The sequence below is a fragment of the Schistocerca americana genome, chromosome 2 (assembly GCF_021461395.2).
Source record: "Schistocerca americana isolate TAMUIC-IGC-003095 chromosome 2, iqSchAmer2.1, whole genome shotgun sequence".
Taxonomy (NCBI): domain Eukaryota; kingdom Metazoa; phylum Arthropoda; class Insecta; order Orthoptera; family Acrididae; genus Schistocerca; species Schistocerca americana.
The window spans coordinates 520,155,351-520,443,708 of record NC_060120.1 but is presented as its reverse complement, the minus strand read 5'-3'; the positions used below and the strand labels follow the sequence as shown (position 1 = coordinate 520,443,708).

The following is a 288,358-nucleotide window of genomic DNA, read 5'->3' as shown; positions in this document are numbered from 1 at the left end:
CACAGAGACAAAGTTTTATACGCCACCTAGAACGACCACAACTGTCTGACAAACAGACATCATGTCGCCTCTGCAGAACCGTATTGGACTATCGATGGTCGACTGCAGGGGCAGCCAAAAATGCGCCACGCGAATAGAGCTCTCACACGCATCCGTAACTCTTGTCACCTGGCTGCACACTTCCCCCACTGCCATGCCACACTCTTTGAGCGAGAGGAGGGGGAAGAGGGGGAAACTGTGAACGCGCCACATTTGGGTGGCAATTCAGTCACATTGCATACGACTTCGCTTCGTATTTCATACCGTATTTCGCAACAACATAGATCATAAATAAAAAAACACAGATGACAAACAATAATTTTCAGTATTATTTGTTTTTCGCCCGCTGAAGCTGTAATATAATTTTTATCTTATACGAACTGTCGGCATAGGAAAGGACGCAGACAGTTTCAAAGATTTTCACGCTCAGGTTCCGATGCAATCATGACTTAGTTTCGTAACTGAAAAAACCTTTCATACACCACATGCCTATCGAAATATTTTATCACGTTTGCAATTTCATTGTGGAAACATGGAAGACTATGAGGAAAAGGAATTCAAACCTCTTGGACAGTTCTAGGATAAAAGAGTTTGTCTTCTAAATGGGAGTCACATTACAGAACAATCAATTCCGTCTGCACATCCTCAGGGGCACTTTCAACTGAAATGACTTACAGTCTCGAAAGATTGTCAGTGTTTAGAAAACTACCCTTGTAATTCTTTCAAGGACAGAATGAACTCTTCAGAACGCGCATTTTCATTAATGTCAATGACCTTAGGGCAATGAACGGTGTTCTTTTCAGAATTTGTCCGTTCTACAAAGCGATTTTCTTTTTAAATGTACGCCCTGTTAAGTCAGAAGGAAGTTGTTTCTCACCTTGCAGTGTTTTACTATGGACAGCGGGCGGTCGAATCCACATAAGATGCGAGGTCTACAATCCATATTGGATGTTCTAATTTCCGTTATTGCATTCCTTTTTCCTTCATAAATTCTGCAATAGCTGGTTTTGAATCGAAAAATGGTTCCACGCCTGCCCCTTGACTAAACCAACGTACTTTTTAGCAATGTATCGAGTCTCTTTGTTCTTCGTTCAGTTCCACTGAAGACAGTTGCAGCTGACAGGATAGTAATGCATGTGGCTTCAAGAAACTTGCTATTCGTACCACCAATTTCGTCACGTGTTCCATGCCTCAAAATGTAGCGAAGTGCTTTTTTGATGTACAAAACATATAAATTTTTTCTGCATAAAAAAATAAAAAAACATTACGCTACTGGATAACAGATACTGAGAAATCTCATCCTTCTCTTCTGTCACTTCCACTCATTTTTAATTGCTTGTGACGATAGATCACTAGACTGCCTCTTGTTTTGTACAAATGCCTAGAGTAGGTGAAAATGGTCCCAGAAAAAGAGTTTACAAATATAATATTATTTTAAAGTACTGATGGCACTTTCTGAATTAAAAGCTAAATCACCTGGAATACTAATACCCTGCATTTTTCAATCGCACAGGTGACGATAACCACAACTCTACCAAAATTTGATGTTAGGGTCGTAATGGCAGTTCCAGAGCATCCTCGTACCGTGTTCAACACCCACTGTCCAAGATCCGCGTTGATATCTCTGTCCCTGTTGACACTCGGCCACTGATTTTGTGCGCGGGTCCGAGCCATTACCTGCGGGCGAACAGTGGACAGGCGCTGCCCCTCCGGGCATTGTCGGAAGCCAGGTGGCAGCTTCACGGCGCGCCGCGCCACGCTGGACAATGTCTTTATTAGGATGCCCCTCGGCGGACCGCTTGCCTTTGTCCCCGCGGAGGAAGCCATTGGCGAGTCCCACAGCCGCAGCCTGTGAGCTGCGCGCAGTTTCACTTTAAAGCGTCGATACATCGTCGCTCGAGAGCCGCCTGCCACCCTCGCCAGGGCTAGCGCAACAGATGTTCTTGTGAGGGTCAGGTGGACGGCGCTGGCACGAGCACTTCCACTCCACCTCAAGTGACCGTAACACGCACATACGAACTACACCGAAACGTACTTTATCCTTGTAAATAATAGATTTCAGCTATCAGTCGCCCTTTTTAAATTTAATTGGCAGATCTAGATTTTAGCTAGAAACTAGCCATTCTCAATGCACTATCATTTTTGATAAATTGCATGTAATGCCTGTTGGTCGGGCTTCATCCATAGTTCACTGAATTCAATGAACTGTGAATGAAGCCCGACCAACAGGCATTACAAGCATTGATCAAAAATGATAGTGCATTGAGAATGGCTAGTTTCTAGCTGAAAACTAGATCTGCCAATAAAATTTAAGAAGGACGACTAATAGCTGAAATCTATTGTTTACAAGTCAATATAACAGTCACTACGTGCAACAGCCTTCTGAATGGAAGGTAACCTGATGTACTTTATCCTGTTGTATTGGAATTTCTAGTTTATTATTATATTTTGTGTGCATCCGCATGTGATGTCATTTTAGATTGGAAAGAAATGAAGAAGAGATCAAAACTTAAGTACAGTAACGCATATAAGCTGTAGTTTTAGTTGTTGTGAAGAGATGAAGAGGATTGCACGTGGTAGAGTCTCATGGAGAAAAAAAAAAAGAACGAAGGTTAGGTTTTAAAAAAATGGTTCAAATGGCTCTGAGCACTATGGGACTTAACTGCTGAGGCCATCAGTCCCCTAGAACTTAGAACTACTTAGACCTAACTAACCTAAGGACATCACACACATCCATGCCCGAGGTAGGATTCGAACCTGCGACCGTAGCAGTCGCACGGTTCCGGACTGCGCGCCTAGAACCGCGAGACCACCGCGGCCGGCTTAGGTTTTAACGTCGCCTCGATATCGACGTCCTTAGAGATAGAACGCATGCCTTTCAAATGAACCACCCCAGCGTTTGTCTGAAGCGATTAAGAGAAATCACAGAGACCGGAATCTGTATGCTCAGTTCAACCGTCTCCTCGTGAGTGCGAGTCCAGTGTGCTAACCACTCTGTCACCTCGCTCAGTTAGCATGGATAGCTGCATCAAACACGTTCTGAATACAACTACAAAGCAAAACATTATAATTTTTACAATTATTGAAGTAACTGAAATTATTATTGCAGTAGGCACAATGTAATACCACATTTAAAAAGAATTATCGCTGCAGAAAGACATGCGGTATTAGAGCAGGTGCTGGTAGCTGACTCTACATGTAAGTACATGTAAAGCACTGTGCATAAAAAGACGAAGAAATCCGTTACTGTTCTGTGAGTCACATATATCTCGCGTAATGATCACGACTAGATAATCAGACACATTAGAGTGCATACGGCGGTTTTATCGACAGGCGTTCTTACCGACAACCATTTGACAACTATTTTCGAAAGGAACAGAGAAGATGAAAAATATAGTGGTACCAGTAGTACCTTCGGCCACACACAGTCAGTTGGCTTACAGATTTTTAGAAATATATGTACATGTAGACACTCACGCTCGAAGTTGTTACTGGTAGTCAAATAAAAACAAGATAGATTTTTTTAAAAAATATGTAAGCTGTTCATTATTTCAAAAGTAATCGCCATAACTGTTAATACATTTATTATTCAAAAAATGGTTCAAATGGCTCCGAGCGCTATGGGACTTAACATCTGAGGTCATTAGTCCCCTAGAACTTAGAACGACTTGAACCTAAATAACCTAAGGACATCACACACATCCATGCCCGAGGCAGGATTCGAACCTGCGACCGTAGCAGTCACGCGGTTCCGGACTGAAGCGCCTAGAACCGTTCGGCCATCGCGGCCAGCATTTATTATTCCACTGCGGCACATGACGGTCCGTGCCCTAAACGGGAAAATAACTATTGTTGCCCATAGAACATATTTGTACCCAAGCGTGCACTTCTTCGTCCGGTGCTAACCGACGACCACGACTCACTTTCTTCAGGGATCCAAAATTATGGAAATCGTAAGGGGAGGGATTCAGACTGTGTGGAGGATGTGTTAGGGTCCCCCAGTGAAACTTCTGCAGCATAGTCCAAATGGCATCATCCTGCTGCAGGTTATTGCCCGCTGACATGCTGCCAAGGTTGTTTCCATTGCGCCGCAGAAGTTTCCCCAGGAAGTCTTCACAAATCGTTCAGAGTCCCGATCTCTCCTCATGAGATTTCCATATCTTAAGAGCCCTGACTAAAAATATTTGTGGTCGTTGATTTGATTCGGAGGAATAAGAGAAGTGATCGCCTGGATACAATCATGGTTCCATATGCAGCCGCAAACATTTTTTCATGAAGACGTTGACCGCCTTGATTCACAGTGAGATAAATGTATTAACAGTTATGTCGATTATTTTTGAAATAATGAACTGTTTACTTTCTTTCTTCCAGTTGTCTCGTTCTCATTTGACTGCCACTTTCAGATTCGGGCCAGGGACCTCCTCTTAACGTGGCAGTAAATCTATCCCCAGATCACAGAAAACTCGTCGAAACACGGATCTAATGAATTTTTTCACATCTCCCTCGCCATTTCTGCTTCTAATTCGCATAAATGTAGTAGAATACTATTATCAGCTGCAAAAAAAGGCACTCGTTGATGGTAAGATATCAGTAACTAAGACTACTTTTCAATGTATTTTGTCACTTTATAATTCCCAACTAAGTTTTTAATTCCCAGGGTTAATATTTACATTCCCCTTTTCTTTTGACCGAGCAAGATGAGACACTGCTTATCACTTCCGTTCTCGGAGAACTCTCTTTCAATCGCCATCAAGCCGTTCTCATTTACGGTTTCCACTTTCCCCTCTATCACTGCAGGTGAAACACGGACTGTGCGTTATACAAACCACTGCCGAGTTCCTATGCACATCTTTATCCAGTTTCAGCCGTAATGACAGGACATCAAATATTAACCGTCTAGCCTTTTTTGTCACATAGTTCCCAAGTGACAGCAAGAAAAAATGTTATGCAGTATTACATCTGAATCATCTTCCGTGAATACACTTTGAAATCACATCTCCTGATACAATTCTTCAATTCCTCTATAGCACTGTCGCTGTTAATAACAGCCAGAGCTGCTAGAAGCTCAGTGTAGGCTTTCATACTGGTTCAGATATTAGCTTCATTTTTTAGTCGGCAGCGAAGTGTAACTGTAACATTGCTTTGCCCACGCAATACTTCTCCCATCTGAGCCGTCCAGTCATCCTTTTGAGAGCAACACGGAGCTTACATCTGTCATTACCTGTCTCGGATTTTCCAAATCCGAAAGAAGCCATGTGGCACGTCTTTAATGACTTCATAGTTTGTTGCCAATTGTTTGTGGTAATAAACTGTATTGAGGGGGCTAGGACGTCAAACGGGCCGACTTGGAGCAGAAAGGTACCACAGGACATTTTAATTTCCATTGTCTATACTTTTACAAATAAAATCGTAAAACGTTGTTAGCTTGACCAGGAAGGATTCAGGATTCACCCTCGTAGCGGTGGATGATCCAAAACATAACAAAATAAATTTTTTTACATGTGAAATTTCATCATTTTTTTTACTTACTATTGGCTGCATTTGTTGCTATAGATACACTTTTCTTCATAAGTAAGAGGGATTCTTCGATAAATTTTGCACAGCATACAAACCATGTTTACAGGTGTATGAAACTCTAGAATTTTCCGAATCAATTACAAACTGTGGTAAAAAATTGAGATAATTAACTATAAAATTTGAGTTTTATTTTCTAAACATGAAGTTTAAAATATAACAGATCATTTATTTTTTCAAAAATTAAATAAATTCTAGAGTTTCGTAGACCTGTAAGTATGGTTTGTGCGTTGTGCAATATTCATCGAAGCATCTCTCTTACTTATGAAGAAAAGTGTACCTATAGCAACAAATGCAGCCAATCGTAAGTGAAAAAATTTCACTTGTAAAAAAAATTATATTGTTATGTTTTTGAACTTCCGCTTCTATGAGTGCGAATCCTGAATCCTTCCTGGTCATGCTGACAAAGTTTTATGAATTTATTTGTAAAAGTATAAACAATGGAAATTAAAATGTCCTGTGGTGCCTCTCCCGTTCCAACTCGGCCCGTTTGATATCCTAGCCCTTCCCCCCCCCCCCCCTTCCCTAAAAAAATGAAGGAATAGAGCTGTGACGTTTGCAGACAACACTCTAAACACAACACATATGCCATAGCTAAGCAGTTCTCCGCTACTACTCTTTCTCTCCAGGATTCTAATAAATTCAGATGTTCAGTAGAGAGTGGAAATGTGAAAAGTTGCTGAAAATCAAGAATGGACGCTGTCACATAATTTTAAGGTGGCGACAACGGGATTAACGACAGGAAGGTGTGATCTCTGTCGGCAAGTTGTGTAATAGTTCAGCAGCATCTTGTATTTTCATTTCCTCGTCCTATAAGTGGTCCCGCTTCCCAACCGGCTCCGATTTTCGGCTAGTTTGCATAACACCTAGTTTGGATTGTATGGGATAGACTGGCCAAATACCTAGACACCCCTTCTTATGCTTCTCAGCACCGAATAGGCTAGTGGCGGCTGGCAGGGTTCGCTCCATAAAAACGTGTGAGCAACTGTGCAAGGCACGTGGAAGAAGCATAGTCGTCGGCAACGCCTTCCGCTGTGACTTCTGTGAACAATTAAGCGCGGAAGCTGGGGAACAGGGGTACTTACTGGGCGCTACTTCCGCTGCCTGTGGCCAGATAACAGCAGGGAGGGGGCAGGGGTGCGGAAGCTAAGTTGGCCCCGCCCTTCGAGCCCAGAGGGATCGTCGCGTGGCAGCTAGACCTCAGTGGTCGCCGCGCGGCTGGACAAGAGATGGGCGTCACGGCGCTTCTGTGGCCCCCCAAGAAGCGCGCCCGCGTCAACGGCTTCTGTGGTGAGTCTCTGCGTACGCACCACCAGCTGTTATTCACAGTATCCGTAACACTGTATCCTTCTGGGGCTACTGCCTCTCTAAACGAAATCTTCTGAATGGTGTGCGACTGTGTGATGTTGTTTCTCCAACATGTAACGCGTGATGGAGGCTTTACATTTGAGGTGCCTGGTTATGAAAATACAAAGTTTCAGTTCATGCCTGCTGTATGATTAATCAGTATTCTACAACATGTTTGAGATTTGATGCTTCGTTTTCAAGTGTATGTCGGCTACAAGATCTGAGACGGTGTTCGTCTGTGCAATTTTGGTGTGGAGTTTTGTCAGTATCCACTGCCAAAGGACCATATTTCTAATCGGAATGTACCTAAAAAGATTTACTCTACTAGCCACCTCACGACGTATGACCTAAGGCAAATTGTGTACCACTAACGTATTGATCTGCGAATTGTATCGTGTAAGAACAATAGTTCAAATGGCTCTGAGCACTATGGGACTTAACATCAGACACATCCATGCCCGAGGCAGGATTCGAACCTGCGATCGTAGGGGGCGCGCGGTTCCGGAATGAAGCACCTAGAACCTCTTGGCCACAGCGGCAGGCCAACAATAGTTCCCAAAGACTTGCATGACCGTCCTGTTCAAAGGAGATACGGTAATTAGGCTTGAAAGAACAGTAGTTTCTAATGACATGCTTAAGCTCCAGTTTCTTTGATTCTCCTGTTCCAAAGGAGGTAAGATGTTCACTCTTGAAACATGAGATAAAATATTGATAAATCAAATTGTGTCTGCGGTAATTGTTATCTTTATTGTATTGTCGTTCTGGTGTAATTTATTGCCTATACGTCATACGCGAATGCCGAACAAGGTGTAGCAGTTTTAATACCCTGTACTCGTATTCGGGAGGACAATGTTCCAAATTCCCTTCCGGCCATCCAGCTTCAGATTTTTCATGGTTTCCCTAACTCGATTTAGGCATATAAGGGGATGATTCCTGTCAAAAGAACACTGCCGATTTTCTAATCCATCATTCCCCAGTCCGATCTGAGTTGCGTCACTAGTTACGTCGTCGTTGTGGGACGTTCAGCACTAATATTCATAAATCTTCACAAAAATGACCTATTGGCAGCTTCAAGTATTAGGCATCCCCAGTTTTTCTTCATCGAAATTGTTATTGACATTCGTTTACAATTTATAAATAAAACTTTTTTTTAACTCGTTCGTCAGGTTTGGTTTGAGCTGTGTGTAGCTTTCTCACAGAGTGCAGGTGGTGTCGTCCTTATATCGTTGCCATGGAACAGACCTCGTCGCAGATAGCCGTGAGCGATATCATGTCAAATAAGCGTGCAGGTGTTTGCAGGACAGAGTTGGCAAAAAATTCCTCCCTCTTTGTTATTGCCTGTTGCCTACCAGTGTTTTTTGTCAGTTGGTGGCTGATGTGCAGTCGTGACATTCGCCAGTTCCTTGGTTTTCATTAGAAGGTTATTGACTCTTGTCATACTGGGGTTACGTGTAATCGGCTTGACAACTACGAAAACGACATCGAAGCAATAGTACGCTACAGTACTACAGACTGATAGAGCCTAGCTCGTCTCCTACTCGTAGTCGTGGCATTTTCTGGAGACTCTGCTGTGTGCTCTGTGACTAACAAAACTCGTGTTTCACCAGCTATTCGTCGCTCAGCACGATGGACACACCCCATGATTATTGTCTTAAGGTGTGAAGAATACTTGTTGATACCCTCAGAATGGTGAGTCGTAAACAGTGCACTAATATTTTCTTTTCTTTTCGATAGATGCAAAAGGAAATGTGACCGTGATTTAAGTTACGTTGTTCCTTTCATATCATCGGAAGACATCCCACCACTTGTTTCTGACAGGTCTAGTGCAATATTAGAATAACATTAGTCAATAATAAGCTAATATAAAGGACAATTTTTAGGTGCACATCTTGATATTTCTGCGACAACTCATATCTACAATAGATGATACTAGGTGCGTATATGCATAGATTTCAAAGAGTGCTAAGTAACTTCCAATTACAAGCAAGATTGAGAGCCCATGTCAACAAGATAAGCCAGCCTTGACTGATGTGGGGATTAAGGTGTACAAGATGAGGCTGGCTGCTTAAATTCTTTTCTTTTTTTGTCAAAAAGTAGCTGATGTGCTTTAAGACCGTTTCCCACACACATCTAAGCAAATAGCGATGAAAATCCCATCCTTACATGAAATACAAATAGATACAACGCGTCAACATACGGAACAAATTTTCATGATTCGCAGAAACTTGCATGGATGACTCACTCATCTTCTACATCTATACTTGATGAATTAACATAGCTTGGACGAAAAAGAGTGAGTTCTATTTGCAACACGTGTGTGATTACGGTCATTCCTTTTGTACGTCGTACTTGAACATGCTGAAATTTTATATCGCGAGCTGTTATTATTTTCATATATTTGTTTATTTTTATTTTTGAGTGATGTGCAAATGGCCGTAGAACATTTATAAACACCACTGAGTATTGTTTGTTTTTATCGAATAACATTTCCTCATACAAAAGGAAGTGATCAGTGAGAAAATTTATACCGGAAGCCTAAAATATAACGGCCGTTGATTACAAAATTAGTGAGATGATATTCGAGTCAGTCATGTCATACAGATTCCTTCGGAAATAACTTATGTGGATTTAATGTGTGTAATAAACCTGAGCTCTTACTGCGTTGCTTCTTATTAACCAATCTGAAAGAGATTGAACTTATTAATTAGGATGACAAATTTACTTATAATTATTCAGTTATATGAAATTCATCATTGTCATCGTTACTAGTCACGTGACATCTTCGCTTTAGCCATTTGTTACCATCTTCTGGTATGTGTATTCATGTGGCTCCTGTACGTTTCCTGGCGTCGTCTGTTCGTCTTCAGTTATACCTTCCATTTCCAGGTAAGAGCTTCTTTGTTAATCTGCTAACCGTTCGACTGGATATATGTCTCTGCTACAACCACCTTATTTTCACAACCCTCATGATTAAGTCTTATAATCCAATGCGTTCCCTGCTCAACTTGTTTGTTCTGCTTTCTCTCCTACCAAGTCACGAACTGTGAATCTCCATTGCTCACTGAGAAACTATATACATTTCTGAATGGTTTGCTCTTTAATATGCCATGGCACACTGATAAAAGTCTTCAACTGCCGTAAGTTCAGAACCTCAACAACTTATCATGCTCGTATGCTACAAATGTAAACGTGGTCTGCTGTTTATTTGTGCGTTCAGCTAATTTCGACTCTGCGTCATTTACAATCAGCTTAATTACGTCACATTTTTCATTGTGTTTACATTTGTAAAATATTTAGAGGATGTGTACCCACACAGAAACAAAATTTTAACTCCTTGTATGACATCAGTGTTAGTTTCTACCGTTTTCTTAAACTCTGTTGCTTCTTCAGTACATTTTTACAAGCGTTTTTGCTTACGGAAGCAAAAGGCCGATACTCCACATTGTGAAAAATATAGAATAACAATTAATAAAGAAAATCAAAAAGATATTACAAAATTAAAAAAATGGTACAGTGTGGCTGAGAAAAGTTGTGACGGATTAGGGTCAATTAGCAGACGAGGATTTATTTTAAGTTTGCAGTGAAGAAAGAGGTTTCAGTTCACTGCACTTAAGCGCATTAACTTATTCTTAAGACAAGGCTTAGTACGTGCAGTTCACGGTTTCTCATAGAACCCAACAACCTTTGCAAACAGTCTGTTGAAACCGTTAAACACAGGAAGTAGACAATATTCAGTTTTAAGTACTTGAACTGAAAATCCCTCCATGGAATTAAACAATTGCTTCAATACAGCTATATTTACAGTACACATGGTTAGGCTACAGGTGATTCTAAAACAAAAAAAAGAGTTTCTTCAAATGGCTCTAAGCACTATGGGACTTAACACTTGAGGTCATCAGTCCCCTAGAACTTAAAACTACTCAAACCTAACTAACCTAAGGACATCACTCACATCCATGCCCGAGGCAGGATTCGAACCTGTGACCGTAGCGGTCGCGCAGTTCCAGACTGTAGCGAGTGGAACCGCTCGGCCACAACAGCCGGCAAGAGTTTATTCTACGTATTTCTATTCAGTTATATGATACAGAATCGATCCATGACAAAACTCACTTTAAAAATAATTTTTCAGGATACAGAAGCGTAGTATGGGGTTTATAGATCTAGAACGTTTTACAGGGTATCTTCAAACAAATTGTTTAGCTAGTGGCTTCTCAGCACAGTTATTCATTAATGCATGTTTTCTTTAAAAAATTTGTGCATTCTAGGAAGATAATACTGGCAAAAGACGGTCTCTAAAAATACATCAAGGATTATGCGTTAGTGTAGAGAAGAGTAAGAAACGCGAGTACAAATGAATTCAACAACCTACCAGTAAATATTAAATATCTTCTGATTGATTTCGTGGAATTTGAAGCGAAACTAGATAAAGAAGTGTCAGCTGAGCAACTCCTCTCAGTCCAATAATATCAGCGCTGTAATACAAGAATATTTCACAAAGTTGAGGCATTAAATACACTCCTGGAAATTGAAATAAGAACGCTGTGAATTCATTGTCCCAGGAAGGGGAAACTTTATTGACACATTCCTGGGGTCAGATACATCACATGATCACACTGACAGAACCACAGGCACATAGACACAGGCAACAGAGCATGCACAATGTCGGCACTAGTACAGTGTATATCCACCTTTCGCAGCAATGCAGGCTGCTATTCTCCCATGGAGACGATCGTAGAGATGCTGGATGTAGTCCTGTGGAACGGCTTGCCATGCCATTTCCACCTGGCGCCTCAGTTGGACCAGCGTTCGTGCTGGACGTGCAGACCGCGTGAGACGACGCTTTATCCAGTCCCAAACATGCTCAATGGGGGACAGATCCGGAGATCTTGCTGGCCAGGGTAGTTGACTGACACCTTCTAGAGCACGTTGGGTGGCACGGGATACATGCGGACGTGCATTGTCCTGTTGGAACAGCAAGTTCCCTTGCCGGTCTAGGAATGGTAGAACGATGGGTTCGATGACGGTTTGGATGTACCGTGCACTATTCAGTGTCCCCTCGACGATCACCAGTGGTGTACGGCCAGTGTAGGAGATCGCTCCCCACACCATGATGCCGGGTGTTGGCCCTGTGTGCCTCGGTCGTATGCAGTCCTGATTGTGGCGCTCACCTGCACGGCGCCAAACACGCATACGACCATCATTGGCACCAAGGCAGAAGCGACTCTCATCGCTGAAGACGACACGTCTCCATTCGTCCCTCCATTCACGCCTGTCGCAACACCACTGGAGGCGGGCTGCACGATGTTGGGGCGTGAGCGGAAGACGGCCTAACGGTGTGCGGGACCGTAGCCCAGCTTCATGGAGACGGTTGCGAATGGTCCTCGCCGATACCCCAGGAGCAACAGTGTCCCTAATTTGCTGGGAAGTGGCGGTGCGGTCCCCTACGGCACTGCGTAGGATCCTACGGTCTTGGCGTGCATCCGTGCGTCGCTGCGGTCCGGTCCCAGGTCGACGGGCACGTGCACCTTCCGCCGACCACTGGCGACAACATCGATGTACTGTGGAGACCTCACGCCCCACGTGTTGAGCAATTCGCCGGTACGTCCACCCGGCCTCCCGCATGCCCACTATACGCCCTCGCTCAAAGTCCGTCAACTGCACATACGGTTCAAGTCCACGCTGTCGCGGCATGCTACCAGTGTTAAAGACTGCGATGGAGCTCCGTATGCCACGGCAAACTGGCTGACACTGACGGCGGCGGTGCACAAATGCTGCGCAGCTAGCGCCATTCGACGGCCAACACCGCAGTTCCTGGAGTGTCCGCTGTGCCGTGCGTATGATCATTGCTTGTACAGCCCTCTCGCAGTGTCCGGAGCAAGTATGGTGGGTCTGACACACCGGTGTCAATGTGTTCTTTTTTCCATTTCCAGGAGTGTATTATTCCTGTATAACAGTATGAAGATCGTTCACTTCTCTCGGCATCACTGCCTCCTCTCCACGAGATCTATAGAATATTAGACATGTAATGTAATATGTGTTGGCTCATGATTCAAACACCCTCTACTTCACTGGAAATCTATTCACCAATTATCCATAGTGGTAGGCAGTGCAAGTGCTTACTGCACTGGGAGCACTACGTCCCAGCTTCACGGTGGATGTGGGAAAGTAACTAAGCTGCGTTGCTGTTCATCCACAGCGTCCGTTAAGCATATATGAAATTGCTATTTCAAAACAAAGTTTTGTAAGTTATGTCATTTGTGCAGACTATATTCTGTCATCGTTTATTGAGTGTGTTGCCTCACGTCTAAATAAGTTCTACTGCTGTAAGTAGATCATGTATGATCTTGAAGTAAATGATTTGGGCTACTGAGCGAAGTGAAACACGTAGAGTTAACGCACTAGACTCGTATTCAGGAGGACAACGATTCAAATTACCTTCTGATCCCCCAGAAGTAGACCTTTTAAGTGATTTCCCTAAAACGCCAACGCCGCGGTGGCTCCTTTGAAGAGGCATGTCCGAATTTCTTTCTTATCCTTCTCCAGTCTACACCTCCATCTACACTTACATGCATATTCCGGAAGCCACCTTAGGGTGTATGGCGGAGGATATCCTGTAACGCTACTACTATTCTTTCGTGTTCTACTCGCAGACAGAACGAAGGAAAAAACGACTACCCATATTCCTCCGTATAAGCCCTGATTTCTCGTATCTTATCTTCGTGTTCCTTACACGGAGTGTATGTTGGCAACAATAGGATCGTTCTGTAGTCACCTTTAAATGCCGGTTTTATAAATTTTCTCAGTAGTGTTCCTCGAAAAGAAAGTCGCCTTCTCTGCAGGGATTCCCCATTCGAGTTCCCGAATCGTCTCCGTAACACTTGCGTGTTGTTCGAACCTAACGGTAACAAATGTAGCAGTCCGGCTCTGAATTGTGTCGATGTCTTCCTTTAATTCGACCTGGTAAGGATTCCATACACTGAAGCAGTATTCAAGAATAGGTCGCAGGACGTTCTATATGCGGTCTTCTTTACAGTTGAACCAAACTTTCCTGAAGTTCTCCCAATAAACCGAAGTCGACCATTCGCCTTCTTATCACAATCCCGAGTATGCTCGTTCCTTTTCATATCGCATATCAACTCTATGCCCAAATATTTAAACGACATGACTGTGCAAAGCGCTACACTACTAAGGCTGTATCCGAACATGAGTCGTGCTTGGGTAGCTCTGATAATAGAGCACTTGCTGGCGAAAGGCCAAAGTTCCGAGTTCGAGTCTCGGTCCGGCACACAGTTTTAATCTGCCAGGAAGTTTTATTAAGGGTTTATTTTTCCTCGTTTTTCTCCGTCTGTTAATGACCTCGTCGTCGACGGCGCCTTAAACCCTAATCTTCCTTATAATTTTTGTGACAAAGAGAGAGATCGACGGGTAAAAAGTGTTTGGTTGGCAGTCAACGCGAGATCAAGAAACAGGAAGGAATTTTAGTGCTAAGTCCGCTGACCTAGAGCACGGTTTGAGTTGTAGCCAGTGCACGTTATACAAAACTGATGATATCTCAAACATAGTACCCAGAAAGAAATAGGGTATACTGGCTGGATGAGGCGTGGGGAGCGAGTGTGAAACGATATAACAGATGGATTGGCTGGAAGGCGTCCCAGACTAGGGCCGTCCGCGGCCACTTCCCGCTGTCTTTGTCGTCGTTCCCTCCAGCGATGTGGTGTGCTGGTAATCAGAGCACAAAAGGACGAGCCGCTCATCCCTTTAGCAGCCTTTGAGCTGCCGCCACCGCGCGGTAGTGGCTTACAAAGCCAGGTGTGTCGCACGTATTGTGCGCCCGCTGTTTTCCCTGCCTTCTCGATGCACTGGCTCAAGGTCCCCAGTGAAAGTCCTCGCGTTGCCAGTGGAGCGTTTATTTGCCCCTCGATTTTTGGCTCTACAGCGAAATGAAGACCAGAGAATGGGATGTGGGACTATGATCGGAGGCACACGGGATTAGCCGAGCGGTCTCAGACGCTGCAGTCATGGACTGTGCGGCTGGTCGCGGCGGAGGTTCGATTCCTCCCTCAGGCATGTGTGTGTGTGTGTTTCTCTTTATGATAAAATTTGGTTAAGTAGTGTGTAATCTTAGGGACTGATGACCCTAGCAGTTAAGTCCCATAAGATTTCACACACATTTGAACATTTTTTGACTATTGTCGGAAGAGCACAAGTGCTTATTTATCCGCGGTGTCCCTGATACACCGTTATCGTAAGGTCGTTGTGCCACTCAGTTAAAGATTACTTAATATCTGAACCGATGCAATGACGACGGAATTCATCATCACTGGCGAGAAAGGAAAAACCTCAGAATTTTATCTTTACTCGCATCCTGTAAGGCGTAGGGAAATCCAACGCCGTTTAAATATTTTTGACTTGAGAAAACTGAGATAATACTGACTTAAGTACTTCAGAAGCCACCTTAAACTTTTAATCAGCATCTGTTCCATCTTCTCACGACTTACGAGCGCCTAAGCTGTGATGGGCTGTTGTCATATGTTAATACTTTGCATCATGTATAAACCAGTGAAATCCTCTAACCACAATTTTGCGATTAAAACTGCAGCCGAGATATCTATTTGCTTTCAGCTATATTCTCGAATATTCCTTGAATTAATATTATCTGATGCAGGGGACTCGAGGCCCGAAAGTAACTGTAACCATTAATCCACTAAATGAATTGAAATGTTTCCCAGGGAATTCCAGTGGTTATATGACGAACGAACATTATGTTCTCAGTGTTGATTGAACGGCCTATCACTTGAAGAAGACCTGTATTTCTTTCTTATATACGAGGGCTATTAGGAAAGTAACATCCGATAGGTGAAAATCCGATGAAGTTTTGCGCAGATGTGTTGGGTGGTGTCTATAGTATGCCTGTCGATCGCGTTACGTCGCTCTTTTCAGTTCTGAGCACACAGTGAGCACGTAAAGATGCTAGAACAGTAGTGTCTCCCGCCAAGTACGGGTGCCCACTGCTAGGTTTCCCCCGATTTCATGCATCTGCACATAACGTACCTGTCATACATTTCCTTCTTCATGACAATTCTCGTGTAGCAAACAGTTGCAAATAAAACATTTTTGATTTTCACTGTTGCTTTCATTTCGTGACCGATCTGATATTACTTTCGGAATATCCCTCGTATTCGATTATGCCCAGTTAATGTGTTCAGTTGTCGTTAATAGAATATGACATAGTTTTGTTTTATTGCCGTCTTTATCTCCACATAGTTAAAACTCTCTTTCTATGTTGCACGATGCACTGTACAGCTCTTGTTATTCCCTTGTATAAGTGAAACTGGTCATTTGTAAGTTCTCAGTTAATTAGGAAATCACGAACACTTGAACGACGTAACTTGAGACAAATAGGCCGGCCGAAGTGGCCGAGTGGTTCTAGGCGCTACAGTCTGGAACAGCACGACCGGTACGGTCGCAGGTTCGAATCCTGCCTCTGGCATGGATGTGTGTGATGTTCTTAGGTTAGTTAGGTTTAAGTAGTTCTAAGTTCTAGGGGACTGATGACCTCAGCTGGTAAGTCCCATAGTGCTCAGAGCCATTTGAACCATTTGATACAAATAGAAATAAAAATAATAACTAAAAAAAACTTGATGTGTTTCACTTAACACAGTTAGTCAAGTAATAGAATAAATCAGATTTTCACGTTACTTATGAATTACTGGCATATTTGTATAGCTGAACGTTCACTGTGTTGGAGTCCGACGTGTAGAACCTAGGATTCATAAAATGGTTCAAATGCCTCTGAGCACTATGGGACTTAAAATCTGAGGTCATCAGTCCCCTAGAACTTAGAACTACGTAAACCTAACTAACCTAAGGACATCACACACATCCATGCCCGAGGCAGGATTCGAACCTGCGACCGTAGCGGTCGCGCGGTTCCAGACTGTAGCGCCTAGAACCGCTCGGTCACTCCGGCCGGCTAGGATTCATACTTGGCACTGAATACTTGTCGGGAAGAATGAAGTGGGATTCAGTCCATCTGGCGAGTATAAATGAGGGACGACATGGGTATATGAAGGCAACATATATAAAAAACGAAGTGCAATGAGATTAAAACTGTGATTATTTCAGGTTACAGCGTATTATTGAGGAACTATGCGAAGAGAAGTAAGTGTTTCGATTTCGAAAGCCAGCACCACTGGCCGAGAGACAGAAAGCTTCGCATTGACCTTTTCCCGCTTCAGACCTGTACTCCAAGGGCTAGGATGAAGCACTGATCGCTCTACAGGCTAACTTCCCAGAGGGACCACAGTGTAGATGACCTTAGTATTTATTTGCTTTGACACTTATGATATGACTGGTAGCTCTGTAATTACGGTGTGTGGTGCATTGCAGTCCGAAAATTTTCTATGTCGCTAATATATCTTTCTCCATTGGCAGTGTTTTACGAATGGAAAATTTCCAAGTTGCTTCATGGTTTGAGTTTCTTGCCAAACTGTAGGAGCGCATGGATGCCCTTGGTCATAAGTTGAAAAAAAGGCAGCGTTGCAACATTTCCATTATCATCATAGACGAACAATAATTTCTATGACAAAGAAGAAGAATCACACAATAATTGGTTACGAGGTCAGCGGTTAACATCTTGATTACACAAAACCTTATAATTATTTAAGGACAGTATTAAGAAACAGCATAAAAGGACATCATTTTAATACTGTCACTTTAAAATCGTTATTTCTGAGGAAACTATGATGTAAAAAAGGTACTGCATATGTGAAACACTGGTCCGATGTAAGAGATGGGCTGATGGCCTTAATCAGATCAGGTGAAATAGATAAATAAACAAAATAAGAAATTAATCAGTATTAACTAAGGCTAATGGAAGATTTACATTTATTTGGAGGCTTCTGGGAGTGCAGCATTTTCGTAAAGGAAATTTTAGACTATTACTTGAGCGTTTGAAGTCTTTGTAAAGTATACATGGCAACAGACTTCGAACAAATTTAGAGACGTACTGCTGGCATCCGGCTGGTTAATGCATTCCATAGGAAAATTTAACAGAGGTGCTCAGGGTACTTAAATGGGAATGTCTACAAGAAAGATGGCTTAATTCATACGGAAATCTAGTGAGCAAATTTAGACAAGCTGTCGTCGAAGAAGAGTGCCCGACAATTCTGCTGTCAGCCTCGTACGTCTTATGTAGGGGTCACAAAATAAGAGAGAGCAGAGCGTGAAGAAAATCCTGTGGTCGGTCTCTTTTCACTCGCTTAACATGAAAACCGAATAGGACAGAATGTCGGTAATATTTATATAAAGTACAGCTTGTGTATGGATTCACTGAAAGCGACGAAAGAGCAGTACAAGACGCTATGTTGAACTGTTCCCGATAATCACATTTCACAATACTTTCGCATCTGTACATATGCGTCCACGGAAAATCGGACATTTCCGCATTTGAATGATTGCATTTTACAGACTTTTTCATTCTTGCCATGGTATTTTCACATAAACCAAGACAGTTTGGGATATCAAACGGAATAAACTATGATTACATCATTACGATCCAATGGAGACCATAGTTCCCTTTCACCAGAATACCTAGAAATATACCTGGACTATCTCCGAAGTTTTGTTGTTGCAGTGCAGTATACGTTATTTGTTCAGCAAACGTTCTTTGCACTTCAGAAGAAAAGTAAGGAACTGGTCGTTACGTCGCTTCCAAACATATGACTTGCCTGATTTCCCGCGAAGAGGTCCTCAGCTCACTTCAGCGAGAAAGTCCGTTATCAGACTTATAAGGGGTAGTCAGATGAAAACGAGAAAGATGACAGATGGAAAAGGGGTAATAATACTGTTGATGGAAAAGAGGTAAGTACACTATTTATTATTTGGAAAGTGATCACCATACCTTTTAACATGTAACCCATTGTGAGACAGGACGGTCAATGCTTTCATGGAAAGATGTTTGAGGTTACCTACGGAACCATGATTGAACCTAGGCGTGCATCTCTTCGTCCGAAGCAAATCGACGGCCACGAATATCTTTCTTCATGCCTCCAAAAATATGGAAATTGCACGGGGAGAGATACGGACTGTTTGGAGGATGAGTAAGGGCTTCCCACCGAATTTTTTGCACCTTGTTTGAAAGAACCTTGCAACACGTGGGCGGGCATTATCCTGCAACAGAATGATGCCATCCATCAACATTCTAGGGCGTTTGGACTTGACGGCGCATTTCGCTTTTTACAGGGTGCCCACGTACCGCTCTGGGTTAATTGTAGCGCCGAGTTCCATAAAGTCAATGAGTAGCGGGCCCTTGTAGTGAAAGATAACGTCATCATGACTTTCCCGTATCTGGCCTGTATATTGTTTCGACTGCGCTGGAGAAGCTTCGCCCTTCCTCCATACACTCCCGATCTCTCCCCATGCGAATTCGATACTTTTGGAGCCCTGAAGAAAGACAACTGTCGATTTGCTTTGGACGATGAGATGCGTGTCTGGGTACAATCATGGTTGAGTAGGTAGCCGCAGATATTTTTCTATGAAGGAACTGACCCGCCTATCCCAAGGTGCGATAGATGTATTAAAAGTTATGGTGATTCCTTTTCAAACAGTGAAGAGTTGTAAAACATTCTCGGTATTCTTGCCGCGTCAGTTCTGGATAAAATCTCGAGCTTTCGACGATTACCTCCAACGTCATCGTCAGGAGCAACTGACTGTCTTCACTGCTGCTGTGGTAGCCTTTTTTAAAGCCCGTGGACGGCTTCTGATTGGTCGGCTTCTGATTGGTCGGCGATTACGTACTGCTGTCGCAGACGGCGTCACTGTGTGCGCCGGTGGCGCCACCGCTTCCGTTGGAACGTAAACCTTGGAAGGAACGTCTCTGATGCTTCTCTGCATCAAGCTCTCGTTTCCATGCACAGCTCAGATGGTATCCGCTATCGCGGTTAAGGTTCTTTTGGCTCGTTCTTATTACAACAGCCTCCTTAATAACAGAATCCCAGTACGTGGATGGATGGGACAGAATTTTTGTTTCATCGAACAATATTTTATGCTTGTTCGTGAAGCTGTGCTCCGCAATTGCCGATTTCACCAGTTCTCCTTTTTTAATATGACATTGGTGTTCTGCACAGCGGTCGGAAACGGTACGAATCGACTGACCTGTATAATTGCTTCGACACTCACAGGGGATATTATAAACTCCAGGGACCCTGAGGCCGAGATTTTCCCTAACAGGGCGCATCATCTCCTTAATTTTCTCAGGAGGACGAAAAATCTACCACAGCAGCAGTGAAGACAGTCAGTTGCTCCTGACGATGGCGATGGAGGTAATCGTCAAAAGCTCTAGATTTTATCCACAACTGACGTGGCAAGAATATCGAGAATGTTTTACATATAAGTGCCGTCGCGAAAAACTTCGTTCCCAATGAGGAGTTTACTTGCTGTCTTCCATCTGTATCTTTATATTCGTAAACGTAGATGTTTTATAAATCACCGTGTTGTGCAAACCAAGTTAAGTTTTACGTCACTGCCTTCATTTGTAGTGTCGTTCACAGCGGTTGCAAGCCGCTCGAGGGGTAGCAGAGACGCGTAGAGACGTACTGATAGCTCGACAAGATCGCTACCGGTACTGCTTGGCGTGTCACGCAATTAAGACTTTTAATTGCTTCTCCAAACGCCCCGCTTTACGATCGTATTTGAACGCGGCGCACACGTGCGAAGCGCGGCGGGCCTCGCCTCCATTAAGGGGCCTTAACAGCCCACTCGCTTCCCCCGCCGCTCTGGGTGGCGCTGGCTAAATGAATAAACATCTCTCGCGGCTCTGCAGATAAGCGTGAAGTATGCGTCCGGGGGCGCACGGCCACGGGGCCGAGCTGCTGTCTGACGGGAACAATTAGTCGGCCAGACACGAGCGAGGCCGTCGGAGAGTTCCTGGAGCGCTGCTTGTCCTCGCTGTCTCTCTACACAGGATGAGCGCGCAGCCCCCCGTTTCGCGGTGTGTTTAGGTGGCCGGTCGGCCGCGGCGAGTTTAAAATGTGCTCCCTCCCTGGCCGGCCCCGCTGACGGCGCCCTCGGCACAATGGGAAGTCAATCCGCAATTCTTTATCCCAATGTCCGTCCCTATTTCATCCAATCTCCTTTTATTTTCCTCTGGAAGCCGGGGGCATTCAGCGCGCCGCCCTCTTCCGCCACCGGCCAGCCCCGTTCCAGATGCGCCGCTACTCTTCGTGGGCCTCGGCTCGCCTCGCCTCACCTCTCCTCCGCAACTCCCCCGAGTCGTTGCTCTTAACGCCGCCGCCCCCGCAGTGCGCCTGGCCGAGGCTATCAGCCGGCTTCGGGCCTCCACTCGTGTGTCTCCCTTTTTTAAACTCGGCCGGCTATCTGTGCCGGCCATTGTGCGCGGCGCGCCGGCGACAATAGCCCTCGCCGGGGCCGCCGGGGGGGTGGAGGTTCCCTCTGGGGACTCCACTTCCCAGAGGCACTGCAAGCCGTCGGGATTCCCTGCAGGTAGCGGCAGCAGCACTACTTGTTTCGAAGTGCCGCCGCTCCCATTACACTTTAATGGTACAGTCTGCCTCCATGAGTCCCTTGACATGAAACAGGAACATTTACTCGTAGGAAATACTAAACGGTGTGAGCATTACGCAGCGAAGTCTCAACCAGAATCCCTGGTGATTTTTTTCCGTCCTGCCTCTACTCTTCCCCATTGTATTCTCTTATTATTAAAAATTTTTCCATTAGTCTTCCAGTTTTAAATTTCTCTCGATCATTGCTGTTCATCAGTATTCCGAATCAGTGTCTGCCTGCTCCGGTTTACTTCATTACTTGAACTCTTCTTAACTTCTTGAGCCATCTACTTTCTTTGAAACATTCCCTCGTTTCCTACTCGGAGCCTTTCACTCGCAGCCCTGGCCAGAATCCCAGTGCTCTCGACACTCCACAAAAATTACGCAACGTACTGCTTCGAATATTAATTCGGAAGCGTCTTTCAGTAGACATGGATTATTTCTAAACACTGATATACTTCCGAAAATCGCCTTGAACAGCGGCGTCAACTTCGCTTTGATACACAAATCACGGTTCAGCTTCCTACTATTATCTCCCTTACGGACATTTGTATGCAGAAGCGGAACAGAGAATCAAGTGCTGCCCTTTTTAAATTAAACCTTGGACTTCATTTCCGAATATTTTTATTTTGTTTTTATGTTATGACTGTTACGCACTTTTTAAATGCGTGTGTATGAATCACACCACAACTGGGTGGTCAGCGTGCCGGCCCCCGGTAGCTGAGTGGTCAGCGTGAAAGAATGTCAATCTTAAGGGCCCGGGTTCGATTCCCGGCTGGGTCGGAGATTTTCTGCGCTCAGGGACTGGGTGTTGTGTTGTCATAATCATCATCATTTCATCTCCATCGACGCACAAGTCGCCGAAGTGGCGTCAAATAGAAAGGCTTGCACCCGGTAAACGGTCTACCCGACGGGAGACCCTAGTCACACGACATGTATTTGTTTAGTGGTCAGCGTGGCTGACTGGTATGTGGTGGAGTGGGCTTTCATTGCCGACACTGCCAGGGCTTTTCTCTGGTGGAAGGACTGAAACGGGGAGCATTCAGCCTCGTGTTGCCAACCGAGGAGCTACTTGACTGAGTGGCTGGGTCCAGGTCACGAAAACTGACAACGGCCGGGGAAGCAGCGAGCTGACCCGACGGCCCTCCGTACCGCACCCAGTGACGCCTTTGGCAGAGGATAACAAGGTGGTCGGTCGGTACTAACGGTTCCCTAGGGCCTGTGGACAGTGTTTACGCTTACGCATGTAAAGGGTTGAACGTCGATAGCCAGATGAGGAGAACTTGATACCCGAAACGCGTTCTCTGGGCTGTTCTCCATACATTTGCGTGTTGTACGCTAAATAACGATGCTGATATCACTAACTTGCTTGAAAATTCGTACCAAGACGAGGATTCGAACACAGGTTTCCAGCTCACTAAGAAGATGCGCTAAACAGTACGCCGCACTGTCACAGTCGCTCTGCACAACTGCATGGACTACCCTAGCATACGTCGTAGATGGTCGAGGCTTGAAAAGGTCTCTGGAACAGTACCGTTTTATTTGATTAAAGCATTTAGAAAGATTCCGAAATGCGACCACTGGATTGGGAAACTCACTCTACGAACACTAAGCTGACTGCTCCAACTGTTACCTAGCAAATTTGTTTTTATTTGCCTATGAATAGAACCTTGTACATTACCCGTAAAGCTGACTGGAAGAACTGCTGTTCCCTTTTATCCCCACGGCACTTCTGCCATTGAAGCAGTAACACAATTTTCTCGCGTTAATAGACTGCAAGCCAAAACTATTTATTTCGATGGAATTGATTTTTGCTTGGAACGTGTGTGCCGATGATTACAGACATTCGGTCAGAATAGTTTGTTATCTTGGAGAGTTATTTCATCACTACTTTTGTATAACAGTAGGGTTTCACTTAAATTAAATACTGAGATATATTTTTACCGTAGTTCCATGGTAAAATATTATTTTTTGCCTCAACACCCAAATTTTTCCTTCTCTAGACTCTGACAATTGTTGACGCAAGTATAGTGCGATTTTCGGGATGCACTGCATCACGTCGACAGATGTCTTCGGCATTCCTGTGGTCACCAGTAGGAAATGATCGGTGTGGTGACATTCACTCTGGATAACTTAATTAGAACATTTCTCTATGTGGAACATCCATTTTAGCAAGAAATTTGGTAAGCGATAGTGGTGACACAACATACACACTAGCACACTAAAGCGAGTTTACAGTAACTTATGGAGGCTTTTTGATCCAGCTGTTTTCCAAGATGTGTTCCGTTTGCAGGTCCTCTCTATTCGTTTCTTTTGCTTGCGTCGAATTCGTGTACCGAGAACTGGTACAACAGAGCCGCCACCATCGCTCTCCATTATTGAATGCTGGCTGAGATTTTGAGACAACCTGAGAGTCAGTGTCATGGAAGAATGTTCAGGATCCTTCTGACTCAATGCAATCCGAGGTAGAGACACTAACTGTCGGATGCAGGCTTTATCCAAGCTTAACATTCGGGAGTAACTCTTGTGTGATCGTTCCTGTTTCTGATAACTCAGATTGCTGCAGTTTTCTTGTAGACCATTGTTTTTATTGCACTGTTTCGACACATAACGATCATTCCATCTCATTGTAAGTTTATCACGTCATGCACAGAGAGCAAGATTTTGCAGCCGTCAGAACACTTCACGAATGTTGCATACCAGCAGCCTTCTAAACTCTTTCCGGACCGTTCGGTTTAGATTTACCACGATTCCCTTAAACAGATTTACACAGTTGTCAGGATGGCTGCCTCGAAAGTGTTATGACCTATTTTCATTTATTTCAGCAAAAATACTTGTACTCCGCGTCTAACGACTTCGACGTCGACAGGACGTTAATAATAGAGCAGAGAGACTTACTTCTGAAACGACGTTTCGGAGGAATTTTGTACAAAAGCCGTCGTTCTTCCAACAGTGGAAAACCGAGTAAATGTAACATCTCTGTGATCATAAAGCTTGGAACTCAAAACTGTTTTGTTATACATACGCTTTTATCTGTAAGGTAGAAGACCTAGCTGCGATGAGGTCACTCGAAGTCCTACTAGCGACGTATATCCCGCATGACAAATTACGCCGCCTATTACCCCGCAGCTTTATGTGGAAACATTTATGGATGGACTCGCATTAATTTTCTACATTGTAACACTACAGAAGTAAAGATTGTCTCGCTTTGACCCGCGGAAAAAGGTGAAAGTTTTCGCATCTAGCTTTTTAACTCCGCTTCATATCTAGCTTTTTAACATTGTTGAGGAAGTTACCGAGACGCGACCACAGGGATGGTAAACGTACAGCACTAATAGTTCACCCACAGCTTCCAGCTGTATCCTTGCAACTTCACCGAAAATATCCACAGAGATAAAAGAAAAGCATAACAATCAAAGAAAGGGGTGGGGGGGGGGGGGTATACACAAAAACAAGACATCCACATTTCCAAGAAGGGCACTTCCAAATTTTGATCTTCTGTTAAACCACGCGAAGTGCACATCGTAAGCTGAACACCATTTGGCTCTTTGACTAGGTATACGAGTAAGGCCACTGCCTAACTATCTCGTGTGCTCTCACGTGTAGAAGTCGAAAATGACTCAGTCTAATCCAAAAATAGCTTGGTTGATCGCCAACTCCCGACTTCCGGAAGACAACCAACTAACCCGCTGTCTTACAGGGAGTACTACTTGCCTCTTAACCTGACGAGGGCTACCATCCCACTCCTAGATTCCGCCCTTTCAGCCAGTCGGCCTCAGGAACAGAACTGAAGCATTACCAACTGACCATTTCCTGTTCCCGCAAAGAGCGGCCTTCCGCAAAACGTTGTTTCCTGCCAGGAATTTCAAAAAAATATTTCCGGCCGGTACTTGAAGACATCAGCCATCCTGGGAAAATAACTAGCCCTTTAGCCAACATAATAGGTCTAGACCACAACCCGTTTAGGAGGACTGTTGAAAAGCATCTCATCATCTCCTGACTGGACAAAATCCCCCGTGCCCCTGATACCGTAAACCTGCCCTGTTGATTACAATAGTGAACAGGACGCGCACAGAGTTGCGGCCGGAAAATATACAATACAATGCGAATATAGTAGCGTATAGCTGTTGCTGTACTTACTGGGTTTTGTAGGATTCTCTGCGAACATTTCGTAGGCCAGTCGACTTCCAGGAACGGCACATTTCCTCTTGCAGCTGACGGCTTGACATGTGTAGCGTACGCGGCGACAGCAGCAGAACTTGGGTTTCCTCTGGTCTCCGGCCCGACTGCAGCACACGACACTTGTCAGCAGCGCAGGTATCGAGCGCGTCGCGTCACGGGCACCTGATGCCTGTCGCCGCCGCCTGCCGCGGGGGTTCCCCTGCAGAGGCGCCGCCGGCTGACTTTTATCGCGGCATCGCTGGAGGGTCGTACCTTATCCTCGCACCCACATACTGCTGTCCACATCCTGCCATCCGGTAGTCAGGTGTCAGCACAGAACTGTGTACATTGTGACGATATTCCTGTGTTCTCTGCAACAGTCAGTTAATGCACGGTTACGTTCTAATCTGTTTGTGACATCAAAAGACGTTGTCTTCGGCGCCAGTATAGCTTGATCACCAACAGCCTTGCCTTGTTGAATACACCGGTTCTCGTTAGATCACCGACTACAAGCAACGTCGGGCGTGATCAGTACTTGGATGGGTAACTGCCAGTATGCTGTTGGCCACATACTGCTGGCTATGCTGTTGGCCACATGCTGCTGGCTGCTCTCTTTGCCTTTCCGGCAAATGTAAGGATGGGTGGTGACCCAAAGTTCCTGATCAACTCTCCACAGTGTCTCATGAAGTGAGGGTATGTGGAACTATAGATGGTGATTCCTTCGTCAGATTGGAAAGGCAATCTCGGCGGCCCTCTTGGTGCTATTCGAAAAACGTAGCCTATGTACCGACACCTGGTTTCACTCTCTCCCTTCTCTCATAACCATCATAATCATCCAACACAAATAAGTCACCACACTATATACATACCAATTATGGCCACTTACTCTTATCAGTGTAATTAAACTCCCACATCTCACCCATTGTAAGCGAAAAATTCGGCGGATAAACCTACCCAGTAGTTATCATAATGTTGCCCTCACTAACTGCGTGGGAAAGACCTTTGAGCGAATAATCAACCGCCACCTTGTCTGGATTTTGGAATCCAGGCAACTCCTTAGTCGCTTTCAGTGTGGGTTCAGAAGACATCGCTCCACCTTTGATAGTCTGGCCCTACTGGAGGAGGCTGAACAGCAGGCTTTTATGCGCCGGCATCACCTTCTAAGTATATTTTTTGACATCGAGGCATCTTATCTTCGAGCAGCTTCATGAATGGGGTTTTCGTGGATGCTTTCCCATTTTTATTCGGTCCTCTCTCTCGCCACGGTATTTTCGTTACCGAGTCGGCGACATCCTGTCTGATCGCTTTGAGCAGGAGAACGGTGTCCCTCAAGCTGGTGTTTTAAGTGTGATTGTTTTTGCCATAACTATTAATAGAATTGCGACAGTAGTGAAAAGTTCTGTCCAATGTTCTTTGTTCGTGGATGACTTCTCTGTGTTCTACTCTCCGCTGCTAACATTTGCAGCTACACACGGTGTCCCACCTAAATCCCACCGAAACGAAATTAACTGTGCCGCACGGGATTAGCCGAGCGGTGTAAGGCGCTGCTGTCATGGACTGTGCGGCTGATCCCGGCGGAGGTTCGAGTCCTCCCTCGGGCATGGGTGTGCGTGTTTGTCCTTAGGATAATTTAGGTTAAGTAGTGTGTAAGCTTAGGGACTGATCACCTTAGCAGTTAAGTCCCGTAAGATTTCACACACATTTGAACATTTTTTTTTGTTCTACTCTCCTTCAAGTCTTGCAACGACAACACGTCAGTTGCATCTAACTCTTCGACATTTTGAATGAATGGACGCAGAAGAATGGTTTTAAGTTTTCAGCTGAGCAGTCTGAGTTCTTCTTAACCGTGTAACTAACCACGTTACTACGGGTTATTCCTTATTATTGGGAATGGAAATACTTATTGCTTATGAAATCAACGTGAGAAGAATAGGGTCGCCACCGACTCAAACCATACAACTAATCAAAGATTTGGTCGAGTCGGAAAATAAATTAATTTGATCACAGACCAAAAACTCACAAAAATGCATACGTTGTGAGGTCGCTCACAGCGGATACGATGTAATTAATAGTATTGCCCGTGCGCTGTTCACGACAATCAAACATTTAAAATAAAATAGAAAATGCTTGAACACTGCATAAGATCAGCTCCCAGCAACACACCTGAAAATATGACTTAATCTAAAGCATTTGTTATAAAATACAAGAGGAGACTAATCACTGGACATGTGCATAAGGAAACGCATTGGATGTGCTAATGGGAAAGGTACGAGGTGAGTGGCTTAGGCGCAAAAACGTAATCTCGGAACACAAGAGAAAATTGTAGATAAAATCATTTATTCCTAAACTAAGGATGTGAGGCATGTACACGATTCCTGATAACACGTGGTTTGTGGAGGCACAATTTCTAGGTATAGTGCCAAATTCCAACAATATCACATCATACAATCATGTTAACATTTTCTAAAACAAACATGCGATCGGACAGTTAGTGATGCCGGTAGCCCAACAACTATAATGTTCTACCACGTGGTTGGCTCCCCACGGACGAAAGACACGGAAAGTAAGGAAAATTTACGAGAAGGCAAAGCTCTAAATATTTAGAAAGGTGAAAGCTTATACAGGCACAGCTGAAGGCAAACAGACATTCATACAGAAGCGAGTGCTCACTTCTTATCGACACCTTTGTGTGGCGCTCTTCCGGCGGATCCAATTCTGCTACAGAAATTTGCTAAAAGAAAAATCTGCCAAAGTTTTGCATTCCTTGCTGCGACAAGGCAAAGCAATCTTCCAGATTTGAAAAGCGAGACCAAAGGCTAACAGCTCTCCCCTCGCCAAGTAACAACGCGCCACGCGGTCAGTCTAACTCACCCTTCTTCGACTGGAGCACAGCTGTGGACGCTTCCCGTACCGGCGGCAGACTGCCTCCCGCTTCTCCAGCCTCTTCCACGCTCTGCGTGGACCGGAAAACCCCAAGATGCCATTTCCGCCACCAACCTAACGCAGGTGGATTTCTCACAAGTAGCGGAAACCTCTTTGCCGAATTGACCACTACGAGAGTTGGCTATTCTGTGCAACTGCTGCTGAATCTGTACGACTATCGCAGACTTTCTGCAGCAGACTATGCCACCGTCTAGCAACGTGATACACAACCACATTCATTCAATCACACTACTATGAGAGTAAAGAGAATAGAGAAACAAGGAAAAGAAAGAGAAATGGTAATGAAAATGGGCTACCGGACTAATGAAAGGTGGCTACAGGATCCTTTCAACCGTTGTCGTTTTAAATTTTCAACCGATAAGTTTGTGTTCTCTTTAGTCGTTCTCATTCCACGTTAAACTTTCCTGAGTTGAGGATGAAGGATACTGTTCTTAATTTTAAAGACACGGTGAAGTTTCTGGGCCTCGTATTTGACTGTAATCTCACATGGTTGCCACATATTAAGGAACTGAAATAACGGCCCCTTGAGGCTCTTAATTAAAATGTCTTAGCCACAGTCCAGGGGAGCAGACAGGACTTTTGTGCTCCAGTTTTACAGAGCCCTTCTGCGTTCTCGGCTAGATTATGGATGCACGATGTATGGATCTGCGAGACCTTATTTAAAGATGTTGGACGTGGTGCACCATGAAGAATTCGGCTGGCCACTGGGACGTTCGGAATAAGTACCGTACCAAGCCTCTGTGCAGAGGCTGGTGAACCGCCACTTACATCAAGCGACGGCTACTGACGGTGCGCCAGGCATATAAAACACTGTCCACACCATACACACCTACATACCATGCCATTGCTCGGCCTCCAATGGAAAGGGTTTTTCATAACCGGTAACGAGCAATGAAGCCTAACTGGATTCGCGCTAAGGAATGCCTTTTATTGTTAGATGTGGGCGGTCTTAATGTTTTACATAGTGGGTGGAGCAGATTTCCACGTTGGCCCTTACTTATTTTAGACTTGATCAATTTCGAGAGTGATAGAACACCAGATTTTAATTTTCAATCTCTGTTTTTTAACATTTTACATATGGGTCACAGTTTCACGGTAGTGTACACTGATGGCTCCAAACAAGGGAACTGCCTTGGCTGCTCTGTAGTCTTCCCCGACCATGTCACCAGGAATCACCTACTTGATGAGTATATCGTTTTCTCAGCGGAGCTCCACTTGATCCTGAAGGCACTGGAGCTCATGGTGCGTATTCAGGGTAAACGGTTTCTCGTTTGCTCTGATTCCCTTAGTGCCTTACAATCGTTACAGAATTTGTAGCCAGCTGAGAAGTGGCCCAGCTGATATATGACCAACTATACTTGCTCCAACGGCAGGGGAAGCAGGTGTCATTCTGCTGAGTGTCAGGATATGTAGGGGTATGGGGAAATGAACGGACCGATCGGACTGCCAAGATGGCCGACAGAGAACAGAATGTGGCACGGTGTCCTATCCCCCTGCCGGCTGTCGTTTCTGCGCTCCATAGAAAGTCCACGCAGTTGTGGGCTGAGGAGTGACTTTACAGTAACGGACAATAAGCTACGGTTGGTGAAGTCAACTATCCGACCGTGATGTTCCTCCTGCCAGTTGTCCACATCAGTGACCCTCACATACCTTCAATTTGGGCACTGCCCTCTAACACATAGCTTTTTACTACGGCGAGAGGATCCCCATTTTCTGATTCTTCCGGCGTGCAAATCTCTTTCCGTCATATTTAACAGAGTGCTTTTTATACCGTGATGCAAGAGCAGAGGCAAATATAGGTGGGTATCCGCTCTCTGTTTTAGCTGATGATGAGACGAGTGTGACTGAAGTTTTAAAGTTTTGTGATTTCTCTGGACTCTGGCCTAAGCTTTTAGGCTGGAGGTTTCAATGTGCTACGTAGAAGGTGGCTTGACGTCAGTCAGTCACGTCCATCTGCTATACTGTTTTAACTCCTTATACCACTTTCTTCCCGGTGAGTAAATGTTTTAATATTGGCACGATACTTCGTTCCTTGCTTCCGTGTGGGTACACGCACAGTTTTCTACAATTTGTTACTTTTATTTTCCGTGCTGTTTTATACTCCTGTTTAGTGTACTTTAGCGAAACTCGTCTCAAACTGTTTTCGCGCGGGCGCTGGAGATCTTGGTTCAAATGGCTCTGAGCACTATGGGACTTAACATCTGAGGTCATCAGTCCCCTAGAACTTAGAACTACTTAAACCTAACTAACCTAAGGACATCACACACATCCATGCCCGAGGCAGGATTCGAACCTGCGACCGTAGCAGTCGCGCGGTTCCGGACTGAGCGCCTACAACCGCACGGCCACCACGGCCGGCGCTGGAGATCTTGCTGTCGTACGCGCATACCAGCATATCCACCATCAACATCCTCCTTAGTCTCAACCACTGCTCCTACTAGATTCCAGTTGGTGGACAGGAGCGCAACACGTTTTCTCAAGTCATGTCCTATTTGTCAAGAGATGGGTCTATTACCTGTTCGACGTCTTTATGCCTCATAAAATGTTTAAGCTTGAATTCGGGAGAGTCAAGCCAGCTAGCAACCGAGCTCTTTCAACAAGTTAAATATATGTATTAGACGGAGCTTCTAACAAGAGTCCCTAACATTTGAGAGAAGACAGAGATACATTTCGGATTCCAATACAGTTTTCGTATTTAGCTTGTCACCATCACGCATCGTGGCGTATACGACGCTACGGAGTAGAAACTTGTCATTTACTCAGTTAGCGTTATTGCTAGAGATACAATCGGATTGCTCTGGTAAGTTGCATTATTTGAATTAAAGAATCTCCCACTGTCAAAGACACTGATTATTTTCTTTCTTACATCAAGTGTGTCAACGAGCCGGCCGTGGTGGCCGAGCGGTTCTAGGCGCTTCAGTCTGGAACCGCGCGACCGCTACGGTCGCACGTTAGAATCCTGCCTTGGGCATGGATGTGTGTGATGTCCTTAGGTTAGTTAGGTTTAAGTAGTTCTAAGTTCTAGGGGACTGATGACCTCAGATGTTAAGTCCCATGGTGCTCAGAGCCATTTGAACCATTTTGTGTCAGCGACATTCCAGCAACGTAATGCATTGGCACATATTAGCCGAAAGATTGACCTGGTAGATAACGGTTACAAACTCCAGTAACTAAATGTTGAATGATACAATAGATCTAGTGTCTTTTGCATTTATTGCCATTAGAGTTCGCTCTATAGGTAATGTCATTTTGTTTTCGTCCAAAAATTCTTAATGTATCGGCCAATACTGTGTGTAAGTATTTATTGTGTGTGTATTCACCTGCTTGTGTACAGCATTTGTAATGCGGGGCGACGAATCTGCACGACATTTACCTACAAAAATGTGAAAAACAGCATAAAAACAACATTGAGGCTGACCAGTGGATGAGACCACCAATCATCCAAACCATGCTCGTATTTGAATTAGATTTAACAGTCCAGCAACACAGCGCGATCAACTCTACGGGCAGAAAGAGCATATGTACTCACGAAACGGAGGAAAAGTCGGTTGGACGGGAGGTCTGCAGATCACGAACAAGTGGCACCACTTGCTAGAAACGACTGTGCAAAAGCGTTTCTTCAAACGTCAGATTTCGAACCACTATCTTTCGGATCATCAGAGTGACTTGGACGCGTCAGGAATGTAGGATTACGAGGAGGGGACAAAAGGTGAGCCGGTCCGTGACCAGTTGTCAAATATCTCGGGCCGCCATATACAGTGAGCAGATCTAGTCGTATTACTGGATCACAAAGTTAAGCACGCTCAATTTTGTCTCGGAAGGACCGTGAACACAAACCCAGAGAAAGACACATAATTGTATACATTTTTTTCAACAATAAATTACTAACAACAGTCTGAATAGTTTACAAAGTTTTCAAATGACAGTCCGGAACCGCGTGACTGCTACGGTCGCAGGTTCGAATCCTGCCTCGGGCATGGATGTGTGTGATGTCCTTAGGATAGTTAGGTTTAAGTAGTTCTAAGTTCTAGGGGACTGATGACCACAGATGTTAAGTCCCATAGTGCTCAGAGCCATTTGAACCATTTTTTTCAAATGACAGTGACATTGGCACGTTACGAACGGCATAATCTCAAAATAAACAGTCCATTCGGCCTTCAAAGAATTCATTAACACACGGTGAGTACAGGCAAAATCTGAAACACACGTGCATTTAAAACATTACAAAACGTACACTGGCAAATAACCATTAAAAAGAAACTTACTTGGAACATACGTAGCCGATCCTAGGGTGAAAATAAAATTAAGTTAGGTGAGTTTAAGGACCAGTAATAAAATTTAATATCCACTGAAAATGTTATGCCCAGGAGTACCAAGCAAAAATCTTTACAGAAAACGCTTGCAAGTTATGTACAATCAATTTCGGCTCTGCACAGTCAGCTGACAGAGAGGCATTACAAGCGATCCGTAACCCTTCGTTACTTGCTTAAAACATTATAACCATTTAAATTCAAAATGAATTACAGAAAGTTTAACGGCGCTGAAATAAGTGGGCCAACGCAATAAGAACGTTTAAAACGTATTGTCGCAACGAACACTTAATGGATTTTAAACAATTTACCTCTGTTATGAAAACAACGAAATCTCAAATCAACAAAAGCCATAGGGCCAGCCATAATCAGGAACTTCAAGACCCACACACACACACCCGAACGTCCAGAGCAGAAATGAGCGTCTTGTCCTAATGCCAGCGAAAAACTGTTTACAAGCAAACGCGACGTTCATCACACACTGAACTGCTGCTTTGGTCTCCCTCAGCAAACATATCTCGGGAAGCAGCATCAGGAGGTGACAAATATGGGGAGTGTTTGGCTTACAAATCCGTCTGGTGTTTCTAATTGCCGATATGCAGCTATTAGCTAGTCTTATCTGGCAACCATGCACTATGTCTTCCACGGTTATTCCACTGTAAGGTGCACCATATCGGCCAAGGAACGACACCACACATCCAACTGCCAAGGCGCCACCTAACAGCTCCGGCAGGATCTTCCCTCAACTCACAACAACAGACTAGGCGGTGCAGACAGTACTCAATCGTCACATGCCGGCCGAAGTGGCCGAGCGGTTCTAGGCGCTTCAGTCTGGAACCGCGAAACCGCTACGGACGCAGGTTCGAATCCTGCCTCGGGCATGGATGTGTGTGATGTCCTTAGGTTAGTTAGGTTTAGTTAGTTCTAAGTTATAAGGGAGTGATGACCTCAGAAGTTACGTCCCATAGTGCTCAGAGCCATTTGAACCATTTAAAGTGAAACTGATGGTCACCTAAAATATCCTCAGTTCTTTTATCCCTCTTCTTTTTATTAGATTTGTCAGCAGCTTGGGCCCATTACCTCTTAAACTCACTGTGCGATTATGCGATTATTATCACATAATTGCCAGTAAAACTGAAAACCCTATAAGAGTTAGCAGTCAAATAAAGAAATCTTGTGTTAACGATGAGAGTCGAAGGTTAGTTAGGTTTAAGTAGTTCTCAGTTCTAGGGAACTGGTGACTTCAGTCGCTAAGTGAACGAAAATGTGTACAATCTTACAGGACTTAACTGCTGAGGTCATCAGTCCCTAAGCTTACACACTACTTAACCTAAATTATCCTAAGGACAAACACACACACCCATGCCCGAGGGAGAACTTGAACCTCCGCCGGGACCAGCCGCACAGTCCATGACTGCAGCGCCTTAAACCGCTCGGGTAATCCCGCGCGGCACACGTTAAGTCCCATAGTGCTCAGAGCCATCGCCACATAGAGCAGTGCTGGCAGACGGAACCCAGAGACACTTAGCCGGGCCGTATGTGCTCCCGTATTTCGCAGAGTCGCGACTCCATTGTGTCCTACCGAGGCGCCTGAGACCTTTGACAATCGATCACGGACCGGCTCAAAAGTAATACCGGAATTTATAGAGAAACCAGATCGCCGAAAACTCATTTTCTACTCGACTTCTGCTGCAGTGTGATGACGGTTCCTGACTCGAAAGGGAGAAAGTATTCGGAAGTGTAGAGGAGGAAATTCTGTTTGGTCAGAAAGTGTAATGATTTCTCGGCGAAAGAATGGCGCGGTTGGGGACGCACAGTGAAACAGCCAGCACTCGTTGATTCTGACGTTTCACTTTGCGTCTGACTCCTCTCGCGGAATAACAATGTGGCCGCAACCCCCAAAGAGGCTTTATAGCGGCGCGCGGCGGCCGCTGACGCGTGTGAGATGGGGTGAAGCGGGCTGCAGCGCAGCGACGGGGAGGGGGTGATTGCGGAGGGGAAGGATCCCATTTCCTCGGCGCCGCGGGGAGGAGAACCGGAGGCGCCGGTCGGAGGCGTCGCAGGCGCCCACGACGCCGCAGCCGCCGCCACTGTAAACTGGTGGGCGCGGTGGCGCAGCCGTCAAGCGCAGACCGCGCCACCGGCCAATGGCGCAGCCACCGCCGCCGGACATGAAAGAGCGCCCGGTCCCTCCTTGGCCATTGTAGCGGCTTTCCAATTACCGTCATGCATGCTGGCCGCGCCGCGACTGGCGCCGACGGCAATCTTCGGCACAAAAACCGCATTGAAATCACCCTAAATAATCTGCCTGGCCGGTTGGTGCGTTCCTGCAAAGTGGCTTCGGCCGCGGACGAACTTGACCGCTGCGACCCGCTGCTGCGTCGCTGGTCTACGATCGACTTCGGGAGTCCCTCATGCAGCGGTGCCCTTCCCCGTGGCCGTCTTACGCACCGACAGCATTATGGCTAGAGATGATTATAGACTTTAAACTGGTTGGCGTCTGTCATTTAAGCTCCAAAGTTGTGACGGCGTCTCGACAAGAACTGTCTGCAGACAGCCGCCACAGCAGTCAACTCTAGACGGTGATACACACCGCTTTGATCTGTTAGTCTTCTAAAAATATCACATAAGAAGTGTGACGTTCGTGAAGGTTATACAGGGTGTTACAAAAAGGTACGGCCGAACTTTCAGGAAACATTCCTCACACACAAAGAAAGAAAATATGTTATGTGGACATGTGTCCGGAAACGCTTACTTCCCATGTTAAAGCTTATTTTATTACTTCTATTCAAATCGCATTAATTATGGAATGAAACACACAGCAACAGAACGTACCAGCGTGACTTCAAGCACTTTGTTACAAAAAAATGGTTCAAATGGCTCTGAGCACTATGGGACTCAACTGCTGAGGTCATTAGTCCCCTAGAACTTAGAACTAGTTAAACCTAACTAACCTAAGGACATCACAAACATCCATGCCCGAGGCAGGATTCGAACCTGCGACCGTAGCGGTCTTGCGGTTCCAGACTGCAGCGCCTTTAACCGCACGACCACTTCGGCCGGCCACTTTGTTACAGGATATGTTCAAAATGCCCTCCGTTAGCGAGGATACATGCATCCACCCTCTGTCGCATGGAATCCCTGATGCGCTGATGCAGCCCTGGAGAATGGCGTATTGTATCACAGCCGTCCACAATACGAGCACGAAGAGTCTCTACATTTGGTACCAGGGGTTGCGTAAACAAGAGCTATCAAATGCCCCCATAAATGAAAGTCAATAGGGTTGAGGTCAGGAGAGCGTGGAGGCCATGGAATTGGTCCGCCTCTACCAATCCATCGGTCACCGAATCTGTTGTTGAGAAGCGTACAAACACTTCGACTGAAATGTGCAGGAGCTCCATCGCGCATAAATCACATGTTGTGCCGTACTTGTAAAGGTACATGTTCTAGCAGCACAGGTAGAGTATCCCGTATGAAATCGTGATAACGTGCTCCATTGAGCGTAGGTGGACGAAACTAAAATGAGCTCTAAGATGGAAATTAAGCGTTTCCGGACACATGTCCACATAACATCTTTTCTTTATTTGTGTGTGAGGAATGTTTCCTGGAAGTTTGGCCGTACCTTTTTGTAACACCCTGTAGATCTTTATGTCTCTTTGGATGTGCAAAATTTGCTCTTAATTTTAATTAAGGTTCAAAAATGGCTCTGGGCACTATGGGACTTAACTTCTGAGGTCATCAGTCCCCTATAACTCAGAACTACTTAAACCTAACTAACGTAAGGACATCACACACATCCATGCCCGAGGCAGGATTCGAACCTGCGACCGTAGCGGTCGCGCGGTTCCAGACTGTAGCGCCTAGAACCGCTCGGCCACCCTGGCCGGCTGCTCGCTATCAAATGTGCACTACTTTAAATCGGTCTACAGGCCAGCCTCACAATTAACACATTCATAGCCTGCCGTTGTGGCCGAGCGGTTCTAGGTGCTTCAGGTTGCAGGGTCGAATCCTGCCTCGGACATGGATGTGTGTGATGTCCTTACGCCAGTTAGGTTTAAGTAGTTCTAAGTTATAGGGGACTGATGACCACAGCAGTTGAGTCCTATAGTGCTCAGAGCCATTTGAACCATTTGAACACTTTCAGATACTGTGTTGCCGCTGCGTTCACAGTTTGTCTGACGTATGGCTGGTAACGATCCTGAAATACTGTAGTTAATAACACATCGTGCTTTCCTTTACATTACATTGGCTATAATCACATCATCGCTGCTGAGGCGATAAACCCTGATGTCCTTCCCTTCTTAGCACGGTGCACAGGCGAGTGGTTCACCATTCTCTGCTTCTGACACAGCAAAGTACCAACGCCACGTTACCGTTCGACTAGCGTTCACATAGATTTAATGACCACTAGCGGAATAAATTGTCATCATCCCATGACAGTGGAAGTAGATTTTATACATCAAATACATTGACAGTACCTGTGACTATACAGACGTTTCTCTAACTCCCCAATTCATCTATGCGTCTCTAAAAGAAATTGCCCAATAATGTACTTACTCTGTCTTTCTTTCTGTCTATCACAACATCAGGAGATATTTTTGATTCAGTTTTAATTTTTCTACTAGACATGACAGGGTTTTAATTTGAAATTTGATTTCATTCGTCGGGCTCGACGGAACCATGTGAACGAAAGTTATTTGGTCACGGAACGAATCAGTAGATAATTCACAGGAAGCTGATAAGAACACTTAAAAACAAAAGAAGACAATAAAAATTAATAAAAAGGCACAGGAAGGCCTACAATAGTAAATATAGTAAGTAGCACGTTACAGTACAAGTTTCTAATCTGCTGTAAGGAACCCATGTAATGAATGAAAAAAGTGTGTCACAGGGAAGTCTTAGATCTGAAAATCTGAGGTTCAACAATTGTAGGCTTCAGTTCTGCTGAAAATGAAATATACATAATGCAGATGCAGTTAGCTTATGTAAATGCTGTTCCATGAAATACAAAATTTTGACCGTATTAATAAATTTGCTTTACTCTCGATTTTGATCATATAATTACTAGACAAAAAGCAGTCATTATTCCGTTCACTGGTTGAACACTTCAGTCTTTGTCTTGGCAAGGTCATATTGAAAGCGGTTTGTCATTTACATGCAGATCTACAAAGTGGGGTGAAATACAGTTCTTTGTGGTAAGTTGTCTTTTTTTTATACATACGAGGAGTTTTAATGCGATCAACAAGAAAAGTCAACCTAGTTATGCTGAAGCGGGTCGTTGCTAATTTGGGCGTCTTTTTAATAGTCTTTGTCTTTCATAATGATGCAACCTAAAGATTCAGATTCTGTGATCTGCGGTCTCCATTGTTTTATCGCTGGCATTATAAGTAACTTAATAATGATGCATTCCTACTTAGTTTTTCAGCCTCCTAGCATTACCGTTATGTGTCCCGTAGAAAGCGAGATTGTTACAGTGCTTGTCCCATCTGAGGTGTTCGAAGACGGAAGATGAAGCGGACCGTGGTGGCCGAGCGGTTCTAGGCGCTTCAGTCCGGAACTGCACGACTGCTACGATCGCAGGTTCGAATCCTGCCTCGGGCATTGATGTGTGTGATGTCCTTAGGTTAGTTAGGTTTAAGTAGTTCTACGTTCTAAGCGACTGATGACCTCAGATGTTAAGTTCCATAATGCTCAGAGCCATTTGAATCATTTTTGAACGGAAGATGAACTGTTGAAGATTTCTTACTCCGGGAGTCGCCTACAATGATTCTTGCGAAGCACGTAGAACTTTAATAATGATTAACAAACTAGTATTAGAACCCGTCTTCTACAGTATAGCAGTCGTCCGGAGTACCTTAGCGTTAGCTTTGTTGAGCCTCGCAGTTTAATTTTTTCCGTTACCCACAATATCCAATTTATGTTAACTACTTTTATGGACGACCCTGAAGGCTTCTGCAGAGAAAACGAACACAAAAATATTGCAACTATGCATCGGGTCACAATCTCAGTGACTGATTTAGGAAATGTTACAGGCAAGTAATGAGGATACTGTCTACCTAACATATTCAAAATATTATAATTGCAAAAAACGAAGTAATTAGTTAAGTTCACTCTGTAATTTAAAGGACAATTGTTCCATTTCCTTTAAAAATACAGTTTTGGATCGAGGGAAGTATTTTCGTTTAGAGCTGCATCTGAGTGGTAAAATACACTCAAATGGTCCGGCTTTCACTTCCTGCCAATTCGACTGTTTTCTATAAACGCATGTATCGGAAATTCGAACAATATGTATAACAAACTTACACGTTTAAATGATAGTTCTTGTGAGCAATACTGCTGAAGTAGGAAACCACGTTAATCGATACAACCAGGGGCATTAGACTGATTGATTATATGGCTTAAGGCTTCACGAGTGTGAATTGACGAAGGGAAGGAAGGTTAGAGTTTAAAGTCCCGTCGGCGACGAGCCGTTAGAAATGGAGCACAAGCTCGGATTGAGAAAGAATGGGGAAAGAAGTCCTTTTCGAAGGTACTATCCCGTCATTTGCCTTAAGTGATACAGGGAAACCACCGAAAACCCTATGTTGCTGGCCAGACGGTGATATGAACTACCATTCTCCCGAACAGGAGTTGAGTATGTAATTACTGGGCGTCTTCGTTGGTTGACGAGATGATTTTTATTTGTACGTATTTGAAACAAGGCATTGCTTTGCTATTGCTGAGAAGTAGTTTGTTCTGCTGTAAAATGAACTGTGAAATAGTGAAAAACAAATGAGAAATGGTACTGTGTAGTTAGTTACAGCTGAATGTAATCAATTCACATAACACGTTCTGAGGTCAACATCTTATCACATATGTATGCCTTTTACACGGCCTGTTCAAATGTTTCTCTGAGCGATGTTAATGTTGCTTAGTAAGAAGAAGCACTTGAATTAACAAACTGGGGTAGGCAGGATATGTTGGTGCTCAGAAGACATTTCACTCGGAATGTATTAAACATTTTTAAGTGTGCATAGACTGACAGTCAGTAACACAACTGTCGACTTAATTCCAGGGACACACCCGACAAAGATCACACTTTCATGGAGCTATATTTGCCTATGCACAGAGAGTAGTATAAAAAACAAATGATAACAATGCTATTTATATCGAATTTCGTTTTATGGTTACTTGATTTCGACACAAAGCCCACAACACAAATCAGTGGAATCACGGAAGTGAGAAAGGACACAACAGAAATCAACTTTGCGAAAGCAGAAATTCTAGACAGGCCAATGTTTCGAAATTAGATTAGAAAGTTCGCGAGTTTTCAGGAAAACGTCAGAAAGCGCCTCACTGTATGCACAGATTAAAATAACACAGCCAAAGCAGGAAGAAATATTGGAAAGTCCAAAAACCAGAAAGAATATATGATGAGGTAGTTACATCACGTGGTCCATGAAAAATTCATGTTGACAATTATTACAGTAAAGTAAGAATTTAGAGGCACGGTGACACGTAATTACATGTAAAACTAAAAGTTCGCACAGATAGAAGATATACAGCAACAGACACTCACTAATGCGAACCATTTTCGCTGTTAAACTATCCGTAACGTAAGCCTTTACACTGAAATATCACCTCATATGTCTTGTTGAAAACAATCATCTTTCTGTTTTCTGGCTTCATCACGTGTGTTCACTGGGTCGGTATGTTACTCTGCATTTCGCAGTGTTAATGAGAGGATATGGCCGGATGCCGCTCCTGTCGCGTGCCAACGGGTGCGTCTATGCGGGCGGCTCTTGTAAACAATAACCACGTTGTCAGTTAACAACGATCTGTAACGGAATAACCTGCCTTTTTGTTTTCAAGTTTCGTTATGCTATTTAGAACCGGGATAGAGAATAACATTTTAATTTACCGTCAAATTCGATACTATTTGGGACAGTGGTTGACACCACTGTGGTGTTACGGCATGTTATCTTTCAGTGTGAAGCAACAACGAACTTCTCGGTTACAGCTGTACTCACAGCATATGCGGATTCCCAACCTATAAAGAAGCTCTGTCGACAGGAAGCATTCGCCTCTTCGGGCGAGACCCTTTCAACCCTTTCAACGCTACAGCAATTCTAAACTAACTAACGTGAAAATATAACATCACGATTTGTGTACCTGGAGACCCAATTATGCAAAAACTATCAATTAAGACCGTGTGTGACTTATGGCATGACAGAATAAAAGGATTTTATCTCCATGTATCGAATTACACGCACTTTATTGCGTCACCGCTGCTTCTCGAATGCCGGCATAAAAGAGTCCGTGTCACTTAACTTTTAAACGTTTAACTTTATGGCTGAGGAATGCTAATGAAGACGCCTCCCAAGGGTAGCGAGGCATAAGGTTGGTCTCTTCTTCAGCGAGAGCGAGCCGCGGGCATGAAAGGGCGTCGCTGGGTCCGATGAGGTGGCAAACGTATTGGTGCTCCCTGCGTATTCAAGCCGCCCTTTAACATACCGCGGTGGAGACCCTTCCGTAGCAGTGCCGGGGATAGCAGCACTGGGACGCGTTTGCCAGGCGAGGACCTTGGGCGCAAGCACTGTCATCTTTTCTTTTTTTGCTACATAAAGCCCCAGTGCGCCGTGATTTAATTTTGTGATGTGTGGCCGTAAAGGGAACTGCAAATCTTCGTTATGCGGGGCGGCGCGGCACGGAATACGTGAACCACTTCGTCGACCGGCACGCCACTGCATGGCGCCGTCTACCTCGACCAAGAAACGTGTCGCAGCAGTCTAATTCCGGGCATCTTTCCATTCTGCCTAATAACAGATGCACCTGGTTTCACATTGAGCGCTGTACTGTAATTTTTCTGTTTCCTAGAGAAGGGAACAACACGGAAGCGAATAATAACTTCGTGGGAAAGAATTCGATGTTATCACAGACTAAGCGTGCTCGTCAAGAAACGTCGACTACGTAGCGAAAACCGGTACTCGTCTGTGCTTATTTGTAGCAAGGAAAGATTGCTTCTCCGAACCGTTGATTTTCTTGCTTGCGGATCGTTTTACGACTTTCGTCATTTAGGAAATGCTGCGCAAAACCATAGGTTTATACGCTGCGCTCAGATGACTGTTTAATTCCATTGGAAGCGTACTGCAGACATGAAGGTTTCCTTACCTCTTTCTTTTTCCGCGAAAGAACAGTATGTGTGCTGACCTCTTGGGTCAAAACACTACAGCTTATCTTTCCAGTACACACAACATAGATACAAAAATTTTTTCATGTTTTACCATGATCTTAGTTTTTAAGGAACTAGTTTCGCGGGACCTACCAAACAAGCATACTGTTCTTTTTCGACACTATTTATTAGTGACTGTAAAAGGGAAGGAGGGAAATCGGGAGCAACAATTGTTTAGCAATACGGTAGTTTTGCTGATATTCCGTTGGTGCTGTCATTACCAGGGCAGCTAGCAGCCCTTTGTAAATGGTCCACTCACAATAATGTTACCAACGCGTATTTTCGACGTCAACGCGCAATAACCACTCACAGACTGCAGGTGGCAGCACTAGCGGTGGAGGGTATACAAAGCGTGGCCAGGGAGGGTTGTCGCGAAAAACACTGCAGTCGTTGTCATAATACGGAAACGGAGCGATTTATCTGAATTGCAAAGGCCGGCCGGGGTGGCCGAGCGGTTCTAGGCGCTACAGTCTGGAACTGCGCGACCGCTACGGTCGCAGGTTTGAATCCTGCTTCGGGCATGGATGTATGTGATATCTTTAGGTTAGATAAGTTTAAGTAGTTCTAAGTTCTAGGGGACTGATGACCTCAGAAGTTAAGTCCCATAGTGCTCAGAGCCATTTGAACCATTTGAATTGCAAAGGGGCATGATCATTGGCTGTCGCACTATGGACGGAAGCATTTGCGAAACGGCTAAGTCAGTAAGCTGCTCACGCAGTGATTAAAGTATACGCTGTATGGAAAAATTCTGGGTGCACTCAGCTTCGTGATGCCAATTGAGGAGCTACTCGACCGAGTAGTAGCGGCTCCGGTTAAAGAAAACCATCATAACGACCGGGAGAGCGGCGTGCTGACCACACGCCCCTCCTATCCGCATCCTCAGCTGAGAGTGACACGACGGTCGGATGGTCCCGATGGGCCACTTGTGGCATGATGACGGAGTGGTTGTATGGAAAAATGGCAAGTTTGCGAAAAGGGCGCCGAGGCAACAGTGGTGCACCACGGGCTACAGATAACAGGGATGAACGACGGCTGCCTAGACGTGTACAGCCAAATAGATATGCGCCTGTTGAGCAACCGACCTCCCAGATGAACCATGGGGCTACCAGCAGTGTCTCCTCAACGACCGTTCAACGAACGTTGCTGCATGTGGGTCTCTGTAGGAGGCGCTTGCTGACTGCAGTTCATCGACGACGAAGGCTGGAAATTACACTCAAACACAGCAACTGGACCTCCACTGAGTGACAACTTGTTGCCTTTTCAGGAGGCGAAGCACGTTTTATGCTCCGAAACGCCTGAAAGGAAACACCCTGCAACAATCATCGAAAGGTTGCTGGCTGGAGGAGGGATCGTTATGGTCTGGGGAATGTTTTCGCGATATTCGGTGGATGATCTCTTCATTCTGGTAGGCACAGTGGATCGGTACAAGTAAGTATCTATCTTTGGGGACCCTGTCCACCCCTACATGCCAGCACAACAATGCAACGTGACACAAAGCTCGCACTGTAAGTGCGTGATTCATAGGTCACAGGGATGAGATGGCAACAAAACTCCCCGGATTTAAACGCAATCGAAATCCTGTGGGGCCACCTCGAGCAGACTGTTGGTGCCATGGATCCTCAGCCGAGAAACGTAGCGCAGCTGGCCACTCCACTTGAGTGCTCAGGGCTCCACATCCGTGTCAGTGCCTTCCAGAACCTCACTGACTCTCTTCGTGCACGTTTCGCAGCGGTTCGCGCTGGTCCCATCGGGTGTTCCATGGCTGCAAGTAATGAATGACTGGCATCGATCCGAGCTTCATCTAGCTGCACCGTAGTTTCGAATTTCGCACTCACGATTCTGCGCAGATATCTACACCGTCATGCACAACACCTCTCTTTCCCATTAATTATTTTGCCTTCGTTAAACACTGAATAGTTGAAGCCTTTATCTTTGAGCATCGTAAGCAATATACATTTGGTTCCTTTAAAAAGATGGTCTTTCTAAAGCGACATGAGTAATTTGGATAGCGTGGGGTGTGTTCTGCTCATATATATATATATATATATATATATATATATATATAACAACGAATAGCGTTTTTGTCGATATGTCATTGCTTCTTTCTAGGCAGCTTCTTTCCTGGATAGTTCAGCCTTGTGCCAGTCTTGGCGCAATCTATAGCTACTTTACTGTTCTTTCCCTATATTTACAACAGTGTTCTTGTTAACTTTCAGTTTTTTTACAGCCCTTTCAACAACATGAGTACCGGGAAATAAGGGCTCATCTTTTTCCTTTTTTTCCTCACTGTAGTCATTCACTGAATACACGAATTCGCGGGTCTGGCATGCAACACACTTTTATTCATCCGTTTCACTTCACGTTCTGGGCTGGCATAGGTCGTCGAACTGGACATTGTTTGAAATTAAACAGAAACAAATAAACTATAGAAACAACAAAAGCCAAATAGGTAATAAATTTATCTTCTCTTAAGACAAACGACAAAACAACAGCATCGGTTGCACATGAGACAATCATTGGTACGTTTCAGACACGCGCGCGTCCTGTTTATTTAGAGCGGCAACGTGGTTCGTGATATCTGTTGAAGTACAGTCCCTCGTTTGCTGGTTAACTGCAGTCGCTAAGCATCGGAACGACACTACTGAGCTGTCAGCTGTCTCGTCTCCAGCACACTGTGAAGTATCTTATGGTAGATATTTATCTTTGTGCCACATGTAAGGGTGTTTTTCTGTTCTAAACACATATGGAACGCGGGAAGAGTAACTGCTTAAATGACTCCGTGCGTGCCGTAGTTAGGCTAATTTCGTTTTCACGAACGCTGGAGGAGAGATACATTGGGCCGGCCGGGGTGGCCGAGCGGTTCTAGACGCTCCAGTCTGGAACCGCGCAATCGCTACGGTCGCAGGTTCGAATCCTGCCTCGGGCATGGGTGTGAGTGATGTCCTTAGTTTAGTTAGGTTTAAGTAGTTCTAAGTTCTAGGGGACTGATAACCTCAGCAGTTATGTCCCATAGTGCTCAGAGCCATTTGAGCCAGATACGTTGGGTGAGGGGGTCTGAAGAATATATTAGATTATACAGTTAATACTAACCCTGAAATTTTGTAAGTAGTTTTTTGCAGAGTAATTTGCGTTTATATTCAGAAGACTGCCACTTTAGATTTTTTGACATTTACGCACGGTGTTCTGTCAGTCAGATAAAGCGGTCATCATTCGTGCTGTCCTCCTTTGAATACTTTCTGTATTCTCTGTTCATCGTACTTGTTATATATAGGTCGCACACTTGAGCAGTGTCCGAAAATAAGGCACACAATTTCTCTCTCTCTCTCTCTCTCTCTCTCTCTCTCTCTCTCTCTATATATATATATATATATATATATATATATATATATATATATATATATATATATGAGACTCAAAAGTATAGTGTGGCTAGATGAAACTCGGATCAGTGCCACCATTCATTACGTATGGAATGATGGAACGCCCGAGGGGACCATGGCAGTGGAAAAGGAAGCACTGTTCAGTCACAAGAATATGACCACCTGTCAAAAGCGTGAATAGCCACCGTTTTCAGCGCGGACCGTGCACGAAGGGAGTGAGATGTTCTGGAAGATACCGGCAGGGTACACAAACTCCATCCCGGCAGGGAAAGGATAGGGCAGAAAGTGCATGCAGTCTGCCACTGACATTGCCAAATGCAATATTTAACATGCCGATCCCGCGAAGCCAGGGGATAGAAGCTAGGAAAAAGAAGGAGATTTAAAGATAGCTGCTAATTTTTGTATCGCTTTCAAATTTTATCATGATCCGACAGTGTTTGTGCAGCCTTTCTTTTCAGACAGTACCTCACTATAGACAACTGCATCTTTTGCGAAAAGTAGTCGTAATAAACATGAACACCAAGGGTCCAAGTACGCTGTACGATATATCTCATATGGTCCTTTCCTGGTCGGAATATCACGAAATCTTCACGATGCGTGACTTTTAAGTATTGAATCGGGGACAGAGGGGACAGGCAGGCGCTATCCTGCGGTGGTAATGGGCCGTGCCGCGCGGTCGCAGCTGCGCACCTGAGAGCCGCCAGCCGGAGCGGAGCCGGAAGCTGAGCCGCTGGACCGCGACGGGGAGCGCGTGTCCCCCTCCCCTAGCGCCCGCGCAACCCCCTCCCGCGACCGGCCGGGCACCTTGGAGGGGAGAGACCACGCCCCGCGCAGCTTCCCCCGCCGCCAGAGCGTCTCGCGCCCGGACCGCCGCCAGTGACCGCCCAGCGCCGCGGCGCTGCTCGCAGGACCCCGTGTCGCCACGCCGCGTCTGCACTGTGCGCCTACGCAGACCGTCTGCTGTCACCGTCGCCCCTTCTGCCGGCTGGCCGCTTCCGCCGCCCACCGACTGCTTTCCGAGTGACCACTACCGGTGTCATGGCAGGTAAAGGAAGCCTGCCCGCCCGCTTCTACCGCATCCCACGTGCCGGCCCGCCAGCTGCATTGGCGCCGACTCCTTCGGGGTGTTTTCGTTTGCCGATGTCGAAATACGGCGTGCAGACGATGGTCTGACTGCAGAGCTGATTCGAACGGGGAAAGAGCATCATTTGCGAAGTCCTCTCGTCTCCGCGACCAGAATGATTAACACACCCAGGATTCTTTACTGAACCATTTCTTCGGTATACTACGCTCATAGTGGAAGCGCCAGTGAAGTCATGCAGTGCAGTGATGTCAGTGTTTGAACTAAACCGGATAATACATCAAAACACTCACCTCAAGTGTGCATTACTCGCTGCTAACTTTTACAATAAAATATGAACGAAGGGTGCATCTAGTGTTTGGTCGGCGAGAATGCAAAAGAAGGTGAAGCAATCGGAAAAGACCACATCTTCTAACTATCGTTCGAATACTCCTCACGTCATAAAAATAGTGTGTATCCCACGTTATGGACGTTTCACGCAAATTCAGTTCCTTTTTGTACGTCAGATATCCACACAATTATCAACGTAGGAAGTGTCTCAGGTTTTCGTTAACATCCTTACGGTTACATGAACAAGTGTCTGACTCTCTATGCATATAGTTCTTTACGCAGAAATATTCTGTATTCGCTGCTTCCACGTTATTCGCCTCGCACAAGCGTCACAACTTTTGCTACTGCTTGAATACAAATACGAAGCAGAGACGCAATGGTGGATGTACAGTGCGCAGACTAAACAAGTGACCTTAGTAAAACACCGGACATCTGTCAGTGCCCGAAGTACCGTAATTGCTCCACAGAATGTGAAATGTCCATTTAATATAAGAAATCAGCGGTCCCCAAGTAAGTTTACAATACCCTTCCGAATTAAGTTTCGCTCTTTTTGGTGCTTTGCTCCTTGTCAGGAGACAGAAAATCACATAGTACTATTGGTCAGATTTAAAACTGAGTGATTCTAAAGCGAGGAAAACTACCCTTACCTTCCTTACCGAGTCAGATATCCACGAGCGCCTCATATTTTCTCTTTGCTCGTACCCTCTTACAGTCGGAAAGAATCACACTCAAAAAGTGAAGTGTTCGGGATATGGCGCAGTATCTTTTCCATTTTATAAACAATCAGGTCTTCTACACGACAGAAAATAAACACATTGCCTTCCACAAAATATGAAAATTGTCCCGTAAATCACAAACAGAACCTGGCACACAATCAAAGTAAAGCAGTTCTTTCGACGCTTTGCGTGACTCTCGAAACGGTAACTGCCTTTTACATCTGCAAGTCATTTATCTGCAGGGGGATACGTTTCTTAACAATACAATTAGTACTTCCGGTACGTCTGAACTATTGTTCAGTTACATCGCAGTACTTTCATTTTCGAAAGTGCAATGAACCTGATCTGTTTCACGAAAAGTGTGCCAGACTTTTGTGTAAGGGAAGTCTGTAGACTTATCCCTGAGAACGGTGATCGAAAAGTTACCGAATGTCTCTCGCAGAGTTAAATAAGTATATTGTATCATTAGGTATTTGCAATGCGCGTAATGTACTCATCTCGCAAATGGTTGCTGCTAATTGCATGCCTAGTCGGTCTCTTGCGTTACGTAGGTTTGTTTACACACTTCACCGTCATCCTGTAGTGCTAATTGAGCTGTGAATAGACACTTGCGATAAAATCAGAGGATTTCGCAGCATTATAACTACACCAATTTTACCCTTATTTGTTAGCTTGAATTAGAGTTATCCTCTCAACACCATTTTTTTTATTTTTTTATTTTTATTTTTTTTTTTTTTTTTTTTTTTTTACAAAAACGTTTTGCTGATGTTTTGGAGTGTATAACTGTCATGTCCACTAAATATTTGCTAGAGTGTACATTCTGCTAGAGGTTGAACAAAGAAAGCAAATGTTAAAGCTTGTAATTCTTCTCCGTAAAATATCGGAAAGTTGCATTATAGCAGGCAGACTAGATCGCGTCTGGCCGTAGTACATCACGGAGCGCAGCGATAACGACATAATTGTAAACGGACGAAATAAACGTGAATTGTGCTGTCACAGCGGAAGGTCATAGAAGGTACAAAAAATTAAAAGTATATTACGAAGTGGTATAAAACATTCAGCAACCACATAAAACATGGATAGTCTTTTCCAATATCATTTTCACAGTCGGGCGGCGTTATATCTAAAGTATAAATTCGGTACTTTGCTAATTTCCCATATCTTTTTGTACAGGTGGTGGACGAATAACTGGCAAATGAGATTACGAAACAAATTTTGAGAGAGTTTAGATAGTCAAACTTGTCTCACCTTCTTACTTGAAAACACAAAATGCTTAATATTCAAAATTTTTTACAACTTTTGAATCTTTTGACACAACCTATTATGTAGGTAAGTGAGCGCCGTGTGTTACCAGATATGCTTACAGTGATATCAGGAAATGAAAACCTGCCAGTTGTATGCATACGCTGGTGGCTGTGCGAATGCGTTATACGTTTACCATTGCCCTTGATAATTCATCGCAGGTTCCAGATAACTGTTGTCCGCAGCATATAGCTGTCGTCTCCGCAGGATCTCTTTGTGGTAACTACAGTACGTATTGATATCTACAAGGAGGGGACATCATTATTTGAAGATCTACATTCGTTTCTTCCGTTAGGACGATCCATTAGATACCGACAACAAATGATAATAACGAAGGAAACTGAACTCAGAGTAGCCTGAGTGTCGGCGAATAGACTACACTCAGTTTTGAGCGCTACGTATCGCACCGAAGTAATCGTCAGCAGACACGCTGTCTGTGGTGGCCACACACCGTTCTGCTCTCAGAAGGGCGCTTCCTCTCAGTGCCCCAGTACAGAAACTGGGCAGCCGCGGCGCACTGGAACTCCGTCGCCACGACCAATTCCTTCCTCAATTCTTTTCGGACTTAGAGCTTCCTAGCAAAGCATGACCGGCAAAGCATCAAAGATTAACAGAAGTTTAGTATTTAAATTAGCCGTGACAGGCTAAAAGGAAAATTAAAGTTGACGTCTCGACGAGGTCATCAGGGACGAATCAGAGCCTCTTTGGACAAGGAGAAAAAAAGAGTCAAGAAAATTACGCGAAACTTAAAACGCGCGAGCCTGATGGGTAAAAGATGTAACATCTGTGCGTCTACATGGCGCATGCGCCAGGTTTTTAAAAATCTGATAGTGCCGTAATCTGACAGAGAATCCTGTTTCACCGTCATAAATTCCACAGTCTTGATCGTTACAAATAGTTACTGCAATACGAGAAGGTCAAATGCTGATAATTAGTTTACAACGTGGAGAAATAATGACAGAAGTCCTAAATAGGTCTGAAACTTGCACAGCTTAACGGTGCCCAGACGAGGAAGTGATGATGACTGACTCTTTCTCAAGAAAAAAGGTCCATATTTCATCATAATAAATATATTGTCTAATTTCCAAATTTCCCTAGCTTTTATTCCATCAGAACAACAGAAAAGATCTGTCAGCTTCAATATTTCATATTTAAATTCGCCTTCAGACATACAAAGAACATGTTTAATTTTGTTATCAGGCGGACATCTTGACCATCCTCGTGACAAAAAGGGCGCAGCCATTCTCTTGATTACGAAAAATATTGGAACTCTTATAAGTACATTCGTTTCCTTGCCTCGAAACAGGGAAGAATTTAATCCAATGGGCAGACACTTCGATATTCACTTGCTGGTTTAGTTGTGACAGTAAGTGTAGTTATTTCGTGAAATCTTTCCTACAGTAACTATTGGGTACTTTCTGACATCTACTGTCACGGCGACAGAATCCTCTCCGTGACTTACTTCCGACACAGTGACAGATTATAAGACATGTAACTGACATGCAATCACTGCCGCTGGGGTGAGAGACCGTGACGTTACCTGCAACAACTCTCCTGTTTTACTTGGCTGGCTTATGGTGCAGGACCAGTCTTGACTATGAACCGACTGCTTACTGTGACTCGGTGTTTCACTGTGTCAGGCATGACCTGTTGATTTAGATGCTACGGAGTGCTGTGCAAGTACTTCCTATTAGATGATTTCCTCTATATGCTATTTGTACACATAAAAAGTTTTTCCTTCTACAAATTCATTACTAAATCACCGAAAGAAACAAGAGTAAACTGTTATGTTAGTGATGTTAATTCTAGAATTACAGCGACAGAATATCAGGTCTATTGAAAACATACCGTATCCTTTTACGTACATAAATGTCATAGTACCTCAAATGTGCTCAGTAGCAGTCCTGAAAGCAATTAATGTTGTGCATTTCCAACCAATCATCTTGGAACTATTAAACTTCTCATGTTAATTCTTCAAAAGAACCATGGCTAATGTAATAGAGAAAATCACAGTGAATTTCTTGCCTACAGATAACATAAGCGATTAAAAAGTTCTCAGTAGTGTAGGTTTACTTACAACTATTTATAAAAGTAACACAGTTGACCATTACAATATTATTTTCTTCCAATTACAAATAAGTACAACACCACTATTCTGTGAAACGCTCCACTGTAAGTGGTCGTATTTATAACTGTATAAAGAACAACGGCCTCGAAATACGTGAATTAATCCTGTACCCTCCTTTGATATTTCCTTATACTTTTGCTCGCCTGGTACAGAAATAAATGGTAACTTTTCAATACTAGCGGTAGTAGATAGCATATCCTCGCTTTCCCCTGTCACCCACGCTGCCTGTGAAGCTTAAGTAACAGAGAGTCTCTTATTAAGTACTTGTTAAGATGCATTCCTTTGTAGCTACAGATTTTTCAGTTGCAATAGCTGCATGAAAAAAGTAGGTAGCTGTTTCGTGAGACAGTAATTGCTTCAAGAAGTTTAGACTGTTTTAGCTAATTACTGCTTTTATTAATTTTAATTTTCGCCCACCACAAAGTATTTGGCGCGATATAAATAAAATAATTTTAGTAAAATTAAGTATGAGTCTAATATATTTCGCTGTATTTTACGACGAAGTTTGTTTAGGATAATTATCTCGTACTACTCGTCAAATCAGTAGCATCCGATTGGCACGTGTTATATAACATCCCTATGTAATAAACTGCGTCTCCCTTCATGACTTACGTTTCTGGATGCTTTAGTATAAAAATGCGTACATATCATGATGGGGAAGTTTAACTACGTGTTAGCGTTACCTGCTGTGTAATTACGGTAGCAAAAAGGATGATACGGAATACAAAATAGAACATTTGAATGAACATGACTGTGGTGAAAAGAAGTAGGATGTAGGACTCCAGATGCATAAACTGCATTCTATGTGATCTAGTGAGCATCGTAACTGTCAGTTTCCTTTCAACAAGAAGTACCCATTTTTACGAAAATGTTAAATGGCAAATGTACCTTACGGAAGAAAACAACGTGCATTTGAGATTCGGTAGATTTATGTCTGTCTTTTGCACCATTTTGAATGTAGTTTCTTCTTACCGGTAACAGATGTTCGGTACATGTTACAGAATGGAACATAACACTGCAACATGTTTGTAACTGTGAATGTGCCGTTAACTCGTCCGGCAGTATTATGCGACTTTATCTTCTTCTTGCTTTTTACATTTTCTTGGCTCTTGCGGGAAAACACAGATGACTGCTCACTCTGGGAAGTACGTAACTGTTGATAATTACCTAATATTCGACGCGTTAATTTTATATATGATCAAGGAAGCCGTTCATAAGGCGCCTCAAACAATTTGCCGTGAAACATCTGTCTCACACCGTCTCTAATGAGTTAGTTGTCGACGGGATGTTAAACACTAATGCCCTCCTCCTCTTTCTCCATCCGTCTCACAGGCAGAAATCGGTTTTGAAACGGGTGTAATAAAACCGAAAATAAAGATTGCTATCGTAATGGACTTATATTTATATTTAGAATGTGATTTTCTCTACTGTTGTAGAATTCAAAATGACTATTGAAAGATTGGCAAGAGACATTGTTTCCACCTACTGTAGCATCGAACATTAGCTTCAACATGAGCAGTTGCATTGATACAGAAAGGAACATCTCTTCACTGCTTTCATCCCGATTTTACCACTTTCACCGATCCGTATCTCATGATCCGGTCTATAATGTGTCAAATATTTTGATGATTAATTTTCTGAAAATGATACTAACGTCTCTGTCACTAGTAAATACCAAAGCTACGTTGTTCTGTTTCTAAATTTTCTAATGACTTCGTGGAAGACCTTAGTTGGTAATTATATCGAAAATTTCCCTGACGTGAATACAGCATATTGGATTAATAAGCGCTGTGGACAGTCGACACACTTTGATGCGGTTGTGTTATGTTTTTCGTTGCGTAACGTTGCATTTATCGGCAGCTTGTGAAAGCATATTAGCTATGACAGCTATGGTCAAGATATTTAACAGCAGATTTGTTCTGTGGAATATGTGCACCAAGGGCAAATAGAGGCTTCTCGGCCTGATGAGCTTTGATAAGACGATAATGAAGTTATTAGACGAAATAAAACTCTGCAGATTCGTTTGGGATATTAGTTACTTGTTTTCCTTTACTGTTTACAATTCCGAGAAATGATTCCAAAGAAACTAAATTTATAATCTCTTTTAGTCTACATTCTTATTTTTGTAAGAAATGTAGTTGATGTGTTTTTAAAAATGTAATTTAAATTACATTGTTAGTGGTTATATGATTCCATTGTGCAAGACCTGTATTTATGCTCGGTGTGCGCTATCGAATTCTGTTAACTTTCCTCACAGCACACAACGAAATACCATCTTTTATTGACTGGAACACAGTGAAACTGAAAGTCATGGTATGAGGGCTATTCAGAAACTAATGTCCGATAGATCGCGAAACGGAAGCGACAGTGAAAATCCGATGAAGCTTTGCACAGGTGTGTTGGGGAGTGTCTTTAATATCGCGGCACGTCACTTTTTGCCGTTCTGAGCACACAGTGAGCATGTAGAGAGCCTAGAACAATAATGTCTCCTGCCAAGCATGGGTGCCCCTTCAGATGTTTCGCCTGATTTCATGCAACCCCATACAAAGTATACATTCCCTTCCTTATGACAATTTCTCGAATGCATACTGTAGGGGAAATGAGAAAGTGTGTGATCACTCACCAGAAAGCCCGGACTTGGCTCCCTCTAAATCAAATGGCTCTAAGCTCTATGGGACTTAACACCTAAGGTCATCAGTCCCCTAGACTTAGAACCACTTATACTTAACTAGCCTAAGGACATCACACACACACCATGCCCGAGACCGTGGGAGCAGCGTGGTTCCGGACTGAAGCGCCTAGAACCGCACGGTCACATCGGCCGGCTGGCGCCCTCTGATGTTCATCTCTGCTCATAAACCGCGGGCTATGAAGGCAACATTTTGCACAAATAAAGAACTGCAGACCAGCGTAGAGAAGTGGCGGAAAGCACAGGCGGCTGACCTCTATGACGAGGGTATTGGAAAGATGACATAACGCTACGAGAAATGTCTAAGTCGGAGCGGCGACTATGCAGAGAAGTATCTGGAAGGTGCAAAAACTGTTACAAATAAAACATTTTGGATATTCACTGTTCTTTCCATTCCCGACCGATCGGACCTTATTTTTCGAAAAGCCCCCGTATGGTACTGTGTGAAACGTTGAAGTACCTTAATTCGTACATTTATTCAATTAGTAAGTCCGAAATAGTGGCCTGTGTCAGGCGTTACGGTAAAGTTAATTTGGAGCTCAAAATGTTTAGGTTTCATATCAGCTGCCACGGTATCCCAAGTTCGGAGCGCATTAGAGTCACAGTTGGTTTCAGTTCAGGGAACGGAAAGAATAGCGAGATAGAAACATTCCTGTCATGCCGTCTGCCATTGAAATAAAGCACTTAATTTGCTGAAATTGCAGAAATTTGCTGAAATTAAGCAAAAATTGGAAATTTGTGGTAAGGTCTTATGGGATCAAACTGCTGAGGTAATCGGTCCCTAAGCTTACGCACTACTTAATCTAACTTAAACTAACACACATCCATGCCCGAGAGAGGACTGGGGAGCCGTTAGGACCGTAACAAGGCGCCTCAGATCGCACGGCTGAAGTTAAGCCCTACGTTGTGTGCCAATACTGTGGTTATGTTAATTGTTGGCCAGGGTTGTAGTTATCAATTAAGCTGTGATTAACGAATTAATTTACAGCGTAAAAGTTTGACTGTGGAGTGAAAGGTGTTACGGAACTGTAGGAAATACATCTCATTGCGAGCTGAGATGGAGCGGTGTGATTTAAGCACGTGGCTGGGACGACGGGCAGCGGGCGTTAATGTTTATCGGGAGCGTCGATGGGTGGGTCATGCTGGCGGCGGAGGGCGGCGGATCAGCGCGGCCGGAGCACGCCGCTATCTGCCGGACACATCCCCCGGCGGGCGCATAACTCGGGATTACAGGCGCGCCGCCTTCCTAAGCCCTCGGGCAGAGGCAGGCAAAGGGCAGCCCCTGCTGCAGATAGTCGAGCCTGGCGATGAAAACTATCGAATCTCCCTTGCCCTGAGATACAAGCGCTGACGGCAAGTGGCCTCTGTCGCAAAAGCTTGGAAATCGACAGGGACCATTACTCAGTTTGAAAAAAATTACCTGACCCACTGGAAATAGATCTACTAGTCGCTGTGAACCACGAGCACTCCACACATTCAGTTTTCAAAAAGTGTTTCGGATCAAGCGATTTCGTATGGCGTATTAGACTACTTTTTGTACATGTCGCCGTGCGAAATCCTAGCGTATTGAAATATGGACATCAGATAGGGATTTCGAACAGCTTCTGCTAATTAACAGTCTACTGTGGCACTTCTAAGACCATGCTACGTAAACCACCATTAAATGAATCGCAGAAAGTACTTCCTACTGTAGCATTTTCGTCCCCTTCCATTCGTGTATGGAGAACGAAAAGCATGTCTGTTAAGATGTTTCTGTGCGCGCTGTAATTATTCAGACTTTCGTGTTCGCAACAGAATCTGTACACGGGAAAGGCAGATGAAATAACATTTCTAGATTATTCTCTCAATAGTGGTTCTGAAACATTATAAATAGGCTTCCGAGCGATGTTTGACTTCTTTGTTGAAGACAGATAACGTTTTTCAGCATTTCCATAACACGCTACCGTAGGCGAAACAGACAGGCTGTTTATGATTAAACTTTCACTACTTGAGGGGGTCTCCAAAAACAATGAGTGACCGTAGGACAGTGAAACTTTATGGAAAGATTTGTAAGGACTTGCGGAAGAGAAGTAATGAATACCATTGAAAGACACGCATGTTAATTTCCACGCGAGGGGTAACATTTGTTAATTGCGTACCATGTTTACGTTCCAGGTTACAAACGTTGCTCTGTGTGACAACAATCTGCGTCCACTACAGCCGGGAATCTCACTGGAGATACAATTTCACTATTCTGCATTTTTAGAACGGTGGACCACGAAATGTTCAATTGTCGGGATACAGCTCGTGCATTGCTTGAAAGTCGCACATTGCGTCAAACATTCTCAGCCACGACAGCAGTAACTTCTTCAGCGATTTGTGGACGTCGCCTTCTTCCGGGAAAAATTTTGAAATCCTCAGGTAATTCGAACTTCCGGTGCGGAACGACGACCTCTCCTTATTCCTCTAAAGCGTCGATAATCGCGAAGAGCGGTAGCGCCTGTTGCCGTTGTTTTAATACAACTAGTGCCGACACATAACGGAAATCATGGCACTCACATTACTAAAAACGAAAATCCTGCAGCGCACATTCCGAACATCATTCTTCTGAAGTTGCATACCCATACGGTAAATAGTTTTCCTTCTTTACTGGCTCAAGTAGCGAACGTTATGTTATTATAGCTACCCTGTATATGTAACCATTAATTCTGCCCTTCTTTATATAATTTCTATATCGCTTGTTAGGCCTGTTGATATGGGTCCAACAAACTTGAGCAATATTGTAGGATGGGACTCACAAGCGTAGCGAGGCAATATCCTTTGCTGAGTCAGTGCTTTTTCCCGGTATTCCACAATTGAACCGAAGTGTATCAACTACTTTATCTACGATTACGCTTTGTGATCACTACATTTCATATCCATAGAAAATTGTTGCACCTTGGTTCTTTCTATCCACGATTACGGCCTATGTGATCACTCCATTTCATATATGTAGAAAATTGTTACAGCTATGTTTTTGTATAAGATACCTCCGCGTCAATCTAGCCGGTGCAAGCCACTGCATCTCTGCATGTCTACTGCGGCCCACATCCACATGAATCTGCGTACTAAAATCAAGGCTTGATCTTCCTCTACAGTTCCGCCCCCCCCCCCCCCTCCCTCCGTCACAAACACTTTCCTCCATTACCACACAGACATTTCATGCTTCAGAGTTTATGCTGCAAACGATTCTTCTTTCAGTCAAATTTTGCCACACATTTCTTTTTTCCCCAATTCGGTTCAGTAACTCGTCATTATTTATTGGATCTACTCACCTAATCTTCAGCATTCTCTTGTAGCAGCTTATTTCATAAGTTTCTGTTTTCTTCTTCTGTCAACTGTTCACGTTTCACTTCCGTACATGGCTACACAGCAAATACAGCGACTGGACAAAAATTTGAAAACACCAAGTCAAATGCATGCTTAAACATAAATACAGTTTCAGTCCTAACCGGCAGCTGGCGCTGTTCTCAGTTGTGGCGAGGACAGTGTTATCTGTAGTTGTGAATGCATTACATCAGTGGTAACTGAACTGGAAGGTGGGCAAATTGTTGGTGCTCGTATGATGGGTACTTCCGTAACCAAGGAACCCAAAGTGTTTGGTAGAGGTACCGAATCCAAGATTTATACGTAACATCCTCTGGTAAGTCACTCCGTGAGCGAAAGTGTGTGTTGAGTGATTGTAAAAGACGGACATTGAAGAGGATTGTGACAAAAAGTAAGAGAATGGCAACTGTAAAAGTCAGTGCAGAACTGTTCCTCGCACTTACGAACCTGTAAACACCAAAACGATAGGAAGGATTATGTGAGAATTGCACGGTGACCTGGAACTGCAAAACGTTATTCATGCAAAAATTACGTAATAAGAAAATGTGGTGCCGAAGGCATAAATCATGGACTGCGGAACAACGAAAGAAAGTTATTTGGTGCGATGAGCCTTGTTTCACACTGTTTCCAGTTTCTGGCGTAATTAACGTCTGGCGTAACGCCGTCATAAGCTTACAATGCAGGCTGCTTGATGCCAAGAGCCAGAGTTTCCACTGGTTCGGTGATGGTTTGGGCAGGTACACCGTGGTATTCTATGGGACGTTTTATTACTCAATCAGGTACTGCCAGTGATTGTGCGAGCATTTTGGTGGATACAGTTCATCCTATTGTACGATATTTATTTCCAAATAGTGATACTGTGTTCCTAGACGACCGGACTTCTGGTCACAAAGCTCACATCTTCCAGGATTGTTTTTGGAGCAGGCAAATTAATTGTCGCCTCTTCCCTGGCCATATTCCATATTTTTCTTCGCCCCCTGTACACGCCTTCAAAAAATCTTCCTATATTTGGTGCTAAAAACTTTCACTCTTTCAGAATCCCTTTTCTTGCTGTGTCCTGTCTGTGTTTCATTCCGTTCTCCTGCTGCCGTTGTCACGTATGTTGCTGTCGAAATAATAAAGCTCTAATGAATTTAAAAAAGTGCATTATGTAATACGCAGCAGTAACGGTATATTTTATTAGAGACGATCGGTTTCACTCTAGGATCAGACCGTCATCGGGTCCAAAACTGTCTAAGCTACTCATTTGCGTTGTTGGAATAACAGTTATCAGATGTACATTGTTCCATCATTGATGTTGCCTGTAAATACGTAACATTATTTCCATTTCACGTCATAGACATTTCTTGGAAACTGTTTTTGGATCCGATGATCGTCTGATCCTAGACCGAAGTCGATCGTTTCTAATAAAATATGCCATTACATCTGTGTATTGGATAATGTAGTTCTTAACATATCGACGACTCACATCTTTCCGTGGTATGTTCATGGACAATAAACAAAACTGTGAGTCGTTAATATCACTAACTAAAACTGTCTCGTTGTGAAACAGCTCGTCATTTCCTCTTCCGAATAACTACCCGGTGATACGACTTTCTCAGGAAGCCAAAATACACTTCCTAGTCCCCCAGTTATCTCGCTTGACGGAGATAGACGAAAGGACGCGTTACCGGCGCGAAATGTGCGGCCAACGCTCGTGTGATTGCGGCGTCGCGGCGGTCGGGCGCGACCGCACGCTTCCGCGGCCAAGTTCTGCACGTGGCCGCCAGAGGCGCGGCTGTCACGCGTTCATTATACCATTCCGGGAGAGAGATTTAGGAAGCCTTTGGCTTTATATGAGTTATTTCGAGATAAAACAAATACCACGTACTTCCACAATAATTTATTTCCATCGTGTATTTCTGAGACAACTAGGTTTTATATTAAACAGGATTAAACACAACATTTCACTGTTCGAACATCTTAATGTAATGAAATGCAGATATAAATGTGTGTGTGTTCTTTCGGATGTATCCGAAACATCAGACTCCATTTTCATACTGCAACGACTATGAATGAAGTCATAAAAGAATCAAAGACATTAGCTGCAGTGGGCACTGATTGTGTCTTTGATTCATAGCGGCTGCATGATCAGAATGGTGTCTGTTCTTTAAAAATTTTCGAAAAACAGACACTACATATATAATTACGGCCATGACGACCAATGACCCCTTCTGTGCAGATGCATACCGAGGTTGAACTCTTACGGGAATCGGCGGGTTGCCGCGTGTAATAAGGCTAAAGACCAGGGTCACTGCATCAGTAGCGTGTGATATACGTTGAGAATTTGGGTCTGACGGGAGGCGCGCTGGGGTAGTCCGTGCTGTTGTGGTGACAATAGTGTCTGGGTGGCGTAGTTGTCAGCGCTTCTGCCTAATAAGCAGAAGACCCGGGTTCGAACCCCCATCGATATAAATCAATGCCCACAAGCAGCTAATGTCTTTAGTCCCTTTGTGTCTTGAAATGGAAATAGTTGCCCACGAATACTGTGTCGAAATAATGTTGTCGCACTCATAGCCTCAGGTTACGATATTCCATTGATGTGTCGTGTGTGCTACTTGTTTTTTTTTTTCTCAACTTAGATGACAGTTGCGACACTTTTGAAAGAAATTGCTGTAATATTGAGTTTCGGGAGCGATTACCAGTATTAGCTCCCTTTATTTGGAATAGAAATGTAATGTTTTAACTGTTCTAATGTCCGCCCCCGGTAGCTGAGTGGTCAGCGCGATAGAATGTCAATCCTGAGGGCCCGGGTTCGATTCCCGGTTGGGTAGGAGATATTCTTCGCTCATGGACTGGGTGTTGTGTTGTCCTGATCATCACGATTTCATCCCCATCGACGCGCAAGTCGCCGAAGTGGCGTCAAATCGAAAGACTTGCACCCGGCGAACGGTCTACCCGACGGCAGGCCCTACTCACACGACATTCTCATTTACTGTTCTAATACTACACATAATCTACGCCGAAGATGAGTATCAAAGTCTTCAAAGCGCGTGAAGGACTAAAGTAAGCAGAAAATTGACGAATTGTTTGTTGTGAAATAGCGTGCAACGCCTCTCCCAGTTGCGAGGGCACGTGCTTCCTGTGGAAGATTATGCAACTTGAACTGATCTACTAGTGATGTGAATAATATGAGAAAACCTGACCCTCGTTCGCCGGGCTTTGCACGTCACTGAATAAAAATCAGAGACGGAATATTAACGCAAGCATCTAACTCGTTCCTCTTCATCAGTTTTTGCCCCTCTGTGGAAAGCTCTGGTCGTGTGTTTCATTTCTGAGCAGAAGATTCGTAACTAGTCCAACAACTGCGTCTAAAACCAGTGTACCAGAGGTGAGGTTGTTCACCGGGCGCACGGATTCGAATCGGGCGCACTCACCTGCTTATTTGGAACTAGAACGTCGCGCGTTATGCTGTTCAGCAGGATGGCGTAATTCTTTTAACACCGAGTAAAATTTACGCAAGTATCTTGAACCAGTAAGGCATCCGCGGAAGGACAATCAAACAGAACACAAATGAGGTTAGGGTAATTAAAATTCGAATACCAGTTCGGCAACGGAATGATGTTGTGGAGACCACGCGCACCACACCGTCAGTAGTACTTGGGAAAAGAACATGACGTGTTTGTTAACGAGGTATCTCAGTTTTGTTAGGTTCAGTTTCACCACAGACAAAAGGAGAACATCCATTTTTTAGGAAAAGTGACGATTGTCGCCAAATTCTACAGAAGAGTTGGATTTGGTGGCTTTAATATAGCTTTCGATTGATGAGAGGTTATCGAGAACAACTTGGCTGCGCTTGGACACGAGATAAACTGAAAGTAACTGGAGGAAGAAACGCTACTGAATGTGGTTTCTTAACCGAAAGGGCGGCAGTCACAGGTGTTTCTTTTAACGAGGACAACGTTTTCTCAAGCGCTGGTACGTACATCGTCTCTAGATCTGCTTGCTTTTTTGTGTCTGTTTCCATTGTCTTTGTTTCTGTGGTAAATATTATTAACGTATTAAGAGTCCAGTATTATATTCCGTTGTTGTTGTTGTTTTTGTTGTTGCTGCACTCTTCAGTTCAACCACTATCCGATGCAGGTCTCCGCACTAGTCTAGCGTGTGCAGAACTCTTCATCTTTCCGTGGGTACTACAACTTCATTTGAACCTTCTTACTGCACTCAACCCTTGGTCTCTCACTAAAATTTTTATCTTCCACACTTTCTTTGATTACTGCAATGACTGCACCTTAACCCCTCAGAAAATGTCCTGTCAAACAAACCCAGTCTGTTAGTCAAACTATCACATAAATATTTCTTTCCCAAGTCGATTCTGTAGCACAGCAATATATCATATTTTCAGAATTTCTTGAGGAGATGGCTGAATAGAGCCCACTTACCGTTGTGCATACAATTAAAAACCCAAGTAATGACATCGTAAGACGATAACAAAGACCAAAACCACTCTCTTCTCCAATGTGTCCTCATTCTAAATTGCCTTGAGTGAAGAACACAGAACGAGTGAACGATCGTCTCGGCCACAACACCGAGCGCAGTGGTTAGCACACTACACTCGCATTCGGGAGAACCACGGTGCAAACCCGCGTCCGGTCATCCTGATTTAGATTTTCCGTGATTTTCCTAAGTCGCTTCAGGCGAATGCTGGGATGGTTCCTTTGAAAGTGCACGGCCGACGTCCTTCCCCATCCCTCCCTATTCCGATGGGACCGATGACCTAGCTGTTTGGTCTCTTTCCCCAGATCAACCAACCATCGGCCACAACCACAAACTACCTGGTCTGTGTGAAATGATCAGTAGGCGAACTGTCATAAATGGTCTGAGTGCCTACAGGCCAAACGCCATATTGTAATGTGTTTAGCCGACCACTCGTTCTATCGTCGTGTAACGCGGGCTTTTGTTTGGTGGTGAAATAGAAGCCCATTGGCGGTCTAATGTCTTTACAACACCAAGGCACCACGGAGTTCAGATGTAGTTTTACGGCCGCAATGAAGGAAGCTGTCCGTACCGCGTTTCCTGGTAAATCTCGGCGGAGTGCTGGCGAAGCGGCCCGGTGTGACAACCTGCCGAGCTTCCACGCGGCCGGCCCCTGTTTCAGTTGTGATAAGCGGCGACCGGCGGAACAACACGACACCGGCTTTTATTTCTGCCGTTTGCATGTTTGCCAGCCGTACGTGCGAACAATCAGTGCTAACGAGATAGCGCGGCGGGCGGAGAGGGCCCCGAGCAAACGCGGCCTGACGGATGGAGATTTATGGCGCGGCGGCGCAGGTGAGCGCCTGAGCGGCTGACGCGCACGTGCGTGTTTGCCGGCGCCCTCGGCCCTCAGCCCTCGCCACCACTATCGCCGTCAGGTGCTGCGGAGCTGCCCGATAACCAGGCCGGACCGCTCTCCAGACCAGCTTATCTGAGGGTAGTCTCGGGCCGCTCTAACACACGGGATGCAAATTCGTTCTGCTACCCGAGACACTTATTCCGATTTGATAGGCGAGGGTAATGCCGGAAAAAATAACACACTGTTTCGTACTTAACACACAATAATTCCACAGTGAATGGCTCTAAGCACTATGGGACTTAACATCTGAGGTCATCAGTCCCCTAGTTTCATATCAGCGCACACTCCGCTGCAGAGTGAAAATCTCATTCTGGAAAATTATATAACCTTGTACGCCACATTGTTCAGGATCGATGACGTCGTAGAGCTGAAGCTGTGTGAAAACGAAGCTTCAGGAAGAAATGCGCTAGAGGTACAGGGAAGGTACATGTTACAGATATGCGTGAAATATGTTAAATATATGCGAAATACGTGTATACTCTGGGAAAGCCATGGGTAAAGAGCTCCTTCTAAACCCCCGGATCGTTTTTAAACAAACGTGTATCTGGAAAGAAATAGTGTGGGATAAGAACCTGCAGCCACCCATTGGGCTGGGAAGTACAGAGCGGCGTCGGTTGATCCAGAACATTCTCGGCTACGATCTGCCAGCGTGAAAAATGCGTCTAATCAGTTGTGTTCGGCGGCTGCTCTCACCAGGCTTGGAATGCTGCGTCCCAGCACTAGCGCGCGAGAAGCGGCCCGCCGGCGCGCCGCCACCGCCACGTGCTGGCGCGTCGCGTATCGACGTGCCGCTCCCGGGCAGCCGATTCCGTCGCTGTCAATCCGCCCGAAGCGCAGGTCGCCACCTGCCGCCGCTGAAGCCTCCCCTCCCTGCTGGGGTGCCTCGCCTTGTCAGCAACTTAGCCGCCTTCCAAAGAAGGCGCACTGTCAGTGAATCGCTGTTTCTTTGGCGCCGTGCCGTGCCGATAAACGAAGATCTGGATTCGTAGATCTGCCTGTCCGTTATTCTTGGAGCAACATTTTCGACACAACAAACAAATATTTCGCAATGGTATTACTGTGTTCGTTCACTTGCAGCGTTAATTCTCGATGAAAATCAGAAATTTCGATTATACCTACCTACAACAGACACCGACAGGGAAGCAAGTGACGCTCGCAGTAATAATGGACTTACATAATTGTTACTGATGTGGTACTGCTCCCAGCCGCCGGATATTACTTTGGTGCCAATGACGAAATGCGACTTGTAGCGTCTTGGAGCGCTGCAGAGTGTATAATGCGGGACGTACAAATGTGCGGTCCCTCTTTCATTGACCCCAAAACGACCAAGGATTCCGAGAGGTTTCACTTAGTCATGAGACGAATGCTGCAACTAGGGCAGATTAAATAAGAAGCGATGAGTTTACAGTGTAACAGGGGTACTGATTCCGTGTTGGACAGAAGGGAACGAGCTGGAACATACCGAGACGAGAGCCACGCGTATGGTAACAGATAAAAGCTCAATCTTCTTTTGAACCTAGAAAAGTTAGGATAATCAGAGGGCATAGTTTTGTTTCTGTAAAATGCGTTAACTAAAAAGCTACAGGAAGTTTCATTGGTACTCCGAGTACAAGATACTTCCAGTACGAATCTAACCTCCATATTCAGTTCGCTCCAGGAAGCGAAAGAGACAACATTGGCGCCCTACGTGTAGACACTTCCTACTCGGCTAGTGGTCGTGCAATCTTTTGCTTCGCTGCGGTCACCATCATGGACGATGGCGATTCCAGCTCCCTGCCTAAGAAACTTTGTAAAAGCAGGCGCAAGGTGTTTCAGTGGACGTTGATACACTTTATGCACCCATCAGTGAACTCATTACGCGACGCAATAATTGCGTCCCATAACGCAGACTCCACCAGTGGGTACAACTACAGCATATTCTGATTCTTCTGTTCACATAACAAAGTCTCTCAAAATTACATTACACCGGTGAATATAGAACATAATAGTATCAGTCGAATATTATATGTTGCAAATTGTCAGACGTCTTTTAGTCGTTTGATCAGATTACATTTCTTGTGCTTAAGTGGGATGTGCATGAAATTCAAACGGTTCAAATGACTACTATGAGTACTATGGGACTTAACATCTGAGGTCATCAGTCCCTTAGACTTAGAACTACTTAACCCTAACTAACCTATGGACATCACACACATCCATTCCCGAGGCAGGATTCGAACCTGCGACCGTAGTGGTTTCGCGGTTCTAGACTGAAGTGCCTAGAGGCGCTCGGCCACTCCGGCCGGCTCCAGGAAATTACAATTACTCATAGTCATAGATAGAATATTAATAGAATAATATTTCTACATTAATATGTGTTAAATGTCATCGTGTGATGTTCGCAGTCAACTTTCGTTTTAGTTTAGACCCATTTTGAGTCGAAGTGTGTATATTCAGTCTCTACAAACATCAACCACTTCCTGACGGTACAAATAAACGTCGATGGTAAAACGAGTGGACCTTAATCTACAAGGGCACCGAGATGTAATAAAATACTGTTCTTTGCTCCACGGGCTGCGTAGAAGCTAATTTATTTACAACTGCAAATGACCACACAGCCTTGTGCCCACCATTCCCTACAGTGAAATGTCAAAATAAATTTACCTTTTCTCCCTTCCACCTCACCTATTAATCTCATCCTATTACTTTACTCTCTTTCTTTGACCAGTCAAATTCTTGCCCCACTTTGATTCCTTCTGTAGTGTTGTCCCACGTTTCTGTTAGATGTCACTATTCTCATTCGTCACCAACGTGGCACGAAATTCTTTGTAATCATTGGTATACATACTGTCATTATTATTATTATTATTATTATTATTATTATTATTATTACAGATTTTGTTACTTATTACACATTACGCCTATACTATAAAAATTATAATTTTGACTGAGAAGGATGTCTACAAATTCTTCCAAAATGACAAGAACACCTGTGCAGAAAACAGTGTACATCAGGGACTGCCGGCCGGGGTGGCCGAGCGGTTCTAGGCGCTCCAGTCTGGAGCCGCGCGACCGATACGGTCGAAGGTTCGAATCCTGCCTCGGGCACGGATGTGTGTGATGTCCTTAGGTTAGTTAGGTTTAAGTAGTTCTAAGTTCTAGGGGACTGATGACCTCAGCAGTTAAGTCCCATAGTGCTCAGAGGCATTTGAACCATTTGAACGCCTGGGACGTCAACATTGTACATGGAATGTTTCCTATCTCGCAGCTGAGTCGGAATAGAGCATGCTTGAATTAAAATGACTTGACTACTGGTGTTTGTTTTTAGTGTACTTCTTACGCTTTCAGGACCAGCTACAGGTTGGTGCCGCAGATTTGTCGTAACTCTGGAGCACTGTTTCCGCCGTGGAGTGTCAGCTGGCGGCCGCAGTAAGCAGGGAGATGCTGAGCGGCGGTGTGGCGGTGTGTTGCAGGCGCGAGCGAGGACGGCGAGCCGGAGTGCGGGGGCGCCGCGGACGGCGGCGGCAGCGCCAGCGCGGGTGCGCGAGGAGAAGCCGGCCAATCGCCGCCGGCCCCGCCGCAGCCGCAGCCGCCCCAGCCGCCGCTGCTGCTGCCGCCCCCGGAGCTGGAGGTGCGCGGCGCGGGGGCGGGCGTGTGGGCGCGCCAGGCGCTGCCGCGCGGGGCGCGCTACGGGCCCTTCCTGGGCAAGTGGCTGCCGCAGCCCGCCGACCACCGCCTCGCCTGGGAGGTAAGTCCTGCCGCTCATCCTTCCCCGGAGTATTTGAAAACTGCGTCTTTGATGAAGATTATCACCAGTATTACAGTCACTCAAAGTGAAACAACTACAGGAAGTATTTAAACTCCAAACCACCTCCTCCAAACATTTCTGAGCACGGTGTAATATACCGGGTGATCAAAAAGTCAGTATAAATTGGAAAACTTAATAAACCACGGAATAATGTAGATAGAGAGGTAAAAATTGACATACATGCTTGGAATGACATGGGATTTGATTAGAACAAAAAAAAAAAAAAAAAAAAAAACATATTGCTAGACGCGTGAAAGATCTCTTGCGCGCGTCGTTTGGTGATGATCGTGTGCTCAGCCACCACTTTCGTCATGCCTGGCCTCCCAGGTCCCCAGACCTCAGTCCGTGCGATTATTGGGGTTACCTGAAGTCGCAAGTGTATCGCGATCGACCGACAGCTCTAGGGATGCTGAAAGACAACATCCGACGCCAATGCCTCACCATAAGTCCGGACATGCTTTACAGTGCTGTTCACAACATTATTCCTCGACTACAGTTATTGTTGAGGAATGATGGTGGACATATTCAGCATTTTCTGTAAAGAACATCATCTTTGCTTTGTCTTACTTTGTTATGCTAATTGTTGCTATTCTGATCAGATGAAGCGCCATCTGTCGGCCATTTTTTGAACGTTTCTATTGTTTTGATTCTAATAAAACCCCATGTCATTCCAAGCATGTGTGTCAATTTGTACCTCTCTATCTACATTATTCCGTGATTTATTCAGTTTTCAAATTTATACTGACTTTTTGATCACCCGGTATCTTCCAGAATAGCTACAGGATTCGCTTGACAAGCCGTTTTAATTTCGTGATGCAGCTTTTCTACTGTACGTGGCTCCCTGCTGCACACTACGTCCTTCATGGGGCCCCACAAGTAAAAGTAAAGGGTTGTCAAGTTAGAGGAACATGCGGGGTGCTCGATGGAATCCCTTCCTCCTATACAAAGACCCAGTGCATTGTTACCCAGATAGGCGCGCACTTCCCTATGAGAATGGGGTGGAGCGACTCTTGTTGGATGAAAAGAGGTTCATCACCAAACAGAGCACGAATTGATGCTAAAATTAATGAGTCCAGCATTCCCAGGTAATTCCTGCCAGTAATCGTACCTTCGAAAACAAAAGATCCAATCAGTCACCTTGATGATAAGCCGCACCAGACATTAAGTCCCGGAGCGTTGACTGTCCGCTCAACATAATCATGTGTATGTGGTGTCTGTTCCTTCGGACATGTCTTAAAGAACAGACACTACATATATAATTACGGCGATGACTCCCGGTGAACCATTCATAGCAGGTGCACACAGAGCTCGAACTCTTATGGGAATCGGCGAGATACCGCGAATCATGAGGCTAATGAACACGGGCACTTCATTGATAGTGTGTGGTATTATGTTGAGAATTTCGGTCTGACGGGAGGCGTGCAAGGGTACTCGTGCGGTTGTGTTGACCACTGTGTCCGGATGGCGCAGTGGTCACTGTATCTACGTAGTAAGCAGAAGTCATGCGCCTCCCAGTCCGGCACAAATTTTCAGCTCGCCCAATTGAAACAAATCAGTTCCCACTTTAATTCCATTGTGTCTTGATACACATGTTTATTTCCCGGGGCACAGTACACACCTTCATGTCTGTCTACTGTTCCCTTTAATTTAAACTGCGCCTCATCAGACCACACCATTTTGAAAACGAAATTAGCAGAATGGTCAACCTGCGTGACGAACCATTCATTAAACTAACTTCTTTTGTCTTGGTCGTCGTCATTCATTGCGTGTAACTACTGCGGAAAGTGAATTTTCCATTTTACTCTGTGCAAAATACGACTTACCCTTGTCCTACTCACGCCTATTTCACGTGCGTATTGTTATGTTGATTTATTTGGTGGGCGTGTGAATGCATATAATGCATGAGCAGAAGACTCTTCATGTCTGGTGCGTGGTCAGCCTGGTCTTCCCTCATGCACAGCCATAATTGTTGCGACAGTCTCCAACTTGTTGCGAAGGAGAGCGATGCTTACGCGTGTTGGTGGTTCAGTTACATGTTGTTGCCTCCAGTGTCGTTGCACTTCAGTGATGGTATCGAACATCTAGTTGTATCATGTGAAAATACTTTTTCGGTGCTCGAACGTCACTCGTGTTTCCATCAGGGCCTCACTTCGCACACTGTCATTGGCGCGTCACATCACTACTGCCATCTGTTGCTCACCCACTGTACTTCACATTCAACCCATATCCATTGTGATTGCAAAGCATATAGTTTGTGTAGCCAATTTTAAAACTTGTATACATTTTTTAATCTACCCTGTATGTTATCGTTGTGTAGACCTAAATTCTTTTCTGGAATACAATTCAGTTGGATTCAAACTGCACTTCTATCTGTTGAACTAAATGATTGCTCTTCAGTTCACAGTTAAATGCTTGTCAGAGAACACATGGAATCACATTCCGATTCTTACTCCATCGTTACACTCTCGAATGGCACGTGGCGGTGGGGAGGGGGGAGGGGGGGGGAAGGATGGACACCTAAATCTTTCAGTGCGGGCTCTGATTTATCCTATTTCGTTTCTATGGTCATTCCTCCATATCTACATGGGAGTCAACAAAATATTTTCGCATTCGGAGGACAAAACTGGTAACTGAATTTTTGTGAAAAGATCTCGCTACAATGACAAACGGTTGGTGCTAATGATTGCCAGTCCAACTCGCTTAACATATCTGTGACACTCTTCCCCTATTTGACAGTGGTACAAAAAAATGGTTCAAATGGCTCTGAGCACTATGGGACTTAACATCTCTGGTCATCAGTCCCCTAGAACTTAGAACTACTTAAACCTAACTAACCTAAGGACATCACACACATCCATGCCCGAGACAGGATTCGAACCTGCGACCGTAGCGGTCGCGTAGTTCCAAACTGAAGCGCCTAGAACCGCTCGGCCACACCGGCCGGCCGACAGTGGTACAAAACGAAGTGTCCTTCTTTGAAATTTCTAGACGTCTTACGTCAATCCTATCTGATAAGGATCCCGTACGGCACAGCAGATTCAAGAAGAGGACAGAAAGCATAGTGTAGTCAGTCTCTTTAGCAGATCTGATGCATCCTTCCAGGTGGCCTTTCCCACAACATTTTCCGTGTTTTTTAAGTGTATGTATTTGGGATCAGATGACAGCAACAGTTGCAATTTTATCGTTTTTTTATTACCATGACCGTTTTCGGTCATCGAGGCAGTTTTCCAGTGATTATCATGAGAGTACACAGACAGACAATGGAAGCAATAGCATTTAGTTAATGGAATTCACCGTATAACGGAAATTTGACGGAATTTTTCTACTATTCCTGTGGAGGAAAACATACTTTTTATTGTTTGGGGCCAGCTGCTACTTTTCGCACCACAAAGATATCATACTTAATCACACTAACATTCGTTTTAATCTTGTTATGACTTTACTAGACGGCAAACGACGGCATCATCTGCGAACAATGTGAGAGGGCTGCTCAGATATTCTCCTAAATCGTTTATATAGATTAAGACCAGAATATGGCCTATAATACTTCCGTAGGAACCACAGATATCACTTCGGTTTCACCAGATTACTTCCCGTCAGTTACTAAATCTGTCTGACAGGGTATCACGAATCCAGTCTAACATGAAGTAAATCTTCGGCTATGTGAAAAACCTCATTTCGAATCATTGTTCACATTCGATGTCAAACAAAGACAAGTACGAAGAATGGTCGTAAAATTAACATCACCCAAGAATAATTACGTTACATTTGGTTATTGGCAGGTATATTTCTGCAGTATTGTGGTATACCCTGAAATTCCCTCTCCACATTACACACCGTACCGTCGCATGCCACAAGAGGAGCTAAGATAAAATGGCATTCCATCTCCACTTTGTTAGTTAATTTTGCGCCACTGTATATTTTCGAACTAGTAATATACGTATTATGCCTACCTCGCGTATTACCACGCAGCATCGCACAGAACTCCAGCTTTCCTCCCAATTTCTATAGAGGTTCCTCACATATGCCATCTGTAAGATTTCCAAACAAACTATTTCGAACGCCAGATTAAAAGAATGAAAAATGGTTCAAATGGTTCTGGTCACTATGGGACTTAACATCTTAGGTCATCAGTCCCCTAGAACTTAGAACTACTTAAACCTAACTAACCTAAGGACATCACATACATCCATGCCCGAGGCAGAATTCTAACCTGCGACAGTAGCGGTCGCGCGGTTCCAAAAGAATGAAAGTCATAACCAAATTTGGCCCTGTTTGTAACAATGCCACTTCAACATCTACGACGGTCCAGTTGAGGCACGAATGAAAAGAGAATACGAATCAGTGAGCTGGCTCACGTATGGTACAATGGCAAGAAAAATATGTAGAGTGCAGCCAAACTCCACATACAAAATTTCGGAAGTTGTTCATAAATATTTTCTGAGGCTTTCTGTATAAGGGACTCATTATCTCCGGACTTTCGTTACACAGTATAAGTATTTGCATTTTGTTTGATTTCTTACCCGCATTCGTATTTGTATCTCTATTGCACTGAAAATATTTGCACAATATTGCAAATGTCGGCAGAATGCTCCGTGTACCTCGTTTGTGAACAGGCTTGTTCTCTTCAGTTACGACACTTGCTGTTGATAGCAGTGACACCAACTTTACTCTTCACCTTCAAGCTTGTGTTCAGTACTATTAGGTTCCGTCTCGTCTTTTTTTTCCGGCGGTGTTAATTGTACGGTAACAGTGACACAGCAGTGCGCGTAGTTTTACTAGCAAAGAAATGGCCGATGTTCACATGGTGTGTGGGTACACTGAATGCAGGCACCACGACGCTACGCTCGTCTGTTCACGCAGAGACAGCCAACACATCACTGTACTTTTGCGTAAACACATGCAACGCGGAAACGAATTCCTCGTGTACGAATGGAAAATACTGTCTGTATGAGGTATGGAAGAAATCGTGTTATCAGTAGTGCTTACTTTGCACGAGCATGCATCACAACTGCGTCAGTATTGTTATATAGAGACACAGGAAATTGCATGTGTCGTACACCAAAATACTCAAAATGTATTCCTGTCTAGTCATCGGAATTATGTCAGCGAATTTCGGGTTCAGCGGGTATAGAATCCATTGATGAAATTTTTTTTACCACTAGGAACGAATGGTGAAGCTGACGACTTTCCGATTTCTAGTGTAAGGTTCGGTGCGTGTCATTTTCACGTTTAAGGCGTAACCGCTCCCATTTTCGTGGAAACGGACATGAGAATTAGTCTTGAAATACACTCAGTTTTGATTTGAAAACATTACATAGGAAACATGCCCCTCCTCTATATCAGAAATAATTGCTGCCGTCCTATTCGTGGTGTTGTACAATCACAAAATGTGTATGTAATGAATAATACTGTACCGAAGATGCAGCGATGCGCAAAAACCAACAGAAAACTTGCCAAATGCTTCAAAATATGCGCAACTCCCTTTGTCGGTTTATAAATTAATTTAGTAATCCCAGTTATTATTATGACTGTAGGTAAGATGTGCGAGGATTACTAGTGTTCATAATTTTTTAATGGGTAATGCTTCCAGTTCTACCATGGCCCTATGACTTCCAGTGCTAATGTCTATTTGGAAAAACGAAAGTGTGGGAGAAAATGGTGCCAAAATTACCCTACTACGCTTGTGTACTGTGATTTCAGTCTGGGACGTAGCTTCTTCTAACTAGCTCTACTCAAGATTTTTGAGATACTGGCAGGAAATTTGGGTTCAAACATTCTTTCGAATTGTGATCAACAAAGTACTGATCATTGATAAATGAGGTGATTGTGCAAACATGTGGAATTTGAGATATCGTGCTGACTTCACCGACATATTCGCTTTCTTGCTAAAATGTTAGTTGTAAAGGACAGGGGAATGCTTGGCAAACGATCATACTAGATGGTACATACTGGTCACATGTACATAACGCTGTTACCGTCGGGGTAGGACGGTGAGTTAAACAAAATTCTATAAAATAAAATGTTCTCGGGTTTCTAACCGCGTCAATTGCTTAAAACTACACGACCCTTCGGCCAAGCACTCCTTGGCCATTGACAAGTGGTATGACTACCAGTGGGCTGTTGGTGCGCCCTTATATACGTCACTGGTAACCGTGACATTGCCATATATGGGCATGTTTTGAGTCGGCGCTCGATGTGCCCTCTTCAACCGCGCGATCGCTGGATCCCACGCAGCGCTGCGCTGCAAGCCACCGTGTCTATTCAGCCACGGAGCCACAGAATGGCAGCAGAGTGTCGGGCAAGATAAGCCGCCTGTTGAAAAGACACAAGATCAAATCAATCTTCAGGCCTCCAACGAAAATCCGTCAATTACTAACACCTGGAGTCTACGAAATACCTTGTGAGTGTGGCCAGAAGTACATCGGGCAAACAGTGCGCTCTGTGGAACAACGCAGGAAAAAACATGAGAGGTATTATCGCCTGCGCTATCCAGAGAAAGCTGCGTCAGCTGAGCATGCGTTAGAAAACGGTCACCACATAAAATTTGACGATAACTCCGTCGTGGCTCGCACCAACGGCTTCTGGGACAGTTTAATGAAAATTACCGCAAACACCCTGAATAGAGACGGTGGCTTGCAGCTCAGCGCTGCGTGGGATCCAGCGATCGCGCGGTTGAAGAGGGCACATAGAACGCCGACTCAAAACATGCCCATATATGGCAATGTCACGGTTACCAGTGACGTCACAGCCGGCAGCTAGCGCATATAAGGGCGCACCAACAGCCCACTGGTAGTCATACCATTTGACAATGGCCAAGGAGTTCTTGGCCAAAAGCTCGTGTAGTTTTAAGCAACTGACGCCGTTAGAAACCCGAGAACATTTTAATCAATGTTATCGCCGCGAGACTCTGCATTCATACAAAATTCTATAAACTTGGCAGAAAAGTAAACAATTCTTAGAACCCATTAATAACTTCGCCGAGGGGGACCTATTCAGTTGTTATAGGATATACGCAGTAAGATTAAAAGAAAAAAACTGCTATATTTTGTAACAATTGCATTGTTTGTTGAACTGCAATTTATCGTCCCTGACTCACGATAATCACTGTCCTTGCTTTGTAAAGGCGGAGTCTGTTCCAAAAGTACGTGTTGGTACTGTAATAGCGCGATTATGCAATAAAATTGCCGGGCTAAATGAAATTGCTTTTTGGTGCTGTAAGATCTGGAGCGATTCTATTGACAACGAACATATTTTGAATGCTCATCTGTTTCACTCAAGTACAAGCGAAACCGCTAAGCCGACACAACTCCTCTAAGGGGAGTGTTACACGGAAGCTTCCATCCCCAGCCGCAAATCACAAAGAGAAGAGGGCGCTGTCTGAGGGCTCGGCCGTTTGATTAAAGATGCTACTAACTCCGTGAGCATCGCTCTCAAGCCTGGAGCGCGACTCCCTGATTGATGACGTACAGCCAAATTGCCTTAACAACGTACTTAGCGGTGTGCCGCGGCTAAGCAGCTCCGCGCGGCTCGCCCCGGGGCTCGGCAGGCGGGCGCTGCGCGCGGGAGGCCGTCGGGTGGCGCCGGAGGAGGTTTTAGGTCGTTAGCGGGGGAGGGAAGCGAGACAAAAATGATTGACTGACTTAATGCGAGGCGTCCCCATTAACCCCCATTTTCTCGCCTACACCCCCGTGGCAGCACTTAGGGCGCGGCTGGGGCTCTCCCTTACTTGCTCAGTCGCAATTGATTTTTATCCTCCTCTCGAGGGCCCTGGCGCGGGGGCCACCGCGGCAAACTCATCAGCGTCGAGCAATTACCAGCCGCCTCTCGTCGGGGCGAGTGGCCGCTCACAGGGAACCACCACAGTGTCGCCGTGTGCGTGCGTGCGTCGCGGTATCTCCAAGTGCCTTCTCTATTGTTTGGAACGTATCAGAGACAGGTGAGTGAATGGTCTCAACTGTACTGGTCGTACTGAAGTGGAAAGATGAGAAGAAACATTCGTAGTATTTAAGTTTCGGTCAGTCCTTCGTGGAACACTTGATAATCAGAGGTGCTAGATTCAATACAGTTTTAATCTTTCGGGAATTCTGGCCAGTGTGCCTTGCTCCAATCGAATTCGCCCGTCGGATATGTCGGTCACCCTCGAAGTCGTTTCCAGGTCGGTTCCCGCATCCTAGTAGCTGAATAATAGTCCCTGAGTCCCGCCTCAGTTACACTATTCGCAAACGCTTAGAAAACGTCCGCACTCTTCCACGTGGATAACACTACACGCAGACTGTTTGTAGTACGCATCTTTCTCCCCAGGGCTAATGGTTTGACGACAGGAAGGATATCAGTCCACCCGTTAATTAATCATGCCTATCCCGCTTAGACGCAGGAGAAAGACAGAAGAAGAAGAAGGCCGCGCGAGATTAGCCGAGCGGTCTTCAGGGATGCAGTCATGGACTGTGCGGCTGGTCCCGGCGGATGTTCGAGTCCTCCCTCGGGCATAGGTGTGTGTGTTTGTCCTTCGGATGATTTAGGTTACTTAGTGTGTAAGCTTAGGGACTGATGACTTTAGCAGTTAAGTCCCATAAGATTTCACACACACAAGAAGAAGAAGAAGTGGAAATTTCACTCAGCTTTGTGTTTGATTTCTTATAAGATTATGCCTGAGAGCTTTCTCATAATCTGGGAACTCAGCAATTATCTTAATAATAATTGTTACATGCTGCTGTTTTAGCTTCACGGGCTTGCACTGCCGGTGTCATTTTTTATAAAAAAATTTTGAGTGTGGATCGCACCATGCTGTTAAATGGTGTGCTAACATTTCGGCCTCTAGTGTCAGTGGAAAAACTGTTGTCGCATCACTTCACAGCATGGCACGATCCACACTCCAGAAGAATTTTAGAAACTTCAGTTAAGTCAATTAGCAAGCTCTCCTCAGTACACATGGTGTAACGGGTATAATTACAGATATTTTTATATGTGGTAGCTTAATATGTACACACATCAGTGTGTTGGTTGTTTTTTCTCTGTGTCGAACAGTCTTCCCACAAATACGTCACAAACTTGACGAACTATGATTGCTGCATGGGCGTACTGCACCATTGAGTGGAGTACGGCTGTCAGACTAACCGTTTTGCTTCCAGGCTTCCACACTTCAACACCTGACCTGTTTCCTATGGGAAATTAAACATTAATGGCTTGCTTTTGCTGCATGTACACTGATCAGCCCGCACATTATGACCACGGACTTCCTATCGATATAAACTCATCCAGGCTATAGCAGCGTCAACTGGCGAGGAGTCACTGCAACTCAGACACACGCACGGCGCCTGTAGTATCAGTGAGCGCGCTGTCTGTGTGTAGAATGGGCAAGGCGCACGATCTATCTGAGCGGAGGGCTAATTATGATGGCCCGGATGATCGGCGCGAGCATTTCGGAAACTGCACGACTTATCAGTTGTACAGGGAGTGCTGTGTTGAATATCTTCAGCATGTGGCGAAACCAGGGTGAAACCACGTCCACACGTCGTGGCGTTGGGTGGCCACACCTCATTACAGATTTCGGACGTCGTAAGCTGGCTAGACTGATGAAACAGGACAGGCGGCTATCTGTGGTGGAACTAACATCAGACTTTAATGCTGGGCATGGTGCAAGTGGGTCTGAACATACAGTGCACCGAACACTCCTAACGACATACCACTGCAACCGACGACCCATGCATATTCCAATGTTAACACCAGACAGTTACGACTGAAAATAGCAGTTGACCACGGCACTGGACGCTGGCGCACGTCTGACGAATCCCGATACCTTCTTCATTTCGTCGATGGGAGGGTGCGAATCCGTTGTCTGCCAGGGGATCCGCTCCCTGAGGCCTGTACAACAACATGGAGACAAGCTGGCGGCTGCTCCATTATGCTCTGAGAAACATTCACGTGTGGGAATCCATGGGTCCAATGGAGAACGTGCAAGACACTGTGACTGCCATAGAATTTAGCACACTGGTTGCAGACCACGTACACCCCTTCTTGACGATCACGTTTCCCTATCGCAGTGGCATATTTCAGCAAGATAATGCGCCACGTCAAAAGGCCAGCGATGTGATGAAGTAGTTCGAGGAACACAGTGGCGAGTTCCACTTGATGTGCGAGTTCCAAATCTGAAACGGATCGAACAAATCTAGGATGTGACTGAACGTGGCGCCAGAGCTCATCGCCCCCTCCCCCGAATTTACGGGAATTAGGTGAATTGTGTGTGTGTGTGTTGATGTGATGCCAACTCCCTCCAACGACGTACCAATTCCTCATTGCACCTCCTGGGTGCTTCTGTTTTTTTGTCGAGTAGGGTGTAAAAGATAGAAATTAATTAAATTGCGTTGGAATAAATAAAAGTACTTTGTAACAAGTAATGGACGTTTCTTCCTTCAGACAATGTATCTGAAATTATTAAATCTGAAATTACAGTACAAGGAATTCTTACAGTAAAGTAGTGGAGAGAGACTCTGTAATTACGCGAAGTTTCGTATATACTACCAAGAGTGAAATGAAAGTTAAAATCAAGCCGGCGGCGAGTAATGTTGTAGTTCAATGAAGAACACCAGGGAGTTCAAATGGCTTTACTAGGCACTGGTTCTACTGACCATTCTATTGCGCGGCCTATTCATACAATACCTATCCATTAATGGTAATTTTTTCCGCGCGTCACTATGAGAAGCGAACCAGTTTAATTTTTTGTGCAACTTATTTTCCACAAACAGCATGTCCCAGTCTGCAGACAATTCCTCCTTTACCGTGTCCGTATGTGGTGCGTTAGGGGAGGAAAGATTATATTTCTGGAAACGTATGATTCACTCGGTTCTCGAGGCGCGGCACGCGTTTCTAACAACGTGATTTTTCACTGGGCGCTCTCGGATAACAACCCACTTCAAAGAAGTACCGGAATCGCGTGGCGGCTGTGGAGTGTATTGGCCCACTCAGCGGTCGCAGGAGTGGGCAGTTTATCCAGTAATGGCCGCCGCCGCCACCGCCGCCGTCTTCATTGGGTTCATTCGCCACGAGTCACGCAGTCGCCGTCCGCTCGGCCCAGTCAGCACTGGCGGCGTATTTACTCGAAGAGCCTCGTTGCACGGTGGCGGACGGCAGCAGAGCGATCGCTGCTGCACCGAGCTCACTGTTAACGGGGAGACCGGAGCTGCAGCTGCCGTCGAGGAAGATCAACCGACTCCTGGTGATACGACGATTTCTCGTCCATTGTGTTTGAAGAGCTGCGGAAGGAGCGCTATACGCTGGCCGTTAAACAACACCGTGGATACCGATGATTTTCGTCCCAATCGAAACCAATACGTTATTCCGCCCCATTTCCTTTGCTCTGATTACAAACAAACCTTGTCGCATCCGTAATCACGGTATTTATTTGATTGCTATTCTATTCTTGCTACCATCTGACTGACGTCCGCCCCCGGTAGCTGAGTGGTGCCGGCACGGTAGCTCAGCGTGTTCGGTCAGAGAGCTGGTTGGTCTCTGTAATAAAAAATACTGAGTGAAAGGATCAACAACGAACTTGAACGGATGTCATGTGACGTCCGCAACGACCAAACAGAACTAACAAAATGCGAAAAAAAAAAGTGGTCAGCGCCACAGAATGTCAATCCTAAGGGCCCCGGTTCGATTCCCGGCTGGGTCGGAGATTTTCTCCGCTCAGGGACTGGGTGTTGCGTTGTCCTAATCATCATCATTTCATCCCCATCGACGCGCAAGTCACCGAAGTGGCGTCAAATCGAAAGACTTGCACCAGGCGAACGGTCTACCCGACGGGAGGCCCTCGTCACACGACATTATCTGACTGACCAAAAGTTTCGCTGGGCTTCACGGAAAATTTTTGTTTCAGTATATAAATTACGGATAACTAACTCCTACCGTGATTTAAATTGACGATTTATACAGGAATAAATATGCTGTCAGTAACTTTCTTGGATTTTTTACACGATTTATTGCACCATTAACGTGTTTTCAAGCCACTGCCTGCTAATCATCAGATGGCGGTGTTGCAGGAACATTATACCGTGGACCAAGCGTAGCTAGAGGCTGTGGCGGCGGTGCTGGCGGAAACGACGGATATTTACTTAACGATAACAAAACATTTGCGAAACGGAAAAGATTTTTTTTAATACTAACGGAGCACTGCATCGTGAAATCCATAGCAAATGCATTCCCATTACATACGTCACCGGGTAATATACATAAAATATATACAGTATATAGCTGCACTTGGTTGTACACTTATTCACAGAAGGTAAACGCTGGATGGTATGACAAAGAATACGTATATGAAAAGTATTGCACTTTGCTACATAATGACCTTTGGCCTAAGATGGATTGCATTACAATATAAATATTAGAGGTACACATAATATATTTAACTGAATCTTGCTAGCTGCAGGAGAGTTCCTATATTCACAATGTACATGTAATACGCCTGAAAATTATGCAAAAGAGGAACAAATAGAGTGAGATATTTACTATGTAATTAAATGTAAAAAAACGTTTCTGCTTCAGTATAGTCATCACACATCTTATTAGGAACCAAATCCCGCTTTTGTGATGCCAGTGGGACCATCATGAATCACTGTGAGTGATGTTTAACTATTATCTTTAACTGTAATTTCTGGTCGTATCATAGGATATTTCATTCCGTTATCTTCAGAATTATACTTAAGCATTTCTTTCTATGCATTACCCAACTGTATTACTTGGCAGTGACACATTATCAGAAAGTTACTTTCGTCCTTAAGTTTTGCGCTCCAATATGCTGTGCATGCACAGCGGATTTGCCCTAAATTATGAGTGGTTATACTTTCATAATTTAGTCGCTTCGGTAACAGAAACTGTTGTATGCACGCAATAATCAGCTGTTCAGTTGGAATCGAGTTCGCACTGGTAGTCATGTCCGCTGATACCTTGAAAATATTCACCGGCGAACAGTATTCATTTTTATCGTGGAATGTAATATTAACAACGGACGGCCATTTACAGCTTTTTTTCCCGTTAGTTTTCGTACTGACCTGATGCGGCCCACCACGCCTTCCTCTCCTGTGCTAATCTCTTCATCTCACTGTCAGAGTACTACTTTCAACCAACATTCTCAATGATTTGTTTGGTGTACTTAATTCCAATGTCTTCTCATACAGTTTTTGCTCTCCACAGCCTACCATTGGTCCATGGAAATAATTCTCTGATGCCTTAACATCCTGTCCTTTCTTCTTGTAAGGGCTTCCCACACATTTCTTTTTCGCTGACTCTGCGGGAAACTCCCTTATTTTAATATTTGTTTTGTTAATAAAAAAACAAAAAAAATATTTCTGTAGAATGAAATTTTCACTCTACAGCGGAGTGTGCGCTGGTATGAAACTTTCTGGCAGATTAAAACTGTGTGCCGGACCGAGACTCGAACTTGGGACCTTTGCCTTTCTCGGGCAAGTGCTCTACCAACTGAGCTACCCAAGCACGACACACGACCCGTCTTCACAGCTTCAATTCTGCCAGTACCTCGTCTCCTACCACAGTTTTAATCTGCGCACACTCCGCTGTAGAGTGAAAATTTCATTCTAGAAACATCCCCGAGGCTGTGGCTAAGCCATGTCTCCGCAAAATCCTTTCTTCCAGGGGTGCTAGTTCTGCAAGGTTCGCAGGAGAGCTTCTGTGAAGTTTGGAAGGTAGGAGACGAGGTACTGGCGGAATTGAAGCTGTGAGGACGGGCCGTGAGTCGTGCTTGGGTAGCTCAGTTGGTAGAGCACTTGCCCGCGAAAGGCAAAGGTCCCGAGTTCGAGTCTCGGTCCGGCACACAGCTTTAATCTGCCAGGAAGTTTCAGATATTTCTGTGCTTACTGCGGAGAATGGTCACGCAAACAAACTCGTCCCTCGTTTTATCTTATCCATCCATGGAATTTTCAACTTCCTTCCATAGGAACAAATCTCAAACGCTTAGATTCTATTCGTTTCCTGTTTCCCTGCAGTCGAAGATTTACTCTCGACGCAATGCTGCCCTCCAGACGTACATTTCCAGAAATTTCTTTCGCAAATTGAAATCAAGATCTGATATTAATACATATGATTTTGCTCCCGGGGTAGCGGAATGCGAATTCATTTCCTCTGTGGTCATCAGTTTTAATATTAAGTTTCTCACAAATCTCGTTTTTACTACTCCTCGTTACTTTCGTGTTTCCTCGGTTTACTTTCAATACAAATTGCATGACAGAGCGATGTGGAGCAGTTTTAGCACACTGCACTCACACCGGGAGGCCGACGGTTCAAATCTACGTCCGGCCATCCAGACTTAGGTTCTCTGTCGTTTCACAAAACTGCAAGGATGGTTCCTTTGAAAGGGCACGGCCGATTTCCCTTCCCCGTCCTTGATACAATTTTAGCTTATGCTCCGCCTCTGACGACCTCATTGTCAATGAGACGTTAAATCCTTATTATCCGTCTTTTCTTCATAGTTTGTGCTCATTAGACTGTTGATCCCATTTAGTATGTCCTGTGGATCTTCCTATCATTCACAGAGGATAGCAATGTTATAAGCGAATCTTATCACTGATATTCTTCCACGGTAAATTTTAAGCCCGCTCCTAATCCTGTCTTCTATTTCCGACTTTGCTTCTTCTATATAGAGACTGAACATTAGGGGAGATGGATTACAGTTCTCTATAATACGAGCACTTTGTGGTCTTTCATGTTGTTCTTTCTTGTTTCTAATACATATAGTGTGTCATCCGCATTTCGCCATAGCTTAAACACACTTTACGGAGAATTTCAAGCAAGTTGCACAAGTTTTCACTGTCGAACTGTTTTCTAGATCGAAATTCTTTGATCTTGCTTCCATTATCAAGTGGAATAACATAACTGTTTCTCTGGTACCTCTACTTTTTCTAAAGTGAAACTGAGCCGACCGGAGCGGCCGAGCGGTTCTAGGCGATACAGTCTGGAACCGAACAACCGCTACGGTCGCAGGTTCAAATCCTGCCTCGTGTATGGATGTGAGTGATGTCCTTAAGCTAGTTACGTTTAAGTAGTTCCAAGTTCTAGGGTAGTGATGACCTCAGAAGTTAAGTCCCATAGTGCTCAGAGCCATTTGAAGCATTTAAAGTGAAACTGATGGTCACCTAACATATCCTCAGTTCTTTTATCGCTGTTCTATGTATTCGATTTGTCAGCAGTTTGGGCCCGTTAGCCCTTAAACTCACTGTGCGATTATGCGATTATTATCACATAATTGCCAGTAAAACTGAAAACCGTATAAAATATGTCCGTGCGTTAGCAGTCAAATAAAGCAGTCATGTTTTAACGATGAGTGGCGAAAATGACTGTAAACTATGATATTAAATTGAATAAAAATGTTATGGATGTGTGCCGGCCGGAGTGGCCGTGCGGTTCTAGGAGCTACAGTCTGGAGCCGAGCTTCCGCTACGGTCGCAGGTTCGAATCCTGCCTCGGGCATAGATGTGTGTGATGTCCTTAGGTTAGTTAGGTTTATTTAGCTCTAAGTTCTAGGCGACTGATGACCTCAGAAGTTAAGTCGCATAATGCTCAGAGCCATTTGAACCATTTGTTATGGATGTGTAAAAATATTGTTACGATCACTGTTATTGCTAGTTTCAACAGCGCGAGGAAGTAAATACTGACCGAGTACCACTAAAGCATTATACTCGTACAACTGCGTCTCTATGGCGCTATTGTCACATGAAGGGGTGCCATTATAGAGGAAAATACTGTACTGCCTGTAGGTCTGTACTGGCGCTGGATCGCCGTTGTCCTGATAAAGGCACGGAACACTTATTTACGGACGCAGGCGGTAGGACAGATGGCGATTTCACTTAATGTGGCGGATAGTATGAACAGCTCGACTGCTTGAGAGCGTACTTTTTCACCGTGACACTCCTGGATAAATATCTGTCAGATTTCTTGTCACGTCAGATATATTGGTAAATTCAAGCTTCTAAATATACGCCGTGTGGTACTTTTATATTTAAATGGCCGAATTAAGACGCCAAGAGTCATGGCGTTTTATATACTACCCCATAAACTAAAATACGATATGTTAGACGAAACGATAATCTTATCCCATGCATCTACCTACAGCGATTCTGTTGTCAAAGGAGCCCTGGAAATCATTATGTGCAACAACAGCTTTAACTGGGACAAAGTTGGTACCGTCAGTGGCGAGTGGAAGCGAACCCTCGAGGGTGAAAGACTGCAGAGAAATAATCTAAGCTGTCCATCGTCTAACGTTAGCAACACCGCCATTAATGTTCTTCCATCACAGAGGTCAACATTATATCCGATAGCATATGGACGTTCCGTGACTTCGTGACGCCCCCATGACATAATTTGGCCAACGACAAGAAATCCCAGAGACATTTATGAACGTTCGACTATAGTCCATGCGGAAGCTCTGAGTTTCAGGAAGTGCAAGTATGGTCTGCGATTTTGTCACAATTCTTCACACTTTTTTTCCTCGGTCCCTTTACTCTTTCAGCCCTCCTCTTCCCCCTCCAGCACTGCACACAGATGCACACGCGTGTGGCTCTTATCGCCTGTTCGGACACAAAGCCCGCGACACGACACAGGTAGTTGGGTCGGTCGCAGCCACGCTCTCGCAGGGAACCAGTTCCTCCAGCGCCTCGCAGCACTCATCACTATGCTAAGCCGCGGCCGACAGCGCCACGTCGGCAGGGCTGGAGGAAAAAAAAAAAAAATACTAAGGCAAGCACGCTAGTGGGCAATTCGCACGGTCGCGTATTTCCACGCACGCATTGAAATCGAAGATCGGCCTTTTTTGATGAAAAGTCTGCTTTCCATTTTTCAGTCCACTTACCTCGGCTGGTGGTTTCGCCGTTATTTACGATCGGCGAGGGGCGTGCGCCCGTCCCAGGTAGGGTTGAGCGCAGGCCTGACGAGGGATGACGTGTCTTTGAACGGGGTGAAGGCCGTCCCCAGAGCTTCTTTTGTTACCGTCTCAAGCGGAACGCTTCTGCATTTGGAAGTCGTATAAATTGTACGTTTTGCCCTCATTCCCGCTTTGGGTCGAGTTGATATCTAATCAGACGGCATTCAGGAGATATTTTTTTCCGAGTGCGCGTTCTTTTCCTTTTAGACTATTATGTAGGTATCGGGATTTTTATTGGTTGAGATATTGGCAGCTGGTGAATGAAGTTCGCCAGGTATTACATTCGTGACTCAAGAGGTTGGCTGAATTAGGTTCTTTAAACGATACGATCGCAACGGCAGCACAGGAACTATCCGATCACTATTAATTCAGTGCTCTGTTATATTGTGTTAGGTATCGTCTATCTTCTTTTTTTTCTTAGGTCATGGGTCGATGCTATGGCTGAAGTGTTACGCAGGATGAAGACAAACTACACCAAAAAATACATCGGAGGTTACTAAGGCATATATTCTGGGTAGTTTGGTGTAACGGATTAGTGATCTTCAAAAAAAAAATGGTTCAAATGGCTCTGAGAACTATGGGACTTAACTGCTGTGGTCATCAGTCCCCTAGAACTTAGAACTAGTTAAACCTAACTAACCTAAGGACATCACAAACATCCATGCCCGAGGCAGGATTCGAACCTGTGACCGTAGCGGTCTTGCGGTTCCAGACTGCAGCGCCTTTAACCGCACGGCCACTTCGGCCGGCTAGTGATCTTCCATGGCTGGTTACAGAGTATTGATGTTTATTTAGATCCGATCGGTTGCTTAATGGAAATAACAGTGAAAATCAGATTCAAAAATGTTTTATTTGTGACAGTTAGCTGTACCTTCCAGCTACTCCTCTACATAGTCGCCACTCCAACTTGAACATTTGTCATAGCGTTGTACCAGCTTTCCAATACACTCGTCACAGAGGGCAGCCACCTGTGCTTTCCGCTACTTCTCTACGCTGGTCCGCAGTTCATTGTCTGTGCCAAGATGTTGTCTTCACCGCCAGCAGTTCATGTGAGCAGAGATGAAACTCAGAGGGAGCCAGGTGCAGTCTGTACGATGGGTCATCAAACACTTCCCATCGAAAATGTTGCAGGAGCGTCTTCATTGCCCCTGCAGTGTGCCAGCGCCTTCACTGCTCTTACAGTGTTCGGCAGAGAACTGTCAAGAAGAAGGAAACGTATGACTGTTACGTTATGTGGGCTGCATGAAGTCAGGCGAAACCTCTGAGCAAGCACTCATACTTGGCGGGAGACACTACTTTCTTGGCACGTTCACGTGACCACTGTGCGCTGAGAACTGAAAGGAGCGACGTTACGCGATCGATCGGCGTACTGGAGCCACTGCCCAACACATCTGTGCAAAGCTTCATCGGATTTTCGAATTGATTTCCATTTCGCGACCAATCGGACCGTAAAAAGCGAATAGCTGCGGTAGTTATGATTTATTTCGTTTGTGAATCCAGTTACCGTAGTTTCTGTGAAATTACTTCGACAACAGTGAAAAATCCTATAATATGGCCGTATCTGTCGTCCTAACGCAGAAATTTTCTCTTAAACGACTATGTGCAGTTGCAAAAGAGCTGCGATTTTATTGCCATCAGAGCGAGAACAGCTCAGCATAGCACCGTTGTCCCTCCATTACATTGAATTCAGTGATCCGATATTGAGGTATTAAGGTACTGTCCTTACTGCAATTATCGCTATTAGCGTACAACAAACACTGCTGGAAACACAAACCGAGACACTACTGAGAAGTACCGAATGCATGTGTGACGGCGAAGAGTAAATTGGAGATATCAGTTGTCACTATCAACTGACGAGCTCCTCGCCCAAGGTATGTCTACCCGCCGCCGTGCCATCCTCGCTTTGCGGGTGAGGTATCGAGGAGCATGTTGTCAGCGCACTGCTCTCCCGGCCTTCTTGCAGAATTTCCAGATCGTTGAGCCGTCGCTACTCGTCAGGCAGCTCCTCAGTTGGCATCACGAGGTTGAGCGCACTGCGAACCAGTGCTCCCACCAAGGAAAAATCCTTGGGAGTGCTGGGAGTCGAACTCGGATCCTCCGTAAGGCGGCCGTCTATGCTGTTACCACCATCTCCGTGTAAATAATAGAAAAAATTTGATTCCATACGAGACACACGGCGCGTACTATTGATGTGTGCAATGCTGAATATACAGGGTGGTTCGAAGTCCTTGCACCAAACGTCCGGGGCATCGGTCATGACGTGGGGAACAACTTTTGTTAGAGACAAATCGTTCGTTGACTCTTCCCGTCAACACTAGGCGTCCTTCATTATGCTCTGGTTCTTGGACGATGGGATTTCACCGAACTACCAGCTTCTACTTATATATGTGCTGTGTATTACCTATCGCAACAAAATGATAAGAGTGATTTTTCAACAACAAAAAAAAAAAAAAAAAAAAATATGCATGCTGCAGATTGCCTAGTCTTCATCACTTATCAAGAGCATAATAAATACAGATGAACGCCTAGCGTCACCGGAAAGCTAAACATAACATTTTGTCTGTAACAAAAAAAAAAAAAAATAAATAAATAAATAAATAAAATAATAATAATAATAATAATAAATGGTTCAAATGGCTCTGAGCACTATGGGACTTAACATCTAAGGTCATCAGTCCCATCTGTCTTAGAACTACTTAAACCTAACCAACCTAAGGACATCACACACATCCATGCCCGAGGCAGGAATCGAACCTGCGACCGTAGCGGTCGCGCGGTTCCAGACTGAAGCGCCTAGAACCGATCGGTCACAACGGCCGGTTCTAACAAAAGTTATTCCCCATGACACGATCTACCACCTACAGATGTTAGAGCCAAGGACTTTGAAACACCATATATAGGGTGGTCAGAAAATGTGTGAAATGCTTGTAGGGATGCTACAGGGCAGGTTGTACTGAGACATAAATGTTAAGAAAGAAATTCGATACGTTGCTCCGTTTCCGAGTTATTTAGCATAGAATTTAGCCAATCGGGGCGTCGCGCGCTCGCATTCAAGCGGCCTGCCAGGGGCGGTGTTGCCCAACGAGTGCTTTGTCTCGTTAGCTGAATCTTGAATTTACGCGCGCGACGATCTGATTGGCTAACTTTAATGCTAAATAACTCGAAAACGGCGCAACGTATCGAATTTTTTTTGTAACATTTATGTCTCAGTACAACCTGCCCTGTAACATCCCTACAAGCATTTCACGCATTTTCTGACCACCCTGTATATTCGCGGTGCCGGGCCGGGTTGGCCGAGCGGTTCTAGGCGCTTCAGCCTGGAACCGCGCGACCGCTACGGTCGCTGGTTCGAATCCTGTCTCGGGCATGGATGTGTGTGATGTCCTTGGGTTAGTTAAGTTTAAGTAGTTCTAAGTTCTAGGGGACTGATGACCTCAGATGTTAAGTCCCATAGTGCTCAGAGGCATTTGAACCATTATATTCTCAGTGCAACACTGAGATAAATGAGGAGGAAAGAAACGAAATAGATTTACTCTGTAACCGTGGATCCCTTATAACAAAATACTCAGAAAATATACTCGTAAATTTTGTCGTTGGGATTCGGGTTCGCCTTGTAGAGTGCGAACCCTCAGAGAGCGGTTGCTTATTTTCGACTGGCGGAATAACGCTAGGTAAGACGAACAATACTTTTAAGCGTAAGTTGGACGACAGCTTACTCGAGCATGAATTGGTTTCTCCCAGATCTCAGACTACTTACAATGGCCACGCGACAATCTGGACTAGTCCAGTTTCACGTTCAGCTGGCAGGAGACAGAGAGTGGACTGACAGTCGCGGCGCCTCGCCTCGCCGCGGAGACGGCCGCTTCGGCGCCGCAGCCGCAGCCGGCGGCAGATTAGGCGTGTATAATTAACGCGGCCGTCTGTAATTACTGCGAGCGGGAGCAGTCCGAGCGGCGGCGCCTGCATGTTTCATGTGTCAATAGCTGCAGCCGGCCGGGCCGGGCCCACGGCGGGCCGCCGCACTCTGGCCGCAGCTCTCCTCTGCCCTGCTCTGCTCTGGGGCGCCGACTTCCACCAGCTGCCCGGCGCGCCGCCCCCGAGCCGAGCAGACGATGTAGCTCCGTTTCACTGCCGTGATGAGGTCACTGGAAGCGGAGCACTGGTCCAGTTGCACAAAGTTGGCGGAAAATAGCGGCCGTGTGATTTTAAGGAGTCTTCGTGCCTTTGGGTTGAGGTGATTGTGGGAACTCTCTCTTTTCGTCCGGCAGATCGAAGGCGCCATAGGCGTCGGTAGCCACACTAATACCGTTCTCCGTGACCCCAGGAAGTTATTTGATAAGCATTGATTCCTGCAAAGAAGAGCAGCAGGTGTTTACGAGTGGCATTCGATTAGAAATGCAACACTTTTTTTCGGCCAGTTTCGGTTGAGAAAATGTGGAGTTTATTGTTGCAACATCGCGGAGTATTCCTGCTTCAACCCCTACGTTTTCATGGAGCTCCGATAGGTGGCGGCGCTCTAATTAGCCTTCAAAATGGCGTCTGTAACTGAGGAACATTTCGCCGGCCGGGGTGGCCGAGCGGTTCTAGGCGCTACAGTCTGGAACCGCGCGAGCGCTACGGTCGCAGGTTCCAATCCTGCCTCGGGCATGGATGTGTGTGGCGTCCTTAGGTTAGTTAGGTTTAATTAGTTCTAAGTTCTAGGCGACTCATGACCTTAGAAGTAAGTCTCATAGTGCTCAGAGCCATTTGAACCAATTGAACGGGCAGTAAAGCTTTTAAGCAGGTGGTCATAATGTTTTGGCTCATCAGTGCACAATCAACAAAGTTGCTGCACCGGTACGACTGTACTGAAAAGTACTGTTCTGTTAATCAAACGTACCAACTCTAGGCTGTAATGAGAAGTTTCCACGTTTGTCGGCATATGTGAACAAGGTATTGAAATACTAATAATCATCTTCTAACATGCATAATCAGTAACTACACTACGCACATTTAATTCCATTACCAAACTGACTATTTATTTATGGGTCCAGCTGTGCCCTTTCAGCCGATCCCTTCTTTCAGTCAAGCTGTTTATAAATTTCTTTTTTTCCCAATTCATTCAGTGCCTCCTTATTTGTTAATCAATCTAGCCATCTAATCTTCAGCATTCTTTTCTAAAACCGGATTTCAAAAGCAAGAAATTGGTACCCGTGCACGAGGCCGGCCGGAGTGGCCGAGCGGTTAAAGGCGCTACAGTCTGGAACTGCACGACCGCTACGGTCGCAGGTTCGAATCCTGCCTCGGGCGTGGATGTGTGTGATGTCCTTAGGTTAGTTTGGTTTAAGTAGTTCTAAGTTCTAGGGGACTTATGGCCACAGCAGTTGAGTCCCATAGTGCTCAGAGCCATTTGAACCGTGCACGAGCGATAAGAGGCATAAGCTTATGCTGAGGCGCCCCAGTGGCTCTACAGTTGATCGCCACTTCCTGGTGCACCGTATCCTAACTTTCTTGGTTCTAAAAAAAATTTGTGTTCTGCCTTACGGCAAGTCTTACATGGGGGAAGCCTCGTCAGAGAGATGCATCGCATGAGCGTCTAGGGAAGTGATTCCAGTGTAAGCGTCCAGGGAAGTGATTCCAGTGTGAGCGTCTAGGGAAGTGATTCCAGTGGTGGTTTCCCGTTACCTTCCACTGATGAGGATGAAATGATAATGAGGACAACACAACACCCAGTCCCTGAGCTGAGAAAATCTCCGACTCATCCTGGAATCGAACCCGGGCCCCTTGGCGTGACAGACCGCCGCGCTGACAACTTTCCTATCGGGGCGGACAACTTTCTTGGTTACTACCATCAGAAGCTAATTTCCGAACTTAGTCATTTTCGAAGTGAACACGTATTACATAACGAATTGTTAGCAGTGACAACAAAAATTCGGTAAGTTTGGCGTCCCACATAAGGTTTACACTGAAGTGTCATGACGCACTGAAAATCTGGACGTCCAACAAAAATCGGGACTTCGAGAAACACCAGTCAAGAGCGAGGAAACGTCACTGACCGACAGTTGTCAGAAGGACACGCAATATTGACGTAGTTAAGAGATGCGATGCCTATTTACTTACCCGTTTTCACGGTTGACACTCACCAGAGTTTGCTGAAAAGCGTGTCATCGGATCGTCCTGCCAGCCGCCAGCAGCGAATTACAAGCCGCTAAGCCGACCGACCGCGAGGAGAAGACGATTGTCGCCGCATCCGGTCCTAGTAGTGACGGTGCAGTGCGAAGAGTTGTGAGGACGTGCTGCCGGAAGGTGCCGGGCCTTTGAAGTGACGGAGCTCGAGTGGACAACAGCCGCCGCGGGGCATTATGCGGGGGCGGAAGGCGCACTTTGTCAGCCGCCGCGTTCATTGTCCACAGTCTCTGGAGGCGTCCGCGGCAGCCGACCGGGCAATGGCCATTCATTGCCTTCTGCAGAAGTGACAGCACTCGCAAATTTGTAAGCGGGAGTTGAAAGTGACGAATGTAGCGAAAGCTGCACGGGGCCTGTCTCTAGCATGCACCTTCTCATGATAATGGGCTTCAAGTAGCAGAAAGGAACCGACCAGCATCTACTATATACTATAGTAGCCAGGTGTATGGTAAACGGAACAGCCATTACGTAGTATATGTGGAATATAAGGCCCTGTGATTCCTGTGCAGCCAGCATGGCTTGGCGATGGTTCCCGAGTTTTTTGTGCGACACTTCTGCGGAGATGGAACGTGTTGACATGTCCTCGGAGTCCAAGACACATACGGTAGTGTTTCGCTTTCACATTCGTTGGGCTCGCCAGTTTACAAACGAACAGCTACATTGCAAGCTAACCTACACTTCATTCTGAAGATGGGTAAACAAGCCTGGAACTGGTTAAGACAAAACAAATTATAATAAAAAAAATGACAAGTCTAAGGATTTTCGAGCTTCCAACATTTGCATATATGCAGGCTGAAGCGATGAATGAAAATTTGTTCCAATGCCAGGATTTGAACGCACGTCTTCTGCTCAATAGGCAGATGTGCTAACTACTATGTCTTTGCACAACTGTACAAACTACCCTAACACGCCTCCCTTATTAGTCCAAGTCCTTGGAGTTGTGCAAAGCCACTGTGCCTGGGCGGTGTTGTGGTTAGTGCATCTGCCTAATGAGCGGGAGAAAGAGGTTAGAATCCCGATCTTGGAACAAATTTTCATTCGTTGTTTCAATCTTCACATATGCATCACAGATATCTGCGACTTGAAAAGACCCGTGGAACCATATAGTTTCGTTTTAATTTCAACATACGTTAAAACTAAAGCCTGCTATCACAAATCGTGCTCTACAGCGTGCTGTGCTTCACTGACAGACAGGAAACAAATTCTTGGTGTGCGTGTTTAGTATTGCGAAAAGACGCATATCCCAACAAGAGCCTGAAGCTTCGCAGAAATACCTCCTCACAGAAGTGTCGCTCTACACAAGTATTGGAACCTTGGGATTCTCTAGAGCAAACGTGGTATGTCCGTAAACAGTGGAAGATTCATATCGCTAAACTCGGCCAGATTATTGCGGCTAGCGAAGCTGAATCACTGGATATGTGACACATCGCTCTCCGTCCAAGGAAAACAGAACCGAGTGCAAGCATGGAGTTAGAACCAAATTGATCGATAGTACCTTCCGCATGCGCAAGTGATCCACGAATATACTGCGAAAATATGTTCTCGGATCATAATACTGTAAGTACAAGCTCCTGTTCCTCAAGTAATGGCCACGAATCCAATGTTGTGGCTTTCGGTCCTGTGAAGAAGTTTACGCGCTGTCAGTTACGAAACTGACCTCATACTGGGGAGGCATGTACTTCAAATCCCGTTCGAGTACCCTACATGCTATGTGCGATATCATTTTCCTCCTCTGCATGAAGGTGACAGTGGATTCGCATCGAAGGTCAGTGAGCTTCTCTGACTCAATGCATGTGAATAATGTGACAGTTCCTTTGAAGTCACTGTTGATTCGTTTCCAAAAACAAATTAACGGCTCCTCTCCAAAATGCTTGTAAATTCCTAAGGGACCAAACTGCTGAGGTTCCTAGACTCACACACTACTTAAACTAACTTACGCTAAGAACAACACGCACACCCATGCCCGAGGGAGGACTCGAACCTCCGGCGGGAGGGGCCGCGCAATCCGTGTCATGGCGCATCAAACCGTGCGGCAACTCCGTGCGGCTGGCTCGTCTCAAATCACCTCGAAGTCCACCTTCACTCTGAGGCCTTCCGTTTCCAAAGTGTAACCGCCGACAGAAAGCGTATTGCAGAACCCTAATCTAACTCTGAAATTTCAACAGTGAGTTAAAAGTGTAACAAGATGATTAATATTAGCCCTCATCAGCGTAACATGTAAGAGCTGAATGGGCGCTGGAAAATTAATATTAATTGTTCTGTGATCAGTGGCCCTGAATCACATGAAACTTAGTTACGACAGATGACGATAGTTACAATAATGCTGCTCCTTATGCTTCACTGTAAATTGAGAGGAAAACTTTAATGTGACCGGCTACATCAACGCATCGTATGTGAAATAAGATGTCATCTCTCTAGTGACAAAATGGATTGTTGCATAATCATTTTTGGGTGGGTTGGGGGGCGGGGATGGTAGGGAGTCATCAGTCTTCTGGATCTGTATGGCCTGAGGCGACTCGCCGTGATTTCCGCCCATATGGCAACTTATTCATGTCAGAGTGGCACTTGCATACAACGTCTCGGGCATTCGTAGCTTATTTATCCGATCCCTGTTTCCCCTTTCTCCACCGATTCTGCATAGAATCTCCTCACTCGGTAGTCTGTTTCTTATTAGATCCTCCTTGCGTCTGTCACATTATTTTACTTCGCGTGTGTAGGTGACTGGCCCTAATAATGGTGTTGTGCATATCCTAAAGTAACTGCCGTAAATTACATTAATACCACTTAAAAATCGCACTTCGTGGTACAATTTGTACATTTAATACAGTTCATATATTATATCTTCTCACGCTCGGTCCTATGTTTCTGATTTATAAATCGATATCCGCTTCCTATACAGGGTGTCCCAAACCAATTGGGTGAATCTGAAACAGGGTATAGTAGGTCCACAACAGATTATATTGTTGCTATGCGGTGTAGGCTGTGTATGTTCATAACACAATAAATATGCATTTACGACAGTTGGTTCCGTATCTCAGAATAAGCATTTGTGGACCCAGTAACACTTCTTTCTGTTTGACCCAAAAGGTCTGAGACACTTTGTACAAACAGGCCACACTGACATAGTCCGCTATGAGCAAGGTTCGTCATAGATCAAAATTGGGGAATTCCAGCTTTGATCAATGCCCTAACAAACTTACGTCGTTGTCAGCTTAGCCGTCTTATGACGAAATCGTTCAGGACTTTGTAACCTACTGACGAGTACGAAAGTTGCCAAAACGCCACATGTGGACGAACGCTACAGGCCCATGAACAACGCGAAATTCAGTTCAGTATTAGTTCTGTTAGTTCTCTGACTAATAAATCCGAACTGATGTAATGTCTCCATCAGGGATTTGATAGAAAGCCCATTTGCGAACTGGACCTCAGCCTTTGATGCTCATTTCATACTTGTGTGAGCTAGGATACTGCGTACTGCAGAATAGTCACAAAGAGGATGATATAAAAATCGTGGTTCAGCATTCCATCGACGGCGGGATCATCACGAAAAGATCTTGAGAACTTATTTCTGAATTTTTGTGGTCACCGCTCTGAGAGTACCGATACCTGATGACACGGCGTGGCTGGTGTGTAACTCGCCCGGTACGTGATGCCTGCATTCGACAGCACTCGCCCCTAGTCGCTCGGCTGCGGGCTGCGGAGTTACGCTCCAGATGTTCCGGAGTTGGCTGCCTCAAAGCCGGGCTTTGCTCATTAAATGCGTCTGGTTCGCTACTCCAGTTCAGCGCGGCCCGCGTCTCGCCGACCCGCAACAGGCCACCCAGAATACTCGGCCCTCCTGCCTCGGCCGCACTGCGGACACGTGCTCACCTGCAGCGCCGCAAGTGGAACTCGCCCAAAGTTGTTCAGCCCGCCTTCTCGGACCACGCCACTTCGTGTGCGGTTTTTCTCTCTATGTGGCGTTTTACAGTTTAATTTCGGATTACGTTCTATAGAATTTGCTCGCATGAAATAACTTTATATAGACGCTTTGAAATCGGCGACAGACAATTAGCTCCCGTTATTTGTTTTAGAGATCTAGTCGATTCAGATATTTTTGCGGTGTTATTTTGTTTCTTTCAGAATAGGAAGAGGATCTCCAAACTTATTTTACGTTTGCGATCGAAAACACTTTGAATTTCTCGAATTCGAAGTACGAAACCTATTGTGGAATTAAGAAGTTTGCTGCTAGTAACCCCTTCAAATAATGAAACTGCTGAACGTAACACAGGGGTAAGACAGCAGACTCTTTCTGAGCAGAAAGGAAGCTATCTAGCAGCAAAACCACAGAATGAATGGCGTTCCCCATGTATTCCTCAACCGTGTTGAGATGAAGGTGCCGGCCGGTGTGACCGAGCGGTTCTAGGCGCTTCAGTCCGCGCGACCGCTACGTCGCAGGTTCGAATCCTGCCTCGGGCATGGATGTGTGTGATGTCCTTAGGTTAGTTAGGTTTAAGCCGTCCTTAAGTTCTAGGGGACTGATGACCACAGATGTTGAGTCCCATAGTGCTCAGAGCCATTTGAACCATTTTTTTGAGACGAATGTCTACATATATTTTACACCTGTACTCCCCAAGCCATCTTGTGGTGTGTAGCGGAGGGTACTTTATATGCAACTGTCACTTCCCCCATTTTCTGTGTCAGTGGTGAGTAGATAGCGGGAAGAACGATTGCCGGTGAGCCTCCGTATGGGCTCGAATCGCTCATTGTCTTTTCGCGAGATATACGCAGGAGAAAGCAGCGCACACTCCGCCGTAGAGTGATAGTTTCATTCAGCAATATGTTGATTAACTCGTCTAGAAATGTATTCTCTCGGAACTTTAGCGATAAACCATATCGTGATCGAGAGCGCCTCTATTTTAGCGTCTGCCACTAGAGTGATTTGATCATCTTACTAAATGAAACTGTAACGAAACGCGCTGCTCTTCTTTGGATTTTCTCCATTTCCTGTACCAGTCTTACCTGATGCGGACCTCATAGTGACGAGTAGTATTCAGGTATTGGTCACACGAGTGTTTCGTAAGCTACTGCTTTTGTTGATGAACTACGTTCCCTGAGGATTTTTCCAAAGGAGCTCAGTGTGGCATCTGCCTTGCTCGCGATTAATTTTATGTGGCCGTTCCACCCCACATGGCTCCTAAATATTTCATGAAAGTAACTGCTTGTTGTAATTGTTCTGCAATTGTGTAATCATAAAATAAAGAGTGTAGTTTTTTTTTGTTCCTGCATTTCCCTACAGTTTTCTAACGATGCAACCTCTCTGTACACAACAGCATCATCCGCGAGAAGCCTCATGGAATTTCTATATTCTCAAAAGTAATCGTGCTGTAACACTCTAGTGTGGCACGCCCGAAGTTAGTTTTACGTCTGAAGACTTCTCTCCTTTCAGAATCACGTGCTGTGTTCTGTTTGCTAGAAACTCTTCAGTACAGTCATACATTTGGCCTGATATTCTGTGCACTGGTATTTTGTTCATTGGGCGGTAGTGCGTAAGTGTACCGAATGCCTTCTCGAAGTCAAGAAACACGGCATCCACTATCTTCTGGGTCTCGTGGACGAACAGAGCGATCTGCTTTTTGCACGACCGTTGTTTGCGCAACCCCAGGTGGTACCTAAATCGTGTTCCGAAATTGTACAACTAACCGACGTCAGAGGTATAAATCTATTGTTTTGTGCATCTGTTCGATGACCCTTCTTGAAAAAGGGAATGGCCTATGCTCTTTTCCCAGTCATCGGGAAAACTTCGCTCCTCTAAAGACCTACGGTACTCTGCCTCTAGAAGAGGGGCACGTTCTTTCGCGTACTGTGTGTAAAATTGTACTGATATTCCGTCAGCTCCAGCCGCATTCTCTCTGCTGGGCGATTTTAGTTGCTTTTCTGTCCGATGGTCACTTATTTTTGATGTCAGCCAGTCAGCGTCGGTTTAAAGGGGGCATTAAAGTGTGAACTTCCTCCGTGCAACAGTTTTGGAAAAAGATACTTCGCCTTTTTTGTGTCGTTCTCCGTTTCGATTCTATTCTGCTCACAGAGTGTCTGGACAGATGGCTTCGATCCGTTTACTGATTTAACATAATACGAAAACTATTTCTGATTTTCTGTCAAGTGGGTAGACAAAATTCTACTTTAGAACATATCACGCATGGCTCTCACTGCGCTAATTTTAGCTTCGTTCAGTTTTTGTCTGTGAAGCTTTGGCTATGTGTAAGTTTGCGGTGAAGCTCTCCTTGCCTTCGTAGCACTTTTCTGACATGGCTGTCTATCCACGGCGAGTCTTTTCCATCCTTCACAGCTTTACTCGGCACATATCTATTTAAAGCGTGTTATGCAATGTTCTTGAACTTCGTCTGTTGTTAGTGTTGGAAACAGAATTTTCGTGCTGGCCGCTCTGGTCATCTCAAATCCTTTGTAAAGGGCATTGTACAAACCTCTTGAACCTTGCCCATTGATACACAAAGTTCTTAGTGCTGAAGATGAAATTCTCATTCCGACTGCTCAGGTAATCTGAAATCTGTTTCTTGTCATTCTTGCTAAGGAGAAAGATCGTACTGCCCTTCTTCGTATTCGTATTTACAGCCGTATTCAGTGTAACGACCTTACGATTCTGATTCTCTGCTCTGTGCTGAGTAGAAAAATTCGCGTCAGTTTGTCACTAGGATGTCTAAGACGTTATCTTCACGAGCCAGTTCTCTGATTAACTGCTGAAGGTAAGTTCGGATGAAGCAGTTAGAAGGATCCCCTATGATTCTCTGAACCTATTACCCGCCCTAATCATTTGAGTTCCTCAGTCTAAGCTTGGCGGGTTAAAATCTACACATGACCAAGAAAATTACACGAAATATCCTCCAATTTCCCTTCACCTGTTCCACCACCAATGCTGTTGAGGCGGGAGGGCCTACAAAACCATCCGATGACCACGTTTCATCAACTTTTAACGCTTATATTTGAGAAAGTTATTTCACATTCTGAATATGTATTAATCACTATTTCTTATTGCTGTAAACACGTATCGATATTATTTCTGAAACAAAGTTTTGACACTTTTTTTCTTCAAGCATGTCCAGTTCAACGTTTTGCCCCGAGGCTAACAATCTCGTCGACGACCTGACTAAATTTCTGCTCAGCTTCTCTTCATGCTAATGAAAATTTTTTATATAACGTGACAAGATTAGGGCCATAGGCCCTCTGTTACAACTAATCAGACATTCTGTTAGTTTAACATTACATTCGTTTCGATAAGCGTGTTATAATTTACATCTAATGTAGAAAGAACATTTGAAAGTTATTAGAGTGCAGGAAAAAGTACATTCCACGTTCGTTCATGTAAGTACAACAATAAAGCCAAATTAGAGGAAGGTAGATATAAACTATGAGCGATAGCAGCAATGGATATAAGTGACGAACGAGGGAGAGACGGAAGAGGAACATTTTAAAACACGATTAATGAAGAAAGGGACAAGGAAAATATCAGGACTGATTGAACAATTTTATTGACGCTTTTGAGGCCACCTGTTGACGAATTGTCTGTTGGATTTCCTCTCAGGATCTGCCAGAGGATGTCTTTAAATAAACGTCGACCGAAGATCCTGAGACGAAAGCCATCGTGACTGATTGAGAAATAAAAAGAGAAAGAATTGTAACTGCAAGAATTTTCTTTACTGCCTGGCAAAGGGAAAATCTGGCCAAATACGTTAATTTTTGGGTAACGTTATGAGGAGGATGACAGAAGGAACAAGTCAGCTAATGATTTTGTTCTATGGAGGGGCACAACGAGGATGCTAGATAAGTGTGGCCTTGTGTTTCGACTGTGGTGAGATGACAGGTGCTTAATATCTGTTGCGACGTACAGCGGTGCACGCACGCAGGGGCACCGGTGCAGTAGACGTAACGTGTGTGGCCAAAAACATTGTAAGGGCGTGTGATGCACTCACATGGTCATATAGTCAGACTGCCTTATCATTAAAAAGAGTATCAATAATCAGTCGATTTGGCCAGTAAGAGCCGTTTCTACACATTCAGTATTTAATTATTTCACGAATTTCGCGAGCCAAAATGCCTTGTAATCGTTTATAACACTGGAATACTTTGGAATATAGGCCTTATTACTAAGTATATTTATATTTTTTCTCTTTATCGTTCATTTTTAATATTTTTGTAATTGTTTATATTTAATAGTAAATCCGGATTTTTATCTTGTCTGGATTTCTAGTTCTGGTGATGATTCAGTCGATTTGAAACCGCTAAATCTTAATAAATCTACCAATAGCGATCAAGACATTTTTGAATAAAAGAGATTTGAAAGTATTCTTATTAGCACGCTCTACAAAATGTGTACAGTAAAACGACAGGTACGGTATACATGGGGATACAGAATGCCTGCAGCTCATCCCTCCCACAGTTCCAGTGCTCACCCCTCGTTTTCCGCAAAATAAATTTCAGTTCTCGTCAGGTCATAATGAATGGAAAATATAATCAGGCGGGAACGCAGGGGCCCGGCGGGTCGGCTGCGGGAATACAAAAGTGGCGCCGTGATGATCCGCATTAATGATGCAGCGTGTGTACCCGCTCCTTGTAATTGGACGAGCATCCGCGGGGCTGTGCAGCGCGCATGCGCAGCGAACTGGCGTTTGTCTGCGCGGCCGCGCTTGTGCTCGCGAGAACTGCGGACAGTATTTTGTGATATTATATAGCGGCGCGCGTGCGTATGTGTGTCAGTGCGGACGGCGGCTTTTGTGCTTGCTTATTAGCGGACGGCGCGTTTTATAATCTAAACATGCCCGCTGCTGTTTCTGTAGCCGACCCGCCCCGCCTCGCCCTGTGATACTGGCTCTGTTTTGAATTAATTTAATGGCGGCCAGATAAAATATTTGAACTGCGGCAGAAACAAATGCGCGCGCCCGCGCTGGCCCGCGGCGCGGCGCAGCGCTTAGAATATAAGCTTTTGCAATATCTTGAATAAATATTTATTACGGTCAGTAATGAAAGCGCGGCAGCGTGGAGGTTCCGCCAAAGCGCGTTGTGCCCTACTACCGTCGGTCGAAAGCCACTGGGCTTTTACATCAGCTGCGGTTACTAGACTACGTTCATCGTTTCGAGCTTCGTTACATCGTCAGGGTTTCCAGCGAAATCCCGTCTTGTTGCGGATGCTTTGACAACGTGGCGGTTCGGGCTGCTGGAAGCTAGGAACGCATCGTCGACGTCGATGTCATTTAAGACAGGGGTAGGCTCGGCGCCGAACAAGTTTCGGAATGAAATCGACCATGGCTTTGATAAAGAAACCATCCGGTCAATCACATCAAATGATTTATCAAAATATTAGATGGGAAGGAGGGAATTTCAACCGTAGATTGCCTTAAGCAGTCCGCCAAGTTACTCGATGCTGAAACAGGGTATATTTAGTAATCAAGTTTGGAATACTGTATATAACGTTAAAAAAATAGAGCATCGTTGCGTTATGTGAGTTTCTATATGTCCCGGCACTGGTTGTTTATGTTTTGAACGATAGCGCTTAGTAGCTTTTGGAAACAGAGACGCTAACTCCTAGCTTGTTTTGTTTCCGTTTTAAAGTTTCACCGCCTAGAGCATGTGAAGGTAAACGTACCTTCGAGAAAATGCTGTAAATAATTCAGTGCGGCGGAAGAGATACGTACATTAGCTGCCAAACATTTAGCTACGGAAAATAAACACTATTTATTCTTTTTTTATATTAATTCCATATCCATATAGCATTATTTATTTTCTTTTACTACTTCTAGGCAATTTCAAAGCCACAGGAATTGATCCTCAGGTACGTAATCCAGAACTCGATGTATCACGCTATTCGGAAACTATGGTCTGGTTGGTCGTGAAATGGACACCGCAGTGGAAATAAAACAATATTTTGTTTGCAACAGTTAGCTACACTTTCCAGCTATTTCTCTACTTAGTCGCCACTCCACTCCGACTTGCACATTTGTCGTAGAGTTGTAACAAGTTTCCAATACCCTCGTAGTAGAAGGCAGCCGCCTGTGCTTTCCGCCAATTCTCTACGCTGTTCTTCGACTTATCTCAGCCCAAATGTTTCTTCCTAATTATCGGTTCATGTGAGCAGAGCCAGTTATGGTCTGTATTGCGGGTGATCCAACACTTCCCATCGAAAACTCTGCAGAACGGTTTTCGTTGCCGCTGCAGTGTGCGGCCGAGTATTGTAATGAAGAAGGAAACGCGTGACAGAATTTGTGGTAAGGATCTATGGGACCAAACTGCCGAGGTCATCAGCCCCTAGCCTTACGCACTAATTAAACTAACTTACGCTAAGGACAAGAAACACGCCAAAGCCCGCGTGACAACTATGTTATTTGGATTGTATGACATCAGTCGAAATGTCACACCAGATCCTAACATCAGGCGGGTGACTCTATTTTCTAGGCATATTTGCGACGTCATGGACGGGCATATTAGAGACATTGCCCAACATCTATAAGCCAACAATTTGGTGATAAATAAGACAGTTTTTGACATGCGGCGGGACGTGGAACAAAGAGCATAAATTTAGGAACTTACTGTTGTTTTTGAGGGCAAGTAGGTTTAGTCAAGGTGTGTATTAATTTTTGGCAGCAGCTCTGGCGAAGTTTTAGGTGGTGATAAAGATTTAATCACCACTGTTTGTCTCGACAAGTAGGATTAGTAGCTCACGTTTTCCACTGGATGCCAGTTACCGGTCAAATGTCTCCGTATTATCGTATGGAGCGAGTGTAGGCCACACTGACAATGATGACCCTGTACATTAATATCTGCTTTGCCTTTTGCGCTAATACAGAGGAGAGTCTGGATGCTCTCAGTGGGCATCCCCCCTCTCTTGCAGCCCTTACACATACACTGCCGAGCCCTATTACTGTTGCCACCTGCTTAATACAGCTGAAATTCTAGGTGTCATGGATTCAACACGTCATTGGTAGGTTTCCGGAGGTATGTGCACCAGATGTTTACGCACTGGGAACGCATTTCTCGTAAATTACGGGCAGTGCTTGCGGTCGCTGTGCTGTCATCCTATACCGTCATAAATATGTTCCATCGGATGCCGATCAAGCGAATTTAGGTGGCGAAGACATCTATATGAGTCTGCTATCATGATGCTCAAACCAATGTTGCACAACTCTGGCCTTGTGACAAGGACAGTTCCCCGTATGGAAGATGTCTTCGCCGTCGGGAAAGACATCAAGCGCGAAGGGTTGCAAGTGGCAAATAATAACGTTCAAGTAGTTGACAACTTTCATAGTGCCTTAGATTAGTACCACAGGTGGCATGGAACCCAAAATGACGTTCTTTATAGCATAATATTGCCCCCCCCCCCCACCACCACCACCACCAACGGTTTGCATGTGTGGCGCTGTGAGTATTCCGAGCAGCCGTTCCCCTGGATGACGGCGTATCCGTACACGATCATCGATATGGTGCAACGACAAACGTGATTCACCCGATGAGGTGAAAGGATTCTGTTGATCGACAGTCCAATATTAATGACCTCATGCCCGCTGTAGTCGGAATTGACGATGTCTTTTGATCAATATGGAACACGTGAGGATCGTCTGCTGCCGATCACCTGCGTTCAACGATGTGCGCTTAACAGCGTGCTCCGGAACACTTGCGTCTGCACCAGTTCTGTACTCCATCGCCAGGTCTGCCAAAGCTCGCCCGCCGCTTATCTTGGTTTCTAAAGTGAGCAAGCCTGGGACATTCACGTTCGGTGATGAGGCGTGAACATCTAAGACGTTGTCGTCTACTCGTAGTTTCACAGTCTTTCAAACACCTTCCACAGACGCTCACCACAGTAGCACGCGAACAGCTGACCCAGCTTCACCGTTTCCGAAATGGTCGTCCCAAGGTGCCGGCCGTAAGAAACTGCCCATCGTGGAATACGTTTATGTCAGTGGATTTCCACATTTGCGGTACGAATCGTGCTCCGCCTATACACTGCGGCTCAAACTTCTTAGGTCAGATTGAAACAGTGTTGTTGGGTTCACAACCAATTATATTGAGACAGGGAACCAATGATCGGGAATGCATATTTGTATTACGGACGTACACAGCGTACAACAGTGCAGCTCATATTGTTCACGGATGAGGCCTCATTCATCCGAGTTGGCGTTTTCAACAATAACTGCATTCTGAAACTCTTCCATTGCTCCGTGTTTGCATACAAAGACAAAAATATGGGACTGTGGGTCCACCTTGATGCAAAACACTTGTGTTATTTATTTATTTCCCTAAAACAGGTTCACAGCCGTGTCTGGAGTGAGGACTAACCCCAAGCCACCCGCATCGGTGACCACAGGCAACGATTCCCTGTCAACGTATGGGCGGGCATTATCCAAGATCACCAGATATATCCTTGTCTGCCGTGTCCCGTTTGATAGTCCACATTATCTGGTGTTCATGCGAGATGTGCTGGCACAGTTCTTGGTGACTGTACCATTCGTTGTCCGCTAAAGTATGTTGTTTCAACACGGTAGTCCGCCAGCCAACTTCGATGTTAATGTTCGCGAGCACCTGAACAGCGCGTACCTACCTCATCGTTAGATTGTATGGGGAAGTCGTGTCCCACCGGCAGCGCAAACGTCGGATCACATACCTCTGGGCTTTTTCCTCATACATGGTTCAAATGGCTCTGAGCACTATGGGACTTAACATCTGAGGTCATCGGTCCCCTAGACTTAGAACTACTTAAACCTAACTAACCTAAGGACATCACACACATCCATGCCCGAGGCAGGATTCGAACGTGCTACCGTAGAAGCAGCGCCATTCCAGACTGAAGCGCCTAGAACCGCTCGGCCACAGCGGCCGGTGGACTGTTTTGTCTCTCTTCATGCTGTTGGTGTATGAAACCGCCGTAGAAATGGATGAAGACCTGCTTGCTGGGATTCAAGCTGCGTGTCTCCTGGTGCAACAGACGCCAGTGATCTTGTAGAGACTGCGGTGGAACTTCATACGTCGTTGTCACACATGTATTGAGACTGGCTGTCGTCACTGTGAACAATTACTAAGAGCTACGTTGTTGCTATGCGGTGTGCGCTGCGTATGTCCATAACACAGTAAATATGCATTTCTCACCACTGATTCCCTATCTCAGTGTAACAGGTTGTGGATCCACTATTTCCTGTTTCAATTTGACCCAAAAGATTAGAGACCGTGCCATGTGCCCGGAGAGACAGCAAGTGGCATTCAGTCTCGTGATGGGCAGTGACCATATTGTTTTGGCTTATCATTGTACGAATATTTATTGCTTGGTTACACATCAGTGTGTGCCCAAGGTGGTCTACCAAGTAGAGAGCTACATTCCGGTTACGTAGCTCCCTGATTCAATCCCGGGTAGGAGCAGGGATTTTTCCTCGTTCCAGGCACTTCAGGACGGTTCGATGTCCACTTAGCTTGCTTTCAGATGAATGACGTTTCCAGCGGGGGAGAGGGGGGGGGTGATAGGAAGTCCTCCCACCTACTGATAGTGCAGGATTGAAAGAAAAGTGCACTCTACCTGCAGTCACGTCACGCCAGTAGCCCGATCACGGACTGCGCCGCGCTTAGCATCTGAAGCGTCGCTGTCACAACAGCAACACTATCCCGAGATGACGGAGGCCAGTTGCTGCAAACTTCCTGTTGAGGGCTCCGAACTGGGACAATCTTCTCCAATCTCACGGCGATGTTATTGAATCTCGTGGGTAGGCAATCATTCCTTGTTTCTGAGATTCTATTTGGACAGGGAAATAACTAATATTCTATGTTTTCGACCGAGTTGGCGCCTCTGTTATTGCGGTATCTCGCCCGCCACCTGCCCGTATCCGGGCGGGAACTTTGTCGGCGGATTCTTTACTTGGCAGCGGGATGGCCGACTTATTGGGCGGGCAGCGAAGCGGGAGGCCCGTATGATAGCTGCGGCGGGCCAGATATCAATTTGCGGATCGCTCAGTCGCAGGCTCGGCCCGCTATGATGAATGTTCGCCAATATCCGGCGGATCGGCCGAGCGGTGCTAGCCGGCGCGTGAACGCCGCGCAGCCCCTCTGAATCTTTCTCTCCCCGCCAAGACGTCCCGGCGCGGCCCGGCGGGTGCAGCGACGCGCGCCGCGGCCACGTGCGTGCGTCTTATTGCTTGCGGCGGGGGGAGGGCCGACTAGCTGACGCCGCCGCCGCTGCTGCTGCCGCGAACTGTGTTCTGCGCTGCGTTAGGGTCGCTGATACTAGAGGGGTAAATGACTCTGCCTGCCAGTTTTGTAACTGGCCGCTATAATCAGCACGAGAGAGTTTCGTTTTTCTCATTGGCTGGCTTGTAGCGCTGTCGATGGTGTAGAAGTGGTACCAGGGGCTCAAACGCTCCACACAGGTGACGTAAGCCATGATAATGGTTGGTATCTATGGGCTTGTAAATCACATGGAGTCACCGCAATAAGATGGACGGATATAGAGACATAGAAAGGCATAAAAGGCCATCGTTTCGCTATATGCCCATGAAGACACCGCGTATGAAGTCGCATAAATTGTTGGTGTGTCTGCGAGGACTATATGATGTATCTACAAGGAATGGTGGCCTCTAGCGTTGATACGGTGGTGGGGGCGGTCGGGGGGGAGGGAGGGGTAGAGGATTTAAAGTCGCTCACGTCCAAATGTGGCCATTATTAGTTGTAATGAATACGAGGATAACATGTCGCCTGTTGAGCACTCACTGTTAGATTGCAGCAATGATTGTTAGATTGCATAATTTGGCCGCAAAGAGCGCTGACACGACCTCTATAATTTATCGATGGTGAGCTGACGTTCGGCTCGCTACTTGTTATCGGTGTACGTCGATACACTTTCGTGTCGACTGTCTTATTTTCACGAGTACTGCCAACTTCAGTGACTGAACAGCTGAAGCTCTACAATAGCGTGGCGAATTGGTTTTTTGTGTGTCTGCTGAAGAATACATAGCGTAACGAATGTGTTTGATCATGAACAACTCTATGGTATGCAGTCACATATTCTTACTACTTCCTTTGTAATTTGTACCATAGCTGCTGATTATCTGCTCACGCGCGTGCCTAAGGTAATTGGTATGAATGTTTCAATAGTTCGTAAAATGCTACTTCTGTTTAGAACTAAAAGACTTGTGGGATAACCACTTTCCAGAAAAGCTAACCATCAGGCTGACTAATTTATTTGCCATGCGTGTCATGTTTCCTAGAGTGCTGTCTCTACAGATCAACTGTGATGAGAAAGGAAGCATTTGAAGTGGACTGTCGCATAACGTGCTGGTCATAGAAGCTAAATACTGCGATTTGTGTCAACAGTATTACGCGCCGCGGTTTTCCTACTGCAGTGCTTCCGTTCCCATTTGTTTGTATCAGAAATTTCAATAGATGTTTTGTATCCCGCCTGGAAGGCGGCGCGTGGGTCTGCTCCTGTAAAACCGAAGGGTAGGCCGAAAGTAGGAAGTGAGTAGGAGCAGGAAAAGGTAAAACACGTCGGTACTGCGTGTCAAATGATAGATTTTTACTATAGGCGAAAACAAGTTAATTAATGGTTACATAACTTTGCAATGAGGAGCAAGCCTTAGGCCCGTCGTAAGTAGTACAAAGTCTCAATAGCAAGCCAACACCCTCTGAAGTTGAAGTGATGATTGTAGGTCGTCTGCTCTTGATCAAATGGGCTGAATCTGGAGTGGAGTTCGTAGAGCTCCACAGCGCCGGATAGAGGGCGCTGTCGTCGGTGTCTGTCGTAGTGCCAACTTAAGAACTCGCACCTACGCCCTGGCATCGTAGCTATCGATACCAAAAGATGCTACCTGTGTTCCAATTCTAAACATCGAAACAATTTGTGACAGCTCAGCTGCTGATAATTTGGGAACCCCCCGCCCCAGAAGAAAACAGATAATCTATGCCCCTTGGTGTACTACTGACTGTCATGTAACAGGGCTTAACATCAGTGATCGCAAAAGTACCTAACCTACAGAGACTGGAGATCAAGTGTCACTCCTTGTCGATGACAGTCAGTTTCATACCCGACACAAGCTGTTGCTGTCAGTCAGCGCGGCCCATCTCACCCAAATTCAAAAGGGAATTCCATGCTATGGATATTTTAGTTAGATAACTCACAAAAATGCCGTTACTCACAGCTGCGCTACTTGAATGGACAACACAAAAATTGGGCTGAAACTAGCTGTGGGCGTGTAGTGAAGTCCGAAGAGTGGAGACTTTGCCACTTTTTCTGTGACACTAGGTAACGTGTGTACGGACTGCACAGTCAGTTGTTCACCCCGGAGTGTGTGGAGGCTAGTTCATGCCAGAGGTGGTTCTGAAGTTTTTCGGGCGTGTTACTCTTACCTTGACTTGGGATCATACATTCAGGTTAAAGTGTGCATGACCAAGGATGTTATTTCCAAATTCTCAGTGACCAAGTGTTGCTCTTCCTTCGACGGGATGAGCAGAAAATATTTGCTGTAAGACGGATACGAGTTTGACCCTGCTCAATGAACGTAACGGAGAACGTATGGAATTGGCCACAGCTGACGCCAGTGTAAGACTATTCTCGAATTGTCGGACTGCGAGTCACACGTAGCAGCCTGCCTGAAGGATAGCAGCAATAGCGTTTCCAGTGCCCAGTTTTATTTCTTCCAGCGTGTGTGTTTTATGAGAGCATATCTGACCCTTCAATTGGCACCACAGGTGAAAATCACAAAGACAGAGAGCAGGATATCGAGGTAGCTAGGAGATTGCATTGCCACTATTGACAGTCCTCTCTTCACTGTACACCTCAGGCACTCTTGACAACGTTGTCAAGGCTGTGTGTGCTTTTGCTTCGTCTTCTAGAAAATATTCATACAGTTGTTCATATTCTTTGTGTTGATCCACATATGAATTAAACAACTTCTAGAAATACCGCTTAACATTGACAGTTTGGTGTCAACCATGCGATCGCCAGGTACTGCACGTCAGCCACCAATCTTGAAATTATGCATCGGCTCTTAAAAATATTGATAGGGATTTTCTGTGTGTTGACATATCTTGATCAGCTCAAGCAGGCCTCATCAAATGAAAAACTGAGCGTCCAAAAGGCTTCACTGACTTCAATGAGAAACCACCGGCGGAACTCGGCAACCGTCTGCTGCATGGAAATCAAGATTCCCAGCCTTTTCTGTGATGGACAGTTGTCCTGTTCATTAACGATAGCCAGTTCACTGTCAGTGTTAAGAATATCTTATGGGCCACTGCTATTTTTTTTTTTTTTTTTGCCACCCTGTAAATCTCCATGGTCAGTACGCAGTCGATGACAAAAGCCATGTTCACAGAGCTACACGCATTTGAGGAACATTCAGACATTCTACCGCACTGCGATTGGTCCGCTAAATTACCGGATCATAACCCCTTAAAGTGTCTGGGGTATTTGGATGAAACACAGCAACCTACATCACCTTTGTTTGATAGCTCTTCGGAATATATTCACCAGTAAGTGTCACGACAGAGACGTGGCATATGTGAAGAAACTTGTGGATTCGCCGCCTCACTGAATAGAGGCGTTGTTACACGGTAACGACTTGGGTAATAAAGCAACTGTACACTTTTAATACGGGTGCATCCAGTGAAAACGTTTTCCCGATTTGCAAAGTGATAGCGTAGATGAAATGAAAGTTTTAAAAGTATAGCAAGCCCTACGTAACAAGTTAAATGGATTTTCCTTGAGACAAGTTATTTGCCGGGTCCAAATTTCCGTAGTCAGATGACAGACAACCTCTGGAATTTACAAGCTTATCGGAGATCGGTTATCAGCAGTTCTTTACGATTAACTGACTCACACACGAAAACACAAGTCATTGTGGAATTAGATCTTCGGACAGTTCCTTCTGCAATACTGGGCCGGCCGGGGTGGCCGAGCGGTTCTAGGCGCTACAGGCTGGAACCACCCGACCGTTACGGTCGCAGGTTCGAATCCTGCCTAGGGCATGGATGTGTGTGATGTCCTTAGGTTAGTTAGGTTTAAGTAGTTCTAAGTTCTAGGGGACTGATGACTTCAGAAGTTAGGCCCCATAGTGCTCACAGCCATTTGAACCATTTTGCAATATTGGTGTCTTTTCTTTTTATCGCACTGTCATAATTTGAGATGCTAATAATATTTCAGCGTATGATGTTAGGCCTGATAATAAATAAATACAGTACGTAAACCAGTTTTAAGGCGCTCACAGCAGTCAAAATATTTTTGTTATCACTTTTATTTTTATGTTGTCTGTGGTATCTAAGCGAGATGAAGATTTCTGACGTAATTCGTTCTTGGTTGTTGAAGCCCGAGACAATCCACGCGTAGCGAATGGAAAGTTATCGATCTCATGCGTAACTAATGGTAGAGATTATTGCTACTGTAAGTAACGCATAAAAAGAAATGTATGTATTATTGTGATGCCACAGATCTTCGGGCAGTTTGCACACGGAGGTACGAAAATAAATTTATCGGCTGCTGTCGTAGTGAAATAAGGAAAGGAACCAGATGTGAAGAATATTAAGGGCAAATTGTATTTGATTTAACAAAACAGGAAAAAGAAATAGATCACGAATAAATCAGAATCGTTGAATACACCAGCGAGATATGTTCCCAATACTACACGGGAAGCCAATGGTTCGCTGTTTTTTTGTGACCTCTTTTCACCCTCGACGTAAACAGCGTTGTTAGAGCAGATGGGAAGGCGGCAGACAGCACTCTGTAGTAGTGTAAATCTATAGCGACTCCGGCACGGAAGGTTATTCCGAACCACTGCTGATAACGGGAAAAGTAGCTGCCCGATAACCGAAAAAGTAGCGGAGATTAAATCAGCTGTTGTGGTGCTCCAAGCATGCGAACGCCGTGAAATGTGATACAGTCTGGCGCACTGTTTCAGCCGATTCTGAGATAAGTGAATACTATCGGAAAAAAACAAGGACAAAGACGGGGTAATCTATTGCTTGCATCTATGTGTACTACCTTGTTATCTGCTGACAGCGCAAGTTTGCGTTAACACTCCAGCAGAGGCATCGGAGATGTCAGCTGGTAGCAGTCAGGCAGCCGATCCTTGATTTTGTGAGTCAATAACTCAACGACAATAGGATATTTCGATATGCAGATCTAGTGACGTTTCACGTGAACTGAGGAAGGACTCGTAAGCGATTTTTTTATAACTCTGTATCGTAATAGTATCATGCAATTTCGATTTCATGAAGTTACGCAATTTTTTGATCTCTTACTCTCTGTCATTACGCAATTTGCGTGGAATGGACATTGAAATCTGCTTTCGCAGGACAGAGCGGATCAGGTTGTGGAAAGCGGCCAAGCTCAGTTACTGTTAGTTACACAAGAACATACAACTTTATTCCTCGAAAACCAATGCACAGTTTTCTCTTTAAAACAACAAGGATCAATTCACGACTGAGGGCCCAAGTAACTTCTCAATAATAAAGTTTAAATAATTGCTTTTAAAATACAAGGATTTAGAGAAACGGCTGAAGACCTTACTTAAGTAAAATTAAAATATCTTCTCGGCTAAAGGCCCAAATAGTATTTCAGACCAGCAAAGGAAATTCTTTAAAAGGCAAGCATTTACAAATTTCGGTTAAAACCCATATTAAGGAAAATTTAAATTAGTTCCTCGGCTGAAAGCCCAGTAACATCTCAACATAATTAAAGGGAACCGTTAAAAACAAGCATTTACACAGTACAACAGAAAACCATCTTAAGGAAACCTTAAATACTTGACGGCTGAAGACGCAAACAATTATTCAAAATAATTAAAGACAAACCTTAAGATAAGCATTTACACAGTAAGGCTGAAGGCCATTTTAAGAATTCAAAAATATTAGAGAGAAACCGTACAGACAGGAATTTACACATTAGGGCTGAAAGCCACAGATTTAAAACAAACGCGGCTGAAGGCCTGAATACAGAGTAGACAAGAATTTTAAATAAAACACGGCTGAAGGCCTAAGCTTAAAGTACTTCACATAAAGTTCGGCTGAAGGCCATATACTGAACACAGAACAGACAAATTAAAACACGGATGAAGGCCTGGTGCAGTACTTGCGACAAAAGAAAATCACAAACAGCAGAACAGTGGTGCTCAGAAGTGTTCCAAGGGTCGGTCTGGGGAGGAAACTCTAACAACAGTTCAGGTGAGACAAGCAGCCAAGCGTAACACTAACTAATCGGGTGGCAGCACGACCTAGGGACGTCTGAAGAACCAACCAACAACCTAATCCATTGCCTCCCATCCGACCATCGGGACGACAACCAAAAATATCAGCGAGGACGAGGATCGCAGCAGGACAGTGTCACAATAATTGGCGTCTAAACACAGTCAAGGCGCAATAACCACTCAAAAATATAAACTAACACCAAGGCTGTCCAACTACACGCCATGCCGGGCAGCATCAACACGGCGAGGAAACAGACACTCGCTGCTCTGTCCGAACCGACAGACTGCCTACTCCAGTACGCAGACAGCATTGATAACTTCTCAGTGAAAATCACAGAAGCTACATACAGTTCCACGTAAGCATTTGCACCAAGAACTACGACAATCCTAAAACCAATCACCGTGGAACAACAGGGAACAATGACGAGTCGACACACAGAGTTTCGATAAGCGGTCGGCGACCAAATACACGTCGTCCGATGAGACGACCTACCGAACGACCAACCGAGGTCGTCCCTACTCGAATTATACAGGGTGTTACAAAAAGGTACGGCCAAACTTTCAGGAAACATTCCTCATACACAAAGAAAGAAAATATGTTATGTGGACGTGTGTCCGGAAACGCTTACTTTCCATGTTACAGCTCATTTTACTACTTCTCTTCAAATCACATTAATCATGGAATGGAAACACACAGCAACAGAACGTACCAGCGTGACTTCAAACACTTTGTTACAGGAAATGTCCAAAATGTCTCCGTTAGCGAGGATACATGCATCCACCCTCCGTCGCATGGAATCCCTGATTCGCTGATGCAGCGCTGGAGAATGGTGTATTGTATCACAGCCGTCCGCAATACGAGCACGAAGAGTCTCTACATTTGGTACCGGGGTTGCGTAGACAATAGCGTGTCAGGAGAGCGTGGTGGCCATGGAATTGGTCCGCCTCTACCAATCCATCGGTCACCGAATCTGTTGTTGAGAAGCGTACGAACACTTCGACTGAAATGTGCAGGAGCTCCATCGTGCATGAACCACATGTTGTGTCGTACTTGTAAAGGCACATGTTCCAGCAGCACAGGTAGAGTATCCCGTATGAAATCATGATAACGTGCTCCATTGAGCGTAGGTGGAAGAACATGGGGCCCAATCAAGACATCACCAACAATGCCTGCCCAAACGTTCACAGAAAATCTGTGTTGATGACGTGATTGCACAATTGCGTGCGGATTCTCGTCAGCCCACACATGTTGATTGTGAAAATTTACAATTTGATCACGTTGGAATGAAGCCTCATCCGTAAAGAGAACATTTGCACTGAAATGAGGATTGACACATTGTTGGATGAACCATTCGCAGAAGTGTACCCGTGGAGGCCAATCAGCTGCTGATAGTGCCTGCACACGCTGTACATGGTACGGAAACAACTGGTTCTCCCGTAGCACCCTCCATACAGTGACGTGGTCAACGTCACCTTGTACAGCAGCAACTTCTCTGACGCTGACATTAGGGTTATCGTCAACTGCACGAAGAATTGCATCGTCCATTGCAGATGTCCTCGTCGTTCTAGGTCTTCCCCAGTCGCGACTCATAGGCTGGAATGTTCCGTGCTCCCTAAGACGCCGATCAATTGCTTCGCAAGTCTTCCTGTCGGGACACCTTCGTTCTGGAAATCTGTCTTGATACAGACGTACCGCGCCACGGCTATTGGCCCGTGCTAATCCATACATCAAATGGGCATCTGCCAACTCCGCATTTGTAATCATTGCACTGACTGCAAAACCACGTTCGTAATGAACACTAACCTGTTGATGCTACTTACTGATGTGCTTGATGCTAGTACTGTAGAGCAATGAGTCGCATGTCAACACAAGCACCGAAGTCAACATTACCTTACTTCAATTGGGCACATTGGCAGTGAATCAAGGAAGTACAGTACATACTGACGAAACTAAAATGTGCCCTAACATGGAAATTAAGCGTTTCCGGACACATAACCACATAACATCTTTTCTTTATTTGTGTGTGACGAATGTTTCCTGAAAGTTTGGCCGTACCTTTTTGTAACACCCTGTATGTGTCGGCAACGGTTGGGCGAGCCTTGGCTGTCCGGAGCTCACTACAGCTCCAGCCCGACTCAACTCGATGGCCGTTCGGAACTCGGAGACACGGGGACCCCGGCACACTGGCTCTGACCCAGCCATGCGGAGGATAATGATCAGCGAGTTCAGTCGCCTGGCGCTTTCGCTACAGCAGATCCATGTCGTGGTCAGCCCTGCGAGCGGACGCGGCAGGGCGCGCGTCAAGCGCGACTTCAGCGGCATCTGCGCGCTGATGGACGGCGCAATATCGCCGGATGGACACGCCGCGCTTTAAACGCCCGCCTTAATGCCTTTAATTAAGCGGGCCCTATATCACGGCGGCAGGCGGCGCCTCCCACGCGACAATTCTCTGACGGCCGGGCCGACACTGGTGGTGTGACGCAGCGCGCCGGGGCGAAGCGCGTTGACAGCCGATAGCTCTCTGTCCCGGCTGCGGCTGCCACCCTACACAGTCCCGGCGTAAACCGTCCTCAGACGTCCCAACTGCATTGTCACCCAGCTGATCTTTCCTTGGAGAGAGAAGTTAGAATTTAAAAAAAAAATGCCAGGTGCGAGGAGGACTCGCGCACTGAGGTTTCCGTTAAAATTTAATGATGTGTATACAATCCGGGAATCGAGTGTGTCTATCATTTTTGCCTGTTCTCGACATTGATACAGTCAAGATATCGGTCTCAGGAATTCCAAGATCATTGAGAATATTCTGATTTCAATAATATAAAAGTGAAATGAAGCCTCGCGGCCGGCCGGGGTGGCCGAGCGGTTCTAGGCGCTACAGCCTGGAACCGCGCGACCGCTACGGTCGCAGGTTCGAATCCTGCCTCGGGCATGGATGTGTGTGATGTCCTTAGGTTAGTTAGGTTTAATTAGTTCTATGTTCTAGGGGACTGATGGCCTCGGATGTTAAGTCCCATAGTGCTCAGAGCCATTTGAACCATTTGAATCCTCGCGGGAAGCAGGCGACCATTATTACAATAAGCACGAGTTCTCCATTCAGGCTGACTGGGTCGCAGTGCCAGTAATCAAACATCAGCAGGGTTGACTTTACTACTCGTACAACGCGTTTCGGAATTTATCTATCATCAGATATCGAGGAGCGAGTACTACTTGTAGATACAGCTTTTCAAGTTGTATGTGAAACGCCAAATCTACGTGCAGTATTCGCTCCTTGATATCTGATGATGGATAAATTCCGAAAGGCGTCATTTGAGTAGTAAAGTCATTCCTTGCCTGATGTTAGACTTTTAGCATTGCGACCCAGTCATCCTGACTGCAGAAATATAGACTGCTTTAATATCAAGTATGACATCGGATAACACACGAAGAAATATTTATTTCTAGTGATTCACTGATAACCAAAAATACTATGACTGCTGCTCACCGCACCGTTGAATGAAACAGACAGCGGCGGAGGATCACCCTAGCGCAGATATGGGCTGCAAATGGGGAAATCCATTGAGATAAGCGACTTTGACATAGGGCAGATTATTATGACGCAGAGCCTGTGCAAGAGTATCTCGAAAACGGCGAAGCTGGTCGAATATTCACTCGTTCTCTCGTGAGCATCTACGGAAAGAGGTAGAAAGACAGTGAAATGGTTGGACGTCAACGACTCTTCACAAAGCATGGCTTTTGGAGGCTTGTTTGCTCTGTAAAAAGTATAGATATTGATCTGTGGCATCTCTGCCGAAAGAGTACAATGCTAGTGCACGCACAAGTGTTTTGGAGCACCTATTCATCGCACATTGTTGAAAATGGATGTCCGCAGCAGATCACTCCTACGTGTTCACATGTTGACCCGAGGACATAGTCAATTACGATTTCAATGAGCGCGGGACGATCGATCAATGGAAACATGTCGGCTCTTCGGGGGATTCACATTTTTGCTACACTAGGTCGATGGTTCGTCTCCACAAACGAGGTGAACGGCGGTTCTAAACTTGCAGCGCGCCACGGGCGCAGGCTGATTGGAGCGGTATTATGCTATGAGAGACAGCCTCCTGCGCTTGCATGCGACCTGCACTAGTAATCGAAGACACGTTGACAGTGTCCAGTTGCATCCTTTCATGCGTGGTGTCTTTCCCGACGCGATGCCATCTTTCAGCAGTATAATTGTCCGTGTCTTGGAGCCAGAACCTTGCTAAAGTGGTTTGAAGAACATTATAGTGAACACACGTTGATGTCCCGGCGACCAAATTCTCCTGATGTATGTGCTATGTAATCCATCTGGATCGCTATCGCGTTCCGTCACCGCGTACGCAAATCAGCGGGACCTTATTTACGCTAATTACGTGACCTGTACGTAGACATCTAATGTCACGTAACTCCACAAATCTACTAAGAAAATATCGGATACCTGATATGCAAAATCAGTGACATATTTAGTTTCAAAGACGGACAAACAAGCAATTAAGCAAGGATCACCCCAGCAAAGATATGGGCTGCAAAGGGGGAAATCCATTGAGATAAGCGACTTTGACAAAGGGCAGATTATTATTACGCAGAGCATGTGCACGAGTACCATCAGTATATAATTACAAATTAACAATTCTCGGATATTTTTCCTGTATTTGTACTATGGAACCTTACTTACTGCGAAATTTCGTCACTGTTCATCATCGGGAAGTATGAAAATATGTGACATAAATGGCTGTATCTTTTGATTTCATTGACTTAGAAGTTTCAATTTTTTACAGCACCAAGGGGCTGTAGACCTTAGTATGTGACATTAATTTCAACTTGATACGTCTACCCGTTCCTAAGAAAAAAGGAGTCTTAGACGGGCTAACAGAGAGTCCCAAAAGAAATGACAAAATTTTTTTCGTGTGAGATAATTACAGATTTACAGTTTTTGGATTTTTCCTTGGCTGTACTGTGAAACCTCCCCTTTTGCCAAATCTTATCATTGTAGATCTTCGGGAAGTAGCATATAGGTTTTGATAAATGAGTTAGAGAGTGTTAAAAGATGTGACACAAATAATGGCCGTTTCTTTTGATTGCATTGACTTAAAGGCTTCCATTTTCAACAACACCAAGCCACCTTAGACCTCAGTATGTGACGTAAATTTCAGCTTTATACATCTATTGGTTCGTTAGAAAAAGCATTATGGACAGTCGGACTGACGGACAAAAATGAGATCCTATAAGGGTCCCGTTGGTATCGATATTGGCACGGGACCCTAAAAAGGATTGGAAAAGAAAGTAGACAACAGAATCCTTCCGGCCAAAAATAAAAACATCTCTCACAGAATTACCGAGTAAGATGACGCATTGGTATTCTGTGGACTCAAATCCCCATCTGGCTGTTCAGTTTTTGGTTTTCTGTGACCTCATTCAGTCAAACAATAGCAAGGTGCTTCTTTCTAACGCCGATTTCCTTCCACAGTCCGAGCTTGTGCTCCGTCTCTAGTGATCATCTCGTTGACGTGATAATAAACTCAAGTTTTTCTTCCTTCCGTCCTTTTCCTACAGAACGATGGTATACATAGCACAGGATATACGTCCAGGATAAACAAATTTAAGAGAAAGGATATGAAGAACAGAGGAAAGGAAAATAGTTACATACTTGACGTAAAAGACGAGGGAGGTCCAGAAGATGTGAAAGCAGTCTCGTACCTGTAAAGGGCGAAGGAAGGTAGGTATGAAAGCCAAACATAGGGCGTAGAAGAAAAATAAGAAGATAGCCTACGGAAGGATTTGAAATGCGACATTTGTAGAAAAGTGTCAGAAATTAAGTGGACAGATTAAAAGATTACGTAGAATAGGCGAGAAAATGAGAATAACAGAAAACTTTCCAGAAGACGTGGTATATGAGTAAGAGATGAGATGGATTTGTTTCTAGACTGTTCTACGATACACTGATCAGAGTTATCACTTGACATTTTACATGAGTGTAATATGCAGTCAGTCAGCTGTAATTTAATTAGGCGATTTATGTTGGTATAATATGAAAACAGTCGCTTTTTTGTATTTTGATACGATTTCTTGTACTATTATGTAGTTTTCAAGCCACTGCAGGCTGCTCATCAGATGGAGATGTTACAGAAACATCATTTTCTTGACCATGTCAGGATCGTGGTGCTGGCAGAAATAATGAAAATTTAAATATCTAAATTTCCGTTATTTTCGACAGCACCCCGATCCTAGCACTTCGGATATAATGGTAATTTACTTAAACAGATTTCAGTTATTTCTGCCAGCACCACGACAACGACCCTTTCGTCTAGCTGCACACGGTCCAGATAATGTTCCTGTAACGCCCACCTAGCGATCAGTCTGTAGTCGTTTGAAAAGTAGCTAATGCTGCAGGAAATCGTATCAAAATACAGAAAAGCGGCTGGTTGCATATTATACTAACATAAATCGCCTATTTGAATCACAGCTACACTTCGGCATTGACAGTGGATACACTGAAGTGATGATTTGTTTCATCTGAGCTATGAAGAGCGGTAGAGAACAGTCATGAGCTGAATTCATTGCTGGGAAAATTAACTGCTCTTTGTCATGTTACACATCAAAGGAAGTTGGGTAAGTGCAAAAAAATCTGTTACTTCTTGCTATAAAGGTATAGTTTGCTGTGACAAAAAATACTGCAACGACACCAAAATTCATTATTTTTAGTTTTATTTCCTTTCACAAATAATCTGTTTTGTTCTGAACTCTATATTTAAAGTGATAAGTACTTGTAGCCTACTAAGGGTCTTAACATCTTTCACAGAATATCCCTGTTAGGAAATACCGAGCATATTCGTAAAGACACGCTGATTGTTCTTAACAAACACTGCATGATGTGCCTATGGCAGAAAGTCGCAAAAGATAGTTCAGCAGGTTCAAGACATTTATTGCGGGGTTTTGATTCAGCTGTGTATAGCTCGAACACTATTTGAACATCTTTTAGATAGCTACACAAGTCGATAACGTTGTAGGCCCTGTTGTTCCTGTGTTTATAACAAACTGGTGCAATGTTACGAAACTAAGTTTGGGTCTCTGATTTGGATAACAGAGTATGAAACAGAGCTCATTCAATCATAGCTTATCCGTCAGCTGTCTGGAAACGATTGATTATCTGTTCCTCACGTTAGCACTAAGTTAGTGTAACTAGGGCATCGGTACCACTACAACCTGGAAGGTTCGTGATACCCTCTGTATCGTAAAGTGGCGATTTCCTCTGGTAGTTCAAAGCATGAATTGGTTCCTTAGTTTCAGTTTCATCTTACTATGTTGTATGGGGATGTATGACTCCCTTAATAGAAGTGTCAAGCTAAATCACGAACTAGTGGAAACAACAATCTCCAGCTGGGGGAAGACTGAATCTAGGTAGGTGTTACAGTAATGCATCGGATACCAGTAGTTAAACAGTCCTCTAAAACTGGGGATTTACCTGTCTGTCGTACGTATGCTTTTTTCAGTGAATATTCTACGATCCTGGTGATTTGACCTACGTACGTACCAAGACGCGACTGCAGGAAATTCTATAGATCCCATACTTGCGCAACCTTACATCGTTCTTAGCTTATCCTAGTTAACATTTCATCACAGAGTGAGAGAGGTCGAGAATCACAGTAATTCACGTTGTGTTTCCTTAAGACACAGCTGAATTCCCTGTGTAGGGCCATCTCTCTACGCCTTTCGAATATCTGAAGATCGAGGCCGCGAATCACGTCTGATTTGTTGGTCATTCTAGCTTCTGTTACCAAAGACACACTTTATATCGCCCAACTCAGCTGGCAGTCTTTGCGGAGTCACAGAGCAAACCCTATATACTGTACAGTGAGGGCCGATACTGAATGGATTTATTAATATAAAAATTTGATTTTTATTTTTTCACTCTGTGTTCGTCAGTGCCTTCTGCCTGGCGGTAAGCTGCAGCGTCTCAGTCACGTTGCCCAGAACCGTATAGAACCACTCTGAAACTCACGTGTTGAACCATCAGCAGCAAAACTCACGTGTTGAACCATCAGCAGCAAAACTCACGTGTTGAACCATCAGCAGCAAAACTCACGTGTTGCTGACGAGGTAACGCTACCGAACTACACGTCTTACGATCTGACCGACTAATAGGAAGGCTTGGAGGTGGTCAAGTGGGTGTGGGACCGCGGCCGGCTGCCGGCTGCCGGGAGCGGACACGCCGTTCTCTCTCATCTGCTGGTAAGCTACCAAACCGATCAGGCGCCCTCCTCTCCTGCTCTCTTGGGCGGCTGCCCATTCAGTCTCGGCGGCTTCTCCAGGCCTGCCTTTCTTTACGGCAGTAAAACTTCACAGGTTAAACTATGTTTTATTCTTCACCTCAACGGGTGCCTACCGCTTTCCCCTCCTGTCCAATCCTGGCGCATTAACAATACCAATGTACGGAACATCCTGTCACATAGTACTGGATAGTAGCATCGTTCGGTTTGATAGTTGCTTTCCTATGAAAAAATCACATTGAAATTTCTCAAAATAAGAGATAAGAAGCAGCGATCCGTGATAGCTTTGGAGAAAATCTCAGAATAAGAGATAAGAAGCAGCGATCCGTGATAGCTTTGGAGAAAATGTAATAGCCAAGATCGAAATCCGCACTATTTATTCCTGCTAGCCGGTTTCAATAGTTAAGACTGCCTCCTGCTGACCTTTAAAAAGCTTGTTATACATCCTGTTCCATTACGACTGTATCACAGATACCGCGTTGACATTCTAGTGGATATTACATAGGACATTTCACATAGGTTTGTTAAAAATAAAAATAAAAATCGGCTTGTCACAAATAAAAATATTACTATTGAAAATACCTTGTATAACTACAGGGACACCAACACACATAACATGACACTGGGTGCTTATTGAACTGCGTAACAGTGTACGTTTCAGCACTACTTAAGCAGCGGAGCCACATCAGAGCGTGGCTGGGTATAGCTAGTATATAATATAAACATTTTCATGACGAATTGAATACATCATGGATCGACATTCTTTGAAGTAAACCGTTCAACTGATTGACAGTGAGACATAGATAAACTACGCAAATTATTCATTTTGTGCGTGATGAATTATTCAGGCAGTTGAACGATGTACTTCAAAGAATGTGAATCAGTGATGTATTTAACCCATCATGTAAATGTTAACAAGTGTGGAAATGTGCGACGTTATGCGTTTCACCTAACAAGCATCAGTGGAATGTTATGTATGAGGACATCCTTAGGTAAACAAGGTAGTTTTCAACTGTATTGTTTTTATTTTTAAGAAGCCTGTGTGGAAGGTGCTACATAATACACACTAGAATGCTAACATGGTGTGTATGATAGAGTCATAATGGAACAGGATGTATTACAAGTTTTTTTAAACATCAGAAGATGACAGTCTTAACTGTTGAAGTCGGTAATCAGGAATAAATAGTACTTCGCTATTAAATTTTCTCCGAAAAATAATAAATAATAGTCGGTACCAACGTTCGAATAGCAATACATTTACAAATAAACACCAAAAAGGCTAGTATAGTGACTCGACTGATCTTTTTCCTACTGCCGGTCTTCACATCCTTGAATGAAGTTGCCAATGAAGAAGCTCTTACACGACGATGATACCGAGATTTTTAAAGACGGAGAAGTGGTTTAGTAGGATGGGAATAGTAGAGGAAATCAGTGACGACTCACTCTAATAATCCATTCTGATAGTGTACCAAACTGATTTAGGGACAAACGCTAATAGAAGCCAGGATGGTTGTGTAGACGTTTGAAACTCCTTTCCGGAAAGGTGTTTCCTGCCTTAACAAATGCAGCACTTCACTCGCTCACAATAGCTGCTATTGTTTTTGTAACAAGGTCAGGACGTGTCTGGGAGAGCTCCTCAACAAGGCGGCAAACTGCTGCTTCAGTAAACTTCGCCACATTCCGGGTGAGCTCACTGTCACCGTAAAAGCAGACAAATAAATACCTCCGCTCAATGCTACGGCGCCATTCTTGTGGGTTCGCGTACCTCATACCCCTCGTTTGCTTTTTCATAGAGCTGGGTCGTGCTGCGGAAAGTTAACGAATCTTTACAGTGGGGAACATTCCGATTGTGCCCTGGCCGCACACGCTGCGGCTTTGTTACCACGTGTTTCTTAACGACGCGGCTCGGTTGGAATCCGTGGTCACATACCGCTACACCTGCAACAAATACACCAGAGTTAACACGGTTTGGAACGCAAGAATGTTGCCCTGAACCTCGCCACAGGAGTTTTGCGCGCAATCCAATGAACCTATATTGTTGTGACATTTTTTAAGGGTTCTTCGTGAATCTCATTCCATATTTTGACGACGTTTTCGTCGTGTTCGTTAAATTTTTCGCCGTTATTAGTTTGGCAACACGTTTTCCATCAGAATATCGTCGTGTAAGAGTTTCTACGTCGGGCACTACGGTCAGGGGCAGAAAGACCAGCAACAGAAAAAGGATCACTGACGTCAGTATGCAATTGTACTTTTATTTCTTTGTAAGCGTATTAATATTCGAAAGTTGGTAACACTATCTCCTGAGCCGGCCGAAGTGGCGCTTCAGTCTGGAACCGAGCGACCGCTATGGTCGCGGCGGTGGTCTAGTGGTTCTAGGCGCGCAGTCCGAAACCGCGGGACTGCTACGGTCGCAGGTTCGAATCCTACCTCGGGCATGGATGTGTGTGATGTCCTTAGGTTAGTTAGGTTTAAGTAGTTCTAAGTTCTAGGGGACTGATGACCTCAGATGTTAAGTCCCATAGTGCTCAGAGCCATTTGAACCATTTGAACACTGTCTCCTGAATTATCCTATAGCTGAACGAAGCCGTGTGTTTTTACTGAGGTACAGCGGTGCATTTTAGCCATTTTGGACGTAGCTACTTGAGCGTGAGAACCATATAGGCCTCTATTTTACTCCGATTTACATGCTACTTAATGTTTATTATTATCTAGCAAAAAGCTTATACTTAACGCCCCGCTTGACATTCTCGCTGAGCTTACAAATAGTATTCTTTAGAAGCGCAAAGCGCTACATAGCTCCCTCATTTCCAGTCACAATACATCGTGTTCGACAATTGGAGCCTTGTTTGCTGTATGGCACTAAGGAAGGACGATAGCAAGAAAGCGATGCTGCAGTCGAACGAAATCCTTAGAGACGGAGCCCTCTCTCTCATGGATAAGAAAGAGGGAAAGAGCTTTGCGTGGGTGTGTCTAAGAAACCATCCCCGCATCTGCCTGAACGGATTTAAGGAGACCATGGAATATCTGTATCAGGGTTGCTGGAGAGTGATACAAGACTGGTCTGTGTGTACTGCGTGTACTGGTCCGATGTCTTACCCACTGCATCACTTCCATTTCGCCATTCGTCCGCCCCGATAGTTGAGTGGTGCCGGCACGGTAGCTCAGCGTGTTCGGTCAAAGGGTTAGCTGCCCTCTGTAATAAAAAAAAAAACTGAGTTAATCGATCAACAACGAACTTAAATGGATGTCTTACGACGTCCGCCCCGAGCAGATGCAACGAACGAAAGCAAACAAAATGAGATTAAAAAAAAAAAGTGGTCAGCGTGACGGATTGCCGCTCTACGGGCCCGGGTTCGATTCCCGGCTGGGTGGGGGATTTTCTCCGCTCAGGGACTGTGTGTTGTGTTGTCTTCATCTTCATTTCATCCCCATCTGGCGCGCAGGTCGCCCAATGTGCCATCGAATGTAATAAGACCTGCACCAAGCCAGCCGGACCTGCCCCGTAAAGGGCCTCCCGGCCAGTGACGCCAAACGCTCATTTCCATTTCACCACTCGAGATTGCGTACTCGGACTGCCCGTTGAGGTGCACATCTTACAAATTAACGAGCAGTAAAATAAAGAAACTGAAAGGAATACATTTCATTCTTTAAAAACTTTATGTTCAAACTCGGAGTCCGGAGATAATGTGTTCAGTAGTTTTTGGCGAAATTCTGAACGAAACATCTTCCTTGATAGGTGAAATTCCATACTGTACTTCCGTTAGTCGACTACAGACTTATTTCGACGTTACAAAGCTGCTGGGCAACTACTCTTCTGAGATGCCTGTGTATCTAGGGGTACTTCGCGCAGGGACGTCTGAGCCGAATGGAACTCCAGTGGACGTGCTGAAAAAACACATGTTCTTTCCTGACTGCCAGATACATTATACACAGTTTGTCGTTGTCGATATACAGACCATAACCGCCTTAATCCAATCATATCTTAATCTGCCCTCTCTCCAACACCAAAAACATTGAGTAGCGGATGACCACTGGAGCTTCTCACATTCATTCGCTAACCATTTGTAAATTTGAGGAGGCTGGACGGGGAGCGAATTCACTTCTTTGTATCAATAAGTGAATAGCAGAAATATGTTCTAGCTGACACCACATTTTTAATAGCTACCGTCCATATTATGTAAAAGTCCTGCTGAACGGTACATGCAGTGAATTAGGAGCGAGAGAAAATATGTATACTGCTAACAATTTTTATCGTGGTCTGTTTTTTAGCAAAATTCAGTTACCTGGTTGTGTATAGCTAAACATAATTCACCACAGCTTTGACACTGTCAGCGGGTTTTATGTATTTTCCCTTTACACTACACTTCGTTCTTCTGTGACTGTCTGACCATTTCAGCCAAAGATTTCCAGGTTACTGCAGCATGCTTTTGTGATCGTAGTGGGTCCGTCTTCAGCATTATGAGATTTTTTAAAAGACATATGACTGCCACTAATATAGTAATAACTCCAAGTAATAACAGCGGAAAACTGAATGATATGAATAAAAAAAAAAAAAAGACTCAATATGACTAATCAAGAAACTTAAAAAACCTCATGTACAAGTCTCAAAAGGTACCCTCTACATCCACGATGGAATGTTGCATAAATGAGCTATTGCATAACGTCGGAAGTTCGACGAGACTTTTTGCGGATGATGATTTTGTATACAGAGAAGTCGCAACGCTAGAAAATTTTAGCGAACTGTAAATGATCGACATAAACAATTGTAACGTATTGAGCATAAAGAGAAAGATCCATTATTGCACGATTACACGATTCAGGAACAATCACTGGAAGCAGTCACACTCATAAATATCTAGAAGCGATTTAAAGTAAAAACAACCATATAAAAGTAATCGCAGTTAAGGCAGAAGTCAGACTGAAATTGATTAGAAGAATCTTCAGGATATGTAGTCCACCCACAACGGTAGTACTTCACAAAACCATTGCTCGACCGATACTTGAATAATGCCCGTAAGTCTGGGATCCGTACCGTACAGGAAAGATAGAAGAAACAGAGAAGATCCAAAGAAGAGTAGCATGTTTCGCTACAGGTTGATTTAAGCGCGAAAGCTTCACAGAAATGCCCATCCAACTCCTGTGGAAGATGCTGCAAAAGAGGCATTCTGCGTCACGATGTGCTTTGTTCTTAAAAGTTAAGAGAGAGTAAGTTCCTAGACGAATCAACCAATGTATTGCTTTCTACGTGTATGTAACGAAAAGATCACGAAGGTAAAGTTGTAGAGATTCGAGTCTACACAGGAGCATACCAGCAATTAATATCGGTACAGTCATGGACTGTGCGGCTGGTCCCGGCGGAGGTTCGAGTCCTTTATCGGGCATGGGTGTGTATGTGTTTGTCCTTAGGATAATCTAGGTTAAGTAGTGTGTAAGCTTAGGGACTGATGACCTTAGCGGTTAAGTCCCATAAGATTTCACACACATTTGAACGATATCGGTACACTAAGTACCTTCCGCCACGCACTGTAAGGTCGCTTGTGGAGTACCGGTACAGATGTAGATGCAACTGTTGGTGGGTAGCTAATAGTAGTCGACAGTCGCAGAAAAACGAAATCTGATCTGAAGGCAAAGAGAGTAAACTCCCACTGGAGATGCCACAACTGTTGGTGAAGTATGTGTGGTTCAAATGGTTCAAATGGCTCTGAGCACTATGCGACTTAACTTCTGCGGTTATGAGTCGCCTAGAACTTAGAACTAATTAAACCTAACTAACCTAAGGACATCACACACATCCATGCCCGAGGCAGGATTCGAACCTGCGACCGTAGCGGCCGCGCGGTTCCAGACTGTAGCGCTTTTAACCGCTTGGCCACTACGGCCGGCAAGTATGTGTGGATACGGCAAAGAAGAACATAGCAAAGAGCTTATTAAACCAATCTACAGTGATAACGAGGTAATACTACAGCTCTTGAATCTGTGTAATTCCATTCTGTGTGATAAACAGCAAGATGGGAAGTGTAACAAGTACTTAGAATTGGCTGACAGTTTACTTCAGATCCATCACCAAGACTGTCTTATTTGGCGCCGCGTGTAACGGGAAATAAATTTCTTTTCATTCTTAAGTAATTTCCGCGTCGTTATTTCATGTGGGTGAACGACCATTACCGACTTGTTACGATGCTGGGTAACGCGTTCCGTGTGCAGCGCCGGTAGTATGCGTCAAGACAGGCCGAAATAACCACATTGGCTTCGGGAAGCAGCAGTAATTTCCGCGATGTCTCCGGAAATCCGCGATGGGTGAGAGGATAAGGGATACGAGGGTTGTTTGGGGTGTCGGGTACAGAAACCTGCGTCGCAGTTCGCCACCCTCCTTCCCGCGCTGAAGGCGAATCGGAAACCACGATGCTGCAAACAAGAGGGAGCGAGCGATGGGAGCCTCGGAGTGCGCAGGCCGCAGAGCGACGGGTGTCGTGTTGACTCTACGGTGGCGTTATCTGGTGAGCGTCCCTGAGAAGCAGCACGTGCGCCAAACAGCCGCCAGGTGGCTCTGCTCCCAGACAGCGGACAGGCGCGCGTTCGCAGTAGTGCTTGGCAAACAGGAATCATTCTACACGACTCGCACCCTAATTTTATTAACACATCCGCGTTTCATGTAATCGTTAGCTTACCGCGGAGTTAATTGCCCTCCTGCCCGATATCAGCAGAGTGTCAGTGATACTGGAGGAAGGGGAGGAAGAAAGGCCCGTTAATTTTTCCGTGTTATCTACCAGCTGGGAGTACAAGTGACCTATGGTGCAAGATTAGATTGCTACTAAGAAATTCAGAAAACACACTCTCGATATACACCGTGATGCGTTGATGTGTACACTGTAACTCAGGATGATTGATGATGAGGCCTTTTTAAAATGTTTGTGCGTAGTAAACAATGAGGTAAACATTACGTCTAGCGTTCAGGTGGAAACTTGGCGTTTGCTTTTCTTCTACACGTTCAAAATTCATGTATTTCCTAAATCACCTCATGTAGAATGCCATTTACATTGTTTGTGCACAGTTGACTAGAAGTTACATCGAAGTATGCACAGTACTGTAACTGGTGTCACCAGTACCGAACACGACACAGAGCTACAGCTAATGGTCTGCACGCTAAATACTATTATACAGTATTTCACTTGGTCGACCGTCACCCAAGCAATTACTTTTTCTTTCCGCATCACTATTAGTTCTCCATTTCCCCTTACGAGGGCAAGACGGCAGTTTGAAGAGACTCCCTGTTGTTTCTCATTTTTACAGTGCATGTCCACAATTGCCTCTTTTGCAAACGTAGGTGACTAAAGTGTATTTCAGTTACCTAGTTTTTTTTTCATGTACCCACTTAAGTGCGTTAGTTGTTTCTTCTCTTCGTATAACAGTTTTCCCGCAAACACGTCACCTAATTTACTACCTGATGTGTTCTGCATGGTCGTAACTGCATTACTAAGTGGACTGTGCCTGTCGGTATGGAATAATGGATTTGCATCCACGCGTTCACTCTTAAAACTCCTGACCTGCTCCCCAGGGGAAAATAAGTGTTAATAACTTGCTGTTGCACATGTACTTGGAGTTACTAACCAACCTAAAATCATACTACTCCTAATCGTTATAAGTCTGCAGACGAAATAAATACTGATGATGCAATGATGTCCTCAGTCAGTATTAGAAAGATCAGCACTTAAGGCCCAAGCATCTTGTCTAAATTTGGTGGCTTGCTCGTTTTAAAAGAACCCAAAATGAACTTTGTAAGAAGAAGGATATTATTTTTGATTTTATACGAATATCAAGTTCTTTTAGGCAGGTTGTGCCATAAATATCCTTTTTCCTCGGTTCTGTTCATTACCTTCTGATTAATTATTCACTTTATCCATCAAATGTTCATCATTCTTCTGTAGCACCACATTTCATAAACTTCAATTCTCCTCTTGTCTAAACTTCGTATCACCCACGATTCACTTCCATAGAAGGATACTCTACCTTAGGAAAAGAATTTGTAACATTTAAATTTATATCCGGTGCTAACAAATTTATCTTTTCAGAAATGCTTTTCTTGGTATGGCCTCTCTACGTTTTATATCCTCACTACTTCGGCGTTTATCAGTTATTTTGCCATCGAAATAGCAAAACTCGTGTTCTACTTCTAGTGTTCTATTTTCTGCTCTAATGCCCTCATCATCGCGTGATTTACTTCAACATTTCATTGCCCCTGTTTTACATTTGTTTATATCCGTATTATAATCTTAATAACCTAAACGCTTTTAATTCTGTTCACCTTCTCTTCCAAGTCCTTTTCCGTGTCTGATAGAATTACAACGTCATCAAAAAAACTCAAAATTTTGATGTCTTCTTCCTGAACTTCAATTCCCTTTCTCTATTACTCCGCGATTTCTTTTACTATATCAAGATAAGAGGCTATGGGTGTTAATATAACAGTGTAAATCAGTGATTTTACATACAAAAGAAATAAACAAAATTAGCAGATGCTCATTTCTGGCGACTTCACATCGCACTGAAGGTTGTTACATAAAACGGCAGCTGCAGTTACAAAGCTTTTTCTAAATGTGCATTGACACAGTGAAGCGCTACTGAAATATACAATAGACGAATTCCATTGTTCTGTTCTCCTTAGACAAATGTGTTGGACATGTACAGATCACTATGTGAGAAAATCGTGATGATTTATTCAATAGAAAGAGCTTCAAAAATTGAGCAAGTCAGTAGCATGTTGGTCAACTTCTGGCCCTTATGCAAGCAGTTATTCGACTTGAGTTGATAGAATTATTAGATGTCCTCCTAAGAGATACCGTTCCAATTATTATACAGTTCGCTCCTTAAATCGTCAAAATCCTGAAATGGTAGGGGGGCTTGCCATGAAGTGCAATAAAACGGAGCATCTAATATTGTCGACATATCGCTGTGCTGTAAGAATGCAGCGGATGACAACCAAAGGGTTGGTTCAGATGGCTCTGAGCACTATGGGACTTAACTTCTGAGGTCATCAGTCCCCTAGAACTTATAACTACTTAAACCTAACTAACCTAAGGACATCACACACATCCATGCCCGAGGCAGGATTCGAACCTGCGACCGTAGCGGTCACGCGGTTCCAGGCTGTAGCGCCTAGAACCGCTCGGCCATCAGGGGCCGGCGACATAAAATGTTTCTATCGATCAGTGTGAAGCGAAATAACTGCTTGCATAAGAACCAGATGTGGGCCAACGCGTCATTGACTTGTTCAATTCGTGAAGCTTTTTCTCTTGAATAAATCATCCAATTTCTCAGAAATTGTGATCATTTGTTTATCCGTAGATGCACATCATATTGTAAGGTGCCTCTCACGCGAGGAAGATATTTTTACCAGTTTTAATAAATTTTTCTCTCTTATTGATAGTTAGGATGTGCAGTAGTCCGTAGCCGGCCATGAGTCGGAGAGCATTTCCCACGCTGGATAGCTAGGTGACGAAGCGACCGTATGTCGCGCGTAGTGGGGTGGGGCTCGGCGCTGGACCGTAGCAACAAGCGTCAGCCTGGGCAATATACATGACGGGAAGTAATTTATATTTAATAATTAAAGTCATTTATGACAACATGAATACTAGGAGGAGCCTCTGGATGTTTAAAACTATTTATCATAATTTTGCCTCGTTAAAATTCACACCCGTTCATTAACAAATGCATATCTTAGTAAGTACGAACTTGATCGGAAATCCACGAACTGTGACGAAACTAGTAAGAGATACGGACTGCGCGCCAAAGTCGGCAGTCGGCGTTAAGAGCTCCTCCTGTCTTGTTCGATGGTAGTCATGCTCTCGGTTACGAGTAGTTTGTGACATGAGTGTTTCATGATTGATCTAATAGGAATGAAAGTGATACTACGGCATTCTGGATGTTAATTTCGAGTAAATAGATACCCCAAAGTTGATCGACAGCAATTTCAGATAATTAGCGTCTACCGACAGAGACATCCAATACGCCAATGAAGAATCTGCACGGGACGACATTACGAGAGCTGCTCCGCGCACAGGTAGGAGCAAATCTGACGACACGACCCACCAAGGAGGATCAAGGAAGGTCCGACTTACACTCGCAAATTCTGGGTGGAAATGCTGACCAGTTATACTGTACGTCACATATACTACCCTCTACGGACTCGCGGCTAAGCTGAGTAATAACGTTATCAGTTTAGAAGCGAGGGGATCTTGCAACATCTACCTATTTCCGTCCCACACGGGCAATTCCTTCGTGTTGCGTCGTATTCTTTCTTAGAGAGTACAGTACAATAGACGACTTCCGCTGTCACGGTTTGCTATGCTACGCTCCCCCGATTTTAGCAAGGATAACAGCTGTGGCTAACGTGGAAAAACCTATCTTGTCTCTGATTGTTTCTCTACGGATTCGTAGTGACAGTCCTTTTGCCACTCATCGTATGCTAAAACCGGCGGAGGAAAGGTGAGCTTGGCGTCGTGCCCTCTGGCACAGATGTAAAGGTAGTTTTTGCGGAGCTCACGCGCGCAGAGATTGAGTGCTGCGAAGCCGGCAGAGTGAGCACGGGCCCCGCAGCGGCGCGTCTCCCCGGCAGATCGATCACGCGCCGGCCGAGACGCCGATACATCACAGGCTCCGTGATGGATGCCCGAATTAGCATCGCCACGCCGCGCCGCTCGGCGGACAGCACCGGCAGAGTTTTCCGTGCGGTTTGCTGCCCGCCTCACAGCCCTCCAGCCGTGCCGGACACAGCTTGTTGCTGTCGCACGTGGCCGCGACAGCTCTACTAATCTTCGCCCTGGCGCCGACGTACTACGCACGAGCGCGGTCGGTGTGTCTGAATGCGTCCTCCAAATCTAACTCAATGCTGCGATTCGAGCTTCCGTGCCATTCGTCAACTCAGTCCATTAACTGAAAAATTCCCGAAACGTCTACAATCTGTTCATAACTCCACTTTTCCGTTAATAGCTAATTACCACTTCCAACGCACATGTTGTTTAGGAAAACTAAATACTGACTGGTCTCGTGGATTAATGACGAGGGCTGGTGAGTCGGCCAGGCTCAATGTGGTTTTTAGGCAGTTTCCCACACCCATTTAGGTAAAAGTGCTGGTATCTAATGTTTCCGCTGAAGCCGCCACAGCCGCCAGGTGTGGCCGAGCGGTTCTAGGCGCTTCATTCTGGAACCGCGCCACCGCTACGGTCGTAGGTTCGAATCTTGCCTCGGGCATGGGTGTGTTGATGTCCTTAGGTTAGTTAGGCTTAAGTAGTTCTAAGTTTTAGGGGACTGATGACCTCAGATGTTAAGTCCCATAGTGCTCAGAGCCGTTTGAACCATTTTTGAAGTCGCCACAAGGAAAACACACCCAAGTTGAATATGCTTAAATCGTTTATTGCACTCATTAGGCTCCGATAAGAGGAAGTCTTAAACACATAAACTTTAATGAGGTTGGATCTTGAATATTTGTCGAACACAAAAACACTTTGTCGAGTAAGGACTTGAATATCTAACGATCGGACATAGACAAATTATTGTCTGGCTGGAAACAATCTTTTTGTAAGTATGCGGCGAAGCACTTACGAAATCAAAGATGGCTCTGAGAACTATGGTACTTAACTACTGAGGTCATCAGTCCCCTAGAAGTTAGAACTACTTAAACCTAACCAACCTAAGGACATCACACACATCCATGCCCGAGGCAGGATTCGAACCTGCGACCGCAGCGGTCGCGCGGTTCAAGACTGAAGCGCCTAGAACCGCTTGGCCACACCAGCCGGCGAAATCAGAGACTTCTTGTATAAGGTGCAGTCAAAAAAAAAAGGGGAATATGCGGCAAAACGACACCGTGGACCGGTTCCATTGAAAAATAATCACCTCATGCGTTAAGACAGTTATCCCACTGCAAGACGAGATTAATTCCTGTTTCGTCCTCGTCCGACTGAAACCGACGCCGGCGCATGTCTCTCTTTAACTCGCCACAGACGTGAAAATCACGCGGTGAAAGATCCTGGATGTGCGGAGGACGTTACAGTGTTTTCCAAAAAAGTCGGTAGCCTTCGTCGGATTGGTAGTGTGGCAGCGACCGTTCTCGTGCAACAGGGTGATTTCGTCTGACAGCATTCTGACACCCTGAGGGTAAACAGCAGAGCCAACATTAGGAACATCCCACAGCTTTCCTAGAAAGAATTCCAAAGCTGTCTACACAACTTCTGGCAACGTCAGAATGACCTCCTCTGACTGCAGGGGCTCTCAGTTCTTCGAGTTTCTCCAGCGTAGAGCCACAATCAGTGTACAGCGCTGTGAAGACACTTTGCAGAAAATGCGATGCGCCCAGGAATACTGTCGAATGGAATCATTCTGTTGCACAATAACTCTCGCCCCTATCCTGCCAATCAGAGAAAGGCTACGCTCCAGCGATTTGGTTCAGAAACAAAACAACATCCTTTAATCATTCCGAATCTTCCACCGTGTGATTTATCACATCTTTGGCGACCTGAACAAAGACATATTTGGACGTCTGTTTCTGTCGGATGAGCCGGCCGGACGAGCGGTTCTAGGTGCTTCAGTCTGCAACCGCGCGACCGCTACGGTCGCAGGTTCGAATCCTGCCTCTGGCATGGATGTGTATGACGTCCTTAGGTTAGTTAGGTTTAAGCAGTTCTAAGTTATAGGAGACTGATGACCTCGGATATTAAGTCCCACAGTGCTCAGAGCCATTTGAACCATGAGTCGGACGAAGAAGTCCAAGAGCAGATGCGTTGTGAATCCGACCAGACAGTGGTGGGATACCAACCTATGTGTCAACTGCCATACGGACCGATGGTCTAGGGTATCGTTTCTTCTCATAACAGAGCCCCTTTAGTTGTCATCCGCGACACTCTTGCAGTACAGCCGTATGTCGACGCCCGTTTTGTTCCCTTGATAGCAAGCCATCCAGGGCTTACATTTCAGCAATATAAAGTCCGCTAGCACACCACGAAAGTTTCTGTCGCTTGTTATCGTGCTTCCCAAAACCCACCTTTCCCAGCAAGCCCACCAGGTCTTTCCCCAATTGAGATCGTTTGTAGCATTTGGGCAGGATTCTACAAGGACCTCGGGATTTTGACGATCTAGCGCGCCAGTTGGACAGAATTTAGCACGACATCACTCAGGGGGACATCCAACAACACTATCAGTCAATGCCACCTTCTTGCGTAAGGGCGAAAGGTGGGCCAAAGCGTTATTAAATTGATAAACTTGTAAAGATTTTTCTCTTGAATTGATCATCCAATTTTTCTGAAATTGAAGTAATTTGTTTGTTTGTACGTGTACAGTCGTGGACAAAACGAGCGAGACCCCTCTCCTTTTCGTTATGCTGATCCGCACAGCTTTAAAGTCTGCTACACGGCATAACAGGCAAGGCGACGAAGTGCTACCAACACACTATGCACAGGCGTGAAATTGGCAAACTATCCGAACTATGTCAGACTGTTTTCAATCACGTGTAAGACTGTATTAACACTGATTAGTGTGTTAAACACAACACGTAAATATAAGATATAAATGAAAGAAGAAGCGCTAAAAAGTGTAAACTGTACTAATAATAATGAATTTCAGCTTATGGAGATAACGTAACTGTTTTAGTAAGACAAAGTACCCCAGATCGTTATGAATTAGCAAAATATTATGCGCATTCGGCAGCGAAGCGGTGTGTGTGAACGTTCAGACCAGTTGTACCGGATTACTGTTACTGACCTACCATGAAAGTGTGCAAATTTAGCAATGCGTGAAGATTCATAACGAAATTCAGTTAAAAATCATTCAGTGCCACATTTGTATTAGTACAGTTCATGCTAATTAGCGTTTCTTCTTTCATTTATATGTTATATTTATACACTAATCAGCATTAATATAGTCTTACACAAGATTGAAAACAGTCTGACAAAGTTGGGACAGTTTTTCAGTTTCACGTCTGTGCATAGTATGCTGGTAGCACTTCGTCGCCTTGTCTGTTATGCCGTGTAGCAGACTTTAAAGCTGTGCGGATCAGCATAACGAAAAAGAGAGGGGTCTCGCTCGTTTTGTCCACGACTGTACATCACAGCTACCAATTTTCGTCTCATCCGGACAATTCCTTCGCGCTGCGTCTCTTTTTTTCCTATCTTTAAGTGTAAGTGAGATTCACACGGGTAGGGGTAAAACACAGATTAATTCACGATATTTCTTGAAACGACTGCACAATGCTTGAGGGAATTACGAGACGTGTTAAACGTTAAAAAGAAGGGACAGATAGAGAACTGGTGCATAAAGCCACAGCGTATCGTTCACTGTCTCCTATTGATGATGACTATTGCAGCGAACGAGGTTCAGACACGCGGTTCGCATACATTATCAGCGCAATTCGAAACCCCTTCCAGCCATCCTGATGTACGTTTCCCGTGGTTTCCCAACATCAAAAAAGTGAACCTCGTGATGTTTGTTTGAGCAGAACCGCTGATGTTTATTAATCGTTTGTTCGCATACATTATCAGCGCAATTCGAAACCCCTTCCAGCCATCCTGATGTACGTTTCCCGTGGTTTCCCAACATCAAAAAAGTGAACCTCGTGATGTTTGTTTGAGCAGAACCGCTGATGTTTATTAATCGTTTACAGCTCGCCTGATGCAGTGCTTCATCTATTATTCTCGCAATGTCGACGGGTCGCCAGATATTAATCTTCCGGTTTTGAAATAACTAATAGCCAGGGGGTAAGAAGACTAACTGGTTTATTTACCATTTGAGAACCAAAGATCGCTGTGTAATTCTCTGTCATGCAGGCGCTTCATTGTCGGAGCCATCGGAAAGGGTCAAAACGTCCACATTACACATATTTCGTTAACATATTCAGCAGCATTTTCCGTTTCTCGGCTTTAACTGTACACTGCGTTCATTTCCATCACTCGCTATGAACGCAGACAAGAGTTTACATTGTGCTCCTCATCATATACTGCCATAGTAATGTGAACAATGTGCTCCTAATTGTTAGAACGTTTTGCAGAAATTGTAAAGGAAACAGGAATGCATCCGACGCCTAAATACATCCTAGTATTCTGGACTCCTGAAATTTTGACCCTCGCGCTAGTTGCAGACCACTTGCCACTTTGTAGGCTTTCTTTGTAGAAGAAGAACGATTGTGAAAGAAACCTCCTCTTCTGTGGAAAAGGGAAAGAAAGTCTCTGGACTAATAAGAGGGACGCAGTGATAAAGGGCGACTTTTTAAAAGCGTTTCAGATCTCGGTGGGCGCTCTTTATCCGGACGGTGCCCCTCCTTCATTTCTAAACATTTTCACACTTCAGCTCATGTTCTGCATAGCCCTTTCACGCGGTACTTAAGGCAAGAACGAGGAAACTCCATCCAAGTCGGGGCTACTTGGGCCGGCGCGCCTTTTGATCCGCACAGCATTTGAATTCCGAGGCGACTCGCTGGCCGGCCGGCCAGTCCGTGACACCCCCCCCCCCTCCCCCCCCCTCGGCCTCTATCCCTCCCCCTCCTGCTCCCCCTGTGAAAACGCTGCTCACCTACTTCCATTGTAGACTGTCCTTCATCAATAATCAGTGGTCCTCCTATCTACAGCGAAAGCCTTTTACAATGGGATGTACACAATACGTAATACACTTAGTGCCAGCGAGGAAATAACACGTTTCAGGATGGTTTGTAAATATTTTAGGAGGCGCTTGTGTGGGCTATTTCGACTTAAACAGTTCACATGGACTTTCCTTCTCCTCCTTCTTCTTCTTTCATCAGTCTTAGCCATAGGCCTGTTCCGTCATCTAAGTATCCAGCCGTATTACCCTTAGTTTTGCTACGGATCTTTTACCTAAAGGCCTGAAATTTAAAGTTTAAAATAAACACAAACAGTCTCAACCGCAAGAAACCTCAATTGTTGTGGTTACCGGTTTCGGTCAGCTTTCGACCACCTTCAGACCTTGTACCATGATGGTAGACGATGGCGGTGAACGGATCAGGCGTTACTGCTCCACGAGCATCAACTGCTCAACTTGACGTTCGTGAAGTCGTAACGCCTGCTTCGTTCACCGCCATCGTCTACCATCATGTTACAAGGTCTGAAGGTGGTCAAAAACAGACCGAAACCGGTAACCACAAAAATATATGTTTCTTGGGGTCGATAGTGTTTCTGTTCATTTTAAAGTCCTGAAAAAAAAAAAAAAGAAGCTGTTCTCCACGATAAATGTTCCCAAAAATTACTGAAATTCAACGTTTGTTTGGTAGTCTTGAATCTGGCATTCTTTGTAAATTTCCCAACCAGCTTTGTCTATTAGATTTCATCTTTTCATTTATAGGATGTATCCCAAACGCTGCTCTTCGTTTCTTAAATTATCTAATCTTGTAGAGCTCTGATCTCCTCTCAGACATTGGATTTGTGCCACTTGGGTTCTACTTTCTTGCTTTTTAGTTACTGTCCAAGTTTCGCTTTCAAATAACAATGCGAGGGTGTTCATTAACTTACAAAACATGATATTTGTCTCTTTTCTCACTTTATTTCTCAATGTTCTATTGATTGTTCCGCACAATAGTTGATATTTCTGCAGTTTGTTGTCTATGTCGAATTCATTCTGGTAGCTTATAACATTTCCTGGGTAACTGGAGAGACTAACTTGTTCAGTGGTTTTGTTTCATATTATGATCTTTGTCCTCAGTGGTTTTGATCCTTTGAAAGCCATCACTTTTGGGTTTGGTATGGATGTTCCCATTTTATGTTCTTTAAAAATTTGGTTCAGTCTGTAGATGGATCCATGCGACGGAGTCTCGCTATCGTGCACATTTACAAGGTCGTCTGCAGAAAGCAAAAACTTTTGTTCACTGGTCAGTAGGTGAGGAGTTGCAGTGGCTCCTAGGAAACACGTACAGGTCCTTTGCACGCGGTGAAATAAATGAGAAGCAATTGAAACTATGAATGAAATGAGACTGCACTCTGAAGATGCTTGCCAGTGGTACTAGATATATTTAACATAACGTCTCGGGCCTTTACAAGTCTTAAAATGTGCACTACTTTGTTACCGGTTTTGTAACGGAAGTGCCCTCCCTTCCGATGTACATACTATCCTGAATTTGGAAGAAGTAGAGTGGAGCCAGTAGCAAGCTGAACTGTGCGCCGACTTGTGCGGATCCGCACACTTGGAGGAAAGATACGGTGAGCATGAAGTATTTTCATGATTCAAAAAATTCATTTTTAAGGAACTGTGCTAGTCACAGCTATGCGGTTTGTTGCAAATGGTAGCTTAACTCGTAAACTTTTGTATGGATACTCTCCTCTTGTGCTCCGTTTGTTGCCAGTAGAACGTGAAGGCGATACCCTGTTTCATTCCATGTCTTTACCAACATCCTTTTCGTCACCATCTCTACACCATATAGTATCTGCGTCATAAGAAATTGTACGTTAGGAACTGGTGAAGTGAACATTTTATCCTTAATGTAATCCTACAAAAGAAAGAAGAGGCGTTGTGTCTGGGGAACGTGGTGGCCGTAGTATTCTATCCTCTCTGTCGAGTCATCTGCCCAAAAACGTTTCATTCAAGAAATAACCTCTCTGTGACGGTGCACCATCTTGTTAAATGGTTCAGATGGTTCTGAGCGCTATGGGACTTAAACTTCTGAGGTCATCAGTCCCCTAGAACTTATAACTACTTAAACCTAACTAACCTAAGGACATCACACACATCCATGCCCGAGGCAAGATTCGAACCTGCGACAGTAGCGGTCGCGCGGTTCCACACTGAAGCGCCTAGAACCGCTCGGCCACACCGGCCGACCATCTTGTTGAAACATTATTCATTATTCAAATTCCTGTAAGTGATGCTGGTGGAGGACATATAGAACTATATTCATAAAAGCTTAATGAATTAAGTTATGATTTGCAGCAAACCACACACCATAGATGCTTAGAAATAACAGCAGCGAAATGCATAAATGATTTTCGTCATTTTTTGATGAATTTAAAAACTAATATTAGTCTTGAGCACTACATTTATTAATTTTATACTGCCTTATGCATTTCGGCCTTACACCATTCTCAAAAGCTCAAAATATCTATAACACATTCCTAGGTCAAACGAAACTGAATTTGTCAAACGTAAATACAAAGTATCTTTTCAATATTATTTGGTGAAATTTGAGTGCAAATGAGTGGGAAATGCAAATGGTGGGGGCCGCTGTGGCCGAGCGGTCTAGGTGCTTCAGTCCGGAACCGCGCTGTTGCTACGGTCGCAGGTTCGAATCCTGTCTCGGGCATGGTTGTGTGTGATGTCCTTAGGTTAGTTAGGTTTAAGTAGTTCTAAGTCTAGGGGACTGATGACTACAGGTGTTAAGTCCCATAGTACTTAGAGCCATTTGAACCATTTGCAAATGGTGTGAAATACAAATAAAAACACACATCATTAGCTAACACATACTGCTATGCACACAGTTCTATTCCCAACCATTCAATCTAAGCGTAGCTATTTAAACTCGTCTGTACTGAGTATCGTTTGACGAAACTTAGTTATTATGCTTAAAAATGGACCAAATGGGGGTAGTTTGTAACTCCCGAAGTAGAAGTTAGAGAACGAGATAAAAAAGGAGATATAATGGAACGAGAAGGGGAAGGCAGCGTATAGGGTCGATGGTACGGACACTTACACGGCAGACGACTCTCTCTCGTGGCATTGGCAGTCGGAGCTGACGGCGTTTCGATTACAAAAGATGATGTTCCGACCGTTAAAGTAGCCAACTTTCCCCGTAGGTCAAATGAAACAAATCATCAGATTAAATCTTCGAGAATCTCGCGGAGTAAACGACGCCGAGAGCCCACAGATGAGACAATATAACGACACGTGCGCGTGGCTGCCGTGTTTAATACCTACTTATTGCAGAGCGCTGGCCGTAAGTGCTTGCTCTGCTATCGAGTTACGACCATTCCGAACAGAACGAATAGCGAGCTGTGCCGCGTCACAAGCCAACTGCGGCGCCGTTCGTGAGATGTCGACACCAGTCCGACGGCGTCGCCTGTGCCTGGGGTCGAACAGCGAGAGCACACGGAGGCAGTGAGTGGAACCACATCTGCTACCACCTGCTTTTGAATAATTTTTGTGAGTAGATGTTATTCGATAAAAATTGTTGCAGTTTCCAGCCCGCTGACAACAATAAATCAGCAGGTGATGAGGCGGGCAACTAGTGGCATACGGAATGAGTTCGAGTATTACCGACAAAATGTCGTCATTTGATGAAGGTTGTTGTTAGCTGATTGCTTTAATGCGAGTAACACTTTGTCACCAGGTTCAAATGGTTCAAATGGCTCTGGGCACTATGGGACTTAACTTCTAAGCTCATCAGTCCCCTAGAACTTAGAAGTACTTAAACCTAACCAACCTAAGGATATCACACACATCCATGCCCGAGGGAGGATTCGAACCTGCGACCGTAGCAGCAGCGCGGTTCCAGACTGTAGTGCGTAGAACCGCACGGCCACCGCGGCCGGCTTTGTCACCAAGGCTCGTTAGAAGTACTTCGTACTGTTTGTTGTCCTGTTTATCCTTCTGACTATATTGCGCAGAGAATGACGCCACACCAGTGCAGATATGGATTCTACGAAATGTTTGTCGTGTTTCAAGACAAAACCTTCCAACTGACTCATGGTATTAGCAGTAAACAACACATTTACACGTCATCTTGTCTTTTCTTCGGCGAGCAGTTTTCTCCTGCAGTGATACTTCTTTACCAAATATTATCATATCAAAAAATTAAAAAAAAAATTTAAAAAAATTTGGAAACCTCTGTTAATGCGGAATTAGCCACTAGATGTCAAGGAGGAACATTATCGTCTCATAACGGTTCAACGAACTGAGAGTCAGTGGTTGCGAATAACTGCCTGACAGAGGGACGCGCTGTGAAGTACACTGGGGTGACAGAGGTCGTGGGATAGCAGTAGTCACATATACAGGTGGCAGCAGTATCGCATACACTGGGTATAAAAGGGCAGTGCGTTGGTGGAGCTCTCATTTGTGCAAAATGTTTCCGACGTGATTACGGTCACACGACGGGAATTAACAGTCTTTGAACATGGAGCTAGAAGCATGGGGAATTCCATTACGGAAATCCTTACATACTCAATACTCCGAGATACACAATGTCAAGATTGCGCCGAGAGCACCAAATTTCAGGCACTACCTCTCACCATTGACAACGCAGTGGCCGACGGTCTTCACTTAACGACCGAGACCAGCGGCGTTTGCGCAGAGTTCTCAGTGCAGAAAGGCGAAATGTGGTGTTAATGGGCTATCAGACGATCGACGCGAGTGGCTTTGTTAGCACCACGACATCGCCTGCAGCGCCTCTCCTGGGGTCGTGACCATGTTGCTTTGACCCTAGAAGACTGGAACACCGCCGGCCGTGGTGGTCTCGCGGTTCTAGGCGCTCAGTCCGGAACCGCGTGACTGCTACGGTCGCAGGTTCGAATCCTGCCTCGGGCATGGATGTGTGTGATGTCCTTAGGGTAGTTAGGTTTAACTAGTTCTAAGTTCTAGGGGACTGATGACCATAGATGTTAAGTCCCATAGTGCTCAGAGCCATTTGAACCATTTTTTGAACTGGAAAACCGTGGCCTGGTCAGAGGAGTCCCAGTTGTAGTTGGTAAGAGCTGATAGTAGGGTTCGACTGTAGAGCAGACACCACGAAGCCATGCACCCAGTTGTCACCAAGGCATTGCGCAAGACGGTGGTGGCTCCAGAATGGTGAGGACTGTGTTTACAAGGAATGGACTGGGTCCTCTGGTCCAACTCAACCGATCACTGACGGGGAATGTTTATGTACGGCTTCTTGGAGACCATTTGCAACTATTCATGGATTTCATGTTCTCAAACAACGAAGTCATGTCACTGGGGTACAACTGTTCACATTAGTTGGAGAATCTTCTGGACGGTCCTGATCACACGATATGAATCCCATCGAGCCTTTATTGGACTTAGTCGACAGGTCAATTAGTGCACAAAATACTGCACCGACAACTGCTCCTCAATTGTGGACGGCTATAGAGGCTGCATGGCTCAATATTTCTACAGGGAACCTCCAAAAACTTGTTTAGTCCATGCCACGTCGAATTGCTGAATTGTGCGGAGCAAAAGGAGATCCCAAGACTTTTGTAACCTCAGCGTAGAATGCTGCAGGTCATCGTTGGCACCTCTAATGCACCGAATTGCGTACTCGAGGAACTCATTAGTAGTAATTTGGTCTCCGCCTCCGCCAAACTACTACTAATGAGTTCCTCGAGCACAAGAGCTCTCGAGCATTCGAGACACGAGTTTTCCTATCAGCGCCAGAGTAGTTTTGGCATGCCACTTTCTTTGCCATGGCTAGTGGCATCTCATCCCCCACAGTTAAAGGTTGTGACGCACCAATATTCTCGGCATTTACATTTCGTCGGTTAGTACATACATGAAGCTATAAGAGGGCACCACTGATATGGCTACAGGCGATGCGACATGCCCTTGCTTTGGCTGTAGGTTTCTGCTTTCATTTCAGAATGATTGGTGTAAGAGCACAGTGCATCCAGTGACAAACACGACAATAATACAAAAGAGGTACCACAGTACAGCCAAGCAAGGAGCATGCTGCGAGACAAGTGCGATGCGCTATCTTACTAGTACAGAAGAAAGATTGCAAGTTATTCATATATTCAGGATGAATGGAATATAATGTACAAGCGCGGCATATTTCAGTTCATATTAGTGTCATTTTAGAGAAGAACGTAAAGGGACTCGTAATGGGTGCGCTCTGGAAACATTCCACCTGAAATAATTTTCTTGTACGCTCTACAGCTAGAGCCTATTGCTACGATCGTTATCAGGTCTGTTCCTTGTCGTGTCATTATTTCTGCATCCTCTATTCATACTGCTCTGTGACAATTCCACCCACAAGTCAGGAAACGTTAGTGTAGGTAGTAGTGGACGACTTTCTTCGGCGTCCTTCCGCTCAGGTGCCTATCTTACGCAGTTTTGGCACGAGGGGGGGAGGGGGGGGGGGGGCGAGAGGTAGGCGGGCGAAGCTGGCGTCACTTCAGCGGACTTCCATTCCAGCCTCCGCTCGAACACGCTGGCCAAGCACCTCTGACGCTGCACAACAAGTCGTCACGCGGCGTCGCCGTCCCGCGCCCTTCCTCGTCTTCTTGTTAGGGGAACCCCCGTTGTCTGATCCCGCGGCCCCTGAATGGGGCGACGCGGCCGGGGAGAGGACAGCGTCAGAAGGCGACATTTGTCCGCCCACAGCTTCTGGAAGTAAGCTATTTTTCGGGCGTTGCAAACAATTTCGGCCGCCTCCCCGTCCGCAGAGGCCGCCACACAAAGGGCGCATCTTTCGCGCTGGCGTCTGACACATCTTCCTCTCCCCGGCGCGCTGCCTCCCAGAATGGGCCCGGCGGTTCGCCTTTTGAGACTCCTCCAGGTGAATCCGGCCTTGGGCAGGGATGATCATCCCTCCGCCCTGACACCCCCGCTGAAAGACGTCTCCATCGGCTTTGTGGCGGCCGAGAGAGATGTTCCCGGGACGCGCAGGTAGCGGCTGCTACCCCAGATGCCGCCCCACCACATTCCTCGTGCCGTTCAACTCGTGTCGCCTTCCACAGTGCGCTCGTCACGTACCTGAATTGGCCAGTTCTACCTTTCAACACACAGTCTTCAATGGCATAACTGCCGAGTTTGAATTCGTGTTAGCGCTGACGATTCTGCAACCGTTTTCCAAACGCTTTCATATACTTTACGTATACTTATAGTTGTTACTGTTGTTGTGGTCCTCATCCCGAAGATAGGTATATATCTCTCCATGCTAGTCTATCCTGTGCAGGTCCTTTGACCTCTGTTAAACCACCACAACCTGCGTCCTTATGAGCCTGTTTTTCGTAGTGAAGCCGTAGTTTGTCTGAATAATTTGGACCCTCCCCCCCCCCCCCCCCCTCCCACACACTTCCCTCCTTTACGAATCTGACAATTCTTCGATATTTTAGGATATTCCCTATCCACCTACCACCTCTTTAGTTAAATTATCCTATACGTTTCTTTTTCCACCATTTCAATTCAATACCTGCTGATTAGCGATGTACCCGTTTAATTTTCAGCATTGTTCTGTATCACCATAATTCAAAAACTTGAATCCTCTTTTTTCTGAAATGTTTGTCGTCCATGTTTTGCTTCCGTAGAAGGATAGGTTCAACACTACCTTCAGGAACGACTTTCTGACATTTACATTTATATTCGATGCGGACAAATATTCATACGTTGTATGCGGACACCGATAAAGCAAAAAATTAAACAAAAGGATAGATACAGCTGCTAATTTCATATGTTTCTTTTTCGTCACTATATTTTTTGTTGCAATTTCTGTCTCCCGACCCCCAACCCTCTGACTGACTAATACAGAAGTCTTGAGGTGCTGCATAATACTATACGTACGTGCGTTCAAAGCTGAGTGTGAGACTTCCTCGGAAGATGGATCAGGCGTCTTACTCAGAAACACTCATGATATGTATGAAGTTCCAACATATTTATGGAGGATAGGATCGGCAACTTGTGTATTAAATACTTTTATTTTCTTCCAATATCCGCCGCTGATGCGATACTAGTAATTTTTTTGTGGTGACTGGTTTCGGACCATCCATTCATTTTCAAACCACAACCTTAGACGTAAGTGTAGTCATACAGTCCACCAGCTTATATGTGAGTAAGCAAATGTTCATTATTCGACACTAGAAATCATTATGTGAATACAAAATGCTTAACTTCATATGAGTATACGATGTGATTTCTTCCAGTCCAACGCAGAACGTTTCGTTACTCACATGGACTGTCTAAGGCTATGGTTTGAAAATGGACGTGATGGTCCGAAGCTAGTCATCACAAAGAAACGACTGTTATCGCTTCCGTGACGGACATTGGAAGAAAATAAAAATCCTCGTCATTCTGTTGCTTGGTTCAAATGGCTCTGAGCACTATGGGACTTAACAGCTATGGTCATCAGTCCCCTAGAACTTAGAACTACTTAAACCTAACTAACCTAAGGACATCACACAACACCCAGTCATCACGAGGCAGAGAAATCTGTTGCTTGTTAAAGGTCTTGTCAGGTCATTCGGGGTAACTTGTTTGCTGCTGCTGCCATTGAGGACACTACAAAAAGGTATAAACATCAGGCTATTACATATTTCGTGAGGCTATTGAAATGATTTCATCATTCAATTAACACGAAGTAATCACCAAATGAGGTGTTTAAAAAGAAACAGAAAAGGGAGTAGTAGAATAATAGGAAAGTAAAACACAAATCAAATTAAGTTATATACACAACTGTACATACCGATTATGTTACGTACTACTAACTCCTCCCTGCTCCAATGAACCATGGACTTTACCGCGGCGGGGTTGTTTGCGTGTCTTAACTAGGCGGTGAAACGTGGACGATATGCCGTTCGCACAAGAAAACAGTAAAAGTTTTCGAACTGTGGTGCCGCAGAAGAATGTTGAAGATGAGATGGGTGGATCAAGTAGCTAATGAAGAGGTACTGAACGGAGTTGGGTAAGAAAGAAATTTATGGTGCAGCTTGACTAAAACAAGTGATCGCTTTGGTAAGACACATCTTGAAACACAAAGGAATCGTCAATTTGGAAGTGGAGAGAAGTGTGGAGGTAAAAGCTGCAGAGGGGACTAACGCTCAAATACATTACGCGGGTTCACATGAGTGAAAGTTGTTGTCCCTGTCGTGCGATGAAAAGATTTGAGCAGGTTAGACTAACGTGGAGAGTTGCAGCAAACTACAAAAGTCAACTGCAGGGTCCCGGAGAGGTTTTCACAGCCTAAACGTACTTGGGGTCTGATTGTTGGAACTCGTGGCTGCAGCTTCAGATGGTCTATACGACCTTCAAGTAAAAGATTTAAAAAACACATTTATTGACGCTAAAGGTAAAGCTAGGTTTGTGGAATAGAAAAGGTGTTGGAGAATGATTAACATGTAACTACACCCATTTCAGTCTTTATTGAACATTAAACAAGCAGACCATCGAAAATCATCTAACCATTTTCTGAAAAACTGCCTACACAGCAATTCAGTGCAACGACCTCAAGTTTTAACACAATTTTAACGTATTAAGCAACTAAAATTATGAAAAATTTCTTTAACGCTTTTAACGGTATCGAATTCTTGAGAATATCTTGCAATGATTTAAACAGGATAATGTTCTCAAGATTTCTTGTAAGCTTACAAAACAGAAAAAGTAGTAATAGACCTATACGAACTTCAGTGAAGTTCTAAAAAAATTGTTCTCCGAAAATTTCTTACAGGCTTTTAAAAAGGCGCATGCTACAGTACAGTGATATACTGACGCCTTCCACAGGCCAGCAGCTCTTAAATAGTTCAAAAAATTACTTTATGAGTGCCCCAGCCACATAGGCGCTACTGCACACATGAAGATCTGGTTAGGTTGCGATCCAACACAACCACCAACTATCCACGTCCCTGCTTGGCAACAGGCTTTCTGCAACACACAAACCTCCTTAAGCGCTACAGTATGAAATGAACAGATGAACTAAAATTACCCCTGCTTGGTTTTAAAATTTTAATCCAAAACACACGACAAATATTACTGACGTCACAAGAGTTTAACATACAATTCTGCTGTGATCGTATTACCAGCAACACGATTGTCAAGAGTAAAACAACCTGTATTTGAATAATCTTCGTTTGACCCGAGTTAAAGGAACATTGTGTACCAGTATCCGAACTTGCCAATAGGAGCTAGTTCCTGGTGCACAATTATTAGAAAATCTTCTATGTACTAGTTTTCTTCTTGGGGCGTAAACCCACTGATAACAATTACCAAAAACAATTACATTTTAAACAAACACTTCTGCAGTTCGTACTCCGCTTTAATATGAGTGTAACTCTTGATTAACACCGCACCATACACAGTTACAACATGTGATAAAATTGTGAGATAGAAATTAGCTACTGGAAACCACAGTGGTGAAGAGTAACTGTTTTGCATTTGCAGACCAAGTTTACTACTTCTAGCCTAACCAGTAAAATATAAGTTCTGACCAGATCAAATAAATCTGCACTGCATCTACCACATTTACGGCGGATTTCCAATCTTTCGCAGATTTCAGTGGAATTCAATACGCGGTCACGTTGCCGTCCAAGAAACAACAGCAACTCCTCTCAAGACGACATCAGAATCAGTACATTCGCTTACTTGCAGAACCCAACCCGCGCTATGCCTTTCTGTCTTCTTCAGGGATCCAGAGTCACTAGTCTTCGACTAGCCAACGAACCCCGCACACCTCAGTGGACCACAAACCACTCCCCCCCCCTTTTCCCCTCTCTCTCTGTCTGTCTCTGCAGTCGCGGCAACACTTCCTTATACTCCCTCTCTGTGTCTGAACCAACTGCCACGCAAAGACGCCGCCGTGCGACTACTGCCCATCGCAGCTCGCTTCCTTGTCTGTACCGCGTGAGAATCTACGGGTGCACTCTTGAACATGCTAGACTCACTGTCTGTCCCGACGCGTTTTCACCATCCTGTCACTCACAGATCAAATCTTAGCAACGTCCGAATCGATCCAGACCATCCTGCCACTTCTGCTCCTTTCCGTAGATGCTCACGACAGTAGCACGTGAACATTCCACCAGCCTCACCGTTTTCGAAATATTCGTTCACAGGCATTTGCATAATAATAATCTGACCTTTGTCAAAGTCGCTTATCTCAATGGATTTCCCCATTTGCAGCGCATATTTTCGCTTGGGTCATTCTCAATCTGTGTCTGCTCCGTTTAGATACTTTTGTTACCTGTTGCGTTAACAGATGTTTGTAAACGGAGCAGACACGGTGGGGGAATCACCCTAGCGAGCATATGGGCTGCAAATTGGCCCGCAACACCACCAGGCGCCATCCGACGGCGCACAGGCAGTGGTCAGTATGTTTTCGCTTATCAGTGTAGACGCTTCGTGTGTGACATTGTTTAGCACTTTTGAGCAGCCCCGCTCTGCCAGTGGTGTAGCAACGTGCTCTGCGCGGCAGAGCAGTCAGCAGTGGGTGAGTGGCGCCGCATCCGCTGCCTGCTGCAGCCCGGCCCAGCTTGCCCCGCCTGGGGTGGAGCCTGCAGGCAGCGCGCGCGGCGCAACGCCACACAGCAGGCAGCTGCGTCCTGCGTGCACGCACGGCCGGCCACGCGCGACCGCCGTAATGCGTTTGCCGCGTCGCTATTCACCGCCACAGCTCCCATTCAGCCACGCCGAGCGTCTTCGACGAGGATGCCTCTACCCTGCGTGCATCGCAGAACAGTGTCCTCCTAGGCTCTTGCAGTATTTCTACATCTACATTTATACTCCGCAAGCCACACAACGGTATGTGGTGGAGGGCACGTTACGTGCTACTGTCATTACCTCCCTTTCCTGTTCCAGTCGCGTATGGTTCGCGGGAAGAACGACTGCCGGAAAGCCTCCGTGCGCGTTCGAACCTCTCTAAGTTTACATTCGTGATCTCATCGGGAGGTATAAGTAGGGGGAAGCAATATATTCGATACCTCATCCTGAAACACACCCTCTCGAATCCTTGTCCGCAAGCTACACCGCGATGCAGAGCGCCTCTCTTGCAGAGTCTGCCACTTGAGTTTGCTAAAATCTCCGTAACGCTATCACGCTTACAAAGTAACCCCGTGACGAAAAGCGCCGCTCTTCTTTGGATCTTCTCTATCTCCTCTGTCAACCCGACCTGGTACGGATCCTACACTGATGAGCAATACTCAAGTATAGGTCGAACGAGTGTTTTGTAAGCCACCTCCTTTGTTGATGGACTACATTTTCTAAGCACTCTCCCAATGAATCTCAACCTGGTACCCGCCTTACCAACAATTAATTTTATATGATCATTCCACTTCAAATCGTTCCGTACGCATACTCCCAGATATTTTACAGAAGTAACTGCTACCAGTGTTTGTTCCGCTATCATATAATCATACAATAAAGGATCCTTCTTTCTATGTATTCGCAATACATTAGATTTGTCTATGTTAGGGGTTCGCTGCCACTCCCTGCACCAAGTGCCTCTCCGCTGCAGTTCACTGCAATTTTCTAATGCTGCAACTTCTCTGTGTACTACAGCATCATCCGCGAAAAGCCGCATGGATCTCCCGACACTATCTTCTACGTCATTTATAGATATTGTCAAAATCAATGGTCCCATAACACTCCCCTGTGGCAGGCCAGAGGTTACTTTAACGTCTGTAAACGCCTCTCCATTGACGACAGCATGCTGTGTTGTGTTTGCTAAAAACTCTTCAATCCAGCCACACAGCTAGTCTGATATTCCGTAGGCACCTTGTTTATCAGGCGACAGTGCGGAACTGTATCGAACGCCTTCCGGAAGTCAAGGAAAATGACATCTACCTGGGAGCCTGTATCTAATATTTTCTGGGTCTCATGAACAAATAAAGCGGGTTGGGTCTCACACGATCGCTGTTTCCGGAATCCGAGTTGATTCCTACAGAGTAGATTCTGGGTTTCCAGGAATGACATGATACGCGAGCAAAAATCATGTTCTAAAATTCTACAACAGATCGATGTCAGAGATAAAGGCCGTTAGTTTTGCGCATGTGCTCGATGATCCTTCTTGAAAACTGGAACTACCTGTGCTCCTTTCCAATCATTTGGAACCCTTCCTTCCTCTAGAGACTTGCGGTACACGGCTGTTAGAAGGGGGGAAAGTTCTTTCGCGTACTCTGTGTACAATCGAATTGGTATCTCGTCAGGTCCAGTGGACTTTCCTCTGTTGAGTGATTTCATTTGCTTTTCTTTTCCTTGGACACTTATTTCGATGTCAACCATTTTTTCGTTCGTGCGAGGATTTAGAGAAGGAACTGCAGTGCGGTCTTCCTCTGTGAAACAGCTTTGGAAAAAGGTGTTTAGTATTTCAGCTTTACGCATGTTATCCTCTGTTTCAATGCCATTATCATCCCAGAGAGTCTCGATATGCTGTTTCGATCCACTTACTGATTTAACGTAAGTAGCTTTCACTGTATCCGGCACCATCGTAGGTCTGCTTTGATGCCGTGTCGACCGGATGTGGAACTGCTTTTCCCTTACATTCCTCTTTCTTCTATACAAGGTGATTCTTTTCAAGTTTTAAAAACTTCCGAAACGACATATTTGACTGAGACAAGTGATTTAATTTAACAGACATGTGGCCACAACCGTCGGGAAATACCCCGAAAGTGGATGACATATTTTGAACGTGATGACATACTTCGCCGCACATTGAGCGGTTGAGCCTGTCGGCCTACTGCACCCGATTATCGCAACCCAGCTCAAGTACTCACGTCGGTGTGGATCCGGGCGTACATGGGCGACATTAGTGCATGGCATTGTGGGTTCGAATCCTGAGTCTAGCAGGCAGCATTTTTTTCATTGTGAGAAAAATTCAAATGTGTGTGAAATCTTATGGGACTTAACTGCTAAGGTCATCAGTCCATAAGCTTACACACTACTTAACCTAAATTATACTAAGGACAAACACACACACCCATGCCCAAGGGAGGACTCGAACCTCCGCCGGGATCAGCCGCACAGTCCATGACTGCAGCGCCTTAAACCGCTCGGCCAATTATGAGACAAATAAGTGTTTACACTGAGGTATTAAATTATTATTTTATTTACCGGTCTCGCGGTCTCCGCTGGTTTATTACAAAGTGCAGTCAACAAAATCCTACTCTGTTGCGTCACAAGGAAATGAGTATAATCTTCATAATTGCACCATTACCAGTAAATGAGCTACATTTTCTTTACTGCATGATGTCCGTAAACAAAAAAAGAAGGGAGAAAAGGAAAGAAACACAAAATAAGAACTGCTTGTTTACAGCAAGGACAACAAATTTGTAACATCTGTATTTACAAGTCACATTTACAGAATGTGTTCGAAATTTGCACAGTTTGCTTGAATGCAAGCATTACATCGCTCAATCGTCCCTTCACGTACGCGCTCGAAAATACTCTCCGTAATTTGGACGTAAAGTCACATGTTCGACATTTGTAATCATTTTTGGGTTATTTCCCAACCTTTTCGGTCCCATAGGTCTTACATTAAATTACCTGCCTCAGCGTCCTCTATGTCGCAACAGGGTTTTCTAAACTTTAACACGTATCACCCTGTATAGTAAAACATAGAAGGACGTGAGAATTTCTTGGCCTGGTAATAGAAGAGAGTGGTTTTAGGCCTGAAGATGCATCAATATTTGGAGCAGTTTCCTTTTAGATGTTGATGATGATGTAGGAGTAGGAATTAGGGCTCTCAATAGCATGACTGCCAGCGTCATTACTGGATATGGACATGCACATCTCGTGATCTGAACGATTTGAACGATGTCTGTTCTTATAACTGGAAACTTTTCCGACGATTCCCCAGAAACACACATCAGAAAACATCTTCAGAATTTCTGGATATATAGACACAAATATTGGGTTCGCCTGTGTGAAAATCCAGGAATCGTTTGGAAAAAACGTCGTTATGAAATGAAGATGGTATCTGTTCTTTGGAGCACGTCCGAAAGAGCAGATACTATTGGTGATCTTACAGCTCTCGTAGAATTTTTGGTCTTTGTGAAACTCTACCTGTTACGGATGGTAGACTATCTAAAGAAAAAAAACAGGGACTTATCCATCTACTCAGATCTCACTAACTTCTTCTCTCCGATATTTCAGATAGGAGGCGTGACACTTCATAAAATTTTAAAACGTGCATGCGGCTAGGGAGTTTCACGCTCGGATACCAGCGCGCCACATCACGCTGCTTCCGGGACGGGGAAGAGCGCCAGCCCCGGTTCGTATCTGTTCGGCAATTAAACGACGAAAGCCGATGTACTGGTCAGCCTGTATGTGGTTTTCAGGCGGTTTCCCACATCCTGCGAGGAGAATACTGTACACGTACCCACGTCCGGTCTTGTATATACGCTATAGAAGCGTTTAGAAAATTTTCTCACACTTTTGCACAGAAATTAGACGCAGACACATCCGTCCAGGGTGGTGAAGAGGAGACTGATCACCTATGATGTTTAGTCTCTTTTAAATCCATCACTAACGGCAGCGGCTGCTAGGGAGACTGATCACCTAAGATGTTTAGTCTCTTTAAATCCGTTACTAACGGCAGAGGCAGCTAGGAAGTGGGACAGGTCTCCAGCTAAGCAGAGGGATGACCTCATGTCACCACATGAAACATGAAACAAATGTTGTACTAAGGGTTGTGCTTCGCAAACTTCACGTGTTCGTGGACCACCCTGCCGGAGTGCGAAATGGACAATGATCTGTTCTTAACCTGCTGAGCACCACTTCATTCTATTGGTGTGGTTGTGATGAGGTTCACCACGCCAGGGTGGTCCACTTGACTGCGCAGTTAGTTGTTTACCACATCCGACTACTTGACTTCCCTTTGACGAATGATCCTTCTGTCTGACAGATGATAGCGCCTTCAGGGACGGTGCACTGAATCATAACGCCTCCTCTATACACGTGTTTAGGTGCTTTGTCGGCTGCATCATTCCCCGCACCCAGAAAAATATATTCTCCTTGCCCTGGTCAGTCTGGATCGTTATTTTATACTGAATAAACTTGTTGTGAAGTTCGTAGTGCCTTATGAGAGTTAGAGCAGCCGAGAAATTGTGGTATGTCTCGTGAAAATATCTCATTGCTTTGGTACTCCTAGTGTCCTGCAGTCTGTTTCTGTTTAGGTGTGCACTAGGTTTAACGTTTTCCCCAATGAGTTAAAAAACAAATGGCTCTAAGCATATGAGCCGTCACATCTGAGGTCATCAGTCCTCTAGACTTAGAACTACTTCAACCTTACTAACCTAAGGACAGCACACACATAACTACTTAAACCTTACTAACCTAAGGACAGCACACACATGCCCGAGGCAGGATTCGAACCTGCGACCGTAACAGCAGCGCGGTTCCGGACTGAAGCGCCTAGAACCGCTCGGCTTTCCCCCGTGAGGAGTGAGACGGAATGTAATGCTGGAACACCTACAAAATGGACATCTATGGATGTGATAATATCTCCAGTGGTCTCCAGACTTTACCTAAACACGGACATGTTTAGAAGTACAAATAGGAGGAAACCAGACTATACTAAATTTGATGATTAGGCTGTAGGCTTCAATAATTCGTTCTTAAAAACCCTTAGCCTTTCCAGCGGCAAAGCACACTTGTAGGCAGGTGCATATCGTGACGATCAGGTCAATACAGACTACTTTAGCCATCTGGATCGGCCTGAGACAGCTGCAACATATCTGCCGCTGCGGGAAAGAAATTACCACACGACGTTCGCTTTATCAATGGTTCAAATGGATCTGAGCACTATGGGACTTAACTTCTGAGGTCATCAGTCCCCTAGAACTTAGAAGTACTTAAACCTAACTAACCTAAGGACATCACACACATCCATGCCCGAGGCAGGATTCGAACCTGCGACCGTAGCGGTCGCGCGGTTCCAGACTGTAGCGCCTAGAACCGCTCGGCCATCCCGGCCGGCGCGTTTTATCAATGAGCTGCGACATTTTGTTCTCTGTCCTCTGGGGGCGTGCTACAGTAATATCCCTCGGGGATTTTCTTGTGTACCACGTCTGCAGATATGTACCTTCAAACAAAGGACTACACAGCTTCATTTTTTGACGTGATAATTAGCGCTGTATGACTAGTCGTAGTATAACAGCCAGCTATATGCTTCCACATACATGTCCATGACACTCTTTCTTTCCTTAAGTAAATGCATTTACCACTCTTTGTTTGCACGGAGCTTTCGCTTTACCTCTTGTTTATGTGTAATCACTTCGTTTGTTAATGAAATCAATGTATTATGTATATTTCTCTGTATTTGATTGCTTGCGTGTTGAAGATACTAGACTGAAATGATTAAGATAGATCTGTAAATTGTTTATGCATGCTATTTTGTTACTCCTTCTTTTTATCCCCCTCCCCTCACCCCCTCCATCTGCTGTGCTCTGCTACTTCATTTTGTAAATTCTTATTTTTTCGTGCCATGTAGTTATGTAAATACGTATCACAGGCAAATGAATTTGAAATTTTCGCTCACTGTGGAACACCATTACAGTTGACAAAGAGTTGTTCGTCTCCTGCTGTCTAATACAAACATGAAGTCAACACAATATCTGATCAAGAGTATGCCACTGATTTTCCTTTTTTCGATTTGTAACAAACTAGCCAATTATCATAGCGATATAAGTCCGAGAGAACTCATGTTTCGCTAATTAATTAATTAATATATATGGTGGTCAGATCGTGGGAGTTAGCTGACTTTGAATATCGAGCAGTTATTGGTCTTCCCGTCTGGAGATGATCTGGTATATACTTCAAATCTTATTTTCTTAATGACGGACATGTAATAAACAGAGCTGGGAGATGAATTCACAGGTGCTTCAATCAGGCCCGTCGCCCTTAAGAACAGCTGGAAACATACATAACCGGAGTGAACTCACCCGTAGACGTGGACGGTCATCGAGCTAATAGTAATACAATTCTTCTTTTTGACTGTGTGCTTGTATGACAATTTACGAGGTACCGGCCTCAATAAATTTATGATGAATCAAAAATTTCTATTGAAAATGCTCCATGAATCATCTGCGACCTCTGCATTCATTTCAGTGGAGAAAAACGTGATCAGCTGGCAATGTAAAATGTATGTTAACGGAGTGGAGAATTCTATTTCATAGGTCACAATTAGATAGGAGAGTCTGGTCGAGCAGAAAGCATCTTAAATTAGAAATGCATTTAGCGCTGTTCGCAAAAATGGGAGTAACGTAATTCGAGTGTGGATTGTGCCTTCTCACCATCTGTCTCTATATCTGAACCCCTCTAGTCACCTAAGTTGCATTATTGGATTCTCCTGTTCCAATTACTTTTTCACTTCTTCTTGTACGTCTTTAATATCTTCACATTTGGCAAACAGTCCTCAAGAGTCTTTACAAGTATTTCGATAGTAGTCTCCTCGAAACACTGAGGTGTGACATTGTGACTACCTTAAGACATGTCTCGTCAGTCATTCCTTTCTTTTAATATAATTGTTTCCTTCCTCTCTTTGTGTCACTAATTTCAACACTGATAAGATTTCATGAATCACAATGATATTTTTTATAACTTATAATGAAGAACTGGACAGTAGAAATCTTCATGAAGCATGTTTGTAATGAAAGGTTTGTGGATTTAGAGATTCAAGAATTATACTAGGAGGACAGAAACTGACATTCCAGTCCGGAAAATCTTTAGAGTAAATTAGAATCTCTATGATTCTTACCATTTCAAAAAGAAAAAGGGTAACCATTTATGCAGAGAGCGCTTTTTCTCTGACAAAAGCTCTCACTGCTAGCATACGAACTCATGTAATACCGTAGAATGTCGAGGTCCTTGTAAACGTCGGCTACTAAACAATACATCACACATAAAGGCAGATTAGAGATTTAGAAGGTAGCGTGGGATTTCTGATCAGATAATGTGTTGTCTGAGCCACGATTGCTACTGTACGCAGCAGATAACAGCAGACGGTCTAGAATTTTTTTTTCGAATATGTCCTTCATTTCTCTCAATACCTCTCAATTTTTCCTCAGTGTCCTGTAAAAAGCAAATAAATTTTGTCATCTTCGTGCGCCATTCCGAGGTTTTATTTGTACTTTCTTCAGGACAGAACTTTGCACGGACACTGAAGAAAGATTTATGCCAGTTATTGGCGTAACTACATTCTGAACACATCTGTAATGACCTCTTCCTTCCATCACAAACACCACCAATCTTTTACGAGATACAAGACAATCAGCAACAGCGCTTGTTTTTCTGGTTCTCGTGCAGTAACACATTTCCTCATGAGGACCCTCTCACACTGCGTGCATCCCGCTTTCCGCTTCGCATGCCTATTTAGCTTTGTGCATGTCATTGCAGGTGCGCGTCTGCGGCAGTGAGATTCGCGGTTTCCTTGACGGGACGTTCGAACTCAATAACTGGCTAAAGTACGTGCGGTGTGCGCGCAACGACCACGCTCCAAACCTTCGGCCCCTGCTAATTGCTGGGCAGGTATGGTATCGCATCACTCAATTAACTCTTCCATTTCTTCGCCGATCAGTAATGAAAAACACTCACTGCAACTGTGCTCAGCATGTGTGATTTGGTTTGATGTTTCCACAACTTGATGCATTTCTCTCCAGATATCAGCTAAATAGAATCGTTTATTGTGCACACACTTTGACTTCCTTACTGCTAATCATGAGGCAGACAGTGGCGCCTGTTGTGTGTCCGATTCGAAATGCTTAGTATTACCGACGATTTTCCTCGGCTGATATTACAGTGTGAACCATTACATCAAGTTAAGTCAAGTCAGTGAACTCACAGTAAGATGTATGTTAACGTATATGCTTTGTTTTCCTATTTTATGATTTACAGTGGAGTCGAAGTTAATTTTTATTTATCATTTAAGTATTTATTTTTTTGATTACGGGTGTCTTATCCGTCACACATTATCACTGTTGTTTTCATTGGACTGCACATTGTCCTTATGGTACTGTATTAACTTCGTAACTTGTATGGCTGTTAGCCACTTTTAAGCAGTACATGTGGTGTAAGCAAGTGTCATAGATGTCGTACCAGCGTGGTACCCAGTCCATTCTTGCGAGTTCTTTAATTGGCAATTTGTCGCCTTCTACGTCATACGCAACTCACGAAGCAAATGTTCAAATGGTTCAAATGGCTCTGAGCACTATGGGACTTAACATCTGTGGTCATCAGTCCCCTAGAACTTATAACTACTTAAACCTAACTAACCTAAGGACATCACATACATCCATGCCCGAGGCAGGATTCGAACCTGCGACCGTAGCAGTCGCGCGGTTCCGGACTGAGTGCCTAGAACCGCGAGACCACCGCGGCCGGCGAAGCAAGTATTCCCCTCTGATACTTGAGTGGACGTTACGCTGTAACGGCCAGTCGTTATTCGACTCGTGCAGGGTGTGGAAAAAGATGTAGGAACACCAAAAACACACAAACTTAATACGGTGTAGAAAAGCCGTTGGCATTCAAAACAGCTTCCACTCGTATGGGAATGGATAAGTAGACTCTGTATGGTTTTAAAGGGAATTTTATACACTAGTGGCCATTAAAATTGCTACACCAAGAGGAAATGCAGATGATAAACGGGTATTCATTGGACAAATATATTATGGTAGAACTGACATGTGATTAAATTTTCACGCAATTTGCATAGATCATGAGAAATCAGTACCCAGAACAACCACCTCTGGTCGTAATAACGGCCTTGATACGCCTGGACATTGAGTCAAACAGAGCTTGGATGGCGTATACAGGTACAGCTGCCCATGCAGCTTGAACACGATACCACAGTTCATCAAGAGTAGTGACCGGCGTATTGTAACGACCCAGTTGCTCGGACACCATTGACCAGTCGTTTTCAATTGGTGAGAGATCTGGAGAATGTGCTGGCCAGGGCAGCAGTCGAACATTTTCTATATCCAGAAAGGCCCGTACAGGACCTGCAACGTGCGGTCGTGCATTATCCTGCTGAAATGTAGGGTTTCGCAGGGATCGAATGAAGGGTAGAGCCACGGGTCGTAACACATCTGAAATGTAACGTCCACTGTTCAAAGTGCCGTCAATTCAAACAAGAGGTGACCGAGACGTGTAACCAATGGCACCCCATACCATCACGCCGGGTGATACGCCAGTATGGCGATGACGAGTACACGCTTCCAATGTGCGTTCACCGCGATGTTGCCAAACACGGATTCATCCGAAAAAATGACGTTTTGCCATTCGTGCACCCAGGTTCGTCGTTGAGTACACCATCGCAAGCGCTCCTGTCTGTGATGCAGCGTCAAGGGTAACCGCGGCCATGGTCCCCGAGCTGATAGTCCATGCTGCTGCAAACGTCGTCGAACTGTTCGTGTAGATGGTTATTGTCTTGCAAACGTCCCCATCTGTTGACTCAGGGATCGAGACGTGGTTGCACGGTCCGTTACAGCCATGCGGATAATATGCCTGTCATCTCGACTGCTAGTGATACGAGACTGTTGGGATCCAGCACTACGTTCCGTATTACCCTCCGGAACCCACCGATTCCATATTCTGCTAACAGTCATTGGATCTCGACCAACGCGAGCAGCAATGTCGCGGTACGATAAACCGCAGTCGCGATAGGCTACAATCCGACCTTTAAAAAGTCGGAAACGTGATGGTACGCATTTCTCCTCCTCACACGAGGCATCACAACAACATTTCACCAGGTAACGCCGGTCAACTGCTGTGTGTGTATGAGAAATCGGTTGGAAACTGTCCTCATGTCAGCACGTTTTAGGTGTCGCCACCGGCGCCAACCTTTTGTGAATGCTCTGAAAAGCTAATCATTTGCATATCACAGCATCTTCTTCCTGTCGGTTAAATTTCACGTCTGTAGCACGTCATCTTCGTGGTGTAGCAATTTTAATGGCCAGTAGTGTACTATTTTTCCTGCAAATGAAATAAAGGGCAGATAACCTTTACTCCCTGCCCTGCAAAGCCTAAATATCCACGTCGTCCAGACACATTATTATATGATATACCTCACGGGTTATGCCCGATATATGTCACGTATAGGAATTGGCCATAATAACGTGATTCGATGGTGTACGTCTTTAGTAAATTATTCTCGTGGCATTGCAAACGACATCAGACGCATACGGGACACTTCCAATTCACCAAAAGCATCATGGGAGCTGTAAGGAACTGAAGGGCTAATTTATACAAGTAGCAGCGCCATCTGGACTGATCATTGCTGCATCGATTAGTAATGGTGGACGAACGAGCAGCCGGCACTTAGGTAGGGAGCAGTGTGGGTCGAAGAGGGCGGCGCCCATCAAGCACTTGGCGATTACCGGAGGCGCCGCATTGCTTTAATCCCCGCGCAGCTCGCATGAATTATGCAGCTGCGGCCGGCGCCAGTGGTAATTGCGGTGTCGCGGCCGGCGATCCATCACGGCCGCTAATTACGGATGGCACCGCCGCCTTACGACAACTCACCGGGAGTCGCAAAGGGGGTGGCAACTTGGTGGGCACGTGAGAGCAGGTCGCACTCTTACAGCTGCTGCTCATTACTTCTAGAGTCACGGATCCTGACTGCTTTCGGAATCTTAAGTAAAGAAGTCGAGAGCACGAAGCTTCAGTAAAGCAGTCGAGAACACAAAGCATTAAATCAGTGCTATACAGACCTCTCCTGTTCCAGACACAGGGTGTTTCACAATTCATGTTATATACTTCTAGAGATTGTAGAGGAGACCTAATGGATCAAGTTTTTACATACCAACCCAAGGCCGGAAACGGTTTGATTCCATGTTACAAGGGAAACAATATGTACAGATTTCACTCTTACTTGCGGTGATATTAGCCTACAACAGCTGTTGCATATGACGACAACTAAGTTTGGTGCACACAGCGTATCAGTGCAGTAAGTTCGCATAAACTCTGTCCAACTTGCCGGCCGGTGTGGCCGAGCCGTTCTAGGTGCTACAGTTTGGAACCGTGCGACCGCTATGGTCGCAGGTTCAAATCCTGCCTCGGGCATGGATGTGTGTGATGTTCTTAGGTTAGTTAGGTTTAATTAGTTCTAATTTCTATGGACTGATGACCTGAGATGTTAAGTCCCATAGTTCTCAGAACCATTTGAAACATTCTGTCTAACACGCGTGGTGTATGGTTAATTACTTCTGCCGCAGCCATGATCCGTCCAACCATATCTTCCTCCGACTGGAGAGGACTCTCGTAAACAAGACCCTTCATGTGGCCTCACAAGAAAATGTCCAAAATGGTAAAATCGGGAAATGTTGGTGGGCAAGCATGTGGTCCGCCTCGACCAATCCATCTGTCCCCGTAGACGACGATCAGATGGTTTCGGGAGCGAAATATAAAATGTACTGGCGTGCCATCCTGCTGGAACAACTATCCGTGCCGAATGTCCAATGACACATCATCCAAAACCTCCGCCAGCACTTGCTGCACGAATGTCAAGTACCGCCCATCCGTTTGGTGGGGAGAAAGAATGTACGGCCCAGTCAGACGACCATCGAGATACCTGCCCAGAACTGATGTCGAATGTTTGCTGAAGTCTTCGTGTAAAGTGGCTTTGGGGTTTTGTTGGGCCCAAATGTGGCTATTTCAACCGTTCAGAACACATACCTTACTGAAATACGCTTCGTCGGTGAACAAAATTCGCCCAGGAAACTGAGGAAAATCCACACAAAGGTGTAAAAATAAAGTACAGAAATTGACACAAGACACAAAATGCGCCTGTGGATAATTAGGGGTAGAGTGACTCTCGTTACCTCTTATTATTATACTGAGCTGCGTGACTTAACGGTAAATGGGTTACGATATGTGACGCACATAACAGATGACTGCAGTTGAAACTATCAGCGTCTTGTTATTCTTCCATCTTATTTAAAAGAATAAGAAGGCCTTAATGAAATCTTCATGGTTTATAAGCGGCGTCATTTCGAATAAAACGCTCGTGCTTTTGATATCTGTCCCCTGTCGTCATCAGCATTTAAAATCACCGAATGCCGTGGCTGGCACGGTGTTCTGCTTATTTAGATGTAATGGCAGCGTCTTGCACTGTTGCAGAGCGTTCACAACATATCAAAGAAAATGAACTTCAGAAGTCGGACTTGGCTGAACATTGCCTAGAAAACGACCATAAAATACAGTTTGAAAATACTGGGATCTGTTATCAAAAAAATGGTTCAAATGGCTCTGAGCACTATGGGACTCAACTGCTGAGGTCATTAGTCCCCTAGAACTTAGAACTAGTTAAACCTAACTAACCTAAGGACATCACAAACATCCATGCCCGAGGCAGGATTCGAACCTGCGACCGTAGCGGTCTTGCGGTTCCAGACTGCAGCGCCTTTAACCACACGGCCACTTCGGCCGGCGGATCTGTTATCAACCAGCGGCCTAAATTAGAATGAACTGCGACAGTTTTAACATGAGCAGGGTACAAACTTAGTAGGGAATGGGGACTGGCTTTGGACACTGAGCGAAAGCAAAGATGCACGTTTGGCGCTTGTAGGGACGCGGGAGCGGCAGTTTCAAACGTGTCGTCGGCCCCTCACACGATATGACGTTTGTCGGTCCCGCGACGCAGCGGAGCAACTAGGAGCTGCTCAGCTTGCCTTCCGCGCATACGTCTCTCCGGCTCTCTGGAAAAGTTCCAGAAGTTGCCGTTCCGTTACATCTATATGGCAAGAACACCGTGCCTGTCTCGGCAACGATTTTAATTTCTGAAGACGATGGCGGAGACAACGGTCGAAAGCTCGTGTGTTTCATTCGAAATGACGTGGCTTGTAAACCGAGACGATTTTATTGAAGCATTCCACCGCTAATGGCACCGAGGACAAACAAGAAAGACGTCTATGGTCACTCGTACATGGAGCGATGAAAGGCTGTCAGTGACTCCTTCTGTGAAGACCATTTGATTGTCATTGGGACTGTGTTTTTTCGTGTCGTGTTACCCGCCAAGTGCCTCCCGTCTAAGCAAGTGTCATGCCGAATACGCTGCTGTACATAATTTCACCCTCTTCTTGCAGTAACGTACGATGTTTTAAAAACAGCTATATGACGGAATAAGCGGAAAAACGAAATTATACGCTGTTCCCCAGATGTACTTGCAAATACCTCTCCGCTGACGCAAAAAGTGGCGTGACGTAATTTTGTTAATGCCTTGGCGACCTTGAGAGGCTAATTAATTAGAAGGGAAAATAAGTTAGGCCACGTAGCCACAAGGCGTCTCTGCATAATGCACGTCGCGCGCCGTAATGGGTACGACATTGCAATATTTATGAAGGTGGTGGCTTGAAGGCTGCTCCTGATAGCATTTATTGGCGGTGCCGCATAAGCCGCGGACGCGTTACGTCCGTCAGTCACGGCATGACGCGACGGGACCTGCCGACGTAGAGTCTGGGGGCGGCGGGACGCCACCCCACCCCCCTCTCTCTCCTTCACTCCCTCCCCACCTCCCTCCCACCGCCGCAAGTTTGGCGCCCACACATACGCTGCTGTGCAGAGAGCCCGGTTGCACGTTTTTCAATAGTCGCGTGCGGCCCGCGAGTGCATATCCTCTTGGCCACGTGCGGCTCCGCGTCGCGGAGAGGAAACACAAGTATAAATGTGCTTTGTACTGTTGAGAGAGCTCCAATAATGCTTAACAGGGAACTCAAGTATCCATAGGCGCCCGAACTATAAGTAGCAGAAAGAGAAACAAGCAACCGAGCTGTACACTACGTAGAGTAATGCAGCTCCCTTGTCCACAGTCCGACAGCTGAAGCGCAGAGGCTTGCACCGAGCTACTGAACTGTGGGCGTTCGGAGAACTTCTATGAAAATGTAGAAGAAATGTTCAAAATGGTTCAAATGTCTCTGAGCACTATGGGACTTAACATCTATGGTCATCAGTCCCCTAGAACTTAGAACTACTTAAACCTAACTAACCTAAGGGCATCACACACATCCATGCCCGAGGCGGGATTCGAACCTGCGACAGTAGCGGTCACGCGGTTCCAGACTGAAGCGTCTAGCCAGGGTGTTCGTGCAACTGCTATAATCTGTAATATGTTTTGTATGATTCGGAATAAACTGTGGAAAAGTTGCTGCCGTTTTCACTACGAGCACATGCACCGTATATCTACAGTCCCAGCTACTGTGCCTAAGGAAACCATTTAGAAATAAAAGTTCTTTTATCTGTTATTCTTGTTGTAAGATAAGACTTTCCTTTCTGAAAATAACAACACTTGTTTTGAAAAGAAGTTCAAAAAAATGGTTCAAATGGCTCTGAGCACTATGGGACTCAACTGCTGAGGTCATAGGTCCCCTAGAACTTAGAACTACTTAAACCTAACTAACCTAAGGACAACACACACATCCATGCCCGAGGCAGGATTCGAACCTGCGACCGTAGCGGCCGCGCGGTTCCAGACTGTAGCGCCAGAACCGCTCGGCCACCAGCGGCCGGCTGAAAAGAAGTCTTTGCACATTATCTCGCAGAGAGGTGTCAGTCTCACGAACCTTGAATGTTCCTATTTGAAATTCTGTATCGGCAATGTCTAGGAAGTTAACGTAGTGATCACGAGGTTTTCCTTAGTAAAGTAAGTTGTAAGGTAGATTAGAGTGTAATGTGTTGTCTACGGCAAGGAGAAGATGCTCACTTTGGGGCAGGATGGAGGTAGGAAACCGGCTGTCTCCTGTCTAATGAACTATGCCGTCATTAGTGTTAAATTACGTATGGAAATCACGGAAAACCCATAACTGGCTGGCGTGATGGGAACTTGACTCGCAGACTGCAAACTATGAGTCCAGGATGTTACTGCTGCGCCACACTGGCGCTCGTTGTTGTATGTGCAGAGAGGAAACTCGTTTACATCGTGTCAAAATAAACTTAGTAGGAAGGCGGGTGGGGCAAGGTACGTCTATTATCATGTGAAAAAAACTTCCCCGTCAGAATTTCTTGAAGGATGCATTTTCCACTGTCTTCGGATAGATAATAGTGTAACAGAGCCATGACTAACTTCGTCCCTTTTTATACGAAGATATATTCCAAATAGGAACGTGCGTCCCCATAGCTTTGCTACCTGCCAGTACCTCGTCTCCTACCTTCCAAACTTTACGGAAGCTCTCCTGCGAACCTTGCAGCACTAACACTCCTGAAAGAAAGGCAAAGGTCCCGAGTTCGAGTCTCGGTCCAGCACACAGTTTTAATCTGCCAGGAAGTTTCATATCAGCGCACACTCCTCTGCAGAGTGAAAATCTTATTCTGGAAACATCCCCCAGGCTGTGGCTAATACAGGTCTCCGCAGTATCCTTTCTTTCAGGAGTGGTAGTTCTGCAACGTTCGCAGGAGAGCTTCTGTAAAGTTTGGAAGGAAGGAGACAAGGTACTGGCAGAAGTAAAACTGTGGGGACGGGGCGTGAGTCGTGCTTGGGTAGCTCAGTTGGTAGAGCACTTGCCCGCGAAAGGCAAAGGTCCCGAGATCGAGTCTCGGTCCGGCACACAGTTTTAATCTGCCGGGAAGTTTCGTGCTACAGTTGTTTAACGGGCATTATAGCGAACTCACTTTGACGTCTTGACCAGCAAATGTACATGATCTGTAAGCACCGGAACACATATCGGGCGACAGCTGCGTGCCCGGAAACCACCATCCGGTAATTTTCTGGAAATGCTTGACTTGTGCGAGACATCTGGTGCCACATACTTCTGGAATCCTGTCGAGAACTTGTAGAATCCATGCCAAGTAGAATCTCTGTTGTACTGTGTTTGAAAAGTGGGACAACATGCTATTAAACAGGTGGTCGTAATGTTTTGGCTCATAGGGGTAAATAAATTGACTTGCCGGTCCGTTATGCCAACGAAATGTTGGGACCGCACAAACATGAATTAGACAAATCAAAAGACTGTGGACTCCAAACGACCGGGTAAACTTTGCGAAAGAAGTGAGAATTGCTTGACACAGAACTGGTATTTCCACTCACATTTGCTATACAAGTTCATCACTTTGCAGTACAGAAACGCAAGTATTCATTTACGATAACACACTCTATATTTCTCCAGACATGTAGAGGCGATTTATTTGGCGGCTTTATCGCGCCTCGCCTCGCAGCGCCCCTCGAGGCAGCGGCGTTGCACGGCAGAGCAGTGGCGGCGACAAGGACCGCAGTGCAGCGGCGGGAGCTAGTATCGGCCCCATCTTCGTTTGCCTTTCCTGGAGGACGCGTAAAAGCCCAGCGGCGCAGATAAGTAAGGAGGCGGCCGCTTATCGCCCTCGTCGCGCCGGCCGAAGGGCGGGTGACGCTCGTCGCGTGAGCGTCGGCCGCCGCCTGGCCCTCGGCCGCCAGCCCCCTCCCAGTAACAAGTGTGTGCTGTGCGTATATGACACGTATGAGGCGCAGCGGGGCCCGGGCCGGTCACGCGACGCGGCCGGAAGCGGCTCCAGATGCCGGCGCCAGATTCTCGAAATCTCGCCCGCGTCCCCTCCGGCGGTCGTCTCGCGTATTACACGCCACGTTTTATAATTGCTGCCCGCTGAAGCTCTGATATCGGCCGGAATGGCTTCCAAGCACACAACGCCTCGCTCTCTCCCCCCGCCCCCCCACCTAACCCCTCCTCCGACGCCGTTATTACGAGCATATTGCAGTCGGATGAATCAAGCTCTCGCACGAAGGGTCGCCGCGACCTAGCCGCTGGCAATGTAACTGTACAGTGAGTGATATCTTCACTTTCAAGCGAGATCACACCAATATAATACAGTGCCTCCAGTGTTTCCGAGGGCGACTGTGAGAAAACTACAAGAGATACACTGTTGTTGTTGTTGTGGTCTTCAGTCCTGAGACTGGTTTGATGCAACTCTCCATGCTACTCTATCCTGTGCAAGCTTTTAGTGTATTCATCTCTTGGTCTCCCTCTAAGGTTTTGACACTCCACGCTGCCCTCCAATACTAAATTGGTGATCCCTCGATATCTCAGAACATGTCCTACCAACCGATCCCTTCTTCTAGTCTAGTTGTGCCACAGGCTCCTCTTCTCCCCAATTCTATTCAATACCTCCTCATTAGTTACGTGATCTACCCACCTAATCTTCAGCATTCTTCTGTACCACCACATCTCGAAAGCTTCTATTCTCTTCTTGTCTAAACTATTTATCGTCCACGTTTCACTTCCATACATGGCTACACTCCATACAAATATTTTCAGAAACGATTTCCTGACACTTAAATCTATACACGACGTTAACAAATTTTTCTTCTTCAGAAACGCTTTCCTTGCCATTGCCAGTCTACATTTTATATCCCCTCTACTTCGACCATCATCATTTATTTTGCTCCCCCAATAGCAAAACTCCTTTACTACTTTAAGTGTCTCATTTCCTAATCTAATTCCCTCAGCATCATCCGACTTAATTCGACTACATTCCATTATCCTCGTTTTGCTTTTGTTCATGTTCATCTTATACCTTCCTTTCAAGACACTGTCCATTCCGTTCAACTGCTCTTCCAGGTCCTTTGCTGTCTCTGACAGAATTACAATGTCATCGGCGAACCTCAAAGTTTTTATTTCTTCTCCATGGATTTTAATACCTACTCCGAACTTTTCTTTTGTTTCCTTTATTGCTTGCTCAATATACAGATACACTAAAACACCCATATCAGAGGATACAGCATCTCTCCACTGATATTAAGCGTAGTTGCAGAGGGTATCACTAGGGATGGTAGTGTCAGTCGAGTCACCTGCTCCGTATTGTTGCCTAGAATTAGTTCGCTCCTGCAGATAGGCAACCCACTGAACAGAATGCCAAAGTGGGCTTCGGTCGTTGCGCCCTACAAGCACCATCGACAGTAGTAGCATCAGCGACTTCAGTGAGCTGTACGAATATATTGGCATTTGCTGCGTCACAGACGGTGTCCATACAGAGCACCCGTAATGTGATGCTCTCTCTCTCACTGTTTCTCCTTGTGCCATCGTTCTGCTCTGTCGCAGGGTCGGCATGGTTATGGGTTGGTTTGGCAAGGTTAATTTACGGTGTGGCCGGATGCCGTTCCTGTCGCCACGCCGTTGGATGAGATGATGATGAAGACAACACAACACGGTGACGAGGACGAGGACAACACAACACGCAGTCCCTGAGCGGAGAAAAATTCCCCACCCAGCCGGGAATCGAACCCAGGTCCTTTTGCGCGGTATTCCGCCGCGCTGACCACTCAGCTATCGGACTGTAATGTGATGCTCTGTCGACTGATGTATGTCATGAAATGGCTTTGCAAATTCTGAATACGTACGATACCACCGCAGCTACACAATTCACTGGAAAAAAAAATTTGTGCAGGACTGCGACACGAACCCAGATTTCCCGCATTACGCTAGCCGTCGCCTTAACTGCTTCGGCTATCCCAGCACCCTCCACCAGATCCAAACTTCCACGTCCTAGTCTCTGCTTTCCATAACGCTTCCAAAATTATCATTAAATATATTAGTGCAGTGTCTGTATTTGACAGTTCAACGTCATGTTCCTTCGGACATGCATGCTTGTCCACAAGAAAGACGAGATTACTAAGGAAGTCTCTCCCTGTGCGGGAATCACATAACTGTTCGAGCACTATGGGTAGCAGACACTGAGACATGCGGAAGTTTGGGTCTGTCCATGAAGCGTGTTGGGGTAGCCGAAACGTTTAAAGCGACTGCTCACGTTAAGCGGGAAATCCGGGTTCGATCCGCCGTCTGGCACAAATTTCCATTTGTTTCCAGTAAATTGTATACCTGTCGTGGTGTCGCATTCTCAATTTGCCAATAAATTTCACGATTAAATATTGCTGCAAATCGTTAGCAGTGACTCTTACTGCACTAATGTATTTCGTACCTTGGTGTGTCTGTTCTCCGTGTAGTTTTCTTCTGAAACCCCGGAAGTACTTACGAATAAGCGTTTACAGTTGTCCACTGTCTGGTTTGCTAATGTGCGCTAATGTGGTGGCCGCCCCGTGGTACAAAAGCAGTAAAGTTCCTTTCTAGTAGGGGTGCCCGATGATCGTTGATGAGGCCTCTCTGCAAACATATACGTTGAAAACGAAGTATCAAATTTCAAAGATGGCAACACCGCCTATAGTTTTCTCATCAGGTACAAGAATCTCTTTCTGAAGACGTCAATTAACGATACCATGGAAACGGGGAAGGGAGGAGAGAGAATAACGTTTTTGAACGAACTAAGGAAGTCCATGCTTAGGTGTTATCAAGTTCTGTGGGCAACACGGCAGACAAGGAAATCAAATTTGATTTATGGGGTGAGCATGATAAAATAGCACAAGTAAAGATTAAGTTTCAAACTGAAACAGAAACGGGCCCATCACCGCATCTGAAAGAAAGCATTCTATCTATGGAATCACATCATCGCTATTACCTACCCAGAGCCATGAAAGCTTAAAATAAATGCAACTAAATATTTGAGCTGTATAGCCACGACCTAAGCTCTTGAAAGACTCTTCTCGAAAGCATGTTACGCTTTATGTCGACAACGCAGTAGTCTGAACGGGAACTTTTTCTCAAAAATATAAATTTTAATGTTTGTATTCATATGTAATGTTAATTTCAGTTACACTTATTCATCATTAAATGTGATATTGATTTGTTTGTTACATTTTACTCCATCCCATAAATTCATCATTTAAAATAGGAAATGTAAACTAGCGAAGTGGAAATTGCATCTATGATTTGCCAAAATCCCATTTCCCTATTTCCTGGTGCTGAAAAAGTTTATTAATTTCCAGTATGTGGCAGCGAGGAGAGCTGGTGACGTTCATTTCCAGGTGTCTAGCCTATACGTCAGTGTTACTGTCCAGTTCCGAAACCATTTCGCTGTCATTCATGCAGTTCTGTCGGATGAAGCTTTCTAGTCCACTGTATCTTTGATCGTATTGTAAAAGACTACACTTTGTCCCAGTACTTGGTTTCACCCTTTTACTTAATTCTCGTCAATACGTCACAGCATTAAGCACATACTTACGGTAGCCACCAAACTGAATTGTTAGACTACAATCACAACATTCGCACTTGGCGAAGATAGAAAGCTTTCCAGGTATTCGATGAATCTACCGCATCGGTGCTTCCCAGTGAACCAGCAATACACCTCCATAGCAGTGACAATATCACAAGCGTGATAGAACATGTCCTGACACGAAGCGACGGGGCTGTAGTCCACTACTGGTGGAAGATTTGGATAGCGCAGACTTCGTTCTAACCAAAGGACACATAGATGGTGACATAATTCGGTGCCACTGGTTTATCAGGTTTGTGTGGATAGTAATAGAAATCCGACTTCATTACGACAGAACACATACACAGAAAAAAGTTATCAGACTAACTGCACATTTTAACTACCAATGACCACCCAGCGTTAAAACATTTTATGACAAATCGGTGGTCTAAGGTAGCGTTGTCAGCCGTATCTCATTCTTCATAACAACTAGAGTGATGGATGCGTGGGCTTTGATTTTCATTTCTAAGGCAGAGCACCTGTCCAGGAGTAACACGCCAGTGACAATTGCAAGGTGCTAAATCCCGTGCTGAATGATACGTTACCACAGGATATCTGAATATTATCCTTGCAAGATCTGTATTTGCACTGTAAAATAAATACTATCTTTTCCAAGGCGAAAGGGATAAAGTGTACGTGAAATGATTATCTTTTCAATTTTGAAATTTTAGGTAATCGGCGGAGAAATTATTCAGTTTTGTTTAAAATCTTGGTATTAATTTTACGTACAATATTATATGTTAAAAATTGTCTGAATCGAAACGGCGTGTGCCACAGCAGGATGTGATGTTCCGAAACAGGGACTGGAATTTTTGTTCAGCTCCTTTGGGAGGAGGTCATGGGACTGAAATACACGGAAAGGCTTTCAATGCCGGTGCATATTTTATTAGAATTTCACTGCTAGCGCACTTTCTGGCCAGTTTTTGAGTTTCTCAAGATGACACTGGAGAGCTGCTGGTCATTTGCAGGCAAAATTTGGTCATAAATAGTTCCTCAAGGCGGCACCTTCGGACAAAGGATTGTTATTTACCGTAGAGTAAATGAAACAAAGAGAATACAAATGTGCCAGAAATAAGTCAGCCATTCTGCAACCAAACTGGACTTGTATCTTCCTACACAGAATGTACGATCGTCTTAATTTGTTTCCACATTTTTAGTACCGCGTCGTCAGTAGAACTTTAAAATCTGTTTCCGTTGATTTGCACAGACGCACATAAGTACCTGTTACGCCTCAGGTGGAGTAAGCAGCGGCGAGCTCAGACAAACTGAGCACTGTTTACCGCAGACAAGTCAAGCCCCTCGGAGGCGCAGCGTTACTCGGAACACAATCACTCCGGCTACTGATCCTTGGATCCCCTTCTCCCTCGAGGCTATCATTTATCCGCCTCCGATGCCGCTGATTCGAGGGACAGAAACGAATGGCAACCGTTTTTCTGCGTTTGTCAACACAGTTTCTTCCCTGCTATGCGCCAAGGGCTCTATTCTGATTTCGGATTGCAGCTAAGCTTAAGGACCGCAGGATACTGTTTTATGAAGAATAGTGTTTCAGCTTAATGGGCGCTGTGTCCAATAACTTTATGCGACATAGTTTCTTCATTAGTTCACGACTACCTGTCTATCGAATCATATCTTCATATGGTAGATCTGGATGTAAAAAATACGGATGTAAATCGGCATCATATCGCTAATGTTGGTCTGCTAATAGTCACTGTAGTCGTAACTCGAGCAGTCGTTATTGTCAGTTTGAGTGTGTTTCAATGTTTATAATGTCTGTTACATGTTGTAAAACAAGCGGCAACCGTAAAGTCAACGTTAGGAGTAGTTAAATGGTCCATGTCGGTACGATGTTTTGATCTTGAAATGAAGGTGAAAGTATCTCCAACCGTCTTTATGACAGTAGCGTAAATGCAGCAGTACTAACTATAAAGGCTGAAGGCTGGAACACTTAAACATATCCGGGAGTTGTGAGTAGTTCGGACAGTAGAGGAGTCTATCGGCAGCTTTCCTCGGTGTTGGAGTCGCGAGCTTTTTGAGTTCAGAGTGTTAGCGATCGCGAAATATTTTCCCATTACAGGAAACTGGAAGAATCTGCAAGCACGTTTCTTGTGCGCAAGTGTGGAGTGCTTAGCAGTTTTTGGTTTGCGTACGAAAGCTTAAAGTACGTGATTTGTACGAACAGGTCGGTATCAGGGTGCGAGTTTTTATGGGAGAGACGGACTTGGTTGCCGATTGTCACCTAGAATATATCATTGAAACGAGCTGCAGCAACACCAGAATCACGATACAGCCAATAAATTACGTTTATTTTCGAAGAACCTCGAAGTGTGATTTTTTTTAATGTGAGTTTTGTCTTTTTATTTCGGAATATTTTCAGTTTCTAAATATGCCAGTGTTGTGGGAATTAGCTATCTGTAATGGGCAGTTGTAATTCTCTGCTGTTGTAAAGAAGAGGAAATGCGCGATAATTATACGTGCTATGTTACTACTTTTCTAATGAGAAAGGAGCAGCGAGCGAGGAAATCGTTGAGTAACCTATATCAACGCGTTGTAATTGGAGCCGTAGCTTTTAACATGAGCTTTCAACACTATGGATACTGGACACTTCAAATGGTAGTGCGGCTCATACTGACTGAAGTGTCTGTCCTCCTCTAAACACCCATTCTCCTCTCCCCCCCCCCCCCCTCCCCCGCCCCTTTCCTGTCCTTATGGAAGCCCTTGCGGCGAGGTTCAAAATGAAATCACTGAACAAGGTAAGAATGTGAGCAGATAGAATAATATGCAAACTTCCCTGCAGAACTTAAGTAGTACCAAAGTAAGATGTAAAGTTTTATATTTGTTTGTTGTTATTTGACCGCGGGGTCCAGGCGCCTGGCCACAGTTCGCGCGGCTCCTCCCCTCGGAGGTTCGAGTCCCCCCTCTGGCATGGGTGTGTGTGTTGTCCTTAGCGTAAGTTACTTTAAGTTAGATTAAGCGGTGTGTAAGTCTAGGGACCGATGACCTCAGTAGTTTGCTCCCATAGGAACTTAACACAAATTTCCAAATTTTTTGTTGTTATTCATGAGACAGAAAAACAGTCATCGTTGAAGTTTTCGCTTTCTGAAGCTGCAGCCGAGTTGACAATTATATTTTACGCTCTATAATTCAGAGAGTGTCCATATTGTTTTCTTAGGGAGCTCGTAACTGCAGAGCAGATGGAGATGAAACAGAATTTCGTGCCGATATGGGATGCAGTATGTTCATGACACCAACAGAACAGTCTAGACGAAATGCAGCGTTTAACAGCGACACATTCGACTCAAATAACCAAGCGAATCGGCTATCGCCGATCGTCACCTAGAATATATCATTGAAACGACATGCAGCAACACCAGAGTCGTGATACAGGCGCCAAGTACCTGCGACTACGTAGATACGAAATAAGTTCAAATAGCTCTGAGCGCTATGGGACTTAACTACTGTGGTCATCAGTCCCCTAGAACTTAGAACTACTTAAACCTAACTAACCTAAGGACATTACACACATCCATGCCCGAGGCAGGAGTCGAACCTGCGACCGTAGCAGTCGCTACGAAATAAGACGCCGGAGTGAAATTAAGTTTATCAGGATATCGACGGTCATTTCATTAAATCAGAACAGCGAGGAAATTAGTACCTCGTGGAATATTGCTATGAATAGGGGGACGCAGAGCCGTATCAGAGGTCGTAATGGGTACTAATAGTCGAAATCAGCTATAAAAAGTGCACTACACCAGTGAAGGTTCATACCCTCGCTGGAGTCCAGCTAGTGAACACACATTGAGGTTAGTGGTCGGAGCACCTGTAGAACTGACTCACTCAGTCGTCGAAATTAGTGCGTAAAAATAGAATCAACTCGATAAGGGTAAATAATTAAATGAATTTCTAAGTAATAAAATATTATTTCCAGACTGTATGGCTGTGAAATTGCAAGTGAGAGAATAATTATTTGTAACATGACTGGGCGCCAAGATGTAGATTACCCAAAATGACGCCAGGTGATTTGTTGAAAGTGTTTCGGAAGAATTCTTGTATGAGAATCGTGAAACCTGGAGATCTAGATCTTCTATACAGTTTATACTGATGTAGTCGCCTACCGGACGTTAAATTCTAATCCTCCTTCCTCCCTTGATGCTTATGCTGTTCTCGTTGTTGCCGTTGTTGTTCTTCAGACTCAAGACTGATTTGATGCAGCTCTACACGCTACTGTGTCGGGCGTAAGTCCTTCCAGCTATATAAAGGGTTATTTTTTCCATCGTGTACAAACTCTAGGTATTGATCGATGAGAGGATACGGAACAAAAAAGGTCTAATGAACTTATGTTCTGATAGGAATGGTTTCCATGCTAGAGACAGTTGATTTAATCATACTTTGTTACGGAGACTGCGGTCTAATACGCGCTGTACCACGCAGCCACAGTTACAATATGCATGGTTTCTTCATGGAGGGTGGTACTGTTCCCCATACGTCATGCCCTAGGGCCCTCTCCTGCCATAGTCATTGGTAATGTTGTGTCCGATTCACTTCTCTTGCCGACTCACCTTGTAGTGGATGTGATACCGCGTTGTACGCAATCGTTCCGTATTCGAATCGAGAGCTTGCCGACGTGGTGTTTACGTACGGAAAACCAAATGGCAACTGGCGGCCAACACCAAGGTTGTATCGCCGCCGATAACAATAAGAGCATTCAATGTTTGCAACTATGTTTCGTCGTTTGTCTCAGACAGGGTCGTTTCAGGAAGCAGTAAATCATGAAGGACGTGTGCGAAATGTTAGGACACCAAACTAGGAGGAAAATTTGATTAATACTGTGGATGGCGACCACCGTGTTCGTGCCAGGCAGTTGTCCCGCCAGTACACGGTAAGCCAGACAGCTGCGTGGAACATTCGCCGTGACAAGTGCTACTACCATCATTTGCAGCATGTGCAAGGCTTACTATCCACATCGCGAGCAACCACGGTTCCGGTATTTGTGTCATCCACTCTATTCAAAGATGAGGCCACCTTTAGCCGAGTGTTATCTTCAGCTTTCATAAGTCATATGTCACTGCTGCCCAATATTAGGGAAAGGTTACAACTAAAACACTTCACACCATCACGAGGACTGCTGCACTTCCTCACAGGTCATGGACCCTACCCGGCATATCTATGCCGGTTCGGGAAACAGGCGACACCAGCGTGTGACTGTGGGGCCACACCAGGCACCCCGGAACACGTGGTGTATGAGTGCCACCTCTTCGACGATGTAGCCGCGCAACTTCGTCAGCAATTACCAAACCATGACACGTATCACCTGCTCAGGCATGAGGACCACTTTACAATCTTGAATAAATTATCCAACGAAATATCACTCAAAGTGATAAGGGACTATTTAAGGAACAACAATTAAGATCTAACTATTCCCAAATTAGACTCCGCGCACCTGACCTGTTCCGCTGAGGCGAGGACTTGGCCAGCCGCTTTACGGCTGGAATCCGCCATGCCTAGGATTAGGAGGTGGGGTGCGCCCAACTACCGATTTGAGACACTCACTAACTTTGACACTAGGTTAAGATAGAGTAGACGTAGGATAAGCTAGGATAGAAACCATTAGTATAGTACTGCAGCGTATCGTAACTCCGGCCAGCCCGGTGCCAGGGGCACGTTCACCGGGATTAGCTCGGTGAACAGGGCCAACAATGTAGGTTTATACTATTCTGGCACAAATGTAAACGCTGCAGGTAGAAGTAGCTTAGCATAAGTAGAATAAAACAATGTAGGAAGATAGACAGAAGTGCCCATAGTGTGAGCAACAGAAAAGTAACAAATTGTGTTAGCTGTAGTACTAATATAAAATACAAATGTATCAAATAGGACCCACTAATTGTATAAGGTGGTGGGTTGTTTGTATGATATAAGAATATTGAGAATAAAGAATTTTTTTTTAAAAAAAAAAAAAAAAAGAAAAAAGTCATATGTGTGATGGTATGCAGAGCCCACATGGTATGGTGACAGCGAATCATCAGCATCGGTGCAGCCGAAATGTGTGGGCCAGGATAATTGGCGACCGTATTTTGGGGACCAGTGGTCCTTTCACGTCTCCTACAGGTCGGGACTATCGGCATTTCTTGCGGGTGAATTTACCTTCCCTGATGGAAGAGGTTCCATTGATGATTCGAAGGCTTATGTGGCTGTTACATGATGGTGCACCAACCGGCTACGGCGCGTACACCCATGCGGTGAGGCACACGGAAACTGTTTTTCGCACATACTGTAACTGTGGCTGCGTGATACAGCGCGTATTGGACCGCAGTCTGTGTAACAAGGAATGATTGAATAAATGGTCTCTAGAATGGAAACCATGCACTTCCTAACATACATTCATTAGACTATTCTTGTTCCGTATCCTCTCATTGATCAGTCCCTAGACTTTATACACGGTGGGGTGGAAAAATCACCCTACATCCATTTAAACCACCTTACTCTACTCGAACCTGTGTCTCTCCCTAGGCAGTATTTTACCCGTCCCCCATTGTTTCATTGCCATAGTGACGAAGCCTTGATGCGTCCAGATGTGTCCTGTCAAATGGTTCCTTTTTTTAGTCAGTTTTTGCCATGATTTTTTTCTGCTCAATAAGACGCAGTACCTCTTAGTTACTTACTCCATGTACAAGTGTAATCCTAAACATTTTTCTGTTACACCACATTTCAGAAGCTGCTATTGTTTTCGTTTCAGTACTGGCTGGTCTTCCACGATGCACCTTGAGGAAACGCTACATTCCAAACATTTAATTCCAGAAAAACTTTGTAACACTTGAAGTTATATTCGATGTAAACGTATTTCTCTTTTTCATAAATGCACACGTTGTTGTTGTCTGTCTGCATTTTATATCCTTACTACTTCTGCCATCAACAGTTATTTTGTTGAGAACGAGGTCTTTCTTGACAGCGCTGTTATTCTGCTGACAAAAAAATTTATACTACTTTAACTATCTCAATTCCTAATATAATTCCGTCAGAGTCACCTGAATTAATTTGACAACATTTCATTACATCCTCCGTTAGTTCTCATTACCAAAACAACGTTACTGTTCGCCCAGGCGTCAGTTATCGTTACGGAGTGCACATTATCAATAACGTTTTCTTAGGCAATGTGTCGACACTGAGTTGCCAGATAATTATTTCTCGTATAAGAGAGAGTGTACAGCAGTCGATATAGAAGCGCATGGAGAGAGGTGGGTTGGTTTTACCTACATCTGTTCATTACTCTGCAGTACACAGCAGAGGTTCATCGAACCATGTTCAAGCCAGTTCTCTATCATTCAATTCTCTAACAGCGCGCGCGAAAAACGAATACTTAAATCTTTCCGTTCGAACTCTGATTTCTCTTATGTTATTACGATGATCGTTTCTCCCTAAGTAGGTGGGCACTAACAAAATATTTTCACACTCTAAGGAGCAAGCTGGTGATTGAAATTTCATGAGAAGATCCTGGTGTAACCAAAACGACTGTCATCCTCCTTGGTAGCTGCGTCGTCAGCGCGGCGGATTGAGTTCGATTCCCGGCCGAGTCGGAGGTTTTTTCCGCGCGGGAAGTGGGTGCTGTGTTATTCTTAAGTTAGTATCGTCATAACTGACATTACAGTACTGAGATGCCTTTACGGAGGCGTTCCGAAAGTCGGTTAAAAAAGTGCCTTAATTTTAATGGCCAACGGCCTTGCCGCAGTGGTAACACAGGTTCCCGTCACATTACCGAAGTTAAGCGCTGTCGAGCTGAGCTAGCACTTGGATGGGTGGCCATCCGGTCTGCCGAGCGCTGTTGGCTAGCAGCTCTTGTGAGACAAACTGAGGAGCTACTTGAGTGAGGATGACGCGGCGGACGGTTGGTTCCGTTAGGCCTGCCAGGGCCTATTCGGACGGAGTTTAGTTTAGTTCTTAATTTTAATGATTCCCAGCTCATATCGTGTATCATATCCGTGGCACCGTCTGTCTCCCCTACTTCGCTGTAACACAGAACGGGCTGCCCTTTTTTGAACTTTTTCGACATCCTTCGTCAGTCCACTCTGATGCGGATCCCAAACCGCACAGTAATACTCCAGAAGAGGGCGGACAAGCGTGGCATAAGCAGTCTCTTTAGTTGGCCTATTGCACTCTGTAAATGTTCTACCAGTAAATCGCAGTCTTTGGTTTGCTTTTCCCACGAGGTTATCTATGTCATCGTTCCAGTTCAAGTTAATTTTAATTGTTGTCCCAATCTAGCTTCATTCTTTCGCCAAGCAGTTCATCCCATGTTAAAATTTAGAACTAGATGACCCTCTATTTGGGAGAGTTTTGCAGTGAGACGAGAGGAGACGTTGCTGAGGGCAGTTGTGCGTGATTTACAGATCTTCTACGAGACGACGCAAGAGGTGGGCGCGTACGAGGAGCTGGTGCTGGGCCCGCGCGAGCCGTTGCAGCTGGAGGCCCACCCGTCCCAGCAGCCGGCGCACGCCCACGCGCAGGGCCAGCCGCCGGGCGCGCACCACGGCGAGTCCACCACCTCCGACGACCGCAGCGACCGCGAGACCGGTGAGTGGAGCACCCACGCTTTCCTAGTGCAGCCGCTTCTCCACTCTACATCTACGTCTACATGATTACTCTGCAATTCACATTTAAGTGCTTGGCAGAGGGTTCATCGAACCACAATCATACTATCTCTCTACCATTCCACTCCCGAACAGCGCCCTCGGGAAAAACGAACACCTAAACCTTTCTGTTCGAGCTCTGATTTCTCTTATTTTATTTTGATGATCATTCCTACGTAGGTTGGGCTCAACAAAATATTTTCGCATTCGGAAGAGAAAGTTGGTGACTGAAATTTCGTAAATAGATCTCGCCGCGACGAAAAACGTCTTTGCTTTAATGACTTCCATCCCAACTCGCGTATCATATCTGCCACACTCTCTCCCCTATTACTTGATAATACAAAACGAGCTGCCCTTTTTTGCACCCTTTCGATGTCCTCCGCCAATCCCACCTGGTAAGGATCCCACACCGCGCAGCAATATTCTAACTGAGGACGAACGAGTGTAGTGTAAGCTGTCACTTTAGTGGACTTGTTGCATCTTCTAAGTGTCCTACCAATGAAACGCAATCTTTAGCTCGCCTTCCCCACAATATTGTCTATGTGGTCTTTCCAACTGAAGTTGTTCGTAATTTTAGCACCCAGGTACTTAGTTGAATTGACAGCCTTGAATTGTACTATTTATCGAGTAATCGAATTCCAACGGATTTCTTTTGGAACTCATGTGGATCACCTCACACTTTTCGTTATTTAGCGTCAACTGCCACCTGCCACACCATACAGCAATCTTTTCTAAATCGCTTTGCAACTGATACTGGTCTTCGGGTGACCTTACTAGACGGTAAATTACAGCATCATCTGCGAACAACCTAAGAGAACTGCTCAGATTGTCACCCAGGTCATTTATATAGATCAGGAACAGCAGAGGTCCCAGGACGCTTCCCTGGGGAACACCTGATGTCAGTTCAGTTTTACTCGATGATTTGCCGTCTATTACTACGAACTGCGACCTTGCTGACAGGAAATCACGAATCCAGTCGCCCAACTGAGACGATACCCCATAGGCCCGCACCTTGATTAGAAGTCGTTTGTGAGGAACGGTGTCAAAAGCTTTCCGGAAATCTAGAAATACGGAATCAACTTGAGATCCCCTGTCGATAGCGGCCATTACTTCGTGCGAATAAATAGCTAGCTGCGTTGCACAAGAACGATGTTTTCGGCGCGTTTCTCACCAGGTTACTGGCAGCGCAGCAAGGCAGTACGGCGCTGGTACCCTGGAAGAGACAACAGTGCCGGCAACCATCCTACATATCAGCGGGTTCAACAAGCAACTTTCGTCCTAAGTGTAGCTGTGTCACAGACTGTCACTGAAACTTTGAACCTTGAAAACTGTTTGCTATTAAGGAGCGTGCTTCCAATTATTAAAGACCAGTTGACTAGGCGTATGTCACTCAATACAGAAATGTCAAATATTACGAATTTTTCGTAACTGTCACGAATTTATAACATCTTAATTAAGGAGTTACGTGAAGTTTCTAGAAAATTACGAAAATAAACTTCTCACAATTTGATGTTTGAAACTAATCAGGACAAGTCCTGCTTATATTTCGCTAATCACATGCTTTTGAAATGTATTCTATTTTGTTACGATTTCCTTGCCCTCCCGGTTAGCCGCGCGATCTAACGCATTGCTTTCCGGGCGGGATGGCGTGCCGGTCCCCGGCACGAATTGGCCCGGCGGATGAGTGTCGAGGTCCGGTGTCCCGGCCAGTCTGTGGATGGTTTTTAAGGCGGTTTTCTATCTTACTTGGCGAATGCGGCTTGGTTCCCCTACTTCCGCCTCAGTTACACTATGTCGCCGATTGCTGCGCTATCACTTTCTCCACGTAAGCGTACACCATAATTACTCTACCACGCAAAAATTGGGGTTAAGCTCGTCTGGTGTGAGACGTTCCCGGGGAGGTGAAGGGGGGGGGGCTACTGGGGTTCGAACCGCACGATAACCCTGGGTTCGGTGTGGGGCGGCATTGGGGTGCGTGGACTGCTGTAGCCTGTTGTGGAGTTGTGTACCACTGCGGGCTACGGCGTGGACGAAGCTTCTCCGTCGTTTCTACGTCCCCAGTTCTATACAATACAATACAATACAATGATTCGAACGTAGTTTCCTTGACCTTAGAGACAGTGTTGAAAAATAAAATTACGTATCCGTCTCACTTTCAAGTGCCATGCAGCATTCAATGAAAGTTACTTGGGCTGCCATAATAATGTGTTACTTTATTTTCGAAATCAACTCGTATTTCGCTTGTTTTCCCCAGTAATATTTTTTTTGTAATGCCTGGTCTTTCGTATGAGTAATTTTTTTTGAAATTCAGTAGTTTTTTTCCGATAGTTGGTACATGTTCTATGGATTTCTTTGAAGATTGCGTGCGTAATGTACTTAAGCAGGGATTACAGACATTTAATTTGCCCATTTTTAGCTTGTGGTATCAAAACGAAAGAGCAAGGAAACATCGAGAAGTGAATAAATGTACGTCGTGTGACTAGGGCCTCCCGTCGGGTAGACCGTTCGCCGGGTACAAGTCTTTCGGCTTGACACCACTTCGGCGAGTTCTGCGTTGATGGGGATGAAATGATGATGATTAGAACAACACAACACCCAGTCCCTGAGTAGAGAAAATCTCCGACCCAGCCCGTAATCGAACCCGGGCCCATAGGATTGACATGCTGTCGTGCTGACCACCCAGCTACCGGGGGCGGACATCAAGAAGTAATTGCGGTGTTGAGTACGTTCAAGAATGGGATGTATATGAGAAAACTATAATATAGAAGAATAAATATTTGCTGTTGCCTTATCGCAGGCATTACGAACATATGTGCCTATTGAATTTCGAGATGCGACTGCAGCCGACGCTGTTGTTATTCCGTTATTATAGGGGACACACAGGGATGCTTAGGTTCGATTACTGTTGTGCACGAAGCCACCCTTCGACCACAGTTCAAATGGCTCTGAGCACTATGGGACATAACTGCTGTGTTCATCAGTCCTCTAGAACTGAGAACTACTTAAATGTAACTAACCTAAGGACATCACACACATCCACGCCCGAGGCAGGATTCGAACCTGCGACCGTAGCGGTCGCGCGGTTCCGGACTGTAGCGCCTAGAACCGCATGGCCATTCCGGCCGTCTCGACCTTAGTCACATACATCTGGCAAAGTACTATTTTGTACTGTTAAGCCGTGTTCTGAAACCAACGATCACTTCCTGGACCTGCCAACAGAAGTTGTCAATGTGGCAAGTTTCGTAAGTCGCTGGACTCGTCTTCGGGAGACGCGGAGCGTGAATTCGAATACAGCTATTTTGACATGGTTCCCTTTAAGGCACTTGAATCGAATGTGCAGTTCCTCCAATAATGTCGCTGACAGTTTCTTTCATCGTTCTCGTCCGACTGTCCTGCTGTCTCAGCTAGTGGTCCGTTTCTGACTGGCCTGTGACGTCGACGCTACCTTAATCGCTAACATTATTGCCTTCCTCGTGATGTACGGGCAACGAGTCGTAATCTACGTGACTGACGTACGTTGAAGTGCGTCATCGTCCCTGGCACGCATGACCGAATACGGAGTCGAGTGAATGGCTTTGGTGCGCTTGTGATTGGGGATGTTAATGGGGAGTGAAATGTCACGCGTGACTGGTGTCAAGCGTAAGCGCGAGTCGAGAGGATGCAGGTGCCGGTGGCTGGCGGCAGCTAGATGGCGCCGGCGGCGTGAGAGCGGCGTGTAGCGGGCAGGTGACTCCACGCCGCTGGTGGTCCGCGGCGGCGCCTCCGGAACTGGGCGTCACGCATCTCGCCGGCCGACGCCGCTTCCCACGGAAGCTGTGACGCAGGTGCGGGCCTGAAGAGTGGCGCCTGATCCATCACCTGCGCTGGCGCTCGTATGCGCGCTCTTCCGTGACACCGGTCCGACGCCCTCGCCGGCAGCTCTGTGTGGGTTGTTTGACCGCTGAGTCAGAACCAGGTTACAAATTGCAGTACACTGCTTGACAATTGCTGTGGAGGAACTGACACTTGCTAAGGAACAACTGCCAGTTGCTACGGAACAGCCGACAATTGCTACGAAACGCCCGACCAGTGATAGTAAAAGGAGACGTACACGGCGGGATGTGTTAATTGCAGCGAAGTCAGTGCCGAACGCTTTGTCTGTAAGACATCATTTGAGTGCTTACGAACGTGGACGGGCAATCGGACGAGTCGAAGCCGCTCAAAGTGTCACTACTATACTCACAATAATCGGTGTTACCAAAAGTGTCAGCTTGCTGTTAAAAAAGGACACTGAAGGTAGAAATGCTATGGGAAAGCATGCCGGTGGTCTTAGACGGACCACCACTCCGGATGAGGGCCGATTCGAAACCCTGTTGGCGACATCTCACTCCTAGGCAGATCTCAGCAGATCTTACAAGCGCCAATGGTACACATGTCTCTGTTAAAACCATTTCGCCACGATTAAGTTAGGCTGGTTTGTACGGTCGGAAGCCTGTTAAATGCTTCCCATTACAACCACCCCATCGTCAACAAAAAGTTCGTCGGTGTACGGAGGATGCTGATTATGGTCAACAAAAGTGGTTCAGAATGATGTTTTCTGACGAATACAGCTTCACTGTGGAAAGAGATTTTGCCGAGGTAACGCGTTACATACCGCAGAATGTTCGTGGGTGACATCAGTAAGGCCTAGGCGTTACGGCGTGAGCCGGAATTACGCATAGTGGCCGAACACCTCTGCATATTGCCACGTGCTGTGCTGTTACAGCACAGTGGTATTGCAGGAAGATTATTGTGGATCATGTCCGTCTGTTTATGTGTGCGGTAGATCCCAACTTTCTGTTTATGGACGACAGTGCCCGGCTACACAGACAGCTATGGTTCAAAAAATGGCTCTGAGCACTATGGGACTTAACATCTGTGGTCATCAGTCCCCTAGAACTTAGAACTACTTAAACCTAACTAACCTAAGGACATCACACACATCCATGCCCGAGACAGGATTCGAATCTGCGACCGTAGCAGTCGCGCGGTTCCGGACTGAGCGCCTAGAACCGCTAGACCACCGCGCCGGCGACAGCTAAGGTGTCGGACACTAGAAAGTAAAGATATCGAGCCAGCCGGAATGGCCGAGCGGTTCTAGGCGCTACAGTCTGGAACCGCGCGACCGCTACGGTCGCAGGTTCGAATCCTGCCTCGGGCATGGATGTGTGTGATATCCTTAGGTTAGCTAGGTTTAAGTAGTTCTAAGTTCTAGGGGACTGATGACGTCATAAATTAAGTCCCGTAGTGCTCAGAGCCATTTGAACCAAAGATATCGAACGTGTAGAATGGCTTGTATACTTGTCTGACCAAAACCCAACAGAGCATGCCTGGAGTGCTCTTGCGAACGTGTTTCTCAACGAACAACCTCCCCCCCCCCCCCTCCCCGCCCCGAACCGTGCAAGAACTGAGAACCGCTGTGAGAGAGGAGTGTGACAATATTCTTCGAAAACTCCTCAACGCTTTGGTAGCCAGCGTAAATAATAGGTGCTAATTGTACATTAGCGCCAGAGGAAGTCATATCTCTTACTGAGAGTCCGATATAGACCTGTGATAAGCATGAATGTTATTTTTTCTGTTATCCTGCTTCCCTTGAGCTGAAATCTGTGCTATTTTTCGTTATCAATATACCACTCCAGCTCTCTTACTTATATGATGTGTTTCACGTCGTCCACCATTGCCTGTGACTATTCCTGTCCAGCAATATCTCTGTTCTTCAACAATTTTGAAGCGGTGTATATTCACGCCCCTAAGCCAAGGAATCTTCGATGTTTACTGTGCGTCACGACACGTCCTCTCGGCAGAGGCAATACGAAAATCCGCTCGATCATAGTTGCCGGTCGTCCGTACGGAACCGAGACTCCACGTGGGCGCTGTTAGAAAGAGCGCCCTGACACCAGCATATTAAAAGCTTCAAGGAGACCTCACTGCACTCGACACCTGGCATCTTTTGAAGACAGGCAGACCTACTGCTCGTCTGATCACACTACATGACTTCAGTCTATTGTCGATCATCCATGTCAAAAATGGTTCAAATGGCTTTGAGCACTATGGGACTTAACTGCTGAGGTCATCAGTCCCCTAGAACTTACAACTACTTAAACCTAACTAATCTAAGGACATCACACACATCCATGCCCGAGGCAGGATTCGAACCTGCGACCGTAGCGGTCGCGCGGTTCCAGACTGTAGCGCCTAGAACCGCTCGGCCACTCCGGCCGGCGATCATCCGTGTCGTTTGGCACATTGCAGACGTATATTCTTATGTACCGAGCAATCGCCTTGCGCGAGGTACTAGGCCCAAATATGCATCGCACGTAGTTCCCTTCGCCGTGTTTACCCAGGAAGTGGTTGAGATGAATCTGCATTCACTGACAGCAGCGATTTCTGTCTGTTTGAAACCTATTTTCAGCGACAAGATGTAAAAATCGTCTCTGGTCCTTATGGGTCAGTATCTTTTTACGAAAACTCTTTTTACGCCACGTTACATGGATCCAGGCAGTCCGACTTGGTACATTAACATTGGTACAGGCAACTTCATTCACGAAGTACTCATGCACAAGTCCACCAAGCACGATAGGTCGCTCCATCTTATTGTGCTAATTCCGTACAGCCGATCTGCGCATACACACCAATTCACTGCCTTCACATAAGACAACGGTTGAGGGCCACACTGACTGGCTGGTTCCAGTTCTGCAAAATCTACGGCGTTCCTAAGGAGCAGTGTGCTCTGTTAAAGGAATGACTAATAGGTTTTCCAGTAATTTTAGAACATAAGCCTATCGAAAAGCCGGGTTTGAGTAGCAGCTTCCGTATGTGGTCTTCCCCAGCGGTTAGCGCACGGAACGATAACAAGGAATGTGATGGTCTCACATGGCTATACACGATTCACAGTGGCTCCTGTAGGGTACATCAGGCTTTCCAGTATAGCTTGCGATAGGTTATGAAATTCACTGTGAAATTGCGACGTCGTTTACAGCTTTCAGAGAGACAGACGGGAACACCGCACACACGCGCCTTTCAGCGTAATAAATCGCATTCCTTCCATTTACGGCCCTCGGAGTAACCTCGCATCCTTATTGTGTGGCTGTTGTACTATAAAGCCGGTTCCCTTCTGAGAGGAGCTAGGGTTCGTCGTAAACACCGAAGTAGGGCAGAGGAAAGGCAGAAGCAGCGGGAAATTTCTCGTTCGTCGCCATTTATCGTGCAATAATAGCGCAGCTACGTAGCATCGTTAAGACCCGCTACAGCTAGAATCGCGTAATGGCGTGACGTCGCCGCGGAATGTTGTGCCCATATTGTGTGCTGTGTGCTTACCCTGTACATTCAGTTTGTGGCACCGCTACGCCACACGTCGTCCCAGAAAACGAGATCACTGGTTGCCAGCGAATAGTTGGGCTATTCTTCATTCCACAATGAGTGCTTGTCCGTTCGCGGGCAACTGATAGAATATACCACACTGCCACCTACTATTGTTTTATGTAATACACTGACAACGCTAAAAACGAGTATTATTGTGATACAAGTTTATAAAACAGAATTCATTAATGAACGTCTTTCATATTCTCTGCAGAAAAATCTGTATCTGCAACAATAAATGCTTCTCTACAGGTAGTAAAAGTCTCGGTTGTTTCCTTTGAAAGTGCGCGGCCGATTTCCTTCCCCATCCTTCCCCAATCCGAATTTGTGCTCCATCTTTAATGACCTCGTTGTCGACGGGACTTTAGACACTAATCTCCTCCTCCAGTAAAAGTCTCACTATAATTTCTGAACAGAAAAGAAAATTGTGTTGTGTTCGAAAACTGTCGAGTGATTTTGTCTCTCAATGGCTTGTCAGCTCTGTTATTGTCTCTAACATATTTATCTGAACTGGTTAAAATTTTTATGCGAGTCCTTCAAATGTACAGTATTTCGTTCGACTTCAGTATGGTACAAATGCACAAATTAAAACAACTGCTGCTTTACATACTGTAACGTGTCGAAAATTTAGTTAGTCTCTCTTACAGCATGATTAGCGCACTGATAGTATATTTGACATTTATTTGAAAATTTCGCCACTTTTGTTTTGTAGTAGTTTTGAACAAGAGTTAACCATGAACAAGAGATGAGAGCATATGCACTGAACAATATATCGGAATGATGAAGAACAAGATAAATCCTAATAACAAAACAAAACAGGTAATTAGAACGGTTGTGAAACCGAAGATTCACATTTTAAGGTAGGTAAAAATAATGGAAAGCTCTTTCACAACTAGGAGAGAGATCTGTTTGTTGTTGATATACGTGCCTGAGTACAGATTGCAGCACAGTTCTGATTTTGACGGAACGCTTCAAGGCTGTCTACAGGGATTCTTACCCTGTCTGTTTTTAATTTTTCTTATCACGATTCTGGGGAAATTTTCAAAACCATTTTTTTTTCAAATTATCCGTGCTCCGACAGGTACAGACAGACTGAGTGAATTATAAAAGTGAGTGATCTCCACCTAATTTGAAAAGAGACTGTATCAATCGGGTCAAGTTAAAATATCCGTCACCTTTCAGTTGTCTTGTTCGCTAGTCAAGTAAGATGGAAACTGGACGCTGAGGCTTGCAAATACAAAGAAATTGATCAATTGCGTAAGAAGGAGAGGGGCAACTGAGCTTGCTCAGCGAGGCATGCCGACAGTCACCGTAAATAACCTGAGGACTGGGCGGATATCTGAAAGCGTCTCTTGCTGATATATTAAATAATATCCTCTCGACTTTCAGCCAGAGGAGATGCAACTATCTATCCTCGAGCTCACACAACGGTCCATAGATGATGTGAGGTGTGTGAAAAGGGTCCTTGTCGTCTTGGAACATAGCGTCACCATTGGGGAACGAACACTGTACCACGAGGTGGTCCTGATCGGCGCAAATTGTCACATAATCCTTGGAAGTAATGCGATCTTGCAGGGTAACAATAGGGACCATGGAGTACCACGATATGGCTGCCCAAACCAGACCGAATTATCGTGTTTCACTCTTGGGATGTAAACTGTGCTAGGCATTGTAAAGAGTGTGGAATAAGACTCATCCGACCAAATGACACTTGTCGATTGCTCCATAGTCTACGTTTTATGTCTTCCGCAACATGTTTTCTGTTTAGGACATTTTCATCACTGACGTGTGATTTTGGTATTCCAGCTCGCCAAGCAGTGTCCCACTTAAAACGCTCCCTCCAGATTGTTTTGGTGCTGACAGGGTACGCGAGTGTGACATTCAGTTCTGCAGTGACTGTTGCTGCTGTCGTCCTCTTTATTTTTCGTCACAAACCTCTTCAGTGACCATCCGTCACGATCGCTCAAAACACACCTCCGTCTGGGTTGTGACTTACGAGATGATCTTTTTTCACTTTCGCTGTATGTGGTATTTATCTTCGACACAGTACCTCTCGAAACATCCAACACTTCGGCTATCTTGGTTACGGAAGCATCCACCATACGAACACCAACAGTTTGCCCACGTTCCAGTGCATTGAGATCCGGAAAACGCAGTCACAACTACAGAGAACACTCTTCTGACCACGACTGAGGCTTGCAACGTATAGAAGACATTGCACAGGTGTCGTTCGTGGTCAAAAACATGAGTGAAACCTGCATCATAGGTTCTCATTTTTGTCCCTCCCCTTTCTCCCACCTGTATTACGCAGAATGAAAACATATGGCCATTTCGCATTTTCTGTGAATTGTTCTACTTTTTTCCTCTCTTGATTGTGATGGTAGTGACAGATTTTTGGCCAGTGATTTTACGAGATTTGATTTGGCTTGAAAACCGAGAGGACCTTATTATCACACCCAGTTCGAAAGAGTCCGAGGACACAGTCCGGTGTCTTTCATTGTTGCACCAGTTGTAGACCCGGTCTCTAAATTTTCTGCGACTCTCTGGTGGGCAGGCATTTGGGTGGCTCTAATCACCCTCTACCTCTCAACAACTCTAAGGCACAGAACCTCTACTGCGGTGACACTACTATGTAAACTATGCGCAAGGATATGAACGCAGATGACCATAAAAGGTGACCTTGTGTATTGTCACTGAAGACGACACATTGTCCTTCTCACTACAAGACCATTTCTGTTTATCTGCTCTGCATAGTAACTAACAGTTCTTGATAAAACTTTACGTAGTTTTCGTGTTAGATTTCTTAGTGTTTTCTTGATCGTTTAGAACAGAAAGCGCCCTAAAACCGTCTTTTGTTTCTTTCGCGGCCGTTAGCCACTAGTCACTTGAATCAGCAGTTGTCTTGTGACAGCCAGAGCGAGAGCACCAGCAGCAGCGAGTACTGTTTGTATAAAGCGTTTTTGTACTTATTTGCTGCGCTTAGCTTTTAAATAGTTTTTCTGGGAAAACCTAGCGTAGTTTTCGCGTCTCGTATTTCAGTGAGTGTTTCTTGATTATCAGAGTAGCTCATCAGAAGATTATCTTGGGAATTTGTCACCGTATAGAGTAGGGTAAACATAGTCATGTGTAGGGACTGTGGTTGTTGTGAGCGGACGCAAGGAGAATTGGCCACTCTTCGGGGGCAGGTGGAGGCTTTGTCTGCTAGGCTCATCGAGCTCGAGGCGCAGGCGTCGGCTCGTAGTGGCGTTGGGGCAACTGTGGTGAGACCTATGCCTACTTCGGTGGCCTTGGAATCACATGGAACCCCTGATGTCGCTGCGTCTTCCGGCAGTGAGCATCTTACCGGTCAGCCATCACTCCAGGGTGAATGGCGGACAGTGGTGGGCTCGCGCGTGCCTGGCCGAAAGGCAAAGGTGGGATCTGGCCGCGTGGCAGCTGCCTTACCCCTTTCCAACAGGTACGGGGTGCTTCCTAGTGGTGATGACATCGTTTCCGAGCCACCACAGGATGCCTCGCCTGTTGGGCCAGTGGCCGATTCTCCGGCAAGGTCCCGACAGTCACAGAGGGCGGGCCTATTAGTTATAGGGAGCTCCAACGTTAGGCGGGTTATGGAGCCCCTCAGGAAAACAGCGGGTAGGTCGGGGAAGAATGCCAGTGTGCACTCGGTGTGCTTGCCGGTGGGTCTCGTCCGTAATGTGGAGGAGGCCCTTCCGGCAGCTATTGAACGCACTGGGTGTGACCGGCTGCAGATAGTAGCACATGTCGGAACCAATGACGCCTGCCGCTTGGGTTCTGAGGCCATCCTTGGTTCCTTCCGGCGGCTGGCTGATTTGGTGAAGACAACCAGCATCGCACGCGGAGTGCAAGCTGAGCTTAATATCTGCAGCATAGTGCCCAGAGTCGATCGCGGTCCTCTGGTTTGGAGCCGTGTGGAGGGTCTAAACCAGAGGCTCAGACGACTCTGCGACTATAATGGTTGCAAATTCATCGACCTCCGTTATTGGGTGGAGAACTGTAGGGCCCCCCTAGACAGGTCAGGCGTGCACTACACACCGGAAGCAGCTACTAGGGTAGCAGAGTACGTGTGGCGTGCACACGGGGGTTTTTTAGGTTAGAGGGACCCCCCCCCCCCCCCCCTGGGCGAAACGATAAAATACCTGACGGCTTACCAGAGAGGACATTATCATCGTTGATAAAGAACGTCCGTCCTCAGAGACCAAAAACAGGAAAAGTTAACGTAATATTGGTAAACTGCAGGAGTATCCAGGGCAAGGTTCCTGAATTAGTATCTCTTATTGAAGGAAATAGTGCGCATATAGTATTAGGAACGGAAAGTTGGTTAAAACCGGAAGTGAACAGTAACGAAATCCTAGACACAGAATGGAATATATACCGCAAGGATAGGATAAACGCCAATGGTGGAGGAGTATTTATAGCAGTAAAGAATTCAATAATATCCAGTGAAGTTATTAGCGAATGCGAATGTGAAATAATCTGGGTTAAGTTAAGTATCAAAGGTGGGTCAGATATGATAGTCGGATGCTTCTATAGACCACCTGCATCAGCAACCGTAGTAGTTGAGCGCCTCAGAGAGAACCTGCAGAACGTCGTGAAGAAGTTTCGTGATCATACTATTGTAATAGGGGGAGACTTCAATCTACCAGGTATAGAATGGGATAGTCACACAATCAGAACTGGAGCCAGGGACAGAGACTCTTGTGACATTATCCTGACTGCCTTGTCCGAGAATTACTTCGAGCAGATAGTTAGAGAACCAACTCGTGCAGCTAACGTTTTAGACCTCATAGCAACAAATAGACCGGAACTTTTCGACTCCGTGAATGTAGAAGAGGGTATCAGTGATCATAAGTCAGTGGTTGCATCAATGACTACAAGTGTAATAAGAAATGCCAAGAAAGGAAGGAAAATATATTTGCTTAACAAGAGTGATAGGGCACAAATCGCAGAATATCTGAGTGACCACCATCAAACGTTCATTTCTGAGGAAGAGGATGTGGAACAAAAATGGAAAAAATTCAGAAACATCGTCCAGTACGCCTTAGATAAGTTCGTACCGACTAAGGTCCAAAGCGAGGGGGAAAATCCACCGTGGTATAACAATCATGTACGAAAGGTACTACGGAAACAAAGAAAGCTTCATCATAGGTTTAAGAGTAGTCGAATCATAGCTGATAAGGAAAAGCTGAACGAAGCGAAAAAGAGCGTAAAGAGAGCAATGAGAGAAGCATTCAACGAATTCGAACATAAAACATTGGCAAACAATCTAAACAAGAACCCTAAAAAGTTTTGGTCATATGTAAAATCGGTAAGCGGATCTAAATCCCCTATTCAGTCACTCGTTGACCACGATGGCACCGAAACAGAGGACGACCGAAGAAAGGCAGAAATACTGAATTCAGTGTTTCGAAACTGTTTCACTGCGGAAAATCGTAACACGGTCCCTGACTTCAGCCGTCGCACGGACGCCAAAATGGAAAATATTGAAATAAACGATATCGGAATTGAAAAACAACTGCCATCACTTAGTAGCGGAAAAGCATCCGGACCAGACGAGATACCCTTAAGATTCTACAGTGATTATGCTAAAGAACTTGCCCCCTTTCTATCAGCAATTTATCGTAGATCGCTGGAAGAACGTAAAGTACCTAGCGACTGGAAGAAAGCGCAGGTCGTTCCCATTTTCAAGAAAGGTCGTAAATCAGATGCGAATAATTATAGGCCTATTTCGCTTACGTCAATATGTTGTAGAATAATGGAACATGTTTTGTGTTCTCGTATTATGACGTTCTTAGATAATACAAATCTCCTTCATCATAACCAACATGGATTCCGCAAACAGAGATCATGTGAAACTCAGCTCGCCCTATTTGCCCAAGAAATTCACAGTGCCGTAGACACTGGCGAGCAAATTGATGCCGTATTCCTGGACTTCAGGAAGGCATTTGATACGTTTCCGCACTTACGTTTAGTGAAAAAAATACGAGCTTACGGAATATCGGACCAGGTTTGTGATTGGATTCAGGATTTCCTAGAAGAAAGAACACAACATGTCATTCTTAACGGTTCAAAATCTGCAGATGTAGAGGTAATATCGGGAGTACCGCAGGGAAGCGTGATAGGACCTTTATTGTTTGCAATATACATAAATGACTTAGTTGACAACATCGGTAGCTCCGTGAGGCTATTTGCAGATGACACGGTTGTCTACAAGAAAGTAGCAACATCAGAAGACTCGTACGTACTCCAGGAGGACCTGCAGAGGATTAATGCATGGTGCGACAGCTGGCAGCTTTCCCTAAACGTAGATAAATGTAATATAATGCGCATACATAGGGGCAGAAATCCATTCCAGTACGATTATGCCATAGGTGGTAAATCATTGGAAGCGGTAACGACCGTAAAATACTTAGGAGTTACTATCCGGAGCGATCTGAAGTGGAATGATCACATAAAACAAATAGTGGGAAAAGCAGGCGCCAGGTTGAGATTCATAGGAAGAATTCTAAGAAAATGTGACTCATCGACGAAAGAAGTAGCTTACAAAACGCTTGTTCGTCCGATTCTTGAGTATTGCTCATCAGTATGGGACCCTTACCAGGTTGGATTAATAGAAGAGATAGACATGATCCAGCGAAAAGCAGCGCGATTCGTCATGGGGACATTTAGTCAGCGCGAGAGCGTTACGGAGATGCTGAACAAGCTCCAGTGGCGGACACTTCAAGAAAGGCGTTACGCAATACGGAGAGGTTTATTATCGAAATTACGAGAGAGCACATTCCGGGAAGAGATGGGCACCATATTACTACCGCCCACATATATCTCGCGTAATGATCACAACGAAAAGATCCGAGAAATTAGAGCAAATACGGAGACTTACAAGCAGTCGTTCTTCCCACGCACAATTCGTGAATGGAACAGGGAAGGGGGGATCAGATAGTGGTACAATAAGTACCCTCCGCCACACACCGTAAGGTGGCTCGCGGAGTATAGATGTAGATAGATGTAGATAGTTACTCCGTCCGCCCCCGGTAGCTGAATGTTCGCGCGACAGAATGTTAATCCTAAGGGCCCGGGTTCGATTCCCCGCTGGGTTGGAGATTTTCCCCACTCAGGGACTCGGTGCTGTGTTGTCCTAATCATCATCATTTCATCCCCATCGACGCGCAAGTCGTCGGAGTGGCGTCAAATCGAAAGACTTGCACCCGGCGAACGTTCTACCCGACGGGAGGCCCAAGTCACATGACATTTCCATTTTATTTCCTGTTATCTGCCACATAAGTAAATAAAATAATTAAAGGTGATCACGGTATCTTGTGAACTTGAGTGAAAGAAGGAGTTAACTATCATGACAGATTCATTGATAAAAAACACATGTGGCATGTGGTTCAACATAACTTCATGATTATATGCTATCCAATGTTCGTTCAGTAGAATGATCTGATTCGCGGATGGCAAAGATGAACCAAGGGTGATGACTCCACTTCAACCGCGGCTTTAAAGTTATAACGCTGTCTGACGGTGATCAATACGACTGACAGTGATTGTGAATGAACCCTCAAACAGACTACTCTAAAGCCCTTGGACTGGAAAACGACTACTGCTTTTCGCCAAAGAGCAGATACTGCTCTTGGTCTTGGCGAAAACAGAAGACTGAGGAACCCTGCTGAAACACTGACTGCACCTCACTTCGCCCGGGAACAATTGCTGCTCTCACAATCCTGTGCAACTTCTGTGAAAGAAGTTGTGCATTTCTGCTCTGGCTACAGGGAGAATGCATTTGAATTCCACTTCTGTGTGTCCAGTGACTCCCTTTGGTTCGGGCTGCGACCTCTTATGACGGCCACTGCCATGGCCAGCTGCCCTTTTCATAGCTGTGGTGTGCATACTGTAAGACCTTCGGTACACACACCATCAGATTATTTGACTTGTCGCTCTAACGAAGTAGACGAGTGACAGCAATATGTCTCTTGGTCTTATCGTGGCGTGTTTATCTTCTTCCGTTAGGTCAGACGATAGAAATGCCACTTGCACGCTTAGAGTATCAGATTGACGGTGACCAACTTTAAACAGAACTTGATGAATTTTCACACACATTTATTAAAATAATAAAAAAATAATAAATAAAAATAAAGGTTGTCACCTACCCTATTCAACTGTGTGTTAGAAAAAGTTATTAGAGAGTGGAGGAAGAAAACGACTGAAGAAGGAATACAAAAAATCAGATTAGGAAGAATAAAGGATGGATTAGAAGTAGATTGCCTCGCTTTTGCTGATGACTTAGCGATTCTGGCAGGAAGTTTGGAAGAAGCAGTCAAACAGATCAATATTCTGAATGAAACAGCAGAAAAAGCAGGGCTGAAAATCTCCTTTGAAAAGACAGAGTACCTAACCAATGTAAAAGAGGCACCGAACAATATGATTACAAAGTATGGCCAGATAAAGAAGGTTTCTAATTTCAAATATTTAGGGCAAATCATCCAGCCCAATGCTTCAGATAAAGAAGGAAATAAAACAAGAACAAGAAAAATGGAAATGGCATTCCAGCTAACAAAGAATGTGTACAACAAGAAGTCAGTATCAATTAACGCAAAAATAAGGCACTACAACACTGTGATTAAGCCAGAGTGTCTGTATGCATTTGAATGTTTAGCAATGAACACTAACAAGGAAATGGAAGCTATAGCAAAAAAGGAGCGAAAAATCATTAGAAGAGTACTTGGGCCGAGGTTTGAGAATGGGACTTGGAAGCTTAGAAGTAATAGAGAAGTGTATGACAAAATTGGGAAAGTGGGAGATACTATGAGGAAGAGAAGAGTAAGCTTTTACGCCCATTTGAAAAGAATGAATGATGAAAGGCTGACAAAGAAAATATTCATGTTTTTTGACAAGAACCACAGAACCCAAATTACCTGGTTCAAAGAAGTCAAAGCAGACTTAGAGGAGATGGGTATAGGAGAAGAAGATATAACCAACAGAGACTTAATGAGAGACAAAATTCAACATTTTGAAGTGAAGAAGAGAAGAACTGGAGGAACAGTGTGGACAGAAGACCGAAGGGAGCAGCACAGAGAGAGGATGAAGACATATTGGCAGAAGAGAAAAGAGGAGGAGCACAATAGGAGAAATGTACATTGAAAAATAGTTGTTTAACGCGGTCCCTAGACGGCCAAAATCGGAAAAAAAGCATAGACATTACATAACTTGATTCTGGGTGCTGTTTACAATTGACAATTTGAAGTTCCTTTAGTCTTGGTACATTAATCTTATTCTCACATATCTCTGATATCTGACAATGTGTCTATTCATTTATGTTCATGGCTATGTACAGGAATATGGTAATCTTATTAGGCGCTGACTGAAACTGGACTATAGACTGGTACAGACTAATGCAGACAATGCAGACTGACTAATCGGAGGTCTGTACACTCGTTATAATACCTCGCGTGTTCAGGTATCACTGGGCGAGTGTGATCTGCGAGGAGAAAAGGTTCTACATTAGCAACAATCTCATTGGCTGCGTTACATATTAACCCGCGGATCGGCGGAAGCAGAATTTGGTCTGTCTCTAAGGCAGCGCCATCTCGTAGTGCGGAGACGGACGAGCGCTGCGCCTGCACTGTTGTGCTTAGCGGGGCGCGCTCTAGTGGGAAAGTTGTGTACGCGCTGACTACGCGGAACTATGTACGCAACAATAACTGTGGCCTTTTCTTCTCAGAACCCGTGCTATTCAGCCTCACCTGCAACAGCGGTGGCTGCCAGACAGAAAACAAGCGCTCGTCTCCTCCACGTCAAGCGATCGCATGCATTTAGCTACGATTGAATTCAGAGCTACAACCATTGTCAAGCCTCTCTAATAATCTCAGTGCCCATAGAACAGGAGCAAATACAATGGAAGAAAGCCGGTTCGAAAGGACCTGCCGCCTTCCAGCTCTCCGCATCTGTAGTGCCAGATTTCGGCTCTGCGGGGGTGAGCCGGAAGACAGAAGCCAGCGGAATTAATTAACGCAACTCGGCGGTAACAGCCCCGCCCGTCGGCGCCTCCGATTCGCTGCGCAGTCACAAACCTGCGCTCCGGCTGCAGCCCGCAGTGTCGCGAGGCGTTTAGTGCCGGCCCAGAAGATGCCGTCTCCGCGCGTAGCTCCCGGCTTTAATTAAGACGGCCCAGCCCGGCCCTGCCCGCCACTGGTTTAATCAGGCGGCCGGTGTCAGGCGCGGAGCCGTATTTCGCGCAGACAGCTACAGATGGCGCGCGCGTCAATCCACCACCGCCGCCGCCGCCGCCGCCGCCGCCGCCACCGCCGCCGCCCGCTCCTTGAGGAACGCTGATGCGGCCTGTCGCTGCTCGCCAGCGGTATAAACCCTCGAGTGCGCCGCGGCCCCGCTTTACGGCCGCCTCCAGATATGAGGAGCTTATTACCGCGGCGCTGGCGCCAGCGGTCGTTAAGGCGACGGCCGTGGCTTACGTTTGATATCTGCCCGCTCATATTTCAAGCTGCGGACTTGTGGCAGCCGCCTCAAGACCATTCCCCATACGTGCGATTTTCCTTTGCACCACTGCAGTTATTACTCCTCCATAAATTTACGAGATGTTTGACGATGTTTTTCTCGTAACATCTTAATACGAATCAGAATTCAGGGGACATCCAGGAAAAAATAACACTTTATGAAAATGAAGAGTCTACTTCGCGGCGAATGAAAAATTGTGCACATGCTGTGCACCCTTCTGGACAGAACAGAAAGTGAAACAAACAAGGAGACCGGGACTACATGCCATCACCGATTTCGTTCCAATTTATGGTATATGCAGGGCCAGAAATGGTACTTTTTTCTAAATGCTTGTCCGTCTGGGGTTCCCACTTCTGACACTTTCAGTTCTGTTCAAGCCCTGCATGTACCATAAATGTTGACTAAATCGGTGGTGACTGTAAGGCAGCCACAGCCATGAGCTGCCCCTTCTAACAGCCGTGTACCGCAAGTCTCTAGCGGAGCGGAAGGTTCCAAATGATTGGTAAAGAGCACAGGTAGTCCCAGTCTTCAAGAAGGGTCGTCGAGCACATGCGCAAAACTATAGGCCTATATCTCTGACATCGATCTGTTGTAGAATTTTAGAACATGTTTTTTGCTCGCGTATAATGTCATTTCTGGAAACCTGGATCTATTCTGTAGGAATCAACATGAATTCCGGAAACACCGATCGTGTGAGAACCAACTCGCTTATTTGTTCATGAGACCCAGAAAATATTAGATACAGGCTCCCAGGTAGATGCCATTTTCCTTGACTTCCGGAAGGCGTTCTATATAGTTCCGCACTGTCACCTGATAAACAAAGTAAGAGCCTACGGAATATCAGACCAGCTGTGTGGCTGGATTGAAGAGTTTTTAGCAAACAGAACACAGCATGTTGTTCTCAATGGAGAGACGTGTACAGAAGTTAAAGTAACCTCTGGCGTGCCACAGGGGAGTTTTATGGGCCATTGCTTTTCACAGTATATATAAATGACCCAGTAGATAGTGTCGGAAGTTCCATGCGGCTTTTCGCGGAATATGCTGTACTATACAGAGAAGCTGCAGCCTTAGAAAATTGCAGCGAAACGCATGAAGATCTGCAGCGGGTAGGCACTTGGTGCAGGGAGTGGCGCCGGCCGGAGTGGCCGAGCGGTTAAAGGCGCTACAGTCTGGAACCGCACGACCGCTATGGTCGCAGGTTCGAATCCTGCCTCGGGCATGGATGTGTGTGATGTCCTTAGGTTAGTTAGGTTTAAGTAGTTTTAAGTTCTAGGGGACTTATGACCACAGCAGTTGAGTCCCATATTGCTCAGAGCCATTTGAACCATTTTTGAACCAGGGAGTGGCAACTGACCCTTAACATAGACAAATGTAATGTATTGCAAATACATAGAATGAAGGATCCTTTATTGTATGATTATATGATAGCAGAACAAACACTGGTAGCAGTTACTTCTGTAAAATAACTGGGAGCATGCGTACGGAACGATTTGAAGTGGAATGATCATATAAAATTAATTGTTGGTAAGGGGGGTGCCAGGTTGAGATTCATTGGGAGAGTACTCCATCAACAAAGGAGGTGGCTTACTAAACACTCGTTCGACCTATACTTGAGTATTACTTATCAGTGTGGGATCCGTACCAGGTCGGGTTGACAGAGGAGATAGAGAAGATCCAAAGAAGAGCGGCACGTTTCGTCACAGGGTTATTCGGTAAGCGTGATAGCGTTTCGGAGATGTTTAGCAAACTCAAGTGGCAGACTCTGCAAAAGAGGCGCTCTGCATCGCGGTGTAACTTGCTGTCCAGGTTTCGAGAGGGTGCGTTTCTGGATGAGGTATCGAATATATTGCTTCCCCCTACTTATACCTCCCGAGGAGATCACGAATGTAAAATTAGAGAGGTTCGAGCGCGCACGGAGGTTTTCCGGTAGTCGTTTTTCCCGCGAACCATACGCTACTGGAACAGGAAAGGGAGGTAATGACAGTGGCACGTAAAGTGCCCTCCGCCACACACCGTTGGGTGGCTTGCAGAATATAAATGTAGATGTAGATGTAGATCTATCGTAATTCTCAGCCAGCCAGTCTGGGACAAGCCAATAACCAAATTTCTACCAATGGTTTGTCTTAGGTAGCCGTAGCGTGCTCTTGCCACGCACGATTTGTTGTAGAAAGGCACTTGTGACAGTAGTAGCCCACACCTTAAGAAAAGTTTCAGTTCTGGGCGAAGAACTGCGAGCGATCTTTGTGTCAGGGATTTTGCCTTGGTGGGTGGTCAGGAACGGGTTTTACTCAGTCTCATGTTGGCAGTTGAGGAGCTTCTTGAGTGAGAAGTAGCGGTTCCAAGGTGAAGAAGCCGACGGCGACCCGAGCAGCTGTGTGCTGACCACACATCTCTCCATACTGCCCACAGTGACATCATTGGCAGAGGATGACTTGGCGGTCGGTCGGACCATGCTGTCGCAGCAGGGGCAGAAAGCAGATCTTTTCTTACTTTGCTTTTGGCGCTATCATCGAACACTATGGAGGAGGCCATATCGAGGATTATGTGCACTCAGTCAATAATGGCATCATCGTCCTCAAGGAGAAATTACCCAGTGAGAGAAACATATGACTGTAAAAAAATTATTTGGCAATACACAAATGCTTGTGATAATTGAAACTGAACGTTAAAGCTGGTTTCTAAATTCCTTATCGTGTGAAGCCCCCTAGTGCTGGAATCAATGCATCAATACGTCACTGTAAAGAATCAGGGACGGTCTTCATACATTTTCGCGTATTACCTTCTACGTGCTCCATGTGAAGGTCCTCACAATATCAACTGCAGCTACAGAAGAGATGCGACTAACAAGCTGCCAACCAAGCATATCCCATTAACGTTCTGTGATCGAAAAATGTTCAAATGTGTGTGGAATCTTATGGGACTTAACTCCTAAGGTCATCAGTCCCTGAGATTACACACTATTTGACCTAAATTATGCTAAGGACAAACACAAACACCCATGCCCGAGGGAGAACTCGAACCTCCGCCGGGATCAGCCGCACAGTCCATGACTGCAGCGCCTGAGACCGCTCGGCTAATCCCGCGCGGCTCTATAATCGACATGGCAAGAGAATATGCAGGTCAGAGAAAGCAGTGGTAACCATTATTCAGCTAGGAAGACGTGCTGCATGTGGAAGACTGAAAATAAAGCATGCATTTTGCATAAAGGAGAGGCAGTACCTCACCCTCGTACAGTGCTTGCTATTCAAATTGCGCTGAATACGTTTGCACTAGCTTCCTCAACCATCAAATGTGGTATTTTCCCTCTCTTTCTACCGGGAATGCAGAGTATTTTGGCATTCAACACACAAGGAACTTTGTTCATGTGCTATTTGCTATCAGAGGCGTTTGTGATTTCTTGACAGTGGAAGGTGGCACAGTGCAGTGCGAACCACTAGTCCAGTCCGCAGTGCACTGCGTCATTTTGTCCACGCAGACGGCTCCACAGCCGCCCGTGGTAGCCACGTGGTCCCAGGCGCCTTGCCACGGTTCACGCGGCTTCCCCCCCCGTCAGAGGTTCCAGTCCTCCCTCAGGATGCGTGTTGTGTTGTCCTTAGCGTAAGTCAGATTAAGTAGCGTGTTAGCCTAGGGACCGCCGGCCGCGGTGGTCTAGCGGTTCTAGGCGCTCAGTCCGGAACCGCGCGACTGCTACGGTCGCAGGTTCGAATCCTGCCTCGGGCATGGATGTGTGTGATGTCCTTAGGTTAGTTAGGTTTAAGTAGTTCTAAGTTCTAGGGGACTGATGACCACAGATGTTAAGTCCCATAGTGCTCAGAGCCATTAGCCTAGGGACCGATGATCTCAGCAGTTTGGTTCCATAGGAACTTACCATCACATGTCCACATGCTTCACCATCGATCCAACACCATGGGCAAAGCAGTCCCATCATTTCAGCTATGCAGAAAAATGGCCGTCATCTAAAGCTGTAGTCTCATTGCACGCACCAATACCCTTTTTTCCCACAGTATACATTTATACCACTTTTTTCTTAAATGCATTAAAATTCAAACAGCATGCCCTGTACAAACGAGAATTACACTGTGTTATAAATCCATTTGCAGAAAATGGAGCATTCTGCTATGTTTGGCCTCACTAACATTTTTATTTTGCACTCTTTGGCTGCTCTGAGGCATACTGGGGCTGCTCTGAGGCATACTGGCACTTGCTTTCTCGTTTACACTTTGTTTAACAGTTGTTGTATGAGCTTAAACAGCACCTGCCTTTCCGCTTACACAAGAGATGTCGCTGCTGGGCCTGCATGTGTGTTATCCAACCATTGCTAAAGGCATTTGGTGATTAGCTGTTGACATAAGGACACATATGGGATAACGTTAAGCCAGATGTTTTCCCATCCTCCACCTTGAGTAGATTATTCATAGTTCCCAGAAGTCATCTAGTCAAGTTCTGTATTAGATCGTCTTACAAGACCATGCCAAGTTGTGAGAAAGAAGATGAGGAATGAATTTCACTCACTGCCCTCGTTGTCACTGGAGACGAAGCAGTAACTTTTATAAATCGCGGAAGGTATAAATCATAGCATCACACCAAACTTCATGAGTACCAGCACTGTGGTGTTCATAAGCTAATAGCTCCAGTGGGAGTGGAGAATGAACAAAAAAAATTTTTTTCCACTCCTGCTGTGTAGGCTGTCCTGCAGTATGGGCAAGTTATGTGGGAACAGTATCAGTCTGCCTTATTGACCCTTCCTTCTTAGGGACTATATGCAGAGGTACAAGTGGGGGGGGGGGGGGAGGCTGAAATGGGTAGAGCCAGCCGTTGTGGCCGAGCGGTTCTAGGCGCTACAGTCTAGAACCGCGCGATCGCTACGATCGCAGTTTCGAATCCTGCCTTGGGCATGGATGTGTGTGATGTTCTTAGGTTAGTTAGGTTTAGTAGTTCTAAGTTCTAGGGGACTGATGACCTCAGATGTTTAGTCCCATAGTGCTCAAGAGCCATTTTGAAATGGGTAGATGACTCAACAGAGGGGCAGAGGAGGACAGACAGAGAAGGGGTGGAGGAGAAGGACAGACAGAGATGGGGGGGGGGGATGTGAGACAGGCAGAGAGAGGGGAGGAAAGAGAATGTGGGCTGATAGGGGTGGGCTGGCGCTGAGCTCTATAGGACTTAACATCTGAGGTCATCAGTTCTCTAGAACTGAGAACTGCTTAAACCTAACTAACCTAAGGACATCACACACATCCATGCCAGAGGCAGGATTCGAACCTGCGACCGTAGCAGTCGTGCAGTTCCGGATTGAAGCACCTCGAACCGCTCGACCACCGCGGCCGGCCAAGGGGGGGGGGGATGGAGAGATGTAAAGAGTGAGGGGGAGGAGGACATGGACGTATGGAGGAGGGAGGAAGATACAGTCACAGGTAGGGGGCAGTGCGGTTGGACAAAGAGAAGGGAGAGGAGGAGGTGAAGAGAAAGAAAAAGTGGGGTGGAAGAGGAGAGGTGGGAAGGAGAGGTGGACACAGATAGGCGGGAGGAGGCACTGTAACCAATATACGTGTCGACCATGTATGCAGGCAACGCTGCGAGGTAAAATATAATACATAAATAAAAATTAGATAGCTTCCTGGCCAACTTCTTTTCCTAGATAAACGCGTATATATGCTGGCAGCAGTTGGCATCATTAGATGAGAGTAATGCAATGAACTGAACTGAAGTTTATTTCTCCCCCTCTCCCTCCCCCCCCCCCCCCCTGATCTTCTCCAACCAAACGGAAATGGAGAGCGAGTGCCGCCAGATACTTTACGAAAGACATTTGGAAGAGGGCTGTAGCTGGCTGCCTTTCATCGGGCTGCAGCCCCTCCCTCCTGCACGTCGGCTGCTGCAGCGCCGACCTCTGAGAGATACACCGTTCCGTTCTTAGATGACGCCCACGCACCCACCACGCCCAGCCCTACGCGACAGCAGTCGCGGCACGTAAACTTAATTCCTAATTAAGACGTTAATGGGTTTTAATTAAAGTGCTGTCGCCGCTCGCGGCTGACAATAAAGATCTGACGTTTTAATGTTCCGTTCTTCTTTGTGCGCGGGCCTTAATGAAAGGAGGAGGAGTGAAAAGTGTGCCACATTAGCAGAACGCCGCTGTGGGAAGCGCCGTCCGTAGTCTGCACGGCACGCTCGTGCAATAAACACTAACTGCTGCCCCTCCCTCTACCCCCACTCCTCTCCCCACCCCTACCACCTACCCTGCTTTCTGCACGCTGACCGAGGGCCCCGCGCCGCAGTAAACCAAAAGTTCCCAAGACAAATGTTTTCTTTCCCCTCTGCTCCCTACATTTTAATTAATGGTTTCCATCCCCCACCAGGAACTTTTGTACGTTTCTTCGATCTTTCCCAAGTGCATCATCTCAAGAAGTTACGCTATCGAGAGCTACTCTTAGCTACGCTGACTACGGTTAGCGATTTAACTGTAGCGTCTCCACAGCTTCAAATACAGAGTGTTACAAAAACGTACGGCCAAACTTTCAGGAAACATTCCTCACACACAATGAAAGAAAATATGTTATGTGGACATGTGTTCGGAAACGCTTACTTTCCATGTTAGAGCTCATTTTATTACTTCTCTTCAAATCACATTAATCATGGAATGGAAACACACAGCAACAGAACGTACCAGCCTGACTTCAAACACTTTATTACAGGAAATGTTCAAAATGTCCTCCGTTAGCGAGGATACATGCATCCACCCTCCGTCGCATGGAATCGCTGATGCAGCCGTGGAGAATGGCGTATTGTATCACAGCCGTCCACAATACGAGCACGAAGAGTCTCTCCATTTGATGCCGGGGTTGCGTAGACAAGAGCTTTCAAATGCCCCCATAAATGAAAGTCTAGAGGGTTGAGGTCAGGAGAGCGTGGAGACCATGGAATTGGTCCGCCTCTACCAATCCATCGGTCACCGAATCTGTTGTTGAGAAGCGTACGAACACTTCGACTGAAATGTGCAGGAGCTCCATCGTGCATGAACCACATGTTGTGTCGTACTTGTAAAGGCACATGTTCTAGCAGCACAGGTAGAGTATCCCGTATGAAATCATGGCGGTGAATCGAGGAAGTACAGTACATACTGACGAAACTAAAATGAGCTCTAACATAGAAATTAAGCGTTTCCGGACACATGTCCACATAACATCTTTTCTTTATTTGTGTGTGAGGAATGTTTCCTGAAAGTTTGGCCGTACCTTTTTGTAACACCCTATGTATTGCAAACTAAAGTAAGCGGTTAGCAAGAGTGTTCTTTACGGTGAATTAAACTGTTCTGTTATTTCGAAATCACTCAGTTCTTCAAGTGACGAAAAACTGGCTTTAATTCCGCTTTGTAGTGATATTGGCTTTGTAGGAAGGAGAACATTGGTTTTCGTTTACTATAGCCTATATGCACATTTGTTTTCAGGCACTGGTTAAGTTTTGTCTCATTGTAACACTGACTGTTCACAGCAAAACGGTTATCGCCGTACAGTGTACAGCTGTTTTATAAAGTACAACATTTTTATCATCTGTAGAAAGCCCTTACTGTTAGAATAAATAAAATTATTTTTAGTTTACGACCCAATCACAGTCATAATTTCAAATGACTCAAACGTGCAAATCTAAAAATAGCAATTAAAAATTAAAATTTATTATGAGATTTGTGGATGGCTGATTGAAAGTTTGAAAACGGTCACCTGAAAATATGATTGTGATGGTATGAGAAAAGAAAAATTACGAGGGTTGGAACTTTAATAGTGGCAACTATTTATTTACAGCTCGTACAAAATAGATATGTGTTTCAAAGTTTTACTGACCTTCAAAGTAGTCACCAGCATTGTGTATAACCCGTTGCCGCGATGTGGAAGCCGTAGGATAATCTTAGCAGTGCCAGTTGTGTTGACAGTTCGAGCGGCTCGGTCTGTTACCCGACGAATTTGTAGCAGTTCTGAAGCGAATGCCGTGAAGTTTTTCCTTCAGTTTAGAACTCGAGTTGAACTCACGCGGGCTTAAGTCAGGAGAGTGCATTAAGTGGTATAGCACTTAGCAGCCCCATCAGTCAAACAAATCAGTAATAGCTTGTAGTGTTTGTCCTTGAGCATTGTCCTGCAAAATGATGGTCAGGTCCTGCAGAAAGTGTCATCACTTCTGTATCTGTGCTGTTCATTTTTGCAACACAACGTACGACCAGCTTAGAGGCATGAGTGATCACACTTTCTGCGCCGGCCGGAGTGGCCGTGCGGTTGTAGGCGCTACAGTCTGGAACCGAGCGACCGCTACGGTCGCAGGTTCGAATCCTGCCTCGCGCATGGATGTGTGTGATGTCCTTAGGTTAGTTAGGTTTAAGTAGCTCTAAGTTCTAGGCGACTGATGACCTCAGAAGTTAAGTCGCATAGTAATCAGAGCCATTTGAACCATTTTTGAACACTTTCTGCAGGACCTGCCCAACCTTTTGCAGGACAATGCTCAAGCATTTACAGTGCGGAGAAGTACAGAACTGCGATTCATCGCAGTACAAAAAGCGGAGCCGTTGTTTAGCAGTCCATAGTTTCCAGCCACATCACCCCTGCAAACACAGCCGCTTGTGTTATAATGTCAACAGTAACGTATGCATGGTACGGTAGTTCCATAGTGACCGACTAGTCGTGTGGTAACACACAGAATTACAATGAAATGAACACCCGTAGCTGCTTATAGGCGTTGACATACGTCAACGGGGACAGTGAAAATATTTGCCCCGACCGGGACTCGAACCCGGGATCACCTGCTTACATGGAAGACGCTCTATCCATCTTTTTTTTTTAATTGGATATAACAAAAATAAAGAAATTAAACTTTTCACTCGAAGGAATACTTTTTTTTTGTTTTTCAAATTATGAGGAATAACCAAGGAAAAGTTTTTTTTTCTTTTTTTTTCAAAAGAAAACAAAGACTCCAATTATACTGGTTTCTCCTTCCAGTAAACAAAATGAGTCTCCTCCGTCTTGTTGGCGAAGAAGCAATCTTGTGGAACAAAAAAAAGTTCCTCAAAGCCAAAATCAAATTTCGTTTTCCTTTAAGAACGAAGTATGAGGAATAATTAAGGAAACTTTTTTTTAAATTTAAAGTCGTCGTGCGACTTGTAGTTAAAGACCAGTTCTTACAGGAGCTCCTGAAGTGTCTCCGCCTACAGCATGCCAGCTCGTCCAAACGTGTCTTCTCATGGCGTAGGCGTGGGTTCTGGGTAGCAGATCTATTCAGTTCGGTCCGGTTTATACAGCTTTCAGCTTCTCAGGGCTTGGACGTTCCAGCCACTAGGTGGGTCATCGAAAGTGCTCCGTAAGAAATTGGAAACATATTGCTTATAGCGTGGGTTGCGTATCAGGACGCAGTGTCGTTCGTTGAGGTAAGTCCAATATCCTAGTTTAGACTTGTCGCCAGAAGTAAAAAGATAGCAGATCGTGTGGCCACAGATCCAATTCACAGAGTGAGTTTTGGCGGAGGGGTAGAAAGTCTTATCGGTGTACAAAAGCATGTGGACGTCGATCTGAGCCGGTATTTGGCGAGTAAGAAACGCCAAAATTCGCCGCGCAAGTGTCCAGACGTCGAACGCTGTGCCACAGTGGAACCGGTGGACATCCGTGTCATCCACTCCACAGTGGGTGCAGAGGGATGAATCGGCGAGATGGATGCGGTGCAGACGATCTCGGTTAACTTGTTTGCCATTCACGGTGATGTACCACGCTGATTGAACGTCTGATTCGAGAAAACGTGCATGGATCGCCTTCCATATGTGTCGCTACACGTAGTGTGGATACTTACGTTCGATGGGGTTGGACGGGCGGCACTGTTGTAACAGTTCGGAGACTGTTTTCGTGAGGTACAAACGTGTAAGTGGTAAGGACCGGTAGATATAACTGAACTCCAGGAAAAATCATTGGATGTAATAAAAGGGGGTTGGAATGGTCGATACCAGTACTGGGGCGGACAAGGAGGCCGGTGCAAAGTTGTGAAGCAGGAGGCTAGTAAAGCTGTGCGAGCAACGATGCCAAAGTTTATTTGGGAGCTGACGTATAGTGCCTTGACACGAGTCGGCACGTGGATGAGTCCCACCCCGCCACGATCTCGTGGAAGTGCAGGGGATTCATACTGCAACTTGAATAACATCCCCGAGCTGACGAAGGAGCCGAAAGCCATCAACAGTCGTCGCGCCAGGAGATTTGGGACTGGTAGTACTTGAGCCACGTGTGGTATACGGGAAGCATGATACATGTTCAAGTATTGCGCGCGTTGGATAACGTCGAGAGCTCGTAGCCGGTGATCTGCGAGATTTGCTCTGATTGTCGTAGCAAGCGTCTACCATTGATAGTCGCTGAGCGGCGCAGGTCTGCCGTGAAATCAAGTCCAAGACACCGTATGGTGGCGGCGACACTGAGGGGGGCGGCGCATCTCTCCGGCAAGCCCTCACCAATGAGCAGGACCTTGGATTTTGACACGTTGAGGCAGCTCCCCGAAGCTTCGCCGTAAGTCGCCACCCATGTCAGTGCTGCTCGTACTTCATCTTCACTGCGCAGATATAGTACTATGTCGTCTGCGTAGGCTGTACAACATAAACGGTGGCCGTGCACAGCCATACCTTCCAAACGTTGGCGCATGCCCTGGAGCAGGGGTTCCAAGGCAAAAGCATACAAAATCGTGGAAAGAGGGCAGCCTTGCCGCACAGATCGTGCGATGACTAGGGGTGGTGTAAGGCGACCATTGTACATGATTTTAGAGGTTGCACTACTCAACAGGCGCATAACCACTGTGACAATACCGCCAGGAAAACCCATATGCTGAAGAACTGTCCGTAAATACTGTGGAAGTGGTCAACACGGTCGAAAGCCTGGCTAAAGTCCAGTGAAGTCAAGGCGCCAGGGAGACGCTGATAATGCGCTAATGCTATCATGTCTCTGTAACGGCAAAGGACGGTACGGATGTTGTTGTCGCCTCCTAGGGAAGTCTGGTCGCAGGATGTGACGTAAAGTGCGACCTTCTTGAGTCGCGATGCCAGTAGCCGTGTGAATATTTTCATGTCGCTGTTGAGCAAAGTAACTGGTCGTTAGTCCTGGACCCCCGATAACCCGCGCGGTTTATGTACGGGGACAATAATCCCTTCGAGAAAGGCACTCGGGACCACTGTCATCGGTGACATCAGCTCTTGTGCGATTGTCGTCCATGTTGAAGCCAACAAATAATGAAAATTTTTGTAAAATTCGATGGGCATACCGTCGGGTCCAGGAGACCTGTTATCGGAACCCGCCTTGATAGCATCTACCACTTCATCTGTGGTTACGTCGTCTTGGAGGTCATGCACTGCATCCTCCGGAAGAGTGTTCGTAGTAAGCTGAGCGACTTCTGTGATCAGTGCTGCAGAATGCGGTACGGCTGCGTATAGCCCGGCAAAATGAGCATGGAGAGTACGACCGATGCTTTGTTGGGTGTCTTGCCGGCGCCCTTCCACACCAGTGAATACTTGGATCAGAGCTCGCCGTCGTCGTTGTCTTTCCTGAATGTGGTGGTCCATCGACGGACGTTCTTGAGGGACTCGATTAGAAGCTCGAGAACGGACTACAGTGCCTTCCAAGTGACGCGGCATGATCAAGGAGATCTGCGCCTTCGTGCGATGGACCATCGACTGCCGGGCTGGCGAGAAAGGCATCGTCGTACAGTCACGTAGTATGGTGTAGTAGAAGTGCAGGGTATTAGTTTGCCACGCCTTTAATTCCTTCCCGTAACTCATCAGAGTCTTCCTGAGGGTCGGCTTTGCACGGGAGAGCCACCATGATAAGGTGGAGTCATAGGCTTCTCGACGATGGTGGCTGCGTGCCCACGCTTCTTCGACCATACGGCGACAGCCTGAGGAGGTCAGGTCAGCGACATTGAGTTTCCAAAGACCACGACTATGCCACACTTGCTGTCGGGCGAGAGTGACGTCACAGTGGTACTCATCATGGTCTGAAAAGGCCAAGGGCCAGACTTCCGCATGACGTGTGCCATCAGCAAGGGAGCGGGTAACGTAGATGCGATCTATGCGGCTTGACGAGTGAGAGGTGTAGAATGTATAGCCCGGTTGAATTCCGTGGAGTGATTTCCCTAAATCGCTCCAGGCAAATGCCGGGATGGTTCCTCTGAAAGGGCACGGCCGACTTCCTTCCCCATCCTTCCCTAATCCGATGAGACCGATGACCACGCTGTCTGGTCTCCTTCCCCAAAACCAACCAACCAACCAATTCCGTGGAGCTTCGTCCATGTGTCAACAAGTCGTAGACGGTCGATGACTGCTGAGAGAGATGCACAAGGGTAATGTCGCGGGAGTTGGTCCGCGGGCTCTTGTGTCGAGTTAAAATCCCCACCGAGTATCAAATCGTCCTGCGGACCGGTGAAGAGGGGTGTGACGCTTTCGGCAAAAAAAGTTTGTCGGTCATGACGGCGGCCAGTGCCGGACGGAGCGTAGTTATTAATAATACGCACGCCGAACAGTGTGAGGGCCATACCTCGCGCAGTGGGGAGGTAGACGACGTCCTCTGCAGGGAGTCCGTCGCGTAGCAGGATGGCGACGCCGCTACCGGTGTCGGATGCGGGGGAAACATGGGCGTTGTATCCGGTGGGAACTAGGAGGTCAGCTACAAACACCTCTTGTAAGAGTGCGATATCCACATCCGCAGCGTAAATAGAGTCTCTGAACATGGCCAGTTTATGGGGGGCACGAATGGTGGCAAGATTCATCGTGGCTGTGTACGGCCATCCACAGTATTTGCAGAATGTGCGGTAGAAGTAGCCGGCAGGTGGAGACCCGCCGGTGGTGCCGCAGTGGTGATAATTACTGGCGGGGCGCCAGCCCCAATGTCGCCGTGGTGGACTCCTGTGCAGACACGCTGGCAGTCTGTTCCACTTCTTCTTCAATGTCATCGGCCCAGGGAGCTGACGACGTGGACATGTGACGGTCACGTACTTCCGGAACGGGTGTTGTGGATTCCGCAACTTGAGTGGCAGGGGGACCGCCGTCATCATTCCTTAACAATGGCGAGGGCACGTCCCGAACTGGGAGAGGAGGCGTCACAGGAGGGGCGCCTGTTGCTGCCACATCGCGTGACTGGACGCAATGTGGGAGATCACCGTCAGACATCAGGTCGACATCTCGCGGGGCCGTCTGAGAAAGGGCGTCATCGGAAGGCGTTCGCCGTCGTTTCCTGTGTTTGCGGGGCGACCGCTGTTTTCTGATGTGGCCTTCTGAATCAGAATGTGGTCGCCCGTCGTCTGACGCCGAACCCGTCTGGACAAAGGCAGACGTCGGCACGACACCGAGGTCGACGTCCATGGTTCCAACAGGAACATCGGTTTCGGTCTGCAAACCGGACGGTCCTGAAGCGAGCACTGGAGGCGACGCCGTGCTTGTGTCCTCGGCGCGTTGTGCTGCGGCGGGTGGCGTTGACGATGCTGCTGGCGCCATCGAGATTGGTACGACCGGCTCCTGTGCAACCTTGGCGTAGGTGATGGGTAAGGATGTGACCGTCGAAGCCTGGGTCTCTTCACGTAACGGCGTCTGTATTAAACGGCGGTGTAAGCATTCGGAGCGTACATGTCCCTCCTGGCCACATCCTGCGCACGTTCGTGGCTGTCCATCGTACATGACGATGGCTCTCACACCGCCAATCAGCAGGTACGATGGGACATGTTTCGTCAGTTCAATTTTTATTTGCCGGACGCCATTTAATACGGGGTAGGTCGTAAATGTTTGCCACTTCTCCGCGACGTGACCCAAAACGGTGCCATATGGTTGAAAAGCCGCAATGACTACATCCTGAGGCACCTAGAACGGGAGCTCAAACACCCGCAATGTCCGGAGACCGAATCCAGCATGGCGACTGTCACAGCACCCATATGTCCATCAGAGTGTTTAAATTTGAGTCCGGTGGCATGACGGTGAATTATGTCATTGCAAATTTCCTCCGTCGACATCTTGATGTAGACAACACTTCCAGTGATGGAAAAATGTATGCCGATTACGTCCTGGGGGTTCAACCGTAGATCCTCACGTATGAACTGTTCGACTTCGAAAGCTCTGGGTCGTGGATGTTCGGCCTGAAACGTTACTTTGATCGTTGCACGGCGGTACGAGTGCGCCATGGTGTACGTTAGTACTGGACTCGATAGACACAAACACCGCGACGCGGAAGTAAACACCGCCGAGAGTGGAGCGTCGGACGGAGCGCGGAGCAGCTCCGCACGTTAGCACGGCTGCGAGCCGACCGACTTTCCATCTGAGCCACCGAGGACACAGAGGATAGCGCGACTACAGGGATTTATCTCTGGCACGTTGCCTGCGAATTCCACATTCTCAACGTATCGTCCCGCACTACATTCGTAGTGCCCCCGCCCATTATACTCATTACTCGCGGTGCGTTGCCGATTCCCGTAATAGTTCGGGCACTGTTTGTGCATTCGTACAGAAGAAGAAGATGGTCAAGTGGCCGGGGAGCCTTAACTATATATATACTAAGATGCTATCTATTCTTTCGGACATGACCGAAAGATCAGACACCATCGGTGATCAAGCAGCTTGTTAGAATGAAATTACAATTAAATGTACACCCTTAGCTGCTTACAGGCGGGTTCGAGTCCCGGTCGGGGCACACATTTTCACTGTCCCCGTTGACGTACGTCAACGCCTCTAAGCAGCTAAGGGTGTCCATTTCATTGTAATTTCATTCTAACGAGCTGCATGGTCACCGATAGCATCTGTTCTTTCGGACATGTCCGAAAGAATAGATGCCATCTTAGTATATAACACACAGAATGTTGTAGGGAGTCTATTACTTGACATATGCAGATGTGAAGAGGTAACGATGTCTTACAATGTCTTCTGAGTGCTTCGATTTATTTTTATTTTTTTATCAGCCATTATAATTCTTGGCCAACGGTTGCGTCATAGCAGTTCCTTGAAGGTCTCACTAGAGGACACTAGTAGGAGCTTGCATCGACGCAGCCATTGTCCAAGAGATTACTGATAACCACCAGTCACTCGAAACCGGTACGGAGATTAAACATTTTGTGTGACCATTGACGGAGTCCGCAGCTCGTGGTCGTGCGGTAGCGTTCTCGCTTCCCACGCCCGGGTTCCCGGGTTCGATTCCCGGCGGGGTCAGGGATTTTCTCTGCCTCGTGATGACTGGGTGTTGTGTGCTGTCCTTAGGTTAGTTAGGTTTAAGTAGTTCTAAGTTCTAGGGGACTGATGACCGTGGATGTTAAGTCCCATAGTGCTCAGAGCCATTTGAAGCATTTTTGAACCATGGACGGAAGTAAACTGAATAGTCAGTAATGTGCTCACTAATGCTTTCTGCCAGTAACGTGGCAAATTTGATCATGTTGACAGAAATGTACATAAATATTGACGGAAATATACCGAAACTTAATTTTCGTTACTTGCCTAACGACATATAGGGGAGCCGCATTGGTATTCTCTGAGGACATTTCAGAACTCGTAGATGATAATGGTGACTTAAAAGGAAATGTTGGCCGTACTCACTCCAGATTCGCCTCCTGATGTCTCCGGCAGTGGTTAATTAAGGCAAACGACGAGCCCGTCTGACAAGGCACAATGCAGGGGCGCGGAGCGTTGTTCCCAGGCGTAAATCACGCTCCCTTTGTGGGCCGGGCCGCGCTCCGCCGTCATTAAGTTATCAGCGCGCGCGAATTTGTTTCGTTTGCACTGGGCGCGCACGCGCAGTTTTAGCTCATTTGCGGCACAATGGCGGCGGCCGCTGGCTGGGGCGCGAGGCGACGCGCATTGATAGCCGAAAAACGCCGCCGCCACAATAGACCGCTACTCGGTTTAATGGTTACAGCGGCGCCAATTGAAAAGCGAAAGGGGTGAGCGCGCTGTGCACTGCGTGCCTCTCCGCTGCCCTCCCCCCCCCCCCCCCCTCCTCACCCCCCACCTCCGCCTCGTCGACCAAATGCAGCACAGAGTCGCGCCCGCCCTCTCCGCCCACCACACGCTAAATCTCCCCCCGTCTCCCTTTCCTGTCAGACAGTACGGTTGCCCTTTTGTGCTCCCTATGACACAGTGGAATATTAACGCTAACAATAACAGACGGCTCGGGCGGCAGCGGCGGCGGTCGACGGTCGGCTGCTATGACGGCGGTGGGGACTGGGGACGAGGGCGCGTGCTGTACACAGTTGTTGCACGGAACCGCAAGTTGTGTCTCCATTAGGACGCCGTGCGCTGACAAAGCGCCATATACACGTCGCTTCACTGCACTTGCTTCCTGCCAATAGCCACTGGACCATACGCTACACTATTTCGCATTTGTCCCTCCCTTTCCACTGCTCCACACGATGGCACCAAGCATCGGTTGCATTGGAGTAACCTGTTAGGTTCCCTTGTATCACAACCACTAATGGTAGGAGAAAATTCTTAGTGAATCCTCTTCTTTAGTGACAGTAGGACTTAGAAGCTCCTGTGCTGAAATCTGGTATTTTTAACCACATGACAGTGATTTGTTGTTATTAGGACTGTTGCTACGGTCGCAGGTTCGAATCCTGCCTCGGGCATGGATGTGTGTGTCGTCCTTAAATTAGTTAGGTTTAAGTAGCTCTAACTGCTAGGGGACTGATGACCTCAGATGTTAAGTCCCATAGTGCTCAGAGCCATTTGAACCATTTTTTAGGACTGTTGCGTGCAAAAATGTGGTCAATATCTGTCAAGCCGGATATAAAGGGCGTCGACAAAATAATCACCATGCAGTGTAGTACATCTTGTTCCAAGATGGCACCCGTGCGTGCGCGGCAGCAGTACACACTTCACCTGCCTAGTCTTGGAGGTGACCTTTCCGTGCATTACAGGCTTTGTTCTGCAACCGTTTGCACAAGCGATGGGTGAAGCGTCTCATTTCTCAGACTTGCAAAAAGGGCAATTCGTTGGTGCGCAATGAGCGGGAGCATTTTTGACGAAAACGGGTGAACTTTTTAACGGTTCACGAGCTACTCTGTCCACAGTAGCGGCAGCATGCAGTAAACATGGTAGAGTAGTACTGCAGCGATTAACCACTCTGGGACAGCCCGGTGCCAGGGACATGCTCAACGGGATTAGCTCGGTGAGCACGGCCAACTAATGTAGGTTTATATACGCTGGCGCACCTGTTACGCTGCAGGTAGATTGGATTGGATTGTTTTTGGGGAAGGAGACCAAACAGCGAGGTTATTGGTCTCATCGGGTTAGGGAAGGACGGGAAAGGAAGTCGGCCGTGCCCTTTCAAAGGAACCATCCCGGGATTAGCCTGGAAAGATGTAGGGAAATCGCCGGCCGAAGTGGCCGTGCGGTTCTGGCGCTGCAGTCTGGAACCGCGAGACCGCTACGGTCGCAGGTTCGAATCCTGCCTCGGGCATGGATGTGTGTGATGTCCTTAGGTTAGTTAGGTTTAACTAGTTCTAAGTTCTAGGGGACTAATGACCTCAGAAGTTGAGTCCCATAGTGCTCAGAGCCATTTGAACCATTTAGGAAAATCACGGAAAACCTAAATCAGGATGGCCGGACGCGGGGTTGAACCGTCATCGTTCCGAATGCTGCAGGTAGAGTAGACCAGCATAAGTAGTAGACTTAGTTAAATACTGGTAACCTTAGGACATAAGCAGTAGTGCCCATAGTGGAAGAGTAATGGAATTAACATTCTTAGAATAAAAGGCTGCAGTAGTAAGAATTGTATTAGTATCAAGTAGGGCCCACTAATATATTAGGTGGTGGGTTACTTATGTATCATGTATTGAAGAATAAAGAATTTTTTTTAAACATGTTACAACTGCGCCGGCGAAGATTGATAGCAGAGCGTAGCCGAAGTTAACTGACAGAGAGCGACGAGCATTATCAACACTCCCTTGAATTACACCGTGTCGACAAAAACGGTACACCAGAGGCTCCACAAGGCTGGCATTCATCGAAATGACACAACTGCCAAAACTTTAGTAATGGAAGCCAACTCAAAGCTTAAAGAAATGGTGCTACGATCATAGAACCCGGTCACTTGATGACTGGAAGAATATGGGATGGTCCGAAGAATCATTTTTTACATTAAATCTTATAAATGATAGGGTTTATGTATGGAGATTGCCAAAAGCAGACTACGAAGCGGCCTGCCTGCTTACTACAGTCATCCACGGCGGACGTTCCGTTATAATTTCGGTGGCTGCATCGTGACATTCAACTGGTCCTATCATTACCTTCACTGGCCAGATTATTGCGAATGAATATCTCGACATCCTCAACAATGAAGTGCTTGATATGACTAGCGTAATGCTGGAAAGTACTGCCATGTTCCGAGGTGATAACGCGTCCTTACACACTGCAAAAAAGGTTCAGATGTGCTTTGTGGAGCATCAGAATATCAGCACACATCTTCCGGCCAGCACAATCGCCAGACCTCAGTATCATTGAACCCTTGTGGGGAGTTGTAGAACGGAGAGTGAGGAAGAGATTTCCACCTCCAACGTCATTGCAGGAGTTGGCGAATGTTTTGGTAGAAGAATCGGAGAACACACCGTTGAAAACTATTTAGACACTCTACGAATCTATTCGGTGAAGGACTGCAGCTGTTCTCAAAGTCAGTGTATATAGCTCATTCTCACAACTCTAGTGATGGGCGAGAGCAGAGGATGCCTGCAATAGCCGGCCGGAGTGGCCGAGCGGTTAAAGGCGCTACAGTCTGGAACCGCACGACCGCTACGGTCGCAGGTTCGAATTCTGCCTCGGGCATGGATGTGTGTGATGTCCTTAGGTTAGTTAGGTTTAAGTAGTTCTAAGTTGTAGGGGACTAATGACCACAGCAGTTGAGTCCCATAGTGCTCAGAGCCATTTGAACCTTTGATGCCTGCAATAATGACTGATAGTTCTACGTTCAGTCCCGGCATCAGAGTTCTGCTATAGGAGACTACCGCTCTACAGCTGTAATGGTCACTATGATAGCTACGGAGCAAGTGCTTTCTACAAAGCCCGTGAAGCAAGCGCCTTCCTAACCTCCTCCGCAAAACTTAGCTGGTTCTGCTAGCACCCCAATCTCGCCGGCCAACTGCAACAAATCTTGCCAGTTTCGACCAATAATAATTGAACAAACGTAATAACAAATTTGCTACTCCTCTGGATCTTGCCATGGTTAATGGATAAAGTATGTTTATTCTATGGGGTGGGCTAGAAGGCAGAAAGTCTCCCCCTGTAAGTGAAACATTCTTAGTTACGGCCAATGAGAAGAAATTCCTTCTGGACTCCTGCAAAAGTGAAAACAGGTAAAAATAGGATCATCGTCATGTCTTGTGTGTTCTTATAGCCAAGAAGTGGTGTCTCGCTAAACAGAAGCCGCATGCCGTGTTCCGTGAAACAGAGATATCACTAAGGACGACGACTGGGTTCGGCAGCTGTGGTTCCGGGACACGGTCTTGTTTGAGTTACAGTTTATCGTCGCTGGGTTACGCTTCTCAGCCCCTGCAGCAGGCGTGGCCTGGTCGGGCCGTGGCGGCGGCAGAGCGCGTGCCCAGATACTGCCCGTCCCCGTCTGCATATTAGGTCGCGCCGCCCTTCCATTTGAGCGACGACAGCTGATTTATTAATACCGCGCAACTAGCATTGTACCCCTTTAGAAATATAGAGCTAGCAAAATAAATATCGCACTGATACCTCGCTTTGTGCTAGCAGAAAGGAAACGTTTTATGCTTGTTTTCACATGCAAATGTCTAGCTGAGTCAACAGTGTGTGCTGATACAGGGCTACAGGAAGACTCAAGACTGTACGAACGTATTTAGCGATAGTACAAGGCTTAAAATTATGGCAAGGCTTGTTCGTTGCGCAATGTATAGTGCACAGTGCTCATATTTCCGTAACTGAGATTTAAATGTTAGCCGGCCGAAGTGGCCGTGCGGTTAAAGGCGCTGCAGTCTGGAACCGCAAGACCGCTACGGTCGCAGGTTCGAATCCTGCCTCGGGCATGGATGTTTGTGATGTCCTTAGGTTAGTTTGGTTTAACTAGTTCTAAGTTCTAGGGGACCTCAGCAGTTGAGTCCCATAGTGCTCAGAGCCATTTTTTTAAAAATGTTATCGCTTTTGACAAGAAGTCTCTTAGGAGATCTGCGACTATCTAAAATACTGAATGAAAATCGACGCGTCCTGGTCAGCAATATAATTTTTATGAACATCACATCATTAGCGTGTCTGGACGTCGTCATCATCAGATTCATGAAAAGCAACATAACAGTCCCATGTCACCTTCTACTACATACCAGCAGATCAGCACTTCCCAATATTTAAATATTATGCGCACTATTGTGTCTAAATAGAAATAAAAGTGTGTCCAAATCTTGCATCTCAAACAACAGGTAGCGGTTTTACATGATCTAAATTCTTAAGACGAACTGGTTTTACTTCATGCTTAATAGTATGAATCTTTAGAAAAAGAGATTTGAAATGCCACACGTAATCCAAATTTACAAAACAATACGGTACATTTTTCCACGGCAGAATCTTTATGCTAAAGTACTGTTGTGTCCTTCAGTCAACACTTCTTTGCGCCGGCTCTAAATTCCACAGATTTCGTCCTACAGTGATTCTGTCCCTTCATAAGGCGACTTAATGCCAAAATGACATGCGATACTGATTCTACATGTTACTTCCATACAATCGGGGTCGCAACATCATGGACGGTCTTATATATTTTCTTCTTTGCTCTTGCAGTTCGCCGTGTCCAAAATTTTGAAACGTTCTGTAATGCCCTTCATTACTTCTTGACGTACACTTAAAAATCATATTCAGATGCGTAGCCTATTAATCTCCCTGTTGATGTTTCACGTGGTACACGGGCGAGGCAAAACTGTCACTGCATCTGATGAAACGTATTACAGCTGGGCATAACAACGAGGAGGAAAGGTGCTACACCGCCACTCTCTGTGCTATAATAATAATAATAATAATAATAATGTCGTGTGACTAGGACCTCCCGTCGGGTAGACCGTTCGCCTGGTGCAAGTCTTTCGATTTGACGCCAATTCGGCGACTTGCGCGTCGATGGGGATGAAATGATGGTGATTGGGACAACACAACACCCACTCCCTGAGCGGCAATAATCTCCGACCCAGCCGGGAATCGAACACGGGCCCTTAGGTTTGACATTCCGTTGCGCTGATCACTTTTTTTGTGTGTTTGGTCGTTGCGGACGTCATATGACATCCAGTCAAGTTCGTTTGTTGATCCTTCCACTCAGTTTATTTTATTACAGAGGCCAACCGGCTCTCTGACCGAACACGCTGAGCTACCGTGCCGGCTACCACTCAGCTACCGGGGGCGGACACTCTCCGTGCTGCGCCTGTTTCATTATACAGAGTAATTCATCCAACCTACAATAACTATTTTTCTCAACATAGGCTTATTTTTTTGTTTGTCGGAAGCAGTTTTGTTTGTTTGTCTGTTTTTTGTTTAAAAATTACCAGTTTCGGACAGTGTCGCTCATACTCAGATCGTTTGTCGTAATAACAGAGTACTCTGCGGTGGATCTATCACAAAAATGGTTCAAATGGCGCCTCTGTTCTCTCCAACTTCTTTTAAATCAGCTTTCTGCACCAGATCGTCAGTAATGACTGAATGTCGCCCACTTCGCTCCCCATGATGCATATGCGTAGAGTCGCCTTTAAAAGTTCTCACTCATTCCAGTACCATCCCATTACTAACAAGTGTCTATAAGTGGGCTTTTTGCAGTTTTTGGGCAACTTTTAAATTATCGAAACCTATGCCCAGGCAGCAGTTTCACTGGGATGGTATTCAAAGCTAATTGTACGATACGATAAATACACTCCTAGAAATTGAAATAAGAACACCGTGAATTCATTGTCCCAGGAAGGGGAAACTTTATTGACACATTCCTGGGGTCAGATACATCACATGATCACACTGACAGAACCACAGGCACATAGACACAGGCAACAGAGCATGCACAATGTCGGCACTAGTACAGTGTATATCCACCTTTCGCAGCAATGCAGGCTGCTATTCTCCCATGGAGACGATCGTAGAGATGCTGGATGTAGTCCTGTGGAACGGCTTGCCATGCCATTTCCACCTGGCGCCTCAGTTGGACCAGCGTTCGTGCTGGACGTGCAGACCGCGTGAGACGACGCTTCATCCAGTCCCAAACATGCTCAATGGGGGACAGATCCGGAGATCTTGCTGGCCAGGGTAGTTGACTTACACCTTCTAGAGCACGTTGGGTGGCACGGGATACATGCGGCCGTGCATTGTCCTGTTGGAACAGCAAGTTCCCTTGCCGGTCTAGGAATGGTAGAACGATGGGTTCGATGACGGTTTGGATGTACCGTGCACTATTCAGTGTCCCCTCGACGATCACTAGTGGTGTACGGCCAGTGTAGGAGATCGCTCCCCACACCACGATGCCGAGTGTTGGCCCTGTGTGCCTCGGTCGTATGCAGTCCTGATTGTGGCGCTCACCTGCACGGCGCCAAACACGCATACGACCATCATTGGCACCAAGGCAGAAGCGACTCTCATCGCTGAAGACGACACGTCTCCATTCGTCCCTCCATTCACGCCTGTCGCGACACCATTGGAGGCGGGCTGCACGATGTTGGGGCGTGAGCGGAGGACGGCCTAACGGTGTGCGGGACCGTAGCCCAGCTTCATGGAGACGGTTGCGAATGGTCCTCGCCGATACCCCAGGAGCAACAGTGTCCCTAATTTGCTGGGAAGTGGCGGTGCGGTCCCCTACGGCACTGCGTAGGATCCTACGGTCTTGGCGTGCATCCGTGCGTCGCTGCGGTCCGGTCCCAGGTCGACGGGCACGTGCACCTTCCGCCGACCACTGGCGACAACATCGATGTACTGTGGAGACCTCACGCCCCACGTGTTGAGCAATTCGGCGGTACGTCCACCCGGCCTCCCGCATGCCCACTATACGCCCTCGCTCAAAGTCCGTCAACTGCACATACGGTTCACGTCCACGCTGTCGCGGCATGCTACCAGTGTTAAAGACTGCGATGGAGCTCCGTATGCCACGGCAAACTGGCTGACACTGACGGCGGCGGTGCACAAATGCTGCGCAGCTAGCGCCATTCGACGGCCAACACCGCGCTTCCTGGTGTGTCCGCTGTGCCGTGCGTGTGATCATTGCTTGTACAGCCCTCTCGCAGTGTCCGGAGCAAGTATGGTGGGTCTGACACACCGGTGTCAATGTGTTCTTTTTTCCATTTCCAGGAGTGTATGTTAATGTTGGTGGGGATTACGTAGAAAAGGTAGATTAAAGTACAGGCTTCTATGTGAAAATAAAATTGCTGAAAGAAGTCTTCTTGTTTTATTTCAACACGGTAGTTGCTTTAAAAACATGCCTCGTGCATTCGTCTGCCAAGTTTTACATTCTGCCTGGACTGTCTTGCACAAAAGTTTCCAGAGGTGTAACAGGAAACCCTTTCGTTCGTGGGTCAATCCAGAAACTGTCTCCTAAGAATAATCACGGGAACCATGTCAGTATCATTCATACAGGTTTCGTCCGCCCCCGGTAGCTGAATGGTCAGCGTGACGGATTGTCAATCCTTTGTGCCCAGGTTCGATTCCCTGCTGGGTCGGGGAATTTTCTCCGCCCAGGGACTAGGTGTTGTGCTATCCTCATCATCATCCCATCTTCCTCGTCGACTGCAGGTCGCCGAAGTGGCGTCAAATTGAAAAACCGGCACCCGGCGAACGGTCTGTCCGAATGGGGGCGTTAGCCATACGAATAAATAAATAAATACAGGTTTTAGGGAGGACCACCAAATGCAGTGAGGGTTGTCAATAAATGAAACGCCTCTGCCGCCGTGCATACTGGATCCCTGACACAGAGAAATCCCCGGATCCGTCTGAGCACGGCGTCCGTAACAAGAAAAGAGGCGCACGCTGTGCCGATCACGCTTCATGCAAAGTACGACATCTTCCTACCAAACTGCGGGTCGGATGATTAATGCTATGAAAACTCGCCCCGACTGAGAATCTGAAACGAGTTTATGACGCGTGCGCGTGTATACGCCGAGTGACTTCACACGCGCACTGTATCGGGGACACTTGTCGGTCAGCGGACGGCGAGCTGATGTCCGCAGACGTATCGATGCGAGCGCCAGGGTAGAAGGTATAGGGTAGAGGGTAGCGGGTGCAGCGGAAAGCGCGGTGTGAGCGACGCGCCAAATGTAGCCGTTATTATTCAGGCGTCCGCGTAATGCGGCACGCGACTCCGGCAGCGTCGTTACTGTAGGGGGAGAGAGCGGCGATAAATCTGGCGAGCGCCGCAGCTGCCCCCTGCCGCCAACTTTTAAATCAGCGGAAACACGCGTCACGGCCTTGTCGCTACGCCTGCATTTATCCTCACCTCCTCCGGCAGTGCGCCGCGGGCCTGCCGATAAATGACCCGGGCGGCTGTGGCTCGAGACTCTCGTGCCAATTAATGCGCCAGCATGCTGTGTGTCAACAGAGGTCCCGACCAGAGCTCTCTGTCCACTGGTCATCCTAAAATTGTCCAAAGGGAAGCTAAAACTACTTGTCTCTGTTGCAGGCCAGAACTTCTCGTATTTCAGTCCAGTAGCTGGATCGACAGTGCCTTTTTTTTTAAACACATTTCTTACTCGTCATCTTCTGATGGATAATGGGGGTAGTAAAACTCATCACATACGTGGAACAAACTGTAGCTGCTACTAGACCGATAATCACAATGAAATAGCCTATTCCTAGAAAATCTACTAACATTGTCTCTATCGAATTCTAATCGTAATTCAGGCTTGCGTTCCGCGGCTTAACCAGATAGTACTCATAGTAATATTCGAAGGTGACAAAAAACAGTCATCTATATTGTTCTTGTCGTTTGTGCAATACTATTTCTAGTTCCACTGACAGTGGAACCTAAACGCATTTTCTAGTTTTTAACTTGTCGTTTCTGGTACGTCTATATTTGACTAGCAAATTCGGTGGTGGTTGGGATGATGCCTATGATGTACAATATCTGAGACAGATCAAATTGGTTGTTTGCGTGCGGCTGTGGTTAAAGTATACCACGCACGGCAAAGTGGCGCTATGCATACCAGCGCCGACGCAATTGTGCTGTACCGCGGGCTATAGATGACAGGGGTGACGGCAGCTGCGGAGATGTGTGCCGGGAGACAGCGAATGAATTTCTGCTTGATCAACAGCATAAGACATCACCATGAGGCAGAATAGAAGGGGCATGTAGACAACCACCGTTAGTATCGGTTTTCAAAAATAAAGCTGTAATTTTTGTTTCCAGTAGCTTCGTTCGAGTCCTTTAACAACGAAAATTACTCTGCGTCTCGGCAATCAAAGCTTCATTCAGGTATCTGGTACACTGGGATAAGAAGAACTAGACAGTTGTTAAGCAGTCCGAATCAGAGATGTCTATGTAGATAACGTGCCCCATGGGAAGGCGCCACTTACAAAGAAAAAGCCACGGGAGTCACCCGTACTATCCAACAGGTAAAGTAAAACATATTTAAAATGCAACTTTTCACAGACGGGTAAGTTACACGGAATAAAATGTTCCGCGTGATTATTCCGTTCTCACTCGGTGCACCTGACATTCGTAGGAGCAGAACACCTCTTGAGGATGACCTCCCCAGATGCAGACGAAACGTTGGTTTTCCTAGAAATTCATTCGACCACGGCACAATAACTCAGAACATTTTAATAAGTGCCAAGTGTGTTGCGCGTGTTCAATGATGTAACGTAAAGTGTACAAACGGACCAATGTGCCGAGCATACGATTATCGAAATAGCAGGTGCTATTAGTGTTATCCTGATACAATGGCAAGTTTACAAAATGTCCAATGGAGATAGGGTAAAAGTAACTGAAATCTCAGGTGTTATTTGTGTAACCTGTGACATAATGTCAAGTGGAGACAATCCAGTTGGGTGCAGGAGTCAGTATGTATCAAGTCCAGACAAAAAATGGAAAATGTTGAAAAGTGCGAAATGTCAAAATGCAAGACAGCAACAAAAAATACCATGATGGATTCACGTTACAAATCGTTTTATCCGAAGGAATAGAAGTTATGATAGTTTCACATGTTTCGTAACGTCGACGGAAAAAGTGTTGCAGATGTGTAATAAGATAAAAATTGTAAAAAATATCTGGAAATGAGGATTCAGACGAAGATGTCAATACTTCCAAGCAATCACTAAATGTGCGCAACAGCACCTCACTAACTTCCGAGTTGTAACAAAAAAAAAAAAAAAAAAAAAAAAAAAAAACTGTATTGATATCACTGACACTACCAGAAGTAAAAATATCTGCATTTCATTCCAAAAAAAATCGACCCTGGCTAATAGATCTTCCCTTTTTCCTTGTCGGTCAAACGATGGGGAGGAACATTATCTAGTTTGGGTAGATCATCCACCTTCATCTCGAAAATGACACAATTTTTTCATTGCCTTGCACATCACGCAGTTAAATTCTAATAATTTCGACTTGCATCAGGTTGTGATGGTTCTTTCTGAATAATATGGCCCTTTGTTTATTACATACGGCTTTCCTTGAATTCTTTGTTCAGTATTCTTCTTTATGTTTCAGATCTTGCCTTTCCTTTCCATCGCCGGCCGGAGTGGCCGTGCGGTTGTAGGCGCTACAGTCTGGAACCGCGGAAACGGTACGGTCGCAGGTTCGAATCCTGCCTCGGGCATGGATGTGTGTGATGTCCTTAGGTTCGTTAGGTTTAAGTAGTTCTAAGTTTCTAGGGGACTAATGACCTCAGAAGTTGGGTCCCATAGTGCTCAGAGCCATTTGAACCATTTTTTTTCCTTTCCATCATAAAGCACTGAACATGAAAGAGTCACGTTGGAAGTAACTGAAGTGAAATAAACTGTACTAATGCTTGCTACCTGTGGGAAAATGAGCGAGGAAGAGGTTGTAACATGTTTACCAACGCGGTCAGACACGATCGGCGCGTTTAGCGTTCGTCACGTTACGGACAATAGGAAATCATACACTATGTGATCAAAAATATGCGGACAGCCCCAAGAACATATTAGGTGCATTGTGCTGACATATTCTGAGAGGCACTGCATATTAGCGACCTCAGTAGACATCGTGATAGAGGAGAATGGGGCGCTCCGCGGAACTCACGGACTTCGAACGTGGTCAGGTGATTGGGTGTCAGTTGTGTCATACGTCTGTAAGCAAAATTCCACACTCCTAAACATCCATAGTCCCACTGTTTCCGATGTGATAGTGAAGTGGAAACGTGAAGGAACACGCATAGCACAAAAGCGTGCAAGCCGACCTCGTCTTGGACTGACACAGACCGCCCACAGTTGAAGAGAGTCGTAATGTGTAATAGGTAGACATGTATCCAGATCGTCACACAGAAATTCCAAACTGCATCAGGATCCACTGAAAGCACTATGACAGTTAGGTGGGAGGTGAGAAAACTTGGGTTTCATGGTCGAGCGGCTGCTCATCAGTCACACATCACGCCGGTAAATGCCAGACGACGCTTCGCTCGGTGTAAGAAGCGTAAACATTGGACGAATGTACAGTGGAAAAGCGTTGTGTGGAGTGACGAATCACGGTACACAATGTGGCGATCCGATGGCAGGGTGGGGGCATGGCGAATGCGCGGTGAACGTCATCTGCTAGCGTGTGTAGTGCCAACAGTAAAATTCGGAGGCGGTGGCGTAATAGTGTGGTCGTGTTTTTCGTGGAGGGGGATTGCACGCCTTGTTTTGCGTGGCAATACCACAGCTCAAGCCTACATTGGTGTTTTAAGCACCTTGTTGCTTCCCACTGTTGAAGAGCAATTTGGGGATGGCGATTGCATCTTTCTACACAATCGAGCACCTGTTCATAATGCACGACCTGTGGTGGAGTGATTACACGACAATAACATCCCTGTAATGTTATAGCCTGCACTGAGTCCTGACCTGAATCTTATAGAACACCTTTGGGATGTTTTGGAACGCTGACTTCGTGCCGGGCCTCACCGACCGACATCGATACCTCTACTCAGTGCAGCACCTCTTGAAGAATGGGCTGCCATTCCCCAAGAAACCTTGCAGCACCTGTTTGAACGTATGCCTGCGAGAGTGGAAGCTGTTATCAAGGCTAAGGGTGGACCAACACCATATTGAATTCCAGCATTACCGATGGAGGGCGCCACGAACTTGTAAGTCATTTTCAGCGATGTGTCCGGATACTTTTGATCACATAGTGTATGTTGCTAAATCTATTGGACTTATTATGAAGTACCTCCAAACCATCTAAAGTTGTTAGCCATGCCACATTAAGCGAATTCAAGAAAGAACGAAAATATTTAATTTTGACATTTCAGCGTTTCCCATTTCAAGAATTCAATTATTGGTCGCGCTTAGTATTTGCCTTCCACAAGCAATGTGTTTTTCCCTTCCAAATTAGCACTTTAGAAAATGAGTCATGATCACTTGCTTAATGTACTTGAACGCTTCCTGTTTTAACGCTAGTGTCATGTGCAAAGACTCCCTGTAACGTAACACACAAGTCCCGGAAATGGCTTCAAATCGAAAGGCTTGCACAAGGCAGTGAGTGACGCAACAAATCTATTACACACCTATGACACACATCCCGCCTGTTATCATCAGGACACTATTACAGATTCATTGATCACAGACACCTGTTCTCAGTTTAAACGAGTGTAAGGTATCGGGACGTAAGCACTTTTCTCTACATTTGCTGCGATTTTCATGCTAATGTGCAACAGAAGCAGCAATATTAGGAACTGCACATTTTACATGTTTATTCATATTGGTTGGAGAACGAACCGTGGGGCGGGAAAGGGGGGGGTCTAGCGTGTGCAGCCGTAATGAAATCGGAAGCTCTCGCAGAACAGCTGCGCCCAGAGGGTCAACTGGTTCGAACCCTGCGGGGTGTCGCGGTGCGTGGCAGTGAGTGCGTCAAGCGGCCGGAAGCGAGACCTGCCCCGCTGCAATTACGGCGCCAGGGGCTGTGATTGCCTCACCTGTCCGGGGCGCAGCTGGCCCCAAACCGCAAGTCATCCGCGTCGGGCACGCGCCGGCCTCTCCTCCTAACCTCTTCCCTCCGCCGTGAAACTTTTATTAGCGCCAATCAAGTGCTACTCGTAGATTGCAAGTCACTCGGACAGGAAGTACAGGCCCATTTAATATTAAATCGGGAGCAGCCTACCCACAACAATGCCAGAGTATTCCCTCTTTCGAGGACAGACATTAAGCCGCCACATGTGTACCGCGAGTACACTTCTTTCATGGGAGAGCTGTCAGCGTCTTCAACGCAGCGTGACGTCGTAAATGCCATGCTCAGAACCCTTATTGCAGTTACTTCGAGTATCGCCTTGATAAAGTTTGATCATGTCTGGCTGAGGCTACTAAAAACGGAAAATAATATGAATGACTATACACGAATTTAGAGTTCAAGATTAATCAACTAGAGAATCTTTTTTATCGTGAAAGTTAACCTTACGTTTGTATACCTTATATAAATTTTCTCCATACAGCTATCATTCCTAATCAGCCATATTTGGAATCAGAGATGTGTCACCCATACCGAGGTCTGCATATAAAATTAAGGGACTGCATCGGTGTGTGAAGCAACAAGCAGTTCAGATTCTGGGATATTTTGATGTGAACTTGCCGTTTTTCGGACGGATACCAAAAATGTGTCTTTTCCGTTGAAGGTGCCTAAGTGGCATGGTATTTCGACGTCAGACCAAGACGCCATCGTAAAGCATTCTAATTCAGTGATGTACTGTTGCGTTGCCCGCTGCCAGTAATCTTCGGAAGTCGCTCTTTTAGACCGGCTTATGTGACATGGAATATCCAGCTGCTAATTACTAAAATAAGTCGCCGCGAAGACGCCTTAATGATACGTATTAAACGCCGCATCTGACAGAAGATACACCCATCTCTGAATACTGCTGCTCAATATCCCTTGCTAGACTGAAACGTTATTAGAGAAAAATTAGCTTTGATGGGAGTTGTTTTACTGGCACCTTGAGATGCGCGATCAGCGCCATAGGGATTTACATGCATACGGGCGTTTCATAGTGACAATTAACTGCACTTTTCCGTTTTGTACAGTTTTGTTTTTCAGCGTGTTTCTTGTTGTTCTTTTTGGTAATAGGAGAACTGCGAGTATTGCGAGAAACAGAAAGTTGATCTGCATGGCGTCTTATCGTGAGAGATGTAACTCGTAGTATGTCAGTACATTATACAAGAATAGCTGCAATGACTTTACCAATTAATTAGGCAATAATTCCATGTTAATGTCGAAGTTGAAAGTTTGAGCGTTCTCAGGTAATACCCTACGATGCTTATGTGTCTGTTCTTCTGCGTGCGGTTTTTAAAATGCTGTCATTCAAAAATGGCTCGGAGCACTATGGGACTTAACAGCTAAGGTCATCAGTCCCCTATAACTTAGGACTACTTAAACCTAACTAACCTAAGGACATCACACACATCCATGCCCGAGGCAGGATTCGAACCTGCGACCGTAGCGGTCTCGCGGCTCCAGACTGAAGCCCCTAGAACCGCTCGGCCACACCGGCCGGCAAAATGCTCTCATTAATTGGTGTGGAACTTGTACATTGTTGGTCGATGGAAGGCAACCTTTACATGATTTGCTGATCCCTTAAAACAGCACCTTTAATTTCCTTTCCAGCGTAATTCTGACGGATTATTATATCTTCAGTTTTAATTTCGTTTTGGATAGACTTCCCATTTATCGACGGAAGTACTCGGCACCTCAATGTACTTTCACAGCGAGAAAAAAGTCTAATTTGAGCCACTGTCACTAGATCCCCTACAGATGTTATTGCACTAGTAACAGAGCGTGTAGCTTGAATATTTTTGGGCGAAAACTAATCTCTTAGGTATGCTATTACTGAGGATTCTTCATGTACTTATTTTTTCGCTTAGAAAGGTAACGTCGACCAGGTGGCAACTGCTCAGGAAGATGCAGTCTTCTAACATAGATCAACTTGAAACGTTCGTTTCGTTCGTGCATCGTTGGTTCTGTGTCTTCCCGCGAAATCACCTCGCGATCGCGGCCAGTGACTACGCACTTTTGGCGATGTGCGCCGCGCGAGACTAATTATGTAATAGTCTGCTCCATGGATTTGACTGGCGGATCTAGATTTATTTTTTGCGCTGCTAGACTGTCTTTCACTCTAAATTAGGGTGTATAGTCTCGCTTTGACCACCGAGACACGCTTACACTTCTCACAACTCGAAAGTCAATAATACCGCTACCAGTTCTATACTCTACTGCAGTTGGCTGCTTGCCAATAATCGCCACAAAAACTATCATGAATTATTTCAAAGTCAATGTGGTAAGAATCTCACACAGTCATGACTCTCAAATCTGTATGGAAACAAATGAAATTTATTTTCACGAATTCACTGTGTTCAAATCCGTCACTTTTATCCAAACTCTCTTCAACTACACGCTCCGCACTGACGTCTCTCTTGTTGCTGAAAAACTCTACGTTTACGAATCCGCATTACACACCGAGAAAAACTTGAAAGTGTCTCAGCAAAAATCCGTGGGCGCGCATAGGAACGTACTTTGAATTGTCTCAGTCTTCTGTCCAAAGCGCTCCGCGAAAAATTATGCAGCATTCAGGCATCCCAGCCAGTCAGAATCAGAGGGGCAATACAGACATTTTCATTCACGATTTCTTGCTGTCGCTTATAGCGCGTCTGTAGGGTGGTCCTTTCTGGGAGAACTTTTATAAACTTTTTCTGCAAATGCGTGTTGGAAACACCGACCGGATGGGAAAATACTCGACCTCGAGCGCCGGCTTTCCATGTCCATGCCTCAACCTCCTTAGGGTGATTAGGGAAAACTGGCCAATCAATTATAGCCTAAAGAAAGCTTCCCCTCCCCGAGAAATCGGCACGATGTAGAAAACTGACGCCAAAGGGGCACACAAATTCTCTTCTCAACACTGTAAATAAACGGACGTTGAAATATTGAAGTATATATGGGTAATATTTCGCAACAGGCCAACTGTGACCTGTAAAAGACTACAATATGCGATATGCAAGAAAAAACACATGAAAATAATTTATAATTATGGAAAATGTGACTTTGCTTTGAACAAACCAAATTTGTTCTTGTTTAATACCCAAAGATGTTTCGGAGTCGTTTCTCCATCGTCAGTCTGTTCATTATTCTTTGCCAAGTAATATATACAGAGATTTTGCATGATAATATATAACAGTTTTGAAATTATGGTATTTAATTACAACACCCTCTCCCCCACCCCCAATAGCTGAATGTCATAGCAAAGTTAGAAATTTCCTCCCCCAACACATAAAATAAGAACGTCGGAACAAGTGAATATCTGATAATCTGAGAAATGATGACGCAAAGAGTCTTAGGAAGCACAATTTACACATCCTGTAGAAGCATGAAAAAGCGGGATCAACAAAAAGTAAATGCACTCAATTTACATACACAGCTCCTCCCACTCGCCAATAAAAGTTCATTCAACATTTCCACATTAGAGTTTTGAAAACTAGTACTTTAACGTATCAAAAGATAGTTGAAAACTGAAACGACGAATATTAGTTGACAGCAGAACATTAACGTGATGACCTTTCAAAAGCCTCAGTAAACACCTTTTGCTGGCCGGACCGCTGCGACACGTGCAGGAAGACAGTCAGTGAGGTTCTGGAAGGTAGCGACAGGGATGTGGAACCGTGACGACTCCAGTGCCGTGGTTAGCTGCGCCAGGGTCAAACGGTTCAAATGGCTCTGAGCACTATGAGACTTAACATCTGAGGTCATCAGTCCCATAGAACTTAGAACTACTTAAACCTAACTAACCTAACGACATCACACACATCCATGCCCGAGGCAGGATTCCAACCTGCGATCGTACTGGTCGCGCAGTTCCAGACTGAAGCGCCTAGAACTGCTCGGCCACAGCGACCGTCCTAGCTGCACCAGGTTTCTTGGATGAAGATCCATGGCGCGAACAGCTCGATTCTCGATTGGTTCTAAATCCGAAGAGTCTGGTGCTTGGGGGAGTACGGTGAAAGCATCCTGGTATTCATCGAACCATGCATGTACACTGCGAGCTGTGTAATATACTGCATTGCCATGCTGGTAGATGCCATGGTGCCGAGGAAGGCCAAACGACTAGTAGTGGCGGACATGGCTCCCAAGGGTAGATGCAGACTGGTGTTGATCCATAAAGCGTGATTCATCTTAAAAGGCCACCTGTCGCCAGTCAGTGGACGTCCAGTTGCTGCAATGACGTGGAAATTTCACCCTTCGTCGCCGATGAATTGCACGCAGTATAGATGGATGAAACGGGCGCCTGCAGCGGAGACCCATAAGCAGTACGCTGAACTACCGCTGAGGAGGCACTGTTTCCCGTAACCTCTTGGTTCATCTGGGCGGTCAGTTGCTCAACAATTGTAGATCGATTCGCCCATACACGTCTCCGCAGCCTGGTTCACCCTTGTCATCTATGGCCCGTGATACACTACATTTTGCCGGCCGCGGTAGCCGAGCGGTTCGAGGTGCTTCAATCCGGAACTGCACGACTGCTATGGTCGCAGGTTCGAATCCTGCGTCGGGCATGCCTGTATGTGATGTCCCTAGGTTAGTTAGGTTTACGTAGTTCTAAGTTCTAGGGGACTGATGACCTCCGATGTTAAGTCCCATGGTGCTCAGAGCCATTTGAACCATTTTTACACTACATTTGGCTAGCACCGGTTCCGGATAGTGCCATTTTCCATGCACGGTATACTTTAACCCTGGCGGAACGCGAACAGTTTACGAGCGTAGCTTTGGAATATGCTTTTCACTCTTGGCCCGAAAGCCACGGTTTTCCACGTCCCCCGACTTGATTTATATACGCTGCTACACTGCTAGTCCTGCCTCTTAATGCACGTTGACGTGGAACATAGGAGGTAGTCACATTAATGTGACTGGATCGTGTATTCGTATAAAGAGCAGTACTTTCAATTTAGTCTAACGTTTTGGTAAATATACATGAAAGAACATGAAAAACTGTGATCAATTGAGATGAAACTGGAGAAAAATAGCCGGCCGCTGTGGCCGAGCGGTTCTAGGCGCTTCAGTCCGGAACCGCGCTGCTGCTACGGTCGCAGGTTCGAATTCTGTCTCAGGAATGGATGTGTGAGATGTCCTTAGGTTAGTTAGGTTTAAGTAGTTCTTCTAAGTCTAGGGGACTGGTAATCTCAGATGTTAAGTCCCATTGTGCTTAGAGCCATTTGAACTCTTCCTTTTTTTTTTTTTTATTTTTTTTTTTTGCAGCAAAGCAAAATAACTGCTGTTCTGCAGATGTCAGACAGCCGCATAAACATCGATACGTAGTACGAAGGTTTCCACTTTGTTCCTGGGATTATTTTTATGTTAATAATTTCGTTTGTGTATGTACCATAGTCTCAGAACTGTTATGGTTCATAATGCAAAATTTCTTTGTATTTTTATGACAGAATAAATGACGGAACTGCCGATGTAGAAACTTCTCCGAAACATGTTTTGAATTTGTGTTTGTTCAGGGCAGAACAACATCTCCATAGTTATATTAGGAAGCAAAGACAGACAAGAAGAGAGCTTCGACCACGAGATGGATATGTAAATTATGTGTCCACTACGCACTCTGCCAACTTTCTGTTGTCGCAATATGATCGACGCGAGTGGAGGAGCGGGTGGTGCGTGTTGCGGAGGCGGCGACGGGTCTGACTTCTGCCAGCCGTCCTTCCTGCCCCCACGCGGCCGCACGCACCCTGTGGGACGCGTAATGTCAGCGCACCTGCGGCCTGACGTACATGGAGCGTGACATTTCAACTCCACTAACCATAACGCTGCCCCGGCCCTGTACCGATAAGCCGAAATTAAAACGGCGCCGAGCCAGGGGGAGGCTCGCAGCCGGCGGAGTCGGGAATCAGCGCTCGTGCGGAAGCGGCACGGCAGTGCGTTGCCGTTGCGTGCGCCGCACGGCGCCGCGATCGTCCGAGTGCAGCGCGAGGGTCGCGGAGCCAACTGAAATGCCATATGGAGCGCGCGCCGCGCCACTTTGCATTTTCTCACGCGCGCTGCGCTAACCTGCAGTGGGGCCGGAACGCCGCTGAGGGAGCTGCTCGGCCGACGGGCGGCGCCGTTAGATGCTGCCCGCAGGCTCATCGCTCGCTGAATATTCAAAGCCGCAGCCTGCTGAGAACTGTAATTTGCGATCGTTTCCGCTTTTATACAGGAACTCATCGCGGGGGTGAATAGCACCCGCAGCGTTGTAGGAACTGCGATGATTATGGGATAGAAACGGCGTTACATGGGAGTTCGAGCAATAAAAAGTTTTCAAAACCGAAGGTAAATATGAGGTTGAGCTGAAACTGGAAAATTAGGCCTCCCGCGATTATTGTGTTAGAAACAGCAAGGTTGAATCATCTACGTAGAAATTGCATTCTTCGCTGTGTTTGCCTCAATTAATTTGCTTCAGCTCTGCAAAAATCAGAAACAGAAACGCCAAAAATTATAACTCATTTATAATTCCACGACGATTTTTCAACGTAATAACTTTAAATTGATGTTACAACATCCAGCGACGGAAGACGGATGTAACTGTCGTCGACTACATAAATACCGAGTGGTTATAATTAGAGTGGAGGTATTCAGAGAGATCTGCATCTAAGTGATTACTCTGCTATTCACAATAAAGTGCCTGGCAGAGGGTTCAGTGGACCACCTTCAAGAAGTCTCTCTACCGTCCCACTCTCGAACGGCGCGCGGGAGAAACGAGCACTTAAATTTTTCTGTGCGAGCCCTAATTATTTCTCTTATTTTATCGTGATGATCATTTCTCCCTATGTAAGTGGGTAGCAACAGAATGTTTTCGCAATAGGAGGAGAAAACTGGTGATTGAATTTTCTTGAGAAGATCCCGTCGCAACGAAAAATGCCATAGTTTTAATAATTGCCACTCCAATTCACGTATCATGTCTGTGACACTATCTCCCCTATTTCGCGATAATACAAATGAGCTGCCCTTCTTTGTACTTTTTCGATGTCATCCGTCAGTCCCACCTGATGTGGATCCCACAACGCACAGAAATATTCCAGAATAGGGCGGACAAGCGTGGTGTAAGCAGTCTCTTTAGTAGACCTGTTGCCCCTTCTAAGTGTTCTGCGAATGAATCGCAGCCTTTGGTTTGCTCTACTCACTGTGGGCTGTAATTATTGTATGGCAGCGAAACTTTTTAGATATTCTAATGCGATAAGCCGGACCGATTTTCGCTGGAAAGAATGAGTTCCAGTTTTGGCCACCAGGTGGCAGTCTGGCGCTGTGAATACAAGTAAGACGTATAGAAATGTTTTCATCGTAATGTTCTATAAACGAGATTGCCAGAGCGATCTAACATCCTCTAGGAAAGTAGGTGCAAGTGAGTAACAAACATTAGATTTACCAAAATATGCTGAATTCACAACGCGACAAATTTGACGAAGACAGTTCTTAGATTACAAACAGTACGAACAGTACAGATTATCATGTGGAAAAGGACAACAGCATTACTAATCTTGAAAAGACGATTAACACTTCGGTCTGTGTCAAATAAGTGCAGTGAAGAAGGTGAGCCGCGCGGGATTAGCCGAGCGGTCTCAGGCGCTGCAGTCATGGACTGTGCGGCTGGTCCCGGCGGAGGTTCGAGTCCTCCCTCGGGCATGGGTGTGTGTGTTTCTCCTTAGGATAATTTAGATTAAGTAGTGTGCAAGCGTAGGGACTGATGACCTTAGGAGTTAAGTCCCATAATATTTCACACACATTTGAACATTTGAAGAAGTTGAGAAGTCGTAATATGCTGCCCAAAGCTCGGGGAGGTACACAGGCGGCGAATCTACCCTGGGTAAGGAAACTGCTCTCTCCCTCAAAACAGTTCTTTGGGAAAGTTGTTCGCTTCCAACATGTTTTGGATTGAAAATGTCAGGAACCATACTTACTAATGAATATGTTAAAATAGGAGGTAAACGGAATAAATTCTCAGTAACGAATTCATTAAATTAGTGCAAGTTTCGGTTCTTCGTTGTAACAACTACAGTGATTTAATGTATATGGTTTCTTATACATACGTTGTTTTGGATTCCATTATGAAGCATTTCAGGTGGAATGTACTTCTTTGTATTGGCTGTTGTTACAGCCGGCCGGGGTGGCCAAGCGGTTCTAGGCGCAACAGTCTGAAACCGCACGGCTGCTACGGTCGCAGGTTCGAATCCTGCCTCGGGCATGGGTGTGTGTGATGTCCTTAGGTTAGTTAGGTTTAAGTAGTTCTAAGTTCTAGGGGACTAATGACCTCAGAAGTTAAGTCCCATAGTGCTCAGAGCCATTTGAACCATTTGTTGTTACAGAACAAAACAAATTGTTGCAGAAAGTTAAGTTTCTTAAGAGATAAATGTCCACCAGCTGCTAAAAAAGTTCCTGCCGTATGATCAACTACATTCACTGAATTAATAAAATTTTCTTGAGTTTCCGGGCAGGCCAAGTGGTTAAATATTCATGAACTTCCGGACAAGTGCTCCTCAGCCACTGTCACTGGAGTTTATCTCGCCGTGAGACCACGCATTTGTGCAGAAGTCTATTCGACATAATTGGCTCTGAGCACTATGGGACTTAACATCTGTAGTCATCAGTCCCCTAGAACTTAGAACTACTTAAACCTAACTAACCTAAGGACATCACACACATCCATGCCCGAGGCAGGATTCGAACCTGCGACCGTAGCAGTCGCGCTGTTCCGGACTGAGCGCCTAGAACCGCTAGACCACCGCGGCCGGCTCGACATAATTCAGAATCAATAAGTATTTAGTTGCTACTTACATCGGAATACTAATTTGTATCAGCCTCATTGTTGTAGAAGTCAGGGAATGCAATCACTTGTCCAAAACGTTCATGGATTCTGTTTTTGTTAAAGGCAGTGACTTGTCTGTACATAACAGCTAGTATGGGAACCAGTTTTAAAAGACATTAGCGCACATGCAGAGGTCCTGACTTTAAACAACTGGGCCTTACGGTTATTATCACGGGCGGGGGGAACCTGCCCTGAGAGAGCAGTGTCGCAACGGCGAAAATGCGGCAGACCAGTGAATTGGAGACCAGTGGCGGAAGCGGACGCCTTGCGTGGGTTGCGGCCGCAACTGAAACGCCATATGGAGTGCCGTGCCGTACTGACGGTCCGCCCGCTGCTATCTTGATGACCGGCAAAGGAAGTGCGCGACAGGTGAAATACCGGCCAAGTAACAGGTAGCGCCGCCGCCATTCCCACGATCCGCCACAACGTACCTCACTGCCCGCCGCGCCGTATCTGCTGTATGGACGCCGAGCGTGCAGCGAACCAAGGCGGCGTGCCTCCGTTTCTCCCGTATGAATTACGCCGACTGTAGTGGCGCAACAGATGGCCCTAACTGCGTTTTACTTTCGGCCTCGTATATGACGATAATCAGATTTGTCAATGGATCGAAGGTACCTCACTGACACTATTTGTTCGATCGGAGCATTCAACATGATTTTTTTTCCCACTTTTTTGCTATTTCGTCCCACCCAAGTGGAGAATCGTCTGCCAGTGGTTACTGCCAGAGCTATTAAAAACTTTAAACCAGTTTTTAAACACTGCAAGGAAATGAAATACACTGACGGAAAAAACTGGAACACCAGGAAGGAGTTTTTCGACATAAACGAAAGTTGGTAGGCATGTTTCTACATCTTGTAATGGTTCTTTATTTACGTGACCATTACGGCACTCCAGCCCCAGTTCTCGAAACCGGTAATATCGCACTAATTTTTTGCGAAGTAACAGACATATTTTTGTGACAATCTTCACATTTGGTTATTTTAATGTATGGGTACTTCGATGTATCCATATATTACAGTGATATGGTTCTTGTGTGTATTCATTTCTGTGAGACTGTCATAACCTTTGACTTACTTGTAACTGTTTTGGGCGCGAATGCGCACAGAGCAGTCTTTGTTTCACTTTGCAGAAGTTAAGTTGTTGTTTCGCTTTGTAAAAGAACAGTCAAGTCTTGTGTTTGGTTAAAGTGGAAATTAAATATATGAAGATTGATACAAAACTTTTCTTGATGATGTGACAATTAAGAAGAAATATATGTGAATTTACAAGAAGGTTAATAAAAATGTGGATCGTGAACGCCAAGTCAAAAATTATTTCTGCCCTACCATTGTTCTGATCTGGGATTGTTTGATCATTAAGAATTTCCTGAAAAACGCATGTTAGGTCTTCAAATATTGCTAAAATTCAGATCTGGACCTTCTAGCAGTCGAAGTGGAATCACCCTAGAATCAACAAGATGAGCCATAACAACTTCGACGAAATTTCCGTGGGAATCCACTCGAGATAAGTGCCAAAATTAATGACTTTTTTACAGTGACTTCATTATTTCCATTCTGACGATACCATCCACAGTCAATAACTTTGTTGTTGCCCGATAAAGCGAACATACGCTGCGTGAGCAACACTGTTAATCTGATTTCTAACCTACTTTGCAAGTGGTGGTATTGTTAGAACCTGAACGATGACGTCTATTCAGATTTCGCGCCAGTCGCGTAAGACTGGCGCTAGTAGCGCCAGTACGAGGATGCAAATCAAGTTTCCTTTAAATACACGTTGTGACCATCGTGAGCGTTAGTTATCTTTGAGATACGAAGTGCTAACTTGATGTTAGTGAAGATTGCCTTTAAGGCGGCGTAGACGCCAGTATCAATACCTCGCTGAGTTTCAATGAGGCCGTGTAATAGGGGTGCGAGAAGATGGCTGTTCCTTCTGCGATTATGAAGAAAGATTTGACAGGAATGTAGCCACTGTACACTATTGTTGGCAGCTCTCATCTCGAAAGGACCATGCTCCTGAAGGCCTCGTGGCACTACCGGGTGGGAAGAGCATCGTACGACTCTGGAGCATCGTACTGCATCTGCAGCAGCAATTCGAGCAGGGGTTGGCATCACAGTGACACAAAGAACTGTTGCAAATCGGTTAATTCAAGGGTAGCACTGAGCCAGACGCCCTGTAGCGTGCATTCCACTGACCCCAAACCGCCGCCATTTGCGACGTGAATGGTGTCAAGAGAGAGCTTATTGGAAGTCAGGGTGGAGAGGTCTGTTGTGTTTTCCTGATGAAAGCTGGTTCTGCCTCGATGCCAGTGTTGCCCTTGTGTTGGTTAGAAAGAGGCCAGTTGAGGTCCTGCAACCAAACTGTCTGCGTGCTAGACTCACCGGACCACCTGGAGTTATGGTCTGGGGTGCGATTTCGCATGACAGTGGGATCACTCTCGTGGTTATCCCTCCCCACTGACTGTAAATTTGCATGTCAGCTTGGTGACTCGACCTGCTGTGCCGCCACACATGAACAACACTGTATGGGGTATTTTCCAGCAGGATAATGCTCCTTACATACCGCTGTTGTAACCCAACGTGCTCTACAAAATGTCGATATGCTGCCTTGGTCTGATAAATCACCAGATCTGTCTCCAATCGAGCACGTTTGTTTGGGACATCAGAGGATGACAATCTCAGCGACATCCACAGATAGCATTAACCGTCCCTGCATTGACCGACCAAATACAACAGGCATGGAACTCTATCTTAAAAACTGACATCCGGTACTTGTGCCATACAGTGCATTCACATTAGCATGCCTGCGTTCAATATTTTGGCGGTTACACTGGTTGTTAACAAAAAAATGGTTCAAATGGCTCTGAGCACTATGGGAATTAATATATGAGGTCATCAGTCCCCTAGAACTTAGAACTACTTAAACCTAACTAACCTAAGGACATCACACACATCCACGCCCGAGGCAGGATACGAACCTGCGACATTAGCGATCGCGCGGTTCCAGACTGAAGTGCCTAGAACCGCTCGGTCACAGCGGCCGGTGGTTGTTAACATATCAGCATTTCACATTTGGTTATCTCGCGTTTACTTTAACCTGTTATCCTGCAGTGTTATTCACTTAAATATGTTACTTAGACAAATGTATTCCAGAAATGTCATTACTCTACATTATGTATTTTTTGTCTCTTTAGAACTTAGGAGACGAACTGATTACCATGTTTCTACGATGATGTGAATGTTAATAATTGTTAATTTAAAATGTTTTTGCCACTGCGGTATTAATACCTTACAATGCGGGCACCTTTTGCAACCTCTTTTCACTTTTTCTGAGAGCCACAAAAACACCAAAGTTATTATTTGGGGAAAGGGGGGTGGAGAATGTGGGGAAGGTAGAAAATTGCGAAATGAAAATATCTGGGTGTAAATGTAGGTAGAGCGTACGGGAGAAAGGGAAGGCAGAAAGATTTTACTCGTATAGTATGGACAAAAATTTGGTATTTGCTGATCGAGTTCACTTTATCTGTCGAATAGTCATTGGTAATCGATGAGATGGTGATTAACATCTAGACTTTAATAAAGATTTTGAGATAATTTTTCGTAATGTTGTGTCAAATAGGTACCATTGCCTAAAGAAATTTCTCGTTCGTAGCTGCGTCCCCGCCCCACATTGTGTACTGAATCAGAGGACTGACCACATACATCGCTCTGACATCTGAGGTTAATTACGCTCTATTGAAACTTCTCGAAACGGTGACGATCGAAAAGATTTACTATGAAGATAGTACCAGTGGAATGTGCATAATTGTCTGCCCCTGCCCCTCAATAAGTAGATCGTACTATGCGTTTAATTTATGGCAGATAGCAAATACAGCTTAGCGAGTGATTACAAAGGTACCTATCCTTCTCTAGGGAAGTCAAAACTTTGATGAAGATTGTAGATGTCTTCGAGTAATGACGAGATCAACTCACAAATATTTCTTAAGAACACAGTTACTGTCAGGGATGATCAAACTAGACTATATCGTTACTTTAACTAAATTCTTCTTCAGCCATTTATTAGCTATCAACCTAGTATTGGAGTATTAAAAATCTTCAATCCTGATTTATCTTGTTCCCAGCAGCTCTTAAAACGTATCCAAGATACAGCTTTTTAGTCAGTCAGAATGTCAGTTACAAATTGATATGCTCGCGCGTATTGATGCTAACCCTTACAATAATTAATCTTCCATAGGTGCTACTTCATGCCAGCAGGATCTGTCACTATCGTTATTTAAATGATATTCTAGTGAGAAATTTTGTCTGTCTTGGGAAATGCGTTGGCGTTAAGGTTAATGTAAAACCTTTGGAAAATGCATTCAGCATTTTCTGGTTGTCGACTAAGGAACTATCCGTGCTATGAGGGGCAGGGACGCATCTCATGCTGGAAGGACGACGAACGCCAGTCATGGCGATAATGCCAAGAAATTACGTCCTCACAGCACGAGGCTCAAGCGCTACATCTGGTACGTACAATGTGTCCGAGAAGTCCCCATATCCTCACGTAAAATCTGTATGAGCACCATTGTGTCTTACACAGACACCTATCTATATGTCTCAATTTCTTCCTTGACATCTCGCGAAATATCTTAGCATATATGTTTCGGAAGGCTTTCTCAACCACCTCCAGTCCAGTGAGCTCGTAACTGTTCACTGAGGAACACAGATGCCTGAGAAGCAAAGTGAATATGTCTTCGAGGTAAGGTATTTGCCACGTTTGTAAAATGGCCTAATAATTCTCTGTATTCACTTACCCTTTAAAAAGTTCGGATCCGAGTATGTATCGTGATAACATCCTGGCCCATCTCATAGTATGAAGAACGTTCCTTTTCAACTGTTGGGCACAATGCGAATATTTCTTACACCAGAAAACCACATTCCTCGTGTCGGAACTGTAACATATCGCACATCTACCAGAAAATAACACTCTTGAACAAAACAAGGTGTCTGCAAAATTGTACCAACAAAGCATGGCGTGCTGCAACTCACTGCTCCATGTCACAGCCAGATAATTCATTCACAAACGTCGGACTAAATCGATTCATTTCCGAATCTTGTGGTCAGCTTCAAAGTCAAGACGGCTATGGAGACACCAGGAATGTACACAGTTCAATAGATGTAAATGCAGATATTTTCATATGTGGTGCTTCAATCTATATACACATATCAGTGTGTTGGCTGTACGTCCCCGGTAGCTGAGAGCTGGCACGGTAGCTCAGCGTGTTCGGTCAGAGGGTTTAGCTACCCTCTGTAATAAAAAACTGAGTGAACAGAGCAACGAACAACCTGAACGGGTGTCATCGGACGTCCGCCACGAACAAATAGAACGAACAATACAGAACAAAATGCAATTTAAAAAAAAAGTGGTCAGCGCGACAGGCTGTCAATCCTAAGGGCCCGGGTTCGATTCCCGGATGAGTCGGAGATTTTCTCCGATCAGGGACTGGGTGTTGTGTTGTGCTAATCATCATCATTTCATCCGCATCGACGCGCAAGCCCCCGAAGTGGCGTCCAGTCGAAAGACTTGCACCAGGCGAGCGGGCTACCCGACGGGAGACCCTCGTCACATGCCATTATTATTATTAATAGTGTGTTGGCTGTTTCCAGTTCTGCATGAAACGGTCTTTCCATAAATACGTCACATTTATGATCGGATGTTTTCTACACGGTTATTAGTGCCTCTCGGTGTAGATTAACTGTTTTGGGGCCTCGCATCCACAGTTCAACACCTTATCTGCTGCCCAGTGGAAAATAAACATTAATGGCTTGCGCTTGCCACATGTACTTTGAGGTACTATCCAACCTAAAATCAATATGACAGCTATAATTATTAGTCTGCAAATGATTTAATGTTATTCAGTACACTGTCGTCTGTCACCAGTAGAAATATCTGCATTTGTATCCATTACAGCTTGTACATACATCCACGAATTTGCGGATACAATACTGCAAAAACTCGTTCGTGGAAGTTTAGGAAAGGTGAATTGCAAGTTATCAGGATTCTTTGTGAAGAAAAGCAGCAGTATTTATCTGATTGACTAGAGGCTGTCTCGATCGTGAAACTGCGGCTGAGGGTGTGAGATCGTCGCCCTGTAACCCGGCAGTCGAGCTGCTCGGCGCCTCGTCCCCGCCTCCACCCCCGCTCACTTGCCTGCAGCGGCGGGCGTGCCGTGACGTCAGCAGTGAGCGCGCTGCTTCCTTCCTGAGCGGAAGCACGTCGCGCTCGCCCCCCCCCCCCCCCTGCCCCCTCCCCGGCTACCTGCGTGCCCCGCCCCCGCTCCCGGGGCGCTGATTGCCGCGCGAGTGTCCACACGGCACTCAGACAGGCGACGCCGCCGCGCGCCGCCGCACTGCCACACACGCCCGCCGACCACCTGCTGACGCCGTCTTGCTCCAGTACAGTGTACATTGCATTGCCTTCATCTGTTGGCTAGTCTGAATTTCACCTGTTGCACCACTAGTGATAGAAGCATCAACGATTCGAACCCATTTCACGAGCACTTAGTTGTTGGGTATTCGTATTTGCACTGACATGCATATTAGTAGTAGCACCTATTACCGTATCACATAATCGGGTGTACGTCAACGCTATGAAGCATAATTATTTTGTTGTGCATGTGTTTGCTGTGGTCCTCTTATGTATTTACGTGTGCCTCGATAGTGCAGAAGTGTTACTGAAGTTATATGGTAGCCAAGTCTAGAGCACTTGAATCTTACTGACTACCCCGTCTGTTCACGATAATAACTGGACCGCTTTGTAGCAATGTAGATAGCGCGCGCGGATGTGTGTGTGTGTGTGTGTGTGTGTGTGTGTGTGTGTGTGTGTGTATGTGTGTATGAGAAGAGGGGGCAGTAGGTCTTATGTTTGTGTATGTTTGTGAATTTCTCCCTTCGATCTTTAAAAATTATGTGATATGCGACTTTGCTCTATAGATCTGTTTGAAGTAATTGGCATCGGACAGCGGCTACCACTGAGTTGCCATTGTCGTTGGGAAAAGCATTGGCCCGTCAGTTGTCAAGTATAAAACTTTTCGGAGCGCGAAAATATCGCCTATTTCGCGAGCAAAACGTAGTTTCCACCCTATTCAAAATTAAGAAAAAGCTTTGGGCGCACTTAGAGTCATTGTAGACATTTATACTGTACGTGAATTTCAGAATTTCACGCGAGTGTTGTAGGATATTGAGACTTCAAATTTTATTCACTGTTTCCAATTAAATATTGACAAATTTGTAAAACAAACGCTGTTTTCCGTAGTTTATGCAGTAAGTAATTCTGTAAATATTAAATTACGAGCGAGGTATTTTGGTAAAAAGAAGTACATCGTTGATTTCAATAGTTTTCGATGGATGCATGATAAAACTAAATCTGTTTTCCGGGTGATAATTCTTTTTTTTTTTTGTTTGTTTTAAAAAATGAATGTAAGTGTGGCCCAAACGTATTCCTGTCCACAAATCAAGTTTTCCCCAAAACGCCTTGACGAATTTTCCTTGACTTTAAATTGCAATAACAAAATCCTCGTAACGACATGAACATTCTCTCATTACATATGCAGCACTCCGCTGCTACGCCATCAACGTTGCATTACACGTAATATCTTCCGATTATAAATGAAATTTTAACTTTTCTCGTATCACGTAAGTACTTTTCAAATCTTACTTCACATTTCATGAAACATAAATCCTCCTCGTAAAGAATCCAGAATTATCACGACAGGAAATTTATTGGGTCGAGGTAAATATGCGTTTTAAGAGACAAAATGTGCTGTAGACATTCTGTTGAACAACGATGATAACATAATTTGTTTATAGTTCAATTTTCGTGATGAACAGAAGCGTGTAGTATACAGCGAGGACCATCAAGGTCAGCATTCAGTTCTCTGTTTGGTGACGTCATCGCAGTAGCTGGATGTTGGTCCACTTCAAAACTTCGTCTAATTTCTTTTTCAGTGAAAGACAACTTGGTAATTTGTAAATTGTTCTTAGTTTTTAAAACTGGAAGAAGTGGACGTCAGATGCATGCCATGATTATGACATATTCAACGAAGCATACCTCACGAACTGAATAAAAAAATTGTTGTAAGTTGTCGGTGTCATTTCGAAAACCTCCAATAGAAGGTTCAACAGTTGTGTTGAAAAGGAATTTACAATTCATTTGTTTTGTGAAAAGTGGCAAGATGATTAGCTTCTCAGTATAGCTGCCACTCCATTGTACCGTGCATTATAAAGAAATTTTATATACATTTCTCCGAACTCATTGTCTTTTGCTGTATCGATAGGACACTTCACGGGCCAACCTGCTCGATTATTAAATGTCGCTCCAGAATTCCGCCCGTAGTATAATAGCCTCCTCAAGCACTTCCAGCATAATAAAAACTGTGCATCGGCTCGCTATTTTACTGAAGTAAGTCAGATAGGGTGCAGGCAGAAACGAGGAAGAAGGAATTACGTCGTTGGGCGGCTCCGATTCGCCGCCGTCTCGGAAAAGTTGCGCACCGCGCTCTTCAATTAAAGGCTCGAATTTGTATAGGGAGCCGGTGGGCGAGCCACCCAGGCGTATCATTACGGCGGGCCGCGAACACAATGCGTGAAGAAATGTCGCCACTCCGGCAAGTTTGCAGCCTGTCATTACGCGGCTAATTTAACTTTAAGGCACAGCACTACAGTAACGATGCAGCAATAACGTTCCGGCCATCTGCTCGATCGACGCCATGGACTTCAGCTCCTGGCATTCTGTTTTCGGGATTTTTTTCCTCACACCATTTCGACGGAGATAATTGACACTCGTGTTTGTGACTAAAAAAAGGACAAATGATTGTTAGCTATACATGGATTATCTGAAATACTGTCATGTTTTCGTTTACGTAACACAACTGGCGCATTAAGCTACTATCGTTAACCAGGATGATAGTCGTAGAATCAGCTACATACCTGGTGTAATACGATTTTTTGTGTCAGTTGCTCTAAATTATTCGTTGATTTTCTATGATCCGTCTTTGGCACGTACGCAAGGGAGTCTGCATTCAGAACCCATAAAGCTGGGCAGTAACACACTACTTACAACGATAAGATTCAATGGGTTACCAATTTGAACACTGCAGGCCTAATCCTCCGTTTTTGTGTCCGTGGTATAGGATTCTTAGTAACGTCGACCAAACAAGCATGAGCTCACATCGCCATGTCGTACGAAACCCGTGCCTGTATTTGAACCAAAACAAATCAGAACAATTATGTACGATATTCACACCATTTTAATAGCCTTACGGACGCGGTTTTATGGCAAATCTAATTCTACATATCACCAGGCAGGCACAACAGTCTGAACACAGTGGTGTAACGCAGCTAGATGCCTTGAAGGCACGAAGGAAGATTTAGCTGTCTTCTCGTCGTCGATGTGGTCATTGTAGACAGAGCATGAACTCTGGTAGATGAAAGGTGGGGTAAGAAATCACCCGTGCCCTTTCATAAACCATGCCGGCATTCGCCTTTGGCGATTCAGGGAAATCGCGGAATAGTCTGGATGGCCAGAAGGGAATTTTAATCACTAGCCTCCAGAAAACGAAACCAGACACCTTAAAACGTGTCGAGGATGGTATTAAAAGTTGTATGAATGATTAGACCAAGTTTTTTACGTCGATTTATGCAAACGCGAGCTTCCTCCAACAACTGCGGAGAAATCTAACTAATGGTGACTGGCGGCGTACGAATAACTAAAACGATGTCATTTTAATGGCAATTAATCCAATCTATAGTTGTTTTCTATTAACAAAATAACAGCGAATCCACTCTCAACCTGATGACAGTGAAGTCCATCGCTTTTAATTTTGCCGTACATTAGGAATATGCAATACTTTTGCTGAAACTGAAAGGGTGGTTAAGTCCAAGACTTTTGTGCGCTATACTGAAAGGGGTGATAGATGGTCGTGGACAAAACTTGGAGAACTGCGCCTTCCATATTATGAGAATTCTGTAATGAATTCTATTCAGGTTGTTCATAGTGGAGAACAAGTTTCACCCCTAAGGGAAGACCCAACACACCGAAGATAATACGATTATTTGGGAAGAACTTTGCACGAGATTCCGTCCGTAAACTGAAAGATAATACGCTGTAGTCTTCACTATCAGCCGGCAGGATGATGATTGTTCCACTCTCCTAGGCCTTTCTTGTCACAGAATAGTACTGCTGAGCATTTTTAATTGCATTCATTGCACTTTTATTATTGTTATTACGAGGTGCATTCAAGTTCTAAGGTCTCCGATTTTTTTTCTCCGGACTGGAAAGAGATAGAAACATGCGCATTGTTTTAAAATGAGGCCGCGTTCATTGTCAATACGTCCCAGAGATGGCAGCACCGTACGACAGATGGAATTTTACCGCCAGCGGCAAGAATGAGAACTGTTTTAAATACTTAAAATGGCGACGTTTTCCTTACTTGAACAGCGTGCAATCATTCGTTTTCTGAATTTGCCTGGTGTGAAACCAATTGAAATTCATCGACAGTTGAAGGAGACATGTGGTGATGGAGTTATGGATGTGTCGAAAGTGCGTTCGTGGGTGCGACAGTTTAATGAAGGCAGAACATCGTGTGACAACAAACCGAAACAACCTCGGGCTCGCACAAGCCGGTCTGACGACATGATCGAGAAAGTGGAGAGAATTGTTTTGGGGGATCACCGATCTCCTCCAGAGTTGGCATTTCTGCGGGTTCTGTGCACACAATCCTGCATGACGACCTGAAAATGCGAAAAGTGTCATCCAGGTGGGTGCCACGAATGCTGACAGAGGACCACATGGCTGCCCGTGTGGCATGTTGCCAAGCAATGTCGACGCGCAACGACAGCATGAATGGGACTTTCTTTTCGTCGGTTGTGACAATGGATGAGACGTGGATGCCATTTTTCGATCCAGAAACAAAGCGCCAGTCAGCTCAATGGAAGCACACAGATTCACCACCACCAAAAAAATTTCGGGTAACCGCCAGTGCTGAAAAAATGATGGTGTCCATGTTCTGGGACAGCGAGGGCGCAATCACCCATTGCGTTCCAAAGGGCACTATGGTGACATGTGCATCCTACGAAAATGTTTTGAAGAACAAATTCCTTCCTGCACTGCAACAAAAACGTCCAGGAAGGGCTGCGCGCGTGCTGTTTCACCAAGACAACGCACCCGCACATCGAGCTAACGTTACGCAACAGTTTCTTCGTGATAACAACTTTGAAGTGATTCCTCATACTCCCTACTCACCTGACCTGGCTCCTAGTGACTTTTGGCTTTTTCCAACAATGAAAGACACTCTCCGTGGCCGCACATTCACCAGCGGTGCTGATATTGCCTCAGCGATTTTCCAGTGGTCAAAACAGACTCCAAAAGAAGCCTTCGCCGCTGCCATGGAATCATGGCGTCAGCGTCGTGAAAAATGTGTACGTCTGCAGGGCGATTACGTCGAGAAGTAACGCCAGTTTCATCGATTTCGGGTGAGTAGTTAATCAGAAAAAAATCGGAGGCCTTAGAACTTGAATGCACCTCGTATTATTAGGAATTTAATTTAGTATTGCCATTTATCAGGATACCCTGCACTGGATGCCAGTTGACTAAAGGTCTCCAAGTACTGCACGTGTTCTTTATTTTTGAAAGCTCCATTTGTAAATGACTCCATCGAAATAAAGAAGGACCACTCAAACAGCGAAATAAAGAAGGACCACTCAAACAGCGGTGTATTAATGTTTCCCGAAAGGCTTGCACCTAATCGTTTCTAACAGCAATGAAGAAGCAGCTGGTGAACAACAATGAGAGTTATCTACTGGAAAGGCCTATTATTGTGGTCGTCAGCCCGAAACTTGTTGGATACAGCTCTCTACACTAGTTTATCCTGTGCAAGTCTGCTCATTCCTGCTTAGCTGGTGACACCTACATACTCGTACGTCTGCACCTGCTTACTGTAGTCAAGTCTTGGCCTCCCCTGCAGCGTTTACTCCTCACTCTTTACTCCAATACGAAATTTACGATTCCGTCATATCTCAGGATGTGTGTGTATTAACTGATGTGTTCGATTTGTCAAGTTATCCCGTAAAATTCTTACCTTGACATTCGATTTAGTAACCCTTTATTACTTACTTTCTTGTACACGATCTACTGATCTGATATCGAGAGTTCTTCTGTAACACCACATTCCGAAAGCTTGTATTGTTGTCTTCCTTAAAATGTTTATTGTCCCCGATTCACTGCCGTACATGGCTACACTACAGGCAAATACCTTCGGAAAAACTTTCAAATATTTACCTGCAGATTCTATATTAACAAATTTGTCTTCTTTGGAATTGATTACTGTTGACAGCCCGCACTTTATAAATATTTTTATTATGTTTACCGGTGTGGGACCTTTCCCACTCGTAACTTATAGGATGCCTAAAGGATGCTGCGTTCGCGGAATGCTATAGAACAATTCAAACAAATGACGTTAGTTGTTTTATTTCTATAAAGCAATTGACAAACTTATCTTTGGAGTTACATCGTCGTCGGAAGAAATATGCAAACAGTAATAGTCTTTTGATACAGTCGAAGTCCAGACAAATAACTGATAAGGGTCACAACCAGTTTTTGTTGTAGCACGCTCGGCAAATACGTTCCACTAATGTCAGTACTCTGAGGCGATCTGAGCGGCCGAGTCTAGCAGAAGCGGCGGCGCTTATATTCACTTCTTCCAGGCCCAGCGCGGTCCAGTTCCGCGCACCATTGGCCGACGTTTCCTCACCGCCTCTGGTCTTGCGTTCCGCATCTTCGTTCCGGCGCTTCTGATTCCACCACAACAATAGGAGTGCACAATTTGTAAACAAACATCACTTTAAACACAAAGTTAAGTTGTTTTAGTGGCACGTGTATGTTTCTCCTACGGAAATGAAAATTAGAGGCATAGTTAGTGACGACAGACTTGTTTGCAATGTCGTAAGCCACATACCTTCGGAAATACGTAGATTTGAAAGGATGTTGCGGCGCCACCGTTTCTGGCGTAATGCGCAGAGCGAGGGTTGTCTACAGCACGCTTCAGGACAGTGCAGGCAACCCGCTTTACGGCGCGGCAGCATTGCGGCGCTAAGTGTGGCACCCTTTCCATTATTTGAAGTTTTAAGTATTCCAGAACGCATAAGATTTAGAACAGTAAAACCAAGTGTGACATCACTAATTGTACCTCCAGTTTTCATTTCGATAGAAATAACGTATATGTGCCCCTGATGTAAGTGCATCCCGGTGGCCAATTGCATTTTACAGATTTTGTTTCATTTCGGAAGTATATTATGTGACAAAGTTATAGCCTTCCTACTTTGGCCATCAGCAGCTATTTTGCTACCCAGTAGCAAATTCCATCTACAGCTTTAGTGTCTCATTTGCTAAGTCAATTCCCTCAGCATCCCCTGATTTCATTCGATCACATAAAACCGCGCGACTTCTACGGTCGCAGGTTCGAATCCTGCCTCGGGCATGGATGTGTGTGATGTCCTTAGTTTAGTTAAGTTTAAGTAGTTCTAAGTTCTAGGGGACTGATAACCACTGATGTTAAGTCCCATAGTGCTCAGAGCCATTTGAACCATTTGATCACATAAAACCACGGCCACTAAAATGTAGCTATACATTTCCATTTGTTTTGATGTACTCTATCATTCATTCAACCTTGAAAAACTAGTTTCCCCGCATCTTGTCGTTAATGACGAAGTCACAGAAATTTTCTTTCAAATACAGCATTCCATGAAAATCGTATATACGAATATAAAACATGTTCCTTCATGATGTGTGTGAAATGGGTAAAGTACTCATTCTTATCGTCTTAAGTGGAGGTCTTAAATTTTAAATATATATTTTGTATGATATTCTCCAGCTATAAATTGTATTAAATGAATTGTAGTGATTGACCATTTTAATATAAAATAGCAACTTTGTCGGACTATCATTACCAAGCGTTTTGTCCTATTCAGGGTGTCAGGAGGAAAGGTTATGGTTGGGGGGGGGGGGTGGGGGGGTGAAAGTATTGGTGATTCTGAATAAATAACGTCAAATGAATATTGGCGATTCTGAATTTAAAAAATCAGATGAACATACGCCATTTTCCTGTAACTGTGTCCGACATGCAGCTGTGTGAAAATCACAGGCGTCAGTCACATAACCTTCTTCACCAGCACTCAAATCCGATTACAACCAAAGCGACAGTAGACTACGTAGGCTTAAGAGCGAAGTCAGCAAGCGCAGAGTGGGCTCAAAGGAGGAACTTTTCGCTAGTATTTTACCTACATGTGCTCAAGTAACAGACCGTAAAAATGAGCTCAGATCAGTAAAAAAGTAGTTGTGTACAAGAGCTGCAAAATGTGTTGCAGTTGACGGTGGACTTATTCAGCATATTTTGTGAGAAAATGAACAGAATTAAACAAAACATTATCACAACGCTTCACTTACTATTACCTGCATTTGTCATGTATCCTATTGTTTTCTTAGTTTCCTCAGAAACCGTCTATATGTTCTTATGACGTTCTTTGTTCAGAATCAGTAATACTGCCACCCTTCAAGGCATGTGCTTTTCCTCCTGATTCACCCCTTATTTATCACATTAGAGGATTCTGTGGTTCAGTAACAAGATACACTTCATTTCGATAAGTGTGTCTTAAGCGCTTGAGGATGAAGCAACAAAAGGTTTCAAAACCGATTGAAAATAAGGTAAAGAACAAACTCATCTATATGAGAAACTAGGATAAAAATAGCATGCGCGCTCAAAAGAAAATAATTTGCAACTGAACGTCCCATTACCCGGCGTCACGGATGTGATCAGACTGGACAATGCCCATTCATGCCTAACATTTGCGGTATCGGTGGATATCCCTGGCGGTATCGGCTCGCAGTGGCGGTACCATCCCAGCCCTCAGTGGAGGCGCCGTATCGACTCGGGCCAGGAGTGACAGGCAGCGGCAGCGAAAGCTATCGGCGACGCAAAGAAAGCGGCGGCGGCGGCGGTGTCACCACGGCGCGCCTTCCGCCCCCGCCATTGTCCGCCGCCCCCGACCTCCAAGATGGATGGCGGCCCACATCCCATTGTGGCGCCCTCTTCTTCTTCGTCCTCGCGATCGAGGTTCGCTTCGGCCGGCGTCCCCATACGCCGCTAATGGAATAATTGATGTGCTGCCTTCCTCGATCCGGCCACGGAACTTTGCTTAACCACCTCCCTTCCGTAGTCACCGCTCCACTGTACGGAGTGACCTTTCATCGCATGGTCACCCACGTACAAACACTTGTTGCTTGACACGGTTTCTTAGAGAGGAAGCTTTTCGATCATATAATTGTAAGGAATATGAAAAGAATACCAACAGTTACCTCAGTGACGTAAAGAACACTCCTTCTCAATAAAAAACGGCCTAAATATAAAATATTTGTATTTTTAGTCACCGTGTTGCTTATGTTCTCTCTTAAAGGACGACGTGAAATGACTAGAAGAAGAGCAAATGTTATTATGGAGGAGAATGACCGAAACCAACTGGATAGACACGAAGGCAATTTAAGCAATAATGAAAGGTGTAAATGCATAGACAAAACTCTTGAGAACGACCGGAAAAAATTAGACAGCCACTCCTCAGGCCAAATGTAAGCAATATTAGCCTCCTTAACATCAGTTTTGGCCACAAGGTTCTTTGGGAGAAAGGAAAAGGAAAACAAAGAGAGAGGGTCGTATAAGAACAAGTGCAGAGCATGGGATATCGAAATTATGAAGAAATGAAGAGAAGCACAGACAAAAGAAATTATTGGTTGTAGCATCACATAAATTTACTCACTACATTGAAGAGAACGTAAAATATACTGATGGTTAGTGACAGAGAGAATACAACGGATTTCGAAGCGATATCGATAATCTTTGGTTCAGTTAATAGGGAAGTTACATTGGATTTTCATACATGTAGACATAGCTTCTCGTGTAAATAAATATTCACCATTTAGGGCAGTTTCCTCGAATGATTGTGCTATGGAATGTGAAGATGTTTACTTTCATCGTCCAAACTCTCTCTGTTTTCTACCCCACAACCTATCTAGCAATGAAATTAGAATGAAAGCCAGACCTTTAGCTGCTTACAGCCATTGGTAAATATTAACGGGTGCAGTTGAAAATATGTGCTCCGACCGGGACTCGAACCCGACATCTGCTGCTTACATGGCAGACGCTCTATCCGACTGAGCCACCGAGAATACAGAGAATAGTGCGGCTGCAAGGACTTATCTCTGGCACGCTCCCCGTGAGACCAACACTTCCAACTTACTGTCCACACACTACATTTGTAGTGGCCCTGCCCACTATACTCATTACTCGCGGCAGTCAATCTACCGATTCTCGAAAAAATTCGGGCAATGTGAGTGTACACGCACTGAAGAAGATCACTAGCCGGTAAACCTTATCTATATGAAGATGGTATCTGTTTTTTCGGACATGTTCGAAAGAACATATACCATCTTCATATACATATATTTAGCAATGAGTTGCGACACCGCAAAGATTCCGACTTTTCGGCTCGGAAGCATGAAGTAAAGACTGAAGATTTAATGATTACTGCTATGTCTTTCTAATATGAGTCTCTCTCTGAGAGGATAAAATAAATTGACTCGAAAGTACGAATGGAACAGCAAGTAAAACCTAACTGTGTAAGTTTCACTTCATAATTTTTCTTAATGATTTTCCCGGGACTTGTACTCAGGGAAATAACAAACGTAGGATACTTATTTATGTCATTTCTCATTCGTTTGCTGGCTGATAAGCATACAAAATCGTTACGCCGCTCACTGATTAAAGAGACTCATGATGCTTCGTGCAACTCGGATCTGGATTCGCTCAGTGTCTTCTGTCAGCAACAATTGGCCGTTTTGTAGTACTGTAGTGCTCAGTTCTGAGGTTCTGTTCATCCGTTTCATTCATAGGGTCTTCCTGTTAACCGGAATTCGGAAATAGCCTTCTGTGCAACCGGGTGTAAGCGCTCCTTTCCATCTCCCAATGCCGTATGTTAATGGGTGGGCATTCAGAGGAACAGTTGACCCATGTCGTGACGTCATCAGAAGTTTTCTTCAATTCCCTTAGTTAACCATATTGTAGAACGGATAGAGCGATACTAGAAAGTGCTCCAGGTCATGACCGAGTACACACACCCGATAGAATGACTGCTGGAATAGTACATCAGCCAGTCTGTGCGTTCTTTTTAGATAATTTCCTACACACTGTTGCAGGTAATTATAAAACTAGGTTAGCTACAAGTAAAATAATTATACGTAATTGATTGGCCATTCATACAGTATAACGCTGGTGTTTACGTCCAGGTGTTAAAACTAATAAAATATAAAACTGAAAGAGAAGTCCGGTAGTCCGCAATAGCTGTGTTTATTGAAGTCGATTCGAGATTCACACAACATTTTCGCTACTTGCAAGTTGCATCTTGTGGTGTATATAATGCTATGTCATGTGGTATAGGGAGGTATCACAGAATGCCGTAGAGTAACAGCTGGTGTGACTAGCAAAGTTCTCAGCCTTCTTCAGTTGTTAAAACCATTATCAATGATGAATGTCAGTCTGTGTTAAAATCACGATGCGCTGTAACCACTAGACCGATTAAAATATGTTCTTGTGGGTCTATGACGAACAATGAACGATTCCACTTGTAAACGTTGCCGGCCGAAGTGGCCGTGCGGTTAAAGGCGCTGCAGTCTGGAACCGCAAGACCGCTACGGTCGCAGGTTCGAATCCTGCCTCGGGCATGGATGTTTGTGATGTCCTTAGGTTAGTTAGGTTTAACTAGTTCTAAGTTCTAGGGGACTAATGACCTCAGCAGTTGAGTCCCATAGTGCTCAGAGCCATTTTTTGAACTTGTAAACGTTATCCAGTTAGTTTCAACACGTGTATGTAAACACGTGTGTTATACTGTATGAATCGCCAATCAGTTATGTAAACAGGGTCAGTCGAATACTGGGCTGGTCGCCGATCTTCGCCCGAAAACAGAAATGTAAACAGACAGAACAGAGCAGACATATTAGAATGCAACTCAGGCTGTTGTATGTTTCGTTAATTTACAGAGAAATCAGGACTGTGAAACTTTTACCTGTGATAATCACTTCTAACGGGCTCATTCGATACAGTGATCTCTTTTGTACTGCCTTAAAGCTGTATATTGTCGAAGATTTTCTGAAAACTTTAAATTTGTAATTCAGTCTAGACGTCACAGAGTTAAAAGTGAATCGGATGTCTTCGGTTGAGTACTGTGTTTTAGAAGTACAATATTCAGTTCATGTAGTGTTCCAGTGTTCTACAAGACGCGGATGCTGCAAGGAGTGAACCACGAGACTGACACAGTACTTGGCCTGCTGTTACAGAGTCGCAGCACTCGGGGACCGTTGAAGAGGAGCGGGACGACGATGAGGAGGTAGATGCGCGCTGCGCCGTCTGCTCCAAGGAGTTCCCAGACGCCGAACAGTAAGTACCGGCTAACCTACGCATTCCGCATTGCTATCAAATGCGAGTTAGAAATTTCATTAGACTTGTATCACATTGGTCAGTGGATGTTAGGAGATGGGCCTCGGCGTGGCTGAACGCAGTCGATTAAGCAACTCTCACAATTTTCCCTGTCGTGTATACAGCTTCGAGACCAGCTTCAGTGTTGCACTCTTTAGTAGAGCTTACAAGTAGTCAAGACGAATGTGAACGCCTTCAACATCGACTGTTACCTTTACAAACCCCACTACAGCATTGATTTGAGGAATCGGGTCCATGATCGTATAGGCTTTTTTGGTTGTTAGTTGACAGGAACGCAACCAAAAAAAAAAAAAAATGGTTAAAATGGCTCTGAGCACTATGGGACTTCACATCTGAGGTCATCAGTCGCTTAGTACTCAGAACTACTTAAACCTAACTAACCTAAGGACATCACACACATCCATGCCCGAGGCAGGATTCGAACCTGCTACCGTAGCAGTCGCGCGGTTCCGGACTGAAGCGAGTAGAACCGCTCGGTTACGGCGGCCGGCGGAACGCAACACGTTAACTGCCGCCCCGGTGTGTTACACTGAATAATGAGTCCCGACGTTGCGTTGGAATTGCCTTCAACATGATTCAGACCAGGAAACGAGTGTATTTGTTATCTCGGTGTGTAGCCATTAGTGTGTCGACCTATTTCATCAGCCGTTCTCGAGCTGGGCTTGGCACGTGGAATACGTTGAAGCTGTGTTGCAATACAAGTTGCTCGTTATCAGTTACAGACTTTTTTTTCACATTATTAGTTACCACCTGAATTACAGTCACATGAAGTATCTCATCAAATTCAAAATTTCTTTTCTTAGTAGTGACATACGAAAGCGTGCTGGAAAGTTGCGCCTCCGAATTTTTTATTTGAAAATTTGTAAGTATTTAAATAAAACGAAATTTATTAACATTCTGCCTCTTTATTGCTCATGTCTTCATAGTTATTTCTCAACGTAGTTACCGTGTTGACGGACGCATCTTTCCCATCGAGTGACCAGTTTGTTGATACTGTCGCTGTAGAATGTTTGACTTCGTTGACGGAGCCTCAGTCTCACCGTATCAGTAGCAAAGTGATGCGTTCGAAGGTGTTCTTCAGGTTTTGAAAACAGATGATAATCGATTGACACCAGGTCGAGACCGTATGGAGGATGATCGATGACAATGAACCCAAGGCGTCGGATTGTTGCATATGTCGCAGCGCTCTTGTACGTCCTGGCATTGTCATGGTGAGGGAGAGGGTGCTCCATATGTGGACGAACTCTTCGAATTCATAACGCGATTACAGCACGGTGCTTCTCAAGCACCGGCTTAGTTATGTTATACATCCTTATATTGCACACTACAATTCGAAGCCCTTTAACGGCAGAGGATTCCAAACTGCGTCAGCGAAATGGGAAAGTCGGCCGAGTAGTATGAGCGACATGTTATATCTCAGCCAACGCTGAGAACACAGTAAAGGATTCGGAGGAATTACTCTTAAGCACGCCCTCGCAATTTAGAGAAAACAGTTAACCCTCAAACGTTGCAGTTCGTCTCTACTATGTTATTCTTCCCCATACTGCACTACGGCTCGACATTCTATGTCACCGGTCACATGAGTGAGTGATTTTGCAGCATCTATGAAAACATCTACGCCTATACCTGAAACTCACTTGGAAGTAGGCGACTCACTTAACCGTTCACTTTCCAGCGTCATTTATTGTGGCTGTCTGTCTTAATGACGTGACGCTGTCGTGAGAAGGATCTGGACAGCTTCGAAGTGATCCGATTTCTGGGTTCATGGTTTAATTTCAGCGCTTCTGTCCTTTCTAACATGCTTAAACGTGTTGGAAACAGTTATATAAAAAAACATTGATATGCCACGCTGTTCCGCATCAATGTACGCAAGGATAGGGGACATATGCACTTCGTCTGTAGTTTCCTCTGGCTTTGGAAAACGAAGAATTAACGTCTCGTCGATGACAAGGTGATTAGAAATAGAGTATCACCTTGGAAAGAAAACGAAACCGGGAAGGAAATCGGCCTTTCCGGTGCCCTACTTCAAAAGAACCATCCCGGCATCTACCTTAGGTGATTGAGGTAAAAACCGCAGAAAACCTAAGTCTGAAAAGCTGGACGGGGATCTGAACCGCCATCCTCTCAAATGTGGGTCTAGTGTGATACCATTGCGTCACCTCGACAATGGTTTGGCGTAGTGTTGTAGTACCTCAGTAAGTACGTTGTGAACGGTCCACAGTTTTCAACCTATTTAAATCATCGCTTCGTATGGCCGAACATTGTTACTCCTTGTTAATTTTAAGTTGACAGAGTTTCTTGTTACGAAAACTACTGTGATCGACGGCTACAACGCCTTGACGCTTAGCGAGTCACAACGTCTTTATGAACTTGGCCACCTGCCAGTTCAGACACCGAACTGCAGTTTTATCATGATCAGACACGATAGTCGTCAAAATTTCTTGCGATAATATTTCTTCTGCTGTATCATTAATATAAACCATGACGGACAGCACTTTTTTATTATTATCCGGAACAGAGAAAAGACCCAAGTTATCTACCGGTTTTTTTACGACTCCCTGTCGAGAAGACGGCATGCAATTTTTTATTGCAAGCACAGATTGTGATAGTTCGGAACGGGTTGTTTTATTTTTAGGGTGGCATTTAGAAAACCAGGTGTCACGAATTTACGGATTTGGTATTGTATATTAATACCTTATAGAACGTAATCTTTGGAGAGCGTAACTTTGGTGTGACATAATGGCTCTGACAAATTGGAAATTTGTGGTAAGTTCCTATAGGACCGAGCTGCTAAGGTCATCGGCCCCTAGGATTACACACAAATTAATCTAACTTAAACTAACTTAGGCTAAGGACAACACACACACCCATGCCCGAGGGAGGACTCGCACTGGCACTGTCAAGCTGTCATCGCTACGAACATGCTATCAGCAGTCTGGTACGCTGATTTTTACATCTGAATTGATCGTGTGTTCTTCATGCAGAGACTGACAGATGCCAGTGGGATGGCGTTCTTATGGAAGAATTTAACTGTTGTCTTATCGCCGGCCGCTGTGGCCGAGCGGTTCTAGGCGCTTCAGTCCGGAACCGCGCTGCTGCTATGGTCGCAGGTTCGAATCCTGCCTCGGGCTTGGATGTGTGTGATGTCCGTAGGTTAGTTAGGTTTAAGTAGTTCTAAGTTCTAGGGGACTGATGACCTCATATGTTAACTCCCATAGTGCTCAGAGCCGTTGTCTTATCCCACTGGAAATACATAGATCTCCTAAATACGTAGAACGACCAAAACAAACGGGTACACTAGGTATTTCCTCTTGATAGCTTCATTTCTCTAAACACTGTTGCCAGAGAAAAAAGGAATGTCTGGCTTAAAGGCTTTGCCTTCCTTTAGAGAAGAGTGTGGTCTTTCAACCAAGGATAAAAAAATTGAATTTCCTTCTAAGGGAATAAAACTTAATTAAGTACCACTGGAGATGGTACACGTGGCAGAGTATAAGAACATAAAATGTAACTTGGAATACGTTGTCTCACCATGATCACATTATACTCGCATTTGGATATTACTTATACTCGCATTTGCATACTAGTAATAGTAAACGAAATCCAAGCTTTAGGGAAGAGATTCAGTACGGGAATGCAAACAAAAGAAAAATAATTGGAGTCAAATGTTTCCTGGAGGTCAACTTCATCAGGAGGTGAACTTGATATAGCTTTTAAACACTCTCCTATCTTCCACACTAAAACAGCCACTTTCGTGAGTTACACTAGGTCACAGCAATCGTAAGTCCCATCTCTATTTATGATTAACCCACCAACGTGTTGATGGCGTTTACTTTGCACAGGTTAACCTCTGGTGGCTGCCAACTCTATACTGCCCGTGTAAATATGCAGCTAGTATAACAAATAGTGTGAGAGCAGCCGCTTAAAATTGTACGTAAATCATGAAAATACCATTACTTTCGAAACAGATTTTTTGTTCGTTGGAAGGAAAAAAAGTGATATTACATAAATTACTAGTAAACTCTGAAGGCTGACTAGAAGCAGCCACTCACATGGTGTTACCCATCCAAGTATATGGGTATATCATACTTAATAATGGAAACTCACGCCGGTAAGTGTACAAAGGTCAGAAAAAATATTACAGTAAGTGTGGGTCCGGAAATGAGCTGTTTGCTAGATAAGTGGGAAGGCGTGATTTTGAGCTGCCACTGACTTTATTATGAAATATTCCCGCGATGAGTACAGATAAAAATATGTATTTTGAAATGTGAAATTTTCGACTAAGTCCTCGTATAATTAGGCTCAGATTTCATCCACACACCACGCACAACGTCTGGGAAAGCGGCACGTGCATGGTGTGTGATGTTAACGTCTTTCAGCTGGTATAAAAGGACATCTAATATACTAATATGAACCAAAATAATTAGAAGGTGTTAACAAAAAAGTGTCGAATATTTTGAGAGATGGCAGTACTCACGAAAAGAAGAAAAACACGTCCAGTAAACATGAGCTCTGAGATGCATATCTGAAGAGCTATGAGTACGTGTCCGTCTTCGCTACTGTGAAACACATCTCTTCTGTTGAACAAGTGGTCACAGCTCTTAAGGTATGCATTTTAGAGCCCATGATCACTGGACGTTTTTCCCTTGCTTTGTCTGTACTATCTGCTCCTAAAATATGGAAAGCAAAGAGTTTGCAGCAGAAGAGATGTGTTTCACAGTATTGAAGATGAACAACTGCTCAGAGCTCTTAGGGTTTGAATTTTAGAGCTCGTGTTTACTGGACATGTTTTTCCTTTTTTTGGGCACTATCACTTGAGAAAAACATTGAACACTTTCGTTTAATATCATGTATGTGGAGCAAGATCTGTACCTTCACCTCTCAAGATCACCTCCTTGAATCCCTTTCCTTGTTGTCTTTGGAATGATTTCAAAAGTGATACGATCGAAAAATTGTATCAGCGAATCGCAGGTTCTTCTCAAATTAGACGAGATGATCCGGGGGTACTTAGTAAATTCTACCATCTCACGTGATGAAGTAATATTGTATCTCTTGTACAATTAGGCCACCGATGAAATTTGAGCCCAGTTAGATGCAGAATTAATTGAAAAGTTTACATTTCTTATACATTCGTACTGACTGACTTCGTACTGAAGTCAGTGGCGGCTCTTAACCAAACAGCCACAAAATTTTCTCCCTCATCAATTTTCAGTATTAAATACAATAAATTCTATTTAAATTGAGCGTCATTTACTAATATACGAAATGATTGCACCACCACTTTGAGGGCGGATTGATTGAAATGACAGATGAAATTGTGGGCTCGGACCGAAAGATCGGACGTAGTACTCGTAACCGGAATTGTTGAAAGTTTACCGTCTTACCTCCTTGCCTAGGGACGCCAGATGAAAGTTGATGTCGTCAAGCCCTGAATCAAAATTGCGCAACGGATAACTGGGGAGAGGAGCTTGAGAGCGCTACCTAAAGAGCGTGTCCTTTCTGTACGATGCTAGGCAAGGGGCTGGAGGGCTCACACGCTGATGGGTGGGTCCCTGCATTCTATAGCTTTTATTTTAATAAATTCCTTTAACTTGACTTCTTTGTGATTTGTAAGGTATGTTAAAGATTGATGACAGTTGATTTCCTATTTATTTTAAACATAATTACTCGACTTTACAGCGATAGCAGCAATTGTTTCAGTTCACAGATATTACAATTTTACAACTTGTAGCTCGAGTATATTATATACTAATCTGCACGCACATTTCTACGTGTAAAACGGAATTGCGTTGGTCGAATGTATGCCACGAAAGTCTCCCAATATTTTACATAGGGCATTCACTTTGTGAGGAGGATAACGGGCAAACTGGGGACCAGATACTTTAACACAGGGGGTCAAATTTCCGGAATTAAACGAGCACATTCATTACCTTACACAATCCGAAGCTGGAAATAAAAGAATTAGTACAAATATTCAAATACCTCTCTTCCATGCGTGAACATTGAGACAGACGCACTGAGGGCACATCTGCTCACTTACCCGTCTTCCAGGTCTTCCTGGGCCCCGGTGGAGGGGGTGGTCGAACCACTTGGCCGTGACCAACCTCTCCACCCCAAATCTTGTGACACTGGAAAGTCTTTGACTTTTACCTGCCTGTGCTGTCTCTCTGATCCCCTAGCCAGGAGTAAGGTTGGCACTACTATACTACAGAACTACTTCCCAACAAAGATTTGGCCACGCTTTACGGAAAGGTGTGAGGAGGATTAGGAAATTTCATGTGCAGATTCACATCCACGTACAAGAAATGCATAATACACGACACATAAAATAACGTATTATGAAGCCTGACACATTTCTCTCCACCCGTCCACATGGGTTCTGTTGCACCCGCGGCCGGCCGCGTCGTGTAATAAAATTGGCTGCGGAGCCGCTTCCGTTTCTATTTCCTGGTGCGAGCGAGCAGCGAAACCTGCTGCTTATAGAGCGGAAACTACTGTACCGTTTCATTGTCACTCCGTTATTGATACTTGAACTTGCTTAACAGAGGTCCCTTGTGAGATCGTTTGCACACGTTAGTGAGGTGCTTGAGTGTGTAGGCTTCACGCTGCGGAAAGCGGTTACTTTCACACGGACGTGGAGTCTCAGTGCCTTCCGGGGCGCGCTCTGTCGTTTCCGGCCGTGGGGCGGACAAGTGAGCGGCGACGGTCGCGGCAATGTGCGCTGGGCGCTACCATTGATTGCCTGCAGATGACCGCCAAGCACGCGACGCCTCCCTCCCACCTCCCCCCTGCAACCATTAGTGGCGCCTCCTGCCGGGTCGCACCTACCCTCCGACGTCGGCCCCGTAGCGTCTCTGTTGAGGACGTGCGCTACTCTGTTGGATAGCTTTCTCACCCATGACAGTTACACAGTTATTCAATTAGGATGGTGGTTATAAACGCTCGACGTGGTCACGTTCTACTTGGGAGCTAATCCAGTATGACAGAACCAGAGCCAGCCAGTGTGGCCGAGCTGTTCTAGACGCTTCAGACTGGAACCACGCGACCGCTACTGTCGCAGGTTCGAATCCTGCCCCGGGCATGGATGTGTGTGATGTCCTTAGGTTAGTTAGGTTTAAGTAGTTCTAAGTTCTAGGGGACTGACGACCTCAGATGTTAAATCCCATAGCGCTCAGAGCCATTTGAACCATTTGAACAGGACCTGAGTCGCCATGCTCTTATTTGTTCAATCAAATATGTGATCGCATGGCATTACCACTTGAAAAGCCCTAGTTGGTTTTACATTCTTCGCTTTGAAAGGAAATTCTTCGTTCACGGATTTTAGCCCATTACTTCATAACAATTGACCAGGTCGCAACTGTGTCTGTCCAGGAATATGATTCAGTGCGTATGGTACGTCGTTTTGTGTTCGTGTTGCTGATATCGAAAGAAGAAGCTGATATGCAGTGATGGTACTTGCCAGCACTGCAGCATCAGTTTATGCTATTTTAGCAGGTCCTATGCGTTCAGTTCTGGCGGTCCATTCCACTGCTTAATACTATTGTATTTGGTGCCGTCGAAGACATCGTTCAAGACCTGAAATGTCTTCCTCCACATATCCTTCTACGACTCCAAAGGTTGAAAATACCGCTTTTATCATCAGACGACCGATTTTGGGCTCTTATAAGCCCATCTTCAGGTGTCGTAACTCGTTGCTGTGACCCCGAGATCCGCGATGGACGTGTTTAGGCGCGGTGTGCTACCTACGACCGCAGAAATACAAGCAATTTAAGTCATCTACTTCCCCATTCCTGTCTCTATGCCGGAGCCGTATTATCACATGCGTTTTCCAGATCTATAAATAGATGTAGAAGTCTCTTCCCTTCTCAGTAAATTTCCCTCTAAAAATAAGTAGTTTCTTCGTCCTGAGTGATTTCGTGGTGGGGTGCTCAGCTTGTCAGAATCCGATATATAGCTCGTGAATAGTAATTTTATATGCTCGTGCTCCCTAAGACGCTAAGGATGTATTTAGCTGTCAGCATTGGTGCACAATGTAAGGTGCATTAGGTGTAAATGTAAGGTGCTTTAGGTGTATACTATGTTCCATTAACGGGCAAATTATGATTATGAAAAATTTATTCCACAACCGGCACTGGAACGTTCAATTTCAGCAGCCGTTGCACCAGTGGACGTTAGTGAAGACAGCCTAGAAAACGGGCTCGCAGGCTGCAGCGAAGCCTGCTGTTAGCTTCAGCGCTTGCAACAAAATTGAACAAACAGTCTTTTATTGCATTGCGACACGAATAATGCTGTGCCCACGGGACCAGTTCGTCTGCATTTCCAATTATTTAACACACGAATAATTTGAGCCAAACAGCACATAAAAAATGGTTCAAACGGCTCTAAGCACTATGGGACTTAACATCTGAGGTCATCAGTCCCCTAGACTTAGAACTACTTAAAGCTAACTAACCTAAGGACATCACACACAATCATCCCCGAGGCAGGATTCGAACCTGCGACCGTAGCAGCAGCGCGGTTCCGGGCTTAAGCGCCTAGAACCGCTCGGCCACAGAGGCCGGCCAAACAACACATAGCTGTAGTCCTGATTTATAACGATCATCCAGAGCATATTTAAAAATACGCCGCCAAGTATGTCCTTCAGGAGTTTACTTTTTCGGTGATACATCAAAATTTTCACGTCATTATTGATAACACAGTTTCCCCTATTCCATTTGTAGAGCTCCAGACAGTTTCGCAGTTATTATGTGGTAATTCAGTGAATTCACTAGATTCCAGATGCATTGCGCAAATTTTGACCACGTGCAAGCCCTAGACCGGATGGACAGCTTTTACTGCTCGACTTTGTTTTGCCTTAAATATTACTTCGATCGTACAGCATTATTGTCCAGGAGATTCAGTTTGGGGTAGTCTGGCCACCTGGTACATTTCTTTCTATTCGTTGGCATTACGGCAGCTTGCGCCTCTTTGTGATGGTGATTGTATGAATGAAACATCCAGCTCCCGAGCGAAGAGAACCTCCGATGCGACAAGGATGCTGCCTGTAACGCTATGTCTTCCGCTCTTTCTCTCATAATGCTCCGAATGTGTATTCTCTGCTCGTGTGGCGGTGTTCCGACTGTGCGGTAAGACAGAGCGCGCGCGTCGCACGGAGTTGCGGGTCAGGCTGTGTCACCGGCGCGGCGGCGCCACCTGCCGCGTTCCCAGCCGCTTTAACCTCCCTTCTCACCTTCCCGACACGAGACACTCGAGCCACGCGACGCTCCCCACGGCTGGGAGACGCCGCCGCCTCCACCAAATTGTTTCCGCGCTGGTGACTAATAAATCAGCAGCGACCCTCCGCTGCACGCGAGTCACTGGTCGGAAACATAAGACGAACCAAATCCTTAGAAAGGAATTGTTTACAAACACACGGAATGCCTCCCATCCTGTTAGGTAACTGCATGATCGTCTTACTTCAAATATAGGTTCATTCCAGCTTTTGTTGATCCTTGACTTTATCGAATCATGATTCGGATCAGTCTATCTCCATCAGACATCATAACTTATCTACAAAATTTCATGCTTATACAAAGGTGTAATGTCCTTGGCATACATGTTCACATACCGCATCATTATATTGACACCGTTACTTTGTGAGAGGAAACAGCCATTCTCCAGACCATTCTGAAGAAGAGAAAAATGTGTGCAAAGTTTGTTCCGCACACCTTTGACTGCCAAGCAAAAACAATGACAAGTGGACGCCTGCCACTGCTTGACTGGAGTCACGAGTGACGATACTTGGTGTTACCAAAGTGAAGCTAACACAAAACGGCAGAGAGCAGAAATTTATTTGAAGGGTCAACGCGTTGACGACATAGCCGATGTTCAAAGCAGTGTGAAGTGCAGGTTGAACATCTCAAAGAAGAACTTTTCCTGACAGCTTCACATGGTTGGTTGTACGAACATTCGCTGCGTTATACTCAAGGAGGGGGAGACTATGTAGAGCGCCTGAAGCACGAAAACAACTATCTCAACCTTTCTCCATTTTTCATAAATCCAGTCTTGAATGTTTTTATACTGACAGGGTGTACACCTGTAACTAGATAGGTGAATTGTTACCCGAATTAACTCCCAAAATTTGTTCTGAATTTGACTCGCTGGGCTCACACAGTCAAATTGACCTCATGTTCTCCTATCTTCAGATATTTCTCTTTTCTACCACTACCTATTTCTTTCTTTTTTACTTTGTTTTTCATTAACACAGTTTCTTCATTATATGCAGTCTATTCCGGTCACGAAGTCTTCGGTAACATTTGTCAGTGCTGCTCCGTGGTAAGCCGAGCGACTGATTTAAATTACTTGGCTTCTGACGTTTAAGGTCCAAGTTACTACGTTATCTTTACAAGCATTCCTCTCCGCAACGCTAGAAAGTCGCTTTAAAATCTTCTGTTTTCCACAAAGTCACGTATAAAATTTGAAGCTGATCTACTGTATAGATCTCTGTAGTACCTCTAGACATGTTTAAAGCATTTCCTAATTTTAAATATAGCCTCCATTAGATTAATATTTTTGAAACGAGAGACATTTTTCTGTCTGGGAACCACTTCAAGCTTATGAAGTCAACGTGTAAAAGTGCTGAACTCACTGAAATACCTTTTTGCTATTCATAACTAAAATATCAAGCCTGTGTCGCCTTCCGTTTGCTTTGTGGAAGTTTCTGCTATTGGTGTGTTCCTCTCCTATGTTACGTCGTAACAAAAACGAAGTTATTTCTCCTACAAAAATGACGGAAAAATTCTGAAATTTACGTATTACGTATGGTATAAATTCATATAGAGTCTGGAAGCATGTCTAAAATCATTTCTTAATTTGAGTTAGGGCGTCCGGAAAAGCTTGCAGTATGAGAAATTGTAGGCACAATGCTTTGCGCTGTGCAAGTGGAAAAACAGTGGGAGCTCAAAGTAGCTGTTTAGCATTCGTATACTGGTTCCGTGGATGACTTTGTAACAGTTGTGTGGAGATGGAATTTGTTGACATTTGTGCGGAGCGCAAGACACTTCAGGTATTTCTTTTTCCCCACATTCGTTGACTTCGCCACCTCACAACCAAACCGTCACATGCCAACCTAACCTAAAGATATATAGCCTCCATTAGATTAATGTTTTTGAAACGAGAGACATTTTTCTGTCTGGGAACCACTTCAAGCTTATGAAGTCAACGTGTAAAAGTGCTGAACTCACTGAAATACCTTTTTGAAGTTCATAACTAAAATATCAAGCCTGTGTCGCATTCCGTGCAAAATTAGGAAATGCTTTAAACATGTCTAGAGGTACTACAGAGATCTATACAGTAGATCAGCTTCAAATTTTGTACTTGCTTTTGTGGAAAACAGAAGATTTTAAAGCGATTTTGTCACCGCAACGAGATTACTTTTTATTCCAAATTCATTCGCTTCACCAATCCACAACTGAACTGTCACATTCGAACCTAAGTTAAACTTCCGGCTGTCACATTCGAACTTAAGTTAAGAGGGGTAGGACGTCAAACGGGCCGACTTGGAGCAGGAGAGGCACCACAGGACATTTTAATTTCTACTGCCTATACTTTTACAAATACATTCACAAAACTTCGTCGCCATGACCAGGAAGAATTGAAGACTCACACTCAAAGCAGTGGAAGTTCAAAAACGTAGCAAAATACCTTTTGTTTTTACATGTGAAATTTCATCATTTTTTCACTTACTACTGGCTGCATTTGTTGCTATAGGTACACTTTTCTTCCTAATTAAGATTCTTCGATCAATTTTTCACAGCATACAAACAGTACTTACAGTTGTATCAAACTCTAAAATTTTCCAAATCTATTAAAAAACTGTGGTACAAATTGAGATAATTAACTATAAAATTTGAGCTTTCTCTAAACATGAAATTTAAAATGTAACAGTTCATTCACTTTTTCATAAATTAAATAAATTATAGAGTTTCATACACCTATAACTATGGTTTGTATGCTGAGCAAAATTCATAGAAGAATGTCTCTTGCTTAGGAAGAAAAGTGTACAAGTGCAGCCAGTAGTAAGTGAAAAAATGATGAAATTTCACATGTAAAAAAATGTATTTTGCTACGTTTTTGAGCTGCCACTGCTATGAGTATGAATTCTGAATCCTTCCTGGTCATGCTGTCAAAGTTTTATGAATTTATTTGTAAAAGTATAGACAATGGAAATTAAAATGTCCTGTGGTGCCTCTCCTGCACCAAGTCGGCCCGTTTGACGTCCTATCCACCTTAAGCTTCCGGCTAAGCTACAGACCATCACAATCGGGGTTTTTGCTTTCACATTCATTGGCTTCCCCAACTCACAGACTACCTGTGAAAGGCCGCTTGTCCGAGCAGGAGCCCCAAGGCACCGCAGAAATGTCTCTCCGCGGAAGTGTTCCGATTGCAGCTGGAACGGTCCAGTCCATTAGCCGTCAACTGCCGAATACTTTAAAGCGTACCGCGGAACTGTGCCGCGGCCGTGACGTGTGAATGAGTGACGCCTGAGACGGTGGTCGCCGTGTTGCAGACTGGACGAGCACCTGCTGTCGGTGCACGCGTTCCCCGCCGACGAGCAGCACAAGTGCGAGGCGTGCCCCGCCGTCTACGGCAGCCGGCAGGCGCTGTCCAGGCACCGCGCGCTGCTACACCGCTGCGCCGACCCTCTGAAGCGCTACCCCTGCGAGAACTGCTCCAAGGTAAGCCGGCACGCTGCAGCGGAACGCCTACTCAGCTACGGCGTCTCTATCGTGAGTTACGTTCTTGTTTCATGGTTATATTATGTGAATGGAGTCGTGTGTCTTGTTCACCTAGACAGGCTGATTGGAAAACAGCGCTAATGTCCCTGCCGAATCGCTCCGTCTCTTGGATGCTAACTAGCTGAGTCCTAATAGTAGTCCGAGAAACATCAGCAGCCACGCGAAGAAATGTGTCATGCATACAGCGACCAACTAGCCGCAAAAGAAGTTTTTGTATAGTAGACATCCTAAGTTACGAGATATGTGGTACGAGAAGCCTGTGCGCTTTCATTATGGGAGTGTACAACAAAACGTGAACTATTTCAGCAATAAATATTCCCGATACGTTAAAGCTCCGTGAGAATTTTCTCCTAAATGGAGCTGAAAAATAGTTTTCTGTTACTTGCGTCCACAGTCCTGCAGTATTCCAGAAACGACAAAATTTTGCTCCTGGACGTTCGTTTGGCCTATTATGCCATCCTCACGTGACAGCACCTCATAGTGAGCCGGCGTTTGAGAGTGGCATAACAGGCCAAAATAGCTATCGTGAGTAAACACCTTTTACAACAGTCCAGACTGAAGATGTCATTTCTGAAAACTACTTGCATGTCCCTAATTCTGTGTCACGGGAGTATTTAAATCACGCCCTAAAATTACTTGTCGGATTTGCAATTGTTATGGGGGTTGAATGACTCTTGGTTGAGATAAAGCAAAATTCTTCCTGCTAAAGTCTGACGTACCAGACGCAGGCATTATCAGTCCCCGTCTTAGAAAACTTAATTTGATAACAGTCGTGTCCGTTAAGCTTTTCACTTATTAGCGGATAGACAGCGCACCTCACTGCCATGCAGAAAACCTGTGTTCGCTTCCCGGTAGTGCCAGGGATTTCTCTTCATGGGAAGAGTGGAACAGGATCCACTCAGTCTCGTGATACCAACTGAGGAGTTACTTGAGCGGGAAGTAGCGGCTCCAGACTTGGGATGGAGACTACGGCTGGGAAATCAGAGTGCTGATCCCCTTTGTACTGAATCGAGCGAGGCCATGTGGCAGAAGATGAATCGGAATCCGGCCAGCTCATTTTATAAGTTCGACTGGGTGAAAGCAAAGTTGCTGTAGTCGCATAGTCCCCTAAGTATGAAAGTTACACTAAGGAAGCTTACTACAGTGATTTCGCTTGTGATGATCAGCTCTCTGAACATACTGACAGTTCGTAAAATTGAAAATGACTTAAACCAGTTTCACATGAAAAAAATGGGAAGGAAATCGGTAGATGTGATGTATATATACATACAGACAAATGATTAATATTTCAGAAACAATGGAAGACTGGTTCAAGACACAGAGCTTCACAAACTCAGGAAGTAAATAACATGTTGGTCCACCTCTGGTCACTATGCAAGTAGTTATTCCGCTTGGCATTGATTGATATAGTTGTCGGATGCCCTCCTGAGGTATATAGTCCCAAATTCTGTCCAACTGTCGCGATAGATCTTCAAAGTCCCGAGATGTTAGGAGGGCTCTGACCTTCCGTAATGCTCAAAACGTTCTGAATTGGGGAGAGCTCCGGTGAGTTTGTCCGATAAGGTAGGTTTTGGAAAGCAGGAAAACAAGCGGTAAACAATATTGCATTGTGCGGGCGGCCGTTATCTTGCTGAAATGTAAGCTCAGGATGGCTTGTCATAAAGGTCAACAAAACGGAGCGTAGAGTATTGTCGACATACCACTGTGCTGTAGGTGTGGTGCGGATGGCAACCAAAGGGGTCTACCTATGAAAAGAAGTGGCACCCCAGACCGTCACTTCTGGTTGTCTGGCCATATGGCTATCAACAGTTAGTTTGGTATTCCACAGCTGTCTGGGGCGTCTCCAGACACGACTCCGGCCAGGCATTTCATTGAATGGAGTAGAAGTGTTTTCAGTAATGAGTTTCTCTTCGCCTGAGCCCCAATGACCAGCGAAGACGTTTCTGGACAGGAGTGGGATACCAACCCGACCGTCGTCCGCCATATGACACGACAACCAGGTGTGATGGCACTGGTTCCATTACTTTTGATACTAGAATCCCTTTTAGAATTATCTGCGTCATCCTTAGGCCTACAGCAAGCCGGTACGGCTATAATCGACCCACGTTTTGTTGCCCGCCGCGTCAAGCTATCCTTGGCGTACATTTCTGTAAGATAATGCTTGTCTGCGCTCGCCGATGATTTCTACTACTTGTCTTCGTGCACCCCAAACTCTATCATGGCCAGCAAAGTCTTGAGATCTCTCCCCAGTTGCTGATGTTTGGAGCATTATTGGCAGAGCCGTCCAACCATCTCGGGATTTTGACGATATATCTCGCCAATTGGACAAATTCGGCACGGTATCCCTAAAGAGGACATCCTACACCCCTATCAATCAATGCCAACCCGAATAACTGCTTGCATAAGGGCCGGGAGTGAACCATTGCGTTATTGACTTGCTCAGTTTGTGAAGCTCTTTCTGTTAAATAAATAATCCAATTTTTCTCAAGTTGTAATCATTTGTTTTCCTGTACGTGTACATCACATGTACCGACTTGCGTCCCATGCGGTCAATTCCTTCTTGGAGTTCTGTCTTACAGTTTATTTACCTTAGCAATTTATTTACCTTAGCAACATCAGTGAAAGTCCCGGTATCAGTCATAACCCTGATTTTTGGAAATTTAGAAGATTTCTCGGGGCATTAACGCCACATGGTTTGCGTCATGACACCACAGTTTCCTTATTTTTATTTTCTTTTTTTCCTTGTTTTTGTAATTCTAAGCGTAACAATAAGGCATCTTTATGGCGTTCTTTTGGAAGTACTGAATGGGTTAGTGAGACGGAGTCCGGTGCTGTGCACAGGTCTTCTCGGACCCGAGCAACCTCCAGCGCCACATTCGCAGCCATCACGTGGGGGCGCGCTCGCACGCCTGCCCCGAGTGCGGCAAGACGTTCGCCACCTCGTCCGGCCTCAAGCAGCACACGCACATACACTCCAGCGTCAAGCCGTTCCAGTGCGAGGTCTGCCTCAAGGTGGGTTGCCCAGTGTATCGTCACTCTCAGCACGTCACTTCACAGAAAATACCTTCCCATCCATCGACGGTTCCATCGGTGCAGTGAGAATGCTGAACAACGACAAGGCTCTGACCAAAGCTAACATACAGCACCACACTATAATTCACACAATTCTATCAGGTTCTCACCGTTACCTGCAGCTGTTGATAGTTATAGAAGTTTCAAATCATCACAGTTCATTGTTATTCTCATGCAGTGTAGATAGCTAGAACTGACAATAAGAAGCATTGTTGTACGTGCAGCCTAGTCATTATTACATCATCTTTATTTTGGCGCATCTGCTGTAGTCTACACCTACATCTACCAATATCAAGTGCATGGCAGTGGGTACTTCTCTTTGTATCATATACTCCGGTTTGTTCCCGTTCAATGTGGATGTAGAGCGCGGGATGACTGCCTGCTTGAAAACCTCTGTGCGCGCTACAGTCAGTCTAATCTTGTCTTTTCAGTCCGTACGAGACCGACATCTAAGAGGTTGTAGGTATTCCTAAGTTGTTCAGTTTATACTGATTCGTGAAACTTTGCAAGTATGCTTTCCCGGTGTTCATAGTTCGATATCCCCTGTTAATCCTATTTGGCATGGGTCCCACAAAGTTGAACAGTACTGTAGGGTGGGTCATACAAATGTGTACTAAGGAATCTACTTTGCAGACTAATCCTGTTTTCCTAGCATCTTATTAATGAACCGTAGTTCACCAACAGATTTTGAGTTGGCACAGTTGTTAATTTCCGTCATCTCGATAAATTCAAAAACTGAAGGAAGAGACATCTTACAGTGACTCTTATTTCCCGAAGAAAAAGGAGGATTGCCGACTACTTTGTCGTCCCTTGCATTCTTCACTCATCTAATTCCTACGAAAATATGTAGGATTTCTTCTTTCCTAACTCGTTCGTGCATCTCGTTGCTCCACCTCAAAAGACAAAAATTTGTTTTTTAAGAGTTTTCATATTTAATTGAAGTTGTCTTTCTTATGATGATTTCTTGCTCAGACAGATATTCTACTGCAACTTTTATGTTTCTTCCTACTGTTTCTGGTGAATCATTCCTACAAGCGTGCCTGTGGTGGTGAAGCTTCTCATAAAGAGCTCTAGAATTTTGACAAATCTGCTTCTTTTTTCGTATTTTTGTAACACTATTAATGTTTCCATCTTCCTGTTCACTTTTTACCATTATTCAACAACTGGTTTTACTTAGAGAAAAATAGATCTTACGTGAAGATAATTATATGTATCTTCAAATCTTATAAAACAGAACTAGGTAATAAAACATATCAAACATGGGAAAAAGCCGAAATGTTAGGCGTTGTCTTCTAGCTGTATAGTTCTCGTAAAAATAACCTATGAGAAACAGTTAATGTTGTAGTATGGCTGCAGTGTATGCTCAGGAAGAAAGTCCAGTTAACGTGGTTTTGAAATTATAGTAGCTGTTCTTTCCTCAGATTCATACAAAACAGAAGATCTAATAACTTCATTTGGACATCTTGAACCGATTAAAATAAATGATCGCTACGGTCGCAGGTTCGAACCATGCCTCGGGCATGGATGTGTGCGACGTCCTTAGGTTAGTTAGGTTTAAGTAGTTCTAAGTTCTAGGGGACTGATGACCTCAGATGTTAAGTCCCATAGTGCTCAGAGCCATTTAAACCATTTTTTTAAATAAATAATGGATGGCATCACTTCCGTGATTGCTCTTCATGTCGTGTTTGAATGACAGTGATAGTTCATGGAACTTTCTCTTTCGCAACGATGGAGATGTCTGTCATTTCTTCAGAGCATGTGTGCTATTGTAATCAGATATTAATCAACATGATGCACCATCTGACACGCACAGTTAAGTATTTTTAGTGTTGTTTTATAGGGGTATGTAGAGTATGTTAGGAGTTTATCTCGCAGCCATGAATAGTTTTTGTGTGCCAATAATTTTTTGAAAGGTTTAATTTGCAATTGTATTTTCCTATCTGTAATGTACAGTTCACAATTTTCGGGGAAGGTGCACTGTTCCCGCAGGTCTGCAGGTTGATCATGGGCGTGCAACGGTTGTTGTTGCAGGCGTACACGCAGTTCTCGAACCTGTGTCGGCACAAGCGCATGCACGCCGACTGCCGCATGCAGATCAAGTGCGCCAAGTGCGGCGACACCTTCAGCACGGTGACGTCGCTGTCCAAGCACAAGCGCTACTGCGACTCGACGCCGGGGCCCGGGCCCGGTGTGGTGGCGGGCGGGGGCGCCGGGGGCGGCGGCGGGGGCGGCGCGGCGCGCGGGCTGCTGCCGCCGCTGTCGGCGCTGCCGGCGCCCTTCCTGCTGTACCCGCCGCGGCCCTTCTACGCCCCCGCGCTGCTCGATGCCGCCGCCGCCGCAGCCGCTGCCTACCCTTCACTCTACACCGCGGCGCCGTCTTTCATGCACAACTCGCTCATCTTCCCACCGCACCAGCGTATCGACAGGTACTGCCCTCAATAGATTCATTTTTATAAGCATTTTTTTACCTTATTCGGAAATATTCTTCTTTTATAGATGGTGATTCTGTTGCCCCTACCTACTCGTTTTATGCAAGCCGCACAACGTCTGTGTCAGAAACGGTATCTAAACTGGCGACAGCCGCATAATCGGTTTAAGTTCCCTCTCGGAGCTTTGAGCGCCTGGTTAGCAAACTGAATCATACTGCAAAAAATACGAATGAGGTTGGTATTTTTGGCCGAAGTTATACCTTACTTCTGCCATACTTATCCAGGTCTCGCCAATCTTTGTTTGTGTAATTAGCGGTGTAGTCTTATACTTTTTGGAGTCTCTGTAATTTTATTCAATTTATAGTGCATTAACTTTCGTTAATAGTTCAGGGGTTATATACCGGAGAGTTATTACTTCCACGCTTTCTATTTTGGTATCTCCTGCTAATTTCGTTGTTTCCGGTGGTTTGGATTGGATTGATTTGGGGGACGAGACCAAACAGCGAGGTCATCGGTCTCATCGGATTAGGGAAGGATGGGGAAGGAAGTCGGTCGTGCCCTGTGAAAGGAACCATCCCGGCATTTGCCTAAAGTGACTTAGGGAAATCACGGAAAACGTAAATCAGGATGGCCGGACGCGGGATTGAACCGTCGTCCTCGGGAACGCGAGGCCAGTGTGCTAACGACTGCGCCACCTCGCTCGGTTTTCCAGTGGTAAAACACGCTTTATAAGGCAACGTTTCAGAACCACTTACGGAAGATGAAATACTGTAAGCGGAATAAACTTACAGAGACATCCAGAAACTGTACTACTACACCACTAATTACGCAAAGAATGATTGGAACAGTTGTAAAAGTATGGCAGAAGTAAAGTATATCTTCCTCCAAAAGTAGTGTGTAACTCATGGCTAATTCTCATTTGTATTTTTAACAGTAAAATTCAGGTATGTAATAGTTGTCCAAAGCTCTGAGAGGGATCTTAATAGAAATCACGTGGCTATCGGCTGTTCGGATACAGTTTGTGATACAAACGTAGTGCGGTTAGCATGAAAAGAATTAGTAGGGGCAGTGGAATCCTCCTGTATAGAGCAAATTATCTGTCTTTTGAGACACTGCTTTTATTTTCACCTTGCCACTAAGAGACGTGAGATGAAATTTCAGTAAGGCAGCAGAAGTTGTGACGAAATTGGCCAGTATCTAACTCCGTGTAATTGTTCTGACGATTAAAGCCGTACATCAGTAGATACGTATCAGAACACCAATTATGTTGAAACATCACATTCTGAAAAGTTATTTGTTTATAATTTAAGGCTGTATATACTTCGATAACAATCCCGTACAATGTAAAAAATGGAAATGTCAGTTAGATTCATACAGAATAGAGATAGGTGCCATCTTTTATGAAACGTACAGTTTTGTATTTTCCGCATTTATAAGAGTTTGTTACTGTTCAGGATTTCTGTACCAGTGTAAAGATCGGAATGCAGAGCATACGTAATACATTAATGAAAATGTTACAACTTGAATAAAATCACAGTATTAAATTTTCAAATTACTTCGAATTTTAGAAACATTCTCGATTCACACAGACAGCGGTATTGCCATCATTTCTAAAGAAACTTGAAAATATCAAAAGAAAAACAACGTTAAATTATAAAAATTACTTAAGTAGTTACAGTAACAAACTAATCAGTTATATGCAGTACTGAGGTAAGCACAGCTAAATTAATTGAAATAGAAAATGGTCATTTATTGATTTTGGATAGGTTCTCCCTTGATCAAACACAATCTTTTTTTTTTACCCTGATATATTTTCGGTGCTTTCCCAAGGTGGATCCGGTCCAAAAACAAATTTATTCCTAATGCAAACACGGATTCAAGATAAAAGAGGTCATTGTGCAGAAACAGAGAACAGTTAGTAATGTATTGAAGTTGATCTGTAACTGCGTTTACACTCTGATGACAATCTGTTATGGTAATAGGTAGATTCGTATATGAAAAATAGTGCTGACTCTGTGAAAGCACCTACAAGGTAGCAAGGGGAGTGGCATGTTGGACGTTCCGCTGGAGGGACGTAATAAATTGTCTTGCAGTAAGTTAAAGTGAATAAATTGTCTTGCAGTAAGTTAAAGTGATGCGTAGTATTGCCGTCCATGTTCGAGTAATGGTGAAGGGTTGTATAGCTGGAACGAAATACCAGAAGTAATAAAGCTGTTTCCGGCTGAAATTCTCAATATTTGGAGAATTATTTCGACTTCTTTTTTGAAAAAAAGATGTGCAAACTAATATTATGTAAATGTGCTGTACTTAAGCGGCAGGAATAAGTGATGGAAGCAGTAAATAATTTATTCTCGTCTTCAAGGGGACCAACAGGAACAAAGATAAGCACCTGCGCTTCCGAGTTTTCTTGGGTAAAATGGAACCGGTGGTGCTGAACTCACCACATTCGTGGTAGCACTTACAAATCCTCTGAGAAATCGCGAGAATGTTAGAAAGTGCCGAAATGATGACGAGTTGGGTGCTTGGTCGCAGGGCGGAGGAGGACAGCGGGAGCCGGGCGCTGCAGCAGCAGCAGCAGCTGGAACAGACTCCGCCGCCGGCGCAGACGCGTCTGTGCGCAGAGGAGCAGCGCTTCAGCCCCCGCCAGCAGCAGCAGCAGCCGCCCCCACAGCCGCTGCAGCAGCCAGCTGGGTACACATCGCCTCACCCACCCACCGCCGCGCCGGTCGCTGCTAGCGGCGCTAAGCACAAGGTGCGTGTTTTTCCCTTCCTTCCGTAGCTGAAACCGCTCGGTGCCAAGAGCGAATGAGCATTACCAGGCTTTGGGAGATTATGACTTGCATTACTTGACATCGTGTGGTGAAACAAGTGCAGCGATCTGTATTATTTCAGTAGTCTTTATTGCAATAAAATATAAAATTACAAACTGCTGTCTACAGTGCACAGCCGGCCGTGGTGGCCGAGCGGTTCTAGGCGCTACAGTCTGGAACCACGCGACCGCTACGGCCGCAGGTTCGAATCCTGCCTCGGGCATGGATGTGTGTGATGTCCTTAGGTTAGTTAGGTTTAAGTAGTTCTAAGTTCTAGGGGACTGATGACCTCAGAAGTTAAGTCCCATAGTGCTTACAGCCATTTGAACCATTTTACTGTGCACAAAGTTGGCCACAGCGCCGTCGTAACTAAGTGTAACGCAGATCATGCTAACTAAAGAATCTGTACCTAAGCAGAATGTTGGCCACAACGCCATCTTTACTAAATGAAAAAGAAAATAGTAAAAAAAAATTTAGTGAGGTTAGAATAGGACTTGCGCTCTGAGGGTTCTGTACAAACTGAATTAAGTATATAGAACGTTTAACCATCCGACGAATCGAAAATCTCGACGATTTTTTACTGCTATCGACAATGATACCTAGAAGATAATGGTAATGGGAATTCCAAGACTTTCGAGAATGTTTTTACTGTGTAGTTTGATAAAAATGATAAAAAACTTACTTTCTTGTGATGTAATTACAAATTACCACTTTTACGATTTTTTACCGTTACTTGCACTGTTAAACCTTACTTCTGGCCAAATTTCGTGATCCTAGGTCAATTGGTTTTAATAGCGAGTTTGCTAGTGTCAAAACATGTGACGTAAATGGACGTATCTTTTCGTTATATTGACTTAAGAGCTTAACTGTTTTACACCACCAAGAAACTATACACATTATTTGTGACATGAATTTCAACTTGATACGTTTACTCGTTTCTGAGGAAAGGCGTCTTAACTGACGGATCGACACAGAGACAGTCAGACAACAAATGAGAAAAGAAATTTTTTTTTCTTGCGATAAGATTAAAATTTATAGTTACTGGTATTTTCCTTTACTTACACTGTTAAGCCTTTATTCTTGGCCAATGTCATCATTCTAGGTTAATGGGAAGTACCTATACGTTTTAGTGTGTGACTTTGCGACTACCAAAATGTAAACAGCAGATAAATTTAAATGAAAATTACATCGCAACCGTCGTCTTTCACCGTTATGTGATATGGCATGTCGCAGTGTGATAAACTGAAGTACATACACCAAAAAAAGTTTTACATCACCCCATTTCCCAGAACGCCTGAAGATAGACGTTGACTGTGGATGTTGTATCACAGATACAGCCCCTTTGACTGTTCAGATATGTCACTAAACCCGAACAAAGATGTAAACAACCATGCATGAGCAGCTCCTATTGGACGGAGGGGGTCCGGCAGACGACCAGTTCCAGTCATTCCACCAGGAAGAAGGTACTTGGCATGCCTAGACTGTCAGTACCGCGGTTCGATCGCGTCCGCATTGTTACTTGGTGCCAGGAAGGGCTCTCAACAAGGGAAGAGCCCAGGCGTCTCGGAGTGAACCAAAGCAATGTTCGGACATGGAGGAAATACAGAACTGTCGATGAAATGCCTCGCTGTGGCCCCCAAGGGCTACTACAGCAGTGGATGACCGCTACCTACGGATTGGCTCGGAGGAATCCTGACAAGAACGCCACCATGTTGAATAATGCTTTTCGTGCAGCCACAGGACGTCGTGTTACGTTTCAAACTGTGCGCAATAGGCTGCATGATGCGCAACTTCACTCCCAACGTCCATGGCGAGGTCCATCTTTGCAACTACGACACCATGCAGCACAGTACACATGGGCCCAAACACATGTCGAATGGACAGCTCAGGATTGGCATCACGTTGTCTTCACCAATGAGTGTCGCATATGTCTTCCACCAGACAGTCGTCGGAGACTTGTTCGGAGGCAACCCCGTCAGTCTGAAAGCCGTAGACACATTGTCCAGCGAGTGCAGCAAGATGGAGGTTCCCTGCTCTTTTTGGGGTGCCATTATGTGCGGCCGACGTACGCCGCTGGTGGTCATGGAAGGCGCCGTAAAGGCTGTAAGATACGTGCATGCCATCCTCCGACCGATGGTGCAACCATATCGGCAGCATATTGGCGAGTCATTCGTCTTCATGGACAACAATTCGCGCCCCCATCGTGCACATTTTGTGAATGACTTCCTTCAGGAAAACGACATCACTGGACTAGAGTGGCCAGCATGTTCTCCAGGGGTGAACCCTAACGAACATGCCTGGTATAGATTGAAAAGGACTGTTTATGGACGACGTGATCCACCAACCACTCTGAGGGATTTACGCCGAATCGCCGTTGAGGAGTGGGACAATCTGGACCAACAGTGGCTTGATGAACTTGTTGCTAGTATTCCTCGACGAATACAGGCATGCATCAATGCAAGGGACCCCCACCTCTGAAGGTATTGGTGTATGGTGGTACAACACGCTATGTGTGATTTTCATGAGCAATAAAAATGACGGAAATTATGTTTCTGTTGATCTCTATTCCAGTTTTCTCTACAGGTTCCGGAACTCTCGGAAACGAGGTGAAGCAAAACTTTTTTTGAAATGTCTATATGAGAAATCCTCGCAAGAACTTGCTTCGAACGGTTTTCAGCGGAATGTAATATAAGTACATTTGACATTAACGATGCATCAGATTTCCATCCGCCCTAGTTCACATTATCTTCTTTGTTAACTAGTATACACTGCGAGAGACTTAGTAAAAAAATAACGGAAGCCTGAACATTCTTTTCTGATCTTCAAAGCAAAACTTGTTCAAATAGGGATACGTAATCATGATTTTTAAAAGTTAAAAGACCCACGTTTGAGTTTGTGCGAATGAGGAAATCACAACGGGGCGCCTTATATTCCCTCACAGTCCCAATCACGCAATGAGAATCGTACCTGCCGCCCTAGAAACCACATGCAACAATGAAGATTTCCGAGGACGGCGAGGGCTGCCGATGTTGCCGCGATCAAGCAACTAACACAACAACAATTGAGTAACCTTCTTCACCTTTCCTTACGGTACACCATTACCTATTCTGTTCGGAGCAGAAACTCGGGTAATTTCTTTCTGCCCACAACGGCTAGCTCAAGTTCTCGAAACGTCGCCCCACCTCCTTCTCCCGAAGAGTCTATGTCAGTTTGTTTTATAAAACGGTGACCCAGTTGTGCATGCAAGAATTTAAAAATTTACAATGCTGTGATAATCTGCTCAATGAGAGGTGCAATCTTACCCTCAAGAGTGAACGCAAAACGATAAGTATTAAAGATATAAACTTTGTGTATGTCTGAAAGTAGTATAATTCACAGTGCGCAAATCACTCAGTGTGTATTCATTCAGCATGTGAGAATGAGAACGCTTAGCGAGTTCCAACAAAATTTACGCATACTTTGAAACCATTTCGAAACTGCATTAATTGTCTGTTCCTTCGGGTCTTAGTAGAATATTTTATACATTATGAATGAAAATACACACGGCATTGGTGTAGTACCTTTTACAGACCCGCCAGGGTAGCCGAGAGCGCTAACGCGCTGCTTCCTGGACTTGGGTAGTCGCGCCGGCCCCGGATCGAATCCACCCGGCGGACTAACGACGAGGGCCGATGTGCCGGCCAGCGTGGATATGGTTTTTAGGCGGTTTCAACATCCCACTAGGTGAATACTGGGCTGGTGCCCATGTTCCGCCTCAGTTCCATGGCTCGCAGACATCTGAACACTTTCGTACTATTCCATGGATTACACTCGACGCAGACAGTTGGGGTACACTAATTACGTCCCAGGGGGTACGGGGTGGCGGCAAGAAGGGCATCCGGCCACCCCTTAACCATTAACATGCCAAATCCGATTAACGATGGCTGACCGTGCGTAACTGCGGGACAAGGCTCAAGCGTTAGAATTGGTGTAATATTTTGCACTATCTCCGAAAAACTTTTCTACCTGCCTCACAAAATAAAGAAAGGGAAAAAATTTATCATTTTCTACATTTTCGCTGTCCATGCAGTAAAAGTTCACCATGCGGCACGATGTTTTAATTTATTACTTCATTAGTACTACCTCTATCCGCAACACAGATAGTAGGCCATATCCACATACACCACTGAATATATTGTCAAATTATATTTTTGCACGAAACATTATTGACGAGATATGACGTCTTAAACATTGAAAACTAGGCTTTTTTAAAATGGAACTACTTTTTGCTTTATCGCAATGGGAGTAGGGGGTGGGGGGCCAGTTAGTGGTCCCTTGAGGCTTCCCTGACTTTTTCAGTAAATTCAGTTTGTCCAAAAATTATAGATTTTTCAGACCGGTCGCTATCTTGTAGTAGTTTAATTGCTGTAAAGTCATACAATTACGCGTCGCATATAGAGAACATTAAATAGCTTTTATTCTTTATGGATAGAATTCCCTATTAAATGTACGTTCATTCCTGTGTGTCACCGACGTCAGTTTAATTACGCGTGCACCTCTAAGTGCCGGCCAGTGTGGCCGAGCGGTTCTAGGCGCTTCAGTCTGGAACCACGCTACCGCTACGGTCACAGGTTCGAATCCTACCTCGGGCATGTATGTGTGATGTCCTCAGGTTAGTTAGGTTTAATTGGTTCTAAGTTCTAGGGTACTGACGACCTCAGATGTTAAGTCCCATAGTGCTCAGAGCCATTTGAACCATTTTTGAACCAGTAAGTGATGAATGAAGCAGCGGCCCGTCTATCCACAGGTGTCGCCGCCCTCCGCAGACGAGGCGGTGTCGCAGCTGCGGCCGTCGCCCGCGAGGCCACCCCTGGCCGCCACGTACCCCGACCCTCGCGGAGCTTTGCCGCAGCCGCGGGCGCGCGAGCTGCAGCTGTCGGAGGACGACGACGCCGATTCCAACAGCGACGGCCGCTCTGCTGGCGACGGCGACGGCGACCTCGGGGGCGGCCGCGAGGACGAGGCCAGCGGCGGCGAGCAGCCGCACGACCTGCGCCTCGCCCTGCCCGCCTCTTCCCCAGCCTCCGATGCCGCCGCCCCCGACAGCGAATCCTCCGCCGGCGAACCGAAGCGCAAGCGCTGCGATCAGCCGCTCGACCTCCGGGTGCAGAAGCGTCGCTACAGTGAAGACAGACCTCCCGGCGCTGACTTCCCCGGCGCCGGTACCTCCTTTCCCGAAGACAGAAGGTCACTCTCTTCCAATGTCTCTACACCGAGTACCGTCAGTCCTTCGACACCGTCACCTCAGCATCACCACCTCTCTTCGGATCGGAGCGACGCTTGGAACGCCAAAGAAACGTCGCAGAAGTCACCCAGAACGCCGACGCCGCTCTTAGCAGAGAAACGTCGTTCGCCGTCGGCGTCTCCGGCGTCGGGTTTCCAGAGGCACGAAACCCCGCCGCAGCAGCCGGTGGCAGCTGTACGACCACTCTCACCACCGGTGGAGAACGCCACGGCGCCTGTGTCATCTTTGGCTGTGACGCCGACGAGCCTGACCAAACTGCCGCCTATGGCGTACCCGCGGCCACTGCACCCTGTGTACCTGGACGCATTTTACCGCTCTCCTTCATTCCCGCCCTTTCAGGCCGCCACCCACCACGACCGGCTGCTACCACCGCCTCCACCGCCTCCAGCTGCTTTCGGAAGGACCTTCCCACCGTACCTGAACCCTCTCACTAATGGCATCGCAAACGGTCACCATCATCCCATGTTGGCTGGGCGGCATAACCCGTACGACATGCTGCGTACCCCGCTGCCGGGATTCGCGAGCGGTGGGAAGCCGTACCAGGACATTCTAAGTGGAGGTAGCGCTTTAGGCGCCAGTGGCTGTGGAACGGGCCCTCCTGCTGGCGGTGGGCACAACGGAGGCAGCGGCAGCAGCACAGGCGGACCGGGATCCGCTCCCAATGGAGCAACCGGCGGCAAGGTTAAGGATCGCTACAGTTGTAAATTCTGTGGCAAGGTGTTCCCTCGATCTGCCAATCTGACTCGCCACCTACGCACTCATACGGGGGAGCAGCCGTACAAGTGCAAGTACTGCGAGCGCTCCTTCAGCATCTCGTCCAACCTGCAGCGGCACGTGCGCAACATCCACAACAAGGAGAAGCCGTTCAAGTGCCCGCTCTGTGATCGCTGCTTCGGCCAGCAGACCAACCTCGATCGCCACCTGAAGAAACACGAGGCAGACGATGGAAGTGGGGTCGTCGCCGTGGCGGACAGCCCAGACAGTAACGAGAACGAGCGTGAGGACGCCTGTTTTGACGAGATACGCAGTTTCATGGGCAAAGTGGCAGCCTACTCGTCACCTCTGCCACTGCCGCCACCTCCTCCATCGTCGATGGGAGCTGAAGCTCATATGGCCCACCTATACCACAGCTCTAGTGCTCCTCAACCGTCGCCGGCGCTTGGGTTGCAGCACATCCCCACTCAGCCACATCACTTCGGCCAGCCACAACAACAACAGCAACAACAACAAATATCAGCTACAGGCTTGCAGGCAGTGGCAGACTTGGTTATCAAGCGAGAGCGAGACGTCGATTCGGAACCGGAGGATCACTGTGCTGGCGAGTCACCACGAACGTCACCTGACACAGGCAGGAACGAAATGAATCGTCAGGAACACTTGGAGGTGCCGCCATTGGAGCTGCAGACGCCCGTTTCTTTCGAAGTAAAAGTAAAGGCGGAAAAACCAATAAAAGAAGAAATTCCTACAAATAACAACTGTGCCGAGCATGACATCATCGAAGTGTCCACCTGACAGGGACCGGAATGACAATGTCCCATGTGGGAAATCTGAAATCTCATTGTATAGTTCCTAAAGGACTGCGTGTTCACGATTCTGTTGTGACTGATCGATCGTCTCTGTCTCATTACTAAATAGTTGGACACAGGGGAATCCAGTCAAGACTGTAAACAACAGTAAAAAAGCAGCAGTTGTTTCTCCAAGGGAGTGGATATTATGTGAAACTATGGTTCTCTTCACGTGCAAATATCAGAAGAACGAAGTATTTGTGTATTTTTTATTTTCATTTTCGTACTTAGTACTCCACATTGTGTGATAAACAGCCAAAGCCAAAATCTACTATTTCTTGTGTGAGAAGTTATTTAGTCACAGTGTAACTGGAAGAGACGCTACAGTTCTATAACTGAAATATTTCTGAGAGACTTTCAGATGAATGCAAGTAGCTACTAAACAAGCTACAAAAACGTTTTGACTTTTCATTGCTGTTGGTATACACACTAGTCCATGTCTGATGATAAACAATTTATATTACTTAAGTTACCATCATACGTATCAGCATGTCAAGCCAAGTAAATCTCTCTCTGTACTGATATAAGTCTGTAAAGCTTATTTTGTTATGATTTGTCAGTGATATTGTAATATTTATATGAAATACAATTTCAGACTCAATTCACTGTGAGGCTCCATGCAGTTCTCATAAGCACAATAGGTTCTTTTGTCATTTCACTTCATTATCTGGTTAAAAATATCCGCTAAGATACTCATTACAAATCTCCGGCCTAACTGCACTCTGACTTCGACTGGTTTATAGCACCAGAAGAACTTAACTTCTCAGTGTTTCTGTATAGTAATTCTCAGCACATCTGGGCTCATAAGGCCTGCACTCTCCATTTACCTGAATGTTTCTTCTGTTAGATCTGCTGCTATATTTATCAGGACTGTACATATTACAATTCATATACCTGCCACTGGTGCTCAACATTTCAACACAACCCTGTTGAACCATTTTCTGTATGTTAAAATACCGTATAATTCAAGGAACTTCACATATCAAACATAAGAATCAGTTCAGTTCAACATATCACAAAGCTTCCCTGTAGTAGCCAACACGAAAAAAAAAATGTTTTTAGACCTCACTTAACGTGAAAGCAGCTGAGAGATCTAACTGACTGTTTAATGTGGAACTGCGATAACAGTGCTGGGCAACAGGCAGCCATAAGGAAAAGCAACAATGAAAAGAAATTGTCAATGTGGTTTTCTTACTTAATGTCTTTAGTAAACTGGTGTACAAAATTTTAACGGTATTAGGATCTGATAACGATAAGCTCCTGTGTCAAATATAAGGGCCATCGCCCGTTTATTGTGTCTGTTGCCCACCTGAAAAGTGTGTTAGCTTTAATAACAATTTTGATGAAGTGTTTTCAAGTGCAGATCTGACGCTCTTACGTAGGAAACCAGTTGTTAAGTGTTCATAAGATCAGCATCACATATCACTAACGAAATAAGCACGAAATTGTTTAAGCAGTTCACATTAATTCGTCTGATGGGGATGCTCAACATCATAATGACGTTTTAAAATTTTATGTATTGATATCCTACACAGTTGAAACTACTTTATGACCGGTGTTCATGCTGTGCCATTCATATAACTAATTGTTAGAGAAAGTATTATATGGTCTAAAATTTGGTGTGTATTCTCCAGATATTGTAAAAAATGTGTTTAAATATTGTTGGTACGATTTAAAAATGTCATTCAACAATAAATATGTATCTACACAATCACTTATTAAGCATTCAGATATGCATATCAAAACAATAAAGCTTGTTTCCAGTACAAGAATAATTGAAACCTTATTGTTGTGCTACTTTATGTGCATGCTCTTCTTTTAGGTGAATTTTGCTGAACACCTTTATGTATCAGTTATTAGTGACTAGTACACTGAAGAGACAACTTGTTTTCTTGACAACTACCTAATAAACATGCTTGTCATCAAACACGTCCATCATTGTATAATGAGCAACAACACTCATTATCGACTCTGCCCTTTTACAAAAGTAGTTTTCGTGATTCTGATGTTGCTTCCAGCGATAACAACCATAAGTAAAATTCGTTTACACTCTGTGAAAAATGTTATGCTTTTTGAATTAGAACTCTGTCAAGAGGAGTAATAAATCGTAAAAAGTATGCAAATGAACTGTTGCTTATGTTTCTTAATGTCAACAATTTGAAGTCGAAGATCAAAGATTTGTATCTAAGTTACAGGGCATATTATTGTGTTGAAATAACATCCCTGAAGAAGACAACATTGTGCATGATGGATGTGGTTCATGATGATGGAAGAGAGTGCTTTCCAAAAAGATATTGGTTCTTAGACCATGATACTACATCCACCATCTTGTGTTTCTGGAAGAATATTTAAGCAATGAGAATTCTATTGCAGATGTACTGTACACATAACCTAAGAAACAGAAAAGTTGACTACCCAAACCCTGCTACACGTCAACAATCAGTAGCTACCTGGTTTCTTCACTACCGAGGTAATTCATTTCTGTTGATGTGTTGTTGTTAGTGCAGACACCATACTTCAGCTTCAGAGTTGCATGTACAACAGGGTTCTGTGAAATGCTGTGTTATTTACTGTGAAGCTTAACTGGATAGCAAGCCGTGCCACTGTGGAATAACATTTGAGCGTATCACAAGGCCATAGGTGACATTTATCTTGTACGTCACTGTTACATAGAGCTCCACAATATACAGTGTGTTCATTGACTATTCTGTCATTAACTTACTGACATAATTTTCAGAACAGGCACACGCAATTAGTTAACAGAGTTCATCATTTCACAGACACTGCTTCATTTGATATGGAGGTGATGTAACTCAATACCACAAAGAATGAAATACACAGAGAGAGTATATGAAGCACCAGACATACCTACTTTGTGAGAGTACATTAAGTGATACAGAATATGCCATGTCCTGAAGTCCTCATATATTTATTTGACCATAATTCTATAATGAAAGTAATATCATCATCTCTTACAGTCACCACAGGCAAGCAAATATAGACGAAGTGGTTTAGATGTGGGAGGGACAAAATAAAACTGGCTCAGAAAATATTTCATTCTTCAGGAACTTCAGATTAAGTCATTCACACCCATGTGAGATTATGTAAAACTGGTTTGCTTGTCTTAAGAAGCAAAAAATACTTTCTGGTTCAGTTTTATTTTGCCTGTCGTGTTCATGCGGTGTATGCACACTAAATAGGAAGGGAAACTCCATCATTTCAAAGAAAAATCGAAGCAACATGGTCAAACGAGAAATGGGTCAGGTAGCAAGAAAAGGGAGGTAACATTTTCCAAGACATTGACAGCACTGTGCGCTATGACTTTACACTTGAAGGTATGTTGATCAGCCAGATGTATGGTCTGCTGAAAAATATCTTTTTAGTGTAGAACGAAAGAGTGTCAGATGCTGGAGTGAACAGTTCTGGTTCAAGCATCATCAGAATGTACCACTCCCAATTTTTCTCGCAAATACAAAAACAACTTTTCTCTATCCATTTTACTGTCCACACTTGGAAAAAGTAGGTGCTTGTTTTTTTAAATACAAATCCACATGGAAAGGAATGTCATTTGATATCACCGAAGGCACTATAAGAAAACTGATGTAATTTTTAGTCACAGTTCATGATGTTCTCTTTAGTGATTGTTTTCAAACGTACAAATGACACTGCAAGCAAAGTGCTTGTTTGGAACGTAAGTATACTGAGAAACTGACGTAAAAGAACTTCAGTAAATACAACAACAGTTCATCATGACGCACTTCACACGCCATAGTTGGACACTGGGGCATTTTTCTTGTATTCCAAATTTAAATCTACAGTGGAAAGAAAGATACTCAATGAGACTGTATACAGATAACCAATCTGAACGTATGAACGTTTTACAATCTAAAAGTCAGTTATAATGACCGTGAAAATGAGGTTTGGAGTGATGTGTATGTTTTTAAATAGATTATACTGGGAGTAGAGAATGGAAATCACTGTAGTATTATCTAAAGTTTGCTGCTGGTTCTGAATAGAACTCAACAGTGCTTTCCTTCAGTCTTTATCATTTGATGGTGTTGTGAAACTCACGTCATCACTGTGTACGTTAATGTCAGTGGGAAGCATCCAACTTCAAGTAGAATAATGATGTAAGTCTGTAAATTGGATTTGCGATTAGTACATGGATGAAACTACCAATTATTTAATTATGTATCTAAGGCAATTAACAAAAGATGTAGTAGGCAGGAGAAAAGCAAATGAAACTTAAATTTCTAAGGGAAGAAGGTAATTATTAAACATAAGACGAGAATTTCACAAAACAATAAGATGAACATGATAGAATGCACAAAATTAAACAAAAATATTCGAAAATATCTTCGACAGGATGCGAGAAGAGGGAAAAGTTGAAGTATTAAAGAAAATACTTAAAATACTTGTATATTTTAAGTAAGGAAACGCAAAGACGGATGGTGTGTAACGAAAATATTGATAATCCACAATTAGTATCAGATGAGGGACATAAAGGAATTAAAAGTATGAGGAAAGGCACTTGGTGATACTGGTATTTCCGTATAAATAATTATATGTGTAATATGAAAGGAACTTAAAAAAAATTGCGAAAATTTCTGCAGTGCGAGACAATCCCCAACAACGGGAACAATATTGTAAATGTTACATTTCGCTAAGAGAAGACAGAAACGACATAATAGACTTTCAACCTCTTTTCCATAATGTAAAAAGGTATGTCGTAGAATTTTCATCCGATGTGAAGGAATACGTCTGACCATAAGTCAGTCAAAGTAAGAAGTGTGCTTGAGAAACAAGACAATGTATTTTCGTTTGCTTATTCATTTACTTTGCATTTGGCACTGTACAACCATAACAAATAATAGTAAAACAAGTTCTAGTCCATCCCCAGCTCAAGAGAGCAGTAGTAGTTCCTCTTTTCTCATATTTGATGTGGTGGGTGCGAAGAAATTTGAACCCAGAAGTCTGACAGTCACGGTCTGGAGTTTCAAGAAGCCTTGCCGAAAACGACCACTCCTATTTCCAGGCTATCTTGGGACTGAAAGTTCTGGCTAACATGAGCATCGCTGTTTTGCGATTGTTAGGCGAGATTTCTACTTGACTGTAGAGTCTTGCTGGATTATGCCGTGTTTCGGGAGAGAGTGATTATTTGCATACCAACAGAATGATAACTCGCAGTTCTGCATGGAAAAGTGACATAAATTATCGCCGGAAGCAGCTGAACAGGTGTATACAGAAATCATCGTCATTACCACCTTCTTCACCTTCTTTTTCTTCTGTGCTTCTTCTAGGCTACGAACAATTTCTTTCAGTACGCCTCAGTCTACGTTGAGGTGGACACATCATCTTTTCCTTGCACGGTCTATACTTTTTTTACCTTCAGGTGATTCATTTCATTCGATTGTCTTAAGCTTCCGTTCGTTCATCCAGTCTGCGTGTTTGTTCCATTCGTACTTTCTCTTATATATATCTACTCATTGATGGTCTCCATTTCACATTCTTTTCCAACGGTTTCACTTATTACTCTATCCCTCTGTGTCTTACCTGCAGCGTTGGCTGAATTTTCATTTCTATGTTTTCCAAAAGTCTCCTAGTTTATGATGCTTCAGGTCTTGTGTCAGCTGTGTTTGTCATAATCCGTCTCACTATTATTTTTATATTCATGCCTCTGCACCTTTTCCTAAATGTTTGTCTTTACAAATTATATCATTTTTAGACGTTGCCACATCTTTGCTTTTCCTGCTTGTTCTCTGACCTCCTTATCGACGTTTCCACTGCTGGACAGTTCAATAAAAATGTATTTAAATGCTGTTATTTGTTGAATAAGTTTTACGTCTACTTCCAGTTTGCATCTACACTCTACAGATATGGCCATACGTTAGGTTTTTTTAAAATTTTTTTGAGTGGATGTAACCAGTTCAGACCTTTGGCTGTCACGTTAAATATATGTTTCTGCAGGTTATCTTCACTACTTGCTAGCAAAATTGCATCGTCATCATAACAAATAATTTTTATTTCTTCGTCCCCCATTTTGTAACCACTTACGACCAATGAACAAATTTCACAAAACTTTTCATCCCTTATTTCACTCCCTTATGGGATTGAAGTTTACTTGCCAACTAGCTCCGCAGACGATGAAGAGAGTGAAGCAGTGTATGATGCGATAAAAGAAATTATTCAGATTGTTATTGGAGACGAAAAGTTAATAGTCATTGGGGACTGGAATTCGACAACAGGAAAAGGAAGAGAAGGAAAAGTAGTAGGTGGGTATGGACGGAGGGGGGGGGGGGGGGGGTAAGGAATTAAAGAGGAAGCCATCTGGTAGAATTTTGCACAGAGCCTAACTTAATCATAGCTAACACTTGCTTTAAGAACCATGACAGATGGTTGTATACATGGAACAGGCCTGGAGACACTGGAAGGCTTCCGATAGATCATATAATGGTAAGACAGAGATTTAGGAACCAGGTTTTAAGTTGTAAGATATTTACACGGGCAGATGTGGACTCTGACCACAATTTATTGGTTATGAACTGTAGACTAAAACTGAATAAACTGCAAAAATATAGGAATGTAAGGAGATGAGATCTGGATAAACTGAAAGCACCAGAGGCTGTAAACAATTTCAGAGAGAGCATTACGGAAGGCAGGGGAAAGAGATACAGAAGGAGGAGGATAGGTAACAGAGGATCAAGTAGGTAAAAAGACGGGGGTCAGTAGAAACCCATGGGTAACAGAAGAGATAATGAACTGAAATGATGAAAGGAGAAAATATAAAAATGAAGTAGGCGAAAAGGAATGCAAACGTCTCAAGAATGAGATCGTCAGGAAGGGCAAAATGGCTAACCAGGGATGGCTAGAGGACAAATGTAAGGATGTAGAAGCATATATCACTAGTAGTAAGATAAATACTGCCTACAGGAAATTAAAGGGACCTTTGGAGGAAGGAGAACCACCTGTATGAACATCAAGAGCTCAGACGGAAAACCAATCCTAAACAAGGAAAGGAAAACAGAAAAGTTGAAGGAGTTTATAGAGGGTCTATACAAGGGCGATGTACTTGAGGGCAATATTATGGAAATGCAAGAGGACGTAGAGGAAAATGAAATGGAAGCATATATCACTAGTAGTAAGATAAATACTGCCTACAGGAAATTAAAGGGACCTTTGGAGGAAGGAGAACCACCTGTATGAATATCAAGAGCTCAGATGGAAAACCAATCCTAAACAAGGAAAGAAAGCAGAAAAGTTGAAGGAGTTTATAGAGGGTCTATACAAGGGCGATGTACTTGAGGGCAATATTATGGAAATGCAAGAGGACGTAGAGGAAAATGAAATGGGAGATATGATACTGCGTGAAGAATTTGACAGAGCACTAAAAAACTTAAGTCGAAAGAAGGCCTTGCGAGTAGACAATATTCCATTAGAACTACTGGTAGCCAGTCATGACAAAACTCTTCCATGTGGTGAGCAAGATGTACAAGATAGGCGAAATATCCTCAGACTTCAAGAAGAATATAATAATTCCAATCCCAAAGAAAGCAGGTGTTGATAGATGTGACAATCACCGAACTATCATTTTAATAAGTCACATTTGCAAAATGCTAATACGGATTCTGCACAGACCACGGGGAAGATCAGTTTGGATTCCGTAGAAATGTTGGGACATGCGAGGCATTACTGACCCTACGACTTATGTTAGAAGACAGGTTAAGGAAAGGCAAACCCACGTTTCTAGCGTTTGTAGACTTAAAGAAAGCTTTTGACAATGTTGACTGTAATACTCTCTTTCAAATTCTGCAGGTGGCAGGGGTAAAATACAGGAAGCAAAAGGCTATTTACAATTTATACAGAAACCCGATGGCACTAATATGAGTCGAGAGGCACGAAAGGGAAGCAGTGGTTGAGAAGGGAGTGAGACAGGGTTGTAGCCTTTACCCGATGTTATTTGACCTGTATATTGAGCAAACAGTAAAGGAAAGAAAAGAAAAATTTGAGAGGGAGATAAAATCCATGGAGAAGAAATAAAAACTTCGAGGTTTGCCGATGACACTGTAATTCTGTCGGGAACAGCAGGGCACCTGGTAGAACAGCTGAACGGAATGGACAGTGTCTTGCAAGGACGATATAAGGTGAACTTGAACAAAAACAAAACGAGAATAATGGGATGTAGTCGAAGTAAATCAGGTGATATTGAGGGAATTAGATTAGGAAATGAGACACTTAAAGTAGCCAATGAGTTTTGCTGTTTGGGAAGCAAAGTATCTGATGATTGTCAAAGTAGGGAGGGTATAAAATGTAGACTGCAATGGCTAGGAAAGCGTTTCTGAAGAAGAGAAGTTTGTTAACATCGAGTATAGATTTAAGTGTCGGGAGGTCTTTTCTGAAAGTACAGGGTGTTTCAAAATGAATATACGGGTTTTGAGGCTTTGTGGCATTTATTATGTTAACCTTACAAATATAAAAAAGACATCAAATGAAAGAGCAACCCAAACAGTTTTGTTTGTATACAAAGGGAAGAGAGTGGAACGAACCAGAGTGACTGAAAAATGTGCTGGATGAGTGAGAACCTTTTACACACAGCACCAAGAAATGAGTTTGTATGGCTAGTCATGATTTAGCATTTCCAGTGATGTCTCTGTGGAGAGCTTTAAGGAGACGCTTACAACTACATCCTTATGATCTGCAGTTGTTACAAGCTGAAAAAAGCCTACGGCATACAGTTTATGTGTCAACTTTGCAAATGAAGCATTGCTGCTTTATGATGAAGATATTCTGAATCGTGTCACCTTCGGTGATGACTTTACATTTCACCTAAGTGAACACTTGTAAGAAAAACTGTTTGAGCTGCTTTTTCATTTGATGTATTATTTATGACTGTAAGTTGAATGTAATAAATGCTACAAAGCCTTAGAACCTGTACATTCATTTTGAGACACCCCGTATTTTTATGGAGTATAGGGATGCATGGAAGTGAAACATGAATGATAACTAGTTTGGTCAAGAAGAGAATAGAAGCTTCTGAAAGGTGGTGCTAAAGAAGAATGCTGAAGATTAGATGGGTGGATCACGTAACTAATGAGGAGGTACTGAATAGAATTGTTGAGAAGAGGAATCTGTGGCGCAACTTCACTAGGCGAATGGATCAGTTGGTAGGACACATTCTGAGGCATCAAGGGGTCACCAATTTAGTACTAGAGAGAAACGCGGAAGGCGAGACTCGTAGAAGGAGACCAAGTGATGAATATACTAAGCGGATTCAGAAGGAAGTAGGTTGCTGTAGTTATTCAGAGGTGAAGAGGCTTGCACAGGTTAGAGTAGCACGGATAGCTGCATCAAAGTAGTCTCTTTACTGAAGACCACAACAACAACAGGGGATTAAATATACAAAAACACTTAAGTACTGAAACATATAGCTTTTTATTTTTGACCAAGAAGCCAAATGTCACTTTTCATAGATATAGCTTTAATATGCTTTAATAGTTCTATAATAACGATTTATTTTTTAAAAATTCTTTCATCATCTATTTTCCATCTTACTGGTGGAATTTTTTGAAATTGTGCCATACTTGATTTTTTTAAATTTTGTGTTGCGAAACCAAATACCAATTTTCGTAGCTCTAGCTTCAAAATTGCCTTAACAGCGACGTATTTTCTAGAAGCACCTTACTTCACCCTCTTGGGAGTGGAATTTCGAACAACCCCTTCTTAAATGATGCCACCCCTCTCCAAATTTCAAGTTTGTATCCTTTGTGGTTTGGACTGGGCGACGATGACGCAGTGAAATAGTCTGGCCCTATTCAACCTCCTAGGGCTTTGATTTCTAAAAACAGTGAAATGCGTATTTTGTTATTTCTAACAGAGAAGCCAAACACCAATTCTCATATATTTAGCTCCAGAAAGGTTTGCATAGTGAAGTATTTCTATAAAAACATCCATCTTCTATTTCACCACCTTAATGGGTTGTATTTCCCATGAAACATGAGGTATTTTAGTTGTAGCCGAGAAGTCAAATACCAGTTTCCATAGATATAGCCTTAAAATACTTTAGCATTACTTTAATAATACAGTTTAAAAAATTCTGCCACTATTTGAACCGGTAAAGTTTAAATTTTCGTAAACGCTGAAACACATATTTCTTTATTTCCGACCGAGAAACCAAATAACAATTTTGGACGGGCCAGCTTCAAAATTGCCTTGATGGCGACATGTTTTCAGAGAACCTTTCATCCCTATTTCATCCCTATAGGTGTGGAATTTCAAAAAATCCTTTCTTAAACGACACCTGCAATGTAAGATCAACACCCTCTGCGAATTTCCAGTTTCTATCGTTAGAGGTTTGATGAGTCATTCAGGACATTGAATTTTATATATATTGATTAAATCTAGGTCTCGTTCGCAGTAAACTATTTCGCTTACCTGCTTTTAAAATAGTTTTGTCATATTATTCCAAATGTTGCATTCAGTTTACTAAAATTTTTGCAGATTCCTAGGTAGGTGGTGAAGCTTACTATTGGTTTTTTTTCCACTTGTTTCTGACTCTAGGACTAGCCAGATTGCATGATATTAAGGACGCTGTTTAGTCTGAATAGTGTCAATATTGTTGAAATTCAGGATAATTTCATTAACATTTGATGATTTCATAAGTGATACTACGAACAATGAGTCGTAGTGTTATACAGAATTGGTTTACTCTCATGTAGAGTGCTCTCCTCGTTTTTTTTGTGATTCATACTATATGCTCTACCACTGTCATCACTCTTTCTTCGGATAAAATCTTTGTTTCTTTGCTAGTTGGAAATTTTAAACATTTGGTGAATATGCCAACCAGCTTTTGTCCCAAAGGGATTTCACATACCTGTGTTATTGTGAGCCAGACGACGACACCCTACTTTTTATGCGTTTTGTCCAATATGATCAGCGTAGTCATTCAGTTTCGATCACAACACGTTCAAGCTGGTTTAAAATGGAGCGATACTTTCATACAAAATTTTGCCTTGCAGTCTCACTCTTAAGTAACTGATTCTAACATTTTATTATTATCCTCGAAACATCAATATTCTGGGCAACTCAAGGCACACTTGTCTTTATTCGTCTACCTATATATAGTTATGGTTCGCAACAGACAATTACTGAGAATAAAAAACGTGTGGTTTACACAGACCAGTCACATTTACCAACACACGACGTCAATTCAACATACACAGTATGCACAATCATACATTACTAGACAGGCAAACGCGCATCTTTTACTGTAGCCTGACGTTTGGTAAGATAAAATGGTGGCGTTAGGAGGTTTGCGCATTTTCTGGAACGAAATGACGTTATAAGCTTTAGTAGATGGTCTAAACAAGTTCTGCAACTCAGCAAATGTTTGCGTACTAGTTCAGTTTAACACACACTACATTACAGAATGTGTTATGAGAAAAACATATACATACTTGTAAAACAGACTGTTGTTTTCGTAAGAACACTCAAATGAATAAAGACACTTGTTATCAACAACAAATAGCACATTCTACTTACAGGAGCACTTTCATGACGAGCATACTACTCGAAGAAACGCAGAAGCTGATCAAAAGTGGTTAAAAACACATCATTAAGTAATGCCTGTTAATACTAGATTTATTAAACTACTTAAAATATACACAAACTATCTAAACGCTGCGGTATTTCAGATAAGACAAACTGTAATGTAATTATTTACGCTTATATACCGTCCAAAAGCAAAAATACGTAACATTTTCCTAGTTACCCTTGCAATGAGACATGTCACTATCTATGTATCCTCCATCTGCTGTACGAAAAGTTACAGCCAAACACGCAGTAAGTGTTGACCATTATGTCAGAACTTTGAGGGTAAC

General features: G+C 45.0%; 1 protein-coding gene across 1 annotated transcript; it reads left to right on the top strand.

Moving 5' to 3' along the window:
• The first annotated feature begins 65,447 nt into the window (after nt 1-65,447).
• LOC124594140 (transcription factor hamlet-like) lies at nt 65,448-278,251 on the top strand. Its single transcript, XM_047132496.1, has 14 exons — nt 65,448-65,476; nt 65,799-65,830; nt 65,944-66,005; nt 66,069-66,218; nt 152,856-152,987; nt 173,897-174,080; nt 248,393-248,492; nt 261,097-261,265; nt 262,035-262,049; nt 264,167-264,337; nt 266,429-266,823; nt 269,359-269,578; nt 274,423-274,566; nt 274,657-278,251. Exons 1-14 carry the CDS (start codon nt 65,448-65,450, stop codon nt 276,430-276,432), a joined length of 3,579 nt encoding a protein of 1,192 aa, XP_046988452.1. The 3' UTR covers nt 276,433-278,251.
• The last annotated feature ends 10,107 nt before the right edge of the window (nt 278,252-288,358 follow it).

Excerpts from the sequence above, each read along its gene's own strand:
- LOC124594140 (XM_047132496.1), top strand. The coding sequence starts at position 65,448 with ATGACAAGAACACCTGTGCAGAAAACAGT. Across the intron at positions 65,477-65,798 it reads ACACCTGTGCAGAAAACAGT|TGTACTTCTTACGCTTTCAG; the intron begins GTACATCAGGGA and ends GTTTGTTTTTAG. Across the intron at positions 174,081-248,392 it reads CCGCAGCGACCGCGAGACCG|AGTCGCAGCACTCGGGGACC; the intron begins GTGAGTGGAGCA and ends CTGCTGTTACAG.